The 261,496-nt window shown below is 63.6% G+C and overlaps 23 protein-coding genes across 44 annotated transcripts; 14 read left to right on the top strand and 9 right to left on the bottom strand.

Annotated features, from left to right (window-relative positions):
* Positions 1 to 40,141: 40,141 nt before the first annotated feature.
* On the top strand, positions 40,142 to 69,051 carry RBFOX3 (RNA binding fox-1 homolog 3). Of its 4 annotated transcripts, none has more exons than XM_065647545.1 (11): positions 40,142 to 40,188; positions 62,241 to 62,492; positions 63,217 to 63,354; positions 63,818 to 63,871; positions 65,523 to 65,583; positions 65,900 to 65,953; positions 66,209 to 66,341; positions 66,900 to 66,939; positions 67,524 to 67,585; positions 67,874 to 67,952; positions 68,969 to 69,051. In XM_065647545.1, exons 2-11 carry the CDS (start codon positions 62,274 to 62,276, stop codon positions 69,011 to 69,013), a joined length of 885 nt encoding a protein of 294 aa, XP_065503617.1. In that variant the 5' UTR covers positions 40,142 to 40,188; positions 62,241 to 62,273; the 3' UTR covers positions 69,014 to 69,051. The 4 variants fall into 4 exon arrangements, with proteins under 4 accessions (XP_065503617.1, XP_065503618.1, XP_065503616.1 ...); XM_065647546.1 differs by lacking the exon at positions 40,142 to 40,188 and adding an exon at positions 64,401 to 64,493 and having other exon boundaries at positions 62,241 to 62,486; XM_065647544.1 differs by lacking the exon at positions 40,142 to 40,188 and adding an exon at positions 64,401 to 64,493 and having other exon boundaries at positions 62,259 to 62,492; positions 63,220 to 63,354.
* A 2,765-nt stretch (positions 69,052 to 71,816) lies between these two features.
* Positions 71,817 to 76,127, bottom strand: ENGASE (endo-beta-N-acetylglucosaminidase). The gene is made up of 14 exons (XM_065647915.1): positions 76,021 to 76,127; positions 75,760 to 75,836; positions 75,438 to 75,639; positions 74,986 to 75,134; positions 74,727 to 74,884; positions 74,472 to 74,620; positions 74,132 to 74,297; positions 73,698 to 73,801; positions 73,396 to 73,504; positions 73,130 to 73,302; positions 72,748 to 72,902; positions 72,545 to 72,647; positions 72,347 to 72,461; positions 71,817 to 72,206 (listed from the first exon to the last, which is right to left on the bottom strand). Exons 1-14 carry the CDS (start codon positions 76,119 to 76,121, stop codon positions 71,817 to 71,819), a joined length of 2,151 nt encoding a protein of 716 aa, XP_065503987.1. The 5' UTR covers positions 76,122 to 76,127.
* A 1,190-nt stretch (positions 76,128 to 77,317) lies between these two features.
* C1QTNF1 (C1q and TNF related 1) lies at positions 77,318 to 82,205 on the bottom strand. The gene is made up of 4 exons (XM_065647917.1): positions 82,117 to 82,205; positions 79,362 to 79,512; positions 79,099 to 79,241; positions 77,318 to 78,748 (listed from the first exon to the last, which is right to left on the bottom strand). Exons 2-4 carry the CDS (start codon positions 79,496 to 79,498, stop codon positions 78,198 to 78,200), a joined length of 831 nt encoding a protein of 276 aa, XP_065503989.1. The 5' UTR covers positions 79,499 to 79,512; positions 82,117 to 82,205; the 3' UTR covers positions 77,318 to 78,197.
* A 397-nt stretch (positions 82,206 to 82,602) lies between these two features.
* On the top strand, positions 82,603 to 87,019 carry CANT1 (calcium activated nucleotidase 1). Its single transcript, XM_065647916.1, is given in 7 exon segments — positions 82,603 to 82,638; positions 82,640 to 82,755; positions 82,757 to 83,028; positions 83,031 to 83,135; positions 84,676 to 85,314; positions 85,572 to 85,775; positions 86,229 to 87,019. Coding segments are annotated over 7 exon segments (1,743 nt in total). The 3' UTR covers positions 86,600 to 87,019.
* A 2,671-nt stretch (positions 87,020 to 89,690) lies between these two features.
* On the top strand, positions 89,691 to 98,285 carry TIMP2 (TIMP metallopeptidase inhibitor 2). Its single transcript, XM_065648049.1, has 5 exons — positions 89,691 to 89,974; positions 95,664 to 95,764; positions 95,847 to 95,955; positions 96,296 to 96,420; positions 96,794 to 98,285. The coding sequence occupies exons 1-5, from the start codon at positions 89,848 to 89,850 to the stop codon at positions 96,992 to 96,994; spliced, it is 663 nt and encodes a 220-aa protein (XP_065504121.1). The 5' UTR covers positions 89,691 to 89,847; the 3' UTR covers positions 96,995 to 98,285.
* A 284-nt stretch (positions 98,286 to 98,569) lies between these two features.
* On the top strand, positions 98,570 to 108,160 carry USP36 (ubiquitin specific peptidase 36). 5 transcript variants are annotated; one of them, XM_065647516.1, is made up of 20 exons: positions 98,570 to 98,623; positions 98,984 to 99,248; positions 99,322 to 99,543; positions 100,306 to 100,416; positions 100,703 to 100,805; positions 101,127 to 101,194; positions 101,452 to 101,522; positions 101,932 to 102,014; positions 102,352 to 102,463; positions 102,750 to 102,890; positions 103,194 to 103,294; positions 103,592 to 103,721; positions 103,964 to 104,653; positions 105,265 to 105,392; positions 105,942 to 106,460; positions 106,625 to 106,782; positions 107,153 to 107,302; positions 107,384 to 107,499; positions 107,579 to 107,690; positions 107,757 to 108,160. In XM_065647516.1, the coding sequence occupies exons 1-19, from the start codon at positions 98,621 to 98,623 to the stop codon at positions 107,687 to 107,689; spliced, it is 3,282 nt and encodes a 1,093-aa protein (XP_065503588.1). In that variant the 5' UTR covers positions 98,570 to 98,620; the 3' UTR covers position 107,690; positions 107,757 to 108,160. The 5 variants fall into 5 exon arrangements, with proteins under 5 accessions (XP_065503588.1, XP_065503587.1, XP_065503589.1 ...); XM_065647515.1 differs by having other exon boundaries at positions 101,452 to 101,540; XM_065647517.1 differs by lacking the exons at positions 107,153 to 107,302; positions 107,757 to 108,160 and having other exon boundaries at positions 101,452 to 101,540; positions 105,942 to 106,456; positions 107,325 to 107,499; positions 107,579 to 107,669.
* A 121-nt stretch (positions 108,161 to 108,281) lies between these two features.
* CYTH1 (cytohesin 1) lies at positions 108,282 to 123,301 on the top strand. 2 transcript variants are annotated; one of them, XM_065647524.1, is made up of 13 exons: positions 108,282 to 108,361; positions 115,674 to 115,756; positions 116,734 to 116,798; positions 117,492 to 117,558; positions 117,670 to 117,788; positions 118,119 to 118,199; positions 118,334 to 118,446; positions 118,517 to 118,665; positions 118,749 to 118,860; positions 121,191 to 121,267; positions 121,465 to 121,536; positions 121,836 to 121,990; positions 122,158 to 123,301. In XM_065647524.1, exons 1-13 carry the CDS (start codon positions 108,337 to 108,339, stop codon positions 122,234 to 122,236), a joined length of 1,197 nt encoding a protein of 398 aa, XP_065503596.1. In that variant the 5' UTR covers positions 108,282 to 108,336; the 3' UTR covers positions 122,237 to 123,301. The 2 variants fall into 2 exon arrangements, with proteins under 2 accessions (XP_065503596.1, XP_065503597.1); XM_065647525.1 differs by lacking the exon at positions 108,282 to 108,361 and adding an exon at positions 114,748 to 114,795 and having other exon boundaries at positions 118,749 to 118,861; positions 121,189 to 121,267.
* A 789-nt stretch (positions 123,302 to 124,090) lies between these two features.
* DNAH17 (dynein axonemal heavy chain 17) lies at positions 124,091 to 154,684 on the top strand. Of its 3 annotated transcripts, none has more exons than XM_065647511.1 (80): positions 124,091 to 124,435; positions 124,881 to 125,074; positions 125,346 to 125,538; positions 125,622 to 125,721; positions 125,809 to 125,894; positions 126,061 to 126,186; positions 126,455 to 126,610; positions 126,688 to 126,771; positions 127,090 to 127,257; positions 127,465 to 127,581; positions 127,756 to 128,015; positions 128,098 to 128,293; positions 128,435 to 128,581; positions 128,885 to 128,993; positions 129,242 to 129,345; positions 129,439 to 129,579; positions 129,949 to 130,092; positions 130,218 to 130,400; positions 130,499 to 130,753; positions 130,832 to 131,001; positions 131,278 to 131,500; positions 131,573 to 131,689; positions 131,771 to 131,857; positions 132,101 to 132,253; positions 132,560 to 132,808; positions 133,035 to 133,157; positions 133,349 to 133,696; positions 133,776 to 133,867; positions 134,030 to 134,156; positions 134,343 to 134,495; positions 134,883 to 135,008; positions 135,111 to 135,218; positions 135,338 to 135,469; positions 135,919 to 136,079; positions 136,170 to 136,326; positions 136,709 to 136,813; positions 137,304 to 137,461; positions 137,587 to 137,725; positions 137,848 to 138,075; positions 138,218 to 138,355; positions 138,480 to 138,612; positions 138,882 to 139,009; positions 139,125 to 139,273; positions 139,377 to 139,659; positions 139,783 to 139,956; positions 140,621 to 140,828; positions 140,910 to 141,075; positions 141,532 to 141,634; positions 141,834 to 141,981; positions 142,134 to 142,225; positions 142,405 to 142,566; positions 142,672 to 142,836; positions 142,957 to 143,148; positions 143,354 to 143,620; positions 143,745 to 143,906; positions 144,405 to 144,638; positions 144,787 to 144,951; positions 145,061 to 145,156; positions 145,231 to 145,448; positions 145,632 to 145,839; positions 146,104 to 146,219; positions 146,344 to 146,536; positions 146,641 to 146,876; positions 147,075 to 147,197; positions 147,347 to 147,551; positions 147,958 to 148,122; positions 148,225 to 148,365; positions 148,504 to 148,674; positions 148,839 to 148,961; positions 149,083 to 149,276; positions 149,368 to 149,516; positions 149,648 to 149,775; positions 150,115 to 150,342; positions 150,876 to 151,067; positions 151,405 to 151,584; positions 151,904 to 152,086; positions 152,604 to 152,786; positions 152,917 to 153,060; positions 153,557 to 153,782; positions 154,408 to 154,684. In XM_065647511.1, exons 1-80 carry the CDS (start codon positions 124,091 to 124,093, stop codon positions 154,653 to 154,655), a joined length of 13,383 nt encoding a protein of 4,460 aa, XP_065503583.1. In that variant the 3' UTR covers positions 154,656 to 154,684. The 3 variants fall into 3 exon arrangements, with proteins under 3 accessions (XP_065503583.1, XP_065503584.1, XP_065503586.1); XM_065647512.1 differs by having other exon boundaries at positions 125,334 to 125,538; XM_065647514.1 differs by lacking the exons at positions 124,091 to 124,435; positions 124,881 to 125,074; positions 125,346 to 125,538; ... (13 more) ...; positions 129,949 to 130,092; positions 130,218 to 130,400 and having other exon boundaries at positions 130,638 to 130,753; positions 138,480 to 138,629; positions 138,854 to 139,009; positions 146,344 to 146,533.
* Positions 154,295 to 171,195, bottom strand: PGS1 (phosphatidylglycerophosphate synthase 1). 2 transcript variants are annotated; one of them, XM_065647521.1, is made up of 10 exons: positions 170,926 to 171,195; positions 166,858 to 167,047; positions 166,100 to 166,177; positions 164,907 to 165,006; positions 164,004 to 164,193; positions 163,470 to 163,648; positions 162,081 to 162,605; positions 158,015 to 158,163; positions 155,585 to 155,727; positions 154,295 to 154,589 (listed from the first exon to the last, which is right to left on the bottom strand). In XM_065647521.1, exons 1-9 carry the CDS (start codon positions 171,057 to 171,059, stop codon positions 155,608 to 155,610), a joined length of 1,665 nt encoding a protein of 554 aa, XP_065503593.1. In that variant the 5' UTR covers positions 171,060 to 171,195; the 3' UTR covers positions 154,295 to 154,589; positions 155,585 to 155,607. The 2 variants fall into 2 exon arrangements, with proteins under 2 accessions (XP_065503593.1, XP_065503592.1); XM_065647520.1 differs by lacking the exon at positions 170,926 to 171,195 and having other exon boundaries at positions 166,858 to 167,265.
* A 1,873-nt stretch (positions 171,196 to 173,068) lies between these two features.
* SOCS3 (suppressor of cytokine signaling 3) lies at positions 173,069 to 175,353 on the top strand. The gene is made up of 2 exons (XM_065647526.1): positions 173,069 to 173,135; positions 173,564 to 175,353. The coding sequence occupies exon 2, from the start codon at positions 173,631 to 173,633 to the stop codon at positions 174,258 to 174,260; it is 630 nt and encodes a 209-aa protein (XP_065503598.1). The 5' UTR covers positions 173,069 to 173,135; positions 173,564 to 173,630; the 3' UTR covers positions 174,261 to 175,353.
* A 14,267-nt stretch (positions 175,354 to 189,620) lies between these two features.
* On the top strand, positions 189,621 to 193,038 carry LOC135995907 (uncharacterized). Its single transcript, XM_065647523.1, has 7 exons — positions 189,621 to 189,821; positions 190,041 to 190,124; positions 190,742 to 190,830; positions 191,112 to 191,297; positions 191,434 to 191,571; positions 191,757 to 191,949; positions 192,359 to 193,038. The coding sequence occupies exons 1-7, from the start codon at positions 189,629 to 189,631 to the stop codon at positions 192,694 to 192,696; spliced, it is 1,221 nt and encodes a 406-aa protein (XP_065503595.1). The 5' UTR covers positions 189,621 to 189,628; the 3' UTR covers positions 192,697 to 193,038.
* A 496-nt stretch (positions 193,039 to 193,534) lies between these two features.
* AFMID (arylformamidase) lies at positions 193,535 to 196,775 on the bottom strand. Of its 2 annotated transcripts, XM_065647970.1 has the most exons (11): positions 196,591 to 196,775; positions 196,431 to 196,521; positions 196,249 to 196,353; positions 196,130 to 196,178; positions 195,881 to 195,966; positions 195,735 to 195,807; positions 195,254 to 195,351; positions 194,859 to 194,937; positions 194,548 to 194,677; positions 194,292 to 194,396; positions 193,535 to 194,170 (listed from the first exon to the last, which is right to left on the bottom strand). In XM_065647970.1, exons 1-11 carry the CDS (start codon positions 196,618 to 196,620, stop codon positions 194,141 to 194,143), a joined length of 876 nt encoding a protein of 291 aa, XP_065504042.1. In that variant the 5' UTR covers positions 196,621 to 196,775; the 3' UTR covers positions 193,535 to 194,140. The 2 variants fall into 2 exon arrangements, with proteins under 2 accessions (XP_065504042.1, XP_065504041.1); XM_065647969.1 differs by having other exon boundaries at positions 196,431 to 196,775.
* A 361-nt stretch (positions 196,776 to 197,136) lies between these two features.
* On the top strand, positions 197,137 to 199,495 carry TK1 (thymidine kinase 1). Its single transcript, XM_065647965.1, has 7 exons — positions 197,137 to 197,212; positions 197,395 to 197,426; positions 197,508 to 197,621; positions 197,704 to 197,797; positions 198,117 to 198,206; positions 198,291 to 198,410; positions 198,526 to 199,495. Exons 1-7 carry the CDS (start codon positions 197,147 to 197,149, stop codon positions 198,682 to 198,684), a joined length of 675 nt encoding a protein of 224 aa, XP_065504037.1. The 5' UTR covers positions 197,137 to 197,146; the 3' UTR covers positions 198,685 to 199,495.
* Positions 199,496 to 200,246: 751 nt separating this feature from the next.
* Positions 200,247 to 202,089, bottom strand: SYNGR2 (synaptogyrin 2). Its single transcript, XM_065647705.1, has 4 exons — positions 201,901 to 202,089; positions 201,343 to 201,580; positions 200,921 to 201,060; positions 200,247 to 200,820 (listed from the first exon to the last, which is right to left on the bottom strand). The coding sequence occupies exons 1-4, from the start codon at positions 202,027 to 202,029 to the stop codon at positions 200,623 to 200,625; spliced, it is 705 nt and encodes a 234-aa protein (XP_065503777.1). The 5' UTR covers positions 202,030 to 202,089; the 3' UTR covers positions 200,247 to 200,622.
* Positions 202,090 to 202,939: 850 nt separating this feature from the next.
* TMC6 (transmembrane channel like 6) lies at positions 202,940 to 209,943 on the top strand. 3 transcript variants are annotated; one of them, XM_065647702.1, is made up of 20 exons: positions 202,940 to 203,250; positions 203,450 to 203,568; positions 203,878 to 204,009; positions 204,117 to 204,275; positions 204,378 to 204,483; positions 204,582 to 204,678; positions 204,770 to 205,024; positions 205,391 to 205,581; positions 205,655 to 205,799; positions 206,073 to 206,228; positions 206,441 to 206,616; positions 206,753 to 206,834; positions 207,221 to 207,318; positions 207,479 to 207,574; positions 207,888 to 207,963; positions 208,188 to 208,321; positions 208,534 to 208,710; positions 208,879 to 208,957; positions 209,081 to 209,159; positions 209,621 to 209,943. In XM_065647702.1, exons 1-19 carry the CDS (start codon positions 203,195 to 203,197, stop codon positions 209,150 to 209,152), a joined length of 2,406 nt encoding a protein of 801 aa, XP_065503774.1. In that variant the 5' UTR covers positions 202,940 to 203,194; the 3' UTR covers positions 209,153 to 209,159; positions 209,621 to 209,943. The 3 variants fall into 3 exon arrangements, with proteins under 3 accessions (XP_065503774.1, XP_065503775.1, XP_065503776.1); XM_065647703.1 differs by having other exon boundaries at positions 209,559 to 209,943; XM_065647704.1 differs by having other exon boundaries at positions 203,190 to 203,250; positions 203,502 to 203,568.
* Positions 209,944 to 210,682: 739 nt separating this feature from the next.
* Positions 210,683 to 212,007, bottom strand: ARL16 (ADP ribosylation factor like GTPase 16). 2 transcript variants are annotated; one of them, XM_065647760.1, is made up of 5 exons: positions 211,898 to 212,007; positions 211,731 to 211,790; positions 211,527 to 211,640; positions 211,209 to 211,324; positions 210,683 to 211,043 (listed from the first exon to the last, which is right to left on the bottom strand). In XM_065647760.1, the coding sequence occupies exons 1-5, from the start codon at positions 211,982 to 211,984 to the stop codon at positions 210,833 to 210,835; spliced, it is 588 nt and encodes a 195-aa protein (XP_065503832.1). In that variant the 5' UTR covers positions 211,985 to 212,007; the 3' UTR covers positions 210,683 to 210,832. The 2 variants fall into 2 exon arrangements, with proteins under 2 accessions (XP_065503832.1, XP_065503833.1); XM_065647761.1 differs by having other exon boundaries at positions 210,683 to 211,004.
* A 19-nt stretch (positions 212,008 to 212,026) lies between these two features.
* Positions 212,027 to 220,754, top strand: HGS (hepatocyte growth factor-regulated tyrosine kinase substrate). Of its 3 annotated transcripts, none has more exons than XM_065647758.1 (21): positions 212,027 to 212,133; positions 212,366 to 212,450; positions 212,768 to 212,843; positions 213,288 to 213,380; positions 215,205 to 215,328; positions 215,604 to 215,656; positions 216,176 to 216,244; positions 216,441 to 216,565; positions 216,795 to 216,870; positions 216,956 to 217,054; positions 217,430 to 217,525; positions 217,869 to 217,907; positions 217,996 to 218,139; positions 218,287 to 218,497; positions 218,680 to 218,852; positions 218,984 to 219,124; positions 219,200 to 219,377; positions 219,452 to 219,585; positions 219,918 to 220,034; positions 220,190 to 220,282; positions 220,363 to 220,754. In XM_065647758.1, the coding sequence occupies exons 1-21, from the start codon at positions 212,097 to 212,099 to the stop codon at positions 220,456 to 220,458; spliced, it is 2,259 nt and encodes a 752-aa protein (XP_065503830.1). In that variant the 5' UTR covers positions 212,027 to 212,096; the 3' UTR covers positions 220,459 to 220,754. The 3 variants fall into 3 exon arrangements, with proteins under 3 accessions (XP_065503830.1, XP_065503829.1, XP_065503831.1); XM_065647757.1 differs by having other exon boundaries at positions 218,284 to 218,497; XM_065647759.1 differs by lacking the exon at positions 220,190 to 220,282 and having other exon boundaries at positions 218,284 to 218,497.
* Positions 220,755 to 220,983: 229 nt separating this feature from the next.
* MRPL12 (mitochondrial ribosomal protein L12) lies at positions 220,984 to 224,149 on the top strand. The gene is made up of 4 exons (XM_065647913.1): positions 220,984 to 221,225; positions 221,545 to 221,619; positions 221,696 to 221,827; positions 223,770 to 224,149. The coding sequence occupies exons 1-4, from the start codon at positions 220,998 to 221,000 to the stop codon at positions 223,884 to 223,886; spliced, it is 552 nt and encodes a 183-aa protein (XP_065503985.1). The 5' UTR covers positions 220,984 to 220,997; the 3' UTR covers positions 223,887 to 224,149.
* A 317-nt stretch (positions 224,150 to 224,466) lies between these two features.
* SLC25A10 (solute carrier family 25 member 10) lies at positions 224,467 to 230,442 on the top strand. 3 transcript variants are annotated; one of them, XM_065647800.1, is made up of 12 exons: positions 224,467 to 224,561; positions 227,046 to 227,165; positions 227,338 to 227,452; positions 227,529 to 227,577; positions 227,958 to 227,999; positions 228,261 to 228,304; positions 228,739 to 228,809; positions 228,897 to 228,989; positions 229,201 to 229,278; positions 229,367 to 229,423; positions 229,859 to 229,957; positions 230,241 to 230,318. In XM_065647800.1, the coding sequence occupies exons 1-11, from the start codon at positions 224,472 to 224,474 to the stop codon at positions 229,937 to 229,939; spliced, it is 840 nt and encodes a 279-aa protein (XP_065503872.1). In that variant the 5' UTR covers positions 224,467 to 224,471; the 3' UTR covers positions 229,940 to 229,957; positions 230,241 to 230,318. The 3 variants fall into 3 exon arrangements, with proteins under 3 accessions (XP_065503872.1, XP_065503869.1, XP_065503870.1); XM_065647797.1 differs by lacking the exon at positions 229,859 to 229,957 and having other exon boundaries at positions 230,241 to 230,442; XM_065647798.1 differs by lacking the exons at positions 224,467 to 224,561; positions 229,859 to 229,957 and adding an exon at positions 226,395 to 226,524 and having other exon boundaries at positions 230,241 to 230,442.
* Positions 230,443 to 233,260: 2,818 nt separating this feature from the next.
* GCGR (glucagon receptor) lies at positions 233,261 to 242,276 on the top strand. 2 transcript variants are annotated; one of them, XM_065647741.1, is made up of 14 exons: positions 233,261 to 233,342; positions 239,161 to 239,230; positions 239,420 to 239,516; positions 239,634 to 239,741; positions 239,879 to 240,000; positions 240,126 to 240,232; positions 240,348 to 240,501; positions 240,573 to 240,732; positions 240,815 to 240,875; positions 241,118 to 241,187; positions 241,375 to 241,463; positions 241,534 to 241,672; positions 241,775 to 241,816; positions 241,901 to 242,276. In XM_065647741.1, exons 2-14 carry the CDS (start codon positions 239,180 to 239,182, stop codon positions 242,189 to 242,191), a joined length of 1,491 nt encoding a protein of 496 aa, XP_065503813.1. In that variant the 5' UTR covers positions 233,261 to 233,342; positions 239,161 to 239,179; the 3' UTR covers positions 242,192 to 242,276. The 2 variants fall into 2 exon arrangements, with proteins under 2 accessions (XP_065503813.1, XP_065503814.1); XM_065647742.1 differs by having other exon boundaries at positions 233,268 to 233,342; positions 239,069 to 239,230.
* A 3,700-nt stretch (positions 242,277 to 245,976) lies between these two features.
* On the bottom strand, positions 245,977 to 248,007 carry MCRIP1 (MAPK regulated corepressor interacting protein 1). Of its 2 annotated transcripts, XM_065647971.1 has the most exons (5): positions 247,888 to 248,007; positions 247,756 to 247,802; positions 247,568 to 247,686; positions 247,395 to 247,493; positions 245,977 to 247,269 (listed from the first exon to the last, which is right to left on the bottom strand). In XM_065647971.1, the coding sequence occupies exons 1-5, from the start codon at positions 248,002 to 248,004 to the stop codon at positions 247,205 to 247,207; spliced, it is 447 nt and encodes a 148-aa protein (XP_065504043.1). In that variant the 5' UTR covers positions 248,005 to 248,007; the 3' UTR covers positions 245,977 to 247,204. The 2 variants fall into 2 exon arrangements, with proteins under 2 accessions (XP_065504043.1, XP_065504044.1); XM_065647972.1 differs by lacking the exon at positions 247,756 to 247,802.
* Positions 248,008 to 248,081: 74 nt separating this feature from the next.
* On the bottom strand, positions 248,082 to 250,065 carry PPP1R27 (protein phosphatase 1 regulatory subunit 27). The gene is made up of 3 exons (XM_065647802.1): positions 249,578 to 250,065; positions 248,497 to 248,647; positions 248,082 to 248,320 (listed from the first exon to the last, which is right to left on the bottom strand). The coding sequence occupies exons 1-3, from the start codon at positions 249,762 to 249,764 to the stop codon at positions 248,197 to 248,199; spliced, it is 462 nt and encodes a 153-aa protein (XP_065503874.1). The 5' UTR covers positions 249,765 to 250,065; the 3' UTR covers positions 248,082 to 248,196.
* Positions 250,066 to 252,262: 2,197 nt separating this feature from the next.
* P4HB (prolyl 4-hydroxylase subunit beta) lies at positions 252,263 to 260,916 on the bottom strand. The gene is given in 12 exon segments (XM_065647923.1): positions 252,263 to 253,253; positions 253,841 to 253,927; positions 254,336 to 254,517; positions 254,775 to 254,895; positions 255,518 to 255,718; positions 256,091 to 256,216; positions 256,498 to 256,602; positions 259,159 to 259,296; positions 259,496 to 259,629; positions 260,295 to 260,501; positions 260,662 to 260,851; positions 260,854 to 260,916. Coding segments are annotated over 12 exon segments (1,644 nt in total). The 3' UTR covers positions 252,263 to 253,163.
* Between the last annotated feature and the right edge of the window lie 580 nt (positions 260,917 to 261,496).

The following is a 261,496-nucleotide window of genomic DNA, read 5'->3' as shown; positions in this document are numbered from 1 at the left end:
GGGAGTGTGAGATCCGCTCAGACATGAAAGGCTGCACAGCTCCGTCCCCAAAGTCGCGGTGAGGAGGAGGACGGGGGGGTGCATGGGGGGGGTCACCCTGGGAGCACCCGGCACCGGGATCCCGCTCCCCCCTCCCCTCCCAGCAAGTAAATTAGGTCACACTTGAAAGTCAGTTTCTTGGCTGTGGATTTAATTTGGCTTTTCCAGGCTAGTTATCATATCATAAATTCCGGGAGATTTATAGAAAACATGCCCAGGGAGGCTCAGGCAGTGTGTAACGAGATTTGTGCCTATTTCCTGCTGTCAAGCAGCTCCAGTGTGTGCGGTGCTGCAGGCAGGGCTGGCAGAGGTGCAGGCAGAGGTGCAGGCAGGGCAGACAGAGGTGTGGGCAGAGGTGCAGGCAGGGCAGACAGGCTGCGGGCAGGGCTGGCAGCCCCACGGGAGCCTCCCGGGTGGGTTGCCCCCAGGACCGGGCAGTGCCGGTGGCGTGTGACCGTCAGCCCGCAGCTCTCCGGGGTGCAGGAGGGCCCCAAATGCAGGCATTTCCTACCCTGGCTCCCCAGGGCCGGGTGTGTTCCCCGTGGCCGTTTGTCACTTGTCTTCCCGCATCTGCTCGACATGAGCAATGTTGAGCGGGAGCCCGTCCCGGCGGTGACGGTACACGAGCCGTGGGCAGGGGGCAGCAGGCAGTGCCGGTGGCAGCGGTGGCGTGAGGACTCGCAGCCTTGGGCTCGATGCCAGAGGGCAGCAATGGGGGGTCAGGGAGCCACCGGGTGCCTTTCTGCCGGTGGCGGGGAAGGTGTGCGGAGCGTCCCTCCCGGGGACCTTGTGTCCTCTCCTCCCTTGCTCCCGGGGTGCAGGTCACCATGAGGCAGAGCTAAAACCTGCAGCTCTTTGCTGTCCCTGCTGCTGGAGGCGAGTTTTCCCACCACGCTGGGAAAGGCCGAGAAGCGAAAGCGCTGGGCTTTGCAGTGATTTATGATACTCACAGCACGTCGGCAGCTCCGCGGCCGGGAGAGCGCCGGCTCGGCACAGAGGGCACTGCCAGCTGCGCTCCCCGCTCCGGCTCTTGCTGCTAACGCCGCCCAATTAGTGTCTTATTAGTCACTCCGCGTGTTAAAGCATTAAGAACAATTAAGGGTGAGAAGAGTTTCCAGATGTAGCAGCAAGTGCTGGAGCTGGGAGCTGGCAGCTCCGCTGGCTGCTCCCATATGGAAGGGATCTCGCGCACCGCAGGGCTCGCTGCAGGACCGGGGACCAGCCTGCGGGCGCTGGGGTGCTGCCTGGGGTGCTGCGGGGTGCCGGGGCCACCGAGGTGCAGGCAGCCGGCAGTGACCGCGCTGCGGTGCAGCCCCAGGCGCGATGCTCACCTGTGCCGTCAGCGCTGTGGCAGAGGTGGATGGAGCCACGCGGGTTTGGAGGTGAATGTGGGAAATAGCTGCTGGGACGCTTGCTGCTGGAGGGAGCAGCCCAGCGCTGCTCCTGTCCCTTGGCGGAGGTGGCCGTGCTGCCCCACGCGCGGGGACGCGCCTCCCAGCTCTGCTTGAGCACCCTGAGCATGTTCTCTGTTATGAACTTTGAAAACGAACTCAAGCAAAATACTTATTTATTGGCTGGGCTGGGTGTGAGTCAGAGTCGCTCTGCTCGGTGCCCGCCGTCGCTGGCAGCCCCGTGCCGTGCCGTTCCTGGTGAGAACGCGGGGCTGGGAGAGCGCCTGGTTGTGAGCAGCTGCCGAAGTGCATCTGGGACACAGCGTCTGGGGACAACTACCCTGGTAAAGATGGGTCCGAGTTGTGACACTTCAAAGCGCAGGAGAAGTAGCACAGAGACAAATGTGACTTCAGAGCCCGAGTGCAAGTGACCTCAGCTCCCCTGTGTCCCCCACTGGGGATGCTGCAGCCGAGGCCAAGCGAGTGCCGGGAGATGCCGGTGTGATCGGGATATGTCGGTGTGACCGGGAGATACCGGTGTGCAGCCAGGGGTTTGTGTGGAGGACGGTGGCCTTTGGCAGGTTGGAGTAATTTCTCCTGCTCCCCCAGGGCGAGGAGCGGTGCTTGGACAGATGGTGGTTTTGGGTGACCTTGGAGCTCTGCGCGGTTCCCTCGGCTGCTGAGCAACGGTGGGAGCCGGGGGAGGGAGCAGCGGTGCCGCAACCTGCTCGTGCTGGTGGGGGTTTGTCGGGGAGCCAGGGCTGGGGAGGGATGTGGGGTGAACCAGGGGACAGACCCAAAGCCCGGCAGCTGTGACGTAATGGCTGCAAGGCAATTAAACCTGCACCACGATCCCCGTTTCCCCTCGGCCGTGGGGACAGCCCGGCGTGTCTGGGGAGGCTCCTCTGGCCCTCCCTGGCAGCTCTTCCGTCCGCGTCCCCACCTCGGCAGCGGGATCGCTCCTTCTCGCTCCTCTTGCCCTTCTTTGGGAAGAACCTGAGGCTCCTCCAAGAGCCGGGGCCGCGGTGCCGCGGTCAGGCCAGGCGTGGGGGGACCCGGCGCTGCTGCCGCGGGGGTGCAGCGGGACGCTGACCCTGGGAAGGGCCGTGGGGAGCGGAGGGGGCCGGGCCGTCCCCAGGAGGGCCGAGGGGCCGGGCCCTGCCGGGTGCCCCGCGCTGCAGGTGCTGGGGGCGCTCGATGCGTCGCCCGCAGCGCCGGTGCCCGGCTGCCTCGCAGCGTCTGAGCAGCTCCGGTTACTTAACATGCAGCAAGTGTTGTACTCGCAGAAATTTAGACGTAATTTTTTTGTGCTTGCATGTAAATGTGGGTAGGTGCTGTCCTGATTGATGGCAATTAGCATTTTCTAACGGTAACAGATGTTCAGATTGCCAGGAGGCTGGTACCTAACGCCCACGCTGCCATCTGTTCCACTGGGCACTGCCTGGGGAAGCGGCACCAGCGCCGCAGACCTGCGAGTCCTTGGTGGGGTGTGTTCAACAGTATTGTGCGAGGGATTTTTGGTTTTTTTTCTGGAGGAAAATAATAATAATAATAAAGACGTTTTCAGGTTTATAAATAGTACATTCTGTTTATTATGGGATGGAGACTTTCCATCTGATCAGCAGCCTGGGCTTCAGCGTGGCGCTGGGGAAGCGGTCTGGCCAGCACGTGGAGCCGGTGCCCGGCCCGCAGGGTCCCGGCATGCGGTGGGAAGGGGCTCCGGGGCGGTTGGGTCCGTGGGTGACCCCGCCGTTCCCAGCGCTCCCTGGGTCACTGCTCTGCGCGGAAAGGGCTGCTCAGCCGTGGGCCATTGCTTGGCAGCGCTGGTAATGGAAACGGTGAAACATCTGAGTACAGTTTAAAGGGAGTTTAAAGGCATGTTTTAGGCAGAGCCCTGAGCCCCAGCCCCGCTGTCCAGGCGGTCCCAGCCGCAGCCCCTTTCCTCACCCCGTTGCTTGCTGAGGACTGTCCCATATCCCGCCGGGACATTCCTGTCCCTCCCCCTGCACAGAAACCTCCCAATTTCCTTCCTGTCTCCACTTCTTTGCAGCCTCTTACACCCATTTACACTCATGCCAACGTTGTCCTGAGCATGAGCAGCTCCTCTCCCTCCCCAGTGCAAGTTCTAGAGAAGAGCCGTGGCTGGGCTGCGTGAGACGAGCTCCTCGTCCGTCTGTCCCTCTGTGCGCTCCCGGAGCAGCTCTCGGTCCCCGGGCAGCCCTTCCTGCAGCCAGCGGTGCAGATGCGGGTCCGGCCGAGCTTCGTGCAGCGGCAGCTGCTGCTCTCCTGGCGCTCTCGGTGCCGGCAGCCAGCACCACCCGGCGTTCCTGGCAGCGGCGGGTGCCGGTGACTCACAGTCAGCCCGGAGCTGAGTAATGCGCCTCGGTGTTTCGCCGGCTGTTTTTCCAGGTTAGAGCGGGCGTTCTCACGTAGTCCTTATGTTCGGCACTGTGAACTTTGTGCCGCTCGGTCGCTCTGGTCTCCAGCTCTGCCAGCCTCCCCCCGCATGGCGAACGCCCCCCAGGTGCTGCCGCTGGCCGAGCCGCTCGCGTTCCCGTCTCTGAAGGAAAAGACCAACTCACTCTGGCAGGGGCTGCCTTGGGTAAGGGAACGTTCCATTTTACCTGTTTGTCACTCGTTTCCACCTCGGTTTTCATTGAGCTTCTGTTCTGTTGGGGCCTGGGGGCCGGGGGCTCTCTCCTGCCCCAGCTCCTCTCTTGGCCCCTGCTGCTCTTTTCCAGTGATCGGGCCCATTGCAGCTCGACACGTCTGATGAGAGTTGAGGTTGAGCTGTGAGTTGGGCCGGTTGCTGTGGGTTTCTGGGATGGAGGTTTCGCCATTGCTCTCGTTTGAACTCATCGGGTGTTTCGAGTTTTGCTGTGGAGATTGCAGCTCCAAGCGCGGCTCCTGCTCAGCAGCCTGCAGGCGCCAGCGTGTTCATCACCGGCCCTCCCGAAAGCCGAAGCTAATTGTTCAACCAGTTTTCAGGCAACACCTGGGTTAGTTTTATCTCTACTCATCCATGCTGTGTAGCAGCCTCCCTGTTTTTCTGTATTATCTTTTTATTTACATAACTAACGAACCCGTTACTGGTTTGCCACAGCATCCTGCTCAGCCTCCCCGGTGATCCACGTGCTGCCCGGCACACGGGGTTTCTGCGCCGCCGCCCGCGCCGTTCCTCGCAGGCTGGGTTATTTACCCGCTCTGCTCTGTGTCTGTTCTCTGGGAGCTTTCTTCCTCTTGCTGAGGACTTTATTTACTCCTCGCGCATTAAATAAAACTCCGCTGGCCTTACAGCTGAAGGCCGTGGCCTCTTAGGTCCTCTTGTCTTTACTCCTGGAGCTAGCCCTGACATACAGATGCATTTGCGTTTGCTGTTGTGTTATTCAGACCGACTCAACACGTGGCCGTCTGACCTGAGGTGGTTCTCTGCGGCCGCTCCGGTTCTGCGTCCGTCCAGCCCCTCGCGTGGCAGGAGGGTCCGTGGGACCCCACGCTGTGCCTGGAGGTGCCAGGCTGCCAGGGACACACAGGCGACGGTCTTTGTCGTAAGCTGCAGTAAAGGCACACAAAGATTCCTACTGGAAATCATGAACCTGTCAGGGGAGAAGCTGGAAGACAAATGGATGCAAAATGCTGAAAAACTCAGAGATGTGGTTTGCAAAATGTTGCTGTGTTGTTGCCGATTCCTCTCAGGAGGAGGAGGGGCCGCAGGGGCAGCTGAGGCTGCGCGGTGGGAACTGGCGATTCTGGGGCGACGCGAGGCTTTGGGGAGCCGGGACGGCCGAGGCGCTGGGTGCGGGGCCGGGCAGAGCTGCTGCTCGCGGCGCGGGCGGGGGCGGCTCCCCAGCTCTTGCCCGTTCCCTCGTCACCAACACGTGCTGTTCCCCAACAGTTCCTTTGGGTTCTGGGAGGCGGCCGCTGCCCCCGGCTGCGGGGGGAGCTGGGAGGCTCTCGGGAGCACTCGGTTGTGCCCCTGACTCCAGCCCCGGTGCTCGCTGGACCCGCCGGTGGATGGTGACGCTCTCACCTTGGTCTGGTGGAGCCAGGGCACGTCTGACACTGTCACCAGGAGCAGTCTCTGGGAGCTGCAGGTGCTAAACCTGTGCCCGGGGCCATCGCCGGACACCAGTGGCTGACCCATGGTGTCCCCGCGGTGCCACCATGGAGAGGAGCCCCGGTCCGGCCCCGGCCACCGTGTCCTCTGGCTGCCCCGTGCGGGGCTGGGGCCGTGTCGCACTGTGACTGGCACAAAGTTGTTTCCATGGCACGTGATTAGCTCTTCCCTGGGCATCATTAACATTTCTCTAAAAAGACGCTGGCGTGTGCCAGCCGCACTGTGAGCTGCTGCGGAGCAGAGGAACCGGCTCCTCTCCGGCACAGCTCAGACCCCGGAGCAGGCGTTCCCCGTTACCGGCTGCACCGCGTGGCTGCTGGCAGCAAGAGGGGTGGTGATTAAATGACAAAAGGTGAATTATATAGAAAGTACTTTCCTGCTCTCTGGAGAGCTCTCCTGCTTTCTCTGAGGTCTGATTCCAGGGCATTTCTGTATTTTTGATTTCCCTCTCCCCCTCCCAATTTTCCTTTTAAAAACATGAGTCAATTGTAGTGTGCGCAGAGGGGAGCCCAGGGAGCTGGGGCTGGATGCTGCGAGCGGCGGAGCCACTGGAAAGCAACCCCGGCGGAAAGCAATCCCAGCTGAGAGCACCCCTGGCCGGGGCCCTCGGCTGCTCCAGAGGAGCTGTTGGGCAGCGGCAGTTTTGGGACGAGCCAAAGCCTCACCCTGGAGCCGGCGAGTTCAGCCTCCCTGCAGCGCTGTCCCAGAGCAGCCGGGGCTGCCCGGGAGATGTGGCTGGGGCCGGGGCGAGGGGCTGCGAGCGTGGCCAGGCTTCTCCCTCGCTTCCTTTTTGTTGGAAAACAAGTCTGCTTTGCTGCCTTTGTCGTTCTTCCCCTCGCTCACTTTTCAAATTCATCTGGGAAAACTTCCCCGCGCGCTCTCAGAGGTGTCACAGCCCGACAGCTTGTGCTGCTCTAATAAAATGGCTCCGCAGCCGAGGGTTTGATCTATTTTTAAAGCGAGCTCAGCGCTGCCTCGTCCCGCCCTCCCGGCAGCTCCCGCCAGCCCGCGGCTCTGCGGGCGGCTCGGTGCCCGCGGCCTCGCTCCCGGCTGGCGGTGCCGGGCCGGCCCCGGCTCCTCTCGGCGGCCCGGAGATGCTCCGGCAGGAGCGGGGAGCAGGACGGGGCTCCCTTCGCCGCTCCATCAGAGAGGGGAGCTCTCTGCGCGACTTTTATTCCCTCAAGCAGTGAATGTGCTGTATAAATTAACATACAGAAACATAGCTCTGCTTAGAAGTTTGGCATTTTCTCCTCGTTTGATGCCCTGTTATTAAAACTCGATTTTCTGCGAATAACGTCCTTTAAATAGAATCCGTCTTCCAGCGATGACTCATCTGGAAGCGGCAGCTCCTCGCGGGGAAGGCACGAGGGCAGGTCTGGCACTCGCAGCCTCGGGAATCCCCAGATCCGCTCCCGCGGCTTTGCCGCGCTTGGGGGAACCTGCCCTGGTTCCTCTCCTGCCCGTTGTGCTTCCCCAGCTGTCACCGGTGCCCAGGGGCTCGGGACGGGGACTGGATCCCCCGGCGCGGTTGGGGTGTCCCTGGCCGGGTGTGGCAGGAGGTGCCCGCGGTGGCACCTGCCGCCGTCCCCTGCCCGCGCTGTCCCCTGGCCCTCGCAGTGCCCGGGCCGGGGACGAGGTGTGCTCCCAGAGCGGGACGAGCCGTGGAAGCGATGGATCACCAGGCAGTGCCAGCAAAAAGGAGTTTTCTCCCACCTCCTGCCCCCTTCCTGGGAAGCCGCTCACTCTGGTTCAAAGTTTCCTGCCAGGATTATTGTTCTTTCTGCTCTGGCGTCTGTTAAGGTGACAGCAGCTGGGGAAAGGGAAAGTGTTGGAACAAATTTCTCAGAAGAAGTAGCTAAGTTGATGAAACCATTGTGCTGCCTGCATCCTGTGCTCCATCGCGGTGACACGCTGGGAGAGGTGCAGGTGCTGCTGTCCCCGAGCTGTCCTGCGGGAGCGGGGACCAGCCCTGCCGCCCCCGGCTCCCGACCCGGGGTGCACACAACCCCCGCCCGTCCCGCAGCCCAGGCATCCCCCGCCTCCCGTTCCCCCTCCTGGGTGCAGCCGTGGGGCTCAGCCGCCGCGGCAGAGCAGGACGCTGCGTCTGGCACGGTGACAGCACGGAGACAGTGCCCGACGGCTGTCACGGCTGCGGGCAGCGCCTGCTCCGGCTCCTGCAGGGTTGATGTGAATCGCTGAACCGTCTCTGAGAGGTTGGCAGGGGAGACCGGGCAGGCAGCCCCGCACCGGGGAGCTGGGTCTGTGCCGAATCGCGGCCCCGGGGCAGCGCCGCCGGGTGCAGCGACCTGGGGCTGGGGGAGATGGGGCGAGCAGCAGAGAGAAAACGGGGCCGAGTGCTGGATTTCCAGAGTGTTACCTGCTTTTATTAAAAATCAATGATGCACTTGAGTGGTTTCGCTTCGTCTCCCTGACAGCGAGGCCTCTGATCAGCCAGGACGCAGGATCTGCTCACAGCTCTTGTTATCCGCCCGCTCTGCTGCCCCGCTGCCAGCCCGCTCCTCTCCACCCCATCACACCCACGTTTGCAGCTGGGCTCTGCCGGCTGCTCGTCCCACCCTTCTGGTTTTATTCCTGTGGGCTATTGTGTCGCGCTCCTGCTGTGCAGCCACTGGACACTTCATCAGCCACAGTCGTTCCGTGCGTAGCGTGTGTGATGGTGTTAGAAGACCGGGGCAGGCGCTGCCCCCGCCGTGCCGGCGCGGCCCTTCCCTCGCCACGGGACGGGGGCAGCGACCGGCCGCTGCCGCCCGCGGGCACCCGGGGTCTCCGGTCCCTCAGCAACCACGTTCTGCAAGCGCCTTTTCCTGCGGAGATGCTGCTCCTGGACCGTAAAGAGCTATGAGGGCTCCAGAAATGGCAGCTTTTCTATAGACAAGGTCTCAGAAATGTTTTTAATCCCTTTTTCACCCCCATAGCCTGCTTCGCACTTGGCTTGAAGTGGTCACCCACGTGAAGCGCTGGCTCCTGGTCTGGGCACGGAGCTGGTGGAGGAGGCACTGGGATGTGAAAGGAAAACCCTTTTTCCTGGAGGCGCTGAGCTATTCCTTCCCCTGACCTAGATGTCGGCTTAATGCTCCGGCGAGTCCAGAGACTTGTATGTGAAGTTGCCCAGGGGAAGATGATATTTCAGGAGCGCAGAAGCTCCTCAGCAGCGGGGAAGAGCTCGAGCTGTCCCTGGAGAGCCTCGCAGAGCCCCGCACGCCGCCGTGCCGGCCGTGGAGCGGTGTCCCCGCTGCTCGAGGGACAAGAACAGCAAGAGGAGCTTGCACGAGCTGAGGATGCATCCTGTCCCTGCTGTGTAAATCCACGTTTGCACACTGGTCCATCGCGGTGCCATCAGGTCCGATGTCCCACATGGGGCTCTGGCAGCCAGCACCGAACACAGGGAACATCGCTTGCCTTCACCTCTCTGCTCTCCTCTTCCTGACCATGTTAAACTGATTATTTTAATGAAGTGCACTGCCTTCCCCCAGGCACCCCCAGCCTAAGCCCTGCTCACACACAGGCTCTGGAGTATTTTAGCAAGTGCCCAAGTACTGAGGAGATCTGACAAGTTGGGGAGGTGCTGAATCTGTCTCTGAATCCTGGTTTGAGAGCTCCCTGGCAGTGCCAGCAGGTGCCTGAAACGGGGTGTCCCTTGTTTGCTGCAGGTGATTTGTCCCTCATGAGGCACATCTGTGGGTGTTTGGAGTGATGAGGGCTGGGCTGGGCGGTGCTGCTGCCCTATAGAGACGCGGGGAGGGCTGGGGGCGACGTCTGCAGGGGGTGATGTCTGCAGGGGGCTGCTCTGGAGACCCGTCCCAGCCCTGGGAGTGCAGCGGCGTGGCGAGGAGCTGGAAAAGGTTAGTGGGGTCGTGGCGGGAACATTGCGCTTGTATTAGTCTCTCGGTGACTCTTTTTTAAATTTTTCTGTTCCTGCCTTGTGCTGTGGTTTACCTGCCTGTTAAGCAGAGGTCAGATTTAACGTCCTGCTGATGTGCTGTGGTTGGTGTTTGCTGCTGGGTGCTCTAGCTAGGCAGGAGCCTGTCCTGTCCCTCCTCCCTGGCTCCTCCTACATCAGCCCCTGCACTAACTGGGGAGCAAATGTCTCTGGGTGGTCGTGCTTTCTCCTGTTCCTGCTCCCTGGTGTCTGCTGGGCAGAGGGAGCAGCAGCGTTGGTGGGTCCCTGCCTGGCAGGGGCTCTGCCGGGGTTTGTCCTGCAGGGTCCGCCGGCCGTCGCTGTTAGAGCCCCTGCGGCAGGCGCTGCCCAGCACAGCCAGTGCGGCCAAAAAGTTGGTGCTTTCATCTTTTGTTCCCCCATGGATGATTTAGAGCTGAAAGCCTGTGCTCTGGCACTGGGAGAGGGTTCCCGAGATAAAATAATCTCTGCCAGCAGCTGAAGTGACAGCAGCCCCATTAACAGCAGCATATGCCTGCAAACACACATGCTGCGCGGGAGGCCGGTGCGGGGGGAGCGGCAGCCCACAGGAAGGGGGTGCGATCGCTGGTAATTACTCTGCTGCCATTGGGATGCTCCCTGCTAATTTACAGCATTAGCAGAATCGGGATGTGATTCTTCCTCCTGAGCCCGGGCAGGGCTGTCCCCTGGTGCAGGCAGCCGTAATTATCCACATTTAACTGAGGGCTTGTAAAATCTATTTGTCTAGCAGAATGTGAGTATAATTGCTGTGAATTAAATAAGGATGCAGTTGTGGCTGGAGCAGGACCTTGCCTGACAGAGAGCACAGAAAGTTGTGTCTCCCCGAGCTGCTCCGCGGAGGCAGGGGCTGCTGCTGGCCCAGAGCCGGGGGGACTTGGGGGTTTCTGTGCATCCGTCCCCAGCACAGCCCTTCCCTCCCTGTCTCCTGGCTGGTCTGACTGGAGTGGATGTGCTGATGGGAGCCAGGCAACCTGTGAGTATTCCCCAGGACCTGCTGGTTTCTCTCCTCTCTCAGCCTTGGTGCCAGGGGCTGCCCCGGGTTTATTTTCCTTGACGAGTGTGTTTGCAGGAGCTGGTTCTTTATTTCACTTGACAAGTGCGTTTGCAGGAGCCGGTCCCCACGTGCAGCTGGTTTGCGGGGCTGTTCCTCAGGCGTGGGTCAGGGTGCTGAAGGTTTTGCCTGGGTAACCCGCCTTCCCCCGGCATCGCTCCGGTTCCTGCCCTCCCACCCTGGCACCATCGTGGTGCGGGACGCGTCCCAGGGCTGGACGCTGCTCGGCGGCGCCAGGAGGGCTGCTGGAAGCCCGGTGTCCCGCGGGCTCTGGGTGCTGTACAGGGAACCTGCTCTGGGTCTCCTCCCTTCTGGTTGCTGAGCTCCTCCATGGTATTTTTAAAGCATTTGGAGCTCCCCGAGGGTCCGTTTCCCCCGCCCGGAGCAGCAGTGACAAACCTGTGACTTGGACCTGCTGAGCCCGCAGGAAGCAGCGCTGGGGCGGCAGCGGCTTCGTCTGTGCCCTTGGCGCGGGGGCTTGGGGACTGTCCTGTGCGCAGCCGAGCTGGCCGGAGCCGGGGGAGGCAGCCGCTCTCCGTGGCTTTTCACCCCCCCAGCACCGGGGCAGGATGCTGAACCTCCCTTCTCCGCATCAGCCTGATTGTGGTTGCAATCTGCCAATGGCTTGATCGGAACGCTTCCCGTAGCCGCGCAGCGAGCCCATGTGTGACCGGAGTGCCGGCAGCGTCACCGGGGTGCTGGGACTGCTCTTGGTGTCTGTGCTGGAAGAACACTGGTGACATGGGAAACGTGCAGAAAAGAGCTACAGAAATGGTTCCTGGTCTGGGAAACCTGCTCTGCTGTGGGAGACATAGCCTAAGTAGGTTGAACTTTTCATCCAAGAGAAGTTTAAGAGGTGGCTTTGCAACGTCGGTCGTTTTAGGCTGTGATCAAGAGATCTCTGCAGGTGCAGAGTGCTCTAATTTAGCAGGGAAAAGACATAACAAGATCCAGGCGCTGAAAGCTCCAGCTAGACAAATTTTGACTAGAAACAAAGTGCGTATTTTTATCAGGGAAGGTAATTAACCACTGGAACAGCTTAAGCCTGTGGGGGATTCTCCATCACTTGACATCTCTGGATCAGACCTGGGTGTCTGGCAGGGATGCGGTAGCTTGAGTGAACACTGCATCAGAGCGTGGCCGTCGTCAGCCGCTGTTCTTGGGCGCTCGCTGGGTCTAATGGCCCTTCTAGCCCGAAGCTGTAATAAGAAATAACGTTTAGTGTTGATACTTGAGGGTAGGTTGAAATTCAGGTTACGGCAGGAGAGATGGAGCACTAAAGCACTTGAAAATGGGACTCGAGAGAGCTTGTTGTAGAGAAGGAATCTTCTTTTCTCTGGGGGTTTCTAGAAGGAGGCGGCAGCGTGCTAAAATCGCTCTCAGACACGGGTGAGCAGAAAGCGGACGATGCCGTGGGCCGGCACGAGGGCTTTGCTGCAGGGGTGCCCCGGGAGCGGCTGCTTCCCCAGGCTCGGCCCCCCAGCCGTGCCGGTGAGCACCCCGGGTGGTGGGGCCGGGCCAGCGGCCGCCCGCTCCCTCCCGGCCGGGAAGGGCTGGCTCCTGTCGTCCCTGGGACCTCAGGGTGGTGTGTGGCCGTGGGTCGGCGCTGCCGCGGGGGACGCGGAGCTGCAGCCCGCGATAGGCAGAGTCGCTCTGTGTGTCTCACAGGTGATGTGCTCTCTGTGCATCTTATCATGTCGTTGGCCTTTCATGTGGCGTATCAGGGCTTGCTCACTGTGCCTTGGGATCCACAATAAATCCTTCTCCTCTCCCAGAAAGGCTGCCCCTTACCCGGGTGCCCCCTCCTCGGCCCGTGCTGGTTGCGGTTCTTGCCCTCTCCCCTCCAGCCCTGTCCTGGTTTGGGATCTGCAGAAAACGGAAGAAAACTTTCTGTGCTTAATTATGCAAATCACTCCAAAGACAGGGCTGTTTGGTTTTCCAGCCCGTTTCTCGTGCCCATGCTGTAATGCTTCTGGCCAGACCATGCTGCTCTGCTTTATTCACAAGTTCTGTGTAAGGGCGGATCAGAAACTTTCCTGAAGTCAGTCGTGTTCCCTCCTGTATCGAGAGACCCGGTCACCTTTGGGGGAATGACGTTAGACGGGGGTGTCCTTGGCACATCAACGTTGGCTCTTGCTTGTGCAGCTCCTTGTCTTGAGCTGGGTCTCCCTGGACAAAGGGACAGATGTCTGTCCTGGGCCGGGCGCGGGGGCCCGGCCTGTGCCGTGGGCTCGGAGCCGGCAGCACACGGAGCGGGCAGGACGTTGGCTCAGCGTGCGCTGGAGGGTTCCCAGGGCCATCCATCTGCTCCTCCGCGGCAGCGGGAGATCCGCACAGAGCCAGCGACCCGCGGGGCCAGCCTGCTCGGGAACCGCGGCGCGGGGGCGGCCGCTCGCCGGCAGCCAGAGCTGCCCCATCCTCAGCCGGCACCCAGCGTGGTGCTGGGGGTGACCGCATCCCGCTGAGGAGCGTCCTCTCCCACTGGCCAGGGCTGCAAATAGCAACTGAGTCAGGTTCTGGCATGGGACCATCTTCCTAGGTACTGTATTTTTCAAAATAATTGTAGGTCTTTGCTCAGAGACTGAATCCTGTATCAGAGGGGAGTGCCACAGGACAGTGGTGTTCAGTGGGATTGCTGTCACTTCTCAGTGAGGTGGGGACTCGTTGTACCCCCACCCCGCGCTGGCCGGTTGCTCCGCGCCGGGGAGGCAGAAGTTGTGCTGGTTTAAACGTTTCTGAGCATCGTGGCTGCTCCTGCGCAGGCAAAGCTGGTCCTGCCACGAGAGCATCGGTCACGCGGTGCCCGGGGCTGCGGGTGGGCGCGTGTGGCAGCGGCCGCTCTGCCCAGGGTGGCGGGGGACACGGCGCCGCTGGTCACAGCCCTCACCGGGGTGAAGCGTTTCCCCGTGTCTGCGCCGCTGCCCTCATCACTGAGCCAACCGCCCGCAGGACCGAGGGCAGCCTGGCCTTCCTGGCCGAAGGGGAGGGGAGAAAACGGAGAACATGGCCCAGGAAGGGTTAACGCAGAAAGATTTTTACCCTGTGGCGTAAACACTACAGAATGCATGTTTGCCTTCATTTGCATATTGAAACATATCCTAAAGGCCCCTCGTTTGGAAAGTTCTGTTTTTTACTCTATCTTCCTATAGAAGGGAGGAAATTATTCATAATTAAAAAGTAATAATAATGTGGAATGAAGGAAACCAGCTGTATAATACCCAGCACAAAAGGGGGAGCGTGGGGAATCTATTTTTAATGGTTTCCACAGCAATGGAGACTTTGTTTACAGTGATTTTCCTCCTGCGCTGTGAGGCTGTTCCCAATTTACATTTACCAGCAGCTCTTGCACAGGAGGTCCATCACTGGAGGGTGCTCTGGGCACTCGGAGGATGCTGAGGAGATGAGATGCAGTTGCAGACAGGCCGGTCAGCGCTGTGGGACGGGGTGAGATGAGTAGGACCCCGAGAGCCGGGCACGTCGCCCCGAGCTGTGGCATCCCCGCTGTGCCGGGCTGGGCTGCGCGTGGCTCTGGTGGCTGCGTGACACAGATAAACGACTGCTAAGGACCAGCCTGAGGCTTTTGGATTTCCAGCCGCCTTCAGGAGCTGAATGGTGACCCTGGCAGCTGGTGCAGGGACCTGCTGGCACGGGGACCCTGCTCCTGGGTGTCCCATCAGCGCGGCGTGGGGAGAGAACGGTGCCGCCGTCACCTGCCCGGCCCTGGGCGCCGGCGATGGGGCCGCCCCGTGCCCGGGGTCCGCGGCGGGTGCTTCCTCGGGGCCGCAGGCTCTGGAGAGGGCTCGCGTGTTGCTGCTGCGGTGTAAATACCGGGGCGGGGGAGACGCTGCTGCTGAGAGAGCTCTGTCACCTGGCAGGCGCCGGCACAACAAGATCCAGTAGCTGGAAACTGCAACTCGCCTGATCCGTACAGGTTTTTAACGAGGGCTAATAGAGCAATGGAGCAGTTTGAGAGCTCAGTGGGATCCGTGGCGCTGGGTTTCTCCCTCTGTGGCTCCCGAAAGCTGACGTGAAGCAGTTTAAGTGGAGCGATTCCATTGTTGCGGGGATGCTGCAGCTCCTGGGGCTCCGTGGGGGCGCAGGAGGTTTATCTGTGGTCGCTCCTTGAGTCTGCGGAGGAGGATGCTCTCTGGGAGGATGGGGAGGTGGAGAAGGGCTCTCCTGCATTTTTAGGTTCCCTCCCCTTTTCTCTCTGGGGTGGATGGTGAACAGCTCTTGTCCCCGGTGCTTTAGCCATGTGTCCCTAGGGATGGTGGCTCCGCTGTCATTCAGGACAGTGACAAACGAGCCAGCCCCGAGGACCCTGGGCCAGGACGGGCTTCAGCTCTGCTCCCACGCTGTGCGACCGCGCGGGCGTCCCTCGGGAGCAGAGTGCTGCTCCCCTGCCTGGGGTACCCGCACCATCTGGGGGGGTTGATTTAATTACAGACTCGTTCTCACTGGTAGAACTCAGGGCTGTGGTCTGAGGCAGCAAGTCTGGGCTTAACCACCCGAAGGAAGGTGAAGCTCGGGGCTGGAATGCGGCGTCTGGGGGCTCTTTGGGAGCGGGGGTGCCCGTGACCCGGCCAGGCTGCCGGGGGGCGGTGTTGGCCCCTTCAGCTGGGTGCTTGGGGAGCTGCTGCCTGGAGATCAGCTCCTTTTGTGAACCAGTCAAAGGAGGGGTTTATCACCTGTTTCAGCTAATTTTCTGTGGTTTGTAATGGCTTTGGGAAGCAGGTAATTGCAGCGATCGCATTACATGTGTAGGCATTAAAGGGAATTGAGGGGACTGTTTGTTAATTAGCTGTACTTGTGTGGAAACTGAAACATATTAACCTTCATATAATCCCAAACTATTAGGGATGAAGAAGGGATTTAATGATGGGAAAAACAGAAAAACAAAAAGCAATTAGGGCTCTTTTTCCCAGCATTGCGGGTGTGTTGGCAAGGCGGGGGGGGTGGCTGGCAGAGCAGCCCGGCAGGCGGGGGGTGGGCGCGGGGGGACCCCCGGGCTGGGGGTGGGAGCCGTGGGCAGGTGCAAACTCCTCTGGCAGCATCATCCCCAGTGGGAGCGTGAGCAGGGCCCCCATTTCACCTCCTGCTGCTCATTCCCGTGTTCGGTTTTGCACCATCCAAGCTGGGACTCGGTGCCGCGAGGCTGGGGAGCCGCGATCTCTGCTCTGTGCCTGCCCGGGTGCTCTGGGGGTGCTGGGCAGCCCTGCGGCCCTTGGGGCGGCTGTGGGCTGCAGATGTGCATGGGACAGGGCCAGCTCCAGGCAACACTTCCCAAAAAAAACATGGCAAATGCTCTGGGATGGGCTGGGGAGCAGCCCTGGGATGGGGGATCTGGTGGGACCCCCGGAGCAGTGGGGATGGGAGAAGGGGATCTGGAGCTGCAGGAAAGTATAGATACTGTTTCCATGGCAACCGTTCAACAGAAACTCTTCCCTCCCCGATTCCAGAGCAAATGATATTGGGATCAGGCCCGGGCTGCTCCCCCGCGTGGCAAAACCCTTCAGGTGTTGGTGATTTTTCACGCTCTGTTGCTGGAGCGGACGGTGTTGGCACTGTGTGCAGGTGGAGCTGGGGGGGAAGAGCTGCGGTGGCTCCTCTTGCTCCTGGAAACCCCGGCTGGAGGTTTGGAGGTTCTGGCTCTTCCAAAGATGTTCAACCTGCCCCTGCTCCAGTTGAGCAGACCTGCCTGGTGGGTGCTGGTGCCTCAGTGCCGGGTGCTGGACCCTGTTGCCCGGGAGGGACACGGAGCCTGGAGGGGCTCGGGGTCCCCAGTGCTGCACATCTGGCTGCAGCCTGCTCGCCATCCGCCGCCGACACGTGCAGGATGGTGGTGCCTGTCCCTGGGGAGGCCCCGGTGTTCCTGGCTGTGCATGGCAGCACGTGCTGTGACTGCTGTGACATCTCCTGCCCAAAGTTGCCAAAGCCCGGCTGGGTGCATGAAGCCACTAAGACAGCTCCACGTTCCTGCCGGGAGCCCTGGTGCCTTCACCAGCAATCGTTAATACCCATCAGTACCATGCAAACAAACTCCCTGCTCCATTTATTCCACCCAGCTCCCGATTTAATTAGGTTTTCCAGTTTTCTGCTTGTCCTGGGCCAATCACTCCTTAAAACAGTGGAGAATTAATTTGCACCTGCTGTCAGAAAGCATCTCTCCCCAGTTAGAAAAATAATTAAGCCATCATCACACATCAGGGGTAATGAATCACTGCGCTCCATTCCCTTCACAGGTTGTTTGTTTCCTTCCACACTGGCAAAGAAGGTGCAAACTAAACGTGAGCAGCTGCCAAGTTATCCCTGTTCCCTCTTTGCCCAATTTGGTTCGAGCTCCATGGATTTTCCAGCTAAACTGGACTGTGACCTTTTGGAAGGGTCTGAAGGGGGAGGTGAGGGAAGGTTCCCGGTGGGTTTGCTCCTTCCTGCTGCCCCGGGCTGCGTGTGCCGAAGGGACGTCCCAGTCCCACTCCTTCCCTCCAAACAACTTGGGTTTGGGTTCACAAGTCTGCAGGGACACGGGTGGGGGTGAGTGAGGCCAGCAGCTCCTGCCAGTTGTGACAGATGCCCCATCTGCTCTCGTGTCATCTGCGGCGAATCTCCCTGCGCGCCGCGGTTCTGGGTGCTGGGGTTACTCGAGGAGCTTTCCTAATGGAAACGCTCCTTGGAGCGTGCTGAGATGTGGTGTGGGTTGTGTCTTTATGGCGGTGGATGCACTGGCCACGCAGCACCGTTAGCTCCTGTTGTATGGGCTTGGTGAGCGGAGATTAAGCACTTGCCTTTGCTGGTTTGTGCTCACACCTGCTCACATGAAAGCCCAGTGCCCACTTCAGTGCCAGCTGATTAAATTAAAGTCCTAGTGAGTTTGAATAATTTTCCCTGTGAAATGTGGCAGATGGCCTCCATTAGGCGTCTGCTCCCAGCATCTGCCAGGATGTGATCAACCCCTCTTTGGAAAACGCACAAAAGGGAGTGGAAGTGGAGAGACCTGGGAATGGGAGCCCATCGTTGATCCATGAAGAGGGAATCAGTGTTCCCTTTGGAAGTAGCCGCTGTTCTGGAGGAGCCGTGTCCATGTGTCCCGGCCCCTCTGCACACTCGCAGAGTGGGAGCAGGGGCGGAGCTGCTCTCCTGCCCACCAGTCCAGGTCACCCCAAGAGAGAGCAGAGCCCTGCGATTGGGGCGTGCTGTCCTGTCTGAGGCTGTGCTGTGCCCCTGTGGTGCAGAACTGGGTGGGCTCCCTGGGCACCTGTCCCCGCTGCTCAGCCCGTTCCTCCTCTGCCGGGCGGTGGGAGCAGCTCCGTGGTGCTGGGACAGCTGGGGAGGGCTGCTGGCACTGGGCTTGGGATCCTGCAGGTGTTTGCACTGAAACAGTCCAAGGCCTGTGTGCAGCCATCTGTGGATCTGCGAGCCCCCCCGGTGCTCTCGCTCCGGTGCATGGTGCAGAAGGTGTCTGGCACGTGTGCGGTTATCAGATGTGCAGCCGTTTGTGTGTCCCTCCGTGTCATGATCCCGTTAGAGCCGGCACAGGACACGGGAAGCCGTGTATGCGTTGGGGCGTCCCATCTCCAAATGCAGCACCCACGGGATGGTGGGGCCTCGGAGGGGGAACGTGCTGTTCAGTGCTGGGACTTGGTGACAGCGCCTGGCACTGGGAGCGGGGACGGGGACGCTCGTTTGTGTGACAGAACGGGACGGGCTGTGGCCGGGGGGGGCGGGCGGCGTCCCCCGGGTGGTGTTGGCGGCGGTTCCTGCTGCTCCAGCCGGGCGGGGACCGGAGCGGCGGCGGCCGGCAGGGGGCGGCGGCTGCCCGCGGCGGGAGCGCCCGGGACCCCGCCCCGCCGGGACCCCGCCCCGCCGGGACCCCGCCCCGCCGGGACCCCGCCCCGCCGGGACCCCGCCCCGCCGGGACCCCGCCCCGCCGGGACCCCGCCCCGCCGGGACCCCGCCCCGCCGGGACCCCGCCCCGCCGGGACCCCGCCCCGCCGGGACCCCGCCCCGCCGGGACCCCGCCCCGCCGGGACCCCGCCCCGCCGGGACCCCGCCCCGCCGGGACCCCGCCCGCCCCAGCCCGCAGGGGCACCACTCAGCCCCAGGTCGATATGAATTGAGATGGCTTTCCCTTGAAAATAGCTTAATAAAGCGAAAAAGGTGACAAAGCTGCACTCCGAGCTCTGCAGGTGCTGCGGGCTGGAGCTCGCTCAGGCAGCTGCAGAAGGGGCTCCCCGTGCCCCCCGCGATGTTACGGGCACACAGCAGAGCTCTGCTCGGCTGCTGTTCCAATGCCGTGGAAGGTACCAAGAAAACCCCGTTCCCTGCCCCGGGGACCTTGCAGGAGGATCAGAGGCTGCAGCCTGTGTTTGGGAGCAGGAGCTGTGCGCGGGAGGAGGAGGCGCTGCAGGCCCCCCATGGGGGCAGGAGGAGGCTGCAAGTTGGAGGATAATCTGGGGAGTCTTGAGCACTTGACTGCATGCACTGACCATCTGCAGCAGAACGGGGAGGGGAGATGGTCCTCGGAGCCGCGTTGTCATGCAGTGGGGAACCCAGGCTGTGCCTCTGCCACGGGCCCTTGCGCATCCCTCTGCTCTTGTATTTGTGCCCTTGGTGCAGAGAGGTGTTCTCCTCTGCTTGCTAATTGAGCCGCTGTAGTGTTCTTTTAATTAAATTAGCATCTTCTAATACATTTAGTCCTACCATCACAGTTTAATGTTTCTCTCCTGCTGCAGGGAGCTCGGGGCTCCTCCGGCGCCCGCGGTGTGTGGTGCTGGGAGAGCCGGCACCGGCTGGGCTCAGGCAGGCGCTCTGCACCCTGGCACGGATGCACCGGGCTCCCTATTAACACTTTCACACAAGTCAATTCTGTTCCTCAAGTGACCTTTAAGTGTGATGTGGGGTGATAATTGGGCAGCGGTGGACACGGGGCCCTGGCAGGATGTGTCTGTCCCGCTGGGCTCCCTTGGGTGGGCTCCAGCGCCGGCGCTGCACACAGGTCCTGCAGGTCTGGGCGCCGCTGGAGAGGCAGCGGGTGCTGGTGCGTTCGCTCTGGTCGTTTCCTGGCAGGGTGAGGGGGATCAGCCACGTAAGGGCTTCCATGCTGGCCCTGCCCCGCTGGGGCGCAGCAAAACACCTCAATTGTCGGTCGAGGCTTGTCAGCTGTATCACAGGAGCACCGGATAAAGTGTTCCAGTGAAGAAGATAATTGAAAATCAAAAAAAGGCTTTGTTAATTTGATTAGGCAGAGCCGTAGTTGAATTGTTCTTCATCAAAAGAGATTTAATTTTGACATGCAATTAAATCCTTCTGCTGTAGTGGTGCCCTGCATGTTCCCAGCGATGGGGCAGGCTGGGCAGGGGGCTTTGCAGGACAGCACCGAGATGGGACATGGAGGGGAAGGGGAGCGACGGGCCTGCAGGTGCCTGGCAGGTGTGCCAGGGGCACAGAGGTGAGGGGCGTCTGTCATAGCAAACATCACTCGTTTCGTGCTGACTCCGAGTTGTGGTTTAACTACTTCACCTAATTGCAGCAGTGCAGAAGGCAGCTCTGCACCCACTCTGTCGCCTCGCCCGGAGCTGCCTCCTCACCACCAGCCTGAATCTCCTGAAGGTAAAGCGCCAACCTATGGGGCTGCAGTTGTTTGCAAAGAGTCTTTGCTGGCCGCTGGGTTTGGTGCAGCGGTCGGAGCGGCTTTGCCGCAGGATCGGCACCTCCGGCCAGGCAGGAGCTCCCTCCCGCTGCCAGAGCCAGGGTGGGCGGCACCGGCACCAGGGTCCCCGCCAGCTCCAACCGTGCTTCTCGCTGGCTGCTCCCCGCACTGATAAGGCAGAGGATTATTGCTGCTGCTGAGGTGCCATAATCCATCCCCGCGGTGCTGGCGGGGGCGGTGGCCGGGTGGAAATCCCGCAGTCGGGGTTGTGGATTTAGAGCTGATGGTGAGAGAAGGAGCTCAGTAGGATGTGACGGAGCTTTAAAACGTGCAAAAAAATGCCTGGGTGCTTCCTTGGGCAGGAGCGGAGAGGGGCCCTCGCAGTGACAAACGGCTTCAGGGGGAATGGCGGGAGCTCTGTGCTGGGGCCGCGGCGCCTCTGGCACGGGGGAGCTGGGCACTGTGCGCGGGAAGGCAGCGCTGGCGGCGCGGGGGCCCCTGCACGGCGGGGGGGACAGCGCTGGGAACCTGTGCTGTGTTTGCAGGGCTCACACCCCCGTCCTGACGGGCAGTGGTCCCGATCAGGGGAGGGGGCGGCTCCTGAAGCGGCTGCAGAGCCGATGCCACGTCAGGATAATGTCCCGCGGCATCGTCTGTGCCCTGAGCCACGCGGTCCCACGGCGGGTGCTGCGCCCACTCGAGTGGGTCTTTGGCCTCACAGACCCGGTGACATCGGGGCAGGAGGACCGAGGGGACAGGCGGGGACATCCCTCGTCCCGGCAGCGTGCCAGCGGAGCAGGTCCGGAGCGGCTCTGGGTGCAGCAGCCCCTGTGAGCTCAGTGCAGCCTTTACCGCTTCCATCTTGGCTTGTTGCCTTATTTGTTCTCCTCTAATTGAGCAAATGCGCTGTAGGCAGCGAGACTGGGCCAGCATTGACTTTATTAGGGGAAAGCATCAATACAACGGTGCATGTTAGGAGGCTTAGTCTAGCACTGTCAGACTACTGGAGTTTTAAAGTTGCACTTTATTCACGATGTTTTGATTTCTCTTGCTCTGGGGACTCTGACTTTGATAGATTGTGATGCGGTACCAGAACAATATGATACACAAGAGCAGCTTGCTTCCAAAACAGGCATTTGCCACAAGAGCCCGATGTTTTCTTGAATTTTTTTAGAGTGAAAAATGATGGCATAAAGAAATCTTAAGCTTTGTGCGGTTCAATCATCCAGAATTAGCAACCAGAAAGTTGATTTTTACTGCTGACTGGTAGGCTGTTAGAGGTAGTTACGCCAAGCTAATTCGTGGGTTCATTTTGCTGCCTTTTCCTGCTGCAGCAGCACTGGCAGGAGCTGTTTTCACTCCAGAAGTTGGAATTTCTGGCTGCCAGTTGCTGAATTCTTCTTTTGCACCCGCTCCGCTGCCGTGTTGCTGCCGCCGTTCCAGCCCGTGGTCGCTTCATGCCCCCCTGCTTTCCTGCTCCTCCTCGCACTTGGGAGTTTTGCAGCCACGAGAGCCGGTAGGAATTGCAGGTGTAGACCTGGCGCGTACCTGCTGATCCCCAGCGTCAGGGCACCGAAAAGCTGTCTGTCCCTTTGAACCTGTTTCTTGAGGATACGTTATCAAGTATGCCAGTGATGCACGTCACAGGATGTATTTTCTGTGACACATTTCTCGTGTGTGGCCATGCTGGAGCAGTCGGTTGGGTGCTCGTTGTCTCAGCACTACGCACAACCCGTTTACCTGCTCTTCACATGGATGCCATAGGGGCTTCAGTCAGAGCTTCTCTGGAATTAAGTATGAATTAAATGTACCATTAAAATGAAGTGTTATCACAGCCGTTTAATGAGCTTGAGTCTCTTAACAGCTTCATTTTCCTGTGTTTGATGGCCATGCCCCTTCTTACTTGATGTGATTCCCATCGTTTCCCGTAAAGGGGCACCTGTGTTCCTCAAGCATCGCGGTGTGTTCCCAGCCCCGTGCCGGCTCTGCTGCTGTAGCTCGGCTGTAAGTGATGGTCTGGAGTTGACAGCATCCCGCAGGGAGCTGATCTGGGCTCCCCAGGGCTGGCCCGGCCCTGGAGGAACCTGCTCTGGTGTTTTCTTGACTTTTTCCCTAACTTTGGGGGGACAAGGTGCAGGAGAGGCGAATGCTGCTGCATGTTGCACGTGGGCTGCTCGCGGGGCCGCAGGACAGGGGGTGGTTTCCGAGCATCAGGGTTGTAGAACTTTTTTTTTTTTTTTAATGTGTCAGAACAGCATTTTTCCATAGCCTTGTTCTCGAAAATACTTGAACCATTCTCGCTAAAACTTGCCTTAAAATCTCTGCCTGAGGCAGATGCTCAAAATGGGAAACACCAGAGCAAAATGCCTTGCATTGCACAAAGACACAGGCAAGTGATAACAGGGCCTTTCAAAGTGCTGGGGAATCGCTGAGCGATGGCACCGCCATACACCTGGGGACGAGCGGCAGCCCACGTCCCCGGCGTGTCCCCAGGCTCCAGCAGCGCCCAGGGGCGGGTTTGGCCCTTGGACACACGGCACCGACCTCCCTGGTGCCATCGCAGGCTGGAGATCCTCGCTGCCCAACGCCGGGTGACCGCGCCGCGGCACAGCATCCGCGGCCCCGGCAGAGCCACGTCCCGGCCCGATCGGCGCCCGCGGCACCTTCCGGCGGCGCTTCCCCTGCTGCCCCGGCCGAGGCTGCGCTGCCGGGGTCCCGGGGGGCAGCACCGGGATGCCGTGGGCCTGGGGGTTCCCTGAGCTGCCCGACCCGCCCTTCTGCTCGGGGTCCCCGTGGGGGCTGCGCTGTGGGGCAGCAGCGGGTCTGGCGGAGCCGCTGCCGCCGCCCGCTGGGCTCCGCGGGTTCGCAGCAGGCAGCGCGTGTCGGGCTGCGGCGCTGGATTATTTACAGAGAGGCTCGGGGAGTCTCTGAGGAGAGCTGGCACAACTCGCATGTTAAAACAGAAATTGCAATTAACAACAAAAAAAGGGCATTTTTATAACATTTTTATTGAAGTCTTAATGAACAAATAAAGCAGCAGAGAAATCTGCATATGCATTTGTGGGATATAAAACTGACTGAATCAAGATGAAGCAGCAAGAAGCCTTGGCTTCTCTTGTTTTCTGCTAGATAAGTAAAACAAAACTGCAAAGAAGGGAGAGGAGGGAGAGAAAGGAGCTGCAGTGCATGATCTGGGAACCAGGAGGCCCCAGGGAGTGGTTCATGTGAGCTCACCTGGGACCGAGGGCGATGACGCGCATCAGTCGGGGTCAGACACACGTGTTGACGGACGAGTCGGTGTATGGACTGAGCACGGCCACGGCATGCGTGGTGTGGAGCACATGGTGCGGGGTCGGAGCCGCCGTGGGGACACCGGGGTCGGAGCCGCTGCCACCCCCGGTGACAGCTGGAGCCGCCGCGCTCGCCCCTGCGCCCGCTCCCTGTCCGTCTGTCCGGGAGCAGGGATCCACGTGGCTTTGGAAGATGCTCCGCAGCCGTTCGTGTCTCAGGGGCATCGTGTGCCGCCGGTTCCCTCTCCTCCCTTCCGAGTTTCCCAGAGCGCGGCACCAGCGGCTCCAGTGGGACTTGTGCAAAACATTCCCCAGAATGATTCATGATATTCCTTCAGCTAATTTTTAACTCTGATTGCTTCTCCTTCTCTTCAGGAGAATTTAACTAGTTTGCCTGGAATATTAATAATTAAACATCAAGGAATTATATCCCAAGTAGTCTTTTCAGATGAACATTTGTGATTGTTTTAAAGTGCACAGCGCCGGGTTTTTGTGGCTCTTTGACAGAATTTTGCTTCTTTTAAACTGCTGACACCAGTAACCCTATAAATTAGCAGATGATGGAGGGAAATCGCCTGGCTGCTTCTGTTTGGTTTTTATAGTTTGATTTGTTAATAGGTGTTTTGGGTTACGGCCAGGAATTCCTTACCCAGCACAGGGAAGGGTTTGCCCCGCGGTGCGCCCCGGCGAGGGGACAGGGGTCTGGGAACGCGGCCCGGAGCGGGGGCTGTAAAGGCCCCTCGACTTTGGGGGTGCGTCGGTGATTGCTTCTCCACGCAGCGAGATGGCCGCGCTGGGCGGCGTGGGATGCGCTTTCCCTACGGAGCAGGTGGGCAAAGCTCGGCTGTGCCGCGGGCAGGAGATGCTGCCCCGGCGGGATGCTCGGCCGGTCGGAGGCTGTCACCTGTCGCTGGGGTTTGCTGTGACTGGGGTTTGTGTGTGACAGTCTCTGCAAAGGGGGATTCCACCTCCTTCACTCGCTGCTGCAGAACTACCCGCAGCTGGCGGGAGCTGACGGCCTCGTGGTTGTGATTCCTCTCGTTGGCAGGGCGGGCAGCAAATGCTGCTGGCACCGTGGGCGTGTGGTGGTACCTGCCGTCCCCAGCATGTGGCAGGGGCAGGACCGAACCCTCCTGCCTCCCTGTGGCGATCGGAGCCGGCTGGGATCTTGAGGTGTTGCCCAAGCATGGGGAAATCGCAGCAGTTTGGTTGAGTTTAACTGCTCTGCTTGCAGGTGTGTGCTGGCATCCCCGCCTGCAGGCAGGGCGGCTGCAGCCCGGGAATTCAGCTTTTCTGACGCCCAACACGTGTTTCTGAGAGTGTGGCCAAGGCAGCAGCCTGGCCTGCCTGTCCTGCCGGCAGCGCCTGCGCCAGGGCCGTGCAGCTCCTGTCTGGGCGCTGCCGGTGTCTGGGCGCTGCCGGTGTCTGGGCGCTGCCGGTCCGAGAGCCCCGGGCGGTGCTGCGCGCGCCGGGTCCCGCTCCTGCGCTGTCCCTCGGGGCCGCGGAGCCACACCTGCCCGTCCTGCTCGCCTCCCTTGCTGTAGAGCTCAAGCTTCATTCAGTCAGAAGGGAAAAGAATTCACATCTCCCCGACCAACACAAACCCAAATACAAATAAATTGCTCTCAAAGTGCAGTCGTTGGAGAAAACTAAAGGCCGTTAGTCAGGCTGACATCAGAGGAGCTGCATTCGCTCTGACAACCAGCAAAGGCTTATGTTTTATTCACCAGGCCTGAAAAATACCTTCCCGAAGAGGGGGCCCATAAATAAACCAGTGTGATGAATATTACACGGGATAAAAACTGATAAAGCAAGGGCCCTAAACACGAGCTGCACAACAAGGTTAGAAAAGCACATGGTTTTCATTACATCTGATCCTGCGTGACGGGTTAGGGAGGTGAGCGGCGAGGCGGGGAGCCGCTCGTGGGGGGGCAGGGAGGTGGGACGGGCCGAGCGGCCCCGCAGCCCCGGGCCGATCGCTGCAGAGGGAAGGGTCGGCGTGCAGAGGTGCTCCAGCCCTGCTGGGGACGCCTTGGAAGCAGGATCCCGGCTGCCAGGTCTGTGCCTGGGCGCGCTTCCTGGCTGTGAAATGCCCGTGGTTCTTCAGGTTCTCCCCGGTGGGGCTTCCTAGAGTCTCTTGGCCCGAAGAGCCCTGGTTTTTGCAGTTCCCACGGGCTCGTGTCAGGATGATGAGGAAAGGAAATGGTGTCAATGGTCCTCAAAGTGCTGGCTGTGCCAGGGCTGGGGGTGATGGCGTGTGCTGGGGTGCCACGTGCTCAGCTCCTGCCGAGGGCTGCCGTGGCCTCCGGGCCTCCTCCGGTGACAGGGTGACAAGTCCCCTCGCGCCAGGGGACAGTCGGGGTCTGGGGCCGCCCCGGGTGCTTTGCTGCTGGCGTGCGGTGGCGCTGGGTGCGGGCAGAGCTCTCTGTGCCGCGCTGGGCTCCTCCCGGCTCCGTCTGCCTTCAACTTTCGGGAACGTTTGCCTTGCCTTCTTTCCACTCAATTTAAGAAAAACAAAAGCGAGGCTCCTCGGGAGGTAATTGCAGGGCTGCGGCGGTGCGGAGGTCCCTCCGTGTCTCTGAACAGCGGGCCACAGACAGCACGAGAAGTGTTTCCTTCAAAAGCCACACGTTCAAAGGCTGCAGAAGGAAGTTTGCACAGATTTATGTGTCGCAATCCCACGTTTGGCAGATTCTATGTAAACTGTGTGCAAACCTCCTTTGAAAAGTTCCTCTGCTCTTTCTGGGAAACCTCCGGCTGGAGCCCGTGGGGAGCGGGAGCAGCCCCCTGCCCCGCACCGAGGCAGGAACCTTGAAATACGAGCACTTAGCTTTTTATTACACCATTTAATTGCTGCCTGACAGTGTAATCCACCATTAAAAACACCAAAGCTCAGGGGAATTCACCATTGTTATTCAACGCCGTCTCTCTCGTCCTCGCCTCGCTGCTCGGAGATCCATCCCATCTGCTGCTCCGCACCGCGCTGGGTCTGCCCGTGGAGCCCTGGCTGGGATGGCGCGGGCTGCGGTGCCGTCCTCTGCTGCCGGCACGGCCCTGGGCACAGGGAGAGGGCTGCGGCTCCGGCGTGACGCTGTGCCGGGGTCCGGGAACCGCGGCGCTCGCGGGCAGCGCAGCCGGTGCAGGAACCCCCCGGGGGGTGGCCAGCGAGGCCCCCCCGTCCCGCTGGGGCAGCTCTGGGGCCGCCTGAGCCGGACCCGTCCCGTCCTGGGGGGGACGCGCACACAAGTGCTTGTCCTGCCCACAGGAGGAGCGCCAACCTCCCCCGTGTGTGGGCACCCTCTGCTCGCCATGGGCCACAGGGCACGTGCTTTCAGGTCCTGGTTTTCCACCGTGGGGGCTGTGGGCAGCTCTCCTTGGTGTCCCGGGGACGGCGCTGGCTCGGTGCTCACCAGCTCCTCTGGAACGAGAGGCTTGGCCTTTCTCGCTGTGTCTTGGAACAGGAGCTGAAAGCAACCCTGGCGGCAGTGAGCCATCCCCCGGCTGCCCACGGCTCCTGTGGAGAGCTGCTCTGCAGATGCAAGAAACAGTTAGAGAAATTGCTTTTCATGTTGGATACAGGTTTTGCAAAGCTTTTTTCTTCTGAGCTGCAGCTCTCAGTGCTGGGCCGCGTGCCCGGGCGGGCGCTGGGGTGCGGAGGAGGCAGGTGCTGCTGTGCTCACGTACCCCGTCTGCATCTCCTTGCCGGGGCTGGATCCTCCGCAGGATGTGGGACCTGACCATGTGCTCTGGTCCTCACCATCTCCATCACCAGGAACGTTCTTCCCTGTGGGACCCGCTGCCATTCAGCGCTGGGGGGCCTGGAGAGACGGGCTTGGCAGCTTCTCTGAGCAGTTCTTGCTCACGATCTCCTAAGTAATGATTTGCCTTTTTTCCACTTGTGTGTAAAAAACAAAACAAAACAAAACAAAAAACAACAACAAAAAAAACCAACCAGTGTTGGCTGACGTGGCAGGATGCATTGATCGGGGAGCTCTCGGCTGCCAAGGGACATGGGGAAGTGCGGCTCCTGTGCCCCCCAGCTGTAGCAGGAGCCCCCCAGCAGACCCATCGTCAGGGGGAGCAGCCCCGGGACAGCGAGCTACAAGGTCGTGGTGGATTGTGTGACAGTGGTTATCCGAGATTATTGGTTTGTTTTCCTCTGAGACTCCTGTACATTTGAGTACGGAGGCTGGTTCCGCAGCCCCCTTCCTCGCGCTGTCCCCAGTTGAAGCAGAAGGTGGCCATGGACGATGCTGCCGGGGGGGCAGGTGGCCCCAGGCCCTCTGTGAGTCACAGCCGAGACCACTCGAGACGCGCCGGCGTTTGCCCGCGGTGCCCGGTGCCGAGCTGGGCAGCGCGGCCGCGCTCTGCGGCACAGCCCCCGCCCCGCGCGGGGTCCCCGGGCTGCCCTCCCTGCCCGCTGCCAGCAGTGTATTAAAAAAACATAATTGATTTTCCTTCCTGCCAGCGCTTAACCTGGACTTTCCCGCTGCGGCAGCAGAGGGCCTGATTACAATATCTCTGAAGAGGGCAGTGAGTTATAGTAATGGACACTCTTCTCGCTGTCTGTGCCGCTCATAAATCTATCCTCTCCTGAAAGTGCAGATGGTCCATAATCGTCCATCATCCCGAGCCGAGCACCGGGCAGCACCGGGGTGGTTTTCTCCTCTGAGGCCGCTTTTTCTGCAAGCTAAACGGAACTGCGCCGCGGCGTGAGCTCTCTCCGTAATGGAGTGTGAGCAGCCCCGCCGTCAGCCGTGATTTAGGAGGGAGTGAACAATAAATATCCCGGCGGCTGGGGCTGTGAGCAGGTGCTGGAGGGGGAGGCGGCAGGGCCGGGGTGTGTGTACGCACCCTGTCTGCTCTGGCGAGCGTGGTGTGACCCCGGTGAGGTGGGGTCCCTGCCAGCCTGCGCTCGCAAAGCTCCATCTGGTGCTGCTGTGCCCGAGACTTGGCCCAAAGCCCCGGCTGCCGCTGCCCCCGCTGCCGCCGTTTGCTCTGCGCCTTGGGGCAGGGCTGTCACGGCAGCGGTGCTGCCCGGTGGGATCCTGAGGGGTTTGTCGCCCTGGTGGCCTTGGCTGGTGCCCGCTGCGCCAGCGGGACCCCCGGTGCCGTTGGGGACCCGCCTGCGCTGCCCACATGCGAGCAGGTCCGCAGCAGCTCCCGTTGCTGCCCGTGGGCTGCCCCCGAGCCCTCTGTCCCCAGGTCCCCGCGGCTCCTTGCTGGCTCCATCCACTGCCTGTCGATGCTGTCCTGTCCCCACACCGCCCGGGCTCTGTCCCCTCCCCGCGGGGGACCCGTATCGGCGCTGGCGGCTGCGGTGCAGGGAGCCGGCGATACTGAGCTGTGGTGCTAAATGTCTGTATCGACCCTCCCACCAGAGTCGATTCCAGCTTGGTTACAGTGATTTTATTTGGTATTTAACATCTGAAACGTGTGCGTCCGTGCCTGTGGGTGGCTGAGGGACTGTGGTGTGCCTGCTTGGAGTTGGGCTGGGATTCCCTGTGCTGGTGCCGAGGACCTTGCCCGTTGTGTGGTGACGGTACCGAGCCCTGTCCGTGGGAGGGTTTGTCCCCCCGCCGGTCCTGGGAGTGGCAGGAGAGCGGAACTGGGGCTGAGGCCCCGGCAGCCCGGCCCCGCTCCCCTGCTGCTCCCGGCAGCCGGCGCAGGCAGCGTGCTCAACAAGGGCTTCAGGAGGAAACACTCGAGCTTCTCTCCCAGTAAGCCTGTTCTGGACTGATTCAGAGCTCAGAGCTGCCTTTATTGGTGCTGCCTTGCGGCTGAGCCCAAGAAGCTGCCCCCACCTTGCTGAGTGCCCTTATTTACAAGAATCCCCCTGGCATGGCCTTTAAGCGCTTCCATTAACATTTTTGCATCTTGCTTATTGCGAGCCCGGGCCCGCCGAGACCCGCGCGTGGCAGGCAGCAGCGCCGGGCTCGCTTTAATTGGTTTCAAGCTCTCGCTGCCGGCTGTGGAGGGGTCTCTTTCCTTGTGTAATGACCTGGAATCTGATCAGGCGGCTTTTATTAGATTGCGAGACTGGAAGCGTAACTGTATGGGATCAAAGCAGAGCAGGCGCCGCGGTGAGCTGGGAACCGCGGGGCTGAGGGAGCAGAGCCCCTCGCTGCTGGCTGCCCTGGCAGGCTGACGCGGCCCAGCACCTGCGCAAACCTTCCAGCTCCTGGCGGCAGAGCCGCTCCGGTGGGCAGCACGGCCCCAGCTCCTCTGCCGAGCTGCCGCCAACACCCGCAGCCGTCCTGCCCCGTGCCACCAGCCGGCACCTCTGTGCCGGGGGTCGGACCCGCCGGAGCTCCATCAACCGAGGGGGGCAGCCCACTGCCTGAGGACACAGCCCGTCCCAGCGTGTCCCCTGGGGCAGCAGGGACTGCAGGGGACCCCGGCACAGCACCGCAGCTGGGAGCAGCACCGGGTGCCACTGCAGCCCCGCATCTGTCTGGGCAGCGCTGGGAGCAGGATGGGGCAGGGACAACGATCGCGGTGGTGATTGATGGTGTGCTGGTGGGAGCCGGCAGCTCGTGGTGCCCGTGGTGGCGATGAGCAGCTGGATCCTGCGCTCCTGACAGGCTGGTCGGGGCCGTGCCCTGCCGAAGGCAAAACCGCGCGGGATCTCGGTGCAGCCAGGCTACGGGAGCCGTGCCAGCAGCCTGTGCCGCCGTTCTCCTTGCTCCTGGCTGCTTTTGTGGCGAGGAGGGCTCGCGGCCGGTTTGGAGACTGTGGCAGCATCGGCTGGTTTATTAAGCTAATAAAGCAACGTTAAGTATCCGCACGCTGGAGCCCCCTGAGGTCTCTTTATGTGCAGAGAGGAGCTGGGGGATCCCGGTGCCTCCGCACTGACGATTGCTCTGTTGTGCTGATAACCAGAGGAGCAGGTAGCACTGCGCCAGCCTGCAGGCACGCCTGACAAGCCTTTGCCTCTCCCGGTTGCCACTGTGCTGGCGCTCGGCACCTTGTGAAGCCCCCGCTGCCGTCGCGTCCCCTCTGCGCTCCAGGCAGGGAGGGGCCAGCAGAGGCTGCCGGGCGCCAAGGGGCTGTGTGGCTTTAGGGACACTGGTGGCATCTCCTGCCACCCGTTCCCCTGTGGCTGCACAGCACCGGAGCCGGGCTGGGGGAGCATCGTCTGCCACCGCGCCGGGGCTGGGCGGCGCGGCAGCACCGGGCCCTTGCTTTATAAAACCAGGCGGGTGCAGAAACACCCGATGGCAAGGCAAGAACGCCCCGTGCTCCTGGAGGGTTTGGAGGGGCCTGGGAGCGCCCCGGGAGCGCGGCCCCGCAGCCCTGCCCCTGCTGCACTGCGTCCGTGTTGCGTGGCGGTGGCAGGCGATGCACTGGCAGCATGCAAAGCAGGCCGTATATAATAGATAATAATTAATAGACTGCTCCGGCGGCTAGCTAGGTAAGTAGATAAATAATTTTAATTATCCTTGGGGAGGCTGTAAATTCGCACACAGCCCTTTATTAAACTCTCTGTTTACAACAGTCATTTATATTGTGTGTCATTTTGCATAAAATCCCCTTGGGGCCGAATAACACTGTGTAATAACGGCTCTGCTATTGCCAGTGCCTGTGCCCAAGAGCTGGCGGCGCGGGCAGGACCCGGCAGCTGGTGGCGGGGGACACGGACACCCCGGCCGAGGGGCAGCGCTGCTCCCGGGAGCCACCGGGTGCTGTGACCCAGCTGTGCCGAGCTCTGCTCCCCTGGGGGTCCCCGAGGGATCCCCCCGGACCCCTGCTCCTTCCCAGTACAGTTGGGTTTTGTGCTGATGGCAGGGTATTTTTTTTCCCCCTTTTTTGCGCATGTCTCTCAAAAGAACCATAAATTCTGAGCTGTGAAATCCCGCTGCATCAGCAGTCTGCAAAATGAATTGATATTAAACGCGACAAAAGTCTCTCTAATTCACCCTGGCTAGTTTCTGCTTCTCTCCCCAAAGCCATAATTGAAAAGTGGAAGAACGGAGATTGCCATCGTCCCTGCCCGGAATAACACTGACCCACCTATTACTGAGAATCTTGTTAATTAATGATTATTTACAAATAGCTGTGCTCTGGCAGCGCTGCACGTGCTCCCCGACCACGCGTGTCCCCTGCCACCCCCCCGTCACACACGTGCACACGCGCGCCCGGGTCGGCCCCAGGCCCCGCGCGTCGCTCCGGCTCCCGCGGCGTCGGGAGGCGGCTCTGCCGGCGCGGAGGGCGCGGCGCCCCGCGAGCGAGGGGGTGCCCGCCGGGGTGCTCGCCGCGGGGACCTCGCTTGCAGAGGACTGTGCGCTGTGGACTAATTTGTTTTCAATGGCAGTTTCTGGCACAGTCCTGCCAACATCAGGACAAGGGTCTTTGGGGGTTTAAAATTACTTTTGCAGGAACAGTATGCTTTTCTCCACTGCTGGATGGGTTTTATAAAGGGTTTTTCAGCGCAGGAAGGGCTGGGTGCTGCTGCTCAGGCACCAGAACCAGCCAGGCTGTGCGCCCCGCTCGCCCGGCCGGGGGAACTCGTGCCTGGGGGGACCCGGGACCCCGGGCTGGGCGGGCGCGTGGAAGCGTTTGTGGTCTCGGCCGGGGCGTGTGTTCCGGTGGCGCCAGCACACGGGGGGTTCCTGCTCGCTCTGACCCCAGGTGTGTGCCAGAGGTAACTTTGCAGAAGTCAGTCAAACAACCGTATAGTTTAATATCCCCGCGATCAGGGCTGACATTTATGTCGTTAATTTTAAAGCACTTTATTTCTTCTCTATTAAGTTAGACTCATTTCCAACAGACTAAATAACTTTCCCTAACTGTGGGCTGGTGTTTTATCGTTTCCTTCCCTCTTTAGTTTTTGTCGTCTTTCTGGGAAGCTCAGTGAGGGAAGAAGAGCAGGAGGGGTTTTGTGAATCTGCGGGGGCAGGTTCTGCCTCCCTCCCCATCCACCTGCCTCGGGCTTCTCCCGGCGGCGGCTCCTCCGACTCCTCTCCTGGCCCTTCCCTCCGCCAGCCCTCAGCCCGGGGCTTGTCCCCCTGTCCCCTCTGCCCGTCCTGTCCCTCCAGCTGCGACCCGTCACCTTCCTGCGCTGGGACGCTGTGTCCATCCTCACCCTCGCTCTGCGGGGTCCCAGGCCGCACCGGGCTCGCTGTGCCGGGGTTTGGGACCCGTACCGGGGGGGGCTCTCCCTGCACGCCAGGCCAGGTTATTAGTTATTTTTAGCAATCGATGTTATTGATGCCGTGCTAGCTGGAGGAAGCCACTGGAGGGCTGTTCTTCCAACTCATTACGTTTAGAGTTGAACTATCCCCTTTTTATATAAATCCTGACACATAAAGATAAAATACATGGTTTTCCGTAGCGCTGCAGCCCGGGGTCGGGGCTGGCGCTGGCCGGGGCTGCATGTACTGGGGAGGGTCCCCTGGCTCTGCCGGGAGGAACGTGCTGGGCTGAGCAGCGCTTGGAGCAAACGTGCCAAAAACTGCTCCGGAGGGGCTGCCGCATCACTGCTGCAGCGGTCCCGTGGGAGGACAGCCAATGGTGTCCCCCAGAGGCTGCCCTGGACCCCCACCCCATGGCCGGAGGGCACGGGGCGCCCTTTGGGGCAGAGCCCTGGCGGTGGCTGTCCTGACCGCGGCAGCGCGCGCCCTGGGCAGGCGAGCGGGGGAGCGGGACAGTGTCCCCCCTGCTCCCGGCCTGCGGTGACATGTCCCTCGGAGCTGGACGTGCAGACCCCCTCCCCAGCAGCCTCCCCGCTGCCCAGGGCTCCCACCTTTCCAGCGAGCTCAGCCCCGCCGTGGCGAGGTGGAGATGCCTCTTTCCATTTACTTTTGTAGTTTTTCATGTCGAGATGAAATTAAGCTATAGAGAGCAAAAAGCAAACCTTTTTTTAAAGCAATGCATCAACACATCCCTTAAGGGGAAAATGCTCTTCCAGGGAGGTTTTCCTGCACTTTACTCGTCCTCTGTGTCTTGGTTCTCCTGCGCTTTCAAGACCCTCGCCCCTGGCCAGTTCTCCCTGCGCTCTGGGTTTTTGGTGGTTTGGTTTTTTGTATCTTCTTTTTTTTCTACTATTGTTTCCAATCAATTTTACAGTAGGTCTGTATTTAGGATAAAAGCCTCCCCGTCCTCCACTCGCCCTGCCGCGGTTTGTGCCCTTGCGGCTCTGCGGGGGCCGAGCGGGGACCCCGTGCTGGGCAGCCGCCCCGGGTCACCCACCTCCGCTCCGGGGTCCCCTGGGCCCGCGCCCGGGTGCCCGCAGCTGAGGACACCCCGATACGTGTGGCTGTTCTCCCACGGTCTCACCTGCTCACAGGTTGCTGCAGGCTGCTCCATGTTCCCGCGGGCTCCTCCGGTGGCTCCAGTCACCCTGTCCCCTGACTCAGTGCCGGCTGTCCTGCTGGCCGCCGTGTCCCTCCCTCGCTCCGCAGCAAGCGGTCTCGGTGGTGGTCGCCCCCAGAGCGGAGCTGTCACCTTTTCTCATGTCCCATCAGGTTCTCACTAAAGAGGTTGAGCCGCAGGTTAATTTATGGTGTACGTACAGGGAAGCCGAGGATGGGAATAGCGGCTGCCCTTAAATAAGTCATGAAGCGGGATCCCAACAGCACAATTAGAACCCTCCGTTAATGATTATTTATGGGGCTGGGAATGCTTATTTAACCTGACTATATTAAATATTAAACCAAATTATAATATTTATAACAGTATTTACAACAAAAGGGAGCGGCGTGTTGCCGGGGCCGTGGCGTGGGTGGGTGGGGGCTCTACCAGTCCTGGTCCCTCTGTCCGGGGGTGCCCTGGAGCTCCCGGGGCTTTGGCAGCTGCCCGAGACGGGCAGGGAGAGCGGCAGCTGGCAGCAGAGTCCCGATGGGGCCAAACACCCATTGAACTGGTTTCACTTGCAATTCAGGGTCCACAGGGACTGAGCGGCAGGTTTGGCAGAGACAAGATGTGGCGCTTCCAGGAGCGGAGGAGCAGCCCCAGGGGCTTCCAGCTGCCCAGGGCAACCGAGGGACCTGTGGCTGAGTTCCTGCAAGGGTTCAACGCCATTGTGGCCACTAACAATATTTTCAGGTGTGCAATCTAAAATAATGACAGGGCTAATCGAATCTCCAGCATGAGCTGTTGGGTTTGGGGTCAGGAGGAGCCGAATTGCTTTTGTGTCGCTGGAATCAGAGCAGACCGCTGGGCTGGCTGGGCCGCGGGGTCTCGCGGTTGCTGCACGTCGGGCTCAGCTCCGTTCGGCAGAGCCGGGGCTCCTGTTCTGCTGGCCCCAGCAATTGTGGGAGATAAGTGAGAAATCCCTCCATGCTCCCAAAGATGGTGTGATTGCAGGTTCCACAGCCTATTGCAGATAAAATGATGATTAAGGGGTCCTACCCTATAAGCAGACAACCATGTTGACCTTATTTAGGCTCCTAATCAATTTGCCCCCGGTGTGATTAATTGAGATGGTTGCCATTGATTTTCTGTGAGGCGGGAGTGGCTGGGCTGGGATTCGCAGGATGCCGGCAGGGGGATGGCAGGGGCTTTGGCAGCGTGGCGGCAGCGGGAGGCTGAGCCGCCCGGGTCCTCTGCCGGGGGGTGATCCCGTCTGTCCCGGGGCCGCCCCCCCGCCTCTGCCTGCCGGAGGGGACGAGGGCCGGGCGCTGCAGGGCCGCTCGTGGGGGTCCAGGTGCGTTTTGGGCTTCTCGGGGTCCCCCTGCAGCAGTGCCAGCAAGAGGGTCCCTGGAGTGTGGCCTTGCTGTGCTGCAAGGGGCGGCGCGGCCCCCCCAGGGCTGGCACGGGGTCCCCAAGCGCCAGGGTCCCCGCGTGAGCTGCCGGCAGCTGCCAGAGTGAGAAACGCTCTGCCCAGGGCTGCGCGCCGGGGTGAAGGACCTGCAGCACGGATGACTGGAAAGGATTTTCTAGCTAAATTGCTGAGCAGATGGATTTACCCTGGACTGGTCCTTGTGGACTCTGGAACATTTTCTCTTCTGTCACGGTTCCTTTTTATGACCTGCCATTTGCTCCAGCAAGCGAGCAGAGAGCCCTTGGCGTCCAGCTCCCGCTGCCGTTCAGGAACGCGGCGGCATTGCTGCCGGGAGCCGCTCGCCCCTTTTCAGGAACGGTGCCGGGGCCTGGCAGGACACCCCTGCTCCCCCAGCCTGCGCTGCCCGTCCTGCCTGGCGGTGCCGGGGCGGTGGCAGGAGGAGCAGCAGCTGCCGGTTGCGTGGGGGAGGCTGTGCCAGCGATACGGCCGTGGGTTTTATAACGAGCTGTGGATCGTTACAGCGACCACCTGCAGTCTGCGCGGCCGCCAGCTCGCGGTGCGGCCGGGACGGTCTGCAGCACGGGCAGGAGCGATGCCCCGGCCCTCCCGCCAGCCTCCCCGGTGGCGGTGACGGTTCTCCGGGGTGGTGTCTTGGCGGGCCCCTCCGTGGTGGCAGCATGTGCAGAGGGACAGCGGTGGCCCCGGGAGGGCAGGCTGGGCTCTTCCCTTGCTCCACCATCAGCATCTCCAGGCAGTGATTTGGCTGGTTAGTGCCGTTGCCAGAGCCCCTGTTTGTGGCTGGTATTCCTCTTTCTTAGAAGAAGGGGGAAGGATGAGACAGTGTCTCCCACCCAAAGCCCTTCCCCTTCCTCCAGCAGCGTTTCTGCCATTTACATTAAAGGCTGTAGCGGGTTGGAGTAAATGGAGCAGGTTTGCAATTAGTTTTCAAAGTACTTATCTCATTAAAGTAAATGAATTATTGATTTAGTGACACTCATGCTTTTAGTGAGCGGCACAGTGCCATCACCACTCTGTTCCCTGGCTCACCGCGGTGGTGGCCAGTCCCCGCACACGTGTGCCGTCGTGGGTGCGTGAGCGGCCAGTGGCCTCTCTGCCTCTTACTGGGCTTTGTAGCCAACGCAGACCCCCGCTGGCCACAAGCCGTGTCCATGGGAGCACAGACACGGGCACAGCTCCTGTGGGCACGGCGGCCGTGCCGGGACACCTCCTGGCAGCCCGTCCTTTTGGTGCCAGGGATGCCGAGGCAGGAGGGAGGGAGGCAGCCCACCGGCGGCACAGGGCGCTCGGCTCGCTCAGTGCCTGGCAGCGCGGCAGAGCACCGGCACGAGGCTGCCAGGACCACGAGGGGGCTGGTGCTGGTGCCACCCGCTGCCCGTGCTGCCCGCGGCTCCTCTGGCCAGCGCAGCACAGGGCGAGGGGTGTGCGGGGAGCACTGGGGCTGGACGCTGCCCGGCGGCGCGTGGCTGCAGGAGGGTGAAGCACTGACATGCTGTGCTGGAGCCAAAGCTGATGGCTGAACCTGCCGCCCCCCTGCCAGCTGCTGACTCTGCTCTTTTGCGCTTCTCTGTACAGAGATTTAATCTCTCCCGTAAGATAAAATACTCCATTAATGGGAACCTGCCTACTCAGAGCCACCCTTCTCCAGGTTCCAGGCAGGAAGGGCTGTGCTCTGTGGCCAAGAGCTGAGGCTGCTGCTGCGGATGCACCGAGAGCGGCCTGGGCGATGCCCGGCCCTGCCCGGGCCGGCGGTGCGGCCGGACACGCTCCCCCGTGCTGCTGTGCCCGTGTCTGATGCAGGGGGACAAGGGGCGGCGGGAGGGATGCCAGTGGGATGAGCTGGGAGTGCCAGGCTCCTCCGGTGGCGCTGGCTGTGTGAGTGGGCGCCATGCGGCTCTGCCATTGGGTTTCATGGGTGACACGTGTGTCAGAAGCGCTTGGTCGTCGTCGGGAGCGCGCTGGGAGGGAGGCACTGGTGATGCTGCGGGAGCCGTGGTCACTGAGCCCGAGGAAGTGCCGGGGAACGACCAGAAATTGCCGCAGGAATTTTGGTTGGCAGGTTCACAGCAATGACTCAGCTGGTGTTTTGGTACCGGGAGTCAGGACCCGTGACGCTGGCAGGGCCGTGCCGAGCGGGCGCGCTCCCCGGGTCGTGCCGTCCCCTCCCTGCAGGCTGAAGGGCTCCGGTTGTCCCGTGCCAAGGAAGGCGGTTCTCCCTGGGTTCCAGAGCTGGCTGTCACTCAGTGTCACTCAGCTCTCTTGTCTTGAGGCAGCGCGGGTCCCCGGGCAGGGCAGAGCCACCAGTTCAGTACTGGGAAGGGGTTACCAAAGGGGGACCAGCGCCGTGTGTTGTCACTGTCCCCAAGAAGTGGCTGCACTTTCTGGGCTGGAGCCACCGGCTCGGGGATCTCCTGAGCAGTTACTCAGCCCTAAAGCCGTCCTGGCGCCGACTGCTCGTCCATCCCCGCGCCCCTGCCCGCCCCACCGCGCACCTCCAGGAGCTGCTGGGAACGGGGCGTTTTATCTGAGTTGAAAAAAAAATCCTTCTCATTTAATTAAAAGTGTTGACATTGTGCCTGGCCATCCCGCCCGCCAGAGAACGTGGTTATAAATTAAACATTAAACCTTTAATGGCCCATAAAGAAATATTCGCTGCTGCTTATGTATATAGGGGATATAAATAGAGAAGGCTGCTGGGGGAGGGGCAGGATATTATTTTTCCTCAGCCAGATAATCTTTGCTAATGAATTTAATTAAAAGCAAAATTAATTTAGGTTTTTTGTTGGAGGGAAGGGGGGTTAAAACGCACTTTGAAAAACTACCGAGAAGTTTCCCAGCACAGCGGAGCGGGGCGGGCAGCGCAGCCTGGGCGCTGGGTGGCACAGGGTGCAGACACGACGCTGCGGCTCCGGGGGCTCCACCGCGTTTTGCTTCTGCGCTGGCTGGTGTTGGGCTCGCTGGTTCTGGACGCGGGTCTCTGTGAGGCTGCCGGGGGCTCCAGCTGGAGCCGATCAGCCCGGAGCTTTGTCAGGACAGTGGGGCCCGGGGCAAGATCCCCCCAGTAACGCTGACCCCGATCGCCCAGAGCCCTGGGCTGCTCCTGACCCACCTCCATCAATGCTCTGCTGGGGCTTTTCCTCTCCTGCTTTGGCGCATGTGGCAGGACAGGCAGGTTTGGGCTGAGCATCCCAGTCCCTGTGGTGCCTGGGACTGCCGGAGATTTTCAGCTGGGCTGGTGCCGGGCTCGGCGAGCTCCCCGGCTGCGCAGGCGAGCACGGCGCGTCCCGGCTGCCGGGCTCCAGGCAGCTGTGGGGAGTTTCTCAGAAGGTGCCTTCCTTGGGAAATGTGTTTGGGAAATGAGATTTTACCCATCGCTGTACCTCCCCGAGGAGAGTGAGCATCCTTCAATTATTCATGGCCAACAGGCTGTCTGGGTTCCCAGCACACCCAAACCTCCCGTAGCACCCGTGGGAGTTCTCAGCTCCTGCTCTGCCGGCTCCTGCCAGGGAACCTGGGGAGCGCGTTCTTGGCAAAGCCGAGGAAGATCTTGGGAGCGGCAGGAGGGCTGTGCAGGGACGTCCCCTCGCTACTGGGGACCAGGGAGTTTCCAACCAACTTTACCAGGGCACCCACGTCCCACAGCTGAGTCTGCCCTGTCCTGGGGGCTGGGGAGGGGAGACCCCTGAGCCTGGAAAACACGGCTGGCTGGGCGAGAGCTTTCTGGAGGGTTTTTATCATAAGAGCACTAATGGAAGTCAGCACCAGCCTAATGAGCTGTGCTCCTCCATGAATCTGATTCATTGAGGCAGGAATTACCATAATTGATTATCCTGCTGTGTGGCTAAGAGCGGTGTTTGCTGACAGAAGTGCCTGGGAACCGGCTCTGCTCTTCCCGAGCCACCGCGTGCAGCTCCGGACCATCCACGCTCCCGCCGGGATCAGCCACGGACTGGAGCAGCGTCCGCTCGCCCGGCGCAGGGTCCCTGCACCCGCACTGGTGCACCCAGGGTGCCTGGTCTGGGGGTGCTGCCTCCGGGGGGCCCGGGGGAATCTCAGCTCCATCCTGCGCAGGCGGAGCTGCTGCTGCTGCTGCCAGGCAGGCAGGAGAGGCTGCGGGACGCGGCACCTCCGGGTCTCCAGAGAAGCAGTTAACAAGCAGAAACAGCCCTCGCTTACTCCCCTTAAAAAACTCTCGTGATCTGTAAGCTGTTCTCATTATTTTTGAGGGTCTGACATGATTTATGAACATTTGGGTTGGCAATGTTGCAAAAGCCAATTAGTTGAAGTGCAGCTTTCAGGAAGTTTTCTTTGAAATTCGGTGGTGTTCTCCAAGAAGTGCCCAGAGCTGGGACAGCGGCGGCAGAGCCATGTGCCGCAGGGCTCGCTCCTCGTGGGAGTGTGGCACCGTGCCGGGGAGCGAGGGGCAGGGACTGGCACTGCCGGGACCGACACAGGGGTGCCCGCGGGGAGCTGGGGTGGGCACAGGGCTTGGGGCACCCGAACCAGCCGGGTGTCTGGCGTGTCGGTGACGGCTGCGTCCTGTCTGAGCCCACAGAGCCCTGGCCAAGCCTTGGACTGTGTGGGGGGCCATGGCTGTGCCTGCAGAGCCCCAGGGAATCCGGCGAAGGGGCCCGTGGTCCGTGGGAGCTGGGTCAGGTTGAGGGGTGCTGGCAGGGCGGTGGGCAGGGGTCCTGCTCCCAAAGCGCAGGTGCCGCTGCTGCTCGGTGCCCCGGCCTGGCTGCGGCTCTTACCCGGGGCAGGTTTCCCAGCGCACCTGAGGGGTAATGCTCACGTTCATACTCGTATTTCATACTCATATTCCAACATTTTGCCAGTCAATGAGCAAATAGCATTGACTGTAAGCAGGTTAGCGATGATGATCATTGATTTTAATTCTTCCTCCTCTTTCTTGTCTTTTCTTAGAGAGCCCATCGCGAGCATCGCAGGAGGAGCTGGGCTGAGTAAAAGGTACGGAGGTGTTTGCTGGCGAGGGCTGCGCTGGGGCTGGGGCAGCGGCTCGTGGGCCCCCTCGGCTGTGCAGCTGGGCCTGGTGCTCGCGGGGCCCAGGGTCCCTGCGGGGTCCCTGCTAAAAGCTGCATGCTGAACCCTGCATGTGCGGGGCAGGCGGTGGGCGCTACTGCCCGAGCTGCGCGGGCTGGGGGGGACAGGGCGGCACCCCCGTTCCCAGGGCCGGCAGGGGCACGCGCGGGGCCGGGTGCCGGGGGAAGCTGCCCGCTCCCCGCCACCGGCACCCACCGGGCACTGAACCCCCGCGCAGGCGTCACAGGAGCGGCGTGAGTCGCGGGTGAGGAGGGCTGGGGGCTGCAGTGTCTGTGAGCTGTGTGTGTGCTGACGTTGCTGTCTGTCCGCCTGTCTGTGCGGCTCCCGGGAGCTGTGGGGTTGGTGTCCTGCAGCTGAGCGGCCCCGGCACCTGGTTGGGATGCAGAGGTCGGGACGTGGCCGCGGGGTGACGAGCCACTGTTTGCAAAGGCACCTTGGGGCGTGCGGCCGCAGGGCTGGGGATGCTGAAGCAGGAGAAGGTGGAACAGTGCTGGGGGGAGAGCTGGGCTGGGGAAGTGCTCCCTGCCCACCCTGCCCTGGCTCCAGGACGGTGCTGCCCCCGGCTCGGTGACGCCCCAGGTGTTGGGTTGTGTGGCAATGGAGGGGTTTGTTCTGCTGCACTGGGCTCCTCTGCCCCGGGTCTCTGTGCCTGGTGCTCACCCACAGCGCGGCCGCGCAGCAGCGTGTGGGCTGCGGGGCCCCGGGCCATGGCCGGGGCTGTTTGCAGGGCACAAAGAGGAGAGAGTTTTGATCACCAAGATATAAGAGGGAGTGGGAAGCCCTCCCGCCTTGGCTACCTGCAATGGTGGCTCCTCTGCTTTATCACCCTCTCCTGGTGCTGAATTATTGAGAGTGTTGCTTTCTTTTATTGCTGTGCTGGAGGAGAAATGCCTCAGCCCAGCTCTGCTTTGAATATGATTACAGGGCTGGAGATGTCAGAGCCAGCTGGGCCCCAGAGACCGATCTGCCACCCCTCTCGCTCCTGTGCCTTCCCTTTTTCTTATTTATTCCCTTGCTCCTGTGTCTGGTTCAGCACACACGGTCCCCTTGCTCTCCTGTGCAGAGCGGTGCCCCAGGAGGATGGGAGATTTGCTGCCTGCCCAGCGGCACTGCCGGGGGCTCTTTCTCTGCGGGGGATCCATCTCGCCCCCAGACCCCCAGTCCCACGAGCAGCCGCGCTGGCTGCAGGCAGAGCCCACGCAGGGCTGGTCCCCACGGCCACCCCACAGCCGCCTGTCCCCTCGCCTCCCGTGTGGGACCTTGGCCAGTCCCGTGGCTCTCCCCTGCGGGATGGGGTGTCTGTGCCGGGGTCTGCCGAGGTGTGCTGGGGGGCTCAAGATACGGCCGCTGCCCCCGTGTCGGTGGGGACTTCTGGGTGCCCTTCTTGTGCAGACCGTGGCAGCCATGTCCCGTGCCACAGGGCAGGCGGCTTGTGCAGGGACTGTCCTCAGCGCTACCGCACAAGGGCACTGGGGGCTGCTGGCTCTGCCCCCCCTCAGGCCACAGCTCAGCCGCATCCTGCAAAGGGGTAATGCTGGAACCCACAACAGCCCGTCCCAGCACGGCCTGCCGGACCCCGGCTGGGCATCCTGGCCATCCCTGCCTGCCCAGAGCAGAGCTGGGAGTGGGCGGCTGTGCAAACCACCGCCCACTGGGGGGGCCGGGAGCCGCTGGCACCTCGCAGGTTAACCATGAGAGCGGCCAGTTCCCTTATTGACAGGGTAGCTTGAAAAATGCTGAGGCAGGACATCGTCTACTCCAAGTGTGAGCGCGGAGCCCACGCTGCGGAGCCCGCGCTGCCGGGAGCGCACCCACTGCCGCTGATCCCCCCAGGCCCAGCCTGGCCCTGGACCCCCGGGCGCTCCAGCCGGGGAGTAGGTTGGCTCCCCCTTGCACACTCACCCTTCCCTTTGCTCTTAAAGATGCCAGACAGGATTTCAGCTTTATCCCTCCCTCCTTCTCCCGTTTTTTTTTTCTCTGGGGTGAATAAGCCCCTGCCCGGCTGTGCGCCCGGGGCTGCCCCCGTCCGTCCCCAGCGCCGCTCTCCAGCCAGCCCAGCAGCAGCATGTCAGACACCAGCAGCCGGCTCTGAAGCGCGGCGGCCTGCGGCGAGTGGCCACGCCGTGGCGGGAGGGAGGTGAGCGCAGGGCACCCAGCGTGCCGGCCCTGGGCGCTGGAGCCGGACAGCGAGCGCCAGGGGAGCGGCCCCGCCGAGGAGGAGCGGCACCCAGCGCAGCCGGCGTTGGGGAGCAGCCCTGCTGATCCCCTCAGCACCCAGCTGCCAAGATGATGATGTATTTTTGGGCAGGTACCACTGCCAAGGGTGGGCATTTCCCCTCCCTCTCTGCCGAGGTTTTGCTCAGGTCCGGGGTCGTTTTTTGCCGTTGTTACTTCCCAGCCGAGCCACCGGGCAGCGAGAGCTTTCGTCCTCGGACACGGTGCTGCCTGCCCCGCGGCTTGCGGGCAGGGGACGGGCTGCGATGCTGGAGGCAAGGCCGGGCATCGCGGGGGAGCGGGGCAGAGGCGGGCAAGGCTCTGCCTGGGCACCGCGGCCTCGTCCCTGCCTGCGGGCAGCCCCAGCCCCCCGTCCTGCCTCCCCTCCTCCCCCCGAGCCCCCTCGGTGCTGGCCACAGGCAGCAGCCCCCTCGCCTGCCCACTAACAGCCCCCTGCCCTGGTCCCCTCTGGGCTGCGTGGGGTCGGGGAGCAGCCGCTCGGGTGCGTCTCTGCTGCTGGGGAGCGGTGGCTCCAGAGCCGGTCCCGGGGGCTGCGCTGGGGGACGCGGGGCTGTGGTGCCAGCGGGGTGTTCAGGTGATGGGTCTGCTGGGCGCAGCAGCCTCTCTTGCCCGGGGGTTTGTCCTCCACAGGTGCCCACCCAGGATCTGGAGGCTGCTTGCGGGATGCACTCCAGACTTGTATCTCAAGCTTGAAGTCGGTGGCCGAGGCCACCGAGATCCCCGTGGGGAGCCTGAGGTCCCTCTGTGGCTGCAGCACTGCAGTCCCTGCTCGGGCGGTTTGGAGCATGCGGTGCCGTACGGTTACAGGGGTTACGTGCTCCAGGGAGCAGAGCAGACAGAGCTGTGTGAAGGGGGATGTGGGGAAAGGAGCTTACGGGGCAGAGGAGGATAATGCTAATTCATTGTTTCTCAGGGAAGTGGCTTTCAGGCGTGAGGCGCTTTGTCATGAGAGATCTTGGTGCAGCCACCGGTCAGGAGCCCATCGGGGCTCGCAGAACCTTCTCCTGCCAGGCGTTAATTCTGCCAGGGAGGGAACGAGCTGCGGTGGCTGTGAAAGCAAACTGCTCTGGAGCTTCCGCCTGCAGCTCCGTAGGCGCCGGGTGGCGTCGCGGGGCAGCGGTGCCGGGTGCCTGTCCCCATGGAGCTCCGAGCGCAGCTCCCCGCAGCACGTTTGCAGCTGGGGGCACTGGGCGGGGTGTCCCGTCCCCTTCCCGGGCAGCACACGGAGCCACCAAACCCAGGGTGGCCACATTTCGGCATCGTGCAGGGCACAGCAGCCTCCCCGGCGCTGCCGGAGCGGGGCCAGGCGAGGGCTTCGCTCCAGCAGAGCGGCCAAGCAGCGTTTCTGGGCACTGCGGGTGTCTGTGTGTCGTGGGTGTCTGTGTGTTGCGGGCGTGTGAGGCAGCGCAGGATTTGGTTCCCTGCATGGCCGGAGCGTGGCTGCTGCGGGGAGCCCTGCGGTGGCGGGCGGCAGCGGGTGGCTCGGTAATCGACACTGCAACAGGCTGAGATGCCAAAGCAAAATGTCTTCAAATCAGCAGTAATTGCAGGCGAAATAAAGAGCACGTAGGGCGAGTGGAAGGAGGGTTCTATAAATATTATGATTTTTAAAGTTTGCCCTGGAGTCCTAGAGCCTGTTTAAACGCTAATATCCTGTCTGTGCATTTAAAAAGCCTTATAATGAGGATTGAGTGTCTGCTTCCAGAGCACCTCCTGCCCGGCACTCCCCCTCTGCCACGTCCCCTGTCTGCCAGTGCCTCCTGGCCCGGCTGCCCGTGTCCAGCACTGGCAGTGCCACGCACGCCCCTGCTCTCACCGGCACCCAGGGGCTGTTGCAGAAGAGCCCGCTGCACCGGCCTGGGGGTGTGTTTTCTTGGGAGCCCCTTGCCGGGCAGCAGGTCTGATCGCAGGGCAGGACGGCTCTGGGAATGCGGCATTCCAGGTCCCCGGGTTTGCAGTTGCTCATGTCTCACGTCACCCTCCATCATTCCTGCATCACCCTCCATCCCCAGCCCTGGCCCTGGCAGCAGCGGTGCCAGCAGACTGCCGAGTGCGGTGCAGCCATTTCACCTGCCGGTGCTGCCCCCTCAGCCCACGAGCTTGAGGTGCTTGGCAGCATCTGTTCTGCCACGGTTCTGCTGCCTGCACGTTCATTCTCGTTAAATCTAGGGAGCCTAATTGCCATTTCATGTAAATATTTTGTCAAGTGCAGGGTTTCTAGGAAGGGCAGCGCTGGCTGAAGGCAAGCAGCCGCGCACTCTCGCTGCTGCAGTGACAAGTTCCTGCTTGTCCGACACAGGTGTGAACCGTGTCACCGCGGGAGCTGCCCGTGTCCCGCAGTGAGTGCAGAGCTCGGATGTGGCCGGTGCCGGGAGGTGCCGGTGCCACATTTGCTCGTGCCGGTTGACGGGGGCACCAGCTCCCCTGCTTGCGCGTCCCGCGGGGGGGCTGTGGCACAGGCTCCGTTTGTGGAGAGCACCGCGGGCTGTCCCCGGGGCTGGCCCAGCTGCTCCCCGCAGCGCTGGCAGCTCCGGACGGACATTGAAGCGTGTCCTCATCCCCATCCCATCCCCCCCGCAGCGGCGAGGAAAGTTTCAGCGAGATGGTGTTTTTCCTTCGATCCCATTAAACTTTCATGTGCTTTCTCTGCATTCCTGCTCCCCTCCTGGCTGCCACAGCTGCTGTCTCAGATACTCACCATGTGTTGGTCACGGTCTCCTCACCTGGTGAGGTCATACCCAGGTGCTGGTGACGTCACTGCCTGGGGTCTGTGACCTCGTGGCCGCTGTGGCAGCGCCGGGGCAGCGGCAGCGTGGGCGCTGGGAAGGCGCAGAGCAGAGGTTTTCAGTACAGTCTCCAGCTTCTTTGGAAGTTCAGAGTGGGGGGAGCTCCAGTGATCCCCCAGGAGCCATCGGAGGAGGAGGAAGGAGCTGGGGATGAGGGGGAGGGAGTTTAACTGGGTGTCCCCGGGGAGCTGGGGTGTCCTCCCCAACACCCCACCGTGCTCCCGGGCACCCCTGTGCCCCGGCAGGGCTGCTCCGCAGCGGCCCACAGTGCCTGTGGTTAAACACTTCTGTCTGAGAGGTGAAGCGAGAAAGCAGGGATCTGTCAGAGGCTGCACGGCTGTCTCCGGAGATGGGCAGCTGTGGGGATTCGGGGCAGCGTGCGGGAATTCAGGACAGCCTGTGGCACTGGGACGGTGCGAGCTGAGCTGGCCGGGCCGGGCGCTGTGGTGCGGCGGGCTGGCGATGCTGGCGGCAGGAGGAAGCGCTTTGGTTTGTGCTGGTGTGGGGTGCTCTGTGCTGGCAGGTCCTGTGGTTGGGGACCCCGCCTGGGAGCCCCCAGCTCCTCCCGCGCTCGCTGGTGCCCGGCACACTCTGGAGAGGCGTCCCCAGCCCAGTCCTGCCTGGCACTCTCGCCTGTCACCTCTGGTCCCTTCTTGCTGTCCTGGTCTGTGCCCAGGGTTGGTGCACTCTGTGCCAGCGGGGCACATGGCACCTTCCCCTTTTTTCACAGCAGCTCGGATCCGTCAGCGCCTTCATCTAATCACTTTATGTCTATGACTAACTACTAATGAGCTTTTAATTAATGAGTGCTGTGGCTTAGGGGCATTCTGGCACGGGTGGGAGGAGAGGACTAGACGGGTGCCCCGCTCCCTGGGTGCTGTGGGGCCACCAGTTCTGCACCGCAGGCTGACCCTGGTCCTGGCGGTGGCGGTTGCACCATGGCCGGACCCGCAGCCCCGCATGGCAGCTCTCCCAGCTCACACCGCGGCTGCGCCTGGGGGGCCACAGGGGCCCCGTCACACACCAGACGTTTGCAGCCCCCCCATGTTGTGCATTGTGTCCCCTGGGTGCATCCCCGGCAGGTCCGTGGGCACCGCATCATCCCGATGGTGTCCCAGTGGGGCCAAGCACTCTGCTCCGGGATTTCCCGTTGCACCCGTGCAAGGCTGGGCTGGGGGGCTGGACGCGGCGTTTGGCTGAGGCCGCTCCTGTCCTGGTGCCGTGTTGTTCTCCTGCTTCCAGAAAACAAAACCAAGGAGCCCTCAAGGGTTCATTTAAAATAAATAAAAAGTGAAAATAGTGCTGATTTGAAGGAAAGCCAGCCCCATCCTGTGCATGGGAGCGCATCACCAACCCATCCCCGAAGGGCAGAGAGAAAGATGTGCTTAGAACTGCAGCCCTGTGCAACTTCTGCCTTTGATCATATATCTTACATGTGCCCTTTGCTTTCCTTCGTCTGATATTTATTAGGTTTAATTTTACTGGGACGCGGTTGTAAGTGAGACAGATGGAACGGGGTCTGTGCGCCTGGTGAACACATCTTAATTAAACAGATAAATAAACTTTCATTCCAGGAGACTTCAATTTTGGAGGGGCTCCTCTGGGGTTGCGGCTCGGCGGGGCTGGGCACCGTGGAGCTGCCCCGGCACAGACCTGGTGCCACCGCCGGTGCCATTGGCCGCGGCTCAGCGCAGTGTCACTGCCAGGACAGCTGAGAGCAGCAGGGCAAGGGAAAGCAGCTAGTGGTGGCCAGGGACGTGTCCCTTACCACGGAGCCACCCGGTGGGTTGTCACACCCCAGCCATGCCGGTGTCCCACCGGAGCTGCCGTGGGGACATCTCTGTGACCAGCAGATGTTGGTGATGGCTGGAGGGGAGAGGGAGGAGACTCCACCGCTCCTCAGCTCCCAGAGCCCTGCCTGGATCGCCCACGCTGCAGCGTGTGACCTGGGGAAGCGTGGCTGGCTCCCACCGCCAGCAGCAGTGCAGAGGGGCTGCACCGGCGGGTCGCGGTGTCTGCCCAGCCCGTGGCTGCCGGCCCAGACCTCCCTGCGCCGCGCGCTGCTGGCGCTGGCAGTGCCGGGGATCATGGCACTGTCACCAGCCAGGAGCACCTTTGAGTCACCCTGCCTGGAGCCAGGCTCTGGCGTGGGGGAGGACGGGCAGATTACCTCATCCTGGAGCTGGCTCCCGGCTCACGTGGTTGGCTTGGTTGGGCACTGCAAGCCCTGAGCATCAGGCCATGCCCTTCCCTTTTCACCTCTAGCTGGGAGCAGTGCAGGAGCCGTGGTGGGGCCAGACCGGCCCAGGGCTCCTGGGGATGCCCGTCACCTGTGCCGGGTGCTGTGCGGTGCTCGGGTGCACATGGGTGCCTGTGGGGCCCCTCTCCCCACAGCTGCCTGAAGAGCGGTGGGAAGACATGGAGCCCAGGGGAGAGCACAACACCGGAGCCGTGGGAGTTCTTGGGGAAGGGGAGCTGGAGGCGAGTGGGGAGCGCAGGGTCTGAGCAGCGAGGCACGCAGGACGGGCCACAGCACCGGGGTCTGCGGTGGTCCCTGGGGAACTGGAGGGCGAGCGGTTGTGGTGGGACAGGGGTTCACTGCAGCTCCTCACAGGGAGCGGCGTCTGGAGGATGCTGTCAGTAGCGAATGTCACTGCCAGACTCCTTTCGACTCTTGGTATCGTGGGGTGGTGGTGATGAGAAACCCTCCCCCCAGCCCGGCATCCGTTCCTCAGTTTGGCACCTTGCAGTCCCTTTGGAGCGTGGTCACTCCAGCAGCAGGACCCCGCGGGGGGCTGGCACCCCCTTACCACCGCTACCACTTCTCCAGGGTGGCTTTTCCCAGGGCTGTTTGCTCCCACCAGGTTTGCAGGTGGCTCCGGCCCGGCTGTGCCACACGCTGCTGCTGTTGAGTGTCTGCAGCAGAAACGGCAACTGCTGCGAGTGTACCAGGACACTGCAGCATGTCGCTATGTCTGGGGATATTGTGGAAAATCCCAGCCTCCAAATAGGGCTGGTCGTGTGCTGGAGGCTCCGGCAGAGACGGAGCATCAGCAGCTGCTGGCACAGACCTGCCTTTGTGCATCACATTTGGCCAAGATGGAAACTGAATTGAGCCCAGGTTTTGTTTCCCAGATACCCAAGCACAACGCCGTCCCGGCTGCCCTGGTGCTGGCTGTGGCTCTGGAGTTGGGTGCGATGCAGCACTGGTGGCGCAGGGCACTGGGCAGGGACCCCCTGTGCCAAAACCCAGCTCTGTGGCACCCAAGGGTGCTGGGGCTGCTGTGGGGCTGCGATGGAAAGAGGCGTGAGGTGTGACCAGCAACCCGAACGAGCACACGTGTGTGCCCACACTGGCTGTCCCTCTTGGGCACTGGCATGCAGGCTATTGCCAGGGCAGCTGTGGCAGGTGTGCGCGGTGCTGGTGTGTCAGAGCTGCTGGTGGCACCGGCAGGCCAGTCCCAAATGCAAAAATGCCTCTTGAGCGCCATGGAGGCTGGTCCCCTGCCCGCTGCCGGCGGGAGGTGCTCGGGGCAGGGGGTCCCTGTGGCAGGGCAGGGCCCTCCGTGCCACCCCGGGGTGCTGGGCTCTCCGCAGCCCCCCTTGCCAGGGGGGATGGCAGGTGGGGGGGCTGGAGCCGGCCCTGCCCGGGGCTCGCACGGCTTTGCGCTTGGCGGGGCTGAGCTGCCGGTGCCCAGGGCGTGCAGGCAGCGCCGGGGCCGCCGCTCCTCAGGAAGGCTGGTGAGCTGCGGCCCTGCCGCCGCGGTGCGTGTCTGCGGGGCCGTGTCTGCGGGGCTGCAGGCGTGAGCAGGTATGTGCCTCTCGGGGAGGCGGGGCTGGGCTGCTGCATGGCTCCCTGCCCGGCCTGCCTGCCCGCGTGTCCCCGCGCTGAGCGTGGTGCGTGTGCACGTGTGCGGCTGTGTGTGCGCGGGGAGTCCCGCAGCTGCCCGCCGAGCCGCTGCCATCGCGGGGGCTGCGCGGCTGGAGGTGCCGGCTGCTCGGCACGGCTTCCCGGGGCACCCGCGTTGCATCACCGAAACTCCTGGTAAGACCTTCCTTCCCCGGGGAGCTGGCGCTGGGAAGGGAGCCGGTTCTGCCTGCCGGGCCCCATCCTGCCTGCCTGCTTCCCGCACGGCAGCGCGTGGCCGGGGCTGCGGCGGGGCTGCCCGGGCGGCGGGGAAGCCATCTGCGAGCGGCGGCGGCGAAGGGGTTAAGTGCGGGATCAGCTGTTCTCATGTCATTACGGATTCTCTTCATTTTATACAGAGCTCTGTTTGATGTCTGAATGCACAGGGGACTCCCCCTCCTCCTCCAACTCCCACCCCTTTTATTTCGCTCCCTCGCCCTCTCTCCCTTCCTCCTCCCCTTCCTTTCTCTCCCGCTCTGGCTCACACACACCCTTTGCAGACCGTGCGCTCAGTGCCAGTGTCTAATGGCACCGAAGTGAACAGGCGAGCGCTGCTCCCGGGGCGCGCGGCGCAGCCGGCCTGCCGCAGATGAATCCCTCCTAAGTCGCGCCGAGGGGTCGGGAGGGCCGGCCGAGGAGGGGAGAGCCCGAGGGGCGAGCCGGGAAGAGGAGGATAGCGCTGTGCGGAAGAGGACGGACCCGCAAGCAGCTTCACGGCTACCTGTCGACACATGCTGTGCTCCATGGCTAACTCGGGCTGCCTCCTTGTCTCCAACTCAGGCATGCTTCCTCACTCTCTCCCCTGCCCTCCAGCCTTCCTCTACCTCCAACAGGTAAGTCACCCTCTCTGGGGGATTTTTTTGCTTTCTGGTTCACACGTGTGTTTGGCTGGTTCCCTCTGGTCAGAGGGTCAGAGCTTAACCACTTCCAGCCCAGCCGTGGGACCTCTCCGGCACCGGCCCCGCAGCACCAGCGAGTTCTGCTGCGGTGGCAGCTCATGGTCCTCAGCTGTGATTCCATTGGGGTTTCTCTGGTTTCTCTGCCGAGGCGGCTGGGAGCGTGGCCGGGGCCGGGGAGCGGGCTGGGACGCGGACAGTGCGGCAGCAGAGCTGCCGGCGTGGGGCCAGCACGTTCCCTGCCTCGGCGCTGCTGCCTGGCAGAGGCGAGGGGCGGTGATGGATGCTCGGGTGAAGGAATGAGGCTCCTGTGTGGCCTGAGCAACCCCTGGGGAGAAGGGAAGGTGATGAGCTTGTGCATGCACATGCGTGTGCATGTATGTGTGCGCGTGTGCCATTGCATCGTGCGTGTCTGCAGCCGGGCCACGGGGTCGAGCGTGTGTGGGTCGCTGTTGACAGGAAGGTGCTGCAGAGAGACCCGGGGGAGTGATGGGTCTGGGTGAGCCCCAGGACTGTGCAGCCTGGCCAGAGAGTCCCCAGGCCATCAGTTTGGTCCTTAACTTCTGGCCAGGGCACGCTGCCCCACAGGGCTGCCGCGGGTCCCACACTGGACCCAGCGCCAGGCGTCCAGGCTCGTCGTCCCAGGGGAAGTGCTGCTCAGGAGAGGCACCGATTTCTTCAAAAGCCTCTTTGCTGCGTCGGAAATCCCATCTCCCAGCCAGGCGAACTGTTCCATTTGTGCTTTCAGGAGTTTAAAAATTCATAGCATCCTCACCGCACTCGGCGTGGCCTGCATGGCTCACCCGGCAGCCGAGGACAGGCGGCGCAGGTGCAAACCCTTCTGCCCCAGCGGGGAAGGGCTGGGCAGCATTTTGGTTCCGCGGGGCGTCCGTAGCCTGCATCCGAGCGGGTCTGTGGCCGGAGCGTGGCTGTGGTGACGGGGACGGCGAGGCCCAGGGTCACTCCATCAGCCACGCTGGAGATGGGGCTGGCGAAGCCGGTGCTGCCGCTGGTTATACAAGTGTAGCGGCGGCTGCGGCGTGTGCGTGGGGCTGGGGCTCGCGCAGGGGCTGCTGCAGAGGCCGGCCCAGCCGGCTGTGTGATTTATTGCACCCTCCTGCAGGCATAGGCTGGGGAGAGCTGGGACCGGGCTGGATTTCGGTCTCAGCTTCCCCAGGCTGTGCCGAAGTCCCCACGGCCGCTGCTCGGCTGTCCAGGCGGGTCTGGCACCAACCAGGAACCGTCCCTGAGCTTCTACCCACCCCCAGGGAGGTTTTCTGTCCCTCTGAAGAGAGCACATGGATGCTTTGAACCAGCAGCCGGCGTGGGGCCCGGAGTCTCTTTCGGAGCAGGCGGCACCATGGGAGATGCCTTCTTCGGCCAGGATCCCTTTGTCCCCCGGGTCCCCTTGTCCCCCGGGATCCCTTCCTCCCCACCCGCCTGCGAGGGCTCGGCGGTGCCGCTCTCCCTGCAGAACACCCCGGCACAGACCGGCCGTGCTGCTGCTGGCACCGGGGCTGCGGCTGGAGCAGCGGGGACAGAGGCGCTGCGGGCGGGCGGGGGCGCCGGGCACCAGGGGGGTTTGGGGGCCCTGGGCAGGAGCAGCTTTGCCCCGACGCACGGCTCTCTGCACCAGCAGCTCCTGGTTGCCTCATTGCCCTGTTTGGTTTAATTTGACCATCGTGTTCAGTGTCTCTGCCTCCCTGCTCTCCCAGAGCCTCCTGCTCCTTGGCAGCAGGGCTGGACCCACGAGCCAGAACCGAGGGGTTTATTAGGAGGTTTGGAGTTGGATTTTCACCCAGCTAATGAGTGCGATGGAGGCCAAAATCTCTGTCGTCTTCCCAGGGCTTGTCCCTTTGCTGAGGTTCTGCACCCAGCGCTTGGGGACGGGGTGTTCCTGGTGCATGTCGTGAGGAGGTGTCAGGCAGAGGGATGTCACCGGTGGCCGTCACGTGGGGACGGGGCCCATGCGCTGCCGCCCGGCTCCTCGTCGTGCCCGGCTGAGCCACAGGCCTGCCTGGCGTGTGATGTCAGCTCTGCAGCACTTCACCCCGAATTCACTCCGAGTTTTGGATCTGCACACCTTCAGCCCCCCGCTGGAGGAGCACACGGAGCGATGCTGCCTCTGCCATCCGCACGTGCTCACCCCAGGCCAGCCCGGAGGGTGTGGTGGTGTGGGGTCTGGGGGGCTCTGGTTACGGTTCCCTGACTGGAGTATATGTGTACGTAGGGAGGCAGACGTCCGTGTGTCAGACCTGGGATGGGCAAATACAGGCAGATGGTGCCCGAGCCCCTCAGCTGCAGGGCCTGTGCTGCCACTGGCTCCTCCTGCGCCAGGACATGCGTCTGGCTGTGCCGGGCTGGGCTCGCCGCGGGACGCCAAGAGCATGGGAGGCCGTGGGGCCTGCGCACAGTAACTGGCCTTATCCCCTTCAGGCACGGACTCCACACGGGGAGCCTGTTGGCATTTGCTGTGTTTGTTCTGAGAAGGCTGCTCGTGTCCCGCAGCTCCCCAGCCCCGGCACTTTTGACAGTGCCAGCCTCTGAAGGAATGACCAAGAAATGAAGTTGCCTGCAAAACTTCGGTCAGCCCAGCACCAGGGAGGGTCCAGCTGCTGCCAGGCTCTGGCAGCGCAAAGGGCTCACCCCGGTGGCTGCAGGCGCCTTGCAGCTTGCTCAGCTCGGCTCCTGTGCAGCTGTGCAGCTGCCCCGCTCCCGGCCGCAGGAGCTGTGGGTCCCCGCGTTCCATGGGGTGCAGCCGCCCCGCTCCCGGCCGCAGGAGCTGTGGGTCCCCGCGTTCCATGGGGTGCAGCCGCCCCGCTCCTGGCCGCAGGAGCCGTGGGTCCCCGCGTTCCATGGGGTGCAGCTGCACCGCGTGCAGGAGTCACCCCCAGCCCTACCATGCACCGGGCAGGAGGGGAGGGGGCTGCAGGGCGAGTGCACCCCCGTGCCGGTGCTGCGAGGCAGACAGGAGCACTGTGGCCTTCGGTGGGGCTTGGGGTAACGTGTAGCTCTTGCTCAGCAAGGACCTGGGTGCAGAGGGAGACTTTGGTGACTGCATTTCGTTAACAGAGGAATCAGCTGCTGCTTAAAAGTGCTACTCCTGTAATATAAGCAAGCAGCTAATTGCTCCAGGACAAGGCGCGGTGCTGACCTGGAACAGACCCGCGCCCTGATGGTTGGCATCAGTGTTGGAGTGTGGTGCAGACCAGGATGTGCATATGGGGCTGGACGTGGGTGCGAGTTGATGTGCAGGGGGGCTGGAACCTGCCACCAAGCGGCCCCTGCTCCGCTGCCCCGGGGGCGTCCCGCTGCCTGCGGCTGCACCGCGCTGCCCGGCCAGCAGCGCAGGACTCTCAGCCAAGGGGGAAACAGCCTCTGCAATAGGCTGCTTGGAAAATTCCTTTCAAAAAGGGCTGCTGCCAAGTTTAGCATATTATATTTTTAGGGAGCAAGTCTATTCCGAGCAATATTGTAGCATGTTGCACCGGTGGGTTCGTTTCAAACCTGGTTTCTCACCCCACTTGCGTGTCGCGGAGACGCGGGACCCGGCGTGGTGACTCCCAGCCCTGGCCGAGCGCCCGCGCTGCCGCGGCCACCGTGCTTCCATGGCAGAGGACAGGCCTCAAAGCTGCAAAAAACATGTTTTCCTTTTTTTTAATATCTTGAAAACACTGACATTAATTTTAGCTTTGCAAAGCTGATTTTGCTGCTATAGCTGCAATTTAGGCCTACACTGCCTGGCGATGCTCTTTTTATAGGTATATTCCTATTTTAGTACTATAGTGATGGGTGAATGAGTAGATTAAATCAGATTTAGTATCTATCATTCTTTGAGGCATCACAGGCAGGCGGTGGAGGGGTACAGTTTAACAAAGAAGAAGGGCTAATTAGTAGAGCAGGCGCTGCCCACACCGGCTCCCCCGAGCCGCAGCCGCCCTTGCTCCGGGCCCAGTGTCCACATAGGAAAGTGCATTTGAAACCAGATTTTCTTGCGCTGCCCCAGGACGGCTCCAGGTTTGTCCTCCTCGCACCTTCCTGAGTGTCCAGGGGCTCTGGCGGTGACCAGCTCCGGTGTCCCCCACCCCAGCAGCCTTCGCATCCCGGCTGCGCTGCACGGACCTTGCAAATGGGCTTGCACAGCATCAGCAGGATGGGCTCCAGCCCGTGTGAGCAGCACTGCTGAGATGTGCTCCCTGGCAGCCGTCACCCATTACACCGAGCGAGGTGAGCGCTGGAAGGAGAGCCGGTCGCAGGAGGCAGTTTGCGGGGACGGTGCCGGGAGCAGCGCTGGTGCTGCCAGGGAAGGCGGCGGTTTGGGGAGCTGTCGGGGTCAGCACCTCTAGAGCTGGGTCCTGCTCCCACTCTTGGGGGTCTCAGCTGCTCCCCTCGGTCAGAGCACCAGAGGCTGCTGTGCCGCAGTCCCAGGAGGGCTCCCACCACCTTGCGATGGGTGCTGGGGCTGGAGCCTGTTGGCAGAGCCAGGGTGGCCGTGTGCCCACCGGGTCCCCATGGCTGGTGCATGCCGGCAGGGCTGGGCTGGCGGTGGGGCTCGCTGCGGGGTGTGGGGTGGTGGCCCCGGGGTGGGGGGCAGGTCTGGCCGCTCCTGCTCCCCCTTACCTGAGTGCTGAGCTTGTGGCACTTTGTCATGATTTTCCCCCTGTCTCCGAGCAGCAATCCCTCACCGCTCGCGTTACCCAAGGAGAAAATTACACATAAGCTGACATGATTGCTGCAGCTCCCGGCGCCCGCGGCAGCTCGTCCCCGGCAGCGTGGGGGGCACGCACGCTGCCTGGCCCCCAGCTGCTCACCCTGTGCCCCCCCACAATCACCTGCCCCTCCAGCCAAGCGATGGCAGAGCCGAGAGGAGGGGACTGGTGGTGACGAGGTGACACAGCAGAGAAGCCACATGGCAGAGCACTGGGCTCGGCTCCCCACGTGCCCCATCCCGCCTCGCCCGCTCGCTTCCCCCCGCTCCGCACTGGGCGTTGTGCTGGGGACCACGCTGCTCCCCGGTGTCCCCGCGTGGCTGCCTCAGCTGGGGACACCCCTTCGGTGGCTTTCGGGTCTGGGTGAGGCTGCTGTTTACTGGTAGATTCCTGTCCCCATCCTTTCACCCGGGCTGGCCGGGGATGCGGTTGGGAGATGTGCTGGTGGGGCTGGAGCTCAAGCCGGGGGGTCGGGGCCGTGCTGAACTCTGGTTCCGGGACAGGGACCCCGGCGGAGCAGCCCCATTCTGGAGGGTCCCGCGTCCCCTCCCGGCTTCGCCCGCTTGGCATCTCCCCACCACGGCTCTGGCCGCAGCCTTCAAACAGCTCTTGGAAAAATCAAAAATGGGGAGAGAAGAGCGGAAGCAGGCGACAGTGGCAGCTTAGTTGTGATCTGCATTGTGTGGGGAGCTCTTAATTAGAGCTAATTAGACTAATTAACTTGCAAATGAGAAACTCATCTCTTTCTCCTTTTCTTTCTCATGAAAAAATAAAAGAGACGAACAACAAGATAAATATTGAGGCTAATTAGTTTGTACCTGCTGCAGAGCCCCTCCAGCTCGCAGGATGCCCCTGTCCCGACCAGCCTGCCCGATGTGGTGTGTCGTGCCGGTCCCTGTCCTGCCGTCCTTGCGGTGGCTGTCCCCACTCAGGGTTGGTCCCACTGCAGGGCACGGCTGCCCATGGCCCTGCGGTGCCCACTGGTGGAGAAGGGACCACTCACCATCCTCTGTGCACCATCGTGCCCTGGTGCCTGGCAAGGATGGGACCCGTGGCCAGGAGCGGCGGGGGCAGCAGCTGTGATAGCCGTGATGGCTGTGATGGCCAGTGCCACATCACGTCCCAATACCTTCCCTGCCCCACCCGTCCTGAGCTGGGACTGGAGCAGGGGGTTCCGTCTGCAGCACCGCGCGGTGCCGGCTGTTTTCCAGCTCTTCCCTTGCGGCATCTCCAGTTTCCCCCTCACTCTGCTGCCGCAACACCCCAGGGGCTTTGTTAGCACAACTCGGTTCAAATGTCTGATTAGTCTTTAGGAGATCGAGGGGTCAATTTTCCACAGCTCCTTCCTCTCCATTTAACTAATTTAACTGCGCGATTGTTACAAATTTCATTTTATTATAGCCCTGCTTCTCAGTCCAATTGAATTACCAAAATCTCATTTTCTCAGAAGTGCTGAATATGTAATTAGAGGAAAAATTATGCTCCTCACTGCCTATTAGAGAGGGCTGCGTGAGAGAGCTCGTCCGGGCGCACAGGTGGGTCCGTGGTCCCCCCAGCACCTGCAGTGGCCGGGGCGAGCGTGTGCGTTGTGAGGTGACGGTGACAGTGACGGGGCTGTCGGTGGGCTCCTGGGTGCGAAGGGCTTTGCAGGAGTGGGCCAGGGCCCTGGCAGCACTGGCCGGGCTCCTTGGGGACCTGCAGCCATGGGGCAGGTGTGGGGTGGCGGCTGGAGCCGGCGCGGTGCTTGCAGGGATGGTGAGGCCGGCGGACCTGTCCGTTTGTCCTGCTGCTCGCCGTGTCTTGGGCATTCTGGGCTGTGACGGCCACCGGTGTGCCGCAGCTGGGAGCTGTGGGCTGGGACACCCTGTCCCCTGCAGGGCCCCCCCGCGCCTCTCGCTCTGGTTGCACCAGGGACAAGGCGCCCTCAGCCTCTCCCCGAGCAGCCGCCGCTCTCCAGAGCTCATCCCCTGCCTGGTTGCTGCTGCCGGCGGTGGGGAGACGGCGGCTGCCCCGGGGCTGCTGGCACAGCAATGGGCCGGCCTCCAGCGCGGTGGCTCGCCCCGGTGCGCAGAGCGCGGGGTGTGTGGGTCCCGTGCTGGGTGCTGCGGTGTCCACAGGGCTCAGGAGGAGCAGGTGGCTCAGGTGGGCGCTGCTGGGGACTCAGGTCCTCTCCAGCCCGTCCCTGTGCCCGGGGCTGCATCCGAGCTTGTGCGTCATGTGCCTGCCTGTCCCAGACCATTCGGTGGCTATTGGGGACCAAGCGTTGCGGGGAATCGCAGCCAACGCTGCACCCACCAGGTCTGTGTTTTTCTGGCGTGCCTGGAAGAGCCATGCCAGGGGAGCTGACCTGGCTGCTGCCTTCAGCAGCGGCTGCCTGGGGCCAGGCCCTGCTCAGGAAGGAGAGCGCCGCGTGTCCCAGAGCTGCGGTCCTCCCCCTCGCTGCGGGCCTGATCCTGGCGGCGATGCCACCCGGTCCCTGCCCGGCACAGCGACGCAGGTACACGCGAGCTCGGGAGGTGTCGGCTGTGCGCACGCCGGGGGCAGCCAGGAGCCCCCCCGAGCACCCCTGTCTCGCCTCGGTTACACAACGTTATCATTTCATAATACTCTAAAATATACATGAAGTTGGCTGAATGCAGATGAAATTGCACCATTTACTTCATGAATATTTCATGCAGCCTCAGCTCCAAAGTTTCCGGCTGGCAGAGCCAGGAGCTGGGGCCGGACCGTGCTGCCCCCTGCCCCGTGCAGGCGGTGACAGGGACACACAGGCAGGTCTGTGCCCAGCGCCCAGGCTGGCATCTCGTTCTCCCTGCTGCTGGGTATCGTGTGGCTGCTGCCGCCGTGTCCTCCTCCCTGGCACCGTGGGCAGCCGGGCTGTGCCGGGGGGACCCCAGGCCGAGGGCAGGAACCAGCTCTGCTGCCCCGGCAGCTGCCCTCTTGCAGGGTTTGGGGCCAGAAGGTGCCGGGACAGCCCAGAGAAATGGTCTTTTCCCACACCAGCAGCCTGCCCTGCCTCCCCCCGCTCCTCCTCCCCGCGCTGTCACTCGTGCCCCCGGGGTCCTGCCCGCGCCCCACGGAGCTCCCGCTCGGGGTCCCTGGCAGATGCTCTGGCCCCCCCCGCCTTCCCGGGAACGAAGACATTAAACGGGGCAGCTGCTGCCTCTGGCCTCCGCGGCTCCTCACCTCCTTCCACCGCTCCTCCCAGGGACCGTTCCCCCGTGTCCCCCCAGCACTCTGTGGGACCGTGATGGCCCCATTCTGGGGAGGAAGAGCGACCTGCTGCCAGCTCCCGCCAGGCCCTGGGGTGAGCAGGGCTTGTCCCTCCTGGGGCTGGGGACGTGCCGCAGCGAGCACCCCGACCCCACCGCCCCACCGCAGCCCGGGGCTCTGGCTGGTGCCTGCTCGGGGACGGTGCTGCTTGGTATGGATGCCGCAGCTTTTTGGGTAATGAAATATTCACAGGTCAGTGATTCCGTGAGAAATGACGGGGATCAGTCAATTCCTTTTCAGGGAGTAATTTTCTTCCCCTTCACGGCCTCTGTTTCATGTTGACAGTCATTAGCGTGAGCGAGCGGTCAGATCGAAGGGAGGACGCTGTGGCTGTCACGCAGATGAGCCGCGCGGGGCATGGCCTCGTGGCAGCCCACGGTGACGGCACAGCCGCGTGGCACCTGGGGCCGCGCGAGGACCCTCCCGCTGCCAGCAGGGCGTTTGCCGAGCCTGTCTCTGCCACCCGGCACAGCACGGCGTGGCTGCACCGTCCCGATCCCTGCCCACCCCCTGGTCCGTGCCCGCGCAGGCGAGTCCCGCCACGGCAGCCCCTGCAGACCTGCCACAGCGGCGAGCGGCTGCCCCGGCGCGGGCAGAGCGGAGGCTGGGGAGCCTTCGGGGAATTGCTCAACACCTGTCTCCGAGCTGGGCTCTGACCTCGCGCTGTCGGTGCGGCGAGGGGACGGGCAGCGGGCAGGCAGGAGCCAGGCTGGGCGCAGGAGCCGCCCCTGCTGCCTGCGCTCCCCGCGGGATGTGCTGCCTGCTGAGGCTTTGCAGCTCGGAGGAACATCTTGGCGGCCTCCTTGGGTGCTGTGCTGGGGGTTGCCCTGGGCTGAGGCAGAGCAGGGTGGGCTGAGGTGGCAGGATGGCCGTGAGGCTCTTGGAGGAAGCTCTGGGCATGTTTGTGGAGGCTGCTGTCTGGGTGTGGATCCCGGCTGTGTGCAACCAGAGGCTGCGGCTGAGCGGGGCATGGCTGCCTGGCCTGGGGGGGCACCGTGGGGCCACCAAGCTGCCCGTCTGTGGCTGGAGGTGGGTGGCAGCGGGTGACAGTTGGTTCTGAGTGGTCGATAACTCGGGAGCTGGCACGTGGCCCCTCCGCACCGCGCCGGCAGGACGCCCACCGTGGGCAAGGTGTGGCGGCACATCACAGGGTGCCTGCTCGTTAGTGCAGGTGCTCTGCACTCAGCTAATTGCTCAGACATGTCCTCTGCATTCGGGGGCTCCTGGTGTGTTATTTTCTTAAAAAGGAGCAAATGTTAAAAATGGCGTCGTCAGCCCCGAGCTGACAGGCACAATCACCAAAGTGCGGCGTCGGCAGGAACCGGCCCCACGCGCTAAATGACTTGAAAGGAAATGGCCTGGATTGTGCTGAGGAGGCAGAGTGCGGTGGGGAGAAAGCAAGTGGAGCAAACAAAAAAACTTCATTAATTAAAGAAACTTGTTAATGAGGGACATTTAATCAGCTAAAGATGATCTCCACCCCCTGCCTGCTGCGGCAGCCGCTGTGCAGGGCTGGCGGTGCGGGGCTGAGCTGTGCGCTGGGCAGGGGACCCGCGGGTCCCACAGCTCCAGGAGCACCGTCCTGCACCCAGCTGAGCGGAGCTGCTCCTGGAGGGCTCCCGGCGCCGGGGGCTCCTCGGTGCGGTGCTGTGCCGAGGAGCCGGGAGGCAGCGGGACCCCCGCCAGCCTGTGGGATGCAGCAGCATGTGCCGCGCTGCCCAGAGCAGCTTCTCCCCTCGGCAGCGAAGGCCTCGGCTCCCTGTCCCAGCCTCTGTGCCATCCCTGGGGCCGTGGTGTTTCGGCACAGGGCTGTGCTGCAGCCCTGCTGGTGTCACGGGTGACAGGGTGCTGCTTGCACCCCCTGTGCTGTGTTCGATACTGCCAGCTTTGCTCCGTGCTTGGTCTCGGGCACCACACTAATCTCCTATCTCATTTACTAAATGAGGGCCATGGGCCGTTAGTAATCAGAATTTCTTTTAATGCAAGTGCAGGAAGCCGCCCCACAAAGCACCGTGCAGGAACATCCCCCGTGTCCCAGGGAGGGACGTGTGGTGTGCGAGCAGGGATACCTGTCACAGCCCTGTCCCTGGCACCGGTGGGACGGCACCGCGCCACGGGCTCCCCGCATGGCCGGGCACCCCGAACCTGGAGTACCTCAAGCTGGGAGCACCCGGGTGCAGGCTGGTGCCGTCTGGCTGCCTCCCCGGGGGTGCAGAGGTGGGTCCCCAGGACCCCATGGGCACTCGGTGCAGGAAGGGACCCAGGGAAGGTGCTGCTGTGGGGCCGGGGCTCCTGTAACTCTCCCGGGAGGAGCAGGGGGGCCCCGGGGCTGCCCGGGATGGGGCTTTTCGCACAGTGCAGGCAACCCGGACCAGCAGGCAGGGGAGGATGCAGGCAGCGCAGGCAGCGCGGGGCGCAGAGCTGAGCAGTAGCTGTTCACCGTGACATCAATGAGCATTGCGCAGCCAAACCCGTTGCTGTCCCTCTCCCGCAGGGCCCTGGTCCCCGGCAGCCCCGTCCCCGCGTGGGGATGGCCGGGCAGCGCTGGCAGCCGTAGATCTGCGCCTCTGCAGCACCAGCGACAGTGAAACAGGGGAACCTAATGGTCCCTGAATGAAATAATACTTGGGCTGACAAGCACTGCGACAGCCCTAATTAATAACAGATGTGAACATGGCTGTCGGGACGGGCTGGGGAGGAGCCAGCGGGGCCCAAGACCTGGGCAGGTGGGGATGGTCCCTGCCCTGGCACCCATCCGCGCCCCGCTGCCCACTGGCTCTTCCTGCCTGGGCACCAGTGCCCGTCCCCGCAGTGATGGTGGTTGATCCTGCCTGGGGTGACAGCAAGGACGAGTGTCCAGCACAGAGCGCTGCCGGCTGCTCCTGCTGCCAGCTCTGGGCACGCAGGAGGGAGGGTCGGGCACTGGGAGGGTGACGCTGTGACTATTTGGTGTCTGCCTGCTCCCTGGCACAGGCAGCGGGGCCAGCCTGAGCGCAGGGTGGGACCCTCCAGCCGACGAGGGGGGGTTTGCACCCGCGGGGTGCGCAGGAGCGCTGCCCGTCTGCCCAGCGCAGGAGCAGTGCCGGGTGGGACTCGCCGTCCTGCAGCACCGGCGGCCGCGCTGGCAGGTGCATCTGGCTGGCGCATCCCCGGGCGGCTGAGTCAGCACGGGCAGGCGCTGGCGAGGCTGCCTGTGACTTGCAGATCTGGAGCGGGATTATTCACGCTGGGTTTGCATGTGGTCCCTGCTGTGCCCCCGGCGCGGGCTCTGCTGCCTCCCTCGCAGGTGCGACGGCCTTGCCAGCTGGGGCCGCTGGCTGGCAGCGTGGCCCCCCACCTCCCCACTGCCAGCCCCCCGCACCATAAATTGGCCGCACACACAATTAAGGAGCTTGTCTCCACAGGCTGAGCCACAGATGTATTTCATGGGCGAGAGGCTGCCACGGCGGGTTGTAAAGCATCCGAGGGGCTGCGGTGCTGCCAACAGGGGCTGCTGCCGGGCGCCGCGGTGGGTGGGTGTCTGTGCGGCACATGTGTGTGCAAGGGGGCAGAGCCTGCGGGTGCACGGGGGCTGTGAGGATGGACAGTGGGTGGGTGTGCAGGACAGGCTGACACCCCGTGCCCCCCCAGCAGCCGTGGGCGGCCCTCAGCCCCGGCGCAGGTGCAGCTCACCTCGTTTGACCGGGGCGGCTGGGCCAGCTGCGTTAGAGCAAAGGGTCTAATCAAATATTTAGCATTAATTGATCCCTGTCTGGTGTTTGCCAAGGGGCCATCACCACCCCTTCTCTCCCTTGCTGCCTCTCCCTGCCTCCCCAGCCCTGCTCCCTCTCACTGCCACCGTGGTGCCCTACAGCCCCCCGGAGCGATGCTGCCCCGGTTTCCCTCCCTGAGGAGAGAGCGATGTGCCGGCTCCCCGAGTTCAGCCCTGCGGGGAGCTCCGTCAGGAGAGGATGGGGGCTGAGCTGCAGGCAGTGCAAGCCCGGAGCCACCGTGGCACAGAGGCTGCCCAGAATTTGCGGGGGGACACCAAAAGCTGGGGAGTGCCGGTGCTGGGGGCCCTGGGGCTGGTTGTGGGGACCAGGACCCCTCCTCGGGGCAGGTCTCACCCCAGGGATGTCAGTGGGTGAGGGGGCTGGTGCTGCTGTCTCGGCAGGGTAACCAGGACGCCACGGCTCCGCCGGACGCGATGGCTCAGCCCTACCCCCCGGCCCAGTACCCCCCGCCCCCCCAGAACGGGATCCCCGCAGAGTTCGCGCCGCCGCACCCCCACCCCACGCAGGACTACTCGGGTCAAAGCACAGTGGCGGAACACGCCATGAGCCTCTACACACCAGCACAGAGCCACGCCGAGCAGCCAGGCACCGACGCCAGCACACAGTCCATCGCAGGGACGCAGACGGTACCGGTAAGACGGCAGCACTGGGGACGGGCGAGGGTCGGGGGCAGCCTGGAACTGCCGGGGGGACGGGCAGCAGTGCTGCTTGGCCGCGGTGCCATGGGGCGCCGGGCTGGGGGCTGCAGCCACTGGCTCTCCGCTCACAGCCCCGCCGCTGTTTCTAATCCCTTGTCATCTACCTGCTTGGCTGCTGGCCCACCACATCGCTCCATTACTGGTTGTAACACAGTGCCGGGAAAAGTGCTGAGCTCAGTGCTTCCGCGCGTGGCCGCAGCAGCCCCATGTATGGGCTCTGCCACCCCCAGCACCCCGTGTGCCGCTGTCACCATCCCTGGACACCATGTCACTGTGCTGAGCAGGGTTACAGAGGCCAGCGCGAGGCCACCCGGCGCTGGCTGGCTGGCTGCAGTGCATCACCCCCAGCCCTGTTTCTGGGGTGTGCTCTGTGCCCCACAATGCTCAGCCCCCCAGTTCCCAGCACCGCTCCAGGGTGGGTGATGCCCCAGCTCCGCTGGCAGGTTCCCCAGGCTGGGGGTTCCCCGACTCCCCACAGGCAGAGATCCCCTCCTGCATCCCCCCAACTCACCAGTCTGTGCGGGGTGGTGCAGGGAGCACTGGGACCCCCCCACGCCCCTCGCAAGAGTTGGGAGGGGGACAGTCCCTGTGCCTGGACCCCGCCGGGGGACACGGGGCTGGCATGGTGGGGGCTGATGGCCAGCAGTGCTTCCTGCAGCAGACAGACGAGGCGGCACAGACAGAGAGCCAGCAGCTACACTCCTCAGACACCACAGACAAGCAGCAGCCCAAGAGGTTACACGTCTCCAACATCCCCTTCCGATTCCGGGACCCTGACCTGCGGCAAATGTTCGGGGTGAGTCCGGCGCTGCCCCCCCACCCATGTCCCCTGCTTTCCGCTCAGTGCTGCCCTGTGACACCGCGGGGACCCCGGCATGGTCCCATCCCCAGGGCCTGTCCTGCCCAGCCCTGGGGTGCCCAGGCACCTCCATGCCACGGCTGGCTGGGAGCCAGGGTTTGCAGGATTTGCACCCTCATTAACAGCCAGGCTGTTGGACCAAGGCCCATGCATGGAGGGGGAAGTGACACAGAGCCCTTGTCCCCTTGTCCCCTTCCCTGCCCTCATTAGGATTCAGAGCGGTGCAGGCTGCTGAGATTTTGGGTTGATGCTCCTCAAGCCCTGGAGGAGCAGGTGCCATGGGCAGGATGGGGCTCTCCCCTGCCTGGCACCGAGGGGCCCCACACTGGTCCCCAGGGCAGCCCTGGGTGCGGGACGGGGACTCTGTGGGTGCTCACCCTGCTGCTCTCTCTGCTTGCAGCAATTCGGGAAGATCCTGGACGTGGAGATCATTTTCAATGAGCGGGGCTCCAAGGTGGGTGCTGCCCGTGGCCGGCACCGTTACTGCGAGCCCCAGGGAGGGGGCCAGGGTAGCCGAGACGCCTGGGGGCTCCTCTCCCATGCTCCCCTCCTCTGTTGCCCAACAGGACCTGGGCACAGGGTAACCCCATGTTGGGGCATCCCGGTCCTGCTGCCCTGTGCCGGCCAGGGGGGGCATGAGGGTCCCTGTGCCCCAAGCACCGGAGGGAGGGGAGGGTTCACTCTGCCCACGCCTGCCTAGGCAGCTCGTGTCCCTATGTGTGTGTCCTTGTCTCTGTTGCATCTACCCTGCTTTCTGTGCCCCTCTCCCAGACTCTTCTCCCAGCTCATGGGCGATGCTGGGGCCTCAGCCGGGACCCCCGGAGCCAGCGGGGGCCCCAGCCTGGGCTCTCCGTCTCCGCACTGCGGCAGCTTCATCTCCTGCGCCAGCTCTCCTGATTCACCCCCTCTCTCTCTCTGTCCCCGCACCCTCTCTCTGTCTCTCTCTGTCTCTTTTTCTTTCTCCTTTTCTCCTCTGCTCACAGGGTTTTGGGTTTGTAACTTTTGAAACTAGCACAGATGCCGACCGGGCACGGGAGAAGCTGAATGGCACCATCGTAGAGGGCCGGAAGATTGAGGTGCTCAGATAAGTGTGCTAGTGCCATGGCTGCGTGCGTGCGTCCACCCTGCCCGGGGCTGTGGCAGGGCAGAGCCGGGACAGGGGACACTCCGTGGCAGCCCCGGCTCCTGCCTGGTCCCACGTGCCCCCGGGAGCCGTGCCCAGCGCGTGCATGTGTCCGTGAACGCGCACGGGAGCATGTGTGCACAGGGAGGCCGTCACCGGGCACAAGGAGCATCCAGCTCAAATGAACCTCCCGTGTACAGACAGGGCTGGGGCACCAGCCTGGGCTCTGGCTGTGTTTGGCTGGTTCCAGAGGGGTCTGGCGGACCCCACTGCCCGCAGCCCCCTGCCCAAGGTGCAGCTGCCCTGAGCTCCAAGAGAGGAGAGGGGCTCTGCTCCGCGGGCCGTGCCCGGTCCCCTGGCCCGGGAGGGCAGGGTGTGCGCAGGGCTCCCTGCCCGCTGTGCTGCCCAGCCCCGGGCTTTCGTTCCCCAGCCAGGCAGAGGGTCAACTCTGCACCTTGCTGATGGTGGGGAGCAGGGCAGCGTGCAGCTCTCCTGGCAGCGCTGAGCGCAGGGACGGCAGCCCGGCGATGCCCCTGGACAGGCCCTGCCTGTTGGAGAACACTGGCCCAGCATCGCTGGGCAGGAGCTCACGGGTGGTGCAGGAGTGACCCGGGATCCTGCCTCAAGCACGTTCTCCCGGCGGGCAGGATCAGGCAGGGGGACGGGGGCAGCCAGGCCCGTGGCAGCGTGTGGGGGCTCAGCTGGAGCGTGGCACCATGGTGGTCACGACATCGGGCGCCAGCCTGGCCGATGCTGGTTGCTGGAGCTGGGCAGGAGCCGGAGGCCTTGGCTGGCTGGGCTGCGGGCAGGGCTGGCCCCGGCAGGCGGTCTGCAGGCAGAGACTCCTCCCGTGTGCCCCCGCACAGCCGGTGTCCTTCGCTCCAGCACCCGAAGCAGCAGCGACGTGCCGAGCGGGCCCTGGAGCGCGGCCCTAGCAGCCCCGGCGTCCGCAGGCGCTGAGCCCCGTCCTCTCTCTCCGCAGGTGAACAACGCCACAGCCCGCGTCATGACGAACAAGAAGGCTGCCAACCCCTACACCAATGGTGAGGGCGGTGGGCAGGCGCTTATGGCCGGGGGTTGCACTAGGTGACCTTTAAAGGTCCCTTCCAACCAAACCAGTCTGTGATTCTGTGATCCCCGGGCACCCACGCTCCTCGCTGCCAGGCTGCTGCTGAGCTGCAGCAAATGCCTTGGGCAGACATGAGAGCGGCTGCTCCCTTCCCAGTGCGGGGGTGCAGCCCCCCGGGCACCCCAGCCCTGCAGCCGCGCGGGGATGGAGCTGTGGCCCCTCGGAGCGCAGCTCGGGGGGCAGTGCTGCACGGAGAGGCCCCCAGCCTGACCGGCTCTCCCTGCCCACAGGCTGGAAGCTGAACCCGGTGGTGGGAGCAGTCTACGGCCCTGAGTTCTACGCAGGTAACATCTGAGTTGGCACTGGCCCTGCCACGGGTCCCCCCAGCCGTCAGCTCCGCACCGTGTCCAGCCCCACTGCCGCTCTGAGCAGCGAGCAGCCCCCGGCCCCTCTCCCGCTCCCCTGTGTGCGCGGCCCCCCAGCCCCAGCGTCCCCGCAGGGCTGTGTCCCTGCAGGCCGGGGGACACCAGCAGGCTGTGGGGGTCTCAGCCATGCGCTGTGGGGAGCTGCTGCCCACGTTTGTCCCCTCTCTCCTGCAGTAACGGGGTTCCCATACCCCGCCACGGGGACGGCCGTGGCCTACCGAGGGGCACACTTACGGGGACGAGGACGTGCTGTCTACAACACCTTCCGGGCTGCGCCGCCGCCGCCGCCCATCCCCACCTACGGCGCGTGAGTACCAGGCGGCGGGGGCACCGCCTGCCGCGGGGGCGGTTGTTTGCTGCCACGTTGCTCCCATTTTGCTGCCATCAGCCTCAGCCTTGCCAGACCTCGTGCTGGGGGAAGGAGCTGCAGCTCCCCCAGCACCTATCTGGCCTTGGGGGCTGTGACGCCTCCCGGGCTGCTGCCCCCCAGGGAGACCCACCTGCTCCACAGCCTCCTGTGCCCCAAGGCAGGGACAGTTATTCCAGACGTGTCAGTTGAACAGAAACCCTCTCTCCCGGCACACCGGCCGCGCTGGTGTCAGGCATGGCCATGGCAATCCGTGACTCCCAGCAGCAATCGCGCCCCAGCATCCTCCACCCCTGTGACAGCCCCTGCCCTTGGCCATGCCCCCGCCCGTCCCCACGTCCCTGCCCTCGCTGCCATGAGTCCCAGCCCTGGCCCTGCCCTTGGCTGCCTGGGCGGCCACTCCTCGCCCTTTGGCTGCTCCCACAGTCTGCCGGCTGCACCCCAGCCCCTCTTGGCCGGTGACACGGGCTGGCGCTGACGCCTCCACCTCGTTTGCAGGGTCGTGTACCAGGACGGGTTCTACGGGGCCGAGATCTACGTAAGTGCCGTGCCTGGGTCTGGGCCGCAGCGGGGACCCTGCGCGGGGCAGGGGGCGAGTGGCAGCGGGCGGCCCCACGCCGGGCTCTGCCCAGCAGCCCCTTCCCGGGGGGCGGCGGGAGCCCCAGCGGAGCGCGGGCGGGAGCGCGGCCCCCGGAGCGAGCGGGTGACACCGCGCGGGTCCTGCGCCCCCGGACACCCCCTCGCAGGGCCAGCACCGGGTGGGATTTACAGCCCCGAGCGCCGGTGCGCTGTCTTACACCAGCATTTAACCTCCATATTTAAGAAGCCAGTGGCGATATTTCAGGCGGGCGGCTGAAGGATTTATCTAACGTGACACCTCATTAAAGCGATCAGGGAGGTGACATTCTCTCCTCTGGAAATTTAATTTTTTAAGGTTAATGTTTGTGAAAGCCCCTGGGGAATGGTAATGAGGCTGGTGTGTGCCTGGTGGCACAGGCACCGGCTCCCCACAGGGTCTCACCGCTGCAGTGCCTGGGGGGTGCCCAGCTGCCCCAGCCACCCCCAAGCCTCCTGCGACGGGTGCTGCCCCCCACCCTGACGCCATCTCTCCCTCCACTGCAGGGGGGCTATGCTGCCTACAGATACGCCCAGCCGGCAGCAGCGGCGGCAGCATACAGCGACAGGTAAGCACCCCTGTGCCACCAGCATCGCTCGGGGGGGCACGTCCCACATCACCCCCACACCCCCCAGTCCCACACATCGCAGCCTTTGTGCCCTGTGGGATGAGGACAGAGCCAGGCACGACCAGAGCATCCTGCAAACCGGGGTCCCAGTGCTGCCCTTGGGCTCATGCTGGCAGGGCCTGGCACCGGGCAGGGAGAACTGGGGGGCGCAGCAGGTTGGGGGGGCTGCTGAGGGGAGACAGGACCCCAACCCAAGTCGCTAACGCCTGTCATTTTTTGTGCTTCTAGTTACGGCAGAGTGTATGCAGCGGCAGACCCGTACCACCACACTATCGGCCCTGCCGCCACGTACAGCATCGGCACCATGGTAAGAGCAGCCCCCGCGGCCGTTCTTTGCGTCCTGGTGCAAGCTGCAGCCAGCCCGGGGAGGGGGGCCTGGCACAGCAGCACCGGGAGCCTGCATGGTGCCAGGGAGGCGAGGGGCGCAGGGCAGCCCCACGCGCGGGGGCTGCGGGAGAGCAGTGGGAGCCAGCAGCGGTGGCAGGAGCAGCGCAGCCCCTGCCTGGCTCCATCCGTGGCCAGGCGAGAGAGGAGCCCCCCCATGTCCCCACCCCACACACCTCGTCACACCCGGCCAGCCCTCCCTGCACTGGCCACTGCTGGGGGGCGCAGCTGCCCCCGCGCCGCCCGCCTGGGCAGCACCCCAGGGCCCTGCCCGGGGACCGAGACCCCCGTCCCCTCCCCAGTGCGGGGCCGTGTCCCCAGCCCAGCATGCAGCCACGCGCAGGGAGCACACGTGTGCGGAGCAGTGCCTGCAGCCCCCCCACGGCTCTCAGCTAGCTTCACAACCAGCATCAAAGATGAAAAATCCCATTCTTGGGCAGGATCCCAAAGCCAACTTGGTTTTTTTTCTTCCTTTTTTTGACATCCCCTGGCTGGGGCTGGGCTGCCAAGAGCCCCTTGGCACCCGCGGTCCCAGGCAGCCACTAGCGAGGGGCTGCGGCCTCTCTGTCCCGCGGGGATGGGCAGGGCAGGTCCCAGCCCAGCACTGCAGTGGGGACGGGGACAGGGTCCTCCGCGGCCACCGCAGGCGGGACAAGGTCTGGACACAGTCCCGGGGCAGCCAGCGCTGTGCTAAGGGCACTGGGGCTCAGGGCACCTCACAGCCCCCGACCCATTGAAGGCCCCAGAGCAGCACCCACAGCCCAGGGCACCTTCAGCCCTGCCCACCCATCACACCCCAAGGACAGAAGTGATTTGGTGTCATCTTAAAGCAAAAAAAAAAAAAAAAAAAAAAAAGTTTTTTTTAAAAAAAAGGGAAGAACTGGGCTTTGCCTGTCTCTCGAATACTGATTGGCTTTTTTTTCATCTTTGATGTTGCAGGCTAGTCTATACCGAGGAGGGTACAGCCGCTTCACTCCCTACTAGCAAGACAGACCCAGCCCCTCCCTCCACTAACACTGGCTGCTCACTAGCACCAAACCCAGCCAGGCAGCCAGAGCCGAGGCCGAGCCTCTGGAGGAACCACGGGCGCTGCCCAGGCTGGGCCGGGCTGACCTGAGCTGGGCCAGGCTGGGCTGGGCTCCACACAGCCCCACAGCCCCCACCCGTAGGGTTTCCTCGAGCCGCTCCGTCCCGCCGCCCACGTCTCCCGCACCGTCTGCCTACCCCGGCACATCCCTGCGCCCTGGTGCTGCCGAGAGCCATGGGGCCCCAGGGAGTGGGGCTGACAAGAGCACCCGCTCCCAGAGCCGGGGTCCCCAGGCAGCTTCCCCCCGGCCCGAGCCCCAGCGGGTGCTGCCCTGGCTGGGGGTCAGAGGGCTCGTCCCCCGTGAGGCAGGAGGGGCTGTTCTGCCTGTGGGCACAGGGGGCACAGCACCCCCAGAGCAGCCCCTCTGCCCCCCCATAGGAGAGACAGGAGCTGGCGGGGGCTGCTGCGTGCTCCTCGGGGACGGAAGCTCCAGGGCGGGGGGCTGGCGGTGCAGGCGGGGGCACGGTGTGGTGCCTGCGTCCCTCCCGGCCAGCAGCTCGGCCAGGCTGCCCCTCATGCTGCTCCAGCAAAACACCTGCCTCTCTGTTTCTGTTGTAGTGAAACCGTGACTGTTTCCTTCTGGGACCAGGAAGGGCAAAAAAATCCACACACACACACACAAAAAAAAAATTAAAAAAATCTAAAGCAAAGCAACAAAAGAAAAAAAAAAAGCAAAGCGGCAACAGCCAAGTGAAAGTCCCATACTGTCCACACACGCACCGAGCGAGCGAGTCCCGGAGGAGCGCCGCGGCGAGCACGGACCGGCTGGACAGGCCCCTCCGTGCGCCGGCCCCGTGCAGGGAGGGAGAGCCGAGGCAGAGCCGAGCGCGGGGGCGTACGGAGGGGCCTCCGCCCACCCAGGCGCCGGGCCTGGGCACCACGTCTTCCTTTCCGCCCCAGTGTGGCGGCGCTGGGGGTGCCGGCGGAGCGGCGCGGCACGCCGCCCCTTCCCCAGCACTGGGGACTGGGCGCCAGGGTGGGAACCCGGCCTCGTGTTTCCCGAGCTCCAGCGTTTGCCGGTCATCAGTGTGTCGAGTGTGCGAGGCCTCGGCTCCCACGCGGAGCTGAGGTGGCGGCGCAGCTGCTTTGCTGAGGCGCTGGGTGTTGCAGGGGGATGAGCCTCTGCCTTTTAAAGGGAATTTTTGTTAAGAGGAGCTTGCAAGTCGCTTGCGATCCCTTTCCCCTCCCTCCCCTCCATCCCCTGACGCATTCAGGGCTCCCACCCCGCAGGGAGCAGCCCTGACACTGCTTGCGGCCCCCTGCGCTGGGACGGGACGGGGCCTGGCCCGCTCCCCCTGCTCCACGACGCAGGACACGCTCATGGCCACCTGTCCCTGCCCGAGACAGCGGGACCCTGCCAGCCCTCAGCGTGGGGTCTCAGCCATGGCATCGCCCAGGACTGGGGGCTGGTGTTCCCTGCAGGGCCCAGCCCAAGCCCCGGGGTCGGTCTGCAGCAGCCGGTGCGCTGGGTCCGGTGCCCAGTGGCACAGAGCGCTGCGGAGCCCACCCCAGGGTGCAGCCCCGTCCTGCAGGGTGGCCCTGCCCTCAGCCCCCCACCCCGCGTGGCTCTGCCACTCCTTGAACCTCACTTTATAGTCTGCAGACGCACCCGACGCTCCAGCAATGAGCTCCCCCTTTTCTATTCCCGGTGTACATAGCCCTGGCCACCCCAGCCCTGCGCCCCCGCCCCTGTACAAAGCTCCTTCCATCGCTGTATTGGCTTCTTCCTTACAGCAAACCCCTGCGCCGGCTGCCGGCGCGCAGGCTGGTGCTGGCCCATCCTGTATGCTTCAAAGGTGTGACCATTCTAATAAACAGTATTATTATTATTATTATTATTATTACAAGGATTATTATTATTATTATTATTATTGAAATTATTAATAAAGACTTCTTTCTTCAACCAGGGCGACTCAGGTTTTGACTGGTGCAGGGGCACGGGGCCGTGGCTGGCACGGCAAGTCTGGCTGTCCTGGCACAGCACTGGGCAGGGGGCTGCAGGCTGCGGAGCGAGGGGGGAGCCCACCGGGGCTCTGGCCTTGCCATGGCAAGGCAGTGGGGTGCCAGCATGGAGCCCTCCCCTGGCTGCACAGAGCCCTTCATTTTTCAAACCATCGGATAATTCATTTCAGAGCGAGTCCCCCGCCAGAGGAGCAGGAGCTTAACTGCTGACATATTAATTTTCCTGACCCGGAGCCAGCATTGTTTGTGGGCCCGGGGCTGGCGCTTGGGGGGAGCTGGGGCTGGGCGACCCTGCTGCGCGGTGCGCTCGCCTGCCTCCCCGCCTGCTAATTGCTTGCTCACCAGACTGTGAGAAAATAATTGCTGCTATAAATTTTCTGCCCTTCTCCATGTAAGGTGTCCCGGGGAGGCCGGCCAGGCGCAGCCGCAGCCCTGGGGAGGGCAGTGCCGAAGGGGGCTCCACAGTGGCCGGGCTGTCCCTGGGGCTGAGCCCCCCCAGCGGGGGCGACACGGGGCTGGGGGGGCTCAGGGCAGGCGGCCCCAGCCGCCCCTCGCACGGTCCCAGCGGCCTCCCGGCGAGCGCTGAGCCCAGCGCCGGGGTTGGAATTGAGGGACCCGCCGAACCAGGGCGGCGAACTGCAGCCCCCGCCCGCTCAGCCCCCGGCCCCGCCGCGCCCCCGCCCTCCGGCGCGGAGCAGACACGGACACGGGGCTGCAGCGCGATCGCTTTAATGCGGCTCAGCTGGGGCCGCCCGGGGCAGAGTACACCAGCACCAGGCGCCCCCAGCGCTCCGGGTCCGCGGGCAGCTCGTCGCGCAGCAGCGGCTCCACCAGCAGCTCCAGCCGGCAGGACTGGCCGGGCGGCGGGCGCGGCACCGGCAGCCCCACGGCGCGGAACCGGCACCCGTGCGCCAGCCCCAGCAGCCGCGGGGCGCTCTGGCCGCGGGGGCAGCGGCCGCCCAGGCTGAGGACGCGGAAGGCGCCGGCCCGGCCGGGAGGGAAGGTCCAGCGCAGCGTGAGGCTGAGCGAGAGCTGCTCGGGCCCGGGGCCCTCCTGCCACCAGAGCTGCGAGGCCGCCAGGCTCTGCACCTGCGGCGGGGCGGCCGCCGCGCTGGCCGCGTCCAGCACCTGCGGGGAAGCACAGGACGGTCGGAGCGGGGCCGGGGGCAGCGGGCAAACACCCGCCCGCCCGGGGCCGGGGGCAGTGGGCAAACACCCGCCCGCCCAGCGCGGGTGGCAGCGGGGCGCTGGCAGCGGCGGGCACTCACCCGGACCTCCCCGAGGAGGCAGGTGAAGGGCAGCTCCTGCAGGCTGGGCTGCTGGCGGGACACAAGCAGGGAGAGGTCTCGCAGGCTGCAGTCCTGCAGCTCCAGCTCGTAGCACCTGAGAGCAAAGGGGCAGAGTGGGCAGGGGGCCCTGGGTGCCCATGCCTGTCCACGCTCACAGGGTGCTGACAGGGCACTCACCGGCTGGTCCAGCCGTGGGAACTGCGGTCGCAGGCAGCGAGCAGCTTGGCGAGGCTGGGTGGTGGTGCCGGGAGGAACCGGGGATGGTGCCGGCCGTTGGGCTCTGCCAGAAGGAGCAGGGTCAGGGGGGCAAGGGGCTGAGCTGGTCACACCCCCACAGTGGATGCTCACTGCAGAGACCAAGGAGGGGACAGGGTCCTCACCGGGCAGGGAGGTGACATTGCCCTCATGGCAGGTGCCCGAGTCTGAGGTAGTGAGCTCCAGTGAAACTGCAAACTCATCAGGGTGTGACCCCTCCAACTTGTAGAGCAGGGTCAAGAAGACCTTGGGGGGTGCCGGCATCTGCAAAGAAAAAAGGCTGATGACCCCAAATCCACCCAGAGAGAGACAGAGAGAAAGAAAGGAGAGAAAGAGAAGATGCATCGGGTTAGGTCTGCTGGGCAGTGTGGGCAGAGCCCCGCGGCACACTCACCGCAGGGCGCCTGGGTCACACAGCTCTGCCCAGGCCATGTGGGCCATGCCGTGCCAGCACAGTGCCAGCCCAGCACTGAGGAGGTGGCAAGAGGGCTTCACCCTCCAACTCACCGGATGGCCACGTGCTCCTCGCCGGCGGGGATGGTCCCCTGCACCCTCAGGGAGCTGCCCCCGCACCAGGCGTCCTGCAGCCAGCAACTGGTGCTCAGCTTGCCCTTGCGCTCCAGGTAGAGGGGCTGGATCTCCTGCGCACTCAGGTCATACCAGGGACCGGCCTCTTCCTCCTGTAGGGGGGGGTGAGCTGGGCCGGGTGGGGAGCCGGGAGCAGGGACTCCCTGCCCAGCCCACCTAGAGTCAAGCTGTCTCCCCATACTCACCTTCCCAGCCAGGAACCTGCTGGTGCCCATGCCCAGGCTGAAGGAGGTGGCGAGAGGCAGCGTACAGATGTTGTGTGTGGGCAGGTACTCAGCCAGCAAGGCCCAGAACCTGGAGGAAAAGGTGTGTGACAGGGCAGAGAACCCTGCTGCAGCCGCTGCCCTGGCACTGGGGCCAGCCTGGTCCTGGTGGGCAGCCATGGTCTACCGGCAGTGCCGTCCCACCACCCAGCAGCCATCCCAGCCTGCGGTGCTCCCAGACCTGACCCCCCACTATGGCCCCCACCCTGCCGCGCTGCCCTCACTTGTTCTCGTTGTGCAGGAAGTTTTCCTCCCCCAGGTGCTCGTAGACCCAGCCAGGAGCAAAGATGGCTGCAGAGAGGCCGTGCTGGCGGATCAGGCGCAGGGACTACGGAGACAAGCAGTGAGCAGCATGGGCCAGGCCAGGTGGTCACCTTGTCACTTGCCCTCTCCCCCCTCCCCAGGTCCCAGTGGCCCTGTGGTGGTGCAGGACAACACTGTGCAGATGTGCTGCTGCACCTCCCTCTCCAGGGACTGCAGCACCAGGGTCCCCCGGCTCCCTCTCCATGCACGGCTGGCAGCCCAGGGGCTCTGGGTTCCCCCCGTGCTCACCGCTGCACCCCGGGTTCGCAGCCCAGCCCGGCGCAGCCATCAGCAGGAGCTCAGAGCAACGGGGAAGGCCCAGGGTCCTGCTCTGGCCTGGCCCCAGCACACCCACCTTGTCGGTGTCAAAGCCACCACCGATCACATCCCCACGGGCAAAGACATCGATGCCAACGTAGACATCAGTGTTGCGTGGCCCGGCCAGCGCACGCGTGCGCTCCAGGTGCTCCTCCTTCCAGTTGTAGTTGGTGAACAGCCCGTCACAGGCATCAAAAAACACCCTGGAGATGAGGGTCAGAGTGGCAGGGTGGACGCTGCGGCTGTCCTCGCAGATCACCCCACCAAGGGCTGTGCAGGTGGTACCCTGACCAGCCCCCAGTGCTGGGTTTAGGGTGGGCTCACGGCCCCCACCTGGGGTCGGTTTTGCCTGGGTGAGGTGGCAGGGCCCAGCTCACCTATTCTCCTCGTTCAGCTCGTTCTGCCATTTCAGTGTGCCGCTCTGCAGGATGCTGTCGTACCAGATCACCAGCCCGCCGGGCACGGCACTGTGCACCTGCGCTGTCAGGTGTCGCAGGAAGGGGGGCAGGTTCCCCACCGCCGCCGCCTGGCAGGGGACAGTGGGGACAGGTGGGCACAGGGTGGGCAAGGAGCAGTGCAAGGGCAGGGAGCAGGCAGGGAGGTGAGCAGGACAGGGCACCACAGCAGCTCACACTCAGTGTGTTCTCCAGGTTGACCAGCCAGCCGTCGAAGCGGTAGTGCTGCGCGATGCGGGCCAGCTGCTCACTCACAGCGCGGTACGCCTCCTCCCCACCGGCCAGGAATGCCTCGCACAGCCGCTCCCCATCCGTCCACTCCGTGATGAACGTGCCTGGGGAGGTGGCGAGGGCAGAGTCAGCCACGCACCCCAGCAAACCCACCACATGCCTGGGGCTCCCCTGGGCCCAGCCCTGCCGCCAGCCCTGCCCTCACCCAGCACGGGAACGCCATTCCTGTGTGCCGCGTTGGTCCAGCACACAGGCGGGATGGTGACGGTGTGGTGACTGAAGTAGATGAAGATGTCGATGTACCGCCAGTGGTAGAAGACGTAGGGGTTGCGTGTGGCTGAGCCCTGGATGAACCTGCAGCGCCAGAGAAGGAAGAGTGTTGGGCAATGTGGGAAGGACGGCGGCAGACAGGGCTGGGCGGGAGCCTGACTCACGCCCTGGGAGCTGGGCAGAGCTGTGGTGCTGAGCCACCCCTGTGGACCCCAGCGAGGGCTGGCCTGAGCCAGGTCACCGTGTTCTGCAGCCAAGAGCCAAACCCCTCCAGCCCTGCCCACCTGTGGGCAAACTGGCAGGAATCAAATCAAGCGGAAATAGCAGTGGCCTGGGGTTTGAGGTGTTGAGCTCTGCTGTCACTTCTCCTCTCCACCCAGCACGCACCTGTCCTCCAGGTACCCGCCGCGCATGTCATGGCACACCAGCGTCCGGGGTCTCTTGCTGTGGAGCGGGGGCTGGCGCTTCGCCAGCGGCACAGCGGAGACGTTGAATTCGTCGTTGCCATCGGGCTGCCAGGACAGCAGCTCCTCCAGGCTGGACAAGAAGAAGCTGATGGGCTCCGTCGTCTTGGTGTCGAAGTACCTCGCTGGGACAGGTGTGGAGATGTGGGACGGGGTCACCGGGGAGCGCTGCCCGTGCGGCTCAGCACCGGCACCGGCCCGGGGGGCCCGGGGGCGCAGCGAGCGCCCTCCCCGCGGTGCCTCACCTGGCAGGGGCTGCGGGCGGGTGCTGACGGTGTCGTGCAGGACGGTGGTTCCCCGGGGCTCCGCCGCCGGCTGGAAGCTGCCCGGGGAGGGGCGTGAGGGCCGGGCAGGCCGCAGCCACCGCGGCACCCGCCGCCGGGCCGGGCCAGCACCGCGGCCAGCGCCCCAGCCTGGCCCCGATCCCAGCCAGCACGATCGCGGCGCCGACCCCTTCCCGACCCCTTCCCGACCCCATCCCGATCCCGGGCCGCCCCGCCGCCCACCTCCGCCGCCGCCTCCCGGCCCGCTCCGCCTCCGCCGGCTCCTCCGGCCCGGCCTCGTCCCTCTTCCCGCGCCGCCCGGGCCCGTCCTGCGCCTCCGCCATGGCGCTGCCGCTGCCCGCACTGACGGCGGCGCCGGCCCCGGCCTGGCCCCGCTCTCCCGGGGGCGCGGCCCGCGGGGCTCCGCCCGCCCCGGCCCCGCTCCGCACCGCCCCCAGCGCCCGGCCCGCCCCGTGTCCGCCGCGGGACGTGTGTTCCTGGGTGCACCGCGTGTCCCGGGGTGCACCGTGTGTTCCGGGGTGCACCGCGTGTCCTGGGGTGCACCGCGTATCCCGGGGTGCACCGTGTGTCCCGGGGTGCACCGTGTGTTCCGGGGTGCACCGTGTGTCCCGGGGTGCACAGCGTATCCCGGGGTGCACCGTGTGTCCCGGGGTGCACAGCGTATCCCGGGGTGCACCGCGTGTCCTGGGGTGCACCGCGTGTCCCGGGATGGGACCGGTGTGCGGGGATGGGCTGTGTGTCCCAGAACAGGCCCTGCTGTGCAGACTGGGACGGAGCCGGCACACGGGCTGGCAGCCACCCCGCAGCGGGCAGCCGACCCCCCCGTGCCGTGTGCCAGCAGTACCGGCAGCCCCGGCCCTGCCTGCTGCCTGAGGGGCTGTGGGCTGCTGCAGGGCTTTGCCCCCAGCCTGGAGCTGCGACAGGGCTGGTCGTGAGCAGGGCAGTTCCTCCCCCCGTGCTGCAGCGTCCCTGGGGACAGCCCCATGGGGACAGCAGTGCCAGGGCCCTGGAGCTGCTACCAGTCCAAGATGGCCTGACCAGCCTCACTTGGACCCACACCCACATGTAGGGCTCTATTTAAGCTCAGCCCTGAGCTCTGCCTCCATTCTCTGCTGTGCTGATGTTGCTCTCCAGCTGCAGCTCTGCCCTGCCCTGGGCCCACCCATCCTGACCCACTGGCTTCCCAGCCCAGCCTCAGACCTGCTTCATCACCATGGACTTGCCAGATGATCCGGACTTTTGGTAAACCCGGCCACCATCCCAGCCTGCCCTGCCCACAGGCTGATGAGTCTGGTACCACGCTCAGCTTCCAGCTCCCTGGCCCTTGGGGAGCAGCTGGGCCTTGCAGAGCCTGGCTCAGGCGTCTCTGAGGTTGGTCTGTCCTTCCCTTCCCACCAGCAGCTCGGCAGCACTGTGCCAGCCCTGGCTCTCAGGGAGCCCCCGGACCCTGGGAGCAGGAACCTGCCCTGAGCTGCCTGGAGCCTCCGCACGCGCAAAGCAAGGGGACGCACTGAAAGTCTGAGCAGGAAAAAAATTGTGGGGTGTTTAATGTGGTCACAAGCTGCACGGAGAGCAGGGGACAGCACACTGCCCCAGGCCCTGCTCTGCTATTGCATCTACAGGAACACAAAGCCTGGCCAGCAGATAATCTAACTGAAGAGGAAGCAGCTGAGGCCAAAGGCCCTGCACCCAGGGCTGCAGTGGGGAGCCAGCCCCTCCGGCAGCATTGGCACCGAGCTGTGGCAGCGTCGGCACCATGCTGCGGCTGCGGCGGGCAGGATGGGGACGTGCAGCAGGGAACTGATGCAACCTGCTCCCCCATGGAAGCACTTGGGGGGTGTCAACCAGAGGGCACCCACACCACACTGCAATGCTGTGCTGTTGAGAGCCAGCTCTGCAGGAGAGAGGAGAGGCCCTTGGTGGTTTCGCTGCCTTTCCTGCTGCATGCCTTTTGCCCTTTTCCAGGAGAAAGAGCTGGCAGAGCACGGCACAGTGTGAGTGGGGCATGGGAGGAACATGGTGCGCGTGTCTGTGCTGCCTCGCATCGGAGCACTGGCAGCCCAACGCGTTCAGCTGGTGCCAGCGTGCATTCAGTGCCACCAGTGCCTGAGCTCCAGCAAACCCGGCTCTGGAGCAGGCGCAGGGGGATGAGCTCCCTGCCCGCCCCAGGCGAGCGGCTGCCCCCCGGGTCACAAATGCAGCAGAGGCTGGAAATGGCTCCAACTGCTCCAGGTGCATCTGGTCCGCCTCGAGGAGCTGGGGATGGTCTGTTCACACACTTGTGCAGCTGCTGGGAGTGGCACATAGAAGGGCTAACAGCATAACGGCGGGTGGCATGACGGGGGTGAGAGGGCAGCAGGGGCTCTGGGACCCCCACCCCAGGGAGGGGGAGCAGGTGTTCAGGGGTCCCCGCTGTACTTGATGAGGTGGCCGCTGAAGGTGATATAAGTGTCGTACTCGTCGCTGAAGACGGCGTTCTCGCGCTCGCCCTTGTAGAGCCGCACCCAGACCTCATCCTGCTCCCGGAGCTCCAGCATGACGCTCTGGCTCTGCATGATGCTGCGGTCGCTCACCTGGGCGTAGAGGATCACCACCTCTGACCCGTTGCGCATGATGTGCAGGTACGTCTCCTTCTGGTTCCAGGTGTGCACATTGAGGCTGAAGTAGTAGATCCCGGGGACGTAGCAGTAAAACTTGCCCGTGAACATGTTGAAGTGGTCGTAGAGGTTGACAAACTCCGTGTCGAAGATGAGGGTCTGGTAGTAGTCGTTGCTGTGCAGGGGTTTCTTGCGGCCCACCGAGAAGGCGGCGTAGTGGCTCTTGCAGCTCTCCCCCGGGGCGCCCACGCTGCCCTTCTGTCCCTTGGGCCCCGCGTGTCCCCTGCTGCCGGCCACCCCTGTCTTGCCGAATTTGCCCTGCATGCCTCGCTCACCACGGTCCCCCTTCTCACCTGGACAAAGCAGGAGGGACAGTTGTGCTGTCAGAGGCAGGTGCCATCTCTCAACGCAGTGCCCTGGCAGCCCTTTACCCGACAGAAGGGAACGGACACAACAGGGACCCCCCAGCCCTGTTCTGCTCCCTCCTTGGGCTCTGCTGCTGCCCCCAAAGCTGCTGCCCAGAGGCCACCAGAGCAGGAGCAGCTCCTGCCCATGCAAGGCACTGGACCACAGGCCCCAGCCCCAGCTTCTGGTTCCCAGTTTGTGCCAGACCGGTGCCCCAGAGAGCCGGCACTGGAAGCCCAGTTTGCACTGGTGTTGGCAGACCAGGCAGTGCCGCGGCGCAGGGTCCTGCTGTCCTCACCTTTCAGGATGGTCATGTTGATCTGCGGCAGGGGCTGGTATGGGGGGTAGAAGTGCTGGTCGGGCGGCTCGCAGCAGCGGACGCAGCGGGGCTGTGGGGGCAGCCCCTCCTGGGCACCACCGGCTCTCTGCTCCCGCGGGGCCCTGGGAGGGCAGAGACCAAACAGCAACAGGGAGCTACGGGTGGGGGCCGGGAGCCCTTTGCAGTGCCAGGTCTGCCCTGTCCCCTGCTGTGACTTGCCCCAGTCCCGGGGCCCCCCTCACCTGGCATCGTGGTGCGGGGACGGTGCCTCCTCGGGGTCTGTCTGCAAACGTGGGTCAGGGCTGGGCTGGGTCCCTGCCGGGGAGGGCAGCAGCAGGCAGGACAGCAGCAGGACACGGGGTGCCCAGAGCCCCTCCATGCCGCGGCGGTGCCCTGTGAGATGCCAAGGATGGCTGAGGGGGATGGCAAGACCTGGCAGTGCCAGGAGCTGCCGGGACACCCTGCCACGCCAGCCTGGCTGTCCCCGGACAGGACCTGGTGCACAGCGCAGCCCCAGGCAGGGCACAGCTGCGCTTCCAGCCCCAAGGCTGCCCTTGCAACAGCCCTTCCCCAGCACAGCCCACGGCATGGGCACATGCGTCTGTTCCAGCTGCACGGACCATCTGTACCTAAACAGCTGCCTCTAGCTGGGCCGTGTGCCTTGGTGACACAGGGAGACCCATGTTTGGGGCAGTGCTGGGGCTGTGGGATCACCAGCAAGGGGGGAGCTGGGGCCGTGCAGCCCCCGGGGCGCTGGCACGAAGGGGAGAGGGGAGTGCCCGGAGAGCTGAGGGTGCAGAGGAGCAGCCCTCGCCAAGCCCTGGGCCAAGCGCTGCTGCTGCTCAGCCCAAGAGCAGCAACTCAGGGTGTCAGCACCCAGGAAAATCACAGGCAGCTCCAGATGCATGAGGCAAATGTCAGGGTGCAGCCCTGCCTGCTGTGGGGGACGGGAATGCAGGCTGGCCGCCCCAGCTGGGAGCCATGGGGAGGAACCTTCCTGGGAGAAACATCCTGCGTGGGGCCAGAGCTAATATTTGCAGTAGCTGGTGGCACCACGGCCCAGCCCTGGGCAGCTCCGCTGCCCTTCCCTGCCTTATCACAGCTCTATCTGCTCAGGGCGTGGAGCCGGACACGGCACCTCGCCCTGCAGCCCCAAAGGGGCCAGGGCATGGCCCCAAAGGTCGGGACATGGTGCCAGGACAGCCATGGCCAGACATGTGTGGCGCTGCCCGGTACTCGGCGTCCCGCAGCAGCAGGGCCCAAGGCGGTGCTGGTGCACGAGTGGACGGGAACAGGGTCCCACTCCCTGAAGTGCTGGGACGGGGAGGCTGCTGACCAGGATCCCTTCCTGGTCAGGACAAAGGGGTACAGCTTTTGCCCCCCCCGCGCTGTCCGGCCATGCCCCAAAGGACAAAGGGCCCCACGCAGCCCTGTGCCCTGAGATGGGCCACCAGCGAGGGCCCCGGCGGGGATGGACCAGGGGGAGTTTGGGGTGGAATCCTGCTGTTTTGGTGAACACTTGCTCTCTGAGCAGTGGCTCCCTCTCTGGGCAGCTGTCCCCGTTGTCCCCCGAGCACAGTGGCTGGCGGGGTCCCAGACCCAGCAGGTTGTGGGGTTGTGCTCTGCAGCGGCAGGGGGGTGTTGGAAGCCAGGAGGGATGTGGCTTGTGAGTCACGGTCACCGGGCGGGAAGGGGCGGAGGGATAGGGAAAGGCTCCAAAGGGCTCTGTGCTGCTCGCACCCTCTGCACAGGGCCTGTGCCCTCACCTAGTTCCCGGGTGCCCGTGGCCCCCCCTCTGTGAGCAGGTACCATCCAGGGGAGCCTCAGCCCTGGCTCTTCACCCTGCTTGGCCTCCAGCTGTGCCAGCCACATGGCACTGCCCATGCCACGCAGCCCACCTGGGTTTTGGGAAGCCCGTGGCTTTCCCTCAGCTCTGGGACTGTCAAAGCAGACGTTCCCCTGGGACCTGCAGCAGGCTCAGCCCTGGGGAAAACCCAGCTTTGCAGGGAACTGCTCTGCAGGGAGAAGAAATCCTTCACCAGAAAAATTCCCAGCGAGAAGGGCAGTGCGCTTCCCAGGCTGTCGGGTGCTGGAAATGGAGGCGAGCGCCTCCGAGCGTGTCTCCCCCGCAGGCATGTGGGGCGGGAGGTGCCTGTGTGCGCACGGGCATACACAGTCCTGCTGAAGGGACGCTGCTTTTCCTGTCAGGGCTGGATACTCTCCAGGAGCAGTCTAGAGAGTTAAATTCAGTGGCTGCAAAAGCTTTGAGGCTGCAAGTCAAAACATCCTGAACTACATTCCAGGCAGTGATAAAGAGCAGGATGAAACAAGAGCAAACCGCGGGGGAGGTACGAGGAGGCTCAGAGCAGTGGGTTGTTGCGGAGGCAGCAGGACCTGCACACCCACCTCACCCTCCCTGCTTGGGGTAGTGGGCACAGCCGTCCCCGAGCCACAGCAGCTGGAGCTGGGATGCCTCTGGTGCCCGGGGATGTGCTGGTGGAACCGCTGCCCCCACCATTTGCTGCAGCAGCTGGGGCAGTTGCAGAGCTGTTTTCACCCCAAGGCTGTGCAGACCCAGAGGACAGCACGGTGGGATCTGCATAGGGCAGCTGTGGTCAGGGACCGATGGAGAGGTCACTGCCCTCCGGCTCCTGCAGCACCAGCGAGTCCTGCTGGGGACCCCTGCAGCCACCACGTCCCCTGCAGATGTGCTCGGGGGTGGCCCAGCCCTGGGGCTGACATAGGGACTGGCTTTTTGGGCACAGGGCGCTGGGGGAGCTGTGGTGGAGCTGTGCAGGTTCCAGCACCAACCCTCTCCCAGCCTCTGTCTTCCCAGGGCTGCTGCGGGTCGGGCTGTGCCCTCAGAGGACCGTGGGGACGCACCAATGCCACAGCGCCTGTCAGCGATGGCACCCGCAGATGCGTATGCGACAAGGTGCAGCTCTGGGACGCTGGTCCCCAGGCCCGCAGGGGCCCCCGAACCTGCCCCCCACCTACCTCTGGGGCAGGACTGCTCCCGCCTGGCGCTGCCTTTCCTGCTTTAGAGCATCCCCCCGGTGCCGCCCGCCAGCCCCGGGGCCGCGGCCGATCCGCTGCCTCCTGCTCCGCAGCCCCTTCGCCGCCTCGGCCCGGGCGGAAATGCACTTTCTGGAAAGCGAAGGAGGCAGCGGAGGAGCGGGACGAGGCGCAGCCCTCCCCCTGCCAGATGTGAGCCCAGCGGCGCGGGCGGCCGCCGTTAACCATGTGTGCGCCCGGCGCTGCCGCCACCGGGCCCGCAGCCGCCCCGGCGTTGGCTGCGGGCAGGGGACGGGAGCAGCGTGACCCGGGGTAGGCGTGGGGGGCCGGGACCCCGGCGGCTGCAGCTGCGCTGCGGGACGGGACCGTGCCCCGCGCCGGGGGCGCCGCCGGCCGCTCCCCAGCCCCGCGGGCACCGGAGCCGGCCCAGCCCCGCGGCACGGGCCGCTTGCAGCCAGACACGGACGCATGTCCCGCTGCGCGGAGCAGGATCTGTCCCCGCACCCCGCGGGGTGGAGGCTCCACGGGGCGCGGCTGGGCCGGCGCTGGCGTGACTGGCGGAACGGCGGGCGGGAGCTCGCCCGTACAGGGGGCTGCGCCCGCCGGGCAGTGCCGGGTAGGCGGCTGGGCCCACCGGGGGCAGGGCCGCAGGAGACACGGCCCCGCAGGGCCGGCTCGGTCCCGCACCGCGACCCGCCGTCGCTGGGCTCCAACCGCCCGTGCGCGGTGGGGTCAGCTCCGGTCGGGCCGCGCCCGGGGGGGCCCGGCCCGGTTCGGGCGCGGAGCAGGCCCCGGGCGGACTGCAGCCCCCAGCAGTCCCCGCGGCGCGGCGGGCGGGCCGGCAGGGGCGGGGCGCGCGGGGGCTGCTGGGAGTTGTAGTTCCGCCGCGGCCGCGGGGTTTGGCCGCTGCCGGCTGCCGTGGCGGCGCGCGGGGCCTGCTGGGAGCTGTAGGCGGCGGCCGCGGCTGCGCGGGAGGCGGGCGGAGCTCGGGCGGCGCCGCGGTGAGCGGGGACACCGGGGCAGCGGGGCGGGGGGCGCCCTGGGCCGGGCGGGTCTGCAGGACGGGTGTCCCCGACGGGCTGGCGCGGGCGCACCGCGGGCCCCGAGCAGCCGGCGGGGGCGCGGGGGTCCCGCTCCCTCGGGGCCGTGCGCCGCCCTGCCGGCACTTCGCTCGGGGAAGGGGCTCGCGGGTCCCTAAGGACGCGCCTGGCGGAGCCGGGGGGTCCCGGGTTCATGCCCGGGGGTCCCGGTGACCGGGGGTCCCGGGGCCGCGCTCGGGGCGGGTGCCGGGTCCCCGCGGCGGGGCCGTTGCACCGAGTGGGTCGCCGGGGCCGTGCCGAGGGCGATGCTCTGGGACCGGCAGGACGGCGGGGAGCACCCTCCCTCCCTTCCTCCCTCCCCGCCGCAGCGGGGCCCCGGGACGAGCAGCCGCCCCCCCGGGCTGTCCCCGCCGCCCGCCCGGGGCTCGGCCCCCCACGCTCAATGCCGCCTCTGTTCTCGGCTCGGGCGGCTGAAAGGCACATTGAGGGCGGCGGGGAGCGCGGCCCGTGCCCAGCGCCAGCCCCGGCCCCACCGCGGCCGCTGACGGGCCCGCTGAGGACAGCCCTGGGTGGCAGCTGGGGACCCCCTGCCCTGCCCGGGCTGCACAGCACGGACTGAGGGCCGGTGGCACCGGGGCAGCTCCCAGTCCCGGGTGCTGCTCGTTCCCCGCACAGCCGGGAGCGCCCGTCTGCAGGAGCCTGGGGAGCTGCTGCGTCCCTTGTGCTGCCCGGGGCGGGTGGCAGGAGAGACTCCGTGGGCACCCTGTCCCTGCGGGTGGGCACAGCCTGGCGGGGCTGGAGGTCCCCACATGTGAGTCCTGCCCAGGGGAGATGCTGAGACGCAGGCAGGCCTGGCGGGGTGGGGGCTGCTGCAACTTTAGGGCTGGGCAGGTCGGGGTGTTTGTCCCTTGGACCTGGGTCCCTGCGCTTCCTGCTCAGGCGTTGGCATCCTGCTTGGGTGGAGCTGCCACGTGTCCCCTGGTGTCCCCGTCAGGACACACTCACGGCTCAGCAGTGGGGCCAGTTCCTGGGGGCTGTGGGAGCTAGGCCAGACCAACCCACTGCTCCAAGGCAGCAAGGGTCGTCCTCAATGCCAGAGGGGAACCCCCTTCCTCCTGGGGCTGTGTGGGGATGCAGCTCAGCAGGACACCCCAACACAGGTCTGGGGGCTTGCCCCAGGCTGGGCTGCCTCAACTCCCGGCCTGGGCTGCTGCGGAGCCTGGGGCAGGCAGAGGTGCTCAGCGGGTCATGCATGCAGCCAGCATGCAAGGGTTCGCTCTGGGCTGGGAATGCAGAATGGGGGTGAGAAGGGGCTGCAAATGGCTCCAGCAGCAAAGCAGCCCCCCTGGTGTGCTGGCTCTTCCCTGCGCGAGGCGGCAGCACCTTCTCCTGCTGCAGGACAGGGGATGGGGCCCCTCAGCTCTCCCGTGTGGCTGTCCCCGGAGCTCAGCACAGTGCCAGGCTCCAGCTCTCTGACCTGCTTCCTCCTCCTTCCCACCAGGTTCTCCTCGCCCCAGTCTGATGCCCGTCCCGCCTTGCCATGAGTCTATGAGCCCTCTCCGGATCAGCGTGGGTGGTCTGCCTGTCCTCGCGTCCATGACCAAGGGTGCTGACCCCCGCTTTCGACTCCGCTGGAAGGCCATCGTGCTATCATCGGCCTGCGTGGGGTTTGTGCTGCTGCTCTTCTGCCTGCACCGCTCCTCCCCACCACGGCACAGCCCACCCTATCCTCGCCACTGGCAGCTCGGCCTGCAGGCAGGGGACCGCTACAATGACACCTACCCGCTGTCCCCACCCCAGAGGAACCCCGAGGGTGTACGCTACCGCATCGGGGTCATTGCGGACCTGGACACGCAGTCCCGGGGCACTGAGGAGCACACCTGGTTCAGTTACCTGAAGAAGGGCTACCTGGTGCTGTCGGACAGCGGGGACAGCGTGACGGTGGAGTGGGACAAAGGCGAGAGCATGCTGCAGTCCCACCTGGCTGAGAAGGGCAGGGGCATGGAGCTTTCCGACCTGGTCGTCTTCAACGGGAAGCTGTACACTGTGGATGACCGGACAGGAGTGGTCTACCAGATTGAGGGCAACAAGGTGGTGCCCTGGGTGATCCTGCCGGACGGGGATGGCACAGTGGGGAAAGGTGAGCTCCCCCATCCTGCCCTACAGACGCAGAGCAGTGCAGCCTTTGGTTCTTTGTGGATCTCCGGGGTGGGGTGCATCTTTTTGGTGACCCCATAAGCCTGGCTGGGATGGGGACAGGTCCTGCCGGGGACCAGCTGGCTGCCTGGGGAGGGCTGTGCCCAGCGCTGGTCTTGCTGGTGTGGTGTTTGGAGGAGGGGGCTGGTCCGATGTCTCTGTGCTGGCTGAGCTGTGGCTCGTGCCGTCTCTCTGCTGCAGGCTTCAAGGCAGAGTGGCTGGCGGTGAAGGATGAGCACCTCTACGTGGGGGGACTGGGCAAGGAGTGGACCACGACGACGGGGGAGGTGGTGAACGAGAACCCCGAGTGGGTGAAGGTCATTGGCTACAAGGGTGACGTGGGCCATGAGAACTGGGTGGCGAACTACAATGCACTGCGGGCTGCGGCGGGGATCCGACCGCCAGGTACTGAGCGAGGCTCCCTCCTGCCCCCTGTGTCCCACACCCTCTGCGGCTCCAGGGCTGAGGGCTCCCTCTCCATAGATGCGGGAGCTGGTGTGAGATTTAAAGGGTGCTGGAGGCCAGAGACCTCCCCAGAGAGCTCTCCCTGTACTGGTGGAGAGGCCAGAGCCCACCTTGGCCATACCCCAGTCTGTGCCACGAGCAGCTGGAGGTGGCTCAGCCAGTGCTGTGCCTGGCAGCCAGGCCCTGGGCAGTGGGGGCCATGCCGAGGAACCCCTGCCCTGCTCCTGGAGGGATTGTGGGGGCTGAGGCATGGGCAGCAGGGCGGGAGGAGGCAGAAACGTTCACAGTGGTTGCTCATGCAGGGCTGCGGTGTCTTTTGGAGTGGAGAAGGGTCTCCGCAGCCTGGCGGGTGCCCGTTTGCCCTGTGCCATCAGCCACCGCTCCCTGCTGCAGGTTACCTTATCCACGAGTCGGCCGCCTGGAGCGACACCCTGCAGCGCTGGTTCTTCCTGCCACGCCGCGCCAGCCACGAGCGCTACAGTGAGCAGGCGGACGAGCGGCGAGGGACCAACCTGCTGCTCAGCTCCACCCAGGACTTTGGGGCCGTGACGGTGGGACGCGTGGGCGAGGTGGTCCCCACCCACGGCTTCTCCTCCTTCAAGTTCATCCCAGACACAGACGACCAGATCATCGTGGCGCTGAAATCAGAAGAGGACAACGGCAAGATTGCCAGCTACATCATGGCCTTCACGCTGGATGGGCGCTTCCTCCTGCCCGAGACCAGGATCGGGAGCGTGAAATATGAGGGCATTGAGTTTATTTAACCGACTTTGGCTCTGGACCAGGGAGGTGAGGGAGGCCAAAGGCGCTGGGCTGGGCCGGGGACGCCAGGCAGCGCTCCTGCTCTGTACTTGGCGCTGCTGGTAAAGCGTTGGCTCTGCTGCAGCAGGTGTGGTGCGAGTGCTTCGGCAGTGGCACCTGGTGGTAGGGGACTGTCACCACAGGGTGCTGCGCGCTGGTTCCCGGGGGACAGACGGCCAAGTTCCGGTGCGCTGGTTTCCTGGGTGGGCCCCGTGCTGCAGCCGTTAGCACCCAGCCCCTAATTGCGACAGAAACCGTCTGCGGTGAGTTGGTGGCTCTGGTGACAACAGGCCCCGGGTTTGCAGGCAAGGAGGGCCACGGCAGGATGTCACAGCCAGGGCAGGCGGGGGTCAGCTGTGACGGAGCCATGGGGGATTTCAACAGGCTCTTTCCCCAGAAGCTGCTTTTCCTTCCTTTTCCGTAAACTGGGTGAGGTGATGCCAGGGGTGTTGTGGGGTGCTGGGCACTGTTTTCTGGGGAAAGTCTCACATGGGAGGGGGCTGTGGCAGTGTCCTTCTGTCTCTGAGGGGGAAACAGCAGTTCCCACACCACAGGTAGCACTGTGGATGAGGCTTTTGGCAGCCTCAGGTGCTGGCAGCCAGGGCCAGGGCTGCTCCTGGTGCTGCTGTCGTGGCACGGTGGCTCTGTCCTGGGGCTGCGGGAGGCGACTGATGGGGCCGACAGCCGTGGCTGGGTGTAACGTGGTCACATCCCTGTGCCTGGCCCTGTGCTGTTCCCAGCCCGTGCCCCGAGGAGGCCTGTGGTTTGCTGGCTGCGTCTTCTCCAAGCCCTGGCTATGTGCAGCTCCAGCGCCGGAGGCGCATCCAGACGTGGAGCTGTCAGCTCCGGGAAGAGCCGGGTGCTGGCCTGCAGCCGCCGGGAGCTGGCGGGCGGCACGGCCGGTCCTGCTCTGAGTGCTGCTGTGCTTGGCGTGGGAGGGAGCGCCAGAAGCACCAGCTTGGCTTCCAGGGACCGGCAGCAGCTGGGAAGCATTCGCAGCAGACCCAGGCTTTGCTCGCCAGAGAGCGCTCCCCGAGCTCACTAGCAGTGTTGTGAAATTGCAGCAGCCTGCACACCCCTGGGAGGAACCTGCACCACTCTCAGGAGCCAAAAGTGCAAAACACGGGCATCTGCCCATGGGGTTCAGGGGTGTCCTTTGGCCTTGGACTCCCTGGGCCTGACCCAGTGCTGCCCCACTGTGGGCCAGTTCCTGCGGTGGCCAGGCTGTGGTTGGGTGGGAGAACCCAGAGTGGGAAGAACTGGTGGGGATGGGACCCTCCTGAGAGAGCTGCTGGGCTGGTCCTGTTCCCCCCGCCCCTGTTTACAGTGTCCAGCACCTCCGTGAGCCAAGTGAGGAGCGTGTGCGAGGCTGGACACGTGTTTTCGTTTAGCCCAGACAATGACTCAGGCCGGTGCTGGGCTGCAAGCGGATGCGCTCAGCTCTGCCCCAGGCACAGTGCTGTTTCCAGCACCGCTGGCATAGCCGGCTCTGGCCTGCGCACATGGCCTCTGGGGCACCCAGGGCACGTCCCCAGCCCACGCCAGGCGCCAGCTGGCCGTGGGCCATGTCAGCCACCCAGCCTTCGCCTGTGCTTCACTTGGCACAGCCTCTCCCGGCCTCACTTGGCCTCCTGGCCTGGGGCCAGCAGCTCTGCAGCACCTGTCTTGGCCCCAGGGCTGTCCCTGTCCGTGTCGCTGTCCCTGCTGTGTGGCTCTTCCTTGTCCCCTGGCCTCAGCCAGGTGGGGAGCTCTGCACCCCACTGGGAAGTGGAGTCTCCTCATACTGTGTCCCCCTGAACCCCAAGAGACCACCCCATCGGCTGCACTACCTGCGCCCCTCCTCATGCAGGCAGGACTGCAGGGCCTGGGTGGCGGCAGCGCGTGTGGGCAGCAGGACTGTCAGCCCCTGCCCTGCCACAAACAGGACTGGTACTGCATCCCTGGGTGGCCAGCCCTTCTGCCCTGCGGTGCCCACGGAACAGCACTGGGTGTGCGGCAGCAGCTGGCGCTATGGGCAGCCAGGCCGGCAGGACCCTGGCAATTGCTGCCAAAGCATCTGCAAACCGTGTGCCCTGCAGTGGAGTCGGGGACCTGGAGGCCCATCTCCAGGTTTCAGCCAACATCCCACAGCATGAAGGCGATCACCTCCGACAGGTTTCCTGCAGGCTCACGCAGGGCTTGGACCAGGTTCACCTGCCCACGTTTCTGCTGTTTCTCTTATCCTAAAGGGCAGGTAGCTCTGACACCTCCCTCAAACGTGACAGGGATGCTCTGTGGCAGGAGGCTGGCTCAGGAGCAGGTTTTGTGGCCATGGTGCTGGCTGTTCCTGCCAATGTGTGCCTGTGGTGCCCAGCTCAGCTGTGCTCAGAAGCCGTATCCATACCCAGCGGCAGAGCCGGGCTCCCTGCCCGCTTTGTAGGGATGATGGCACCGCTGGAGACTTGGAGCTTGTTCGTGCATCTGGCTGGGCACAGGTGTGCGGATAAGGAGAGATGAGCAGTGTCCTGGCACCCTCCGCAATGATGCAGCCAGGACAGGGACAAGGTGGAATTTGCAGAGGTGCTCCAGGGCAACTGGCTGCAGGCTGGGGGCAGAAGGACGGGGTCTGTGGGCACAGGAGCACCGGGCGAGTGCAGCTATCGGCGGGTTGTGCCACGGGCACGGCGCAGGGAGCAGCCGCGGGGCACAGGCGGCGGGATGAGCTGAGCGGAGCTGGAGGAGCCGGCAGAGAGGAAATGCCTGGGTACAGACACAGTCGCAGCCCTCCCTGCAGTTCGCGGCTCCGCTGGGCGCAGGCCGGGTGCCAGCGCTGCGAGCGGGGGCCGCGCCCGCCCCCGCCGCCTCCGCTCCCGCTGCCCGGCCCCGACGGTCGAACGGGTGGCGGGTCCCGGGGCCGCGGGCGGGGGCCGGGCCGGGGGGGGAGCGCGGAGCCGCATCCTGCGGAGGGGCGGGCGCAGCCGGGCTGGCCCCGCGCCACGCGGAGGAGGAGCCGCCAATCCCCGGAGCACGTTAAAAAGCGAGGCCGAGCGGCAGCGGGGAAGGAGGAAAACAGCTCCATAGAAGGCAGCGGAGCGGCGGCCGCAGCAGCGCCCGCAACGCCGCGCAGGGGCCGCGGCTGCCGGAGCCAAACTTTCCGGCGGCGGCTCGGCCCGGCCCGGCGGTGGCTGCGGCTTCGTGGGCCGGGTCGCTGAGCCTGCAGCCCCGCCGCAAGATGCCCGCCGCGCTGCCCAGCCTGCTGGCCTGGCTGGCGGTGCTGCTGCTCGGCAGGGCCCGCCCGGCCGACGCCTGCAGCTGCTCGCCCATCCACCCGCAACAGGCCTTCTGCAACGCGGACGTAGGTGAGCGCCGCCCGCCGCCCCCGCGCTTTGTCCCCGCGGGGCCCCGGCAGCAGCCCCCGAGCCCCGGCCCGGCCCGCGCCAACTTCCCGGCGGGGGAAGGGGCGGAAAGTTGGCGCGGAGCGGCCGCGCTGGGCAGGGGGCGGGCAGGGAGCGGGCAGAGCCGCCCCGGTCCCCAGCACCTGCCCGCAGCCCCAGCGGGTGCGGGCCCGGCGCCCCGGCCGGCCCGGGGGTGTGTCGGCGGCAGCAGATGCGCGGCCGGGCGCGGTCTGTCCGTCCGCCCGGGGTGTGCCCGTCCCTCCCCGCGCGTCTCGCCGTCTCGGGGGGACCCTCGCGGCCGTGCTCGGCATCGCTCCCCCGGGCGGTGTGCGGGCCGCCGGGGCTGGGCCGGGCCGGGCTCCTCGGCGCAGCCCCGGTGACACGGGGAGTCGCGGCGTCTCCCGCTCCCGCTGCACCGCGGGGTACGTGGCAGCGCGGGGCTGCCAGGGCCCTCCGAGCGCGGCCGCCCCTCGCTCGGCAGCGGCCCGGAGCGGAGCCAGCCCCCGGCCCGGGAGAGGCGGCCGCGGCTGGGTCACCTCCCGTCTGCTCCTTATTGCCAGGCATTTCCTCTCCCCCATCCCACTTTGTTCGGCTTGGATGCAGCTGAAAGGGAGGGCTTGGCAGCGCCGGCATCTGGATTCCTCTTTCTATGAATAATGCCCTTATTAAATTTTAGCGTATTAGACAAACAGACCAACCCCAGTTCCTGACGCTCTCCTTTGCAGGGCTGTTCCCAGGCTCAGCTGGAGAGGTAACATTCCCAAATACTGAGGAAGCCCCAGCCTCTGGATGGCCCTGCCCCATTCTCTGCTCCGGAGCCAGGATGCTCCTGATGGATTCCCAGGCTCCCCTCGCCCCTTCCAGACTCCACTTGTGGCATTTCTCCTCCGCTGGGGCAACACCCGCAGCATCTGGCTGCTGCCCCATGTGCCCTGGCTCTGCCTGGCCTTGCTGCTTGGCACGTTGTGCCACGAAGCATGTTGGAGACAGGGCAGTTTCTAGGCAAAATGGAGCACTGAATTTTTGGAGCTGCTGCTAGAGCCGGTGCCTCTGGACTGTGGCATCCCACGTGCCTGCTCCGGGAGCGGGGCTGCAGCTTCCCGTCACGCTCTGGTCGGGCTCAGCTTTCCGGGGCGCTCGTGACTCACTGCCTGTCGCGGGGTGCTGGCTCAGCCATGACTCAGCTGCTGAGTCACCGTCTGTCTCGGCTGTCTCAGCTGTCCCCCGGGAGGGCACAGCGTGCCTGGGCAGTGCTCGCCTGTGGCTCAGGCCACCCCGCTGCCCTCGGCAGGTGTCTGTCCTGCGGGCGCCCGCAGCCCATCCAGCTGCGGCAGCTGCCTCCCAGGCGGTGCCGCCCACAGCCCTGGCACCTCCCGGCTCCCAGCCCAAGTGCCCCGTGTGGCTCATCTGGATCGGTCTTGCCTTGCGTGACCCCAGCAAAGACAGTGCTGGGCTTGGGGGAGCAGGGTTCATCCCCAGCCTCGTCTTTCCACACAACACAGATCTGTTCCTACAGCCTGTGATCCCTGCCCTGCTTGTTGCTTCTCCTCTTCCCCCTGGATGCTCCCTGGAGCTTGGAGGCTCCTTGTCCGGCTCCCTCCCTGCTGGCACACGGAGGCCAGGGAGAGCCTGGGGCACCGGCTGCTGCCGGGATGTTCACCAGCTGCTGCGGACAGAGCAGCCCGTGTCCCGGGGCTGCAGCAGGAGCCCCAGGCTCTGCATGGTGGGGGGTGAGGGCTGAGGGAGGTGATGCTCAGCCCGTCTGGGCATGGCCCCTAGCCTCACGTAGCAGTGCAGGCTCCCGGAGGGGTCAACAGGGCGGTGGAAAGCGGGGGCTCGGTGTGCCACCCGGGACAGGGGAGAGATTGGCTGTGTCCCCTGGCAGCATCGCACTGACCTCAGTTGTCGCAGTGCTTGGTTCCTTGGGATGGGGCGCAGGGAGTGTGGGGGTGGATGACGGGGGTGCTGGCCAGGACCAGCAAAGGAGAAGGTTTGGGGAACAAGGTGGGGACAGTCCCTGTGGAGGCGGCTGGGGGAGCGTGGCCCTGCGCGAGGAGGGGGAGCCACCGGTCCCCGCTGTCGCCCCGCTGAGCTGTGGCGGTCGGAGCCCTTCCCGTGGGCTGACTGCCGCGCTGCCGCTGATTGGGCCCCGTCCCGTTCCCGTCAGCGGCCGGGATGACGCAGGCGGCCATGGCAGCCCCAACTGCGGCTCCCGTGCAGGCCGGCAGGCGAGCGGGGCCTGGTGCCTCCTGCCTCCCCATGGCGCTGCCCTGCACCGGGGCAGCCCCCATGGCCCCCGCCACTTCCCCCTGGGGCTGCCATGCTCAGCTCCGCATCCTCCAGCCTCTGTGTCCCCAAAACCACCCTGCTGCGGTGCCAGGGAGGAGGTGCCTCGGCTGCCGGGTGCGGGCAGGCTGCAGGGGGCTGGTTGCTGCCTGTGTGCCGGGCAGCGCTGGGACTGAGCCCCCCGGGGTGCTTTGCCAGGTCTCCGTCTCTGCTGGCCTCAGCCGGGGCTGGAGTGACCCCAGGGCTGTCCCCGTGCAGGGACAGGCAGCGCTGGCACTGGCAGCCGGCCCCTGTGCCCAGCCAGCTGCCAGCGCCCTGGAGAAGGGACCTTTGTTCCCCGGACATCCAGCCCGGCAGCGGCCCCATGTTCTGTTGGTGCCGGCGCTTCCCAGGCAGGGCCTGTCCCCAAGGGCTTCAGGTTCCTTGCTGCGTGGTGGCCACAGCTGGCAGCCCTGGGGACCAGCACAGGGGTTGTCACCGCTGGGGCTCCCACCCTGCCAGGAGGGAGTGGCCCCACAGTGCATCTTCTTGCCATGGTTTGTCTTGCCTGGGGAAGGAGCATTTCCAGCATTGCCCCGGTCAGACTTGGTCACCCCGTGCTGGCGGTGCGCTGTGCCGCACACTCAGGGAGCCAGGAGAGCCTCGGCTTAGCTTCACGCAGGGTCTGGGCTCCCGTGGCTGGTGGTTGTCCAGGCCAGTGGCAGGAGGGGTGGGTGACGCAGCCGACGGGGGCGTTGGCGTTTGGGGAGGTCCAAGTGCTGGTCTCTGAGCACCCGGGCTTTCCTCCGTCCCTCTGCCTCTCGGTCCCGGGGATCTCAGCCGTGCTGTCCTCCGGGCTCACCGTCCCGGCCGCGCCGGTTCCTGGCTGGCGTGGAGCAGCTTGGCTGCGCTGCTGGGGTCTTGGCGGGGAAAGCGCAGCACAGCCGTCCCCTCCACAAAGCCGCACTGTTCAGAACAAATCCGCCTAGAATTGGGCTGCATTTTTGTCAAGTGATTCATCAGCACGTGAATGGAAAAGGCTGGAGCCCACTGAACCAGTAACCGTTCCCCGCGCCTGGAGCCACGGCGCCGCGGGCGGTGCACGGCTCTCCAGCGCGGTTGCGCCCGAGTTCCGCCGCAGATGCGTGTGGAGCAATGAAGGGCCTGGCACGGGGAGAACGCAGCAGCTGCTGGGTTGGGAAAGGGCGGCCCGTGCCTGCGGTGACCTGGGCGCGCTGCTGGCAGAGCAGGGGGTGCAGGCGCTGGCAGTGGGCAGGGACTGAGCCGGCACTTGCCAAGCAGAGCTCCGGGGCAGGGGCTGCGCCGAGGGGCTTGCCCTGCTGCAGGCAAGGGTGCCGGGGCTGCCTGCCTGGCCGCGATGCTGCTGTGCTGCCAGCATGCCCAGCCCTGCCCCAAGGGAGGGAGCACGGCTGGGAAAACCCTCAGTGCAGCCCCGGGACCGGCGGGAAAGCTGGTGCAGCCCTAGTACTGGCAGATGTTGTGTCTGCCCCGCACGCTGTGAGTGCCCACATTAGCGGGACCGGCTGTTTTGGAGAGGCTTTTCCCCTGCTCATGCTGGTGGCTGTGCTCTCCTTTCCTGAGTACACCCAGCTGGCCCGTACCGGTGCCCACATGGGGCCATGTCCCCCGACCTTCAGCTGAAATAGCTGATCCAAGTGCCCCTGTGCCCTGTGGTATTTATAGCGTGGTCAGATTCCCTCTACCTGCCGTGCCAGGCGAAGGAAGGCAAGTGTGTCTGTGCCAGGCAGGCAGGCGGCGCCCAGCTGTTCCCACTCAGCACCTTTCGGTGGGGCACACGAGCCGTGTCCCCAGCTTGTCTGGCGCTTGCCCTCCTGCCGCTCTGGCCAAAGTGCAACTCCCCGTTCCCTGCCCTGTGGCACGTGGAGCGGGGCTGGCGGGGCAGTGGGTGCCCCGAGGGCTGGGGAGCTGTGGTGGCGGCTCTGCAGAGCGGGGAGCCCCGCGAGCCCCTGCCCTGCAGCCAGGCCCCCTCCCCAGCTCAGCCCCGCTGCCATGGAGCTGAGCAGGAGCTGCAGCTTTGGGGCTGCTGCTGTGCCTTCGGTGTCCCTGGTGCTGCCTGGGGCGGGCTGGGAGCTCCTGTTGGCGGCGGAGGGAGCCAGGCAGGCCGGGCAGCCGCAGGTCTTGGCACAGGGACCCTGCACGCCTGAGCAGCTGCGACCTGCCCAGCGTGGCACCGAACCAGCCGCCGTGTCCCAAGCTGGTGAGTAAGGGTGAGCTGCCTGCCTGCCCTGCAGGTCACTGCCACGTGCCGAGCGCTCACATGCCGGTTTGTGTGTCCCTGGGCTGTGCCGGCAGCGTGACCTCAGGGACCCGAGCACAGCAGAGCTGTCGCTGTGTCACTGTCCCAGGGCTGCATGGTGACACGGCCTCACCAGCCCTGGGACACCCGACCTTGCACAGGGCCATGTGGAGCTCTGAGGGCCGTTGCCTTTGGCTGGGCTGCTTGGGGCTGATTCCCCTGCCCCGGCTGGGCTGTTTCCCCTGCCCTGGCTCTCTGCATCCCCGGGTTATTTTTGCAGCAGTGAGGGCAGGAAGCGGCACCCGCAGCGCCTGGAGGACGCGGTTTCTGCGCCTGTGCGGCTGAGGCTCCGTGCGGCAGTTGGGGACGCCTCCGTGGTGGGATGGGGACCCCATGTTCCATCTGAGGAGCATGAAGGCAGCCTGGTCCCAGGACCCCTCTCCCCAGCATGGGGTGCAGAGGGGCTGGCAGGGTCTGGGTGGTGCTGGGAGCCACGGCAGGAGCTGCCTGTGTTGGCCATGGCAAGTGGCTGGGATGGGGACGTGGCTCCGTCTCCCTCTGCACCCAGAGGTGACCCTCCAAACAGCTCCCTCTGCCCCTTGCTACTCCCGCCCTGCCAGGGCCTGCGGGGATTTGGCTGGGTCCCTCCTCAGAGACCAGTTTAATTAATGACAGTGCAACAAATACTGTGCTGCTCCCAGGAAGCTGCTGGCGAGTTCTAGCTGTCCCACTGCCATGCAGGTGACGGGCACAAGCCCGGACAGGGCCAGCCTGTGCCCGCGGGCCTGCCAGGGGCTGGGCAGGGACGGAGCCAGCGCTGGCCAAGGGTGATGGGTCCAGTGTGGGCTGGCGATGGGGGGACCGGGTAGCCCTGGGCTGACCTTCCCGTGTCACCCGCTGTGAGGGTGCTGCTGCAGCGCTGCTAGTCCCCGTCCTACGTGTGCCAGAGCCCTGTCCCTTTGGGAATAGCGTGTGACAGCCAGCTCTGCAGGCAGCAGCCCTGTGGGACGGGGACACCGAGCAGGACCGTTCTGCAGGGCAGGACTGCGGGTGCTGGCAGCTCCTCCTGTCCCCCGCCACCCTGCTGACCTCGACACCTCTCCGTTGCAGTGATCCGAGCAAAGGCCGTCTCTGCGAAAGAGGTGGATTCGGGGAACGACATATATGGGAACCCGATCAAACGAATCCAGTATGAAATCAAGCAGATCAAGGTAACAGGACATATGGGGCAGGACACTGGGGGGGACGGGGCAGCCTCTGCAGCAGCTGTTCACTCCTGCTCCTTCTCCCCAGATGTTTAAGGGCCCTGACCAGGACATCGAGTTCATCTACACAGCCCCGTCCACCGCCGTGTGCGGCCGGCTGCTGGACACCGGCGGGAAGAAGGAGTATCTCATCGCAGGTGGGTGCCACGGGGGAGGGCTCTGGGGGACGGCGCTGGCCGGGCTGGCCCTGCAGCCTCGCACGCTCATCAAGATGCCCGTGACGCGCATGCGCTCCCCAGGCACAGGGCACCCCCTACTCCCACCCCCAGCCCTCGGTGGCCCCCCGGCGGTGTCCTGGCTGTGGTTGGCAGCCCTGGGCTGTGGCAGGGGCAGCTGGGGCTCCCTGGGGACAGTGCACAGCGGGAGGGGATGGACTGCAGCGGCCCCCAGCCCCCCAGGCCAGGCTGAGCCCCAGGCACCCCGAGTCACCGCTGGGTCCCAGGGACCTTCTGAGTGGTCTGTGTGGCCTCTCTCCAGGCAAGTCAGAGGGCAACGGCAAGATGCACATCACACTCTGCGACTTGGTCTCCACCTGGGACTCACTGAGCCCAACCCAGAAGAAGAGCCTAAACCAGCGGTACCAGATGGGCTGCGAGTGCAAGGTGAGCAGCCGGGCTGTGTCCTGCTCCCCGCAGGCTGGGGGGCTGCACCCCGAGGCAGGTGTGGGCTCTGCAGGGAGATGCTCTTCCCCGTCCTTCAAGGGTGACGCTGTGCAGGGGCACAGCACATGGCCGGGGATACGGGACAGGCGGCCAAGCCTCCAGCTCTCTCCAGCTGGGAACCAAGGCCAGCCCTGGGACCTGCACCCAGGGGTTCCCCCAGCATTGCGGTCACGTCCCCACCGTGCCCCACAGGGATGGGGCAGCTTGGCATTCCTGCTCCAGGGCTGGACCACCAGCCCCAGCCACCCTGTGCTGCCCCCTCCTGCCCCGGCGTCCCCTCGGGGTGGCGGGTAATGGTCTCTGTTGTGCACAGATCTCGCGCTGCCTCTCCATCCCCTGCTTCGTCTCCTCCTCGGACGAGTGTCTCTGGACAGACTGGGCGATGGAGAAGAACAACGTGGATGGGCGGCAGGCAAAGCACTACGCCTGCATCAAGAGGAGCGATGGCTCGTGCGCCTGGTACCGTGGCATGGCCCCCCCCAAGCAAGAGTTTCTCGACATCGAGGACCCCTAAGCCAAACGAGCGCATTCCAGTAGCCAGTAGAAAAAAAACCTGCGAGATGTTAGACTGGTCCACGCTGATATCAATTCCTGGAGACAGCATGAAAATCAGCTCGGCCGCAGGGGTCCCCGGACTGCGGCACCTGGCACGCGCGGGCAGGGCCGGGGTCCCGCTGTGTCACAGGTGTCCCAGGGCTGAGCGGGGGGCGGGGGCCCCCCCTGCCGGGGCCGCGTCCCTGCCTGGCCACGCTGTGAAGGAATCAAACCCTCGCGAGAGGCGGGAGCTGCCCTGTCTGTGTAGCAGGTCTACCAGTGCCCCCGGCGCGGGGGAGCCGCCCCGGCAGCTCTCACCAGACAGCGCTTCCCCGCAGTGTCCCCGGTTCCCTCCAGCACCGGGGACCCCGCTGTCCCCCTCCTCACCCACCTCCCGTCCCATGCAGGCCGGCTACAGCCCTCCAGGCAGGGGCCCCAGTGGCTTTACTATGGAGCATGGCCCCCGCCTCTGTGCCGGGGGCTTCGGGCCCTTCATGGGGCTGGACGGCTCCTGTGCAGCCACCCTGTCCCGAAAAGCTGAAGAGGCCTGTGAGTTGGGCTGGGGTGATGCCCCCGCGCGCACCCGGCGCTGCTGACCCGCTCTCCACGTGCTCCTTGCCCCATGGGGCTGCAGAGGTGACATGGGGCTCAGCGCCTTCCCCAGCACCGCGGCGGGGTCCATTCGCAGTGCGACCTCCTGCACGGGGGGGCTGCTGCCAGACCCTTCTGCAGCCGCTGCGGGGGGCTCGGCCTGCGCGGGCAGGCGGCAGCTCCGGCAGCGCGGGTGCGGGGGGCTCATCCTCCCCCGTGCCGCTCGGGGCTGGGCCGTGGCCCGCGGTCGCGGTCCCTCTGCGGCGGGACGGAGCCCGGCCCCCGGCCGCGGGAGCCGCGTCCCCTGCGGCGAGCCGTCCCGGCCCCGCTGTCTCTGAGCCATTGCCCGCCGCAGCGGTGCCACGTGTGCCGCGGGCTGCCCGGCCGTGACACCGGCGCCGCCGCAGCGTGGGGAGCCTGCGGGGAGCGACCCGCAGCTCCGGGGGTGTTTTCATGCTGTGCGTCCCTGTGAGGTTTGAGATGTCGTACTGGACCAGTCTGGGCAATTTCAACATATTAAAGAGAAAAATTAAAAAGAAAGAAAAAGAAAAAAAAACCCCCAACCTCTACTCAGTCCCATATACGACTCCCGTTCGCTTTCTGTATGGTTGTATCATATGTGCCATTTACTCCTGTCTCTGCTGGTAGTCTATTGAGTTTAATATTTCCACTTGTTTTGCCACCGGCTGCGTGGTCCTGTGCTGTGCTTTCTGTCTCCTCGCCGGGCGCTGGCGCCGCCCCGGGGCCGCGCGGGGGTCCCGCCGGTGCCGCCGCCGCCCGGGCCGGAGCGGGAGGGGCAACGGGGCGGGGCCGGAAGCTGCCGGGGCCGCGCGCGTGCGCGAGATGACGTCACGGGCGAGCCCCGCCCCGGCGGGGGGAGGAGTCAGCGGGCCGAGCGCGAGCGGCCGCAGGGCGGGGCTTAAGGAGGACGCGCGGCGGAGTCAGCGGTGCTGGAGGGCGAGCGGCCGGCGCGGCCTTAACGCGGTGACACGTGCGCAGGCTGGCGGAGGCCCGGATGGTGAGTGCTGCCGGGATGTACCGGGATGTACCGGGAGCGGGGGACGGGACGGACCGGGACCTGCGCTCAGGTCCGCGCTGCCCTCCCCTGCCGCGTCCGCGGCTCCGGCCGTCAGGCGCGCGCGCCGGGGCGCCAGTACCGGGCGGGCCGCACGTGGCGGGCCGGGGCAGCGCGGCGGCGCTCAAGGTCGCGGGCGGCGGCGGGCGGGACCCGCCGGGGACCCCGGGGTGCGCGGCGGCGGGGCCGGGCCCGCGGCGAGCCCCGGCTGCGGCCCGATGCCACCGCAGCGCGCAGCCCCACACCGGCAGCGGAGCGGCGCGGTCCGATCTCCCCGCTCAACCGGCCGCCTCCCGCCCGCAGCCGGGGCCGCCGGGCCCCGCCATGGCGGTCACAGCGAAGCTGAAGGATCTGCTGAATGTGCGGCGGGACGAGGCCGGGGAGCTGGGCCGGCTGCTGACCGCCTCGGCCAAGAAGGTGCTGCTGCAGAAGATCGAGTTCGAGCCCGCCAGCCGCGGCTTCTCCGGCCAGCTGGAGCTGCTGCGGGACAAGTACCTGCTGCTCAACCCCCGCTCCGAGCCCGCCGAGCACGCCCGCGGCGCTGAGGAGGGACAGCCGGGCAAGCAGGGTGGGTGCAGAGGGCCGGGGGGGCTGTCCCTGCGCTGCGCAGCCCCGCGGCTCACCCGCTTCTCTCCCCGCAGGCAGCGACCGTGCCCCGGGGGGCCACGGGCACGGCGTCCCTGCACCCCAGAAGGTGCTGTTCCCTGCAGAGCATCTTGCCATGAAGTGGCAGCGTGTCCACCGCATCGGCGCCGGGCTGCTCAACTTGGGAAACACCTGTTTCCTCAATGCCACCCTGCAGTGCCTCACGTACACGCCACCACTCGCCAACTACCTGCTGTCCAAGGAGCACGGCCGCACCTGTGAGTGGGGAGGGGGAGCGCCCGCCTGTCCCGCGGCCGTGCTCAGCACCCTGCGCACGGCTCTGGCGAGGGCTGTGCGGCTGCCGGGATGTGCCTTCTGTGCTCTCTCCTGCCCGTTTTTCTGTCGAGAGGACATTCCTGCATACAGGAGCATCCACTTTTCCTGGCCATAGCAGTGTTCCTGAGCTCTGCATCCTGTGTCTAGGAGGCTTTTGCTGTGCTGGGTGCAGCCAGGACTAAACTGTGTCTGCTGGGATCTGCTGGCTCCCGGGGCTGAGCTGGGGGTCGCAAACAGCCCCTGCCTGTGGGTACTGTGTTGGGGCAGGGCACAAGGCTGCGTACAGGCAGCAGGTACTGTTCACGGGTGACTTTGAAGGGGAATCTGGTGGGCTCCACTCTGAGCTGTTACCAAGAGGAGCACGTGAGGCTCACGGTCCTGTCTGTAGGGCTCTGGTGGGATCTGCCCCTCAGGGCTGACCTGTGGGTTCCTCCAGCAAGTCCCTGTGCCCTGTTTTCCATCCACGTGGCTGCTGTGTCATCTGGGGAGTTGCAGTGGCTGGTGCTGTGACTTGGGCTGCACCCGCCGGGTGGTGTGTGCTGGTCTCTGTGACCCCGGGATGCCCCAGAGTTCTGCCATAGCACAGAGCTCGTAGGAAAACTGAGCATGGCTGAGCCGTGTTGGACCAGAGATTCCCTGCCCCCTGTACTGCCTCTATCTCTCCTGGGTTTGTCCCCAACGTCCTGTCTTCTCTCCCACTCCAGGTCACCAAAGCGGCTTCTGCATGATGTGCGTCATGCAGAACCACGTCACGCAGGCGTTTGCGAACAGCGGCAATGCAATAAAGCCTGTGTCCTTCGTCCGAAACCTCAAGAGTAAGGATGGCTGCCCTCTCCCCTCCCATAACTGTGCAGGAGGACAGAGACTATCGCAGGAGCAGAATCTTTGAGATCAGGGCAGGTCTTGGCAGAGGCTCTTCTGAGACGACTCGCTGAGCCTGCCAGGGACTTCATGGGCCATGCAGGGCTTCTCCCGTGGCCAGCATGAGTCTGACGTCTGGTTTGGGCTGAGGGAGCTCAAACCCTGGCATCCCCCAGGGAGTGTGGGGGGACCTGCATCTGTTGCAGCGCGTGCTGCAGCTGATCCCTCCCTCTCCTGCAGGGATTGCCGCGCACATCCACTTCGGCAGGCAGGAGGATGCACACGAGTTCCTCCGTTTCACCATCGATGCCATGCAGAAGGCCTGCCTGCACGACCATACCAAGTACGTGTGGCCTCTTATGGCCAGTTGCTGGTCCCCTGTGCCCATGAGACGGGACTGTGGGGTGAACGTGTCCCCCAGGCTGGACTCTTGGAGGGAGGTGCTGACTCCAGGGTCTGGGGTGGATGGCGCAGCTCTCTGCCCCTCCGTGACACAGCTCTGGGCTGCTGTCTGCCTTCTCCTGACTCTTCCACCCCAGCACAGCTGCGGTTCTGTCCCCAAATCCTGTGACTGGGGTGGGTTTGGATGCTGAGGACACAGCGGTGGCTGGTGGGGGTGGCTGTTGGGGCAGGGCGGTGTGTGATCCGGTGCTGCTGTCTCTAGGTCGGATCGCCAGACCCAAGCCACTACCCTGATCCACCAGATCTTCGGCGGTTACCTGCAGTCCCGCGGTGAGTGCTGGCTGCCAGGGCTGGGCTGGTGCCTCTCAGGGCTGCTGTTTCCCTGAGGGCCTTGCAGTAACTTGCCAGCTGTCGAGCAACACTTGCTGTCCCAGCACGCAGCAGAATTGCCAGGCTGAGAATGCTGGTGCTGCCATCCCAGAGCCCAAACCCGGAGAGGGGGAACACGGCAGCTGCCTGCGCGGTGCTGGGGTGGCGGCGGGTGCTGTGTTTATCCCAAGGTGTGCTCACTGCTCTTTCTCTTGCAGTAAAGTGCTCGGTGTGCAAAGGCGTCTCGGACACCTTTGACCCCTGTCTGGACGTGGCTCTGGAGATCACGGTACTGAGGCAGGATTGGGTGGGTAGGAGCTCTGCTCTGTAGGGGATGTTCCTGCAGCTGCACCGTTACTGCTCCTGAGGGTGTGAAACTGCCAGTGTCAGGCATGGTGCAGGCAAGAGGGAAGCAGCTTCTGTTGTTGCGCTGCCTCCTCTGTCTGACAGAGCAGAGCCCATCGCCTGAACATGAACCGCAACTCCTCTGTTGATGCTCCGTGGTGCTGGGGGCAGTGCAGCCGTCCCTCACGGCATGCTGGCCAACACCTGGCTGGAGGGCGGGCTCAGGGGTTCAGTGCAGTCTGTGGCCCCATGCTCATGCTTTGTGTAATCTCTGGGGGCCAGCGTCGTGGCAGGGAGCTGGGCTGTTGTGCATACAGGCCACTCATGCCCTGACCTCTCCTCTGTCCTTGCAGCAAGCTGCAAACATAGTGCGGGCGCTGGAGCTGTTCGTGCGGCCAGACCTGCTGGGCGGAGCAAACGCCTACATGTGTGCCAGGTGAGTGTGCGGGGCTGGGGCGGGATGGGGCTGCGGGTGTGCTGGTGGGAAGCAGTAGGAAAGCCTGCTGCAGTACGGAAGGGCTTCTCTACCTGCTCCACCACTAAACCATGAGATACGTGGCTGTGAAGCCTGCAATGAAGCTTGTGATTCCTCAGCTCCTCATCTCCCTCCTGTTGTGATGGGGACCTGAGCCAGCAGACCTGGCCATGAGTAGGTGCCCTGGAGCGGTACCTGCTCTCAGCAGGGTCATTTCTGTGGGCTTTGCCACTTGGCCAGGGCTGGCAAGCACCTGGGTGGTGGAACAGCGTGAATAGCTCGAGCCCTTCCTGTGCAGATGCAAGAAGAAAGTGTCGGCAACCAAATGCTTCACTATCCACCGAGCCCCCAATGTTCTCACGCTTGCTCTGAAGCGTTTTGCCGGCTTCACTGGAGGCAAGATCACAAAGGTGAGTGCTCGGCAATCCAGAGCGGGGCTGTCCCCTGTCCCGAGGCCCTGCTGCCCAGAGCAGGGTGGTGGGTGGTCCTGTGCGCAGTGCGAGCTCTACCGCAGTCCTGCAGCCCTTCCCCAGCTGTGCGATGCGGTGGGAGTTTGGCTCATCCCGGCATCTTCCTCACCGTGAGCTCTGCCTGGGGAGAGCGGGTGCCCCCTCCCTCGCGAGACGGGACTCGTAGAGCAGCTGAGCTGCTCTTGCCATCTGCTGTGCAGGCTCCTGAGACATCCTCTCTCTGCAGGACGTGGGCTACCCCGAGCTCCTGAACATCCGCCCGTACATGTCCCAGACCAGCGGGGATCCGGTCATGTACGGGCTCTACGCAGTGCTGGTGCACTCGGGGTTCAGCAGCCACGCAGGACACTACTACTGCTACGTCAAGGTGAGCCCAGGGCGTGCTCTTGGCACGCTCTCTGTGCTGGGGGCTGGCGGGTGCTTGAGGGTCCGTGTACTGCGCAGACAGGAGGGTGCTCAGCAGACTCGCGTGGTGTGAAGCGCTGCGGGGTACGGGCTGTGCTCTGCCGCAGGAAGCGTGGAGTTCTGCTCTCACGGAGTCCTCTCGCCTGCCCGGGGCCGCCTAGGGGTTTTGGGGAGCGGAGCTCTGCCGACAGGCGCTGTTCCTGCTGCTCCTCAGGCCAGGAGGGTCCCTGGACACAGCCTGACCCCGTTCTCTCTCCTTCCATAGGCCAGCAACGGGCAGTGGTACCAAATGAATGACAATGTGGTCCGCCCCAGTAATGTCAAGGTGGTCCTTAACCAGCAGGCGTATGTGCTGTTCTATGTCAGGTGAGTGTGCCCTGTGTCCCCAGCCCCTCTGCCCCTGCTCAGAGTGTGGGACAGGGCTGGAGGCATGTGCCTGGGTGTGGGAAGGAGTTTGGCCCAGGTAGCCCCAGTGCCCACATGCATGTGCTGGCTCGGGCGAGGGTGGCAGGGAGAGCTCCAGCCCCTTGTCATGGTTTTGCTGCCGATGAAGAGCTCCTCACCCCCTCAGAGCTTCTGCCTCTTGGTTCTTGTGAGCATCTCTGAGAGTGTTCCAGTCTCAGACACTGGCAGTTAACGCGTGTGCTTCTCTGCCTTCTGCAGGATCCCCAGCCCCCGGAAGAGCTCGGAGGGGCCTGTTGCCAAAGCTGACTCTGGCCGCATCAGCGGCATCCCTGGCCATGTCAAGAATGCTGTCACCAATAGGCCCCTGGCTTCACCGGTGACGGGCCAGGTGAGTCCCAAAGGCGGCTCTGGGCCAGAGCTCCTGGGGGCTGCTGCCCCTCTGCCCGCTCTCCAGGGCGCAGGGAGGCAGGTGCGCTGCTCCCAAGGGCAGGTGTGAGGGAGGACGACTTGCCCGAAGGATCCTGCTGAGCCAAGGGCTCCTGCGTGGGCCTGGCAAGGGGCAGTATCGCTCTGTGTGCTCAGCTCCTTGAGTTCTCTCCTTGCTGAACTTGTCTCTTTCTCTTTGTCTAGACACCAGACACGCTACCAAGAAAGAAGCTGCCGGGACCAGAAGTGGTCGGAGTCCCTGTGGCCCGCAGCACGTTTGGGACAGGACCGAAGCTGCCGAATGGAACCACTCTGCCCAAGCTGCCCTCTGGGTCACTATCACCCCAGCTGGCCCCGAATGCCACCCACGTGGCCACAGCGTTTCCTGGTGATGCTGCCCAGAGGCCCAAGAAGCCGCTCTCCTCACAGCTGTCACCTGCACCCAGAGCGGTTCCAGGATTTTGCAGCCCCAGTAACACCAGTGGGGCCAAAGCGCAGCTTCCCCAGAAGCGCTGCTGGGAGCCCAGGCCCCTGCCTGCCTCCCCCAGGCTGCCAGAGCCCATCCCCGGCCAGGAGCCGTGGGGCAGCGGGGAGAACACCAGGACACCGGGAAGGGACCCTGGCGGCAGTGCTGCTGCCAGCGCGGTGCTCGGCACAGCAAGGAAGCTGCCCAAAGTGTCTCGGAAGACCAAGGGTGGAACCAGCAGCTCCTCTGCCTCTGAGGAGACAGACCGTGGCACTGACTCCCGTGCTGGCTCTGGCACCGAGCCGGCTGCCCCTGAAGGCGTCAAGCTGGCAAAGCTGAAATCCTTCCCATTGGCCAGCGCTGCGCCGCAGCCCAGCAGCACCGTGTCACCGCCACTGACCAAGAAGCTGGCACTGTCCCACAAAAAGGTGAGTCTGAACTTCTGCCCAGAGACTTCAGTAGGTGCCTTGTGCCTCCTGAGCCGGGGCTGGTGTTGGGGGAGTGTAGGGCTGATGCTGGTACCTCGCTAAGCCGGAGGCGGGTGGGGAGAGCCCCTCAGCCCCAGGGCTCTGCCCTCCCTCTGGGGGTGCGGGGCCAGGCCCCGCTGTTGTTCCCATCCCTGGGAGAGGCTGGAGAAGTGGCTGCTGCCTTCTTGCTCAGGACAGAGGGGTGGCTGCACCAGTCCCTGGAGTGGGGCAGCCTCACCAGCTTGCTCGGGGCAGCGTGTCCCTGGGACGATGGGAGCTGGTGACACCGAGCTGGAGGCTGCAGAGCCGCCTCCTCCCCAGGCAGCGGCTGGACCAGCCTTCTGGACGGTGTGCTGGGGGTTCTGTACTTTACATTTCTTTCCTTCCTTTTTTCCGTTCTGCTTCTAATGGAAAACACTTCTGATTCTTCTTCTACCACCTCACTTCCCTCCCTCTGTCTGTGTGTTTTCCCCTCCCCTTTCTCTGGGCTCCCCTTTTTGTTTTCCTCTCTTGGCTCACAGAAATCTCTTTTATTTAGACCACCAAGTTTTTATTTATGTCAATAACTGCAGGGCAGCACCCTAGGGAAGGAGAGCAGAAGTGACCACTGTGCACAACCTCACCCCAAACTTGCTGGCCAGCCCTGCCCCACAGACACCACCCGCCCCAACTCCACTCCAGGGCATTTTGGCAAGTCAAGGTAAGTGGTGCCAGTTGCTCCTGGGCTCCTGCGTGGCAGCAAGGCCAGTAGCAGCCCTGGGGAACTCTCTCACGTGGCAGCTGCTCAGGGGCTGGTTTCGGCCACCAGATCTCTTGTTCTGGGCTGGCAGGGCTTGCTCCAGATCCTGGATTTGGGGTGGTGTCTCTGCCTGTTGGCACAGGGTGGGGGGAGCTTTGCAGGCTCTGACCAAGAACTAGTGTCCTGTGGGACCAGGAGGCACCAGCCTGGTCTAGATCTTGCTCTGGGTGTCCCTTTTAACCTTCACCATCAGCGTGTGCTGCAGCGACGCTCACTTGTTGCTAATCCCCCGGGACAGCGTGTGCCCTGCATGTGGCTGGTGCTGGGCAGCTGCAGGGTCACTGTCAGCACTTGCAGCTGCTGCTCTGAGCAGGGTCTGATTTTGATTTTGTGGCTGAGATGGTCACAGTTGGGTGCTGTGCTTGTGCACCTCAGGGTGGGGAGGAAGAGAGGGGCTCCCACTCCTGACCCGGCCTTCAGTTTATGTCAGCCTCTTTTCCTGTTCTTCAGGTTGTCCTCATCTGTTCTCCCTCTGCCCAAACCTGAGAAGCTGGCCTTCAGCTTCATGCTCGACTCAGCCCCTCAGCTCCCAGCCTGCTCCCCCACCAACGGTTCCCCTGCCCCCGCTTTGCACCATCTTTCTCCCAGCAGCGGAGAGAAGGGGCCCGGGCAGGTCAGCCCTGGCTCCTGCAAAAAGGAGCATCAAAAACAGCGGCGTGGGGCGGAGGGCAGCCCTCATGTTCCAGCTGGGAAGGGCAAGGATGGAGCCTCCAGCCCCCCCCGGAAGAAGAAACACTTCACTCAGGGGGGCTTGGTGTCCCCTGCGGGGAAGGTGGTGGCAGATGAGGGTCCCAGCGGTGACCAGGAGGCACCAGGCTGCTGGGACATGGAGAGCACACCCAGGCTGCAGGGGTCAGAGCCTGGTGTTTACCTGGATGTGGGGCCCATCTCCCACCATAAGAAAAAGAAGAGGAGGAGGAGGATGGAGGAAGTGGAAGAGCGCTGCTCTGGAACACTGTCCTCAGGCAGGTGAGGGGTTTGGGGGCACACAAGAGCCCCGTTTTCCACTCTACCCTGGGCTGTGGTTGGGTTCCTCTTGTCTTTCTGCGGGTGGGACGAGCCTTGCCTGGGCAGTTTGGACTCTTCATGCTCTGGTCTGGGCAGAGCGGGCTGAGCCCTGCTGCCTTCCCCAGCTCAAGGAGGGCTGAGCCGGAGCCTGGGAGCCCAGAGGAGCGGCGGAGCCTGGAGGCTGGGGCTGGAGAGAGGCACCACCGCAAGCGCAAGCGCTGGGAGAGCCTCGGCAGCCCAGCCTCGAAGCGGCTGGCTACCAACACACACACCGACACCGCAGGTATGACCGTGTGCCGGTGCCCTGCCTGGGGACAGCTGCCTGCTCCTCTGCCCGCGAGCCCCTCGGAGCACTGGTGGCCAGTCCCCACAGCTGCCTGATGGTGCCCCCGTCCTCGGGTGACCTACCCGGTGGTACCGGGGGGAGGGTGTCCTCCTCTCCATGCTCGTGAGGATGGGCCCCTCCAGGGGTGAAAGTTTCCCCTCAGTTCCTCCTGCCCAGGACAGGCCCCATGCTGCCCAAACACCCTGTGCCATCAGGATGTTGTTAGTCCTGACAGTGTCTCCTGGGGCGAGATCTGCCTTGGAGACAGAGCAACATGGGAGCTCCCTCTGCTCCCTTCGCCCTGTCCTCACCCCTCCTGTTCCCATAGCGGCAGCTGGAGCCGGGTTTGGGCACCGTGCAGCTGCCCCGAGCCCTGAGCCTGGCTGTGGGGCCGGCACAGCTCCTGGGAACCAGGGGGAGCCCAGTGTGGTGGAGGAGCTGCTCCGGAACTCCCTGGACAAGGCTTATGGCAAACAAGGTAAACCCTGCTCACCTGGTAGGGAGCAGCCCTGCTGTACCCTGCACTGCCAGGGCTCCTGCTGACCACGCTGCTCCGCAGTGCTGACCTGGGAGGGGAAGAGCTCGTCCGTCAGCCAGGACGCCGTGCGGGACGCAGTGTGGGCCCGCAGCGAGACTGTCCTCGACGAGTGGGACCAGGAGTTTGACAGAGGGAAGGTGGGTGCTGGCCATGGCCTGGGCTGGGGGGACACAGGACTCTGTGCTCTGACCCCAGGAGCCCTCCTGCCCCTCACAGGTCAAGAAGATCAAAAAAAGGAAGCGTGAGCGGGGGAGACGCATCAACCCCTTCCAGCAGCTGCAGAACCAACGCAACCTCTGGTCGGCCAGCCTGAGCCACTGGCTCTGAGGTGAGTGAGCCCCTGGGGCGGGGGGGTGGCTGCCTGCGGGGTGCTAACACCCCCCTTTCCTCCCAGCCGCAGCCCCGCGTCCCCCGGCCACCGAATGGAGAACAGACTGGAGGGGAACGCTGTCCAGGAGCTGCTGGCGGGTCCTGCTGCGGAGGGAGGGGACACCGATCCCGCATGCCTGTGCTCCCGAGAGCTGCTGTCCCCGCGGGCCCTGGGACCCTCCGGCTGCGGCGGAACCTGCTCTGGGCTCCTCGCCAGCTCCTCTGTGCCTCTGCCTGGGGCTGCAGCAGCCCCTCAACCCTCAGCCTGGAGCTCAAGGCTCGGGGGGGCTCCTGGAAAGTGCCTGCGGATCGTCGCAGCCCCTCCCGCGGCTGCCCGGCCAGGACTGGCCTCGCGAGCCGCAGCGGAGCCGTTGTCCCCCGGGCCCCGCGCTGGGCGCGGAAGCGGCGGGTCCCGCGGGGCCGGGGCCGCCGGGAATAAACCAACCCCTGGGCTCGCGACCAACCGGCTGCGCGGGGCTCGCGGCGCCGGAAGGGGCGGGGCGGCGGAGGGGGCGGGGTCTGCGGGGCACCGCCCGCGCTGCGCGTCACGTGCCGCCGCCCGTGGCGGCCTCGGCGACCTCGGCGGGCGGGGCCGGAGCGGCGGGATGGAGGAGGAGGAGGGCGGCTCCGGTCAGTGCGGGACGGGGGACGGGGCAGCGCCCGGGACCGCGGGGCTTCCGAGAGACCCCCGGGCCGCGGCGGGGCGAACGGCCTCGGGCATGCAGCCGAGGGGCCGGGGCGAGGGGCCGGGGCGGGCCGCGGGGGTTCCCGGGGCGGCTCTCCGGGGCGGGCGGGCGGGTGTGGGCCGGGCCGCTCCCAGGTGCAGCAGCGGGGGCTGCGGGACCCGCAGGTGACAGAGCGGCCTCCGCGACACCGGCCGGGCGGGGCCGAGGCGGAGGAAGCGTTGGGGTGAAGCGGGACCCGGTGCCCTCCGCCAGCGCGGGGAGCGGGGCGAGCTGCCGGGGCCGGGCCCCCGCACCCCCCGGGCGCTGCCGTTTCGCTCCCGGCCCAGCCCGGGCTCGGCCCCGCGCGGCCGGAACCTCCTGCGCTGCCCGCGGTGTCGGAGCTGCCGGTCGGGGCCCCGCCGCCCGCTCGCCTTCCCTCCGCCGCTCACACTTTGTATTCAGCTGCTGCCTCAGAGCTCCGAGTTCAGGCTCCGCAGGCAGGGCAGGTCTGTGCTGATGGCGTCCATCAAGTGTCTGAGGAACTGCTCTGGCTCGGCAGCGCCCGGCGCGGCTGAGGCAGCTCCGGGGCTGCAGGTCTCTCTCTCGGGTGTGTGCAAGTTGCTTCCTCGCTTTTCTCCATCTTCTGTATCCGCAGAGCGTTCCCTCCCAGTGCTGATGAGGCAAGTTCCTGTGGGTCGGGAGGGGGGGTTTCCTTGAGCAGGGACTTTGGCGAGGGGGAGGCTAGGGTCTGTTTGGGCGAGATCTGCACCCAAGGCCCCGATGCTGTGACCTGTGTTGGTGACTGTTCTTCCTGGGAGCCAAGGTCACCCGGGCGCTGCCGGGGCCACCGCTACGGGCAGTGCTGGCTCACGGGCCGGCTTCCTGCCGTCGCACTTGTGCAACGCAGCCGATTAGGAGGCTGCTGTTCCACCCCAAAGCGTCTGCACTTCACGGTGGGGAGTTCACTGTGTGAGATAAGGCGCAAGTGCGCAGCCCCGCTGGTGTGCGGCCTGGCACGGGCGTTGTCAGATGCGGCCCATTAACAGGAGCGCACTGCGGGGAGCGATTCTGTGAGCGGCTTCCCAGAATTGCCTGGAAGACATCCCGGGTCGTCCGTCAGCATCAGAACTGCCCGCTCGCCGTGCTGCGGGGCTGTGTGGCAGCACATGGGACGGGCAGTGTCTACCTCCACATCCCCATCACTGCCCCTGTTCAACGGCATCACGGTCTGCAGCTCTCCCAAAGCCCTTGAGCTCTGTTGGTTTTGCAGAGGACAGACTGCTGAGGCCTCGGTGCGGTGGGAGCTGACGGGAAGGCTCTCGCTGGTGGGATTGTGCTGACATCAGTGTCTGCCCCACCACACGTGGCCCCTCCGGCCGTCTGCTGGAGAGCAAATCCCAGGGTGAGCAGCTGGCGGCACAGATGTGGGCTCCCCCGGCTCCTGATCCCCCTCCAGCACCTCCCCGCGGGGCAGCGATGAGCCCGACCCGTCCTCAGCGCAGAGCTGGCCGAGCAAGGGGCTGTGGGGCAAGCGCCTCTGCACTGGGGGCCGGCGGTGTCATGGTGAGGAGCTGGCCCGGTGGCTCCGGCCCCGCGGAGCTGCAGCACTGGTGAGCAGCCGCGGGGAGTATGGTCCTGTCGCAGCACTGTGTCCTGAGCTGGGCCCCGTCTCGGCTTGGGCCCAGAGGGGAGCTGGTAATCCTGCTGCCCCCTGGGGATTACCGTGCGCTCTGGCCCAGGGATTAAGGGATTTCTCTAAGCGCGGCTGATGCAGTCTCCTGCAAAGCGGCTTGTGCACGGGGGGGCCTCACTGTCTGGGGCGGGATGGCCGGTGCCAGAAGGTGGGCTGGGCTGTGCAAGGTGCGGGAGAGCCCGAAGCGGGGGCTGCCAGGTCCCCCTCAGGCTGGGGGTCCCTGCCCTCTCCACACCAGCCCTTTCCCTGGCATCTCCCTCTTCCACAGGTCTCTGGGGCTCCCGAGTCAAGGACACGGGGACCATGCGGGGATGACACCGGGCTCAGAGCAGAGCTGGCGCCGGGGGCTCGGGCAGTGTGGTGTTGGGCAGGGATAATGAGCCGATTCCTCCCGAGAGCTGGGGAGCGGAGAACGATGAGGCACGTTGCTGATGCTCAGCAATTACACATCAGGGACACAGTGCGGCCCGTGGGGCCCCGGACGGCTGTTTTAGCTGTTCTGTGCTCTGTGCTTTCGCGTCGGGGTTGGATGTTTCTGCTCTGGGCCCGAGGGAGGGGGAGGCTGGCAGGGGGGCTGCTCTCTGGGGCCCGGATCAGCGCCCAGAGCTGTGGTTAACATAGCGCTGGGTGGTGGTGAACACCCACCTTACCCAGGCAGGGTGTGAGGGTTGAGCTGCGCATCCGGGTCACTCAGCGTGGGAGGCGCTTCACACAGACCAGAGCACCCACGGGTGCCCTTGCTGCATGGGGGTTTCTGTAGGTACCGGTCCAGGCCCCGGGTAGGCATTTGCCAAATCACATGCCCGCCATTTGCGGCTCCTCTTGCCTGCCCTTTTGCCTCCTGGCGATGCGGCAACCACCTCTTTGACCCTGGGAAAGGGGAAGTGGTGCCGAAACCAGCATGTTGGTCCCGTCAGTGGCCAGCGCCTGGCTGCCCTCACAGCCCTGGGACCTGCCCGTCTCCCCCACCTTTCCTGCCCTTCGCAACTGCACTGCTCCCGGGAGCCGCGTCCCCTCCTGCCCCACAACCCCTGCCCGCAAGGGCAGCTCCCGGGTGCCCTTCCCGCTGCTGGCCCCGCTCAGGTTTCTCCTGGCTCAGCATGTCCTGGTGCTGCTGGCACGGGTGAGCAGAGCTTGCTGGATCCTGGCAGCCACGCTGGCCACAGGACACTGCCTCCTGCCCCGACAGGCTCTGGGGTTTGTTCCTCAGGGCTTTGCCTTGCACTCGGGATCGCTCCTGCTTTGAGGGAAAGAGCTGTCAGTCCGGTTTGGTTCGCTCAACTCCCGTGGGGCTGGAGGGATGTGGGTGCTGGGGGACAGGAGGGCAGCGCCTTCCCCCAGCTCCACCGCTGGCCCCAGGCCAGGATCCCGGGGCAGGGCCCCCCCGTCCCGGCTGCAGGAGCCCCCAGCACCGGGCTGGCGGCAGAGCAGGAGGCAAGCCCAGAACCCGGGTCTGACCGGCATGGCCAGGGCTGGCAGAGGTGCAGCGGGGCTGCCCGTGCGTGGGGCTGTGCTGGGATCAGTGTCTGGGCCCTGTGCCCCACAAGCGGGGGCCGCGGCAGCACCCCCTGCTCCCCACGCCTTGCCGGAGCTGCCTTGTCTTTTGGTGCACCTTCCTTTCTGCAGTGCTGGTTGCTACGCGACCGCCGGCTCCCGATGCTTAGCGCTCTAATACAGAGGGATAAAACCCCTCTAAAAATACCCTACAGCCGGCCCCCCATGGGGCAACGGGGCTGCTGGGGGCAGGCAGTGTGGCGCGGGGGGGCTCCTGGGGTGTTCCCAAACTCCTCATCCTCTTCAGTGGCTCTGCGCCACCGGCCAAAGCGTCGGGAGCGGAGCGGCTGCCGTGCAGGCGGGGACACGCCGGGCTGGCGCGTGGGCTCCGCAGCTGGAGCTGCCCGGCCAGAGCCGCCTTCCCGGCTGCCTCCAGAGCCAGAGTCCTCCGGCTCTCCTGCCTGCGCCCTGCCTGTGCGCTGCCTGCAGGGTGCCTGCTGTTGAGCCCTGCCTGCTCCTGCCTGCTGCTGCCTGCTCCTGCCTGCCGTGTCCCGTGCGGGACCCCCAACACCATGGGGACGGTCAGCGAGCTCTGTGCCTCCAGCTTCCAGGCCTTCCTCTGCCCCTCAGTGGCCACCAAGGCAGGTAGGTGCTTCATGCCCTCCGTTCTGCTCGCCACAGGGTCCCCGTCCCCCAGCAGCCATGACGGTGCCCGCAGCTCTGGCTCCATCTGGCTCCTGCCTACAGCAGCACAGAGTCCTCACCGTCTCGCTGCCTCCTTCCCCCGCGCACCGCCGGCCTCCCCAGCCATCTGTGTGAGCCGCTGCTGTCTGTGGGTCCCTGCCCAAGCGTGGGGCCGGAGGTGGCTGTGCATAGGGGCATAGGGCTGCGGTGGGACCTGCTCCAGACGCCCCGTGGGCAGCCGAGGCCGAGGGGCAGCGGGCTCTGCTCCTCCTGCGGCCTGGCACGGGGAACAGTGCGGAGAGCAAGCGAGGTGCCTGCCCGGCTGTGCTGCTGGCACCCTCACAGCACTTAGTGCACGTGGATGTGGCCAAACCGGTGCCTGCGTGGCTGCACCATGGGCTGGGGGTCCATGCGTGGGGAGTGCGGGAGCCAGGGGAGCCAGGCAGTGGCTGTGGACGTGGGATGTCTGCCAGGCATGAGGAGCTGGGAATGGCCGCACAGAAGTGGGACGAGTGCTCTGGCTGGGTCCGGCCACCTGGGAAGGTCTTTTCTGGAGCTGCCTGTGCCCAAACCCTTCTCCTGATGCCCCTTGGCTGTCGGGGGGGAAGGATGGGGCTGACGCAACCTGGGATGCGCACATGGCGCGGTGCAAGCAGGATGTGGTGTGCTGTGACGGCGGCAGGGCTTGGGGCCCCGCGGGGCCCTTCCTGCCCCTGCTCCGCAGCCGCTGTGCTGGGCACCGCTTCTCCATGTCGTGCTGCCGAGCAGGATTCAGCTGAGTCAAGGCACTGAGGCTCACGTGGCCTCTCCAAGCAGCTGATAGGGGGTCGGGGATGTGCTGGGAGCTCCTGCTGCAGGCACAGCCCCCAGGCCCCGGGCTCTGCCAGACACTGGTCCTGTAGGCAGCCACAGGGTCCAAACAGGCACCCTGGAGTGAGGGGACAAGATGGTGGGGAGCATCCTCCCCTGGGACCAGCACAGGGGAGCTGCAGGGCCGGATCGAGTGTCCTGAGCAGCCCTCAAGGAAGGGAGGGCTGGCCAGCCCCAGTACCCGTCTGGCTGGACCCTGGCACGTCACGTCCTGACCCCAGGACCAAGGATGGGGAGTGGGGCCCCGACTGCCCGGTCCTGCTGGGAGCAGGGGAGTTAAGGTGCTGGTGGCCCTGAGCTCGCTGCGGCAGGAACAGGGTGTTGCTGGTGCTGGCTCCTGGTGAGGCCTCGGTGCTGGTGACGCCCGTGTGGCCCTGGAGCTCATTGGCCCCATGTGGCCCTGACTCACTGTGGAAAGCACCGGGGCGGGCAGGGCGTGCACCCCAAACAGCAGCACCTCCGCGGAGCCGTGGGCAGCACAGGCACGACCCGGGGAGGCGGCTCTGCCAGGATGGTGCTGAGCACGGAGAGCAGCGGTGAGCCCGGCCTGGGGCGAGGGAGGGGCAGACGAGCGCCGGGATCCCGTGGGTCACTGCGCCCCAACTGCTGTGCCAGGCTGGAGCCAGGACAGCAAGTAGTGGCTCTGGCCTCCCCTTCCCTGCAGCCTGTGGCTTCAGTGGCCCCTTGGGAGCCGTTCAGCCCTGCTCGGTGCTGGGGCCGTGCAGAGGGCCGGGGAAGGGCTACCGCCCTCTTCCTTCCCCAGAAAAGCTCTTGCGTCTGGGGTTTCTGTTCCTCTGGCTGCTGCTGACATGGCCGGGCCACTGTCACGAGTGCTCGCCCTGCACCGCAGCAGCGCGATGGGGAGGGACCTTCCTGGGTCTGGTACGGACCCGCTGGACCCTCTGCCCGGCAGCATCTCATCCTCTGCTGTGCCCGCTCGGGGGCTGCCGAGACCCCCGTCCGCTCGGGGGTTGGCAGGGGTTGCAGAGCTGCCCCTGCCGGGACTCGCTTTGCTGGCTGCAGCCTCCTGCCCTCGGCTGGCTCCTCTCAGGGCAGGTCCAGCCCTGGCACCAAGTTTCATCTCCCTGCGGCTGTGCCGGGCGGGAGGGTCCTGCAGCGGCAGCTGCAGCCCAGGGATTTGGGGGGTTTTGTGTCTGGCAACGAGCACATGGTGCAGCTTGGTCCTCCCACAGCAAGCCCAGGCTTGCCGAGTGCCCTGGGCGCCAGGCAGGAGGGCTGAGCGTTGTCGGGAACGGCACTGGGGTGTGCGAAGGCTGCTTGGATATATGGATAAGGCAAGACCTCTGTGCTTTAAGTAACTTTTAACCTGGTGCCCTGGGCTGGCTTGTCTGGTTTGTGCTTCATAGCGTCAGAGACTGAAAATATTGGGAAGTGTTACTGTGGTGTCAAGGGACAGTGTCGCAAGCTGCGGGTGCTGCCGACCTCGGCAGTGGGGGGTTTTTGTGAAGGAGGAAGCTCGTCAGAAAGCCCGAGTGGAGCCAGGGAAGTGCTGAGCTCACAGATTCGGTTTGTGCAGTTGCGATTGTGGCTCCCACGGAGGAGGCAACGGTGGCTTGGAGAGGAATGATGCGTAGTTGAGGGCAACGACAGTCCCAAAGCACGAGGTGTCCCTGGGACGGGGCAGGTGGCCGCGCTGGGTGAGTCAGGCTGGCAGCAGTGGTGGCATGCGGGGCGGCGGAGAATGGAGCAGCGATGTTTGGGGAAGGAGAGGGCGGTGGCGGCACTGCCACGTGCCCGTTCCCAGCACCCCGGGCAGGAGGCGGCACGAGGGCCGAGCCGGTGGGTGCTGCTGCCTCCCTCGGGGCTGGTGCTCCAGAGGGACCGGTGCTTTGGTGTTCTCTTGGCGTGGGGTGCGAGGGACTCGCTGGAACCCGCTGGCAGAGGTGGGGGCCGCAGGCAGCAGGCGAGGACCGGGAGCTCTGTGGGAGGAACAGGTGACCCTGGGGACAGGAGGGAACAGGAGCAAGATACCATGTCACTGCAGAGCAGGATACGCCCGGGGAGCACCAGGAATGTCCCGGGAGCTGCAGTGAGGAGGGGGACCTGGGCTCGGGCCTCGCGGATGGTGTGCCGGAGGGCTGCCCAGCTCCCAGGCCCAGCCTGGTGCCATGGGGCACAGCAGAGCCACAGCAGGGACTGGGACGGGCACCGACACCAGCCCAGCTGGGGTAGAGCGGAGTTAAACTGACCTTGGCAGAGCCAGGAGGAGGAGCGCTGGAGCTGGTCCAGGGGCCGCGCTGGTCCTCACTGCCCGGCCACCGCGGGCTGAATCAGCAGGAACCGGCCGTGCCCGGCTCCCCCGCTGCTGCTGCTGCCCAGCGAGGCGATGCCCTGGCCTTCACATTCTTCGCATGCCGTCAGTGGCACTTGGCCGCTGCTTGCCGGTCCAGCTCTCCGGGCACCCGGCAGCGCTGTGTCCAGCTCCTGACGACCCCAGGAGCAGCAGCTGCGCCTGGAGCCTGGTGGGGACGACCCCCACGGCCATGCGCACTGACCTGAGCGTGTCTCTGCCCAGTGCCCAGTGACCTGACCCCGGAGGAGTGCCAGGAGCTGGAGAACATCCGCCGCCGCAAGCAGGAGCTGCTGGCTGACATACAGGTGTGGTGCTGGGGCCACCGCGTGCAATTCCCCTGTCCTGGGCACAGCAGCCACCTGCTTGGGGCTGTCCTCTGGCAGGCAGGGGACAATCTCTGCCTGTGTCACTGGGCAGAGTCCCTGCAGGCCCATCCAGGGTCCCTGGCCCTACTGCTGGGAAAGGGGAGGGCGGCCCAGGTGAGGTGAGAGCAGCGGCTGCCCTGGCCAGGGCTGTCTGGGGCATTAGGGTGCTGGCGCAGGGCCATGGGTCGGGTTTGTGCTCCCATCCCCTCTTCTCACCAGCCTCTGGCTCCTCGTGGCCTGTGAGGCTGCTGCCGCCCCACTGCCCCATAGTGCTGCCTCTGAGGGGCCCTGGGGCTGGGGAGGGGTCCCAGCAGGGCTGGGGGAGGTTCCCAGTAGACCTGCCAGGCCGAGGCAGCCGTGGCTTTTCCTGCACCCTGCAGAGCTCCGGGCTTTGCACTTGTGCCACTCTCTGCAGCCCGGGGCACCAGTGTCTCCACGACAGCCCCTCTGGCACGGGCAGGGACCATGTTGCTGGGCCAGGCCACTGCCCTGGTGAGCAGCTGCGAGGTCAGCGCTCAGCTGGGACGCTCGTCAGTCACGTCCCTGATTAAGGCAGCAGAGGCTAATTACTGCCATATGCTGGGCACGATCTAAAGGGATTAGGGGGTAATTTTGTTAACGCTGAATCTCTTCCTTCCTGCAGCTCTGTGCATGGCAATGCTGCTGGGCTTTGGCAGCGGGTGCAGCCCCTCTGTGGGTACCCCCACGCTGGTTCAGCCCCAGGGGTGGGAAGGAGGGAAGGGAGGGGGCTGCGGGGCTGGCTGCTGCCTCCCGAGCCCCGGCCTGTGGGTGCCCTGCCTGCTCTTGGCAGTGGGAGAGAAGGGCAGCCCTGGGCCGCAGCTGCTGCCAGGGCTGGGGCTGGAGGGTTTGGGAAGGGGAGGCAGGTACCCCCGTCTCAGTGCCCTCTGTCCCCTCAGCGGCTGAAAGATGAGATAGCAGAAGTGACAAATGAGATCGAGAACCTGGGCTCCACGGAGGAGAGGTGAGTCTTGCGGTCACAGGGTCCCGGCGCAGCCCTAGGCCTCTGCCGAGCCCCGTCCCCCGCGGTGAGCCCAGCCCGTCCCTGGACACCGGCTCACTCACGCGGTGCAGCCGTGTCCTGTGTCCCGCGGGTGCTGCTGCAGGGGCTTTCCCAGGCACCCTGAATCTCCTGGAGCAGCAGCAGGATCCCGCTCTGAACTGCTGCTCCACAGCTCTGTTTTTCCAAGCCTCAGCCCCTCTGTCTGGCTGCAGCAACTGTCAGACTTTGTTATTGTGAACTGGTGGAGACGATGCCGGCCTGGGATTAGGGGGTCCCAGCTGCCTGGAGCTGACTTGCAGTCGTTTCCAGTCACTTCTGGGGTCTGAAGGCTGCCATCCCCACAACCCCCAGCTCGCCCCAGACCCCGTGCAGAGGTGACCTGCCAGGTGCTGTGCCCTTCGGCACGGGATGACACAGGGATGGGACACGGCAGCTCCTCGGTGCTCAGGGCAGCCCTGCACCGCTCTGCCGTGGAACAGGGCAGACAGGGCCATGTGCTGGTGTCACCCCGTGCAGGTTCGGCACCGGGGACCTGGGCCAGGTCGATCAGCTCCCGTTTGGTCCAGGCTGAGCCTCGCAGGGCTCTGCCTGAGGGGGTGGGCAGGAACAAGCCAGGTCCCTCCTCAGTGCTCAGACCTGCTTTATGCTTTGCAGGAAAAACATGCAGAGGAACAAGCAGGTGGCGATGGGCAGGAAGAAGTTCAACATGGACCCCAAGAAGGTACTGTGGGGTGGGCCAGTGGGGAGCGGGGCCACAGGCTCCTGGGGGGTCCTGGCCGTGGGCTGGGGCAGGGCTGGCGTGTCAGCAGCAGCACCGCTCACACCACTCCAGGGCATCCAGTTCCTGATCGAGAACGACCTGCTGAAGAACACGTGCGAGGACATCGCCCAGTTCCTGTACAAGGGAGAGGGCCTCAACAAGACAGCCATCGGTGACTACTTGGGTGAGAGGTGCGCTGGCCTGGGGCGCCAGGGGCTCCTGAGGGTGCCCTGGGCTCTCACCACCTAGGAGATGGGACATGGTGGCTCTTTGAGCTTCCAGGGCAGCCGAGTGGTGGCACAGCGGGAGTGGGCACCCTGGGTTCTGGGGGCTGTTCGGTCCGTGGCTGGTATTTGCCAGCAGCTGGTTTGTGCAGACCAGCCCAGGGCTCAGCTGGGGGAGCTGCAAGTTCCCCCCCTACATGAGCTGAGCCTAGAGCGGGGCAGGGAGCCGTGGGGCTGCTGGGCAGTCACAGGACTTGCTGGTCACGCATCCCTCGTGCTCTGGCTTTGTTCCCGCAGGGATGAGTTCAACATCCAGGTCCTGCACGCCTTCGTGGAGCTGCACGAGTTCACCGACCTCAACCTCGTGCAGGCCCTGCGGTGAGCGAGGGTTTGGGGGCTGAGCTGTGTCCCATCAGCAGGATGGGCAGGGGCTGCTGGGGGGCTGCAGCAATGCCAGCCTGGCCTGGGGGTGTGTGGAGCCCCCAGACCAGCGCAACACTCGATCCCCACAGGCAGTTCCTGTGGAGCTTCCGCTTGCCTGGGGAGGCACAGAAGATCGACCGGATGATGGAGGCATTTGCCCAGCGGTACTGCCAGTGCAACCCCGGCGTGTTCCAGTCCACGGGTGAGCTCCTGCCCCGGCCCTGCTCCCAGCCCGCCTGCCTTGTGGCTGACTTTCCTCTCCGTCCCGGCAGATACCTGCTACGTGCTCTCCTTCGCTATCATCATGCTGAACACCAGCCTGCACAACCCCAACGTCAAGGACAAACCCACAGCCGAGCGCTTCATCGCCATGAACCGTGGCATCAACGATGGGGGGGACCTGCCTGAGGAGCTGCTGCAGGTGAGGGACGGGACGCGGAGGGGCTGGGGCCAGACTGCAGAGCTCCCGGTGGAGTGGAGCTGACCTGCGTATCGTTGTACCAGAATCTCTATGAGAGCATCAAGAACGAGCCCTTCAAAATCCCTGAGGACGATGGCAACGACCTCACCCACACCTTCTTCAACCCCGACCGGGAGGGCTGGCTTCTGAAGCTAGGTGAGCGTGGGCAGACGTGGCGGGGGGACGGGCTGTCCCCAGGGACGAAGCTGGCTGGGTGTGATGCGCTGGGCTGTGGGCACCTCGCCTGCTGGCCTGGCTCCTCGGAGCGTGGCCCTGTGGAGGGACACAAGGCTGCAGAGGGGCAGAGGCCCCATGGGGAAGGTGTCTGTATGTACAGCAGCCCTCTGTCTGCTCTGGGCTGGGCGGGAGGGGACTCACCGCTGGCACGGTCCTGCCGTGTGCGTGGGTGGGCATCCCGGAGGATTCTGCCTCGAGGTTGCACAAGCCCCCAGGGTGCAGAGCTGGTACCAGGGTCTGGTGTCGGACCTCAGAGACTGCGAGGCCGTTCTGGTCCCTGGGTCACCGCAGGGTCTGCTGGAGCAGGCCCCGGGAGCGAGCGGCGAGCTGCCCAAGGCTGCGTGTGTCCCTTCCATGCCACCGGCCGGTCCCTGCCTCACCTCCCACGGCATTGTCACCTCCGCATCCCGGCTCCACGCAGGCAGCGTGCATGGCATCCCCGCGGCACTGCCCCGCGCCCTGGCTCCTGTGGCTTCTCCTCTGGGCACCTTGGGGAACCCTCTGCCTGGGTTAAGCGATGGGGGACGGGTACTGGCAGGAGTGGGGGCTGGCGGGGGCCTGTCCCTGGGGCTCTCATGGGGTCAGGACTCTGTCCTCTCACCAGGGGGTTTCTGCCCTGTTGTCACCCCGAGGGGCTTTGTCCCCGCCCTGTGACCAGCCCTGGGGCTGAGCCAGAGCCACCTGTCGCCGGCTCTGGCGGGGGACCTGTGCCCCCCGCCTGCCCCGCAGAGCCACAGCAAGCCAGGGCTGTCAGCCCCACGGCGGCACCGCCGGCCCCTCACGGCTTCTCGCTGCCGCCCTGCCCCACTGACCCGCAGGGCGAGGGCGGGCTTTGGGGTTCCTCTTTTTAGTTTTTTTTTTTCCTTTTTTTTTTTTTTTTTAATTTTCTTTTCTCCCTCATTTGTATGTTTCCATGATTTTGGCTCTTCCTTTCCTTGCCCCCAACTTCAGGAGGTACGTACCCCTCTCCCCTGCTCTGCTCACGCCACCGCTGGGGCTTCATTTCGTTTTTGTTTTTAATTGCTGGTGATGAGTCTCATGGCTGCTGCTGCTAACCACCTGCACGGCCCCGGGGCCTCGCCTGCGAGGGGACAGCCCCGCTCCCCAAGGCCTGCGTCCCCCCAACCCCGGCACACCCCATGGCTGGGGATGGACGGGGCTGCAGCTGCTCCGTGCTGCAGGGGCTGCCTGTCCGTCCGTCTGTCCATGCTTCATCGTGTCCGCAGGCAGCTCAGCCCTGCTGCAGCAGTGAGGACAGGTTTGGGGTGTACTTGGGAAGGGCCCCAGCCTGTGCAGGGGGTCGGGGGTGCTGAGTGCCCGGAGCTGGGCAGGAGCAGGTGGGAGCCATCTGCGTGGTGTACGGTGCCATCGGCTGGCAGCAGTCTCTGTGCCGGCACCGGTGCTGCCCCGGCTCCACCGCTCACAGCCCGGGTGCTGAGGAACGTCGGGGCTCCCCGCTGTGAACCCCAGGCCCATGCGCTCCCCGTGCCACAGAATCCTGCCCGGGCACGTGGCCTCTTCCCCCCACAGCCCCAGAGAGGAGGTGGCCCTGGGGAAGCCAGGGCTGGAGGGGGTCGTGCCCAGGTTTGGGCTGGGCTGAGGGAGCCAGAGGGGCTTTTTGCGCTCCGAACCAGTGGTCCCAGCCTGGCGGGGGGAGTAGGGAGGTGCTTGGCCTTCCCGACACGGGGAGCTGAGTGTGTCCCCACACACACACATCTCGCAGCACAGCTGGGTGTCCATCCTGTGCTGGCAGCATGGCCGGCGCCGCTGCCGTGGCCGGAGCGTGCCAGCCAAGGGTGCGCAGTCCCTGCACCCGGGGAGCAGCTTCTCCTGCTGCAGTGGCGGCTGTGAAATCCCCCGACCACAGTTCTGTGATTCATGGCCTTGGGCTGTGCCGGTGGAATGCAGCGGGGCTGCACTGTGCAGACATAAACGCCCGTGCCCCCTGAGTGCTGCTGGATCACAGCGTCCTCTGGCCATGCCAGCTTGTTTTGGGTGGGAGCGGATGCAGCGCTGCCGACCCGGCCCCACCACGCTCTGCCTCCATCCTCATCCTCTGCTTTCCGCTCCTGCTCGTGCTGCCCGGTGTCTGCTGCTGCTGCTGTGCCCGGTGCCCGCCTGGCTCTGCTTGTGCCTCGGCACCGGTGTTTGTCTGTGTGTGTCCGCTGGGCTCTGGCTCTGCCGCAGCCTCCGTGTGCCACAGCCGCGCTGCACGAAGCTGTGCTTAACCTGCCCTTCTCTGCTCCCAGGAGGCCGGGTGAAGACGTGGAAGCGCCGCTGGTTCATCCTGACTGACAACTGCCTGTACTACTTTGAGTACACAACGGTTAGTGGCCACTGCTCGGGGCACAGAGCTGGAGCAGGGGAGGGCGCTGGGTCCGGCACAGACCGGAGGCCGGTGGCCATGCTGGGTGCCGGTGGCTGTGGGGGTGCAGGACACGGCCCTGGGGTGGGCAGCACCGGGTGCCTGTGCAGAGGGTGCTGGAGAGCTAAAGAGCTAAGGCCTCTGCTTGTCCCCACCAGGATAAAGAGCCCCGTGGCATCATCCCCCTGGAGAACCTGAGCATCCGCGAGGTGGAGGACTCCAAGAAGCCGGTGAGTGCCGGTGCAGGTCCTTGGTGCTTTGACTGGGGCAGGGAAAGCCGGGAGGTGCCGCAGCCCCTGAGGAGTGTCCCTGGGAGAGGCGAGGGTGCAGACCCTGGTTGGTCAGCGCATTGTCCAGGGCTGGTGGCAGGACGTGTCTGAGCGCAGTGGGGTGACGGTCACAGCGTGTCTGTCCCTCTCTGCTGCGTTGGGGGTGGCTGTGCCTGCAGTCCTGGTGCTGCACCTCGTCCCCCCAGCCCAGGGTCCCCTTGGGAGCAGGCGCTGCCTCTGAACAGACTCCCCCCTCCCAGAACTGCTTTGAGCTCTACATCCCCGACAACAAGGACCAGGTGATCAAGGCCTGCAAGACGGAGGCGGACGGGCGCGTGGTGGAGGGGAACCACACAGTGTATCGCATCTCCGCCCCCACGGCCGAGGAGAAGGAGGAGTGGATCAAGTGCATCAAGTGAGTGCTGGGGGCAGTGGGCGTGGGGCAGCAGCTGCTGCGCTTCCTGGGCACCCTGCAAGGGTCGGGGGGAATGGGCTCCCCCAGGGGCACAAAGGGACCTGCCTGCGGCCCTGTGGCAGCTCTTGCCCGGCTGTACAGCTAACCCGGCCCTTGTTCTGTGCCAGGGCAGCCATCAGCCGGGACCCTTTCTATGAGATGCTGGCGGCCAGGAAGAAGAAGGTGTCTTCCACCAAGAGACACTAGCGGCCTCGTGCCCCAGCAGCCCCAGCGTCTCCCGTCCCAGAGGCTGCGGGGCCCTCGGGCCCAGGACTCAGCTTTAGCTTCGCAGTTTCTTTACCATGGGGGAGGGAAGGGGCATGGGCGTCTCGGTGGCTCTGCCCCCCCCACACTGCCTCATCTCCTCGACAGCATCTTGATGGGCCTGAGCTGGGACACGGACACCCCTGTGTGCAGGAGCCTGGTCCTGCCCTGGCCGGGCTGCAGAATGGGGAGTGCCGCCTGTGTGAACTGTCCCCCCTGCCTCGGCCACCTGGGCACCCTCCCTGCTCCCAATCACCCCAGCACCCATGTCCTGGAGCATTTGGGGTGTCCTGTTGGGCAGGTGAAGGCTTTTGGGGTGCTGCTGGTGCTGGGTGATAAGCAGCAGCCCGGGGGCGACTGGGAGAGCCCCATGGGGTGCAGCTGCTGGCCCGCGTTGTAGCGGGTCTGGGTCTGTCCTGGGCTTCCCCACGCTGCCGCTTCGGACCCTCCCAGCTGTCCGCTGCACCAGGGATGGTCCCCGCAGGTGCAGGGAGGGCTGAGGGACAGGGAGTTGTCACCATCACGGTGTGCAGTGGTGCCACGTGGGGCACCGACAGGCCCTCGCCAAGCTGTGGGGTGCTGGAGCTCAGACATAGGCCCTGGTCCAGTGCCGCCGGGTGGCATTGCCTCTGGCACGTGCCTGTGGCAGTGGGACGTGCCTGGAGCCGGTGCAGGGACGGCTGCTGCTGGGGGTCTGGCTGGGGCCCGCAGCCCCCCCCACCTCTGCCTTGCAAACGCCCGTGTCTTGTCCTGTCCCCCCAGCCACCGCGCAGGGTCTGGAGAGAGGCACCTGGATCAGTATTAGTTTATTTATCAGAGGTGTAAATACTCCTGTATAGTTTTCTCCTTTTAGATTATTTTGTATGTTGGGTCGTTCCGTGCAGAGGCCTCTCTGGAGGGGGGGGGTGGCAGGATTTTTTATTCTAACCATTTTTGTTTTCTGGGTTTTTTTGCCACAGCCTTGTAAACTAGTGCTGAGGATCTGCAGCAAATAAACACCGAACCACGCTCAGCCTCCTGTGCTCTGTGTGCGGCTCGGGATGGGCAGGAACCCCTGGCCCCCGCGCCAGCCCCGGGAGTTGTTTGGGTGCCTTGTGCCCCCACCGGCCCCTTCGGCATCCCCTGGCTGCCAGGAAGGTGCCTTGGGGACATCCCCACAGGGCGTGGGGTGGCTCCTGGTCCTGCATCCCGTGGGTCACCCCCACCTTGCACAGTGGGGCTGGCACCAGGCTCACCTGGGATGGCGCAGCCCTTGACACTGTGTCGTGGGGCTGCCCAGGGTGGTGGGTGTGTGGGACAAATGGCCCCAGCTGAGGGACACCGGGGTGGGAGGGCAGCCCTGCGGTTCCACAGCAGTTGGGCTGGCACTGGTGTCGGTTGTGCTAGTGCCAGAGTCAGTTGGGCTGGTGTCGGTCAGGCTGGTGCTGATGTCGGTTGGGGTTGGTGTCAGTTGGGGCTGGTGCCGGTGTCAGTTGGGTGACAGCCGGTGGCTGGAGGCTGTTGGAGGGCTGAGGGGTGAGACAGGGCAGGGGAGCGGTAGGACCAGGCAGGAGTGGGGTAGGCTGGGGGGCAATGGGGCCAAGAATGGGGCAGGCTGGGGGGCCGTGGAGGTGGGGGCAGTGGGGAGGTGGGTATGGGGCTGGCAGCTCCCTGCGAGGCTGCAGCGTGTGGAGGCTGAGGGCGGTGGGGGGGGGTGGCGAGGGGAGTGTGAAGAGGTTGGGGTGCAGGGTCTGCACAGCCCCCGGCTGAGCGGGGCTTCGTCTGCCCCCCCCAGCAGCCGAGCCTGGGGCCAGCACCATGGCGGTGGCGCCGGACGAGCGGCACAGCCTCCTGGAGAGCTTCGCCACGCTGGTGTTGCGGCTCCGGCCCGACAAGTGGAACAAGTTCATGGACAGCAGTGAGGCCATGGCCGAGCTGGACGAGTTCTTCAAGCAGCAGGACGTGCTGGAGCTGGTGCTGGGGCTGAACCCTGCCGGGCACCTCCAGGCCACAGCCGCCTTCCCGCCCGCCATCAAGGGCAAGGGCATCTACTTCGTGAAGAAGAAGGAGGAGAGCATCACCCGGGAGAACTGCCACAGCGCACTGCTGGTGGGGGACATGGCCCCCTCGCCAGTGGAGCAGCTCATCACCGTGATGGACGAGGTGGGTCACCCACAGGCGCGGGGCAGCGGGACGAGCCAATCTGGCACCCGCTGCCGGCTGCTGTAGCCAAAGCTTTAGGTGGGACACAGAGCAGGGTGAAGGGCACAAGTGCGGTCTTCTCTGGGGCCCAGCTGGATCGCTTCCTCCCTGGCGTTTTAAAAACTCAGCGTAATTCCCCTTCCCAATTCCCCGCAGCTGGGAAACGTCTGAGGGGTTTTCTCCTAAACTTCCCACAAATATTCCGCTCAGAGCACTGCCAGCCCCAAGCACCCCAGAGCCGAGCCGGGCCCCAGGATCCCCTGCAATTCCTCCTCCTCAACGTGGGGCTTGTGCCCGTGCGCCAGCCCCTGCCGGAGCCGTGGCCGGGGGACGGCAGGAGAGGACGGCACAAAGCGGCGCGGCCCACGGCACCCCGGCCCAGCCCCGACCACGGCCCGTCCTGCAGGTTGTGTACCCCCTGCTCCTGAGCGAGCGGAGCCTGGCCGGCTGGCCGTGCGTGGTGGCCGAGGAGGTGATGCGCCAGGCCCACCGCCTCAGGAGCGAGCTGTTCGTGATGGGCGGGAAGATCCAGGGGAAGCCGCTGCTCCCACTGCCAGAGAACCTGGATGGCCCGGACGACTCCAGCGCCATCCTGGACAGGTGGGTGCTGGCAGCACCGGCGGTGCCAGTGGAGCCGGGAGGGGCCCAGGGCAGCACGTCCCTCGGGGAGAGGTGGGAGCCAGGACACCAGCTCCATCCCTGAGTGTCCCTGGGCACAGCCGCCCCTCAGCAGCAGAGCACCCTCGAGCTGCTCGTGCCGGGCTGAAGGAGGCGGCTGCAGGCAGGTGCACAGAGTCCCCCGGGGTGCTGGGGCTCTCCCGGTGCAGTGGGGCCGGTCCCGGTGCTGGAATGTAACCAGACCGCCTTCCAGCCTGGCAGGGCCTGTGGACGTTTCGGTGCTCCACACCATCGAGACCACTGTCATCGAGTGGTCCCACCAGATCAGAGACATCCTGAGCAAGGACTCGGCGCAGCCGCTGCTGGAGGGGCTGCACCCCCTGCCCAGGACCGAGTTTGAGTTCTGGCACACCAGGACAGTCCACCTGCAGTGCATCAGCGACCAGGTACCGCCGTGCCAGCCACGCACGCCCAGTGCTGAGCTGCGGTGCTGAGTCCTGGTGCTGATCCTGCACCTCTCCACTCACAGCTGCTCTCGCCCCGGGTGACGGCGCTGGCCGAGATCCTGGAGAAGGCCAACAGCTGCTACTGGCCAGTGCTGCAAGGCGTGTTCAGGGACGTCAGTGCCGGTGAGCGCCTGGATGGCACCGTGGGCGGCTGCCTCGCCCCCTTGCTGAGGCTTCCCCAGCCGTCACACAGTTTCTCCCTTGGCCCAGGCCTGGAGGAAGCCAAGGACATCGACCTCTACCTGCACCCGCTTCGGATCCTGCTGGAGGAGATGGAGCAAGCAGATTACTCTGAGGTAAGTTACGTGTGGCAAAATAACCAGGCACCGCCTGGCTTCCTTGTCCAGGTAGAGGTGGCAGCGCCAATCCCCGAGGCTGCATGTGGGTTCGGATCCACCCCGGCTCTGCCCGACCCTCGTTAGTGCAGCCGTGGCTCTGCAGTGATGGTCGGTGCTCCCGCAGCTGCAGCCCTACCTGGACAGGGTGATGTGCACCCTCTGCCTGGTCCGCGCCCACTGCCAGCACTACGGCGCGCCCGCCCGCCTCGTCGTCATCCTGCGCGAGATCTGCAACCTCCTCATCGAGATGGTAGAGCCCAGCGGGACAGGGCAGCACGGACCCACCGCCGCTGGGGGCCTGTCAGCGGGAGGGTGACACGGGGTGGGTGTGGGGACCCAGTGGGAGTGACGTAGAGAGACACAACCAAGGGCCTAGCGAAGCCCCCGCATGGGGCTGGGGGGGTCTGGGGCAGGCGTGGGCTGTGGGAAACACCAACGAGCCTGTGGGGCCAGAGGTGGCCAGGGCAGGACCCCCCGTGCTCCCCCCGCCAACACCTGCCTGCACCTGCCTGTCCCAGACCCGCAACGTCGTGACGCCCGAGGATGTGTTGAAGGGGCTGCAAGGAGAGATGGATGAGATCTTGGAGGGAATCCGACTCAGCATCGCCACCATCGAGCAGCTCTTCCAGTCCTACCGCACCTACTGCTGCGACCTGGCGCCCACCCTGTTCCCGGTGGGTGCGGGGCAGGTGTGGGGCCGCCCGGCACAGCCACACCAGCTCCGCTCCCTGACGGCCCCTCTCACTTCCAGGAGGAGCCGCAGCTCTGGGACTTCCCCCCGTCCCTCATCTTCAGGAGGATTGAAGCCTTCCTGCAAAGGCTCAAGACCATTGAGGTGACAGCACAGCGTGTCGGTGTGGGCTCCGTTGCCCGGCCCGGGGGTGCCGGGGATTCCTAGAGCAGCACAGGGGCCCCAGGGGTGCTGGGGCTGCGGGTGCAGATGAAGAGACAAGGGAGGCGGGAGCCCGGCACTGTCCCCAGCACAGCACCCATGGCCCCGCACCCCGCGGCCAGGCGGGCACCCCCAGGGTGCTCCTCGGGAGCGGTGACCTCGCAGGACACAACTGGTGCTGCCCCCCTGCACCCGCAGTGCCGGCGAGCCGGCGTTTGCCAGTGAGAGGATCCGGGTGAGACAATGGTTTGTGCTCACCAGGAGCTGTATGCGACGGCCATCGAGTTCCTGAAGCTGGAGAAGACAGAGATGGGAGGAGTGCGAGGAAACATCCTCGGGAGCCAGGTGTTCCAGATCTACGAGGAGGTCTCTGAACTCATCAAGACTTTTTCTGAATGCAAATATGATCCCCTAGATCCTGCAGAAGAGGTGAGCAAATGCTGGTATGGAAGTGTAAGCATTTGCTAAATGAAAAAAAAAAAATCACTTGCTAGAACTCGCTGGAAGAGTTGCGTGTAAAACTGTCCCGTGGCAGCGCGTGTGCTGGCGCTGGGGCAGGTCGCGGGGCTCCAGCCTTCCTTCGGGAAGGAAGCGCAGAGGCTGTGCCGGCTTAAATCGTTTTGTTCTCACTGGCAGCAACTGAACAAAGAATTTGCCAAGTTCCAGAAGAAGATAGAGGACATGGACAGGCGACTGGCCACCATCCTCTGCCAAGGCTTCGATGACTGCAACTCCCTGGCATCTGCCACGAAGGTGTGTGTGTGTCCCCAGCACATCGGTCCTGCCCCCAGGCACGGAGCCGGCAGCCCAGCACGCTGCACCGCGCTCGGGAGCAACCGTGGGGGCGTCACCACGCCGTCCCGGTGACACTCAGGGGGTCCCGGTGACACTCAGGGGCACAGGAGCCAGCGCCTCTCTCCCTTGCAGCTGGTGCACATGTTTGCCTCCCTCCTGGAGCGACCCCTGATCAAGGCTGAGGTCTCCCCGTACTACTCGGTGCTGCTGGGGATGTTTAAAGCCGAGCTGGAGAACGTGAAGGTTCTGTTCGACACCCAGACTGCTTCCCCCCGGGGGGGCCCGGCCCTCCACAGAAATATGCCGCCAGTGGCCGGGCAGCTGAAGTGGGCGAAGGAGCTGCAGCAGCGGCTGGAGGAGACGCACGGGGACTTGTTCGCCATCGACCACCCGTACGTGTGGGTCATGCTGGGGAAGGGGTGGGATCCTGCCGCGCCCTGCGGCTGCAGCTGCTCTTCCTCTTGCCCTCAACAGTGTGATGACCAGTGCTGAAGCTCAGCTGGTGTCTGGGAAGTACGAGGAGATGATGGGGCTGCTGCAGGGTTACTGCGAGAAGGTGTACGAGGAGTGGGCGAGCGGCGCCGGCCGGGACTGCCACTTCACGCTGGAGCAGCCCCTGATCTGCAGGGACCCCGACTCTTCCCTGCTCAGCGTGAACTTCAGCAGAGAGGTGGGTGCTGGGGGGGCAGCCGGCCTGGCGTGGGGACGCCAGCGCTCACCCGCCTGCTGTGGATCCTGCTTTGTCCGAGGCTGTGGTGAGATGTTTGGGGTTTTACCAACAAGCCTTGTCTCCGGCCACCGTGTCTCGCAGCTTGTCGCTGTTCTGCGGGAGGTGAAGTACCTGAACTTCCAGCAGCAGAAGGATATCCCGGACAGCGCTGAAAACCTCTTTGCTCAACATGACACTTTCCAAAAGTTTGTGGACAACCTGGATCTTATTGTTGGCTGGTACAACGAGGTAGGTTGCAAAGGGGAGACAACCCGGAGGCTTTTCCATGCCCTGGCTGGGTGCCCCTGGGAAGAGGCTCCTGTGAAGGAGCTCCTGGAAGCCGGGTTGGGGTGCAGCGGCACGTCACCCGCACCCCGGCACCCTGCCGTCCCCGGCTGCGCTGAGCTGCCGCCGCCACACTGGCCTCCTTTCCCCCGAGCTCCGTGTCAGCGGGGACCCCTTTCCTCTGTAAAACCCCATGACCTGGCGAGTGTGTCGCAGCCGGAGCGGGTCCCTGCCCGCCCGTGGTGCTCAGGGACACGTTGTCCCCAGGTGAAGCAGCGGCTGCTGCCGGTGGAGTTCCCGCTGCTGGGGGAAGAGCTGGCGGCAGTGGACGACCGGCTGGCCAGCGCCGAGCACACCCTGTTCTGGCACCACGAAGGTACAAACCTGCCCTCAGCCACCCACGGGCGTTTTGGCAGGTCCCCAGCCCCTGGCACCGTCCCACCCCGCCGCGGCTGCCCACGGGTCCCCACAGCCATCACACCGAAACACAGACCCTGCCCCGCGGGCGGCGAGGAGGGGCCGGGCAGCGTCACCGCTGGGGAGCAGTCCCGAAGCGGCCCTGTGCCGCTCGCTGCGTGGAGCCGTTGGCTCAGCTCTCGGCTCGGCTGTGCGTGTTCCCCCCAGGCGTCATGGAGTACATCCAGGAGACGAGGGGGATCCTGTACGACCTACAGACCAGGGTCCAGAAGGCCAAGTTAAACGTGGAACACATCACCCAGCTGATGGAGGTGGATTTTGCTTGGTGCTGTCTGAGCACTGTCCCAGGAAGGGGTTTGCCTTCCCCGGCACAGCGGGGCAGCGCTGTCATCCCCTCCCTGCAGGAATGCTCAGACGATCCCCTGTTCGAAAGGAAGGACAAAAAGGACACAGCGCTTTTGGACCTGGATGGGAAAGCAAACACCTTAACCAAGCGCTATGCTGCCATTACAGACGCGGGTGTAAAGATCCAGGGGATGGTGGAGGTGAGACCTGGCTCAGGACGCTGCAGTCAGGGCTGGGTAACCAGCTGCCATGCTCCAAACCCAGCGGTGTCCCCCTTTGTCACTGAGCACTGGACTCAAACGCAGGTGCGATCCCCCCGGTCTGTGCTGAGGCTGAAACAAGCGAAAGAGCATGAAGCTCACAGACCGCAGAAACCCGCTGCCCTCCCGGGAGGCCCAGGCAGCAGCTCCCGGTGTTGGAGCCGGGAGGAGGGAAGGACACGGTATCGGTGCCACCGCCTGGCAGGACAAACCCGCGGGGACAGGACAGGGGACTCGCTCGCAGCGTCAGGAGCTGCTGCATTTACTGGGTATTGACAAGTATTAGTTGGGGTTTTTTTCTGCTTGCAGGAGAATGCAGAGCTGTTTAAGGCTGATAAGTCATCGCAGATCTGGCTGGACTACATGGAATACTTGGATGGAATCGTGCTGGATGGATTCTTCAGACTTGTCCACAGAACTCTGCAGTTCCTGCTCACCAACATGGTCCCAGATGTAGGTCCACGTTTGCTCTGTGGTGCTGTGTGTGCTCGGGATGTGCTGGAGGTGCTGGTGTCAGGGCTGGGGACTGGGGGAGACACAGGATGGGAAGCACCATGCTGGACGTTGACCTGTTTCAGGACGAGGTGGCCCCGTTGTTCGAGGTGCACTTGGAGCTGAGTGACAACACCGTGCAGTACCGGCCCTCACTGGACACGGGAGATGACAACAGCTTCTTGAAGCTGATGGAAAGCCTCCTCCGTGACACCTATGGCTCTGCGGCGCACATGCCCCGGCTGCTGGAGGGGCAGCTGAGCTACGAGGTCAGTCTGGGGAGGGTGGCAGCTCCGGGCTCGGCTGGAGGACGGTGAGGACGCCCAGTCCCCCCAGCCGGTCCCCGAGAGCTCTGCTGTCCCCTCAGACCATGCTGGAGGAGCAGGCGGAGCTCAGCCAGATGCGGGAGGAGGTGCTGTCGCTGGCGGTCAGCGCCATGAGAGAAGGCATCGAGTACAGCGTCAGCTTCGAGGAGCAGAACTACCTGTGGCGGGAGGACCCTGCTGAGTTCCTGCAGCGCTTCCTCGCCCTGGGCAGCAGCCCCGGCCCCGAGGAGCCACAGCTGCGGCCGGAGGAGCCCCCGGCCGGCGGGACGCCAACCCTCCAGATGTTTCAGCAGGAGGTGTGTGGTGGGTGCTTGGGATGCACCAGGTGCCCGGGGAGGTGCCGGCCACGGGCCGTGACCAGTTCTCATCCCCAGATTGATGCATACGAGGAGCTGTGTGAGGAGGTGTCAGAGTTCGCAAACACCGAGCTGTTCAGGGGGTGGCTGCAGTGCAACTGCCGCCCCTTCAAGCAGGCGCTGCTGGCCGCCATCCGGCGCCGGGGCCAGGTGCTCCGGCAGCACCTCGCCAACCACGTCACCACCAGGTAGGGGCCAGCGACCCCAGCGCGGGGCTGGGGGGCCACCCGGTGACCGGAGCCTGGCTGAGCTGTGCCGATGGTACCGCTGTGTGCCGGGGCAGGGCTGGCTGAGGCACCGAGCTGTCCTTTGGGGTGCAGATGTGGGGGCACGGACAGAGCTGCCGGGCACCCCTGTGGGGGTGAGTCTCTGGGCCGTGCTCTGCAGAGTGAGCCCCCAGCGAGTAGGGGGGCGGCTGTGAGCCCCCTCGGGGACACCCGGTGACACTGCCACCTCCCTTGCAGTCTCCAAGAGCTGGAGGATTTCATCCGAGAGGCAAATGTCGGCTTGAGTAAACCTCTGCAGGAGAGAGACTACGACGGGCTGGTGGAGGTGATGGGACACCTGATGAGGGTGAAGGACAGGCAGGCGGTGACTGACAACATGTTTGGGCCCCTGAAGGAGACGATTGCCCTGCTCAGCACTTACGGAGATGAGATGCCGGAGGAGATCCACCTGCAGCTCCAGGTGAGCTGCGTGGGGTGAGGGGCCGGGGGAGTCCTGGGCCAGGCTGCCCATGCTGTGCGGTGCTCGCTGCAGGAGCTGCCCGAGCGCTGGGACGGTACCAAGAAGCTCGCCCTGCGCGCCAAGCAGAACGCGGCTCCCCTGCAAGCCAACGAGGTCAACGTCATCCACAAGAAGTGCCGGCAGTTCGAGGTGCCCGCCCTGCACACAGGGACAAGCTCTGGGCAGACCCCGCTGCCCCCGCTGCCCCCCTGACCCCGTCCCCCCGCGCAGGTTCGGCAGCTCGCCTTCCGGGAGGTGTTCCGGGAAAAAGCCCCGTTTTTGTACGCTGCGCCAGAGCCCTACAAGTCCTTGAAAAAGGTAAGGAAGGGGAGGACGCCAGGTCCCCGCTGTCCCCACCGGCACTGCCAGGCTGCCCCAGCCCTGTGCACTGGGGGGCACGCAGGGGTCTTGTGGGGGGCAGCTGGTCCAGCTCTGGTTCCCAGCCCGACATGGAGGGTCCGGCCCTGCAGCAGCGGCTCTGCCATCCCCACCACGCTGGGGCAGGAGACACGTCCCTGGCACTCAGTCCTGGGCTGAGACCTTTTCTTTGTCCCCGATCAGCAACAGAAGAATGTCGCCGCCATGGAGAGTGACTTGGCAGCCCTGTGCCAGTCAGCCAAGCTCTTCGAAGTGTCGGTCCCAAAATACAAGCAGCTCAAAGTGTGCCGCAGGGAGGTGTGCCTGCTGAAGCAGCTCTGGGACATGATTGTCCTGGTACGTGCAGCAGCGCGAGCCAGTGCGGGGGCCAGAGGGGCTGGAGGGTGGGGAACAGGCTGCCGCGCTGTGCCGGGCTGGGCCTCGTGGCTTTGCCGAAGGTGCAGAGCGGTTGTAGCTCCTCCGAGAGCCTTGTTGCTGTGAGAGGTGGGACGAGACGCGGGGCAGTTTCACAGCGCTGGTGCGGGGGCTGCTCAGCCAGCGCGGGGGCACGGAGTGTGCGGGTGATGGGCACCCTGCTCGTCACCCTGCGCAGGAACGCCTCTGCTGATTATGTGTTCCATGAAAATGTATTCCTGAATTCAGGTTAACACAAGTATTGATGACTGGAAGACCACCAGGTGGAAGGAGATCAATGTTGAGCAGATGGATATTGACTGTAAGAAATTTGCTAAAGACATTCGGAGCTTGGATAAGGAGATGAGGAGCTGGGATGCATACACTGGGCTGGACAACAGCGTGAAGAACATGATAACGTCCCTGCGTGCTGTGAACGATCTGCAGAACCCGGCCATCAGGGACCGGCACTGGCAGGAGCTCATGAAGGCAACCAAGGTGCTCCCACCCTCCCGCCCTCCCTGGCTCCAACCCCTGAGTCGAGAGGCTCCCAAGATTTGCATCCAGCGGGGCAAAAGCGTGCAATCTGCTTTAAAAGATGGCCGTACACAAATATCTGTGTAGGGTCTTTAAACATGGGTGTTAATGACTTGTTTGGCTCAGCCGCAGGGCTGCCTCTCCGCCGAGGGGAGTCCGTGCCCTGATGGTGCCAGTTCTGCTGCAGGTGAACTTCACGATGTCTGAGGACACAACCCTTGCGGAACTGCTGCAGCTGAACCTGCACAAGTTTGAGGATGAGGTTTCTGGCATCGTGGACAAAGCCATAAAAGAGTCAGGAATGGAGAAGGTAAATGGGGCTCAGTTCCTATCCTGCTGTGCTGAGAGCCCTGCTCCGACGCAGCTCTGCGGCTGCTGCTGCTCATGTTCCTGCTCCGGGGCAGCCAGGGAGCCCGTGCTCTGGAGGAGACGTCCCTCTCGCCTTTCTGTGGGAGCTGGGACTCGGCACCAGTCCACCTCATTTCTCACACCCGTCTGCAGGTGCTGAACAGCCTGGACGCCACATGGGCAATGATGGAGTTTGAGCACGAGACGCACGCCAGGACTGGCATCATGCTGCTCAAGTCAGACGAGGAGCTGATTGAGACGCTGGAGGACCACCAGACGCAGCTGCAGAACATGATGACCTCCAAGTACCTGGCCTTCTTCCTTCAGGAGGTGTCGAGCTGGCAGCAGAAGCTGTCAACCACCGACTCCGTTATCAACATCTGGTTTGAGCTGCAGAGGACATGGAGTCACCTGGAAAGCATCTTCATCGGCTCCGAAGACATCCGCAGTCAGCTGCCGGAGGAGTCAAAGCTTTTTGATACCATCGATGAAGAATTCAAAGTGCGAAGCCCGTCACCCCCCACACCCCTGACAGCTCACAGCCAGTTCAGGTAGAGCTGAAGCATTTTTCCTCTTGCAGGAAATAATGGCCGATGCAGTAAAAACTCCCAAAGTGATCGAAGCTACAAACAAGCCCGGTCTCTACAACAAGCTGGAAGAGCTGCAGAAAAGGTGAGGCTGGAGTTGTGACACTTCCACTGGCTGGTCTAGGGCCAAAAGAAGAGTTTGATTTCTCCAAAGTGACATTTGTCTCAAAATGACAAGGATGTGGCAAAGAGTAAAAGCTAACGTGCAGGGGGGTTAACTGCAGGTATTTTCTTTGATTTCTGTTAGATTGGCGGTCTGTGAGAAGGCTTTGGCTGAATACCTGGAGACCAAGAGACTGGCTTTCCCCAGATTCTACTTTGTTTCCTCTGCAGACCTGCTTGATATTTTATCTAATGGGAATGAGCCACTTGAGGTATGAGCTGTGTGTAAGGCACGGAGGCAAGTCCTGTGTCTCTTGCATGCTTGTTCAAACAGTTTTAAAATGCTTTTCATCCTGTGAGGCAGAACAGTGTCTCTGGTACCACCCGGAGAGCCGTGCGGGGGTTAACCCACCCACCCCTGCACAGACATGGTCCCTGACCGCTGCCACCGTCCTCAGGTGTCCCGGCATCTGTCAAAGCTGTTCGACAGTCTGGCTAAACTGAAGTTCAAGATGGGTGCAGACAAAAAGCCCCGGAAGGCTGCCCTGGGGATGTTCAGCAGTGACGAGGAGTACGTGCCCTTCGACGCAGACTGTGACTTGTCTGGCCAGGTCAGCCGGGCCCCGCACAGGGGCAGGTTCAGGACGGGGATGAACCTTCGGCTTGTTGCGCACTAACAGCCTGACAGCGGTTTTAAAATGCGATCGGGAAGGCTTGCAGCCAAAAACCAAACAACTAAAACCAAACCCACACTCTATAGAAATAGGCTCTGCCTCACAGGTGTAGAACAGCACTGGTGCAGTGCCAGGGTCACATAAACCCCTCCAGCCTCGCAGCCCCCCGGGCTGTGTCACCCTCAGCCCAGGCTCCACACCCGGCGTGGGTCCCCGCGGGGCCAAGGGCCGGGTCTGTCGCACAGCGGGTCAGGACGTGCGGGGCAAACGTGGCTGCCCCGGGCGGGAGCTGCCGGCTCAGCCGCGCTGGCCGCGTCTCTGCAGGTGGAGGTCTGGCTGAACCACGTCCTGGCCAGCATGCGCTCCACGCTGCGCAGCCTCATCCCCGAGGCCCTGGCCACCTACGAGGAGAAGGCGCGGGAGCAGTGGGTGTTCGACTACCCGGCACAGGTGGGAGTTGCGGCACGGTCGGGCGGGCCGGTGGCTCGCCGAGCCCTTGGGGACACTGCATTTCCCTTTGTGGCCACGTTTTGTCCCTGTGGTTTGCTGCAGGTTGCCCTGACGTGCACCCAGATCTGGTGGACCACCGAGGTGGGCATGGCCTTCTCAAAGCTGGAGGAAGGCTACGAGAACGCCATAAAGGACTACAACAAAAAGCAGGTTGGTGTCCCTCGATCCTGCAGCCCCTCTGCCCCGAAGCGGTGAGGTCCAGGCCGGGGCTCACCAGGAGATGGGCAAAGGATGAAGCCATTTTTGTCTTCGTTTCTTTCGCTTCTCAGATCACCCAGCTAAACACGCTGATTTCACTGCTCATTGGCAACCTGAGTGCTGGAGACAGGATGAAGATCATGACAATCTGTACCATCGACGTCCACGCCAGGGATGTTGTGGCCAAAATGATCCTTGCAAAGGTATTCATTACAGGATAAGATTGTTACTGCTTTGTTTCTCGATACTTCTGAGCACAGATTTCCTGTTATTTTATTATTTTCCAATATTTTCAAAGTATCCCAATTGCGTGAGGAAACCACACATGGGGTGTTAGGGGTGTGTGTGAGCCAAGGAGGTGACAGCACGACCGGGTCAGGCAATATGAGGCTGGGTCTCGTGCAAAGCCAGAGCCAGGAGCAGTTTTGCTGGTTCCTGCCGTGATGTTTGGTGCATGGCTGTGCGCCGCGGTTGGTGGGCACGAGCGGGATGGTCCTTGCCCACCCCAGCATCACGCTGGGACCTGTTTGCACGCTGTCCTTGTGTCCGGAGGTGACAAATAGTCCCAATGCCGGTGCGGGAGGTGGCTGTCCCGTGGGTCGGGGCGGGCAGTGCTGGTGCCAGCCCGCCCACCGCAGCCGCTGCTCCGCAGGTGGAGAGCGCCCAGGCCTTCACCTGGCAGTCCCAGCTGCGGCACCGCTGGGATGATGGCAAGAAGCACTGCTACGCCAACATCTGCGACGCACAGCTGCAGTACTCGTACGAGTACCTGGGGAACACGCCCCGGCTTGTCATCACCCCGCTGACCGATCGGTAGGGGCTGGGCTCCCGCACCCCCGCTGCCCGCGCCGGGGCCGTGCCACGCTGCCGGCACCGCTCAGCCCCGGCATCCTCCCGTGGCAGGTGCTACATCACCCTGACGCAGTCCCTGCACCTCTACATGGGGGGGGCCCCCGCCGGCCCCGCGGGCACTGGGAAAACGGAGACCACCAAGGACCTGGGCCGTGCCATAGGAATGATGGTCTACGTCTTCAATTGCTCCGAGCAGATGGACTACAAGGTGGGGAGTGGGATGGTAGCATGAAGGGGTGGCTGCCAAGATGTGGGGGACCCTCTTTTGGGAGGCAGCACTGAGCATGCAACCCCCGTGCTCGGCGGCAGCGCCAGCACCGATGCCCTGGAGCCATGCTCCCCTCCCTGCTCGGCAGCTGGAGAGAACACTGCGGGTCCAGCCCTGGTGTCACCCTGTCCCGCTCACCCCCACCGTGCCCTGGCCAGCTCGTGTCCTGGGGAGCCTGGGGGCTTTAACACCACCGAGCATTTCCCAGGAAACAGCTCATCAAAGCACGAGCAGCTCCCTGTGCTCGGGCTCCTCACCAGCCCCCGGTGCAGCCCCGTGCCGCTGCGCGGTGGCTGATGCCGTCCTGGTGCTTTGTCCCCAGTCCTGTGGCAACATCTACAAGGGGCTGGCTCAGACTGGTGCCTGGGGCTGCTTCGACGAGTTCAACCGCATCGCGGTGGAGGTTCTGTCCGTGATCGCGGTGCAGGTGCGTGCTGTCCGTGGGGAACCAGCTGCAGCTTGGGGGCCATGGGGGGACGAGCCGCTCAGTGTTCCCAGTCCGTGTCCTGAACGTTGGCTCAGTTAAATCTGACTCTCAAAGGGGCAGTTTGCTGCTGTTATTTCCACCGAGTCATGCTGGGAGGCAGATGAAAGTGCAGCTGTGCAGGAGCTTTGGGCATGTTCAATACCTCACAGCCCAGCCCTGCCCCGTCCCGGTGACCTGTCACCGCCCGCTGGCTCTGCCGTTGCCAAGGACAGGGCGTCGCGGTGCCTGGGCAGAAGCTGATTTAATGCCAGCTCTCCTGACCTGGGGTTGCCACACTGCTGTGGCTTCGGGCAGCTCTTGGTGGTATTTCCAGCACCGCCGAGGGCGAGACCACCCTCTGTGCTGGGTGTCCGCGGGTGGGGGTGCAGGTGAGCCAGGGGCGCGGGCAGGGACCCGCGGGGCTGCCGGCACTGACCCCCCCTCCTGTCAGGTGAAGTGTATTCAAGATGCAATTCGCGCCAAGAAGAAAACGTTTGATTTCCTTGGAGAGAAGATCACCCTGGTCCCGTCAGTTGGGCTGTTCATCACCATGAACCCCGGCTACGCTGGCCGGACAGAACTGCCTGAGAATTTAAAAGCTCTGTTCAGGTACCTGCGGGCAGCTGGGTTGGTGTGTGACCGGTGGTGGTTGCGGCGGTTACCGCCATGTAACACCCGTGAGGGTGCACGGATGTGTATCCCAGCCCTGCTCACCCACCGCTGCTCCGCTCCAGACCCTGCGCCATGGTCGTCCCCGACTTTGAGCTGATCTGTGAAATCATGCTTGTTGCGGAAGGATTTATGGATGCTAAACTTCTAGCAAGAAAGTTCATTACTCTGTATACACTCTGCAAAGAGCTGCTATCTAAACAGGTAATTTAGCAATATTGCAAGGTTCTTTCAGATGAAAGAGTTCATTTGTTCCTCTCCATCGTTGTTTAAAGCTGTCCTCCCTCACCAAGATGGAGTCATGACACTTTGCTCCCTGTTGGCAGGACCACTATGACTGGGGTCTGCGGGCTATCAAGTCTGTGCTGGTGGTAGCCGGCTCCTTGAAGAGGGGGGACCCTGGCCGTGCCGAGGATCAAGTCCTGATGAGAGCTTTACGAGACTTCAACATCCCCAAGATCGTAACAGACGACTTGCCCGTGTTCATGGGGCTGATTGGAGACCTGTTCCCAGCCCTGGACGTCCCCAGGAAGAGGGACCTTAACTTTGAGAAGGTGCGAGCTCAAGCGCGGCACCAGCGCCAGCAGCATCCCCGCCCCGGCAGGTCCATGCGGCGTGGCTGGAGGCGGCCGGCCCGGCTTGCGGTGTTGCCGGGGCTGTGCCGGCTGCCGGCGCTCAGCACCACTGTCCCTGCAGATCATCAAGCAGGCCATTGTGGAGCTGAAGCTGCAGGCGGAGGAGAGCTTCGTGCTGAAGGTGGTGCAGCTGGAGGAGCTGCTGCAAGTCAGACACTCCGTCTTTGTCATTGGCAACACTGGCTGCGGCAAGTCCCAGGTAGTGGCCAAACTGTCCCCGAGGACACGGGGTCCCCTCCTGCCCCGGCTGAGAACATCCGGAGGCCCCCGAGCGACTCCGGGTTCCCGCTGTGGGCAGGGCTGCACCGATCCCATCTCCACAGGTGCTGAAGTCGCTCAACAAGACGTACCAGATCATGAAGCGGAGACCCGTCACTGTGGACCTCGACCCAAAGGCTGTGACCTGCGATGAGCTGTTCGGGGTTATTCATCCAGCCACGCGGGAGTGGAAGGATGGTGAGACACCGACACGTGTGCGGGTGGGACCTGGAACAAACCATCCTCCAGCAGCGGCTGCCACATGGGCAAATACCTTCATAAAATATGAATCTATAAACACTTTGATGTGGTGGTGGAGTGGGAAGATCTTTCCCTGGGGCTTTTTACTGGACTGTGAGGGATGAGGAACACGTTTCAGGAAAGCACCAGTTCTGCGCATCCCTCAGCAAACCTGCCGTGAGTGGCGAGAGCTGCCAAGGACAAACCGGTGTCTCTCTATGGGGCAGGTCTGTTCTCTACAGCGATGCGTGACCTGGCCAACATCACACATAAGGGGCCCAAGTGGATCATCCTTGATGGAGACATTGACCCCATGTGGATCGAGTCCCTGAACACGGTCATGGATGACAACAAGGTCGGTGCCATCACACCCCAGGAGCTTTGCTCACTCGTTAACTCAGGGTGATCAGCTTGCGTTCACGCCTGGGCCCAAGGATCAGGGCATCCCCCGTGACGAGCTGCTTCCCCAGATCCTCACCTTGGCCAGCAACGAGCGCATTCCCCTCAACCCCACCATGCGGCTCCTCTTTGAGATCAGCCACCTGCGGACTGCCACGCCGGCCACCGTGTCCCGGGCAGGAATCCTCTACATCAACCCTGCCGACCTGGGCTGGAACCCGTGAGCCCGGGGAGGGAGATGGGTGGGACGGGACGGGGTGGGCTGGGGTGGGCAGGGCACTGGCCCATGTGCTCACCCGCAGCCCTGCCCACCCCTCCCGCAGCATCGTGACCAGCTGGGTTGACACGAGGACAGTGCAGTCCGAGAGGGCCAGTCTGATGCTCCTGTTTGACAAGTACCTGCCGGTGTGCCTGGAGAAGGTCAAGAAGGGATTCAAGACGATCACCCCGGTCCCCGAGGTGACGGTGATCCACATGGTGCTGTACCTGCTGGAGTGTCTCCTGACGCCCCAGACTGTCCCACCGGACTCGCCCCGGGACCTCTATGAGCTCTATTTTGTCTTCGCCTGCACCTGGGCCTTCGGCGGGGCCATGTTCCAGGACCAGGTATGGCTGCCCAGGCCCCAGAGCCTCCTGCACAGCTCCGTCCCACGGCTGCATCCCTTGGGAAAATACTAAAGCAACCACGTTGGCTGGTTTCTGAGGTTTTCTGTGTTTGGTTCCCCCCAGCTCACGGATTACCGCCTGGAATTCAGCAAGTGGTGGGTGAGCGAGTTTAAAACTGTCAAGTATCCTGCTCAGGGGACAATCTTTGACTATTACATTGATCCAGAAACAAGGAAATTCATGCCCTGGACTGAAAAAGTGCCAAAATTCGAACTCGATCCTGAAGTCCCTTTACAGGTATTTCCCACAAGCTTTGTGTTTGTGCTGCGGTTGGTCACGGGGCTCCCCCCCGCCAGGCCGGGCAGGACCGCGGTGCAGGGATGCGGCTGGCGGCACCCGGCAAACCCCACGGCTTTCGGTGGTTCTGCTTCACCCCGCGGAAACCCCAGCAAGAGCTGCGAGTTGCAACTCTTCTCTTTTAGTTTCAGATTAGCCTGTGGCTTTGCAGATTCTCATGAAAGAGCTATCTATTGCCTGAATGCAAAAATGTCCTTTGAAACTCTATTTGCACATCTTTTGAAATGCTGTCCTGAGGGAGCGGGGTCATGTGAAAGATGTCAGGGAAAGGGAGAGGTGCCGCGGCTGAATCTGGCCCATGTGCTGGCTGAACAAAGACACTGGGGACAGTTCCAGGAGCTGTGCCATATTGTTCTCTTTTAATAACTCATTTTGGTCAGAAAGTCTTTAGAATAACCAAGCACCCAAGACCCTTTTGCTTTAGAGAGGGACCAGGTTTGTTTGGAGAGAGAGCATCTTCCGTTAGACCAGCTGGCACTGCTGGGAACACCAGGCAGGGGCTTGGCGCGCTGCCCCTGCTCTGCCGGGAGATCCCAGCTCTGCCCGCACACGTCGGCTCCGGCAGCGACCGGCGAGCCCCGGCACCAACGCGTGGTCTCCCCAGGCCTCCATGGTGCACACGGCAGAGACCACCCGCGTGCGCTACTTCATGGACCTGCTGATGGAGAAGCGGCGGCCGGTGATGCTGGTGGGGAATGCGGGGACGGGAAAGTCGGTCATGATGCGGGACAAGCTGGAAGCGCTCAGCACAGACGAATACTTCGTGCAGTTCGTGCCCTTTAACTTCTACACCACCTCGGCCATGTTGCAGGGTAAGGCTGGCCCGGGCTGTGCCCCCCGGCCCCGGCGCGGCCCCGGCCTCTGCCCCTGCCCACCTGCCCCTCTCACCACAGCCGTCCTGGAGAAGCCCCTGGAGAAGAAATCGGGGCGGAACTACGGCCCGCCCGGGACCAGGAGGCTCATCTACTTCATCGACGACATGAACATGCCGGAGGTGGACAAGTACGGCACCGTGGCACCGCACACGCTCATCCGGCAGCACATGGACCACGGGCACTGGTAGGTGCCCGCCCGGTGGCCCCCGCCATGGGGGCGCGGTGACTCCTGCCCGGCAGACCCGTGCTGGCACCTGTGCCGTCCCGGCCGCGCTGCTGGTGCAGCTGAGCTGGTGGTTCCCCGACCTGCGCATCCCGGAGCTGCAGGGAGACTTTGGCAGAGTAACAGGAAAACTCTCTCCTGGTGACTCCAAACCCGGCCAAGGCAAACAGCCCCAGCGCCGGGGGGTCCCCATTCCCAGCAGGGCAGGCGGCGGGGGGGCTTGTTTGGGAAGGGAGGGAGGTGACAAGTGAGTGCCGGCTGCCACGGGGGTGTGGGGCCAGCTCTGGCCGTGGGGCGCGGGAAGGGCCCCACACAGCCTCACCGGAGCGGACGGAGCTCGGCGGGGCCGGGGCGGGCACAGCCCGCCGGGAGGAACCCGGCCCCGGGGAAAGCATCACGGTGCCGGTCCCTGCGCAGGTACGACAGGACCAAACTGACCCTGAAGGATGTTCACAACTGCCAGTACGTGGCCTGCATGAACCCAACCGCGGGGTCCTTCACCATCGACACCAGGCTACAGGTACGCAGGGGCCGGGGCTGTGTTCTGCGCGTGCCTTCTCCTGGGACCAGAGCCCGGAGGGGCTGGGGTGGGGTGGGACAGAATGGGATGGATGTGGGATGTGGTGCGGTGGGACGGGGTGGGGCACCTCGTGGTGCCGGCTGCCTGCATCAGCCCCTGGGGGCAAAACTCCCACCTGAATTTTTGCTCCTTTCTGCAGCGCCATTTCTGTGTCTTCGCCGTGAGCTTCCCCGGGCAGGAGGCTCTGCTGATGGTGTACAGCACCATCCTCGCCCAGCACCTGCAGCTGCAGAAGATGCCGCCACCTGTGCAGAAGCTGCAGCCGCAGCTGGTAGCAGCAGCGCTGGGTGAGTCCCTGGAAATGGTCCAACTAAAACCTGGGGCTTGTCCTACCTGCCCACGGTGACGGGGGAGGCCACGCCAGGTTTGGGGACCCCGCCAGGGCTGCCGTGGTCTCAGGGGACCTGCCCGCCCACTCACCCCCGTTCCCTGCCCGCAGCTCTGCACCAGAAGGTCGCATCCATCTTCTTGCCAACAGCCATCAAGTTCCACTACATCTTCAACCTCCGTGACCTCTCCAACATCTTCCAGGTAGCAGGAGGGCTTGTTCCTCTAAAACATCCTCATCCCTTTCACTCCTCTGTCACACATCCTGCAGTGCACCATGTCCCTGTACATTACTACGGCCTCTTCCCAAAGCCAACCTTTAAACTCAGCTCTGAGCAGCAGTAAAATAAACTCCCAAGGCCTGAGGGGTTTGTGTTTGTCAGGGCCTCTTGTTCTCCACTCCCGAGTGCCTGAAAACTCCCGTGGACTTGGTGCGTCTCTGGCTCCACGAAGCCGAGAGGGTGTACGGAGACAAGCTCGTCGATGAAAAGGATCAAACAACCTTTGGGAGGACACTGGTGGACACCTGCCAAAAGTTCTTTGGTGTAAGTTGTGCTGGAAAACGAGAGAGTGCCCGATGGTGGTGCTGCTGCATTGCCCCACAGCTGAGCCCCACAGCTGAGCCCCACATCTGCCTTTGCCTCTCCCAGGAACTTGGTGAAGAGCTGGTGTTTGCCAAGCCCAACATCTACTTCCACTTCGCCCAGGGCCTGGGCGATCCCAAGTACCTGCCGGTGCTGAGCTGGCCGGCGCTGAGCAAGCTGCTGGGGGAGGCCCTGGACGGCTACAACGAGGTGAACGCGGCCATGAGCCTGGTGAGTGCTGCGGCAGCAACGGCTGCAACATCGATTCCTTGGGTTTGTACCTCGTGGGGCATTTGCTGCTTTTCCTGCTGTGATTCAGGTTGTCAAACCTTCCCCTCCTGTTTTCTCCAGGTGCTCTTTGAAGACGCAGTGTCTCATATTTGCAGAATTAGTCGGATCTTAGAGTCCCCCCAGGGCAACGCGCTGCTGGTGGGGGTGGGAGGCAGTGGGAAGCAGAGCCTGGCGCGGCTGGCAGCGTTCATCAGCAACCTGAACGTGTTCCAGATTACGCTGAGGAAAGGCTACAGCATCCCAGATCTGAAGGTGAGCGCAGCCTCGTCCCGGCCCCAGGGCGGCACGGAGCGGTGGGAGCGCGGGCTCTGCTCTGCTCGCTGTGTCTGTGCTCCGTCTGATGCGCTCAAAGGTGTTTTCTGACCCCCTGAGTCCTGCCCCGTGGGGCCCCGGGCTGAGCCGAACCCGGCACATCGGGGACCAGCTCTGGGGGTGACGGTTTCTCTCTCCCATCCAGCTGGACCTCGCCGCCCAGTACATCAAAGCAGCCGTGAAGAACCTCCCCACTGTGTTCCTGATGACAGACTCCCAGGTTGCTGAAGAATCGTTCCTGGTCCTAATCAATGATTTCTTGGCATCCGGGGAGGTACCAGGGCTCTTTCAGGATGATGAGGTGGAAGAAATTATCGGTGCCATGAGGACCGCAGTGAAGTTCCTTGGATTGCCAGATACAAGGGAAAACTGCTGGAAAGTATTTATAGACAAAGTCAGGCGTCAGTTAAAGGTGAGTGTTCACCCAGGAGGGGGTTTTGTCAGTGCTCCTGGCTTCTCCCCTCCAAAGCCTGTTTGCAGACAGGACAGACACACCGTGGTTTCCTTGCACGGTGACGTGTGACACTCTGGCCTAGGTCATCCTCTGCTTCTCCCCCGTGGGCTCCACCCTGCGGGTGCGGGCGCGGAGGTTCCCTGCCGTGGTCAACTGCACGGCCATCGACTGGTTCCACGAGTGGCCGGAGGACGCGCTGGTGTCCGTCAGCAGCCGGTTCCTGGAGGAAACGGGGGACATCGAGGTGAGCGAGACCCAGGGTGCTGCCTGCCACACTGTGTCCAGCCCCGTCCGGGGAGCCGGGGGCACCGGCTGCTCCGGGAACAACCTGCAGCTCTGCTGCTCCCCAGGGCCACGTGCCGGGGTTGGGGGCAGTGAGCGGGGCCGGGCCGGGGGGAGCTCTGGTGTCACAGCCTGCAGCCCTGCACCTGGGGACAAACCTGTCCTCATCGCCCCTTTGTCCTTAAGACACCACCACAAATAACAACCTGGAAGCATCAGCTTTGCCTCAGTGCAGCCCAAGTTAACCTGAGGGATTAGGGCCAGGAGAACCAGAGCTGGGCGTAAGAGCCGGCATCTCTAGTGCCATGATCAGCAACGTTTCTCCAAACCCGCCCTGCGCTGTTCAATGAAAAGCAGCATTTGCCCCCCAGCCCCTGTGGCTGGATGCAGAACCAGCGCTGTGACAGGCTTGGTTCTGCCCCGGCACCGGCACCGCGGCTCATGGTCTGTTCCGGGGCAGCCCGAGGTCAAGGTCTCCATCAGCCAGTTCATGGCCCACGTCCACACCAGCGTGAAGGAGATGTCAAAGATGTACCTGTCCATGGAGAGACGCTACAACTACACCACACCAAAGACTTTCCTGGAGCAGATAAAGCTCTACCAAAACCTGCTGTCAAAAAAACGGAGTGAGCTCACTGCCAAGATCGAGAGGCTGGAGAAGGGGCTGACGAAGCTGCAGAGCACGACATCGCAGGTACCTGTCCGCAGTGTCACTTGTGCATCGCGCCAGCAGCGGGTCCCGTGGGGGGATGAGAGGAGGCGTGTCTCCGAGGACAGTCGCGGTGGCCGGGAGGGCTCGTTAGGATCAACCTTCTGACCTGCTCCGTTTCTCCCCCATCAAGGTGGATGACCTGAAAGCCAAGCTGGCAGTCCAGGAGACAGAGCTGAAGCAGAAGAACGAGGACGCGGATAAACTGATCCATGTGGTAGGCGTTGAGACACAGAAGGTCAGCAAGGAGAAAGCCATCGCTGACGAGGAGGAGCTGAAGGTCCAGGCCATCAACACGGTGCGTGGTGCTGAGCCAGAGCCCAACACCGGGGCCCAACGCGGGACGGGGCAGCACGAGCTCCATCAGCTCCGGCCGCTCACCCAGGCCCGCTCCCTCGTCCCCCCAGGTGGTGACCGAGAAGCAGCAAGCCTGCGAGACCGACCTGGCCAAGGCGGAGCCGGCGCTGGTGGCTGCCCAGGAGGCCCTCGACACCCTCAACAAGGTGGGCGACCCCTCGGGGGGAGGCGGGTCCCTGGCTGGTGCTGGCATGCTCAGCGCCCCGCGGTCCCTTCCCAGAACAACCTGACGGAGCTGAAGTCCTTCGGGTCCCCGCCCCAAGCCGTGGTGAACGTGACGGCAGCTGTGATGGTGCTGACGGCCCCCAATGGCAAGATACCGAAGGACAAGAGCTGGAAGGCAGCAAAAGTTATGATGGGAAAAGTAGATGCTTTCCTTGATGCCTTAAAGAAGTTTGACAAGGAGCACATCCCCGAGGCCTGTCTGAAGGCGTTCCAGTGAGTCCATGGTGGCTCCATGGGGCTGCCCCATGCCAGGGGCTGGGAGAGACCCTGACCCGGCCCAGGGGGCTCGAGGGGCAGCACTGGGGTCACCGCTGGCAGCCCGAGCCCGCGAGGAGCAAGACGGGGCCGCCAGCAGCCGTGGCACAGTGTCCAGCGCGGCGTGTTCTCCCGCCCCAGGCCCTACCAGTCCGACCCCAGTTTCGATCCAGAGTTCATCATGTCCAAGTCAACGGCCGCCGCAGGTCTGTGCTCCTGGTGCCTGAACATTGTCCGGTTCTACGAGGTGTACTGCGAGGTGGAGCCCAAGCGGCTGGCGCTCGTGGAGGCCAACGCCGAGCTGGCCGAGGCACAAGAAAAACTCACTCGCATTAAAAACAAAATTGCGGTAAGTGTGTGTCCCCCCTCGCAGCCCCGGCCAGGCTGGCTGCCGGAGCCAGCCGCTGCTCAGCTTGGCTGGCGCCCGCTGTGACCTCCATCAGCCACCAGCAATTCAGCTGTGGGTCCTGGCCAAAAATGAGCGAGAAAGATTCTTATAATTCATGTAAGCTGGTGCCCAGGTGCGAGAGCTGCTGCAGAGCTCCCTCTGGGCCTGGCAGCTCAGCGCGGCTGCGCTGCTGTGGGAAGTAACCGTGCATGTGTTCTTTTGAAGGACCTGAATGCCAACCTGGCAGCTCTCACAGCAGATTTTCAGAAAGCTACGGCTGAAAAACTCAAATGTCAGCAGGAGGCTGATGCGACCAACAGAGTCATCACGCTGGCAAACAGGTACCGCGCAGAGTGGCGTGCATCCCAACAGCTGTTGGTGACGATGACCTGGGGCATCACGGCCGGTCCCCAGCACCGCACGGAGAGTGGTGGCACCGCAACAGCCGCCATCTCTGACCCCCAGGCTCATTGGGGGCCTGGCATCTGAGAACGTCCGCTGGGCCGAGTCGGTGGAGATGCTCAGACAGCAGGAGAACACGGTGTGTGGGGACGTGCTGCTGATCTCCGCCTTCGTGTCTTATGTCGGCTACTTCACCAAGAAGTACCGGACGGAGCTGCTGGAGAAGGACTGGGTCCCCTTCCTCAGGGAGCTGGCGGTGAGTGGCCGGGGTTGCCCGGGCTCCTTCCCCCTCGGCCGCAGCACCGAGGGGCTTCGAGGGGCTCCTGCTGCTCACAGGCAGGCACCCAACACCCCCCCCAGGTGCCCATCCCCACCACGCCGGAGCTGGACCCCCTCACCCTCCTCACCGACGCCGCCGACGTGGCCACCTGGAGCAACCAGGGGCTGCCCAGCGACCGCACATCCATCGAGAACGCCACCATCCTCTGCAACACCGAGCGGTGGCCCCTGGTCGTGGACGCCCAGCTCCAGGGCATCAAGTGGATCAAGAACAAATACGGGGAGGATCTGCGGGCCATCCGCCTGGGCCAGCGCAGGTGGGTCAGCGCGCAGGGCCGCGGGCTCGGGCTGGACCCACCAGTGGAGGGACACGGGCTCTGCAGGACGGGGCAGCCGCGGCCCTGCGGCAGCGGCACTGCGGGGACACCCCCCAGTGGGGGCTCCGCGGGGTCCCACGGGCGCAGCGGCCGGGCACGCGCTCGCCCCGCGCCGCATCTCCCTCCCCTCGGCCACAGCTACCTGGACACCATCGAGCGGGCGGTTTCCGAGGGACAGACGCTGCTGATCGAGGACGTCGGCGAGTCGATCGAGCCGGTGCTGGATCACCTGCTGGGCAGGAACACCATCAAGAAGGGCAGGTCAGCACCCCCTGTTCTCTGGTGCTGAGGAGCTTCGCTTGCTCCGAGCAGCCACTGCCACCCTCTAAAATGTCTATTTATGTCCCTTTGCATCTGTGATGAGTTACTGCCAAGTGTACAGAAATCAATTTGTTTAATTAACTGAACAGATACATTAAGATAGGAGATAAAGAAGTGGAATATCACCCACGCTTCCGCCTGATTCTGCACACCAAATACTTCAACCCTCACTACAAGCCAGAGGTGCAGGCTCAGTGCACCCTGATCAACTTCTTGGTGACGCGGGAGGGTCTGGAGGACCAGCTCCTGGCAGCCGTGGTGGCCAAAGAGCGGCCGGACCTGGAGTCCCTGAAGGTAGGAGCCCGGCTTGGGGGGCAGCGCAGAACAACCCCCTGTCCCCGTGCCCGCTGCCGCTCAGCCGGAGCCCAGGTCTCCGTGGCGGCTGCGGGGCCACGGTTTCGTGCTTTGCCCCGCGGGTGATGGCCCGACCCGTGTCCCCCTCCTCTGGCATTGGTGCTCTGGTCACAGCATGAGAAACTTGGCTGGTTTCTCTGAGATGCGGAGCTCAGCTGACAGGTACCTCGGTGTGTTGTCTGGGGCTGCACTTAAGGGGAGAATGTTTGACTAAGAGAAGATAAAGCTGGCAGCATGGCTGACGCTACAGTCTGGTGCATGGTGCTTGTCAGGGCATGGTGACTGCTGCCAGTGTCACCGTGGTCTCGTGAGTGACACGTGTCTCTCTGGGGCCCTGGTGGTGTAGGCAAACCTCACCAAGAGCCAGAACGAGTTCAAGATCAAGCTGAAGGAGCTGGAGGACTCCCTGCTCGCCCGGCTGTCCGCTGCCGGTGGGGAGTTCCTGGAGGACACGGCACTGGTGGAGAACCTGGAAATAACGAAGCGCACGGCCATAGAAATTGAGGAAAAAGTAAGCGGGCTGGGTGCTGTGCACTGCCAGGCAGCGGGAGGTCGGGTGCTGCTTCGGCATGTGGCAGGAGGCTGGAGAACACCCACCCTCGTGTGTGTCAAGGTGAAAGAAGCTAAAGTCACCGAAACGCAAATCAACGTCGCTAGAGAAAACTACAGGCCAGCGGCGGAGCGAGCATCCCTGCTGTACTTCATCCTGAGCGACCTCAACAAGATCAACCCCATCTACCAGTTCTCGCTCAAGGTAACTCTGGACTGAGGAGGGACCTGGTTTGTATGGCAGGACGGGGTCTGGGGATCGCAGAGATTTGCTGCTGAGCACTGATGCTGCTGGCAGAACCCCCAGCAGCGGGTGCCGAGCTTCCCCCCCGGCTCCCGGCAGGCATTCAACGTGGTGTTCGAGAAAGCCATTCAGTGCACGGCCCCCAGCGACAACATCCAGCAAAGGGTGATCAACCTGACAGACGAGATCACCTACTCGGTCTATATGTACACCGCACGGGGACTCTTCGAGGCAGACAAACTCACCTTCCTGGCCCAGGTTGCCTTCCAGGTAATAGCTGCCAATGTTTGCGGCTGCCGTTGTTCAGTACTGAATGTGAGTTTATGCTGGTTTAGGTTGTTCTCTCACTCCTGTGCTGCTGCTGGTGGTTGGTAGCCCCTTGCGCCGAGGCCGCGTGTGCCGGGGCAGCCATGACGCTGCGCTCACCTCACCAGGTCCTGACACTCAAGAAAGAAGTGAACCCGGTGGAGCTGGACTTCCTTCTGCGCTTCCCTTCCAAGGCCGGCGTCACGTCCCCTGTGGATTTCCTGCAGCACCAGGGCTGGGGCGGCATCAAGGTTGGTCCTTGCGGTTGCCCACGGTGCTGGGGCGAGGCCAGTGCGGCCCCTGGTGTGCACGGGGACCCCCAGCCCACCGGTCCCTCCAGGGGTGACTCACCCCTTTCTGTGGGACCTGAAGGTGCTCTCAGAAATGGAAGAATTCAAGAACTTGGACAATGACATTGAGGGCTCAGCAAAGCGATGGAAAAAGTTTGTGGAGTCCGAGTTGCCAGAGAAGGAGGTGTTCCCCAAGGAGTGGAAGAGCAAGACGGCCCTGCAGAAGCTGTGCATGCTGCGGTGCATGCGGCCCGACAGGATGACCTACGCCATCAGGTCCTGGCAGCACGGGGCTCTCCTGGCAGACCCTGCATGTCACTGCACCAGCCCGTGTTCCTAACACCATTACGGTTTCATTTTTCCATAGGAACTTTGTGGAAGAGAAGATGGGCAGCAAGTATGTGGAAGGAAGGAGTGTTGAGCTCTTCAAGGCGTACAAGGAGAGCAGCCCCTCCACACCCCTGTTCTTCATCCTCTCCCCTGGGGTTGACCCGCTGAAAGACTTGGAGGTGCTGGGTGAGCCGCTGCATCCCCGGCCGGCACCCACGCACGAGGGCCCCGCAGCGCTGCTGTGTGAGCCACGCAGCCCCTGCTTTGTGCTCATACTAACGAAAACCGTGTCTCATGCACTTTCCTCCTCTCCCCAGGCAAAAAGCTGAACTTCACCATTGAAAACGGGAAGATCCACAACGTGTCACTGGGGCAGGGCCAGGAAGTCGTGGCAGAACGAGCCCTGGAGATGGCGGCTCTACAGGGGCACTGGGTCATCCTGCAGGTGGGTGGGGACGGGGGGACAGCCCTGTGGCAACCAGGCACATGGGGCACGCCAGGACACAGAGCCCTGCCAGCCGCTGGGCTCGGCTCAGGGGCTCCCCAGGCTCCCCAGCGTGTGTCCCCGGTCACACAAAGGTGCTCTCTGGGAGGTGACACTCGGGGAGCGCTGGCAGTGGCTCCGCTCCCCCGTCTCGCCGCACTTGCTGCCCAGCTGAGCCGGGCGTCCCCAGCCCGTGTCATGCTGCACCAGCTCCCTGTGGAGCCACAGGGGAATGTGGGGGACAGAGGGATTCCCAGGTTGTGCTCCAAGCCAGGCAGGACAGGAGGGCTCCTCTTGCAGAACATCCACCTGGTGGCCCGGTGGCTGGGGAAGCTGGAGAAGCTAATGGAGCAGTACAGCGTGGGCAGCCACGCGGATTACCGGGTGTTCATGAGCGCCGAGCCAGCCCCCACGCCCGAGGCGCACATCATCCCGCAGGGGCTGCTGGAAGACGCCATCAAAATCACCAACGAGCCACCCACGGGCATGTTCGCCAACCTGCACAAAGCCCTCGACCTCTTCACCCAGGTACCCTCGCCGCGCACTCCCCACCGCAGCCACGCCGCGCACAGCCGGGTCTTGCCGGCTGCTGTGGGTCCGTACATCCAGCTGCCCATCCCCATGGCTCCGCTTTCATGGGCTGAGCACCTTTTGGGGTTGTCACTGCAGACAGGGACACTGCACCAGGAGCCCCCCCACCCCTGGCACGTCCTCCTGGAGGTGCCCAGGGCCCCCGTTTGTCATGATGCGATTTACAGGTGACCGGAGCTGCCCGAGGGTTCCCTACCCGGGGAGCTGAGTCACCAGCACCTTTCCCTGGGCTGTCAGCAGGGTGTGCGTGTGTGTGATTCCTACGTATTTTATAAACAAATGAGTGTAAAAACTAATCAACTAGCAAATCTTTAAAAAGAAAAAAAAAAAAGTTGTTGTTTGGGGTTTTTTTTAATAAACACCACTCAGGTCTCCTTTGCCACCCCCTGCCCATTTTCTTCAACAGAGGGACGGCTGAGCGCGACATTCTCTCATTCAAGTGCCAACACTCCCGTTTTTTCCCACTGCAGGACACGTTAGAGATGAGCACCAAAGAAATTGAGTTCAAATGCATCTTGTTTGCACTCTGTTACTTCCACGCGGTAGTGGCCGAGCGGCGCAAGTTTGGCGCTCAGGGCTGGAACAGACCTTACCCCTTCAACAACGGCGACCTGACCATTTCCATCAACGTCCTCTACAACTACCTGGAGGCCAACCCCATGGTAAGGACTGTACCTCAGCGCAATATACATTATGACAATCAACCTTCTTTAAATTACTTTCCACCTAAAAGGCAAAGCCTGTCCTGAGAATGAAGGTGCAGTGAGCGGGGCTGGGGTCTCACCCTGAGGAGTGTCCTGCTCCCACCCGCCCTCACAGACACCACAGTGTTGATCTGAATAAAGATGGGATGACAGGCCCAGGGTCCCCATCTTGCTCCCCTTCACTGTCACCGAGCCCCTGCAGCCCCAGGGTCTGTCACCTCCCTGGACGCCGGACGGGCCACCCCGGTGCCATCACCCCTGGCCCCACAGCCACCCACGTGAGCTCCCCTTGCAGGTGCCGTGGGACGATCTCCGGTACCTCTTTGGGGAGATCATGTACGGGGGACACATCACCGACGACTGGGACCGGCGGCTGTGCCGGACGTACCTGAGCGAGTACGTGCAGCCGGAGATGCTGGACGGGGAAGTTTACTTGGCTCCGGGGTTTCTGATCCCTCCCAGCCTGGATTACAAGGTAAGAAAGATGAACATTGCAATTTGCTGTGGGAAACCACTGCTCTGGATAAACACACACTAGTCAGAGTTCCCTCATGCTAACCAAGGGGGAATGAAGGGAAAAAAGTTTCAATCCCATGGAAACACACAGAATTGCTGCAAAAATAATTCCTGTGGCTGGAGTGGTAAGGGAAAAACTTGGGTAAGATGTGAGTAAAAACCATCTTGGATAAGCAAGGGCAGCCGGCTGTGAAGTGGCACCACCAAAAGCGCTGACGTACACTGAAGGCTGAAGCCAAACGCGTGTTTCGTGTGCATATCTGCTGCCTCCACCACAGGGTTACCACCAGTACATCGACGAGAACCTGCCCTCCGAGAGCCCCTACCTGTACGGGCTGCACCCCAACGCCGAGATCGGCTTCCTGACCCTCACCTCGGATCAGCTCTTCCGCACCGTGCTGGAGATGCAGCCCAAGGAGTCGGATGCTGCGGGAGGCTCGGGCGTCTCCCGCGAGGAAAAGGCGAGTGACGGTTTACACCACAGTGACAATTTAGAGGCCAGGAGGGGGCCAAGGGGAGGACCTGCAGTAATAACCGATTCCGATCAGTGCAAGGCAGCAGAGGCACGATTCTGGCCCAGCACCTGCTGCTACGAGCTGCCCACGTGCTGCGGCCTCAGCAGCTGGAAGCTGCTCAGTCATTGCCATTCATGGTGGCAACTACTGAAAATACAAATTGTTAAAAAAAAAAAAAAAAAAAAAAGTCTTCCTCCTGACTCCCTGGATTTTACACTTGAATTTCACAGCCTCTGTGACTTCAGCTCTTACCTTCTTGGCTACTGAAAGAGAGCTGCAGCTTTTTAAGATCAGCTTTTTAAGATCATTTTTAAGAGCAGTTAGTGAAAGAACAGAGTATTAGTAACAGAGGAGGAAGGGCAGGAAAACGTGAAGGCAGAAGAAGAAAAATCTTAGTAAGTTAATGAACTGTTACCCACAGCAGTTTTGTTCAGATAAGAGTTCTGTGGTGTGTTGTTTGCAGGTGCGGTCAGTCCTGGAGGAGATCCTTGAGAAGCTGCCAGAGCCGTTCAATATGATGGAGATCGTGGCAAAAGCAGAGGAGAAGACCCCGTTTGTTGTCGTCGCCTTCCAGGAATGTGAACGGATGAACATCCTGACCCAGGAGATCCGGCGCTCGCTGAAGGAGTTGGACTTGGGACTGAAGGTGCGCACGAGGGCAGTGTCTCCCTCCCTAACTATCTCCGTGCCCTGCGGGGCTGTCGCTGGGTCCCACACCCCCCACCTCCCTCCTAACGCTGAGACCAAACCCTCCAGCAGCCTTTCTCTCTCCCAAGGGTGAGCTGACGATCACGGCGGACATGGAGGAGCTGGCGAACGCGCTGTTCTACGACAGCATCCCCGAGTCCTGGACACGCTATGCCTACCCCTCGCTGCTGAGCCTGGGCGCCTGGTACGCGGACCTGCTGCTGCGCATCCGGGTGAGCGTCAGAGGAGGCGCCAGGGGACACTGGTTAACTGGTTTATTTCTCAATATTAATTCAAACAGTTTGAAGTACCTGAAAGGGCCTGTTACCCCAAGAACGAGAGCAGAAGTTTGAACAGGGTTCACCATCAGAGGATATCACTGTTGCAAAAGAACATGAGCTAACCCCACCATAGCTTTATATGTCTCAGAAGAAAACAAAAGTTAACAAAACCATCTATCTGAAGTGTAGCTTTGTTGAAAAAAAAAAAAAAAACAATGGCAGTATTTACTGCAATCCCAATTAACAGCTGAAGTTCCATTGCTGCAGTGGACTCTTGTATTTAACCACCACAAACCGCCTCCACCCCCGTCTCCCGCTGGAAGGCCACCCGAAGCTCGTGTTGGGCACAGGGACACATCAGCTCTTTGTCACCCCGTATCCAAAGCAGCGTCCTGCTGCTGCGAGCCCAGGCTTCATGCTGAGCTGCTTTGCTGGTTTTATTTTCCAGGAACTGGAAGTCTGGACGACAGACTTCGTGCTGCCGGCGACGGTGTGGCTGGCGGGGTTCTTCAACCCGCAGTCCTTCCTCACCGCCATCATGCAGTCCATGGCCCGCAAGAACGAGTGGCCGCTGGACAAGATGTGTCTGACCGTGGACGTGACCAAGAAATACCGCGAGGAGATAACAGCTCCCCCCAGAGAAGGCTCCTTTGTGCATGGATTGTTCATGGAAGGTAAAAACTGCATCTTTTATGAGATGTTTCAGATGGAGAAAGCCCAGCTCAGCCTTAGGAATTCTTGCAAGCAGAGCAGACAGGCGTTAGCACTCACTGGCTTAGCTGAATTTGTACAGCTTCTGCGAAAGCCCCAAGCAGTGGCGCCTCTTTTTGTGTGGAATTTATTGGTACTGTCAGGGACACGCCAGCTGAGGGCAGCACCCGTCTGCTTTACACACAGTTTCACAAACCAGGAACTGTTTTTTGGAAATTCAACCTGAGGACAGGGTTGCCTGAAGCTGCGTAGTTCCAGTGAATAAATATTACACTCTTATTTGATGTGAGAGTAAGACAAGTCAGGAACCTCAGAACCTAAACTAGTGACTGTAAAAGCTGGGGGGGGCAGAGACCCGCGGGGAGCACGGGCAGGAGCGCAACCGGCCCAGCGCCCCTGCTGAAGGGACGAGCGAGGACAGGATTGATTGAGACAACCCACACATAGTAAGGCAGAACGCATCCACGAGTCACAGTGAGATGACAGAACATGTTACCCTAACGACTCCACAGCCCGGCCCCGACCCCTTCCCCGTCACAGCCCCAGCCCCGCGGGGCAGCGGGTGCTGAGGGTTTGGTGACATTGCAGGCGCTCGCTGGGACGTCCCCTCCGGTGCCATCGCAGACGCTCGACTGAAGGAGCTGACGCCCGTGATGCCCGTCATCTTCATCAGAGCCATCCCCGTGGACCGCCTGGACACCAAGAACACCTACGAATGTCCTGTCTACAAGACACGGATGCGAGGTCCCACCTACGTCTGGACCTTCAACCTGAAGACAAAAGAGAAAGCTGCTAAGTGGATCCTGGCCGGGGTTGCTCTGCTCTTACAGAGCTAAACTTAGACTATGGAAAACAGCAACTGCTTTTACTTTCAAAAAACCTCAGAGTTGTGTAATTTCAGACTAAGTTTGATTGTACCAGTACTATTTTAGCAAAGTATCAATAAAAGCATTTCTGGAACTGCTGTCACATGGAGATAACTGTTAGAGTCCATGAGTTTCTCGTGACAGATACTGGTTTTCAAGCGGTGGTTTCTGACAAGGTGCTGGTTGAGAGCCAGACCACCGAAGGAAGCCACAGGGAACAATTACACACAGCTACGTGGGCTCCTTTCCCCTTGCCGCTCTGACGCGTTCCCGCGCGGACACACGGGGCTGTCACAGACCCGGCCCCGCTCTGCCCCGTGTCCTGCACGGCCCGAGAACGTACAGCTGCAAACACATCACTCAAGTCTGGTTCTGTTTCTAAGTTATAGAATCTACATCAGCTGTAACACCTATTAGCATGATTAGATCTGCTCTGGCCACCAGACGAAAGCCAATGCTTGTCCTTTAGCATAAAATAATTCACTAAAATCCAAGCCCATTAAATTAGTTCTAAATTAGTTCTAAAATACAGCTGCACAAACAACATTTTAAATGTTTCCAACATTTTTTTATTAGCTGGTGAAGATAAACACAGTCCTTCTTCACAACACTCTGAAAGGGACATTTTAGAAATTGAAGGTTTATGTCTATGCACGGGAAATACCCTTGTACGGGTTCTCCTTCCTCAGCCCTTCCAGAAACTCCAGTAGATGAAATGCAATACAGACCTTGAGCAACGATTCCAGTCAGCGGCAAGTGCCCCCGAAGGAAAGAGCCTGTTTATAACCCACACCATCTGTGTTTCCATCATCTAGTTCTTCCATACGATAAAGAGCACTGCACTTATTCACTGCAGTCAGTGCGATATAAATGCCCCATAAGAATGGCAGAAAACTCACCCAAAGCAGCAACTTTTCTTCTTTCAAAAGAAATTCTTGATCAGAGGTGTTACCAGCTTCACCCACAGTTTCACATAACGATTTGGCTGCTCAAATGTTGCTGACGAGACCACACCTGAGCAGAGGTAAAGCTGCTCCTGCTCCTACACAGGGGAAGAAACACCACCTCTGTAAACCCCAAGTGTTACATTATAATTATATTAATTTTATATATATAGTCCCTTTAGAAAAGAGAATTCTCTTTTAAAACTGGCCATGGCCCCTGCCAAAGGATGCACCGTTTCCCCAGAAGCCTGAACACGAGTCTCATTCCATCACCCAGAGCGAGCAGGATCTGTCCTGCACCCCCCGTCACGGGACCCCTGGTGACCCAACTGCAAGAATTAGCAATTTAGACTCTACAAAGAGCAAAGGTAGGAGGTTTTGTCCTTTTGTGCCCCGCAGATGCGAGAGAGCTGAGCTTCAGTTTCAGGAAAATCCTAAATCCCTTGCTGTCATTGCCAGCAAAGGAAACCTGACCATAATCTCAAGAGACCGGCTTACGCAGCTCTTTCTAGACACGGCTCAGGCGCTGTGTTTCCAAATGAATATGCAGTCATGATTTCAAGTAAATTACCAGAAACACTCAGGCTTCTCCAGCATGTACACAATGCTGCCCGAGGAGGAAATGAACCATCACGATGATGACACACTCGCCTTGCACGTGAAAGCAGCTGTTTGACCAGAGGCTGAAGCGGGTTTCTTATCAAAGCCAGTCAGGTTCCCAGATTTGCAGGCAAACAAGGAGCAGACCATCTACTGTAAGTCTGCTCGTAATGTGTTTTTCATTAGCTAAGCCATCACAAACAACAGAAAATACTCCGCGCTGTTCAAACTCAGCGTGGAACAGGGAAGCAGGAACCAAGCATTGGAAAGTAACACCCAAAATCAACAACAGAAGGAATAAGTTTGTGTGCCAGATCAGTCTAGTCTTAGACACCCCGAACGCTCCCAGAGCCATCGCCAGCCCAGCTGTGCAGACCGAGCTCAGGTAGCACCAGGTACCGAACTGCAACTCAGGTCAGACACACGCACCGCTCCAGCTCCTCCCCAGATCTCACCACACATTTTTTAAATGGAACCGAATGTTACACAGGCACAGTGATTCCATGGCAGTGCGTCAGTAATGTATTAAGTCTTCTAAACAAAGATCGCAGAACAGTGAACAAACAGCCCATCTCAAAATCAGCTTCCAGAAACAGGGATGGTTCACAGCCCTTTAAATCAGATCAGCGCGGCGCTGCTTGAGAAAATTCCTTTGTCATATTTTCATTGATTCGCCCCTTCCATTAGAAACAAGTAGAGGCAAGATATGAATTGAAATATTCGAGCAACTCTTCCAGTAATAGAATTGGTTCTGATTAGATATACTGTGACTCATCCTGTGGAACAGCCCTGATGCAACAGGGCAATTCCCATTGATCTTGGAGACAACCTGCCTCCCTGTGCCAGGACTGGCCTTAATGGAACACGCTCTGAGATCCCCAAGTCACACACGGAGGCACCAAAAAATCTGCTTTGCATCAGAGAAAACACGAGAAATTACTTGGGACAACGTCAGTTCCAGCAGAGGATTCAGAATCAAGACAGCTGGAGAACCAGACAGGATTTAGAGAACAGCAAAAGTGCTGAGCAGTCCAAGCTGTCTAGCAAAGAGGAAAAAACAAACCAACACAACAAAACAAAAATAAGAAAAACCACAAACAAAAAACCCCAAACAAAACCAAAAACCAAAAACCAAACACACCTGGGACACTGAACATTAAACCACTGAAAAATGTTTGTGCCGAGATTATACAATGTCTTATTACTATTCATGATTGTAGTATGTCATATAACTTCATTGGAAATCCAACCAGCCCAGAAATCCTCTTATTGCAGAAATTACACCAAGATCCCCTGCCTTTGTTCACCTCCATGACCCAAAGCTACCTGAGAACATTTCTGTTCCTACAGAGGATTTCCCAAACACCCGAGAAGCAAAGTCCTCCCGAAGTCCAAGATGAGCGGTTCCCAGGGCCTGAGCTCCCGATCCCAGAGCACAGCGCGCCCTCGGCAACGCCCAGACATTGGGAATATGGCCCGAGAACGTGCTGCGGAGCAGGGAGCCGGCAGATCCTCCTGCAGTGGCTCAGCCTGAGCGCTCCCGATGCTCAAGTTCACCAGGGACACACGTTCCTTCCCGTCACGGCCTCTGTTTCCCAGAAACAGGCACTCGCAGCAGGCATCTCATCAATAGTCACTTAACTGACAGCTCCATGAGGCTTCCTATGCTCACAAAGGTTTTGAATTATTGTAGCTGTAGGTTTTTATTGCAACTGCGTCATCAGCATTCCCTGTGTGACTGAGAAGCACAACACTCACATTATCCCCCCATAATCAGCCACTTACCTGATGGAGCTGCTGCTGCAAAGCTTTATTTTCTGTCACTATTGCAATCTGAGCTTCCAAGTCACGATGAACGGATCGATATCCAAAATTAGGAGAGCCAATGAGCGTGAGGCAGGGAAGATCACTCCCTGCCAGGTACAGCCAGAGCCCTGCAGGAAAAGCAGGAGAAGGAAGCGTGGCAGACAAAGGAAACGAGCAGGGGAGCCTCAAACAACCGCTTTGCTTTGAAGAAATGAATTCAACATGTTAGATTACAGTACCCACAGAGTGTCAGGACACAAAGCAGGCTCCCTTGCAGACAGTCTAGCATGGCTTGTAAATCTGGGTACCCTTGCACAGCCTGTAGTGTCCCAAGCTGTGTGCTCTTAGCAGATGGGCTGCAGTGCCACCCTAGGGATGGGTTTTAACAATGTAAATACGCTGCACGGAGGGCCCCAAAGTAATCCAGAACGAGTCACTATCATTGAGTTAGAGGTTGTTTTGCACAACAGCTTATCTCAGCAACACTGAAAGAAGATGAACAGCTTTTCAGTCGAGGAAAACCTGCCCGAAGCAGGAGAGCGCTCGGCAGCCAGGCCAGGACCAGTCAGTCCCAGCTGCGCGGGGATCAACCCCTTTCCAGCGACACCAAGACGCATCTCCCTCCTCTGACGGGTGAGTTCACGTGAAATAAAGACTTGTAAGAGAAGCGCAGATCATTACACCCACTCACTCCCTGGGGAGCCACCCCAAAAAGCAATCGAACCCCCGCAGGACTCCATCCCCGCTCCCCCTGGCAGCAACAGGGCAAGTGTGACCCAGCCCGGGATGGAACCCCACGCTGTTCCCACACACACCACGGGGGCACGGCAGGGAGAACAGCTCGGGACGCCAGCGCAGAGCAGGACTACTGCCAAGGAGAGGCTGTACAGCCATTCTGTGTGTGTTTGCTCTGCACTTAGTGAGGCACAAGCGCTCAGAACAGCCCTGGGCTGATCCCTACTGCAAGTCACACAAAGACTACAACAAAGAAACCGTAGCAGAAAAACCACCTAGTCCTTAAAATAGAAGCAGGTTTCCTAACACAGCCCCAGAGCAGTTCCAAGAACGCCTTGAGTAAGAAGCTGCCGATTCACCACTGGTTCCTGTAACCTCCCCCCACCCCCACACCACACACCATGGTGACAGCTCCCGGTGACAGCTCCCGGCGCTGGCACTGCCCGGGCCTGGGGCAGCACCGGCTCCTCCGCAGGCTCACCCGGCGTGGGCCACAGTGCCAGCACAGGGGCTCTGGGAGCCGCGGAAAAGCATCCGAGCGGTGCAGAGATTCGGCAGGTTGTGCCACCAAAGCGGGTGGATGCTGAGCCGCCTGGTGCCATGGCACAGGCTGCCAGGAGCAGCCAGAGCCCTGCCCGGCCGCAAGGAACACAAGCAGCCCCACAGCCCCAGAGCCGCGACCGTGTCTGTGGCTTTAGGGCCACCTGGCAGGATCTGCTCACAGTGACTCACCTTTCCAGCAAGGGGAAGTGCAGTTTCCCGGCATCATTCAATAGCAGTAATGCAGGTTTATCTCGGGGCAAAGAGCCACCTGCCCGGCACTGTCACCCGACGCTTGCAGGGGAGGGACCCCAGGCAGCTGACACCAGCTGTACCTGCGTCACCCACACCAGACGCGCAGCAGACGGGGCTGTGTGCCCTGTCCCACCCAGGAAAGCCGCTCTCCTCGCAGAGGTCGCACGTCCCGCTCAGGTGCACTGGCTGTGCCGTGCTCTGCTGCAGCCACACTCACCTGGGCAGGCATAACCCTGCGGGAATACACACTGCAGGAAGCTGTGCATGGGGATACAACACTTTTTAAGGGGAGCTGGAAGGGTTCACAAACAGCAGCCACAGTGTTTGGTGTAAATGAGCTAGATCCCATAGGAGACCAAAGCGTGTCCTTCGCCTTGGCCCAAAAAGGAAGCACCAACGGGCACTATTTGCTGCTGGGGACCTCACATCCTCCTCCAGGAGCCAGACTCCGTGTGCAACTGCCCTTCAGCTGTCTCCAAGGTTTCCTCCTTTTCTCTCTTCTGCCCTGTCCTCTCTTTCACACACTGCATGACTCCTGCAGATGGAAACCAGGTGCATCAAACAAGTGCCAAAGGGCAGAGCGTGCCAGAGAAGGGAGCTACGAGCTAATCCTTCCAGCACTCCAAGGAGGAAACGGAAGCAGCGAACACCTCCAGCTGCCCTCCTGCCCAGCACAGGAGCTGCTGAACTCCAGCCTTGCATCCCTCTCTCAAAGGGAACACTGTACAGCAGGTAGAGCCCAAACACTTCCACGAGAAGGCACAGCCGGCCCAAAGAGGGACTGACTGCCACATGCACTCCGGCAGTTTGGAAAAGCAGCCCATGCCTTCCCAGCTCAGCCCTTGCCAAACCACAAAATCCCCCTCGGAGTCAGCAGTGCCCAGCAAGAGGAGGAACCTGTGACCCACAGATGGCTTGAGCATGAGCTTCCCGGCAGCCAGAGCACCCTGACCCCCCTGGCAGGCGCGTCCTCCAGGCTGCCCGCTCTGGCATACGGGTTTACTGCACCAGAGCTGCTGATCTCACAGCAGGAGAGACACAACCTCCTTTGAAAGGTTTGCAGTTTCAGCATGGAGGCAGCCCAGTGATGCTCGTGTATCTTCTCCAGTCAAGAGAGGCCTCCTCCCCTGCTCTGCCCACAGCTCTGCCCATCCAGTACAGTCCTGCAGGACGCCAGGCACACAGAGCCGTTCCCACAGCACCAAACCAACAACAGGAGAGCTGCAAACCGGCCAGAGCCGGGGGCTGCAGCCGTCCCGTGCTCAATCAGACGCGTGCTGCAGACAACAGGAACGGCCCTCAGCCCACAGCAGAGCTGGGAGCTAACGTGTTAGCCAGCGCCAGCTGGGGCATAGCTCCAGAGCACAGCTGTCCCCGGGGAGCAGTGAGCCACCGCAGGAAGGGACACGGTGACACAGGCAGAGCTCACACGAGATGCTGTGGAACACGGCAAAGATGGCTCAGCTCGGCCGAGGGCCATGCCTGACCATGACACCAAGTCATTTTGTAAGATGTTCCACTGGCAAACCTCTGTGAGGGAAGACTGTAAGAATCTGGATATTTATAGTGTGTCACATGCATAAGACTTCTAAAAAAAAGTCCTCAATTAAGTAACTTCCTAAGCTATTTGCATTATTAAAATCCACTACTGAGCAATCAGATATACTACTGTGTATAAAGTAGGAGAACAGAAGAGCCAAGGACCACACTTTCTGGAAGGAAAACTTAAGAGACACAACCAGCAACAACTAGCCAGGGAAAATATTAATGCTTTGGTCAAGGTGGCACTGGCCTTGTGAAAGTTGTACACAATCTATCAAGCAAGAAAGAATCTGGGATCTTCTACAGAAGACCACAGTGGCAGCTTAATTATTTTTGTTTATTAACTACATTTGTTAAGCAATATTCACTTCTCAGCAACTTCCCCTCCAGCTGCCTCCAGCTCCCAGAAGGCACACAGCGCAGTTAATCACTCTGTCGCACTTTCCCGTATGCCGTGAGCAGCAACCAGTACGAATTCCTCACCACACACCATCCCCACAAAGAGCTGCTGCCAAGAGAACAAGGTGCCCAGGAGCCCTGGGGAGTCACCGGGAGCTGCCCCCGCCGCAGCTCCCACGCTGGGGTCCCTGACAGCCATCGCTCCTTGTTGCTGAAACCAGCCAGAGAGACCAGAGAATCGACTGAATCAACTGTTACTGGGGCCATAAACACATCCAGACGCTTCCTCTTCTCTCACATCAAGTCTCACATCAAGACAGCACCTTACCACCACCCCAGACAGCACCTTACCACCACCCCAGGGACAACTCTCATATCATCTCTGGGACTCTGTTTGATCAGACAAGACACGACTTTGCATGGTTGTCCTGCCTGATCCAAACCTTCCAGGTTTACGCAAGCAAGACACCTGAACCTTGGATGAGAACTATGGAGGTTGTCTGGAACCCTCCCCTCGCTAGGTGCGCAAGCCCCAAAGCCTCTGCAAAGCCCTCCTGGGAAGCGGCCACCTTACCTTTGGCGTGGAAAGTCCAGCCAGCCCTGCAGTACTCCTGCAGCCGGACCCTCTCCTCCTGGTGAAGGCCACAGACCTCGCTGTAAAACTGGTGTTCGATGTAAACGTAGGCAGCAGGGATGGCCCCTGCCACCCCTTTGGCACCAAAGAAGCCATTCACCTCCGGCGAGGCCAGCAGGATGCGATACTCAGCCCTAGTGCCCAGGATCAGGTCCATGTAAGCTTGTGTCAGGTTGAAGTAGCCCGTGGTGAGGTATACCCTGGCATCCCGCTCAGCCTCTGTCAGCAGCGTCTCTGTGACCATCTCATCTATTTGAATCCCAAAAGGTTTCATTTGGATTAAGGGATAGATCCAGGTGTCGGGTTCTGGTTTCAGATCCCCAGAGCCTTGCTGGGATAACGAGGAGCTGCCTTGCTGGCTGCTGTGGAAAGTCTTTGCGTGAAGGAGCTCCTGGCGCGTCCTGGCAGAGTTGATCACCTCCATGACTCTGCGATTTGCTATCTCACAGTAAGCCACCTTGTCTCCTGCAGGGAAACCACGAGAGATCACATTTGAAACCTAGAGGTACAAGAGCTAAACATAACCTGTTCTGTAGCCGGAAAAACTACTGACAGGACACCAAGATCAGAACAAAAAGGAGCTAACACAAAGACCACTCAACTTCCTTCCCTAAGTCTCAAAACCAGGTATTTTTAGCAAAGCTACACTACAGAAGAAAAATATTCAGCTTTAAGAGCGGTAAGAAACTTGACTAGCAGCAGCTTGAAAAGTTCACTGAGAAATGAAAAGACCAGGGCAAAGCTAAAATGGTAACTAGGATGACCTGGAACATCCAGAATAAACCGCTGCCCACAGTCTAAGCGTACATGACACAGCAGCGCGCAAGGCCAGGACTAAACTTCGTGATGCGATCAGCCTGACAGCTCCTCTCTGCCCACTTCAACACTTGTTCTTGGTCTTCCTAATTCAATATTCATTTGATTCCCAGAATATACTCGACTACAAAATATTAATTACCAAAAAGAGCACTACATTCATGAAACTTGCAAAATATGCACACACACAACATCTGGAATTATAGACATTAGTTTCAAAAATAGAAAGAACCTATCAAGGTATTTAAGTTGTTGTTTAATGTCATAAGCAGCAGAATTATGAAGAGGTGCTGAGATAGTTACGGAGGAACTTTCAGCCCTTGCACTCTCTGCCAGATTAGCTGGTGACAATCATTGTGCTGGGAACACTGACAGATCCAGCCTCAAAACTCCAGCAATCTTGATTTTAGTAACGGATGGCACAAAAATGGGATACCCCACAGTCTGCAGACAATGGTCAGACACTCAGCAATTCCCAAATGGATGGGGTTCGAGTCAGACAACCCCTCCTACCTTGGTAGGGATGCACCATCCCCTCCATCATCTGGACTGTATCATCCCGCTGCAACTGCAGAGACACATCTCCAATCGCATCCACCAGCTCTGTGAAGAAGTCTGCAATCTCAGGAGAGTTCTGCAGGAGAACATAGCGGTCCTGGCGGTTGGTGAAGTACAGGTCACTCAGGTTTGCGCTAGGAGAGAAAAAGAAGAGTTGAGTTCCAGAACAGAGCACAGGCACATGATCCTGACCCCCAGCCCAGGCTACCGATCTCACTCTGCACAGAACTGGACCAACATACAAACTGGCCATTTCCTTTTGAATCATGAACAATCTTTCTTTTTTCCTTTTGAGAAAGACTTTCTCTTTCATATGAGAATCTCAAGTGGAAGAGCTACACTTGCTCCTCCATCTCAGAAGAGCATTGATATGATCACTACGGAAAGACCAGCTGGAAATAGTGGAGTTCAGACAGCACTGGTAGCATGCACACCTTGCAAAAGCTCAGCTAAATGAACCGTGTGAGGGCCCGAAGAGCCAGGACTCACCCGCTCAGGATCACGTTATCATCAAAGAGATAGACCTTGATGTGCTGCAGTCCAATGGTCTCATTAAAACGCTCTGGAATCAGGAGCCTGAGAAGCCCACGCAGGTTTGGGGTGTGGAAGAGGGACACACGGACCTGCTCGGGGAACCGCTGCAGCAGTGGAATCAGCATGGTTCGGGAATTCTTCCTGCCTTGGAGACAAGAGCAGTTTCAGACACAGATCACGCCAGTCGGCCGTCAGTCATGGCACAGATCACGGCACGGGTCACAGCACGTGTCACGGCACCGCGGCTCCTCACCTGGGAGCTGGTTACAGAACAAGCACCTGTCTCACCGGCTGGCACTCTATGTCTTTTCCTTTTTCTTTTTTGTAAATCACTTTCATTTGCACTATGTCAATATTGAAATGAACAGCCAGAACTGTAAGTTCTTTGATGAATGAGACTCAGGAACGGTCACTGAGCAGGTCTGACACCATTCGAGTTTAACCAAGCCACACCTAGCACTAGCAACAAATGCTACTAAGAGTCACCACGATGTTTTCTGGTTAAGTGTACTACTATTTCCAACAATTCCCACTATCCTTTAAAAATTAAAATATAAGAGGATGATGGACAATGGCAAATGCACTGACAAGTACACTAAGCAAGAAAGCACAAGTTGCACAGAGCACAGTTTGGCCCTTCTTGCTCCTACCACCTATTTTCAGAAGAAAAGCTGCTCAGCTTGAAGATTTTCTGGGAATAAGTAGTCACTGGTATACAAAAGGCCAGTTTTGAAAAGTACATGATTTTAGCAAGTAGGTCCAACTGGCCAAGACAGCCTCTTTCCGAAAAAAAAAAGAGTTTATCCAGCCCAGCTGTCAAATAAGCCTTTGAAGAAAGTGAAGCCTCACAATACCTACCCCGAGATCCCCTGGTGTAGTCCAGAAGAATGGAAACTCTGAGGCTGGACGGTCCTTTTGCTTGCAGGGATTTCTCCAGTGTTTCTTCTAAGCAATCCACCTGCAGAGAGATTACAGAAAGCTCGTTACATAAAGCAAGTAAAGCTTTATAAGGAGAGTGTTCAGCAGCCAGGAGGCCGGTGGCCATGGAAGTTTCCACACCCTCGTGTGAGTCTTTCCTACTCATGCAAAACCCAGCTGGGTCAGACTTGGCATCTGTCAGACTGGCATCCTACTCTATCAGCCTACAGCAACACAGGAAAGGGCGTCAATTTTACATACACACATTCTTCACTCCTCTGAACAGCAATTAATTTTAGCAGAAAAAGTCCCAACATCATTCCCGAATCACAGATTTGCATTACCACAGAGAAACCTCAGCAGAGTTCACAATTGATGCATAGACAGTTTTATTCCTCAGCTACAAGGCTGTTTGTCACATGCAAATTCACATCTTGTGTACGAGCCCAGACAAAGCCAGGCACAAAACCCTGTGCAGGGCTCTGTCCACCTTTACCCCGCTGTGGAATTTGCACTCTAACGTAAGAAACTGGCCAAGGTCAGGCTTCTCCCCAAAGGTTTTAGATAATGCTTTTGTTTCTAGAAGGAAGAACAGGAAACAGAAGAGGTAAACAACATGAAGCCAAACTGACCTCTGTCTCAAATGCAGAGAGCTCGCGCTGCATCTGTATAGTGTGCTTGGCGGACAGAACACAGCACTACATACATACAGCTTTAATCATGTTCAAAAAACAGAGCCAGAAAAAAACACATTACCCGTGACCGCAGTTCTGCAAAAGCCCTTAGAACACTGTGCCAGGAAGCTCTAACAGTCTGAAGGATCCAGGCTCACTATCCCACGAAAACGTTCAGTGGTTCCGTGGCTCTGTACTATGCTTCAAACAGAAACTCTGTGCGCCCCTCTTCCAAATTCCTCCCTCACCCCACATATAAGCACACAAATGCAGCCAGGAACCCTGAGAAAACTCTCACGGAGAGCACAAAAGGTACGCAAAGTGGATCCTTAAATGAAGGTTTTAAGGACATTACAAGCTCACACACATCTCTGGTACCTGCAGGAACAGGACACTTTTTGCAAAGACAGACATTTCCTTCCTGCATTCACTGCCTCCCCAGCCCCTTCCCACACTCACCAGCTCCTGCTCCAGGAGCCCTGTCCCCAGGTACAGTGAAGCCATCACCACTCGCTGTTTGGCTGATTTTATCTGCACCTGGGAGCAGCAGAAAATAAATTCAGTGTCATCCTCAGTCTCTGTGATATCCAGTGATCCAGACCACAGAAGAGCTGCGGTTCCCGAGGACAATCACTGTAGCCACATCACGGTATTGTCTCCCTTGCCGTGTAGAAGGAAAGGCACAAGGATAACACACTGACAGGGAAGATGAAAACACACAGGTCTTTACAGAGCACCAGCAGCACCATCGACCCAAACCTCAAGGAAGAAATCAATGCTTTCTGGAAAATCAAGGAACACGTTCCCTGCAGCTGAACTATTACACACAAGGGCAGTCACCAGGCAGCGGCTGCAGCACTGGACTGTACCCGTACTGGGACTGCACCAGTACCAGCAAGCCCAGCTTTCACTCCACAACCCCTTTAATCCTCCGTGTCCCATCCTATGAACAGCTAAACACAAAACTGTGACCTCTTCGGATGGCTGGGGCTGGAACTGCTCCCCTAGAGGCAGAACCTCCCTCCTCAGCCCTCTTCTACACTCAGCTGGACAAAGCTGGTCTGACCTGATCTAGCACTGACAAAACCCTGCTTCAAGTAGAAACCTGGCCTAGTGACCTGCAGGTGCTCCTTCCTAACACCTTCTCTAGGATTCTCCAAACCACTGCAGCTCCCAGCCCCCAAAACCATTCCCACAACGTGGAACTCGCAACTCACCTTCAAGAGTTCATAGAATTCAGTCGGGGATGAAAGCACCTTGACGTGTGAGCTGGAGATCCCAAACTCTGGAACCAGGTTCCTGATCCACTGGAACCTGTGTGCCCCTTTTGGACAAAGGGAGCAGGGTGGGGCTGTGACCACCGGGACAGGAGGGGCGAGCAGTGGGGCTAGAAGGAGCCATGATGATCTGTGAAAAGAAAGATGGAGAAATTCTGTCTGATGGAGCCTTTGCTTCCCACAAACAAGCTCCAGGCAGGTAAGGAAAGAGCTGCAACCAGGGCCAATACATTGTAAGGATTCACAACAGCAAGAATGTTTTTTTCTTTCCATAATCCCAGCTGAGTCATCAAAACCGAATCTAGAAATAGAACAAGAAGAAGGTGGGAGAACAGATCTTGACATCATCAGTTCCTTCCCTAACTGGCAGGGGAGATGGGCGGAAACAACTCTGCTGTCAGAGCAGGAGCGCGGGAATCGGGCTGGAAGCTGAAGAACCTGAGGATATGAACGTCCCAACACCCTCAGATCAGATGTCTGGTGGTGCCACCGCAGTACCAGCCACCCCGTCATCGGTCACTTCTGCATCGTCTTTGTCACACACGTCAGTGTGCCCACGGCCAACAGTCTCCTTCATGTCCACCTTAGCTCTCGGCTGGGCTAGAGAGTCATTGTTTCAATTTCAGATAAAGACGTTCTAAAAATCATGGTACTCTAAAAGCTCCTTAACAGAAAAATGCTTCAACCACTCAAACTTGTAAAAAAAAAAAAAAAGGAGACCAAGATGCAAAGCACAAGTTCTATCAAAAGCAATGAAGTCACATCACCAGAGCGATCAATCAAGTGTGTCTCAACAGGTACAAGCCAAGAACCATGGCTGAGAAAGGAGGGAACCCTGTGCACCGACGGCACTTGTGTTCTGCACAAGCACCACCAGAGAGTCAAGACTTCTCTTGCAAACTTCAAAGGAACTGTAGGGAAACAGCAGGAAGCTCATTCTTTAAAAAGAAATTTCAGAACAAATCTAATTCATTTGAAGTCACTTCGGGAAGAAACCAGCTTATTGCTAACGGTCACGCTTGGGGGAGTGACAAGAAACGAACGGCATCTTGTCTTCTCTGGGGGCTTCCTGTGTGTGGAGTCATCGGCTCACACAGAACCCCTGGTAGGAGTTTGTCCACATGACAAAACCACATTTCAGCACAATTAGCAGCAGCAACTCCCATGAGATCCAGGAATCGACGAGCAAGAGACTGAACTGATCCCCAAACCTGCCTGGAAACACCCTGCTCTGCAGACCCCACTGGCAGAGTGGGGCCAGTGGCCAGGACAGCACCGAGGCAGTGCAGCCCAAACTGCAGGAACGCTGGTCCCGCAGGAATGCTGGTCCCTTGGCTGGTCCCTTGGGAACGCGGGTCCCTTGGCCGGTCCCGCAGGAACACAGGTCCCTCGGCCACCACCTGGATCCGTCCTGAGGGGCTCTGCCCCACCACAGGCCCAGAAGAAACACCACTGTGAGCTTTACCAGAATTCATTACGAGCAACTTTTAGGTTTTACCACAATCCAAAGCCCAAATGACCAGAGATTCCAGGAAGATGATTTCACTCATTTGCTTCACGATAAAACACTGGATCTTCACAAGGTTTCCAAACACTCTTATGCAGAAGCCAGTTTGCAGTTGCGCTTCCTGGAAAATCTACCAGTTTGTCACTGACTATTCATCGCAACAGAAACATGAGTCAATCTGTGCAAGAATTCCTAGGATGGTGGTTTTCAACAGATCCTGGGGACCAGGCTCAGACTCGACACCCAGAAGTTGGACAGATTACCAACAGAGGCTGTTAAAAACCACAGAAATATACCACAGAAGATGTTAAACAAGAAAAAAAAAAAAAGAAAGAAAATCAAAGCAAAAAAGAAACAGAAGAAATATGGTTTTTCGAGCACATTCTGGTCAACCTTGACAGAGCCTGAGCAGGACCTTTGCTGGACTCTGCACTGGGAGCAGAGACCCTGGTGACACCCCGGGGAGCGCAGCTAAAGAGCGAGGATGACCGAGCCGCGGAAGTTCAGAGGAGCACCCAAAAATACTTTGTTTTTAAAAAAAAGAGAACGCATGGCTTGCAGAACAATAACAAAGTCAGAGCTATAGCCTGGCCCCACAGATTGCAAATTACATTCTCTGAAATTATTCCCACTGAGGTAACAGTGGCAAATTTTATGATAGCAATTAATCAGCAAGGGGAGATAAATATTTTCCTTATCATTCCATTGGTCAGTCCTGGCCAATTATCCTGCCAGAAGCCAGAACAGCAGCTGAGAAGCCACTTTCCAGACACGTGATTCCAAGAAGCCGTTTTCTAGCAAGGAGCACGAAACCCACGCGTCCAGCAGCATCCATGCTGCCTGCAGCCGCACACCGGCCAGGGTGCGCGGGGGCTCCCAGGTCGCCCTTCCCAGCGCTGCCATGGCAGGAGATCGATCTGCGGCACCAGCGCCGTTTGGTCGGAGCCTTCAGATCAATCCTATGTGTGTATCATGTATCGATATCCGCTAATTCTATACTCTGGATTTTTTACTACCTATGCGACTTAGAGTATACCTGCACTGGTTGACTTTTTTAATCCAATACTGACATTTTAGAACGTATTTAGTATTGAGAGCCTCAGGCTTTTATAATTATCAAATAAATCAGTATTTTGCTCCAGCCAACAGTAACAATGGCACAGCATCGCCTACTGAAGCGGCAGCTTCTACCCACCAGTGACTGAAAATAGCTCAAGCAACCACCCAAGTACAATGCGATCCTTTCAACTGTCCGCACATGACACTCAGAAACCATGTAACATTATGAAGAAATCATCAAAATTCCACACTTTGACAAAGCAGCTTTCAGAGAAACAGACAATGGGGCGGGGGAAGCCCTTCCCATGTAATGCACATCATCAAGTTCACCGGAAAGAGAAAACAGAACTAAAAGGAACCATCTCAAGTCTTTTCGGCATAAAAAGTTGCCCCTAAATAGAAATGAGGGATTTTTTGTGTGTGATCTATTTTTAAAAATTGTGGTCTTGGTACACTAACTCATGATGGAGCCGAAACACTCTTATTCACTACAAAACCTCATCTGCAGAACCAGAAGCGAAGTGAAACTGCAGCATCCAGGGCCGTCCTTTCACCCACGCAAATGTCACCACAAGGGGATCTACACGCTCCTCGTCTTTGAATTCAGTTGTCTCTTTCCAGGGCTCAGTCTAGTAATTTACCTACACTAAAAACACTGATGAAACCAAAAGAGAAGTTTGAAAATCATTTCCTTGGCTTAACCAGGCACATGCAGCAGAACAGGGGCTCACGCAGGGCTGAGACAGCAGCAGCACATCTGCTGTCCGGGGACAAGGAGAGTGACGATGTGCAGTGACAGGAGATGCCACCCCTGCAAACATCAGCTGAGCTCATACAGAAGATGGTATCAGGCACCGTCCTAATTAACAAACACACAGGATCCTTCCAGTGCTCTCTGACCCAGCACAGTGCAAAGCGATGCCTAAAGACCAAGGGAAAAGACCTTTTTTTAAAGACTCTTTCGAAGCATTTTGTTTGATCACTTCTGAACAGGAGCTGGCTCTAGAGAAAGAGAATCATCTCCGGTTTTTAATGGTACGGGATTGGCATGAATTGTACTGCTGGTCGCACAGCCCCACAAAAGGAGCAGCGTCAGCAAAGCCAAGGCCGGGGCAGGAGCGGCGCCTCCCGCCTCACCCGGCACAGGCAGCACCGACACTGGTTGTCGCCCCTTTTCTGAGGGGGGTCGGGGGGACCTCACCTGCCAGGGACACCCCCAGCCCGACGGGCTGTGCCGAACACCCAAAGTCCGGCCAGGGCCGCTCCGAAGGCCGAGCAGCGCTGGCGAGAGCCGAGCTGGGCAGCTGTCCCCGGCTGTTCCCGGCCTTCCCGGATAACGCGAGACCGACACCGCAGGCGGCTCGACACCGGCAACCGGAGCAGGAGCAGAGCCCGCGGCGCCGGGAGGGCCCGGCTGGGCTCGGCTCGGCGCGGCTCCTTACCTGCGGGCGCGGCGGTCGCGGCCGCGGGCCAGGCGGTCGGAGAGGCGGCCGAGCAGCGCGGCCAGGCCCAGGCGGCCCCGCGGCAGCCAAGCCGACAGCCGCCGCCACAGCGCCGCGCCCCCCGCCGCCGCCATCTGCCCCGCGCCTTCCGCTTCCGGCCGCTGCCATGGCGACGCGCCCGCCCCGCGCTTCCGTTTCCGGGCCGGCGCGGGCCGCGCGCGTCCCTGCCCTGGCTCGGTGCCGCCGGCGGCTCCCGCGGCCCGGCCCGGCCCGCCAGGCCCCGTGGACAGGCCGCTCCGAGCGCCAGCGCCGCTGCTGGCGGCGTTGGCCCGGGAAGGGCTCGGGCAGGACTCGCTGGCGGCGGCGCCGGGCCGGGGGCCGCACCCCGAGCCCCGGGAGCTTCATCGCTGTCCCGGCAGTTCCAGCCCCCCGGATCCCTTCGCGTCCTCCCTCCCTCGGCGAGCCCGGCCCCGGGCGAGCGGCTCCTCCGGGAAGGCCCCGGCTCCTTCCGCGGCGGAACCGGCGCTCGCCGCCCCCCGCGCAGAAGCCCCGGGAACGGGACGGGCTGGGGCTGCTGCCCCGGCGGGGAGCGCCCGTCCCCCGCCGCAGGGTCCCCGCCGTGTCCCCGGGGCTCCCCGCACCGGGCACGGCCGGGCGGAGCCCCGGGGGCCGCGGGTCCCGCCGCCCAGCCCCGGGAAGCCCGTTGGCTCCGGGAGGAGACGGAGGCACCGCCCGGCCCGGTCCCCGGCCGGAGCCTCCCGGGCGCTGCGCGGCCCGTCCCTGCCCCCGTGTTTCAGCGCTCCCGCCCCAGGCAGAGCTCCAGAGCTCGTTTGCATTTCAGAGCAGCTGGTTCACCGCAGCCTCACTTCCCAGAACTGCTCTGCTGTTTATTCCTGACTGGCAGCGGCGGCGGCTCCTCCAGGGCAAATTAAACTATTTAAAATAAAATCCACTGACAAAGTCTGGTTTGTTTTCGAGGCCGAAACTGACAATTGCCAAACGAAAATGCAGAGAAACCAGGTGGGGCAGGGGGGCCCCGGTCCCTGCTCGGCTCCGCTCGCTGCCCGCTCTCCCGGTCCGGGTCTCTCCCGGGGCACCGGCCCCGAGCCAGGGCGGAGCGATGAGGAAACCCCGCCGGGCCCGGGCCCGAGCGCCGCGGGGGCACCCGGCCAGGGGAGGAGAGTCCCGGTGGCTCCCGCAGCCCGCAATGGCGCCTCGGCCTCTGCCCTTTGCCACCCCGGGTGCCAACGCACCGACTCCACGGAGCGTCCCAGGGCTCCCGGAGCCAGCGCTGGCCGCAGCCGCCGCCCGCAGGCACCGTGGGAGCCACGGCCGGCACCGTGCGCCGCCGGCACGGGGACAGCGGGGAGCGGGCTGCAGGCGGGGCGGCCGCGCCTCTGCTGCCCCGTCCAGCCCCTGGGAGCCGCCGGGCACAGCCCGGGGGTCGGGGTTTGCCCCTTATTGTCCCCAGATGTGTAGATCGAGGGGCTTTTGCACCCCACGGGTGTCCCGGGAGGAGCAGCCGGGGCTGGCGGCAGCCTGGCACCGTGTGCTGGACGTACAGGCCCCGGCGAGGTGGGGACGCTGGATCCGCCGCCCCACTCACGGCAGCCGCCCCGCTCCGGTGCCCCCGGCAGCCGGGCCCGACCCGCCTGGGCAGGGGGACCCCGCGCCTGCTCCGCACCCCGCAGCAGGGGGGCGGTCCGCGGTGCCCTCCTGGGGCACCGGTGTCCCCAGTCCCCAGCTGCCACCGCCCGGGGGCCACCCGCGGGCAGGACTCCCATCCCGGGGAGGGCGGCCCGGGGGGGTCCCGGCGGACCCGGGGGTGCCCTCGCACCCACGCCCCGGCTCGGGGCAGCCCGGCCCGGCCGGACCCGGCTTGCCCGGCGGGGAGGGGAGGGTGGGGGGGCGGCCGGGCCTCTCCTCTTCTTAGAAGGAAAGAGCGCGCAGGGGAGCGGGAGGGGGCGGCCGCGCTGCCCGGAATGGGCCGGCGGTGGCTGGCGGCGCGCCGAGGCGGGCCGGGCCGGGCGGGGCGGCGGGAGGGCGCCGGGAGCGTTACAAGAAGCCGCGCAGTTCCAGGAAACCGAGGGCGGGCTCTGCGCCCGCTATAAGAGGCCTCCCCGGGCGGCCTCGGCAGCTCCGCCGCCGACCGCCGCCGCACACCGGCCCCGCCGCCGCCGCCGAGACCGGCCCCGGCACCCGCGCCCCAGGTACGGAGCCGCTCGCGGCGGCACGGGACGGGGCCCCGGGGAGGGGGGAGACGGGGACCAGTGCGTCCCGCGGGGAGGAACAGACGGGTACCGGGGATGCCGGTGCCCCCTGGGGGGCAGATAGCCCGGGGCAGGGGATGCCGGTGCCCCCCGGGGCCGGCGATAGCCGGGATGCCGGTGCCTCGGGAGGGCGATAGCCGCGGGGCAGGAATGCCGGTGCCGCCCGGGAAGTGAGATCGCCAGGACCGGTGGAGCCGGTGCCCCCTGGCAAGGGCAGAGCCGGGGTCGGGGGCTGCCGGCACTCCCGGGTGGGTGATAGCGCGGAAGCCCCCAGGAGGGCAATAGCCGAGGATCAGGGGTGCCGGTGCTCCCGGGAAGGGAGAGCCGGGGGCCGGCGGTGCCGGTGCTCACTGCCGTCTCTGCCGCAGGTGATGGTGTAGCAGCCGCTGCTCCCGGCAGCAGCACCCCGAGCGCGCAAAGCTGGCTCCCTGCGCCATGGTCACCCACAGCAAGTTCCCCGCCACCGGGATGAGCCACCCCCTCGACACCAGCCTGCGCCTCAAGACATTCAGTTCCAAGAGCGAGTACCAGCTGGTGGTGAACACCGTGCGCAAGCTGCAGGAGAGCGGCTTCTACTGGAGCACGGTGACGGGTGGTGAGGCCAACCTGCTGCTGAGCACAGAGCCAGCTGGCACCTTCCTCATCAGGGACAGCTCGGACCAGCGACACTTCTTCACCCTCAGCGTCAAGACAGAGTCAGGCACCAAGAACCTGCGCATCCAGTGCGAGGGCGGCAGCTTCTCCCTGCAGAGCGACCCTCGCAGCAGCCAGCCCATGCCCCGCTTCGACTGCGTGCTCAAGCTGGTACATCACTACATGCCGCCCGCGCCGTGTACTGTCCCCGAGCAGCCAGGGGGGGACCTGCACCCCAAACGCACCTACTACATCTACTCGGGAGGTGAGAAGATCCCCCTGGTGCTGAGCCGCCCGCTGTCCTCCAGCGTGTCCACCCTGCAGCACCTCTGCCGCAAGACCGTCAACGGGCACCTGGACTCCTATGAGAAGATGACTCAGCTGCCAGCTCCCATCAAGGAGTTCCTGGACCAGTACGATGCCCCCCTCTAAGGGGCTGGTGGAGTGAGGTTACACGCTACAAGCACAAGAGCAGGGGACAGGCACAACGTCCCACCAGCACGGGGACTCACAGGGCACACCGAGCCTCTCCCTCTGGGAAGGAGGGGAGGGGGACTGGGGCAAGCCTTGGTGCTGGGGGACCCCCCGAGGAAGTGCGACACCCCCTCTCCGCAGGGAAGGAGACTGCTCTGGTCAGACTGTGGATGTTACAGTGTGCCCAGCGTGGAGGCCTCCCCGCCACAGCTGGGGAGAGCCCGTCGGCAAAGCCCCCGCGGGCTCGGGCAGCCGAGATGGCACCCGCAGCACGGGAGGACACGTGCCCCGTCAGCCATGTCCCCACCACGGGACCACACCTGGGGTGTCCTGGTGAGAGCCCCTCTGCCACCAGAGAATGGAAAGCACTGGAGCCCAGCTCATGCCTGATTGCTTTTCCTCCGTTTTAAGGGGAAAGTGGTTTTTGCCCATACTGTACTTTACCTCTTGCTGCCTCCTTGTGGGTGGAAGCTCCTTTCACACCAGGCCTCAGACTTGGAGGTCGCTGCCTTTTTCCCCTCGTTGCCATTTTCCGGGGGACTAAGCCTTAATTCTCTCCCTGCCCTGTGGTCTGGGTTACTGTACGTCATCTGGTGACACTGCACGATAACGGTCCTGGTGCTGCAAAACCGGAGGGGAAACAGTGTGTCCTGATGCTGCCAAGAGCCCCGAGTGACCACGTCTGCAAGGAGCATCCCGCAGCATCCTGGGGCCCCGGTGCTGCTGCTGGACCGTTATCCCCGGGAGTCGCACCCAGCTCTGCCCAGCCACTCCCCGCAGACCCCAGAACACGGCTCCGCAGGCAGGAGGATCCCTGGAGCGTGTCATCTCACGAGTGCTTTTCTGCGTCCGCCTGGAGAAGCGGTTGGGTTTTTCTGGCTTTTTAAAAGTTTATTTTATTTTTTAACCAAAGAGATGTTTACAGGCCAACGTGAATCACTGTCTTTTATAAAGATTCCATCTTCACCTCCAGCCTCGAGGGCTGAGCAAAACCATGCTTGAAAATTCAACCAAAACAAAACTCAGATGAAACTTTGCACATATTTATATTTATATTCATAAAGGAAATGTTTCCGTAATTTATAATAAAGAGCACTATTTTTTAATGAAAAACATGAGATCTGCTTTGTTTCCTCCCCTGCACTGCCGAGGCCGCTCGGGCCCCCCAACATGACGCACGGCCCTCCCGGCCGCTGCGCTGGCTGCGACGCCAGGACGGTGTTTACACCATGTAAGCGCCGGCTTCCTGGAGCCGCTCTGGGTGCCGGGGTGATCCCGCCGCAGTGACTCACAGCCCGGTGTGCGTAAGCGCTGCCCCGGCGCTCAGGTATGTCTGAGCCCCGCCAAGTCACTCTGCCGGCTGAGCCGTGCGGGGACAGTGCCGGCTCCAGGCACGCGGTGCAGCCACAGACTGTCCCTGGACCCCGAGAGGCCCCGGCCGTGGGGTGTGCACCAGGCGTGGGAATAACTTGGAAGCTCCGGCTGGGCAGAGGGGAGGGCGATGCTGAGCTGGAGAGCTGTGTCCGGGGGGACAGCCCCCGCAACCCTGCAGAGCCCCCGGCAGCCAGGAGCAGCCTGTGCCCGGACACCCTGTGCCACACAGCCCTTCCAGTGCCCCCGGCCCCCGCAGCACTCCCACCCCACACCGCAGGCATCGTGCCTGGCACTGTGTGCCACGCCTGGGGAACCCCAGCACTGGGAACCGGCTTCCCTTGGGAGCCGCCCCAGCACAGAGGGATGGCGGATGCGCCTGGCTCGGGCTGCCGGCACAGTGCGGTCCCTGTGACTATTTTGGTGCTTCTCTCTGGGACACAGCTCAGGGCTGCCAGGAAGCGTGGCGCAGCCTGCCCGGGCACCCGCCAGAGCTATGCGAGGAATGTCCATGCGCACGGGTGGCCACCCGCCAGGCCCTGCCGAGGCACATCCCCACAGCCAGCGCTGCCGGCAGCACCAGTGACTACCGGTCTGGTGCCAGGGAACGGGGTGGGAGCAGCGCCGTGGGCAGAGCAGCCCCCAGGGGTGAGCATCGTCCCTGTGACAGTGCCTGGGGAGGGACCTGGAGCATTGCAGCTTTTGGGCAGGACAGGGCACAGCAGGGGCTGGGGAACCGGGGCTCTGTGGGCTGAGCACCCCAGGCCCCCGCAGAGCAAGGGGTTCACTGCACGCTGCCATGGGGAGCTGCCTGCAGCAGCCCTGCCCAGCCCCCCCGCCAGACCCGAAATCTCTTGTCCCTCTGGGAACAGTCCCGGCTTCACCACTGCCCAGAGGACCCCAGGCGCCTGCGCCGCCATTCAGGGGCCTCTTCCCTCCCGCTCAGGCCACAGCGGTGCTGCAACCGCGGCTGAGCCGAGAGTCCGGGAAGCTCCGCCAGCCCTGCGGGTTTCTTGGAATAAACCCAACCTCATGGCAGCGGTGACGCAGCGGCTGGCGGGCAAATCCCTGCTGAAGGTTTCACAAACCTCTTGCCTTCTCCAGAAAAGCCAGGCGGACTTGGCCTCGTGTTTCGTAAGTGGCTGGTCGAGTGTGTCACAGGCAGCCAGTTCCCCTCAGCCCCATGGCCGGGGCTGGGGCCGGCTGAGCTCACCCCCGCAGCAGATTCCTGGATGGGAACGGCGTTCTTATGGTGATCAGACCCTGTCACTGCGCCATGGAGCCAGACGGGAAATGGGGCACAAGCACGGGGGGCTGAGAACGTGGCTGGGACACTGTGGTCCTGCAGCTGCCAGATCCTGTGTCCCCAGGGCCGGGCACCAGGCGGGCACAGCCAGGTTGCCCACCAAGGCTGCCAGCAATGAGCTCGGGTGATCGGCCAGTGTTCCCGGAGAGGGACTCAGGGCAGCGCAGGGACCAGCCAGCACCGCAGGCAGAGGCGGCTGCGGGGAGCCCAGCCCTGGCAGCCGAGCAGGGCGCCCGGGCTCCTCGCACGGCACCAGCCCTGAGATGGACCAGGCGCCGGCACCGGCACAGGCGCCGCACCCTGCCCAGCTCTGTCCTCGCCACGCTGCACGGGCCGCACGCAGCTGGGGGCTGGAGCTGCCCACGAGCTTTGCCTTGTGCTGGGGCTGAGCCGGCACCAGTGGGGACAGGACGGGTCAGCCAGCAGCTCCGCTGTGCTGCTCTGAGCCCGAATCACCCAAACATGGCATGGCCACAGCCCAGGGCAGGAGGGAGGTGGCACCACATGGGGCACTCTGGGGGTGTCCCCCTGGGTGGGCTGGTCACCCTCTGGCCTCCCCTGTCCTTGGACCCAGGACTCGGCCGTCACCCCAAGGAAGGCATCAGCGAGCGGCAGCGCCAGCAGCCACGGGGGCAGCAGAGCCGGGTAGGGAACTCGCCATGAACACCCCGACCTCGCGGCACGCCCCTCGCGCACTTCCTCCTGCCTCGGCTCCCAGCGCCAGGACATTCCCACATCACCACCGCGCTTCCCAGTCGGATGCAGGAAAGGGCTGTGCAGCAGCCGGGGACTTACTGTAAATGCACCACCTGCTCCTTACACAGCAATTGCTCTGCAGGCCAGCGCCATGGGGACGCTGAGAACAGGGACCATGACACCTGCTCCCCAGCGTGCTGCCGGGAAGCACGAGCTTGGGCTCTGCAGCACAGCCCCAGGGCTGGCGCCGGTGGCCCTGACTGCGGCTTGGGATGGGCGGTGGGTCCCTGCACTGGAGGAACGGTGGGGCCGCGCAGCCCTGCAGCTCCGCGTCCCCGGCGCGCGCAGGAGTCTCCTGGTTCTGTGGCATCCCCACAACTCGGCTGTCTGCCCCAAGCAAGCGTGTGTGGCTTGGCCCTGTGGTGCTGCGTGAGATCCCTGGCCCCAGCAGGGGCTCAGCCGGCGGTAACGGTGACACATCCCATTGCTGGCACAGAGGAGGCAGAGTCTCGGTGGCCGGGGGAGCCACAGGGGCTGACTGAGCCCCTTCACCATGTCCCTGGTGTGGTCCCTGGCTGAACCCAGCCTGGGCAGGGCTGTGAGCAGATGGACAGTGCAGGGTGGCAGCAGGACCCCCATGCCCAGGCCAGAGGGTATTTCAGGCTGCAGAGGAGCCCAGAGGCCTGTGTACGTCCCCATGGAAACCCCTCTCTGTTGTTGCTTCTCCAGCCAGAGCCGGGAGTCAGCGTGGAGGCAGCCAGCAGCTGCGGATTCCTCACTCCTTCCATCAGCAGCTCCACGGGGCTGCACTGCCTTGGCCCCCCCACCCAGGAGCCACATCCACCAACTCGCCATCCCCCTTGCCTGCTGGCCAGGCTGGGGGTCCTGCAGCCCCTGCCCGCCCCTGCCTGCCCTGCCCGCCCCTGCCTGCCCCTGCCCGCCCCTGCCTGCCCTGCCCGCCCCTGCCTGCCCCTGCCTGCCCTGCCTGCCCTGCCTGCCCCTGCCCGCCCCTGCCCGCCCTGCCCGCCCCTGCCTGCCCTGCCTGCCCCTGCCCGCCCCTGCCTGCCCTGCCCGCCCCTGCCCGCCCCTGCCTGCCCTGCCCGCCCCTGCCTGCCCCTGCCTGCCCTGCCTGCCCCTGCCCGCCCCTGCCTGCCCCTGCCCGCCCCTGCCTGCCCCTGCCTGCCCCTGCCTGCCCCTGCCCGCCCCTGCCTGCCCTGCCCGCCCCTGCCTGCCCCTGCCCGCCCCTGCCTGCCCCTGCCTGCCCCTGCCTGCCCCTGCCCGCCCCTGCCTGCCCCTGCCTGCCCCTGCCTGCCCCTGCCTGCCCTGCCCGCCCCTGCCTGCCCCTGCCTGCCCCTGCCTGCCCCTGCCCGCCCCTGCCTGCCCTGCCTGCCCTGCCCGCCCCTGCCCACTCCAGTGCCTGCCCGGGGCTCGGTCCTGCACCCACGACCGGCAGCCGTGGTGCGGGGCTGAGCTCTCGCTGCCCACGTGCAGGGGACGTTCAGAGTGGAAACCCCCCCACTGCATTTCCACAGCCCGGGAGGAAGTTTTCATCCCAGCAGCAGCAGACGGAAGCCGAAGCAAGTCTTGACATTTGAGAGGAAGGTTTCAAACAAAGCCGTGTTGCTGTGGCAATGGCAGCCGCAGGCCCCCCCACCCATCCCTTGGCTGGGGACACGGCCAAGCGGAGGGAGCAGCAGCCCAGCGCTGGCAGTGCCGGGGCCCACGTCCTGCAGCCCTCGCTTTGCCCCATACTGGGACCAGTGGATCCCACTGCCAAGTGCCGTCTGCACCGTCCCCAGGGTGGGCAGCAGGTGCCAGCACAAGGACAGGCCCCGTTTTGGCACCCTCCCCATGCTCAGCCCTCTCCTACTCCCCTCCAGTGGCCCCAGTCCAGGCCCACGCTGCTCTTGCACCTGCACACGCAGGGAGCAGCGCGGCGCCTGCCGCTCCTGCCGCCACCGCTGGGCACGTCGATGGCACGTCACCGGAGGTCCCCGTGGGTGCTCCGGGCAGCAGGCTGCCAGCTGCCTTGGGTGTGTTTGCCCAGCACAGTGCAGAGTCCTCAGATGACCTGGCAGAGCAGTGTGGGCAGGTGCCAAACCCCAGCCCTGGAGCATCCCTTGGCCTCGCGTCAGCCCTGGCCGCGGCCCCGGCACAGGAGTAGGCAGCAGCAACACCACACACGCGGCTGGGGACGAGGCTCCTGGACACAGGACCTGGATCCGTGGGGCTGGTGCTGCCGCTCCCACCTGCCCCCTCCCCACCAGGACACAATGCTGGGGGGCCAAAACGTCCCCCCGGGCCCAGCGGGCTGTGCCTGTCCCACAGCTCCCGAGGTCTGTTGGCAGAGCCGGGCGGGGGGCGATGGGTGGAGGTGATGGGTGGGGTGAGGACGGGACATGTGGCTGGCAGAGGGCACAGCTGGAGCAGATGTTCCCTAGAAGGACCCAAGGGCCCTGTCTCAGCATTTAACGAGTGGGAATGGGAGCACTTTACTGTAATTCCAGCAATTACATTGTTCATCGTTGGCAGCCGACATCAGTTGGTGTCCAGCGCCATGGGATCATGATAAGCCACCTGGCACAGAGACTTGGCAGCGCCGTGCCGCTGGGCAACCAGCCAGAGCAGGGCAATAAAGGGCTGCAGAGCGAGGTGCGACCTACGGTAAGGGCCCGCCCAGGAGTTCCTGGCACCGGCACAGCCCTGGTGCACACGTGCTGGCCAGGAGGGTCCTGGTGCCCAGGAGAGTGGGATAAGCCTGGCAGGACTGGGGACCCCGGCCCTGCGGCTCCAGCAGGGCCCGGCAGCCTCTCTGCGCCGCAGCAGCCCCTGCAGCCATGCAGCACCGCTGGGCGCTGAGCTGGCGCTGCTGGCAGCAGGATGCTGCAGCCAGCAAGTGTTGGGGAGGGCTCGGGGCAGCGAGGTGCTGGCAGGATGGAGGGAACCCCCCCTTGCCGGGCACGGGACGGGGCTCATGGACGGGGCAGGAGCTGCACTCAAGGGCCCGTCACCCCCGGGCACCCTGGGGATCTGCTGTCCAGCCCGGCAGCACCCCCAGCCCCTGCTCACCCCTCGCTGTTTCCCGGCAGGCACTGCCCCACGCTCCCCTTCCCCGCATCGCCCACCCCGGCCCGGCTGCCACATGTGCTGGGTGGTCCCTGCCGGTGCCCGGGGCTGTGCTGGAGCAGGGGACAGTTGGCACCCAAGGCATGGGAGCGTGAGCCCTGCTGAGTCATCACTTTGCTGTTCTCGTTTTTCCATGGTGCTGTTGTGCAGTTTGCTGGAAGCCAGCAAAGACCCATGACTAATCTGTTCTCAAAACAAGCACAAAGAGAGCAGGGAGGTTTGTGCAAACCCCGCGGGGAAGGGGGGCTGAATCACAGCGCGGGGCTGGGGGAAGCGCAGCCGGGAGCAGCTGGGAATGCCTGGCCAGGGCAGCCCTGCCGGTAGCACCTGCACCGGCTGTAGGATGGATGGCACAGCCGGGACTGGGTAGGGGCCCTGGGGACCAGCGCGCTCCCCTGTCCCCTCCCCGCACAGTGCAGCCGCGCCAGGCCGGCCGGGTGCTGGCAGTGCCGGCGCGGGGTGCAGTAGGCAGGGCACATGTGCAGCCACCAGGGCCAGGGCTCCCATCCTGGTGGTTTGTGCCCGGCGGGGCAGCCATGACCGGGGAGGCTGGGGAAGGAAGCGCAGGAGTTTGCTCTGGCCGGAATCGGGCATCCATTGATTTGCTGCTATTAAAACCAGAGCTGCTGTCGGGAACGCTGCAGCCTGGCTGCCCTCGCACACGCTTCCTGGAAAGGACCGCCCCACAAGCCCTCGCCTGGGGGGACAGTCCCCCCAAAACACCTGGACCAGGTGCTGGCCCACGCCGGCATCTGGCGGCAGCCGGGGCAGGGGAGGCCCCAGGGCGTCAGTTCTGTACCTGGCGCCTGCGGCTCCACTGCCCAGCAGCTCTCGGCCCCTGCTGACCCTGGCCCCTTCAGTTCGCCCGGCACCCCCGGCGCTGCCCGCAGCGGGTGCTGGTGGTGGCGAGGGCGCAGTGGCACTTGCTGGGCTCAAGAGTGTTTACTGGAGGAGCAAAGTCATCGTTTCCAGCGGGGGTGAATCACCCCTGTCAGGAATTCTGCCCAGGGGCTTTTCTGTAAGAGCATGGAATTTCGACACACAGAGGGCCCCCCATGCCCTCCTGGCTGTGCAGGTCCCTCCTTCTTACACAACTCCCATGGGGTTCCCGTTCCTCCCAGCGCAGCAGCTGCCGGGGTGCAGGCAGACACTGGGCAGGAGGTTCCCTGCCTGCGGCGAGGAGCGAGGAGCCACACAGCCAGCGAGGGGCCGGATGAGCCCACGTTCCCAGGGTGCCCCCATGCACAGAGCTGCGCACCCCAGTGCCCCACACAGCTGCCCCAGCCATAAGCGGGTCCCCGTGAGGCTGTGGGCTCGCCGGGGCCGCCTGTGCTCTGTGCTCAGCACCGTGGCAGCTGGAGGCTGTCACCACGGCGGTCGGCTGCGGTCTGGAGCCCCCAGCTGCACTCACGCCCACAAGCAGGTGCTGGCAGAGGGACGTGGCGGGTCCCGGCCGCAGCGGGTGCACAGTCACAGCAGCAGCATCTTCCCTCTGCCCAACCGGGCACATCCCACCCCATTAGTGCTGGCAGCTCCCAGACTGAGCGGGGGACACCAGCCAGACAGGGGTGTGTGACCTCGGACAGAGGTGTGTGACCATGAACAGGGGTGTGTGACCATGGAGAGGGTTGTGTGACCACGGACAGGGTTGTGTGACCACGGACGGAGCCGTGTGACCACGGACGGAGGGGCAGCTCCCGGCAGACACCCGCCTGCTGGCCCCACCACCATCCCGATGCCATCCTGCTGCAGGGTCACTACGGAGGGACACCGCTGACCTGAGGGGACACCACTGGCCTGGCTGTCCCGCTGTGGGCTACTGCAGCCCCAGGGGCAGGCTATGGCTGGAGGGGAGGTAGGGAGGGGCCAGGGCTTTCCCGGCAGCCGGGTGACCCCCAGTCGGCAGGGCCGTGCTGGGGCTGGGGCTTCTCTTGCTTTCCACATGCTGCAGAAACTCTTTCAGAGTGAGAGTGGAGGGGTTTCTTGATGAGGGGGAAGCACAGTCAGAGCAGGAACCGAAACGTCACCTTGAGAGACTGGTGGCTCAGCCCCAGGCCAGCCGCCCAGCGCAGCCTCACCGCTCTCCTGGCAGCTTTGCGGCAAAGGGGCTGCCGGAGCAGGGGCTGCCCCCCCCCACACCCAGCCCACCCCGCCGGGACCCAGTATCGGCTCCGGCCACATGTGCCATGTGCCCCCACCCTCATGGGCTTGTCCTATGTCCTCCCACGACCACGTCCCCAGAGCCTCAGCCCCACTGACCCCCACAGCTGAGACTGAGCCCAGCCCCACAGCCCCCTCCTCTGCTCAAATCTGCTGCTGCCCAACCACCCCGCTTGCCCGGGGCTCTGCCTCGGCCCTGCCGGCCGGGGCTGGCCCTGGGGACTGGAGCGGGTGGACTCACTGGCCAACGTGCAGGAAACATGAGTGAGCTCAGACAAACCCACCGGGCAGCCCTTGTGCCAGCAGCAGCCGCACACATCTGCTGCAGGCAGCGCCGGTGTACCGGGTCCACGTGCAGGCCCCGCCGCAGCGCTGCTTCCCGGCAGGGGCCAGCTGCCCTGCGGTAGCCACCAGCCGCCCTGCAGTAGCCACCAGCCACAGCTGCAGCGATGCTTCCCGGAGCACGGGGTGATTTGCCTGTTGTGCTTTGCATGCCTGAGGCAGCCCAGGGCAGGGGCACGCAGGGCGCATGGCGTGCCTGGTGAGGGGGCACAGCTGTGGGCCCCACCCCAGGGCAGGGGGACAAAGCCGCCCCTGCCTCAGCACGCTGAGCACCCAGTGGCCTCTCCGGGTCTGGGGGACACAGGCACTGAGCAGGACACGGCAGGACCTTGGCTGTGGGAAGCTGCTTTATTTTGCTTTACTCTTCCTGCCATTCCTGGAAACGAACAGCTGGAGGGGCCGCTCGGACCTGCCTGCTGGGAAGCAGCTCGCCCCCGCCCCTCCCGGGTCGCTCCTCGCCCAGGGGCTGCCGGCGACTCCCCGAGGAGCCGCTCCTCGCCCACGGGGTCCCACAGCCCCCACAGTTGCCTGGCCCCAAACCCAGGAGCGGCTCATCCAACTGCTCCAAAACCAGGAGAGGCACTCGTGCTGCAGTGTCACAGAGCAGCCCCAGCCCCGCCGGCGGGGGTGGCTGCAGCTGCCCCCCGTGCACAGCCCTGGCGAGCCCGTGCGTGGCGGTCCCGTGCGTGGCGGTCCCGTGCGTGGCGGTCCCGTGTGTGGAGGCTGAGCAGCTCCATCCCAGCAAGCTCCACGCATCAGCACCAGGTTGATTTATAGAAATCCAATGGCTGGGGCTGCCGGTGCCTCCTGCCAAAGCTCATTAACAGCTGGCCTGGGAGCAAGGCAAACAGCTCAGCTCGTGCAGCAACAAGGAAATCCTTGTTTAAGCGTTTCTGGCCATGCAGGGCCCTTCCCCTCACACCCAGGGGAGAAGGAGGAGGAGGAGAAGGAGGAGGAGGTGGAGCAGGCCACAGGCCCCAAGCTGGCACCACATTGGCAGCCTAGGAGACACAAGGGGACATAGCGGGGTCTGCACAGGGAGGGACTCCCAGGACGGTCTGTGAGCCGGGAGGGAGCAGGAACCCACAGGGACATGGTGGGGGACAGAGTGGTCCCATGCTGCAGCACTAGCTCTGCCCTCCTTGCACCACCGCAGCAGCACCAGTATCCGACGGGTACATGGGGACACTGGCGTGCCAGCGATGAGTGACCAAGGGCTGGCTCAGAAGGCAGCATGGCTCAACTGACAGCATCAGGCTCTGCCTGGGGCCATCGACCGGCCCCCCTGTGCTGTGCCATGACACACCGTGGGGCAGAGCTCTGCCAGGGCTGGCCGGGGCTGTCCCAGTGCGATTCACCAGTCCGCTCTGTGCAGAACAGCCTGGAAGGAGCTTCTGCGTGGGGCTGGGGCAGGACCCCGACCATCTGTGGTGTCCCTGCTCCCACGCACGCCGGGCTCCCCACGCAAACCTCTGGCCATGGGCGCAGGGAGCTCCAGGCACCGGTGGCTGGGGAGGCCGCAGCAGCCAGCACCGGCACCCTGCCCGCGGTGGGCACAGGGCATCAGCACGGATGGCCTGCGGACCTGGCACCACTGAGCTCTGGGGTAGCCTCAGCAACCTGCATCCCACGTGTGGCTCAGGATCTATTTCATCATCTGGAGAAAAGCATTTACTGCCAATAAATGGGCTAATTAATTCTCCTCAAAGACCTCTCAATTATTCATCTCGGGCCACAGAGAAAACAATTACAGCACTTACCTCAGCCCTGGCTTGGCCAGTGCAGCAGCCAGCGTGGGACCAGGGCTGGCGACAGGCAGGGCACGACCAGAACTGTGGGCACAGCTCTGCCCACCTGGCAGGACCGGCCAGGGGACCCAACCCCCCCGCTGCCCCTCTGCCCCGTGGCCCCAGAGGCCAGGCCATGCTGGGGTTCCCCTTGAGAGGGGCTTTTTTCCCAGATGGCTCTCCAGCTCCGTGGCCCTCGGGATGCTCCTTCTGCCCCACTGTGCAGTTCAGTCCCTGCTCCCTCAATGTCAGCTGCACCTTGAGAAGGGAAACCCGTGGTACCGCTGGCACCAAGGGCTTGGGGTCCCTTCCCACAGCACCACTGGCACCGAGAGCTTGGGGTCCACCACGCTGGGCAGGACACGGGTGCAAAGGCCACCGGCCCGGGGTCCGTGTCACCCTCTCCCACGCGTTCCCCATGCACGGCAGGTCAGGCTGCTCCAGCGCTGCCATCCTGCACCCCCGGGGAGCAGGGGCAGCCCCGGCCCGGGGCGGGTGGGCAGAGCCCCCTGCGCAGCTCCGCGGGGCGCCGGGCTCGGAGCCACCGGCCCGGGCAGCGCTGGGGGCCCGGGCGGCCGCGGGGCCGGGCCGGGAAGGGTTAAGGGCGGCCCGCGCCCCCCCCGGCGGCCGAGGGGCGGGCCTGTCGGGAAGCCGGGATTTCTGCGGTGGTTTTACTGGAAAAGTTGTTGCCGGCGGAGGGAGGGGTCACCCGAGCAGCCCCGGCAGGTTGGGGACGGGGGGGACCGGCCGGCACCGCACCAGCTGCGCTGCGCTCCCGCGGGCCGCAGCCCCGGGACCAGCAGCACCCGCCGGGCTCCCGGGCCGGCTCGGGCTCTGGCTCGGCTGCCCGCACGGCCGGGACGCTGCGCACGGCAGCCGGAGGCGCCCCCGGAGCAGCCCCGGCTCCCGCCACCTGGGCACGGACACCCCGGGCAGCCCAGGGACCGGAGCCAGCAGCTGCCACCTGCCCAGGGGCTCTGCCCAGCGTGCCCCATGCAGGTGTCCCATGGGAGCTCCCAGCCCTGCACCGCAGCCACAGTCACAGCTGAACCTCGCGCCGCGCCTGCTGCCGCACCGGCCCCCTCCGGGCAGTGCCACCACACCAGCTCGGGGAAGTGCTGCCCGCCGGCTGCTTCACAATGGGGCCGTCGATGGTTTGTTCTGGGCTCGGGCTCGTCTGGGTACCACGTGTGTGAGCAGCCGCTGGCACACGCGCCAAGGAGCCTGGGCCCAACATCAGTGGTGCCGTGACACCAGGATGGTGGTGGGCTGGGGCCGGCAGAGAGGGCGGCACCCATCCCTTGGTGCCGCCTGCACGCCCAGCATGGCCTGGCACTGGCCATGGCACGGCATGGCATGGCACAGCATGGCACGGCACAGCACGCTGGAGGTCTGGCTGTGCCCTGGCAGGCTGAGCCAGGAGCCCAGCACGTCCCAGCACTTCCAGGCATTGCTCCACGGTTCCCGACAGTAGGAAATCACTTGGCTCTGCGGCTCCTATCCCTCCAAGGATAATTGATGGTGGCTCCCTCCTGCCCGGGTGGAAGCGGGGCCCTCCGGTTCAGCCAGCCCCAGCCCACAAGGATGAGCGGTGGCGGTCGCAGCACAGGCAGCGCAGGCAGAGCAGCTGCAGGGCCAAGGCAGCCCAGGAGGAAAACACTCCCGAGCTCACAGCGAGCACTTGGGGTGGCTGCCAGCCCCAGGCGCCCGGCACAAGACACTCAGGGCACCTCCTGCACCACCAGCAGTCCTGTGCCTGCAGCCCACAGCCCCGTTCCCGGGGCAGCCGTGAGTGCCAGGGGCGATGGCTCGGCCTCTGCCTGGAGATGGCCGAGGAGGCACAGCCACACGGGCACGGGTCACCGTGCCTCCCCACAGCCCCTCCGCAGGCACCCGCAGAGAGGACGTGTGTCGGGGCTCAGCCCCAGGGCTGGGGGCAGGACGTGCAGCCAGGCGAGCAGGCAGGGCCTGGCAGCAGCTGCTCACAGGGCTGCCTGTGGGGCCGGGGCAGGGGGAGCCCGGCCGGCTCCGGGAATCGCCCCGGCAGCTGCCAGGCCTGTGGCAGGGAGGGTGGGGGGAAACCCGATCTTCCACGGCGGGACCTGGGCTTCGATCCCCAGCCAGGCTGCTAATTTTAGCCCCGGGGAGGCACTGCTGGAGCATGAGCTCAGCTCACCACGGCTGCACGTTCGGTGGGGCCAGGAGCTGCTGGCCAATGCTGGCCAGTGGCAGCTGAGGGATCCATGACACAGCCTCCAGGCGAGCCCCCCCAGCCGCTGGCTGAGCCCACCGCCGAGCCACTGGCCAGGCACCAGCACTGCCCGCCTGCTGCCCACACGCCTGCTGCCTCAGCTCGGCCAGCCCCGCACGTGGCCTCCTGCCATGGGCCCCAGTGCTGGCCCCTGAGCCCACACCACAGCCCTCGGGGGCCCTGTGCAGCTGGGGGGCTCACTGGGTGCGAGTGGCTGGGAGGACCCCTGAGGCAGGTCCCAGCGCAGAGCGCAGGGCTGCAGGACGTGGCGCTCCGCAGAGGAGGCTCTGCCGCGCTGCAGGGTCCTGCGGAGCATGTGGCTGCCTCCCAGCAAAAGAGCACCCTGTGCGGCCACAGACCCCCGGCCCTGCCCCGGCTGCTGGGGGGGCTGCACAGCACCGAGCCCCGAGCCACCCCTCAGGTCTCTGAGACCAGTGCTCGCACGGGCTGAGATGAGGGACACGGCTGGGCCAGGTGCCCTCCCCACACCGGGCACAGCACTGCAGCCAGGAGCAGCGGGACTGGATGGGGAGCGGCTGCTGAGGCCGTGGCTGAGGATGCTCCAGCCAACTGGCCCTCCCTGAGGGAGCAGAGAAAGCAGCTCCAGAGCCTGCCCTGCCCCGGGGCAGCTGCCCCTGACACAGTGGGGTCCCTGGGCGAGGGCCCCGCAGCTGCTCTTCCCCCCAGCCCTTCACCTGCAGTGTGACCGGCCGCGCTGCCCAGTGCTTACTGGAAGAGGAAGCTGCTGGGAAGGCAGCGCGTGCAGCGGGGCAGCTTTGGGGAGGAGAGGCTCAGCACAGCTCGGCTGTCCATGCTCCCAGGTCCAGGGCCAGTAACGGGAAGCGTCTGCTCTCAGTGACGGTAAATCAGATCGGGGAGATTAGAGGCCTTTTTGCCTAATCATGAGCAGCTTGAAGTTGGAGGACAAGTTCCTGGAACAAAGAGGAAATGGAGGCAGTAAATAAAGAAAAACTGTTAACATGTGGCCCTGCGTGTGAAAAACGTCTCCATGAAGAACTGTTTATGGCTCACTCATCTGCGGGGCTGACAATGCGGCTGCAGTGGGAGGTGGCGATGAGTCCCCCATGCAGGGGTGCAGGCAGCACGGTGCGGGCAGCCAGACGGGACGGCCGCGGGGGCTCTCGGGTGGCAGGAGGGCTGGGGGGGCTGAGGCTGTGTGGTGGCACACCGTGGCGGGAGGAAGGCAGCAGCACAGCGGGAGCCGCGGTGGAGGTGGCTGGACAGGGGCTGTTGAGGAGGCTGCGTGCACGAGGAGGCGGCGACGTGGCACGTTCGCAGGCGGGCAGGGGCCAGGCAGCACGTGGCCTAAGAATGGAAGGTGGCACCTGTCCTGCTGCTCCCCCTGCGAGTGCCAGGAGAGGTGCTGAGTGCTGCAGAGCTGTGTCCCCCTCCCCACCTTCAGCACCGGGGGACACGGCCCGGACTCTCCCAGCAGAGCCCTGTGGCCATGGGCTGGGTCTGCCCCACGGCACATCACCAGCCTCTGGCTGGACCAGCTCAATGGGGGAAGGCAGGGGTCCCACTGCTCTGCTGGGCACATCCCTTGCTCTGGGGCCATGGGGATTTCTGCCAGGAGCCAGACACCACTGAGCAACCTCCCTGGTGCAGAGTGTGCAGAAAGCTGTGGAGCTGCCCACAGCCAACACCGGCCCTGCTGCAGGACATGCCAGCCCGCGGCGGCATGTCAGCTGTTTCCAGGGCAGACGCAGCCAGAAGCTGGAGTCAATTCCCAGCAGCAAGGTCACCCCGCGCCATCCACAACAGCAGCTGGAGCAGCGTGGCGGGAGCAATTGCCATTCAGCACGTGACGCCGTGGGCCCGTGGAAAGACTCGTGGATCCTCGCAGCACCACGGCCGAGGGGTGCAGGCGGCCTTGTGCTGAATGGCGATTGCTCCAGCAGGATGGCAGGGACAGGCGCCCCCGGCAAAGTGAGGGGCTGCGGGAGAGCCGGGGGGGGCTGCAGCTGCACCCACTCGTGTCCCCCGGCTCGTCCACATGTCCCTGCACTGCGGCTCGGGGGCCCAGCGGGTGCAGGGCTGGGCAGCGGTGACGGACGGAGGGTGGGCAGGGTCTGCGGGGGCCGCGCTGCGGGGCAGCCCCGGGGCGCCCTCGGTGCCCACGCAGGAGCCGTTGCCCCGTGCCCCGCTGTTCCCGCCGGTCGCGCAGCCCACGGCCGCGGGTCCCAACCCCAGCCCCGCCCGCCGCGGGGGCCGGGCGGCGATCCCGCCCCCGCCCGGGAGCCCTTGCGGCGGGGCGGTGCCGGCCATGCTGGCGGCGCGGGGCGCGGGGCGGCGGGCCCGGCTGCCCGCGGGGGCCGGGCCGGTGCAGCCGCGGGGACTCCCGCGCACCGTGGACCTGCGGAGCGACACGGTGACGCGGCCCTGCGCGGGGATGCGCCGCGCCATGGCCCGCGCCATCGTGGGCGACGACGACTACGGGGAAGACCCAACGGTCAATGGTGGGCGGCGGGGACGGGCCCCCCCCGGACCCGGCAGAGATGAGGGACCGACCCCCCGCAGTGGGGTCCCTGCCTGCAGCCCCCCAGCCCAGAGCGGGGCTTAGGGGGCTTGGAGGGTCTGGGGGCGGCAGCCCGGACCTGGGGGGCTCCTGGCTGTCCCCCCACACTCAGCCAGGGCCAGCAGACACCCACCTAACCCCGCGTACTTTTCCCCTGCAGAGCTGCAGCGCCTGGCCGCAGGGATCCTGGGGATGGAGGAGGCTCTTTTTGTGCCCACGGCCACGATGGCGAACCTCATCGCCGGTGAGTGCCGCGGTGTGCCCAGCCCTCCTCCCTGCACCCCGGGGGGGCAGGTCACAAACCGAGGGACACCTTTATGTCCCCGTCCCAGAGGGCGCAGAGGGTGAGACCAGCCCCGCTGCCCCCCGCCGTCCCGAGGAGAAACCCACTCGTGCTCAGGAAGCTGCCTGGGCGGCTGCAGGGGAGAGCTGTGGGCAGCAGGTCCGGTCTGACACTGGTGCATCTCCTTGCCCCTTCCTTGGCCCCCTCCACCTCAAATCTGGAGCAGCACGACGCCACTCAGCCCCTGGAGCTGATCCCTGCTTCATGCTGCAGCTGACCAAACCTCCCTTGCCCCCCGCTCCGCTCCGTTAACCTTTACCCGGTTCACGTTCCTGCCCTCGCACAAGTGGGGACTCGCCGTGTGGGAGCGCGGGCTCCGCTCCAGCCCAGCCATGTGTGTGCACCAGGGAGGGGAGGCCGTGCCCCCCAGCTGCTTCCCCACCTCCAGCCGCTGCAAGCGGCCCCCGTCCCACAGCCCCAGCACCTCCGGAGCCCCACAGAGCGTGGGCAGCCCCGCAGCCCGCCTGCCCTCCCGCACCCGCTGCCCGTGCCCCCCTCACGGCCGCTCTCCCTCCCAGTGATGTGCCACTGCCAGCGCAGGGGGGGGCAGCTGCTCCTGGGCCGGGACGCCCACCTGCACGTCTACGAGCACGGCGGGGCCGCGCAGGTGGGTGCTGCGGGCGGGCGGGCGGCGGCTCGGTGCTGCCCTCCGGTGGCCACGAGCCGGGCTGCAGCTGCATCCCCCGGATCGCCCCGGGCATGGGGCAGAGCGGGGGCTGAGCGCACCCGGAGGGGATGGAGGGGCAGAGCGCACCCGGAGGGGATGGAGGGGCAGAGCGCACCCGGAGGGGATGGAGGGGCTGAGCGCACCCGGAGGGGATGGAGGGGCAGAGCGCTGGGACCCCCGCACACTGTCCCCGTCAGCTCTGCTCTCTGCCCTGCGCACAGGTCGCTGGTGTCCACTCCCAGGTGCTGCCAGACCTGCCAGACGGCACCTTCGACCTGGAGCAGCTGGAGCTGCTCATCCGCGAGGCCCACGGCAGCCGGTACCACCCGCGTCCCGAGCTCATCTGCCTGGAGAACACACACAGCACGGCAGGGGGCCGAGTGCTGCCCCTCCCCTACCTGCAGCAGGTGGGACCCACAGCCAGCAGCTGGCAGGACCCGCAGGGACACCCGGGCCTTGCCGAGGAGCTGGGAGTGCAGCCCATGTTGGCACCAGCCGCCCCGGGGGTCCTTCCCAGCCCAGCTGTTCCTCTGCCTCCCCCAGGTCCGCGGGCTCGCTGACCGCTACGGGCTGCGGGTGCACATGGACGGGGCGCGGCTGATGAACGCGGCGGTGGCCCAGGGTGTGGAGCCAGCTCAGATCACCCAGTACTGTGACTCCGTGTCCCTGTGCTTCTCCAAGGTGTGCTCGCATGGGGAGGGGTCCCCAGGGTCACATGGGACCAGGACAAGCTGAGGCCTTGCCCTTGCTCAGGGGCATCGGGCCGAGTGCCCACCTTGCAGGCTGGGCCATCCCTGGTCAGGTCCCCAGCAGGGGCAGGGGCAGCCCCTGGGGCAGCTGGGGTCACCACCCTGGGGGCTGCGCAGGGCCTGGGCGCCCCTGCCGGCGCGGTGCTGGCTGGACGCCGCGGGTTTGTCGCCGAGGCCTGGCGTGCGCGGAAGCTGCTGGGCGGGGGGATGCGGCAGGCAGGCGTGCTGGCAGCTGCTGCCCGCATCGGGCTGGAGCACGCGGAGGAGACGCTGCGCAGAGACCACAACAACGCCCGCCGCTTCGCTGAAGGTACTTGGGGCCCTTGACACGCCGGGAGGTACAGGCACCCACAGCCTGACGCTGTCTGCCCACCTGTGCAGCTTCCACATGCTGCTGAACAGCCGGGTCCTGTCCTGTGCCACAGCTCGGAGTGGGCCCGGCCTTATCCCCCCACACTCCGGACCAGCCGGCACTGCTGGGGCACAGCAGCGCAGGCACCTTCTCCAGCAGCCGTGCTGATCTCCAGCCTGGCCAGGGTGCTGCTGGGGTCTCTGTCTGGCTGGAGTGCCAGGACAATGCCATGCCTGTCCCTGCGGTGCCCCTGGTGCTGCACAGGGGGAGGGCAAAGGGCCCCCCCTTCAGCCAGGACGTGGGGCAGGGCTTGGGCAATGCTGCAGCCTCCTCTGCACTGGCAACCGATCGCCCCTGCCTCCCCCAGGCATCCAGGAGCTGAACTCGCCCCTCTGCTCCATCAGCCTTGCGGCGGTGGAGACCAACATTGTGATGATGAACATCGCGGGGGGCTGGCTGCCCCCCCCAGAGCTCTGCGAGCACCTGCGGGCAGTGAGTGAGGAGGAGGTGGCTGAGACCGGCCAGGCTGTCAGTGTCCTGGTGTTCCCCTGGTCCGCACACACCGTGCGTGCTGTCTGGCACCGTGACGTCTCAGCCCGTGACACCGAGCTCGCGAAGAACAAGCTGGAGTTTGTGGCCAGGAAGTGGCAGAAGAAGCTGGGCCTGGGACTGCGCCCGACTCCTCCAGGCGCAGGGGGAGCCTGAGCCTCCCCCCGCCCCAGGCAGCCGCTGGGAGCCTGGGGGTGTCCCAGCCTGTCCTGGCAGCCAGCAGCGAAGGGCGGGGACCAGCCCCTGTGAGCTCCCCGCGTGTTCCCACCCGGCTGTAGCACAACATGCAGCACTGGGGGACCCCAGCCCAGCCCCGAGCGAGAGCCCCACACCTCCTGGGAGGGACAGGGGACCCCACATCTCACACCGCCACCCAGACTCCGGGGCAGCGTCCCTGCCTCGACAATCACCCGGCAAACCCCGCAAGCACCCTCTATTCCTGTGCAGGAGCTTTGTGTGCAGTGGTGCTGCTGGGGACACAGACCCCAAGGGCTGGTCAGGGCACAAAATAAACGTGTGCTGGCAGCGCTGTGGCTGTGCAGGGTGTTTTCTCCCAAGTGCGCTCCTCTCCTGACTGCAGCAGGGACGTCACCACAGCCCACAGGTCCCCATTGAGGGGCAAGTTCTCCTGAGGACGTGAAGCATCTCAGCCACAGGACCAGGGCCAAAGTTTGGATCTGGCCAGGACTGGCCCAAGGGCAGGAGCCCAGCCTGGCCCAGGCAGCTCCCCAGTGTGCTCCTCAACCACCCCCAGCCCCAGTGGCCTGTGTACCCCCGTCCCACAGCCTCCCCGCAGCCACAAGCTCTGGGCCTCCCTCTCTGCCCAGCCTGTTGCATTCTGCACTGGCAAGTCCCCAGCTGTGCCTGTAGAAAGAGCTGGGCCGGTCTCAGGGGGAGCCCAGCGCAGGGTGGGAGCTCTGCGCTGGAAAAGATTCTGCAGCGGCCACGTCTGGTGTGTGCAGAGTTACAGCAGGCAGCCGTTGTTCCTGTTTGATTTTGTATTGGCAATAAGCAGTTTAAAGGAAACCAAGGGAACAAACTTCATCACCTGGGTGTCCAGAGCCCTGCAGACCCAGCAGCCCTGCGCTCCAGACGGGCAGGAACACCCAGCAGAGAACAACAGCCGGGCCAGAGTCAGTGACAACTGGTGCTGCCCTCTGCCTGGCTGCGGGCAGGACGGGGCACAAGGGCACGGGGTGTCTGGAGGCAGCAGCCACTGGAGCAGGAGCAGCAGCACAGGCAGGATGCAGGCAGGGCGCAGGCAGGACGCAGGCAGGGCACAGGCAGGATGCAGGCAGGGCGCAGGCAGGACGCAGGCAGGATGCCAGCAGGACGCAGGCAGGACGCAGGCAGGACGCAGGCAGGATGCAGGCAGGACGCAGGCAGGATGCAGGCAGGGCGCAGGCAGGACGCAGGCAGGGCACAGGCAGGATGCCAGCAGGACGCAGGCAGGACGCAGGCAGGGCACAGGCAGGACGCAGGCAGGGCACAGGCAGGATGCCAGCAGGACGCAGGCAGGGTGTAGGCAGGGCACAGGCAGGATGCCGGCCGCTGCCACACCAGCCCGTGGTTCCCAGCTCGGTTTGCTCCCGACATGCCATCAAGCTCTTGAAATCAAGTTCAGAATCACCTGAGATGAGGAACCAAGCCCTGTGAGGTGCCTGCCAGCCCCGCAGCCGCCTCAGCACAGCTGTCCTGTGCTGGTCTGGGCTGCACACAGAGCAAAGGGAGGACGGGAGCTCCTCCCCTACCTGTGTGAGGACATAGCTGTCCTCCGACAGCTTCTCAACGATGTCAAAGTGATCCACGCCAGCAAGATCCAGCATGGAGACAGACCAGCCGGCTGCGCGCAGGGCCTGTGGGGAGAGCAGCGCTGGTGGGAGGGACCCCAACCCCCACCTGCCACCCCTGCAGCAGCAGAAATGCTGCTTCGGTCACAGAATCGTACATACAGCATATGAGCTCCACATCCCAGCTCAGCAGGTCGGAGCGGTGCTGGGGCCTCACCTGCCCATACTCCTGCGACTGCCGGCGGAACTCCGGGGAGTCGTGCTGGGCCACGGCCACCAGCACCTCACAGCCTGCGGGCGCTGCGGGGGGCACGCAGAGCAGGGGGCTGTTCCTGCAGGCGACCTCCCTGAGGACACCACGGTGGCAGCTGACTCGGATCCTTGCTACAGCTTTGCCCGCCGAGCACCCGTGTCCTTGGCCGTGCTCTGGGTCAGGGGCAGGTGGTGCCAGCAGCGCAGGCAGGGGGTGCAGGCAGGGGCAGAGCCGCTGGTGCTCTGCAGCCGCTGTCTCCGCAGCGTGGGGCTCACCGGCTCATGTTCAGCGCATCGTTCACGTAGGTGTGCATGATGGGCTCCAGGTCATACACACCGCTCACCAGCACAGCTCCTGGGGGCAGAATCACCGGTGCTGAGGGGCCCTGCGGCTCCCGCACCCGCACAGCCCTGCACCCAGGAATTCTCCTTGTGCCCACATCCCCAGGCCTCGGTGCACAGCTGGCGGGCGCAGGACACGCACACCCAGGGGCAGCTTGTCTGGGAGTCCAGAGTCCAGCACTCCCAGTGCCTCTGGGCTGCAGCTGCCTGGGGCACCTCACGTCCTTGGCTCTACAGCCGTGCAGCCCCCACAGCAGCAGAGACAGCCTCGTCCCAGGTGCAGACACCAGTTCCCCTTCAGGCCCTGCACCTGGACACGGCGGTGCTACCTTTGATATCCGGCACCACTCCGTATTCCGTCCAGTCTGTGGACAGCACCATAGCTGCCAGGTGGGCCCCTGCCGAGTGTCCACACAGGTAAACGCCTCTGGAGAGAAGGAGCCATGAGCCAGCACAGGGAGTGATGGTGGCTGCTGCCTCAGGACATCCCACTCTGCGCGGAGGAGACGGTGCAGCCGTAAACGCTGCAGCCCAAATGCAGCAGCTCAAACATGTTTCCCAGCCCATCGACTGACACCTGGTGCAGTGACAAGGGAACACGGACACAGGCACTGCCCAATGCTTGGACCGAGGACACGAAGCCTGTGTCACAGCGTCACAGCACAGGGCTCGCTCGCCCCCTCCTGTTGCTGCCGCAGCCACCTCCATGCACCAAACCACCCAGGAACGACACGGGCGCAGTTTCCCGTGGAGGCCCCACAGCGGCTGTCGTGGGGTCAGAGGGGACCCCGGGAGCTGCGTGGTGCCCACCTGGTCGCGGGGAACCGCTTCACCAGGAAGACGACGCTGCGCCGCACCTGCAGCACCATGGTGTCCATGTGGCCTGCACAGAGGGCAGAGTCGGGCGGGCACCGGGCCAGTGCGGGTGGCCACAGCCCCCGCTGGGCAGCACCTACCTCGGGGGGCCGTGTCGTACCCCACGGCCACCAGCGCCACGCCCTGCGACACCAGCGGGGGGGCTGCGAATCCCGACTCCTCTTTACTGTGGAGACAGAAGCAGCCAGGCTGCGGGCTGGGCTCTGCTGGGCCAGCCTGGGAGCACCCAGAGCACCCCGAGCAGGGCCGGGGGTCATGAGAAGGGGGGCGGGAAGAGCGAGCCGGGGGGTCCCTTCCCAAGGGATCCCCCCACTGACAGCCCCGCTCACCTCAGGCATTGCCAGTATCCGCCGTGGATGTAGAGCAGGACCGGGAAGGCTGCGAGCACAGCCCGGGCTAAGCGGGGGAACACGGCCCCTGCCCGCCCCCCCGCCCGCCCAGCACCTACTGCCCGCGGGGTCCGGGGGAAGGTAGATGTCCAGCTTCTCCCCGTCCCCGTCGCCGTAGGGGACGTGCAGCGCGGTCTGGGTGCTGGCCCGGGCCCGCCGGGTTCCTGCGGCGGGAGGGGCACGTCCCGCGGGGCCGGGGCTGGGACACCGAGCGGCGGCCCCGGCCCCGCCCGCTCCTCACCTGCCGCCGTGGCCGCCGTGTGGGCCTGGATGACGGTGTCGCTGCCCAGGCGGGGGGACCAGCGGCTGGGCGAGTACTGCTCCTCCAGCGCCTGCGGGCGGCACCGGCTGCAGCGGGCGGCGGCGACGGGAGAAACGCACCCGGCCGCCCCGGGCCCTACCTCCGCGGGCATGTCCCGCCACCCGCCCATGCTGCGGCCGGGCCGGTCCCGATCCCGATCCCGATCCCGGTCCTGATCCCGATCCCGGTCCCGATCCCGATCTCTGTCCCGATCCCGGTCCCGATCCCGATCCCGGTCCCGATCCTGATCTCTGTCCCGCGCCCTCTGCCCGCCCGGGGATGGGGCCCAGGGGCGGGGCCCGGGGGCGGGGCCGGCCCGCTCCCATTGGCCGCCCGGAGGGCGGGGCACTGGGCGGGGCACTGGGCGGGGCCGGCCCGCTCCCATTGGTAGCCCGGGGGGCGGGGCCGGGTTGGGAACACCGGGCGGGAGCGCGGTGCACGCCGGGAAGGCGGCGCGGGCCGGAGCGCAGATGCGCGAAAAGAAAAAAGAATTTTCGCGCCTGTGTGCCCATTGGCCGGCGCGGCCGCGAGATGGCTCGAACCCTCCTCCGATTGGCTGGCGCGGCGGCGCGTGGGCGTGAGGCCTCTCTGGATTGGCTGGCGCGGCGCCGGGGTGCAGGGGCGCGCGCGCGGGCAGTCAGTCCGCCGGTGCAGCCATGAACTGCCTGACGGTGCCCGGTGTCCACCCCGGCTCGCCCAGCCGCCCGCGCGGGCAGATCCAGGTACGGGCCGGCACCGGCCGTGGGCGGCGCTCAGAGCCCGTGGGGCCGGCGCCGGGGAGTCGGCGGGGCCGGTACCGGGGTGTCCGGGCTGTGCGGGGCGGGGGCCGGCGCCCGGGGCTGCCTGCGTGGTGCCCCCGCCCAGCCGCGCTCTCGCCCGCTGACCCCCGCGGTTCTGCCCCCAGGTGATCTTCGGGCCCATGTTCTCTGGGAAGAGGTAGGCCCGGGGCGGGGGGCGGAGCGCGGGCCGGGCCGGGGTTGGGCCGTGCCCGGGGCCGCTCACGGCCGTCTGTTGCAGCACGGAGCTGATGCGGCGGGTGCGGCGGTTCCAGCTCGCCCAGTACCGGTGCCTGCTGGTGAAGTACGCCAAGGACACGCGCTACGGCACCGCCGGCGTCTCCACACACGACAAGTGAGTCCCCGGGGCAGGACCCTCCCTGCGGGCCCAGCCGCGCTGCCTGGCTCACCGGTTTCACCGTCTCGCCCTTCCGCAGGAGCACCATGGAGGCCCTGCCAGCCTGTCTCCTCAAGGACGTGTACCAGCAGGCGCTGGGCTCTGCGGTCATCGGCATTGACGAGGGACAGTTTGTAAGTGCACGGCCAGGGCAGACCCTGGAGAGCTCTGTGGGGCCCAGCCTCTCCAGAGAACCCTGTGAGAAGGAGGTCTGAATCCTCTGCGGGAGGGGGCGGGAAGAAATACCCTGGGCAGTTTGATGCTGCTGGACCATGCTGGTGTAGTCAAGCACTTCCCCTAGTCCCTGCAGGCTGGGGACAGTGGGACTGGAGTCTGTTTCACAGGAGATCTGGTTTTCCTAGTGCGCTGTACTGCTGTCTGGGCCTGTGCTGCTGGGTCCTGAGTGAAATGCTGCCCCTTCCTCCCCCAACGCTGTTTCTGTTCCTCCCCTAGTTCCCAGACATCGTGGAGTTCTGTGAGACGATGGCCAATGCTGGGAAAACCGTCATTGTTGCTGCTCTCGATGGGACTTTCCAGAGAAAGGTAAAACACTCTTTTAATACAGTAGCTACTTTGGGATCCTCACGGAACCCAGCTGACAGATCATCCCCTGCTGTCCTGGCACAGGCTTTCGGGAGCATCCTGAACCTGGTGCCGCTGGCAGAGAGCGTGGTGAAGCTGAATGCCGTCTGCATGGAGTGCTACCGAGAAGCCTCCTACACCAAGCGGCTGGGAGCAGAGAGGGAGGTGAGTTCCCTTGGAACACAAAGCGCTTCAGCCGCTTCATCTCGCCAGTCCTGCTGGTCCAGAGGGAGCCCCAAGGGGCCTGGGCTCTGCAGAGTCGCTCCTGGTTTCCTTCCAGGTTGAAGTGATTGGAGGAGCAGACAAGTATCACTCTGTGTGCCGAGCCTGCTACTTCCGCAAGCGGCCTCAGCAGCCGGGGTCAGAAAACAAGGAGAATGTGCCCATGGGGGTGAAGCAGCTGGATGTGGCTGCTTCCCAGAAGGTCTTTGCTTCTTGACTGCTGGGCTCCCGCACAGGGAAAAACAAGAAGAAGGAAGCTGAATGCTGCGGCTCCTTGGCACCAGATGTGGCTTCCCCTGCTTTTAGCAAAACTGTTAATTGTCTGAGCTCTGCCTGCCAGCCCAAGCTGTCCCTCTGCACCGAGCGCTGGAAAAGACTGGGATCAACTGGACCTGCTGCCAGGGAAGCGGGAGCCTGACGAAAAGTGAGTTTTTTTCGCAGGACACGGAAAAGCTGCCACACTGACACGTCCTGGAAAACTCTGACAGCAAGCTGGGCTGCAGGGCTTCCATCGCCCACCTGGCTGCTCTTCTGCCCGTGTACAGACTGGCTCTGGTGGCTGGTTCACTTGCCCGTGAATGCAACTGTTTCTTTATCTCTTGTGCACTGTTGCTAAATTCCAGATTTCTTAAGACAATGTACAATAACTTAGTATTTTAAAGCCACTTCCTTTTTTAATGCAGTCTGAGGAGATAACCTGATCCTTGTCGTAGAGCTGTGGCACAACTTCTCAACTGACACGTGTAGCAGCAGCCTGGCCCTCAGCTGTCCTTCTGGACGCTTGTGCACGGCCTGTCCCTGTGCTGTTACACCTGCTGTAACTTGCAGAGTTCTGCCTGCACCCCCAGCTGGGAGGAGGCACCACCTGGGACATGACGAGCTGTCTGAACCCCCCTGCTCCTGCTTTGTTCCTTGAAGTGATGACAATTGTGGTGCTCAAAGCACTTCAGTGCCAGGCCTGGGCTCTCCCTTAGGGACAGGGAAGGCAGCACTGCTACTGGTTTAGGTTAATAAATAACTTAATGAAATTGCCTGTGTGTGGTTTATACCAGACTGCTCTGAAAAGGCTTCCATGCAGTTAAGGGCATGCAAACAGTGCAGGCTGATCACGGACAGCAGCAGCCTGGGCTGGGGTTGGAGCTCTGCTCAAACTAGACTGTGAGGAGCAGGAGGAGGGCTCTCCTAAAAATAGACCGGAGCACGAGTTGCTGTTTGCAGCACAGCAGTTGGCTGGGGCTGCTCTGCTAATTCCCCGCCTGGACCCCCCAGCCCTCAGAGGAGAGGAGGAGCCCTGTTCGCTTCTCCAGAGAAGAGACAGGTGCTGGCCAGGTGAAAAACTTTATTCCATCTCTACAGTGACAAACTCAAGGGCAGCCCCAGCAGCGAGAGCTCACACACCGCACGCTGCTGCTGGGAGCAGCTTCACAACAGGTACAGCAGCAGGAAACACCCCCTGAGCCAGCAGCACAGCCCCCGTGGGACACAGGACAGTGGCATTGCTTCTGCGGGGACAGCGTTTGGTGGGGACAGCGTGGGGTGCAGGGACCCCTGGAGCAGCCCTGGCCATGCTGAGACCCCAGTGCTCGCTGCTCCTGCAGACCCCAACCCACATCATCCGAGCACCAGCAGCTCTAGCGCAGGCTGCGGGAAGGCACAGCACAGGAGTTCACAGTCAGGACAGGGCTTTGGCATCAAGCTCACCCGGCAGCAGCCGGGGAAGGTGCAGGAAGCGGTGCAGGCAGGAGGGGGACTGCCCAGCACTTGGGAGGTTCAGCTGGGCTGGAAAGGCACCGGTGCCAGGACAGGCCAGGGCAGCGGCCGCAGCGGCACAGCCGGGCCAGAGCCAAGGGTGCAAACACCCACCGTGCTGCTTCCCCAGTGGCAGGAGCCCAGCCCCACACACCCACCCTCCCCGGAGTCACGCTCAGCAGTCACACATCACCCACCGCGTGCTGAATCACCCGCCACACACCCAGCTGCGGGTCCCAGCGGCAGGACCAGGCCCCCCCCGCGCCCCAACACCAAAGCCTGGTGGCCTTCACATGCAGCAGCCGCCACCCCACACACCTTCCCCCATCAAGTTGCAGGTCCCTCCCGTCCCACCCGCAGAGAATTGCACGGGAACAGCCGTCCCTGCTGGGCCGCAGGCAGGGGCTCAGTACACCGGGGGGGGCTGGTAACCCTCCGGGGTTTCCGCCGTATGGGTGAAGGGCGGCTGCTGGTAGCTGTCATGGCTGATGTTGGGGTAGCTGGAGTACGGAGTCGGAACCTCTGCGCTGGGGTCGATGTAGCTGCGAGTGAAGTCCTCCACTCCCATCTTGTACCTCTTGTAAGCGAAGGTGATCAGGAGGCCCTGGGGAGAGGAGGGGCTGGTGGTGTCAGGGCTGCCCTGGGAACCCCCAGCGCTCCCTCCCAAGTGGAGCAGGACTGGGCTCCACCGCGGCCTCACTCACCCAGGAGAAGATGGAAAAGAAGCTGAAGGTGATGGCGGCACGGGCCGAGTCAGCCCCGATGTGCACGTCCTCGGCCTGGGTCCAGGACCACTGGTTGGTCAAGAAACAAAAGCCAATGAACCACAGGAACGTCCAGAGACCTATGGGAGGAAGGTGGTGTGAGGGGCTCCCAGGCAGGTGCCCAGGGCAGACCCTCCAGCGGCCAGCACAGGAGCCCGGCCAGCACAGGAGCCCAGCCGGCGCAGCCACCCCGCGCTGCTGCCTGCGGCTCCTCGGAGCTCTCAGCAGGCAGCGCGTGGCCCATGGGCAGCACGCCAGGCGGGAGCGACTCCCTTCGCCAGGCACCGGCAGCCACGTCACGGGACAAGGGCGGCCATTGTAGCAGCCGCAGAAGGCACAGCCCTGCCCAGGGCTGCCGGTACCTGAGAAGCAGAGGTCCGCCAGGACCAGGTACTTGCGGTCGGTGGTGTTGCTGATCTGGGGGAAGTAGATGTCCACCATGAAGAAGAAGATGCATGCGAGGAAGGCAAGGACGCCAATACCGATGCCATAGCGGCAGGCGTCCTCGTTGCGGTTGAAGATACAAAAGAGCTTGGAGGAGCTGGGCAAGTTGGTGTAGCCCTCCCCGACCAGGCAGGAGAAGACGATCAGGGCAAAGACCTGCAGAGGCGGGAGCAAGTGTCCGGTGGGTGACACCGGAGCCCCGTCCAGGGCTGCCTGTGCCCGGCGGGGCTGGGGGCACCGGCCCGGGCAGGGCTCAGCCGGGGCAGGACGGGGGGACCGGGAGGGAGGGACAGGAGGGGAGGCCGGGCCGGGCAGTGCGGGTCCCGGAGCGGCGGGAGAAGAACGGGGCCGGGCCGCGGGGTCCCGGGCCGGGGGGGGAGGAGGAGGAAGGAGAAGGCCGGGCCGTGCGAGGCTCTCCCGTCCCGTCCCGTCCCGTCCCGTCCCGTCCCGCCGCGTCCCGTCCCGCCCCGACTCACGGCGCTGGCGATGCGCGCCAGGACCTGCGGCTGCTGCACGAAGCGGCCCAGGTCGAAGGCGCCGCCGGCCTTGGCCGCCCCGTACGCGCCGCCGCCGCCGCCACCACCGCCACCGCCACCACCCTCCATCGCGCCGGAGCCGCCGCCGCTCCCCGCTGCTCCTGCGCGGCGCCGCCCCGGGGAGGGCCGGGCCGGAGCGGGGCGGGCCGGGGCGGAGCGGGCCGTGCTCGGGCCGGCAGGACCGGGTCTCCCCCGCCCGGCCGCCGAGCGCAACGTCGGTTCTCCTCCGGTGTCCCCGCGCTCCGCAGCCGCCCGGCCCCACAGAGCGGGGAGACCGGCAGCCGCCCCCCCCCCGCGGCGGACCGTACCGCGCGCGCCCGGCGCTCCTCCCGGTGCCTCCCGCCCTCCCGGTGCCGCGGTCGCGTGGCCCCAGTGGAGCACCCGGGAACACGGGCGGCGCCGTGGACGGGGGAGCCCCGGCCGGAGCTGAACGGGGGGCTCCGCGGGGGGTACCGGGCGGTGGTAGGAGGGCGGGCTGGGCTGTGTTGGGGGCTCCGCAATCCCTCGCCTTCCCCGCCGGTGGACGGTGCCGGCTTCGCACCCAACACGGGGCCGCGGCGCCTGCCCGGTGCGGGCGGAAACGATGAGCCCCGAGGCGCGTCTCTGTCCGGTCCTGGTACCGGGACAGCGGGTCTCGCCGCGGGGCGGCGCTGGCGGGAGGGTACAAAAGTCTCTGCCCCAGTGTCACCCCCCGGGTGTGGTTTGAGCCCGGGATGGGAAGGGCCGCCTTTGCCGCCCCGGGGCTGCGGGTCCCGCCACGCCTTTCCCGAGCAGAGCGCGGGAGCCGCTCGGGCCCCCCGGCCGGTGCGCGCTGGCTCCGGCCCGGCCCCGGAAGGGCGGGCGCGCTCCTCCGGCGCTGCCCCGGGCCGGGGGCGGTGCGAACGCCCCGCGCGGGCAGGACCGGCTCGGCGGAGCCTCCGGCTGTGCCACCTCCCCCATCCGTTCACCCGCCCCTTCCTTCCTGCCCCGCCGCAGCTCCCAGCCTGCTGCGCCGCCGGGCCGGGTTTGCCCCGGGGTTAGTCTGGGATTAGACCCGGGTTTAGCCCCACGGTCTCGCCTGACGCGCTCCCCAGGGCCCCGCACGCAGCGGTTCCGGTTCTGTCCTCGTCCCAGGAGCGGGTTCGGGTGCCGGTGGGTGCCGGTGGCGCGGGGCTGCTGACGCCCGTCGGTCGCCGCGCAGGACGGCGGGTCGGAGGCAGCGCGGGGCCGCCGGGACCGGTTCGGGCGCAGCGCGATGTCCCGGCCGCCTTCCTTCACCCTGCGCGTCCCGGAGGACACGGAGAGCGATGGGTGAGTGTGGCCCTGACCGCGTCTGCCCCAGCCCTGTCCCCGCACGCTCGGCCCCGGGATCCTGCGGGACACGGCAGCGCTTGCAGCAGGCACCGGGCGGCACGGCGGGCTCGGGGCTGGCGCCCGGGCTTCTCCAGGGCTCCATCCCCTGCCCCAGGGTCCAGCCCAGCCCCGGGTGAGCGGGTCTGTGTCCCTGCAGCCAGGAGCCGAGCCCGGATAACGAAGGAGCCCTGCACACCTCCTTCCACCAGCTCATCCAGGAGCAGAGCAGCTTGGTAGAGGCCAGTGTGGAGCTGGAGATGCAGGCGAGGGGCAGAGGTAAAGTGCTGCAGACGCAGCCAGGGGGGTGGGACGGGGACAGCATGTGTGCCCAGGACCATCCACTGACCCAGACCCTGCCTGGGCCAGCAGGACTTGTGCCAAGGCTGCAGCCAAAGCCCTTGTAGGAGCTGCTGACACCTTCGCCAGTGCAGGCAGCGGGGCAGACCTGCCCTTGGGGACGCAGAGAGCGTCCTTGGAGAAGGGGGTTCCCCTGGAAGAGCACACACCAGGGCAGTGGGGCTGTGAGGACGGGAGCTGTGGGTGCTCTGGCTCTCACCACTCTGCACCCTGTGCTCATTCTCCCAGAGCACCCAGCCCACCTGGCCCCGCCGGATGCCGGTGCCGCAGCCTGGCAGGAGCCTGGGCAGGGTGAACAGCACCCCGGCTACTCCTCCACCACTTTGCGGATCCTCGCCAGCATGCCCAGCCGCACCATCGGTAGGTGCCACCCGCCCTTCCCCAGGCCCAGGAGCCCCTCGGCAAAGCTCTCCCGTCTGCCTTGCTCTGCCATGGCGCCCACCCTCCTGCCCTGCTCCCACCCACAGGGCGCAGCCGCGGGGCGATCATCTCCCAGTACTACAACCGCACAACCCGGCTGCGGCGCCGGAGCAGCCGCCCACCCCTGCAGCAGCTCTGCCGCGCAGCACGGCCCAGTTTGCGGCAGTACGACCTGGAGACTGACCCGGCCAGGGCCACGCTGGAAGGTGAGGGTCCTCGGGAGTGAGGCGGGCGGTGCTGGCACTGTCCTCGCTCTGGGTTCAGGATGGGCATGCTGTGTCCATGTCCTGAGCCCCTTGTGCCCCCAGAGAAGCGGAACCTGCTGGTGAAGGAGCTGCTGAGCCTCTCGCCTAGCCAGCGCAGCCACATGCTGCTCAGCGTGCCCCTCAGCCTGGCAGAGAAACGCACCCTCCGGTAGGTCTTGTCCTGCTGGCCCCGGCCAGGCAGGGCTTCCACAGCCGAAGTCGTCCCGGCACCCTTGTCACCCTCTGACACCCCTCTCTGCTGGGCAGGCAGGAGCTGAGCAGGCAGACGAGCCCCCCGAGGCAGCACATGCAGAACCGGGCCCCCTCCTCTCCCTGTGGATGGTCCAGGGGCTGCATCGTCCTCGTAAGGCTGGGGTACAGGGCTGCACAGCAGCTGCTGGGGGCTCCGGCACAGGCTCTGGCCCCGGTGCTCCCCCTGTGCTCCCTCTCCCCAGGGCTGTCGAGGCCTCTGGTACAGGCTCCTCTCCCTGCTCCCTGCCGCGGAGCCCTGGCACTACTCCCTCAAGCAGATCGGCGGCCGCTTCGGCTCCAGTGTCCTCTGCTATTTCCTCTTCCTCAAGACACTCCTTATGTTCAACATCTTCTCATTCCTCATCCTCCTGGTCTTCGTGATAGCCCTGCAGGCTGCATATCCCCCTGCCTCAGCCAGCCCCCCGCCCTTCACCGGCCTCGAGCTCCTCACAGGAGCGGTGAGCACCGCCAGAGCCAGCGCATCCCCGGGCTGGGAGCTGCTCCATCCCTGCATCTCTGCCACGGGGATGCCCCAGTCTCTGCCCTGCATCCCTGCCGTGGTGATGTCCCCATCCCTGCCCTGCATCCCTGCCGTGGTGATGTCCCCATCCCTGCCCTGCATCCCTGCCATGGTGATGTCCCCATCCTTGCCCTCGCATAGCTGGGGCCCTGGGATCACCAGTGCTGTGAGTGCAGCAGCGGGTTCCTGGTGCTGCCCCAGCCCAGGGCTGTGTCCCCACAAGCGGCATGGCTGTGCCAGGCTGGGCAGGGAGCCGCAGGCACCACTGTGATCACCGTGATCCTCGTTGTGCACTTCCCCACAGGGCTACTTCACTCACTCGCTGCTGTACTATGGCTACTACAGCAACGTCACCCTCAATGACGCCTGTGCCTCCAGCCTCAACAGCAGCACGTGCCCCGTTGCAGCCCCCCCACTGCCATACAACATACCACTGGCCTACATCTTCAGCGTTGGGGTCTCCTTCCTTGTCACCTGCGTCCTGCTGGTGTACAGGTGGGTCAGCATCACCTTTGGCACTGCCAGCCTCCCCCTTCCCAATGCCCTGACACCCTCCCCCTTGCTGCAGTGTGTCCCACTCCTTCGGGGAGAGCTATCGCGTGGGCAGCTCTGCAGCGGACCTGGCTGTCAAAGTCTTCTGTGCCTGGGACTTCAAGGTGATCCAGAGGCGCTCGGTGAGCCTGCAGTGTGAGAACATCTGCACCCAGCTGAAGGTGAGCAGCTGGGCTGGAGTTGCCCCCACACGCCCTGTGCCCTGCAGCGGGCAGCTGAAGGCATTTGCAGGAGCCAGCCCAGACCCCAGGGCTCAGCACCTCCCTCCCTGCTGCACAGGGGGGCTCTGCAGCTGCAAATACCCCCGACTCCAACCCTGCACCAGCACTTTGCCCTTCATCCCCCTGGGTCCTGCCTCAGTGCTGCAGGACAAACCCTCACTCCAGCTCCGGACCTGGAGCATGTTGGGCAGCGGGAGCACCGCTCTCTTGCAGGAGCTGCTGGCGGAGCAGCGCTCCCGCTCGCGTTCCCGCAGCCTCTGCCAGTGCCTGGGGCACTGCGCTGTGCTGCTGCTGGCCTGGGCCCTCTCGCTGGGCACGGTGCTGGGCTGCGTGCTGGCTGTGCACCACTTCTCGCAGCACATGCACACGGTGAGTGGTGCTGCGCGCCAGGGAGCTCCTGCCCCGGTGTTGGGGGTCCGGCGCAGGGGCGCTGGGGAGGGCAGAAAGAGCAGCCCTGGGAAGCAGGGGCAGCCCCCCATACAGCCCCGTTGCAGCCCCCCTCCCGGTGCTGGTGTTTGCTGCCCTCCCCATAGGTGCTGGGCTGTGGCGGCCACACGCTCACCCCAGTACCCACTGCCCAGGTTCAGCAGGAGCTCCGTGTGCAGGGCGGCAGCTGGCTGCAGCAGGAAGCCGTCCTGCTGGTCCTGCCCCTCGCTGTGTCCCTCCTCAACACGCTGCTGCCCCACCTGTACACGCTGCTGGCGCTGTGGGAGCGGCAGGACTCCCCTGCAGTGCAGGTCTACGTGGCGATCTGCAGGTGCGCTGCCCAGGGAGGGAGTGTCCTGCAGCCCCACCATCCCGGGGGAGGCTTTGGGGCTGGGCACCCCACAGGTGGGGCTCAGCCCCTCCATCCCCAGCACTCAGGGGCTCCTGGCCCTGCTCCTGCTCCCCAGGAACCTCATTCTGAAGACGGTGGTCCTTGGCCTGCTGTGCTACCAGTGGCTCAGCCGGAGGGTTGTCTGCTCCATGGAGGAGGTCAGCACCACCATGCGGGGCTGGGTTGTGCTGGGTCGGCACCAGGAGCACGTGGTGCCCATGTGAGCTGGCTGGGACACGCCATCCAGACCGCCCTTTGCCCAGGAGCGCGGAGCAGAGCCAAGGCTGCCATCCTGGCACCGGCAGCAGCACAGGCAGGGTCTGGCAGCCGGGGATCTTCCAGGCAGTGCCGCAGGCACCATCCGCTCCTGTGCTGGGGAGAGAGCGCAACAGCCAGACAGGGCCACCCCAGACCGGGGGGCTGGGGGCAGAGGTGTGGGGAGGAAAAACTGCCACAGCCCCTCACACCCCATAGGGGCCACGGGCAAGTCAAGGGGCAGGAGGGGCCTTGCTCCCCACTTGGTGCCACCTTTGCTTTCCCCCAGTGCTGGGAGACGTGTGTGGGGCAGGACCTGTATCGCTTCATGGTGATGGACTTGATGTTCACGCTGCTGGACACACTCTTCAGGGAGCTGCTCTGGAGGTAACGTGCCCCGGGAGGGTCCCCCTGCCAGCACGGCACCCCCGGCACGACCCTGGCAGTGCTGCCCCGGCACACCCGGATCTGCTGCGGTTTGGGGGAAAAAGGGGCACTGAGCATCCTCCCAGCAGCGGTGCAGGAGCAGAGCTCTGCTCCTTCCCAGGCTGATCCTGGAGAAGAGGCTGAAGAGGGAGCAGAAGCCCGAGTTTGACATTGCCCGAAATGTGCTGGAGCTGATCTATGGGCAGACCCTGACCTGGTGAGACGGCTCCTGCCCAGTGCAGCTTGTTCCTCTGCTGGCAAATGCCTCATGGTCCCAGGGAGCCTCATGGTGGGCAGGGACCAGGCACGGGGAGCTGCACGTTCTGCTGAACGGGGTCAGGGAAGACCCCACAGCCCCACATGGTGGGGACAGGCATCCTGGTGCCAGCACCGTACAGCCGCAGCCCCCGCGCTGCCTGGGTGGTGGGCGGTGAGAACCACGGGGGAGCGGCAGCAGAGCATCCCAGTGCTGGTCCAGCATCCCCCCCGCTGGTCTCCAGAGCTCAGCTCCTCTTCCCCTTCTCCCCCAGGCTGGGTGTTCTCTTTGCCCCATTCCTGCCGGCCGTGCAGACACTGAAGCTGCTGCTGCTGTTCTATATCAAAAAGGTGTGAGCTGCTCCCCCCCGAGCCCCCTGTGCATCCCTGCGATGGGCACCCCCCACATCCTGCTGCAGCAGAGGGGCCGCCCGGTGCAGCAAGACAAGCGGCCTTGAGGCGGGGAGGGAGGGGTGTTGGGGGACGGGCTGTCCCTGAGCTCCTGGGCTCCGCTGGGTGGGAGGGACAGGCCGGGTGTCCGGGGCACAGCATGGGGACACGGCTCCTGCCCACAGAGCAGCCTGATGCGGAACTGCCAGGCGCCCAGCACGCCCTGGCAGGCGTCTCGCATGAGCACCATCTTCATCACCCTGCTGTGCTTCCCGTCCTTCCTGGGTGCAGCCGTGTTCCTGTCCTACACCATCTGGGCGTGAGTACCCGCCGGCCTGGGTGCAGGGGAGGGGCTGGGGGGTCAGTGCCTCCCCACACTGATGGCACATGGAGCCACTGTTTCCAGCGCAGGGCTGTGCAACAGCAGCTCTTGCCAGATGTTCCTGATGCGGGATGAGGGCCCTGTTGTCTACCCCTGGGGATGGCTGGGCTGCCCATCACTCTGACCCACCCGTCGCTCTGTCTGCCCAGGGTGCGGCCGTCAGAAACCTGTGGTCCCTTCCGGGGGCTGGAAACCATCTACAAGTCAGGGCAGACCTGGGTGCAAGTGCTTGAGAAGTCCAACCCCAACATGACCTGGTTCGCCTGGGTCCACCAGCACCTGGTGGAGAACAGCTTCCTCCTGTTCTTCGTGTCTGGGGTCCTGCTGTGAGTCCAGCCCTGAGCCCAAACCTCAAGCTATGCTTTGGGGGTCCCGGGCACGGCCCTGAGCAGGGGCTGGGAGCCGGGGTGTCACTCCAGAGCCCTGTGCCTGGAGCGCCGCATCCCCAGCTTTGCGCCCCGGCTGCCACCACCTCGTCCTGCGTGTCGTTGCAGAGCCGTGATCTACTTCAATGTCCAGGTGGTGAGAGGCCAGCGCCGGATCATCCGCCTGCTGAAGGAGCAGATCGCCAACGTGCGTGAGCTCCGTGCCCCAGTCCAGCCCTGGCACAGCCCCTGCACTGCCGGACTCAGGCTGTGGTCCCAATGGCGCTGCCGCCTCCTGCGGCTGCTCATCACACTGTCTCTGCTGTTGCAGGAGGGAGAAGATAAAATATTTCTCATTCAGAAGCTTCACTCAGTTTACGAGCAGAGAGACAGATGCTCCTGAGTCCCAGGTGAGACTGGCGCAGAGGGGAGAGGGGCTGCTGGGTGCCGGGAGCTCGGGTGGGCGTGGGGACAGGGACGTGTCTCTGCCCCATGCCGGTGTGGGGCCACGGTGACACGGCACTGCCAGGGCCAGCCTGGCCGTGGCCAAGCGCTGCGTGCCGGGAGCGGGAAGGTGCAGGAGGTGACGGGGCAGCCAGCCCTTCCCAGAGCTGTCCCCCCTCGCTCTGCTGGCAGCTGGGGGTGCAGGTTGGGGCTGCCCCGGTGCTGGGGGCGCTGGGTCCCTTATGCTGCCGGGGATGGCACCGGCTGCCAGCAGAGCCAGCACAGGGACAGGGGATGGGGACAGGACTGGGACAGGGAACAGGAGGATGGGGATGTTTAGAGATGCTGATCTCTGTCGTCTGCAGCAGCAGCCCCTCGGGGTCTCAGGGGCTGCACGTTTCCTGTCAGTGTCACACTCCTTGGGCAGGCAGGGGCAGGACCCATCGCAGCGCTAGGAGCAGTGGGACCATGGGGTGCTGCGGAGATCCTCTGCTCTGGGTCGCAGCAGCCAAAGACCTATTGGGACTCCACGGGGATGCTGTGGCACAGGAACAAGGACGCTCCCACTGCCGAGAGCTGCTGGGGACATGGCAGGTGCAGCAGGACCAGGACAGCCCAGGGCACAGCCCTGTGGCTGGATGGGCTCCGAAGAGCCGCGGTGGTGCCGAGCGCCGGGCAGAGGAGCCTGAGGGTGCTGGATCCCCAGCCGCAGGCTGAGCTGGCTCATTAAAGCTCAGCTGTGCGGGCGCACCCAGCCTGTGTCTGACATGTCGCACTGGAAGCGGGTGAGCAGGTTCAGTGCGTTAGCACCAGCATTTGTTAGGGGTGGTGACGGCAGCCGTGGCAGGGTGTGCTCCTCAGCACCGCTGCCCACCCGCTGGCTGCCCCAGCAAGAAGTTGCAGCCCCAGCCCAAGAGCCACTTCCCCTCATCCCGCCGCAGCAGACCCTGGCCCGGGGATGCTGGTTGTGCCCCCAGCACGGCCCTGACACCCAGGCGGGCTGTGCCGTGGTGCGCGCTAGGCCTGGGCAGCCACAGGTACCCCGTGACTTGGCTCTTGCGCCGCGGGTGAGGCTGTCAGGGCAGGTTATCAGTGCGGACACAGACACAGTTTATCGGTGTGGGTGTGGGCCGGGTTCTCCGCGCAGTCCCAGCTGTTCCCTGAGCCCAGGCAAGCGCTGGGGAGCAGTCATGGGCTGATGCTGCAGCTTGTGAGAACCCCCGAGCGAGGCAGCCCTGCAGCTCAGCCTGCCCCGGCTCCTGACACCCACCCATGTCCCCTGTCACCCTGTGCCGTGGCTGCACAAGCCCCGCAGGGCCAAAGCCGCTGGCAGGAGCCCCTGCCCCAGTGCTGCTGCCCACGACCCCCCCCTCCTGCCCCTGAGACGCCAGCACAGCCCCACACCAGCCCGTTCTGGCCTCTGGGGCTCCTGCTCAACCCTTCCCCAAAACACCTGTTTCCACCCGAACCCAGGGAAGCCACCAGCCTGGAGAGTGTGGTGGAAGTTTTACTGTAAAGTCCCACAGGGTCAGGGCCGGCACCAGCCTGTGACCCCGTCCTGTTCCCAGCCCCGCGCAGGGCAGCTGCTCAACAGCCGCCTCAGGTGCCAGGAGCCACCGGCGCTGCCACAGGGCTGGGGTCAGCGGGCATCCCCGAGCGTGGCCCGGAGCCACCGCAGGACGTCAGCCAGGCCCGTGCCGTCACGGGCGCTGGTCTCCAGGATCGTGATGGGCTGCGTGGCGCAGGAGACGATGTCCTGCATGCGAAACAGCGACTTCATCTCCGCCAGTGACATGTAGCAGGGCAGGTCACTGCAGTGGGGGGTCTGCGTTAGCCCACCATGACAGCTCCTGCCGGCACAGCCCTGGCTCGGGGTCTCAGCAGGCCCAGTGAGCGTGGCAAAGCACAGCTGCTGCCCCAGGACACGTCGGGCTTCCTCGGTGTCATCAATAGAAGGAACCAGCACAAACCCTGGGGTTGTCCCCACACACCCCACCACTGGGCAAGCCCCTTACATCTTGTTGAAGAGGACGAGGACGGGCACGGCGGCCAGCGGCGCTGCGGAGAGCACGGACAGCAGCTGCACACAGGACGAGGACACCTGCGTGGGGTTGGCAGCATCGACCACGAACTGCAGGGGAAGAAGGGAGAGCCGCGGTGGGAGAGCCCGGGGAGGAAATCAGGCAACCGGGGCTGAAACTGGGAGCCGACTCCCCGCAGCAGAGCCAGAGCGGGGGCTGACCCCGGCCATGGGCATCCCCCCCGCCTCCTCCCGGCCGGGTCCGTCCGAGGGGCCGTGGCCGCCGGTGACGGGTCCCGGTGCCGCCGCTCACCAGGACAGCGCTGCACTCGCCGTAGTAGCTGTGCCAGATGGGGCCCATGCAGCCGCCCAGCTCCCGCAGCCTCGCCCGCCGCGGCAGCCGCAGGTCGCTCAGGTTGGTGCCCACCTGCCGGGACAGGCGGCTCGGCGGCTGCGCACGGGACCCCGGCCGCACCGGGGCTGCCGGCCGGCTCACGGCCCGCCCGGCCCTGCCTACCGTGGGCAGCGTGGCCGGGGGCGCGCCCAGCTCCGTGGCCCCGTCCTCGGTGCTCAGCTGTGCAGCGGGTTAAGGACACGACGGCGCATGGGAAGGGGCCGGGGACGCGTCCGTCCCTGCCTCCCGCCCCCCCGTGCCCGTCCCGCCGTGCCCGTCCCGCGGATATGGCGCAGCCGCCGCGCCACGAGGCTCTTCCCGCCGCCCGCCGCCCCCAGCAGCAGGCACGTGCGCACCGGCCGCCGCGCCGCCGCCATCCCGCCCCTGCCGGAAGCGGCCACGCCCCTGTCGGAAGCAGCCACGCCCCTGCCGGAAGCGGAAGCGCCCGCGGAGGGGCAGGGGGGCAGCCGGGCTGGTGGCGGGGCAGCCATGGGGCGCGGCGGCGGCACCTTCGAGCGGCTCCTCGGTACCGGCCTCCCCTCGGCGCGGCGGGCGGGGCGGGGGCCGGGCGACCGCCGGGCGCAGCGCGACCGGGTCTCGGTGCCGCCTGGGCGGGAGGTGCCGGGCCCGGGCCCGCGGGAGCTCGGGCAGCGGGTCCGGGGGTACCGAGCGGCCCGGGGCGGCTGGCGGGGAAGAGCGAACACGGCGGCGGGACGGGCAGAACTGCGTCCAGCGGCCTAACGGTCCGTTCCTTGCAGACAAAGCCACGAGCCAGCTGCTGCTGGAGACCGACTGGGAGTCCATCCTGCAGATCTGCGACATGATCCGCCAGGGAGACACACAGTGAGCGCCGGGCGGGCGGGGGACGCGCAGGGGCCGCAGCCGTCGGCCCGCGGACACCGGGGCTGGTGCCCCGGCAGAACAGCCCCAGGCAGGCCAGCCCGGGGTGCTGGGGCACCGCTGACCCGACCTCCCTAGTGACACACAAGCTGCGGGGTGTTTGTTCCTCCTCTTCCTGGTTTGCCTCAGGGGAATGACGTGGACCGAGGGCAAGCTGTGCTCTGCTGTCAGGGTGGGGGTGAGCGGGCTCCCAGCAGCGGGTGGAATCTTCCCTCGCATCCTTGGTTACCTCAGCTTGTGTACTCTCCTTTCTCACCCAGAGCAAAATATGCTGTCAATGCTATCAAGAAGAAAGTCAATGACAAGAATCCCCATGTGGCTCTCTACGCGCTGGAGGTAACAGCCCAAACCGCGAGCGCTGCCAGTCTGGGTCGCAGGCCGGGAACTGTCTGTCCCTTCCCAGCTGCACTGTCTGCACCATGTCCCCTGCCCCACTTGGGGCCGCAACGGGGGTTTGCCCGATCGGCTGGGAGTTTTGTGACCGATTGGCAGGCTGTGGTTTTTGTTCTTGAATTCCATCTCAGTGTTAGGAAGAGACACAGCTGGAACACAGTGTCCCTGCATAGCAGAGGTACAAAGGCCACTGAGCCGTTGCTGTGTTGCTTGCCCTTAGCCTGGCAGTGTCCACTTCTCAGGCTTCACTGGCACTGCCCTAACAGGACTCATTGTTGGTGTCCCCATCTTGCTGTGCTGCTGCAGGGACCTGTGACGTGCGCTGCGACCCATCGTGAGCCACAGAGGACAAAAGCCACAGGCTGATACTGTCCTTTGCCCTTGCAGGTTATGGAGTCGGTGGTTAAAAACTGTGGCCAAACAGTCCATGATGAAGTGGCCAATAAACAGACTATGGAGGAACTGAAGGAAATACTCAAGGTAAATATCTCTGATTTTACTGTTGTTTTTGACTGAGCTTGTAGCAGCAGCAGCAGCAGCAAACGTGCGCATCCTCTCTTTCTTTCCATTTGTATACGGAACAGAAGGGATACAAGGACTGTGTTTCAGAAAAGAACAAACTGTATTGTGTGATGTGAAGGGTGAGTGCAGGGAGCTCGGGAATGCCTGCTGCAGGGAGGAGGTGTTGTGACAGCAAAGGTGACATTTGGCCGTGCTGTGAACTGGGGAGGAACACACTGCAAAGGCCCAGACCGTTTCCTGTGTGCAACGCTTTGCTTGGCTGGAGCCAGCAAAGGAAAACAGGTGACGGTCCAGAGCTGGGCAGCGGTGATGTGAGTCCCTGCCTGTGGTACAGCATGAGGCATATGGGGAGGTCAAAACGAGCAGAAGCTTCCTCTTTATCTTGGCCGTTCCACTGGCCTGTGGAACTGTTTGAGGAGCTTTGCAGGACCTGGACCTGGCCGTATTTGCTGCCAGGTCATTGTCACAAGCTCTGTCCCTTGCCAGTTTGATATAACGTGATGTCTCGGGAGCTCTGTGTGTCCTCCGGCTGGAGACTTCCACAAGTGAAGTGAAAATGGGAACTTGTGTCTCCAGCTCTCAGCCCCAGAATGGCAACGCCCAGGCAGCAGGTGCCCAGATGACCCAGATTTTTGGTGACTGAGCTGTGCGAGTCCCATGGCCCCGTGCACCGTCGCAGGGCGGCTCTGCTGTCACCTTCCTGCCAGGGCTGACTCAGCCTCTGTGTGGGATCTGCTGACACACGGCCGCAAGTGAGCAGGTGTCACAGCGCAGTCACTCCAGCGCTGAGGAGATCAGACAAGAACAGATCAGGGCATTTGTGGTTCTCTCCAGTCCTCATCTGCCTTGATAGTTCCACAACTGCCACAGACCTGCTGTCCTACACTTGGAACTTTGCTGCTTGCGAGCACCCAGGGCTGGTGAAAGGGCCATAGTTCTGAGGAGGTTCAGGGCTATGACATTTGTGGAATGCAGGATTTTGCCAAGTCTTGTAGAAGTTTGGAGCTGCAGGAATTGTCAGGAAGTCATGCTGTGGGCTGAGCTCTCTGAAACAGGAGCTTGGTGATGCTGCTACACATCTGGGCAATTTCTGGAGCAGCCGGTCACGTGAGTGCGCGGTGAGCGGGTCAGCTGGTGACAGAGCTGCTCGCGGGGGCTGCCTGGGACAGGAGCAGCCTGGCCAAATTCCCACCAGGTCCTCAACCTGCGATATGAGCATCCCAGCCTCCAAAGGGTAGGCGGCCCAGCTGTCCTCGCCGTGCCACATCCTGCGGTGGCTTTGGCTGCTCCTGGGCAGGAGTCTGGGGCTGGGGGCGCTGACGGCCAGCACCAGCCCCGCCAGCCCCTCCGCTGCGAGCTGTGCTGCCTGTCACCGAGGCAGGATGGATGGGGCTGCGTCATTGTGGGTCCTGCAATTTTCCAGGTGCGGGACAAGGTGCTCGTGTGAGGTGTCGAGCAGCACGTGCTCGTGCCTGCGCCAGGCTCCGTGGGAAGTTTCTCAAAGCAGCATAACCGCAGCCTTCCCAGGTTGATCCCCGCTCTTTGAAGGACGTTTTCTTGCTCGTGCTGTGGGGGGACCGGGGAAGTCCAAGGAGCACATGATCCTTGCTCTGAACTGCCCCATTGCTGCTTTCTGGCAGCTCTTAGCTTGCACAGCTGCTGTGAAGTCTCTTTCCCTCAATGGTGTTTCTGGCTTCTCTTCTGGAGGATTCACACCAGCCTTTGGGTTCCAGGGTCTTTTTCTCAGATTTTTTTTTTCTTTTCTCCTCCCTTTCTGTGCAGCGGCAAGTGGAGACAAGTGTCCGCAGTAAGATCCTGTACCTCATCCAGGCCTGGGCTCACGCCTTCCGCAACGAGCCCAAGTACAAGGTGGTGCAGGACACCTACCAGATAATGAAGGTCGAAGGTGAGGACCGTGGGCAGAGGGAAGTGGACAAGTGGCCAAGCAGCTCTGGAGGAGCCGCACAGGAGGAGGAATGGCTGTCAGTTCCTGCCTGGCATTAGCCAAATCTAAACATGCAATACTGAGCTTTTCCTTGGTGTTAGTTGTGTCGCATCACAGGCAGGGCTGAGCTGAGCTGGGCCTGTTGCGCAGCTGGGACCTGCGGCACGAGGGTGTTGGCACCACGGCCTCCCTGCGTGCAGGAGCCCCTTCCCACGGGACTCTTGCTTCTCCCGCAGGGCACGTGTTCCCGGAGTTCAAGGAGAGCGATGCCATGTTTGCTGCAGAAAGGGTGAGCTCTGCTATGGGACACATCTCGCTCTCCTGTCCCGTCCCTGCTAACCCTTCAGCTCTCGCATTCCTCCACTCCACGCAGATCAGAGGCCTTGCTGGGTGCATGATGCTCCAGCTGTCACACAGGCAGTTTCTGGGGTTGTGTACAGCAGTTTAGCCTAAAACTGCCAGAGGGAGGGTAGAAGTGACCAGGACAGGGAGTTAGTCTCATCGTCCCCAACTGGGTGGCCTTCCAGCAGCATGGCAGTCTGCACAGGGCTGCAGGGCATTGCTAAAGCCATTGCTGTGCACACACACTCCTAGAAAACCTCGTGCTGACTGGGAAAGCGTCACAGTCTCTAGTGACATGAGAGGAGATAACGTGCAAGGATCAATATTTCCTGTTGAGCTGCAAACGATTCCAGTCCCCCCACTCAGAAGTGTGCCTTGGTCAGCCAGGCAACTCCAAAACGCTCCATGAGTCGCCCTCTCCGGGGCCGCCTTCCCCTCCTCACGCAACTTTCCTTATCCTCAACAGGCTCCCGACTGGGTGGATGCTGAGGAGTGTCACAGGTGCCGGGTGCAGTTTGGTGTCGTGACGCGGAAGGTGGGTGCTGCTCCTGCCCCTCGTGTTCTCCATCCCGCGCAGCCCCGGGACTCATGGGGCTCCCTGCGCCCACGTGTGAGCGCGTCAGGGCTGGGCTGCGGGCCCTGGGCACAGGCAGGGAAGTGCCAGGAGTGTCTGCGTGATGTTTCTAATGGCGAAGCAGCATCTGATGTGCTGATGTCTCCATCCTTTGCAGCATCACTGCAGGGCCTGCGGGCAGATCTTCTGTGGCAAATGCTCCTCCAAGTATTCCACCATCCCCAAATTCGGGATTGAGAAGGAAGTGCGAGTCTGTGAGCCCTGTTACGAGCATCTCAACAAGTCAGTGCCCTTTGTGGTGTTTCTTTGCTTGTGACAGCTAGAATGGATGGGGGGGACGCCTGGTGTGGAGCCACCTTCCTGCAGAGCAGAGCGAGGGTTCCTCAGCTGCGCGGGCTGGGCTGGGCTTCTCTCCTGGGAGCAGGTTGCAGTTGTAGTGTTGTGCAGAGCTGGGGCCCCAGCGCAGAGGAAGGAACGTTCATTCTGCTCTGTCGCCTCTTTCTGACTGCAGGAAAGCTGAGGGTAAATCTGCCGCCTCCGAGCTGCCCCCTGAGTACTTGACCAGCCCCCTCTCACAGCAGTCCCAGGTGAGCACTGACGCCTTGCTGAGGGAGTGACCCTGCCCTGTGCCTCGGTCCCTTCACTGAGCTCCTCCTCGCCCTCTGCTTGCAGCTGCCCCCAAAGCGTGACGAGACGGCTCTGCAGGAGGAGGAGGAGCTGCAGCTGGCGATCGCCTTGTCTCAGTCTGAGGCTGAGGAGAAGGAGAGAATGGTTCGTGCCCTGCTTGGCATCGGGGAGCGGTTGTTGCTGTACAGCCCAGATGTGCTGGGCACCTGCTGGCTGCGTGGTGACAGATCTCCAGGCGTGTCCTGGCGTGAGCGAGTCCCGGAGCCCGTGGGATGAGGGGGTGAACGTGGAGCCGGGCAGGAGCTGTGCTGCAGCCCCAAGTCGCAGCCACAGGCTGTGCCCGCACAGGCAGCCCTGGGCACGCCGGCCTGCAGCAGTGGTACCAGGTGTGGGGCCAGCTCTGCCAGCTGTGCCTGCTGTCACCAGAACTCGCCCACCTGGCGTGCCCTGTCTGGTGCTGGCTGGATGACTTGAGCAGTCTGGACAGTCCCTGAGTTGATTGTTTTTTCTCATTTGCAGAGGCAGAAAACCACCTACTCCATGTACCCAAAGGCCGAGCCCACACCTGTCACCTCGTCAGCGCCCCCGGTCAGCACGCTCTACTCCCCGCCCGTGGTAGGTCCTTGGGAGCCCCTGATTGTGGAGTGATGGACTCAGGCCACTGCCCCGCGCGAGCCTGCCCAGGCTGGGTGGGATTGAATCCCTGTTCTGAGAGAAGAGATTTGCCTCATTCAGGCCCTTGCTCTCCCACAGCACTGCTGTGTTTGCAGCTGGCATTCCGGTGCCTCTGCTGCTCGCGGCAGCTGCAGTGGCTCTGCCGAACACACCGGCTGTTGCCAGTCAGCCTCCTGGTGTCCAGCACTGGGGGTTGTGCGTGGCCAAGGCTGAGCAGGACACGAGTGTGGGAGCTGTGGGTCTCTGGTTTCTCTGAACTGGATCTCTCTCTGTCTTGTTCCAGAACTCCTCTGCTCCCTTGGCTGAGGACATTGACCCGGAGGTGAGGACCCAGGGATCCAGGCCTTGCTGGTCCCAGGCGCAGGCTCACTCCCAGCAGGGCTGTGGTGCTCATCTACCTTCTCTTGCAGCTGGCTCGGTACCTGAACCGCAACTACTGGGAGAAGAAACAAGAGGAGGTTCGCAAGAGCCCCACGCCGTCAGCACCCCTGTCACTCACTGAGCCCGCTGCGCAGCCGGGGGAAGCCCACCCCCCCCCACTCGGGGTTGTTGAGGTAAGGGGGGGCCTGGACCCGTCTCCGGCAGCTTCTGGGGGGTGAGGAGCACCCGACTCCTTCGTTCAGCCCATCACGCAGCACTGCGGGTTTGCTGCTGGCTCGGCAGGGAGGGCTGGGGCTGAGTGGCTGCCTGTCCCTCAGCAGCAGTACCAGAACGGCGAGTCCGAGGAGAACCACGAGCAGTTCCTGAAGGCGCTGCAGAATGCGGTCACCACCTTCGTCAACCGCATGAAGAGCAACCACATGCGGGGCCGCAGCATCACCAATGACTCAGCTGTGTTGTCCCTCTTCCAGTCCATCAACAACATGCACCCGCAGCTGCTGGAGCTGCTCAACCAGCTGGACGAGCGCAGGCGTATGTGGAGCTGCCCAGCAGGGCTGTGGGATGGTGTCCTGGGGGGAACAGGGGCTGCCCTGAGTGCTGGGGTTTGGCGTTCCCTGGCACAGCCAACGCGATGTCCAAGGGCGGTTGGTGCGCAGGGCTGGTCCGAGGTCTCTGCCCCGAGGGGTCCCTGAGGCTGTCTCTCCCCTCCCCAGTGTACTACGAGGGCCTGCAGGACAAACTGGCCCAGATCCGGGATGCGCGTGGGGCTCTGAATGCGCTGCGGGAGGAGCATCGGGAGAAGCTGCGCCGCGCGGCGGAGGAGGCAGAGCGCCAGCGCCAGATCCAGCTGGCCCAAAAGCTGGAGATCATGAGGCAGAAGAAGCAGGTGAGGCAGGGAAGCATCGCAAGAGTCCCTGGGGCTGCGTCAGCCAGCCCAGGGCGGGCAGGGACGGCTGCCCTGGCGGGAGGGGACGCTGTGGGGTCCTGGCTCTGGCCGTCACGGCCCTGTTCCCACAGGAGTACCTGGAGATGCAGCGGCAGTTGGCTATCCAGCGGCTGCAGGAGCAGGAGAAGGAGCGGCAGCTGCGCCTGGAGCAGCAGAAGCAAACCATCCAGATGAGAGCCCAGATGCCGGCCTTCTCTCTGCCCTATGCCCAGGTACAGCTGTTGGCCAGAGCCCTTCCTGGCCAGCCCAGGGGATGTGGCCTAAAGCTTCATTTTGTTCCCCAACAGCTCCAGGCTGTGCCCGCAGCCAGTGGGGTGATCTACCAGCCCTCTGGGCCCACCAGCTTCCCCAGCACCTTCAGCCCGGCCGGCTCAGTCGAGGGCTCTCCCATGCACGGCGTGTACATGAACCAGGCAGCGCAGGGGAGCTCAGGGCCATACAGTGCGATGCCCGTCGCAGGGACAGGTACAGCGGGCAGCTGGTCCTGTGGGGTGGGGGCCAAGCGTAAGGCACATGCTTCAATCTCTGCCTCCCCCCAGATCCCAGCATGGTGAACGCCTACATGTACCAGCCGGGCACGGGTAGCGGGCAGGCGGCTCCGCAGGGGCCGGCGGTGCCCACCACAACCCCTGCCTACTCCTCCTACCAGCCCACGGCAACACAGGGCTACCAGGCAAGTGCAGTGGCCTGCCACGCTGTCCCAGTCACTTGTGGCCGGGGCGTTCAGCAGGGCTGGGACATTCTGCAGGGCTGGTGCAACTTGCCTCGGCTCAGGGACGGGACCCCTGGGTGGGAGGGAGCGAGGGCTGGTTGGCCCCAGATCTTTGGGTTGGCCGCTGCTGTCACTGGGGGTGCGCTGGGGTCAGAGCCAGGTCTGGGCTTCCCAAGGGTGCGGAGGGAGGACTCCTGGTTCCAGGGAAGCAGGGAGGGCGGTGCTGGTCCTGGAGCGCTGGTTTGAGATGTGCCATGGCTGCCCTCACCGTCTCACCAGCCTCTCCTCTGCAGAGTGCGGCCTCGCAGTCGCAGAGCATCCCGGCCATCTCGCAGGCCCCCCAGGCGGGCACCATGGGCTACATGGGCAGCCAGTCGGTCTCCATGGGCTACCAGCCCTACAGCATGCAGGTGAGGGCACCGGGGTGAGCTGCGGGGCACATGCCCGTGGAGCCGCTTGGACCTGCGGTGCCAGTGGTGGGAAGGGAGAGGCCGGGGAGGCTGTGGGTCCCCCCTGCCCTGGGGCACCGCCGTCCCCCAGCACCTGACGGCCACCCCTCCCGCAGGGCCTCCTGTCCGCGCTGCCGGGGCAGGACGCGGCGCTGAGCAGCCTCCCCGCCCAGCCCTACCTGCCCGGGCAGCAGCCGCTGTACCAGCAGGTGAGTGCTGCGGGCTGGAGGGGTCCCAGGATTGGGGTCCTGGGGGGCACTCGCTAACGGACTCGCCTCATCTCTTGCAGATGGCACCCGCGGGAGGGGCCCCCCAGCAGCCCCAGCCGCCGCCGGCGCAGCCGCCGCAGGGCAGCGGGGAGGCCCAGCTCATCTCCTTCGACTGAGCGCGCCCGGGGCGGGGGTCCCGTTAACACTAACTGCACCGCTCCTGCTGCCCCGTCCCTGCCCCGGGGGCGTGGGACCGAACGTCCGGCCGAGGGGCGGCCCTGCACCCCCGGGCCGCTTCCCCGGGACCCCCGGCCAGGGCAGGACCCGCCCGGTTCGCCCCGTCCCGCCCCGGTCCCAGCCGCTCCCCCCCAGCCCCTGCCCGGGCCGGGCCTGTCCCCGGCCCCGCCGCTCCCTGCCCGCCCCCTGCGGGGGACACTGAGTGCGACCGGTGACAATAAAATGTTCTGAACGAGCAGCGGCCGGTGTCTGAGCAGCGACCGGGCCGTGGCCGGTGTGCGGAGCGGGGAACGGGAGCGCTCCAGGCGCGCCGTGTACGGGGCCAGCGAGTCCCGGCGGACCCGGCGGCTAGAGCGCCGCCTCCTCCCCGCCCCACCATCGAGGCGAGGCGCCCGGGCCTAGAGCGGCCGGCGCGGCGCGGGGGCCGCCGGGACCATAGAGCGCGGGGCAGAGCGCCGCCGTGTCCTTTGCGGCCGCCATGCTGCCCGCCGCCCGCGCGCTGCCGCGCCTGCCGCCCGCCTGGCGCTGGGCCGGGCCCGCCGCGCTGCGGCCGCTGGGCACGGCCCGGGAGCGGCGCTCGGAGGCGCTGGCCGGGGCACCGCTGGACACGGCCGCCAAGGAGTACTCGCCCAAGGTGCGGCAGCTGGTGCGGGACATCGCGGGGCTGACTCTGCTGGAGGTGGCCGACCTCAACGCGCTGCTCAAGGTGGGTGTCGGGATCGGCCCGCCCGGCTTACCGGGATCCGCCCGGCTCACCGGGATCGGCCCGCCCGGCTGACCGGGATCGGCCCGGCCCGGCTTACCGGGATCCGCCCGGCTTACCGGGATCGGCCCGGCTCACCGGTATCGGCCCGGCTCACCGGGATCGGCCAGCCCGGCTGACCGGGATCCGCCCGGCTCACCGGTATCGGCCCGCCCGGCTGACCGGGATCGGCCCGGCTGACCGGGATCCGCCCGGCTCACCGGGATCGCCCGGCCCGCGTGCGCCGCCTCACCGGCCGCCGCGGCCGCTGCTCTTCCCGCAGGAGACGCTGAAGATCCCGGACGTGGCGGTGATGCCGGCGGCCGCCTCCCTGCAGCCCTCCGCGGCGGCTCCGCAGGTACCGGGAGCTGCGGGCGGGGGTCGGGAGCGGGGCCGCGGCCCTGGGGGCTTCACCGAGCTCTGGCTGCTTGCAGGAGGAGGAGGAGCTCCCGCTCAAGAAGGAGAAAACACATTTCACCGTCCGGCTGACAGAGCTGAAACCCGCGGACAAGGTGAAGCTGATCAAGGAGGTGAAGAACTTCGTGCCGGGAGTGAACCTGGTGCAGGTGAGCGGGGGCTGCAGCCCCAGCGGGTTCTGCAGAACGGTGCCAGCGGCGGCCTCAGTTCTCTGTTCAAAGGGAGCTCGGATCTCTGTGCTCAGGCCAACACTCTGCTCTTGCACGCCTCAGTGCAAAGATGTGGACAGGGCACAGAGCAGGAGTCGGTTGTGTCTGTTTGGCATTTTTTAGAGGAGGTTGTGCCCTTCCTGCTCTGCTGTGGCAAACAGCTGAGCCCCTGGCAGAGGCAATGAGATAAAGAAGGAGGCTCAGAAAAAAGACCTCAGAGTCCTCTGCCAGTCTCACCTTCTCCAGGTCTAAGAGCTGCTGTTAGCTTTCCTGGAGAACTCGGGAGTAGCCAGGGCTCCTCATTACAGCTGGATTTGGCTTGCCTTCCCCTAAAGCTTTTTGCTTTTTCAAGGTCCATATATTTCTGAGTTTAGATGAGTTTCTGTATAAGGTTTCTCTAATTCACATGTCTTGCAATCTGTGCTTCCAGTGCTTTCCAGAGCTCCTCTTTTTGTAGGTGATACTTTTTCCTTTGGGCCTTTCACAGTCCTGTGCAGTGTCTGAGCTCATACCCTTGAGCAATGCTGTAGGCTCACAACAAAGAACGGGCGACACAGTGATACAGCTGCTGCTACAGAAGCATTTAATGTGCTTCAGTTCTCCACTGGATGATGCTTTCATGTATTGGGGATTATTGAAGCACTTTCTATTTATCCAGTTGCAAGGAAGAAATGTTGAGCATTGTAAAATCTGCTCTTATTTGTAGCCTGGAATATCAGAATGGTTTGCAGAAAATCTTCTGACCCATTCATATTGCCATATTGCAAAGCAAACAATTTTATAACAGAGAAACTTCGGTGGCAGAGACATGAGTTTCCTTGGGCCGCTGGGATAACGAGCTGGGTACTCTGGCAGTTTATCCGTTATCAGTCCCAAGCAAACATTAAAATACCACACCCTGTAATGGACTGATGAGCAACTAATTAAAATCTGTCTGGAGAAGTAAAGCTAAATCAGTGTGGCTCAGCATGTGGAACCTGCCAAACATGCTGGTCACAGTTCCAATGCAGTTACAGGTTGGCAGATGCTGGTTATTGCTGGTAAACTTGGTCAAGTGTGACTTACCTGACATTTTGGTTAAAATACACACGCACACACAAACCAAACTGCTGCTGGAGGTTGGTTCTTTCTATAGAAGTTGCAGCTGATGTGTTTTTATTGTAAATTTGCCATCCAGTTAAGGGGTTTTCATGAGGTTTGCAGGGAATATATTCTTGGCCCGTAAGGCTGTGAATTGTTTGGAAAAAGCAGTTGAAGAAAAGCCTTTGGGCATTGAATGCTGGTGTGACTGGAGCGGGACAGCGCTACAGGAACAACGTTGCTGTGACAGGCACGTCGTCAGCACGAGCCGGACTCGAGGCCGTTGTCACCTCTGGAGCGTGTTCGGGGCGCCCGTGTGTGCTGGGCTGGAAATGCGGCTCTGCCCCATGGCTGCTGCGCGGGCCGGCTCCCCATCCCGCCACGAGTGCCGAGTGGCCATTCCCACACCCGGGGCTGCTCTGGAGTGGGAGTTCAGCATCAGCAAGCCGCGGTCTGATGAGCATCAGCCCCGCGGGGCCAGCGGCTGCCGGGGCACATCGCTGTGAGGTGGCTCAGCACGTCCGCAGCGCCTTGGACCAGGGCTGCACAGCATGTGATGGGAGGAATTTACAGACAGTTACTCACTGAAAAGGGTCTCCCAGGGCTACCGTGGATGTGCTGTCACTTGCAGTCAGGCTTGGATATCTTCCAGCAAGATGTGCTGTTGTTCAAGTAAAAGTCTTGGGTTTTAGACCAGTCAGTGAGTTTCCTCGGTCAGCTATGCAGAGGTCAGGCTCTGCCAAATCTGCCAACCTGGGTACCAAAGCCACTTCACGAGTCTTGTCCTTTGTCCCTCCCGCAGGCCAAGAAGCTTGTGGAGTCCCTTCCGCAGGAGATCAAGGCGAACGCCTCCAAGGAGGAAGCAGAGAAGATCAAAGCAGCGCTGGAGGCAGCAGGAGGGACTGTGGTTCTGGAGTAGCGGCCCCGGCTCAGCGAGAGGGACTGGCGCGATGCAGCCGTCGCCGCCGCCGCCTGCCTGGGCACCGGCCACTGCCGAGCCGGGTCCTGACGCATCTGAGCGCGAGACGTCCCCTTGTCTCGTGGTGGGAATGCTCTCTGGAAGCGATCCGGTGCAAGAATGCTGTACGGTTTGATGGGGCTGCTGTCTAGTTCTGGCATCACAATGGACTCTTATCTTCATAAATGTCCAAAAATACCTGTAAAATGGTTAATCTCTCAAAATCAGCCCCCCCGGCTTGTTCTCTGGGCTCCACGCGTGTACCCCAGTACCGGTGCTGCCTGTACCTGCCGCACCACGCTCCCACCCCCAAGCTGCTTGCTGGTGCCGCCGCCTCTGCAGCCGCTGCGACCTCCCGTTAATTATTCGCCGTTAGCGGGAGAGGCGCGCGCGTTCCTCGGTGTGCGGAGCGGGGTGGGCGCCGTGCTCCCGCAACCCCGGGCCGGCCGCAGCGATCGGCGGGCGCGGCAGCGGTACCGGGCGGGGGCGTGGCCTGGGAGGGGGCGTGGCCGGGGCGGGGGCGGGTCCCGGCGCAGAGCGGCGCCCATGGCGGAGCGGCGCGTGTCGCGCTGGTACTTCGGCGGCCTCGCGTCGTCCGGCGCCGCCTGCTGCACCCACCCGCTGGACCTGCTGAAGGTGAGCGCCGGGCGGGGCCGGGCGCCGGCGGGGGGAGCGGCTGCGGGGGACCGGGCACCGGCGGGGGAAACGGGCATCGGCTGGGGGAACGGCGACCGGGACCGGGAAACGACTGGGGGGACGGCTGTGGGACCCGGTCGGGGGGACGGGGGCCGGGACCGGCGAACGCTGTGGGGCAGCCGTGAGAGACTGGGGACCGGTTGTGGGGCCGGCTCTGAGCGGCCGGCCAACGGCTCTGAGGGAGCCGGTAACCGCCGTGCGGGGCAGGGGAACGGCTGCGAGACGCGGCTCTGAGGTGGCGGAGGGCGGCAGCGGGTGCCGGGGAACGGCCGCAGAGGACCGGGGAGCCGGTTCTGAGCGGCCGGGCTGCGGCTGTGCGAGCACCGAGAGCGCGGGGATGCGGCCCTGGGCTCGGGGAGGAGCCGGGGACGGGCGGGGGGAGCGCGGGGTGCCGGCCCGGGGGCTGTGGCGTGCGGGGGTCATGGAGGACACCCCGGGCAGCCCTGCCCGGGCGCCTGTGCGCGGCACGGCGGTGGCTCCGGGGCCGCGGCGCTGGACGCTGGCCCACTGGGCTCCGTGTCCTCGGCCGAGGTGTCACCGAGGCTCTGCGGCCAGCCCGGCATCCCCGCTCCCGCACAAGACTGGCGCTGCCAGCGCCCACGGACGGGGCGAGTGCCAGCGCTGCCTTGTGTGCCGGCCAAGCCGTGACCAGCCTGGCAGCCGGGCGGGCTGCGGGGGGAGCGGGAGCACCAGCCCAGGGTCTGCCGTGCCGGTGGGCAAGGCTGGGGACAGGCAGCCCCTTCCCACCCCTCTGCGTGGAGAGAGGGGACGATGTGACAGGCACAGGCCCAGGAGAGAAACCGGCCCTGGCAGGGGATGCCGCTTCCCCAGTGCTCGGCCCGTTGCCATGCCCGGCTGGCCCTGCCTGCCCAGCGGAGGTGGCCGACAGCCCGTGGGAGCTTGTGTGGGATGCCCTGGCAAGACGCTAAGCAGGGGAATTAGTCTGGCACACGTCTCTGGGTCTGTCTCTGTCCCTGAGCCAGCGTGACGGATGTGACTTTTGGGTTGTGTCCCCGCAGATGCGCAGCCCCCGTCTGCCCTGCAGCCATGAGCAGCCAGACCAGCCACTGTTTTTGCCAGAGGGCTCGTGTCTGACTGTTGAACACGGAGCTACCTTTGACCCGAACTCCCCTGCAGCGGGGCTGGTGCCAGGTGTGGGGGAGCATGAGAGGCCTCGGGGTCTAGCAGGGCAGGGGTCCAAGGGCACCTCACAGCACCTCTGGACCTTGGCCTCGGTGGGAGGCCCCAGCTGTCCAGAGGGGGCTTGTGCTGCTGCCGGGACGCCTGGGCTGGCACAGTGCAGCCGCTGGCCGCCCACAGGGCTGCCTGCCCTGCAGCGGTGACCACAGCGCTGGCCAGCCCGTCCCCTGCCCTCCTGCCTGCGCTTCCCCTGGGGTGGACAGGCAGCAGATGCGCCAGGCATGGCTCCGGTGTACCTGCCTGTGCCGGGCTGTCCAGCAGCTGCTTGCCCAGCTCCCCAACACGCCACAAGCTCTGGTCCCTGATGCCCAAAATGTGCTTGCCGGGGTCAAATGCAGGTCCCCTTCCCTGCACCCTGCAGCTGCCCTGCATGGGAGACAGAGGCTGCTCCCAGCATCCTGCAGCGTGTCCCACGCTCCGGCCGTGCTGAGGCTTCTGTAATGGGAGCCAGGCCTGGCTGCCCGCCAGCGGCCCTTTGCTCTCTTTAATTTGATCTGCCGGGGCCTTTGACTGACATGTGATTTGCACAGAATGGGGCCGGGCGAGTGCACTCTGAACATGCTCCGACACCGACCGACACGGCTCCTCTGTCCCAGCCAGCCCCGCGGTCCTGCTGCTGCTTCCTCCGGCAATGGCGGGAGGCGCTGGGCGGCCGCGGGCGGGGAGGGGAGTGCCTGGCTGTGACAGGGAGCTTTCCAAGCTGGTGAGCAGGACTGCAGGGCCGTCGTCCTGCTGCTGCGATTCCTGCGGCTGGGGAGGAGGGGAAGTTACTCTGGAGGCCTCGCGCAGCAAGGGCACAGGGCAGCAGGAGGTCATGAATTCACCAGCCTCGTCGTGGCCCCTCTGAGCTAACCCACACTGGTTGCTCGCTCACTCATGTGCTGCTGGATCCTCCCAGAGCGTTTCTCGGAGGAGCAGGCACCACTGCTTCACCTCGGCACGAGCCGTGAGGCCCCTGGGCTGGGCAGGCGCCTGGGAGGGGCTGTGGGCAGGTGCCTCAGCACTCGTCCTGCTCCCGCAGCCTCCGCCGCGCTGGCCTGCGCCAGTTTCCCAGTGCTGCTTAGGTGAGCGGAGCCTGGAGCTATTGCTGTTTGCAGGAAACCTCCTGCACGAGTGCTAACGAGTCACCCTGACAAGCACCCAGCATGTCCAGCGCTGCCCGGTGCTCTCCCGTTGCTGCCCGGCGCTGAGCTGGTGCACTGACACTGCTGGACTCTGCCCCAGGTCCACCTGCAGACGCAGCAGGAGGCGAAGATGCGGATGATGGGGATGGCGATGCGTGTGATCCGCACTGACGGCTTCCTGGCTCTCTACAACGGGCTCAGCGCCTCGTTGTGCCGGCAGGTGAGTGCTGCTGTGCCCTGCCGGCCTCTGGTCCCCCGAGGCCAGCACAGGGCTCCTGCGGCGCTGCCCTCCCCGTTGTGCAGCCGGGCTGGAGCTGACAGGCTGCCCGAGCCGCAGGGCCGGGGCGGCAGCCCCCAGCGAGACACAGCGGCTCATTGTCCCTCTCCTGCAGATGACGTATTCCTTGACTCGCTTTGCCATCTACGAGACCGCGAAGAACCACTTGGGCCGGGGCAGCCAGGGGCCTCCCCCCTTCTACCAGAAAGTGCTGATGGGGGCAGTGGGAGGTGAGTGAGAGTCCCACAGCCCCAGGCTCCCGCAGGCTTGAGAAGCCACCTGACCCCGGCTCTTCTTTGGCTGCAGGTTTCACCGGTGGGTTAGTGGGGACTCCGGCTGACATGGTGAACGTCAGGTCAGTCCTGCTTGTGTCCTGGTGCTGCTGCTGGGGGAGGCTCGTGGCTGGCGCGCGGCAGCAGTTGGGGTGGTGGGACGGTCCCCGTGCTCCTGACTGCCCCTGACCAGGCTGCCTGTGGGTAGTGGCCCCGTCCCGTGGACTTCTGTACCCCAAGGGACCAGGGTTGTTCTGCCCATCAGTGACAGCCCCAGCCCCATCCCCTCTCGTGGCCCCCAGGAGGTGTGTGGCTGGAGGCAGCTTTCTTGTCCCTTTGCAAACAGACAACGTGACCCATTTGCTGGGGCCCTGCCCGCTGCCCTGAGCAGGGACAGACTCGCCCCGGGTCCCCGGTGCCGGGGGGACAGCGGCCCCCGCTCACCCCGTGCTCTGCCTTGCAGGATGCAGAACGACATGAAGCAGCCGCCGGCCCAGCGGCGCAAGTGAGTGGGGGCCGGGGCAGAGAGGACGGGTCGGGATGTGCCGGGCTCCCCGGTCCGGGGTCCGTGTGGCCGCGGGGGGGCAGCACTGCACCGGCACCGGGGCCGTACCGGGGCCGTACCGGGGCCGTACCGGGGCCGTACCGGGGGCACCGCGGCCGGGGCTGCGGCCCCGGCAGCTGCAGCCGCCCGCTCGGGGCGGCGGGGCTGCCGGGGCGCTGGGGAAGCTCCGGCCCTGATGCCGTCCCCTCTCGCTCCTTCCAGCTATTCTCACGCCCTGGACGGCATGTACCGCGTCCTCCGGGAAGGTGAGGCCGTGCCAGCCGGGCGGAGTGAGCGCGCCTGGGCTGTCCTCGCTGACACCAGGAACAGACTCCGGGCAGCCGTGGGACAGAGGGTGGCCGTGGGCCAGCGGAGCCGCGGGTCGGGCAGCGCCCGGCTCCTCTGAACCTTCTGTCCGCGGGCAGGCGCGGCGGGGCCTGGCAGCCTGCCTGTCATCCAGGGGAAAAGGGAGATGCTGCTGTGAAAAAGCCCAACAGGATGGAGCAGGTGGGAAGGGGGATGAGCAGCAGGGAGGAGGTGGTGCTCTTCTCCAGAATTCCCCTTTCCCACAGCCCGTTTGCTGTTGTGTGTTTCAAGCACTGTTGTGTGAGGGTCTGGGACACTGACCCATGGGGTTCGTGGGAGACAGGAGGGTGAGTGGTGTCCAGGACTGTGCAGATCCCAATCTGTCTGTCCACAGAGGGCCTGAAGAAACTCTTCTCAGGAGCTACGATGGCATCCAGCCGAGGGGCCCTCGTCACCATCGGGCAGGTAGGACAACTGTGCAGGGCAGCAGGTGACAGGGGCAGTCCCTGGTGAGGAGAGGGGACGTGTCGCTAATATGCCATGTGTCCACAGCTCTCCTGTTATGACCAGACCAAGCAGCTGGTTCTGGCGACTGGGTTCCTGTCAGACAACATCCTCACTCACTTCCTGGCCAGCTTCATCGCTGTGAGCAGGGCTGGTTGTGGGAGGCAGGGCTGGGGCTGCCACAGCTGCTTCTCAGGACTGGGATGAAGCAGGGCCAGGCACAGAGGCCACTGTGGGGCTCCCAGCCCGGGGGTGGGTGCCGGTGGGGCTCTGGGTCCCTCTGGGGACCATGGCAGTCCTGGCACCCAGGGCTCCTCGAGCCGCCGCTGCTGACCCGGCTGCCTCTCCCCAGGGTGGATGCGCCACATTCCTGTGCCAGCCCCTGGACGTGCTCAAGACGCGCCTCATGAACTCCCAGGGCGAGTACCAGGTGAGTGGTCCCTCCTGCCCACCTCCCATCCCCTTTGCACACTGGCCTCTGCCTCCCGGCACCTCCTCATCCCTCCCTGTTGCTCTAGGGTGTCACTCACTGTGCCATGGAGACTGCCAAGCTCGGGCCCCTCGCCTTCTACAAGGTACCTGGCTGGAGACACCTGGGACGGGCTGGTGGAGGGCAGTGGGGAGACCTGGGCTGGGAGCAGAGTTGATGTCCAGAACGGTGCTGGGCAGGAGCCCCCTGGGCTGTGCTGCCTGTGGTGCGGCTGCTGCCATGTCAGCCCTTGGTCTGCCTGTCCCCGCGGTGCTGCCAGCCATGGCCTGGGCCCGGGCACCGCAGCCGCTGCCCTGCTGCACCCGCCGGGCTCCCACACGGAGTGCGGGTCCGGGCAGGGGGCCCCTGCACTCGGTTGGAGCTGCTGAGCCACAGACACCGGTCAGCTCTGGGGCCCTACATGCCCAGGTTTGGTGCAACCACCCCTGAGTTCAGTCTCACTCCTGGGAGGGCCCCCGAAAAGAGGTTTCACACCTGAGGTCTCTTCCAGATTCTGTAAGTCAGGCATTTTCCGTTACAGCCTGTCCGCTCGTCCCCTCCAGGCAGCGTCCAGCCCCCTTCTGAGCCAGGGGCTGTGGGATCTGACCCGGGCATCTCCTGAGATTCTGCCTACGTGGTGGTGATGCCAGCACTGCTGTGTTTGCGGGCAGAGGGGTTGATGCATGATGCTGAGATCTGTGTGCACAGCGATGGCTGCGGTGCCTCCCTCACCGCTGTGCAGTCTCTGCCTGCACCGAGGCCCCGGCTCCCCACAGCTCGTGCTGCATGCCCGGCCAGACACTCCCCCGTGCTTGCCAGCTCGCGCCGCTCCTGGGGCTCGGGCTCCCGGCACCCTCGGCCCTGACAGGGAAGCCCAGGGCCAGGCACACGCTGACTCGCCCTTTTCTCACTGTCTCTTCCAGGGCTTTGTTCCTGCTGCCGTCCGGCTTGTTCCTCAGACTGTCCTCACCTTTATCTTCCTGGAACAGCTGCGCAAACATTTTGGAATGAAAGTGATCACCTGAGTAGGAGGGACAGGACCCCTCCTCACCCCAGGGGGGTGAGAATGCGGGTCACCGCTGAGACCCCAGAACCCCTCTCTGCTGTCTGGGGCCAGCACCGTTCCCCTTGTCCCCACTCCTGTGCCTTGCCAGTGCCTGTGACCAACCAGTCCCAGACTCTCCTCTTTCACCCCCGTTCTCAGCATCTCTGTTACCTCTGGGATATTCTTGGACCTCTTGTTCCCCCTGCACTGTTGGTTTGGGATTTTTCTGCTGTTTTCCACTGCCCTTCTGGCCACAAGTCCTGCCCCAACCTCCCTCAGCCCTGTCCCGTGTGGGCCGCCGGGAGCAGGACTGCCCTGTCCTGGGGGCAGAGGGGACCCATGTGGCCCCGTGGAGCTGGGGGGGTGATGTCCATGCTGCGGCGGGGGCTGTGCCAGGGCCGCAGGGCGCAGGGTGGGCCGAGTCCCAGCCTCCTCTGCGAGCAGGCAGGGGAGACGCCGGCTCAGCCCTGGACCCCTCAGTGCCCCTGGCCCCACACTCCTCCGCTGGGTCCCTACTCTGCTTCCCAGCCCCCCAAACACCCCCTGCTCCCACCTGCCAAACCTCCCCAGCACCCGCTGGCTGCTGGGCTCTTCAGGGATTGTGCCTTGTACCAATGACAGAGCAGAGACCCGGGGGTGCTGGCAGTGGCCAGGCAGGGCCCCCACCAGCCCCCCTGGCACCTGCTCCCTCGCCTGCAGGGCGCTGACCCTCCCCAGACCCAGCCTCGGGGGGAGCATCCATCCCGCATTGCCCCGGGCCCCCCGTTCACACCGTGGCCAGGGCAGACCCCAGCCCCGTCTGCCCCCCGGCCCACCTCACCCTGCCCACAGGGGCTGCAGGCACCAGCCCCTTTCCATGTGCACCCCTGCGTGTGGTGGCCCCAAGGGATCAAAGAACTGGAATATCTGTGACCTTAATATATAATAAACAGTGGAACAAGCACAGGGCCTGGTGTGCTGCTCGTGTGGGAGATGCTGTGCGCCTCCCACTGGGGGGCTCAGGCTTGGAGCTGAGCTCCCCAGGAGAACAAGGCTCATGCCCCTCGGCATTGCCCTGAGCAGGGGGTTTGCACCCCATTCAGTGCCCCCGGCCTGGCCCTGGGGGTGCGTGGGCCTGGGCTGCCCATGTCCCGTGGGCCAGCCCTGCGCTGAGCTGTGCCCGGGCTCAGCGTAGCGGGCAGGGCTGTGCCGGGCGCCTGCCGGCGCTGCCTCGGCGCGGGAGCTGCCTGCTGGATGTGACGCTAATTGGACTCCAACGGGCGGAACGGAGCCAGCCTGGAAGAGCAGAGAAGTGAAAGCTCGTCACCTTAACGAAGTCTAACGATGCTGGCTGGCACTGCTGCTTTGTTCCTGTGCCTGGATTTGTATGAGAGCTGTGGGCAGGTGAGCATGGGGCGAGCTGAACCCTCTTTTCTCATGAAGGGCCGGGGGCTGCACGGGCTGTGGTGCCTTGTGCCTCCGGCCACCACAGCACCACTTCCAGGGTGACGAGTGCTGCTCTGTGCCCACGCCAAAGGCCAATGCAGAACCGCAGGACCCTGTCCTGGCCAGTGGCAGGGACATTCCAGCCCAGCCATGGTCCTGCTGGCTGTACCAGCCCCACACTCCCACCGCTCACACGCCCTCTTCCCACAACCCTTACGGCAGCTGAGCGATGCTGCGGCCACCCCGGCAGGACAGTGTGTGCCAGACGCAGCCTGGAGCACGGCGCGTCCAGCAGCTCCGTGGTGCGGGAGCCCTTCTTATCTCTGAGCATCGGGAATCGAGGGGCCTCAACCCTGTCAACAGCGCGTTGCCAGCCGTGTTTGCGCTGACCCTGCAGGTCTCACCCTGCCCAGGCCTCTGCCCACCCCAGCAGTCAACCCTCAGCCCAGGCAGGGTTGGGGGCTGCTGATGCCCCCTCCATAGCCCGGACCTGGGGGGATGTGAGGGCTGTGTCCAGGGGGTGCAGCTGCGAGTCTGAAACCCCCCCAGTGCTGGTGAGGCATCCGCAAGCCCCAGCGTGTGCCCAGGTGTCTGAGCTGCTCTCTCCACACCTGCAGGGGCTGCCAGTGAGCGGGACCCCGGCTGGGGGGGCTCCAAGAGCCCCGTGCTGCAGCCAGCTCCGGGGGCAGGGCTGGCCGGGTGCCAGGTGGGAGGACGCTCGGTGTCCCCGAGCTGCCACAGCCTCCATGGCCGCCACGGCTGTCGACCCAAGGTAAATCTGTTGGTGCCCAAGGGCCGGGGCAGCGCAGCTGCTGGTGGCCCCGCGGGCGGGGGACCTGCCCGGGCCACGCTGCAGCCCCAGACGCGGGGGCTCAGGGGGCCGGGATGTGTTTACCCGGTGCCGCAGTGTGGCAGCGCCGCAAACACGGACCCGTCACCGCCGGCCGTGGCCGGAACGCGGGGGTCGTGGCAGCTCCGGCTGCGCGACCCAGGTTTGTCCGGGTCCTCGGGGGGGACGGGAGTGTCGGGAAAGTCCCGGGACCGCAGGATAGCCTCGGGGTCCTGCCGCCTCGCCGGGGCCGGGGAGCAGCCCCGGGGAGCCCCCCGTAGCCGCGGGTACCGGTCCCTCTCCCTCGGGGCCGGTGCGGTCCAGCTGTCCCCGCCGCTCCGCCCACCCCATCCCCGCCGGGGAGCCGAGCCGGTGCCGGGAGCGGAGGAGCCGGCGGCGGGGACAAGCGGCCGCGCCCCTGCAGCTCCCGGGTTGATGCCGAGCCGCTCGGACCGCGCCGCGCACAGCGCCGAGCGCCCGGGGCCGGCGGGGCGGGGCGGGGGGACCGGGCTGCGTCCCCCCGTGCCGGCGGGAGGAGCGGGGCGGCAGGACGCGGCTCCTCGCCCGCGGTCCCTCCCACTGCCCCGGTCCCTCCCCCCGAGCCACCACAGCCGCCGCCGCCGCGGCTCCGGCAAAAGTTTTCGCCGGAGCGGCCGAGGGCGCCGGTGCCGGTCCCCGCTAACACCGAGATGCGCCCGGGAGCCGGCGCGAGCCCAGAGCCGACAGGTACGAAGAGGGAGGGAGGAGGGAGCGGAGCGCCCATCCCTGCGGGCTCGGGGCTCCCCGCCCGCCGCGATGCCGCACGCCCCAGCGCCTGGATGGGGACTCGGGTCCGGCGTCGCATCCCCGGGGCCGTGGCTGAAGCACCGGGGGCCGGAGCAGCAGCTCTCGGAGTCGTCCCGGAGCCGGGCACCGGCCCCGGCGGGGCTGAGCTCCTCGGCCAGGGGTGTCCTGGGCTGGGGAGAGCCCAGCTGGGCTGTGCCCGCTACTGCCTGAGCCGCTGCCTCGACCGTTCCTGGGAAGAGGCTCAGCCCTTTGGGCATCTCGGCACCTCCGGGTGGTGCCCTGGCTGCCGGAGCCCCTGGTGAGTGATACCAGCCGGGCTCTGACGCGCTGGGAGCATCTCCTCGATCAGCCCCTTGCCAGGGTGGTGCCTGCCGGGTCTCCCTGCTGTGGGCACAGCAGTGCCTGTGGCTTTCTTGCCGAGGGGCAGAAGCAGGGGACGCTTTTCCACCCTTCCCAGTGCTCCCCAAGCTCCCCGGCTGTTGCAGGGGCTCATTGCAAGTGCCCTTTGTGACTCTGTCCCAAGCTCTGCTGTGTCAACACGGTGTTGGTAAATGGCTTTGTTTAACCAGGACATGTTGGGTATGTGACCTTGCCGTCCTTGTGGCTGTAAGCGCATCTCCAAAGCAGCGGCCGAGTCCACCTCTGCCTGGCACTGCACTTCCCGGCTTGGCAGCTCCCTCGGGCTGGCCAGGGAGAGGAGTTAGTCTAGCTCCCCTCAAGCCGTGACGGCTGGACGGGCAGAGGACGGGGTATCTGCTGCTGCAGGGCCAGCACTGCCGAGCGTTGGTCTGCCCGTGCCTCACTGTGCAACCCATAACGCAGCCTCCTTGCCCCATGCAGCGCTTGGCAGCACGTGCTGTGGGTGTCCTGACCCATGCCAAAGTCAGTGGTTGCCCCTGTGATTTCCTCAGCTTTATCTGTGCATCAGCAGGATAATTTAGGGCCTGCAGGACCCCTCCTCAGCATGTTAGTGCTGCCCCAGCTGCCAGCTCCTGCCCTTCCCACCAATCCCTGTGCCTTTCTGCTCGCCACAGTGCAGATTATGTTCTGTTGCCTGGAGAGGGGAACAGAGAAAAGGCTGAATGGAGAAGAGGCAAAATGTGGATTAAAAATAGTTAATGAAAAAATGTGACCGCAAGCCCTGATCGGCAGTGCAGGGCTGAGACCAGCCGCTGAGCGCAGTGCTGCGCCGTGCCCGCCTCATGGCAGGCAGAGGCAGAGGCAGGATCTGGGCAAGCTGGATGCAGGGGAGATGGGGCGGCCACTCCGCTCTGTCCCCTTCTGCCCCTCCCTTGCATCCTGCCCGGTGTCCTCCATGACCAGAGCCTCTGTCCTCTGCCTGCCCCAGCCCAGGGGCTCTGGGGAACTTGGCTGTGAGCAGCGGGTGCCAGTGGCCGCTGGGCATGAGTGCAGCCCCACAGCATCGCCTGCCCTGGTGTGCGGTTGGTGACCTGTGCCCATGTGCTGTGGGTGCCTGGGGACAGTGAGGGACCCTGCCAGGACAGGCTGCTGTGTGCGATGGCACTTGCACATCTGTACCTCGGCAGAGCAGGGGCTGATCTCACTCCTTGGTGAGGTAGTGGAACAGTATCCCCAGTGCCATGATGGCCACAGTGTTTGTTTGTGACACGAGCTGCTCTGGGGAAGCTGGTGCTGAGCTCCCAGCACAGGCATGTGCACACTCCTGGCTGCACTGACCTTTTCCCAGTCCTGCGCTTCCCCTGTGACACGCTAACCACATGTGTCACACTGCGTCTCTCGTGTCATCCTGTGTTTCATGGGTTTTCATGCAATGTGATGAACAAGAAAAACCTGTTTCCCCCAACCAGGACCGAGATGCTGCGTGGCTCAGCATCCCCTCTCTAGAGCCTGCCAGGCAGCGCAGTGATTCGAGCACTGCCTGGCTGCCTGGTGCTCACAGACCACGTCCCTCTCTGGCACCGGGCAGCTGTGGAAGATGGTCTTGACCGTCCCTTCGGCAGCGGGGCAGCCGTGGGGGTGATGCGGAGTGTTCGTCCGGGCAGCACTGGGGTGACTGCCGTTTGTTTGTATCCTGTGTTCCTGTTGACGAAAACGCTGTCAGGGTTGGTTTAGGTTGTGTTGGTCCAAAGTGACACAGAATCCGACACCGTGGGTGCCTGGTGACGTTGGCTCTTTCCGTGTGCCGCTGCTCAGTGTTTCCACAGTCATGTATCTCTGTGCAAACGAGCTGCTCCAGGCAGTTCAGCTGTACCTCCACTGCCCAGGTTCCTGGTACTTGCTTCACGGGAGAGGACTGGAGCAGTTGTGGGTCACAGATGGGGAGCAGGAGGCGCCCCCAATCTCGGGACAGGGACACAGGTGGGGACAGCGAAGGGTGTGGGGCAGACCTCCCCACTGTGCCCATCCCCACACACTGCTTGTCCTGCTTACCGTGGTCCTTGGGTGGAAAGTGGAGCAGGATCTGCGGGGCCAGGCTCGCGCTGGCATTGCATCAGCTCTGGCCCTGCACCGTCCCCTCCCTTGCCAAGTGCTGAAGCCCCTGCTGCGCTGGCTTGTAGTGCTGAGCTGAAAGCCAAACCAGCCGTGGAAAGCACTGCATTAGCACATGGGGGGCTAATCCCTGTGTCTGGAGGGGACGCAGCCCCCACCGCCACCTCCTGAGCAAGGGGTGCTGTGCTGGGCACAGGGCTGCGCTGGCGGGGCTGCGGTGAGCTGCACCAGCCTCTCGGCGCTTGTTCGGGGCCATGGTTGTGCCGGGCGCTCCCAGGTCACGTTGCAGATGCCCATGAATGTCCCTGTGGAGGCTTCACTGAACTGCTGATCCATGTAGCAATCGGCTCCAGCGATCCCAGATGTGGAGCTCGTTCCTTCACACGTGTGATGGCAGCCAGAGCCGGGTGCCGGCCGGGGCCACACGATCCCCGGGGGAAGCGCCTCTGCCCTGGGCAGTTGCCGACTGTGGGGCTCTGAGCAGCTGCAGGGCAGTGGGGGCTGAATACCCGTGGTGGGGGCAGATTCCTCGCTCAGTCCCCGCAGGGTTTGACCTGCTGGCTCAGCCAACACAGCATCAGTGCCGTCCCACTCCCCCCGCTGAGGGCAGATGATGGTACCCGGGTCTGACACCCCCGTCCCCCAGCGCTGGGGCTGCCGGCATTGACCCATCCCCACGTGGCGCAGATGCCCCGGGGCTGGTTTCTCTTCCCTCCTGTCCCATCGCGGGCGCGAGGGTTCCCTCACCAGCAGAGCAGCGCTGGGTGTTTGCAGCCTGGCCTCCGCTGGGGTCAGCAGCCGCAGAGCCATGACACAGGGACATGCCACGTTGCCCAATGCCAGCACAGGGCAAAAGTCCCCTGTGTGCCCACTGCGGCATGCCACGGCCCCGGCAGATGCACCCACTCACACGCTGGGCACCCCTAACCCAGTGCCCATGGCTTGGTGCAGCGGAAGGTCCCCAAAAGCCTGGCCCCAGGGCAGGGGGATGTGGCACCTGAGCCAGTCAGGCATGACAGGGTGAAGGGACGTGGTGACACAGAGCCCAGTCCCGGTAGACCCGATGGTGAACATGGCAGAGGGGCTTCTGGCACCCGTGGCCATGGCACGTCCAGCCAGCAGCCCCCGCTGGTCTGAGCTCTGCGGGCGCTGGTGCCAGGCAGTGCCGGCTCTGGGGAGCTGCTCGGTGCTGCTGGTGGTCTGAGCGCCCAGACCCCGCTGTCCTGGCCACACAGGGCTGCTGCTCCTTCCCTGCCACTGCCCGTCTGTGCCGCCCCACGGACAGCTGCCCGCGGCCGCTCCTGCGTGCCCATGTCTGCTGGAGACAGCCCGTGTCTCCAGGGCGCACAGTGGGGTGGCCGAGCTGCCGGGGGTCTCTGGCACCGCAGGAGCCGGGGCCGACACAGCGCTGCAGCCGCACGGCACCACGGGCAGCTGGGACAAAGGGCCTGGCAGGGCGGGGAGCCCCTGCTGAGGCGGGGAGCGTGACCGGCCCCGCGGCCAGGACCCCTCACCCAGTGCAGTCTGCCCAGCTTGGCCACAGCCAGGCCCTGGGGCCAGGGGTGGCTGCCAGCCTGGGGGGAGTCTGGGGCAGAGGCCTCCCCGCTGCTAAATCCCATCACAGGCAGCTAAAAATAGAGACACCTCTGCCCCACAGCTGCCTCCTGCTGCACAGTGGGGCTGGCAGCCAGCTCACGGTGCTCAGGGAGCGGCTCCTCTGGGGACAGGGATGCTCCGGGCACCAGGAGGTTCCCACGCGGCCGGGCCAGCGCCAGCAGCGGGATGGGGCAGGTGGGGACATTGGTGTGGGGATGGCGGTGGGACAGGGATGCTGGCGTGGGGCTGGCGGGGGATGAGAACAGGCATGCTGGTGTTGGCAGGTGGCTGGTGGGTGCCACCAAAGGTCCCCATTCCCAGAGCCCACCCAGCACTGTCTGTCCCAGGAGACAGTTCCCTCTGTCCTGGGATGGTCTAAATAAGGCGCAATGGCAGATCCAGCTCTCGAGCCGCATCTGGAGCCCCACGCGCTGATTAATGAGCTGCTCAGGCAGCTGTTTGCGACATGGTGAGTGGGTCTGCTTGGAGGAAACACGACTTTCCCAGGGATAAAAATAGGCGTGGGCAGCACGGCGAGCCCTGGGAGCCGCGGCTGGTGGGGAGCGCAGTGCTCCGGCTGGTGCCCGGGGGGACATGAGGGGGTGATGCCGCAGTGTCTGCAGTGGCACTGCCACTGCTGTCTGTTCTGTTCCCGTCCCCTGACCCGCTCAGCCGCTCTCACCCCACAGAGCCATGCTGCACCGTGGGGCTGCTGGCAGAATGGGCCCTTGTCGGCAGAGCCAAAATCCCACTCAGGAGCTCCGTAACCGGCTTAGGGGGATGGAGGGAATTATGGAGCCTCGTGAGCTGAGCTTTGCCTGAGAGATCCCGGCACTGTGTGAGTCCTGGGGCTGGGGCGATGGAGCCACGGCAGCATGGCCTGGCTGAGCCGCTCCTGGGGCCACGGCAGCCCTGTGAGCTGGGGATCCCTGCGGGTTAATGGTTAACCACCCCGGGGCTGGCAGCCATCCTGGGTGGGTGCCATGGCTGGGGACACCTGTAGGGACAGCGACGGGGACAGGGCACCCCAAGGCCACCCTGCCGGACCATTCCAGACCTGGCCTCCCCTGCCGCTGGATGTGGCTCCACCGCAAGCAAGGGGGTGGTGGGGAGGGGAGGCAGCCCGGGTGCCAGCCTCTGCCCTGGGAAGATGCTCCAGCATGGGGAGGGGTCCTGGGTGCTGCCCTCGGGTCTGGGGGGGGCCCAGGGGCAGGATTACAGCATGAGAGTCCATGCTGCACAGGGGGTACGTCCCCTACGTGGCTGCGCTCCAGCCACCAGGGCTGGAGTAGCTGCAGGAGCCAGGGACGGGGGTCTGGTTCTGGCTCTGGGGCAGGGGGTGGTGTGGCTGTGGTTCTGGTGCCGTCCTGGGGTGGAAACTGCAGGTACCCAGCAGCTCTTCAGCCTGGTGGGAAAATGCACCAACAGCCAGCTGGATGCTGGAGGCAAGTGGAGTCAGGCGAGGATGGGGACAGCAGCGCAGCACTGTGACCGGGCTGCCTCTGCACCGGGGGGATCCCTTCCCTGCCTGCCTGCCCCGGCTGTGCCCTGGGATGGGTCCCACCACCTGCATCCCTGTCACCTGCCATCTCCTGCAGTGTCACCTGCGTGCCAGGACCTTCTCTGTCAGGGCAGAGGAGCTGCCGAGGGACAGTAGGAAGCCCGACACGCTGCGCTGCTCCCCATGCAGCTCATGGTACAGCAGAGGGATGTCCCGGCCACGTCTCCTCAGCTTCCTGCTGCTGCTGCTTTGCTGCCAGGTAAGGACGGGCCGTCCTGCAGGACCGGGCTCTGCCCTGCGCAACCCCTGGCCATGGCACAGCATGGCACGGCGCTGTGTGGCACATCAGCCTGCACTTGCCCATGGCCATCCCTGAGCCAGGGCCACTGCCCTGCCTGGCATGGCAGTCCTGCAGACAGGGCGCGGGTGACACTCTGGGTTCTCCCAGGGCGTCTCTGCCCAGATCACGGATTTCCTCTTCGAGAGCTGGAAGGCGTACAGCGAGGAGTGTCACCGCAACATGAGCCGCCTGCCCGTGCCCACAGGTGAGCGCTGGCGGGTCCCGCGGGACAGGGCTGCGGGGAGAGGGGCCGGCAGGAGGCTGGTGCTGGCTGCCTGCACCGGCGAGGCCGCGGGCACTGCCACGTGCCATCCCTCTGCAGAGCTGGTCTGTAACCGCACCTTCGACAAGTTCTCGTGCTGGCCCGACACAGTGCCCAACAGCACGGCCAGCGTCCCCTGCCCCTGGTTCCTGCCCTGGTACCAGAAAGGTAACGGCCAGCGCGGGCTGCGTGTGTGTGTGCGCGCGCACACGCGTGTGCAGGTGCTGCTCTGTGCTCTCACTCCTGAGCCGGTGCCTGCAGTGGCTCCAGGTCCCAGCTCCCCCCATCACCCCCTCCCCTCGCAGTGAAGCACAGACACGTCTTCAAGACCTGCGGGCCAGACGGGCAGTGGGTGACGGGCCCCCAGGGACAGTCCCTGCGCGATGCCACACAGTGCGAGCTCGACGCCGAGGACCTGGAGGCGCAGGTGAGCAGAGCTGGGGGTGGTTGGTGCAGGGCTGCCTGCCCTGCATGCCCTGCCTGGCTTGCCTGTCCCCCTCCCTGCCTGCCCCTGTCCCTTTCCCTGCCTTCACTTGCTCCCCCCTTCTCCAGGAGAAATTTGCCAAGACCTATGGCAGCTTCAAGGTCATGTACACCGTGGGCTACTCCATGTCCCTGTGTGCGCTGATCCTCGCCCTGGCCCTGCTGCTGGGCTTCAGGTGGGGACACAGGCACGGTGCCCAGTGGGGGCAGGAGATGGGGCAGGAGACGGGGCAGGAGATGGGGGCAGGTGGAGCCGTGCCGGGCCGGGCGCTGACGCGGCTCTGCTCACAGCAAGCTGCACTGCATGAGGAACTACATCCACATGAACCTCTTCGCCTCCTTCATCCTGAAGGGTGTCTCTGTGCTGGTCATCGACGCTCTGCTCAAGACTCACTACAGCGACAAAATTGACGGCTACAACGTGCACATCTGGCTGAGCGACGAGGTGAGCGCGGGGCACAGGCAGCGCGGGCAGTGCGGGCAGCAGGCTGCCCTGACCCTGACCCCTGCCTGCAGGCAGCCGCGGGCTGCCGGGCGGCCACGGTCTTCATGCAGTACGGCATCGTGGCCAACTACTGCTGGCTGCTGGTGGAGGGTATCTACCTGCACAACCTGCTGGTGGTGGCCGTCTTCTCCGAGAGGAGCTACTTCACCCTCTACCTGTGCATTGGCTGGGGTGAGCGCGGGGGGGGCTGGCTCCCTGTCCCTGTCCCCTGTCCCCCTCCGTGCCTCACCTGTCCCTGCACACCTCCCTGCAGGGGCCCCCATGCTGTTCCTTATTCCCTGGGTCATTGTGAAGTTCCTCTATGAAAATATCCAGTGAGTACCAGGCCCTGCAGCAGCACCTGCGGGCGCCCAAGCATGGGCGGGTGCATATGGGACATGCTGAGGGGTGGGGGGACTGTGTGATGGCCCCGGGAGGCTCCACACAATCGCCCCGTGCAAGGAGCAGGGTGCCAGGCCACGGTGCTTGCTCAGCTGGGGCTGCCAACACTGTGCTGGGCTGCAGCAGCCGCCCAGTCGAGGGGCTGCCCAGCAGTTCCCGTCCCGCCACTCTGCAGGTGCTGGTCCACCAACAACAACATGGGCTTCTGGTGGATCCTTCGCTTCCCTGTGTTCCTGGCCATCCTGGTGAGTCTAGGGCTGCAGATCTGCCCAGCACAGCCCTGCCTTGGCATCTGAGAAGGCTCCGACCCTGTGGCGAAGGGGCTGCCCTGGGCAGGGGACAGAGCTACCCTGCCTGCCCTGCCTGCCCTGCCTGCCCTGCCTGCCCTGCCTGCCTCCACCCTGCTCCTCATGGCTCACTCCTCCATTGTAGATCAACTTCTTCATCTTCATCCGCATCATCCAGATCCTCGTCTCCAAGCTCCGCGCGCACCAGATGCGTTACACTGACTACAAGTTCAGGTGGGTGGTGGGTGCAGATGCTGGGGGTGCATCCACCCCAGGACCCCGCGTGATGGCCCCTCTCCGCCAGGCTGGCCAAGTCCACACTGACACTGATCCCGCTGCTGGGCATCCATGAGGTGGTCTTCGCCTTCATCACAGACGAGCACGCTCAGGGCACCCTGCGCTACGTCAAGCTCTTCTTCGACCTCTTCCTGAGCTCGTTCCAGGTGAGCCCAGCCCGGCGCAGCGCTGCCTTCTGCGGGGACCAGAGCAGGGCTGAGGCCGAGCTCCGGCCGCGTGCCCCTCACACGTCTCCTCCCTCTGCGCAGGGGATGCTGGTGGCCATTCTCTACTGCTTCGTCAACAAGGAGGTGAGTGGGCCGGCATGGGAGGGGGCAGCCGGGGGGCTGCAGCGGCCACGGGCGCTGTGCCGCGCTGAGAGCCGCTGCCCGCAGGTGCAGGCGGAGCTGCTGAAGCGGTGGCAGCGCTGGAAGCTGGGGAAGGACCTGGCGGAGGAGTACAGACACACCTACAGCCATGCGCCCAGCGCCCGCAACGGCGCCACCTGCGAGAAGCACCAGCTGGTGAGCAGCTGCGCCAACGGGCTGGGCCGCGGCCCGGCTGCCGCGCGCCCTGGCACACGTCACCCCGAGCGGAGCGGCCGTGGCCCCGCCGAGCACCTGGCCCTGGGGGAGCAGCACCACTGCTACGAGTTCCCCGAGACCACGGCCGAGAGCCACTTCTGAGCCACAGCGGGGGCTGCGCCGGCCCCACTGCTGTGGGTTGAGCCGGCGGGGGGGACCGCGCTGGCCCCAGCTCCGTCCTCCTCCAGGCGCTGATGGCGAGGACGCTGCCCTGTGCCGGACCATGGCCGCGGCTGGGCCAGCTGCCGGGGAGGCACGGCGAGCAGGACCTGGACCTCTGTGGGGAGGGCGTCTGTGTGGGGTGGGGTGGGGGGGTCATGCTGTGGTGCTGCCCTCATGCGCCTTCGAGACCCTTTGTGCAGTGCTGTAATTTATGTGTAACTGTAAATAGGTGTGAGCCCAGGCCGGGCTGCAGGGCCAGCGCCGCATGTGCCTCTGTCTGGACGGGGGTCCGGGGTGTGGGACTGGGGTGCCCAGACTGTGCCCAAGCACCTGTGGTGATGGCGGCAGCCACGGACGGGGAGCTGGGCCACGCGGCATGGACGGGCTGCACCAGAAGGCAGCCCCACTGCCTGCCCCACAGCCCCACGGCCCCGCACAGGTGAGCAGACGCGCGGCAGCGGCTGTAGCAGTGCAGCAGCCGGGGCTCCAGCTCTCGCCAGCACTTTCCTCTGGCTGCTAATCGGCTCTGTCCTCTCACTGCCAGGAGCCTTTAATTAAATCATTTGGCTCTGCCCACCGGCACCCCTGCCCCCCTGGGAGTCGGCGCAAGCCATGGCCGGGCAGCGGCTGCTGGCAGCACCGAACACTGTGAGCAGTGCGTGGGGTGCGGGACGGCGGGTCACCATATGCTGGGCTGGTCTGGCTGCGGCCGGGGCGACTGCAGGGGCTGGCGCTGTAAGAGGCTTGGGCCGTGCACATGAGTGCTAAGCCCGGATGCCACGGCTTTGGGGACCACAATCGCCTGGTGTGCCGGGATTAGCCGGGTCCACATCCCCGGCCGGAGCACCCTGCCCGACGGCTGGCGGCAGGACAGCCAGCCAGCCCTGCTGTGACTCTGGCACGGGGCAGTGCCCGTCACCCACCCTGCCTGGCCCCGCGCAGGTGACGGTTCCTGGCTGTCCCAACCCCACGCGCAGCCCGGCACAGGGGAGGTGATGAGCGGGGCGAGCGCTTGGGGCACCAGCAGCCACTTGCAGCACCACGCGGTCAACGGCAGCGCTGGGCAGGCGATCACCCCCCGCCAAACCCACCCTCCCAGTGCTGCCAGCACAGGCGATGGGGGAGCCACACATCCCAGACCGCTGCTAGGACAAGGGCACAGATGTCAGCGGGGCAGCCATGGCGCGGGGAGGGCACGTCCGCAGCGCTGGCCCTGGCTGCACCGCACTTGGCTCCCGGTGCAGCGCCGTGCTGTGCCAGCAGTAATTTTCCTCTATTTACTCCAGAACTCGCTGCCGGCCCAAGCAGGACCTGGGTGCAGGAGCTGGAGCCATGCAGGCAGTGGGGACATGGGGCAAAGGGGTCTGGGTCGCAGTGCCATGGGGCTGCAGGGCCCTGGGGCTGTGGGACATGTTACTTGTGGGGCAGCAGAGCCATGGGGCTGAGCAGGTGAGGATCGGCCCAGAGCCGCGGCGCTGGATCCAGCCAGCACAGCCCCTGCGGAGCTGCTGGCCCCCACGGCCGCTGCCGTCACTGCAGCCTCCTGACGCGGTAACGAGCCTAATTGAGGCAAATTGTTGGAGCACGAAGCAGTTTCTGGGAAGGTAAATATGGTCATCACGCGGGGCTGGGCCCTGTGCTTGTTGCTCTAGCGTTGCCACAGCAACACCCCACTGCTGTCCCCCATGGCACTGTGACACCCCAGCGCTGGCTGCACAGCACGGGGGGCACGGGCACCCCAGACCCTGCCCAGGCTGGGGGACGGGCAGCACCAGGGACCCTGCAGGGACCCCCGGCCCACCAGGTGTCCCTGTGGTAACACTTGTGGGGCAGCGTCAGCGTCCTTCCCTGTCACCACAGTCTGGCAGGGGACAGGCCACACACAAATACACACACACAGAGTCTCTCACACACACACACACACACTCCTTGGCTGCCCAGCAGGACCTGTCCCGTTCCTGGTGAAACGCCAACACTGCCGCCAGCCCACACATCCCGGCCACAGAATCACAGAGTCACAGAAGGGTTTGGGTTTGAGGGCCCTTCCCAGCTCCCCCAGTGCCCCCCCTGCCCTGAGCAGGGACATCTGCACCAGCTCAGGGTGCTCAGAGCCCCGTCCAGCCTGGCCTGGGATGTCGCCAGGGATGGTTCAGCCACCACCCCTCTGGGTGCCTGGGCCAGGCTCTCACCACCCTCCCTGTAAAACGTTTCTCCGGTAGCGGTGCCCGGCAGCAGAGGCTGGAGCAGAGTGGGGATGCAGTAGTCAGTGGCCACTGGCCGCCCCGTGCAGCCAGCCCCGGCGCCTCGCAGGAAAACTCCCACTTTATCAAGGGAATTGAGCACCACAAATTGGTCTTCTAAGTAGATTGTGCCTGCTGCCGGCCCTCTTCCCACCACCTAATTCAATGATACAACACACACCTCTCTTCTTCTCACCGTTTAATCTAATGATCAGCACCATACTGGAGGCACAGGGAAAATAAATAAACCCCTGCTGACTTCGATTTTTATAGGTAAACAGCCCGATTTCTCTCGCCTGCGGCCTCAGCTCCTCGCAGGGACATTCCCCCCGCCCTGACTCCCACCCTGCTCCTGCGCTGCCTCACCCCAGGGATTGTTATTAGTCTTTCTAAAAATTGCCTGTTTATAGAATGATTTTTGTACGACATTTCATTAGAGTGACTGCTTCGCCTCCGGCTTCACAGCACCTGAGCCTAAAGACAAACAAGGCAGAGGTTGGTGGGGTCGGCCTGCAGGACCCTGCACGTCCCCTCTGGCTCGAGGAGAGCGAACGGCCGCTCCCACCCCCGGGGGACACACGGACCCGGGACACACGGCTCCAGTCGTGCTCAGCGCTCTGCAGGGCAAGCATAGGAGGGGCCATGACAGCAGTGACTGTCACCTCCTGCCTGGCTCCCAGGGTGATGGAGGAACATGAGCCCTGGCACGGGTGCTGGCAGTGCCGCGGTGAGGGACCGGCCCTGCAGCAGCTCCGGCAGAGGTGGCACAACGAGGGCCGAGGCAGCGCCCAGCTGTGCTGAACTGGGCAGCATGTCCAAGCACACGCCTGCCCCAGGAATGTTTTGGTGATGGGAGGTAAACAGGGTCGTGGCCAAGTGTGACGAGGGGCACTTGAGGAGACATTCTAGCAATGCTCGGTATAGTTCAAATGCCACTAAAGCAGGGGAGGGAAGGGGATACGAGTGTATTAATAGTGTCAACATTTAAATCTCTGGTCCAGCGACAGCTCCTGGGATGCTGGAGGCTCCAGGCCCAAGGGCATTGTGCTCCCCGCACACAGTGCCCAGTGGCACACGCTGCGGAGAGACCAAGGGCAAGGGTACGATCCCTTCTGGAAAAAAATAAATAGAAATAAGAGGTGGCTTCTGCTCTCTGTGTTGCTTCTCCTTAGGACTTGGTCAGGACTGAAAAGGCACAGAGAGCCCCAGCCTTGACTCCCAGCACTGCAGTCTGGAAAACACGGGGCTTCAGCCACAAAACAGGAATGACTTGCAAGTCTAAAAAGGAGAAGAACAAGACAGAGCAGTGGGCACTGGCAGCCGAGGAAACAAGGAGGGCATCAGGCAGAGAACAGCCTGCCAAGACACCGGGACTGAGACAACCCTCCCTGGGCCTTCGCAGCACCATACACCGGGCATGGCACACCGCGCATGGCACAGCAGCGCTACGGGGCACGGCCGGGCAGCGTCACGCAGAGACAGAGCCAAAAGGACATCAGCTTTTATTTACAACACTCCTCAAGTAACAGACAACAGAAAAAAAAGGAACAGTACAGCTGAAGGACTCAAAGGAAAGGCAATGGCAGCCCCAGCCCCCCGCACCCCACCCGCAGCCCCCTCCCCACCGGCTCTGGGCATGGCGGGCAGGGGGCTGCTCCAACCCTTGCCGCTGTTCTGGAGGCACAGAGACGCGGGGGACAAGGCTGCTATATTCAGACAGCCCAGAGCGGCACCGTCACTCTCCCAGGCTCAGGTGATGCAGAAACCCCCTGAGCCTTGCCAGGGGTGGGGGTCCCAAAAAGTCCCCCCAGGCAGGTCACAGCAGCCACAGCAGGCCCCACGCAGCGACAGCTCTGCCAGCTGCAGGGCCAGATCTCTGGCAAGGTGCACGGCTGGAAAATGGTGCCAGTACGGAACAGCACAGCGCAGCCCGGGTGCCAATGAGCCGCTTTCCGCACAGTCAGCACCAGCCGCCCCTGGAGCTGCCAGAGCACCGAGGCCGGGCGGGCTGAACGCGGCACGTGGGGTTGGGGCCAGCACTGACACCCCATCCCTCTCTGCAGAGAGAGCAGAGCAGCCCCATCCCCAGCACCGCAGGGGCCCGGTCCAGCCTAAGCACAAGGAAATCCGGCCTCGGTCACAGACCCGTGAGCTCTGGCAGCACTGACGAGCCCCAGGTCTCTGCAGCCAGGGAGCCAGCACAGCCGGTGAGACCTGCCCAGCACAAAGGGTGTTGAACTGGGGCTGCCAGTCTGTCCCGAGGCACCGGGGCAGAACCAGCTCTCCTTCCTTCTCCTCTGGCCCACCCCAGCAGCTGCGGATCCTCGGTGCACGGGAGGGAGCAGAGAACTGGCGCTGCCTCCACCGACACTGACGCTGCGCTCTGCCCTGCGTGCACCAGCGCCCGGGGAGCCCAGCACAACGGGGGCAGAGACGGAAGGAGAGCAGGAGATCTGTGAGCCCAGTGTGAAGTGGGGAAAGACAGAGAAAGCCAGGAGTGGGGGACTGGTATCCTTTGCAAGAGGCTCTGGGCATCCTCAGTGAGCCTCTGAGTATCTCTGATTGTAGGCAGCTTCAGAACCAGCCCCAGAGCTGACTGGCTCTCCCACGGGCTTTTGGGAGTACAGACCAGAGGAGGAAATCAACACAAAATCTCAAATTAAATCTGCTTGAGGACCTTAGGAGACCAGCCGATCCACAGGGAGGACTCGCCTTAGGACTTCTTTGCATCCTGTGTGTTCCTCCTCTTCAGATCACCCAGGTCAACAGGTTTAAACGCTGCAGAGAAGACAGGAGAGGCTCTGGCGGCAGAGGCCGCGCTGCAGCCCCCTCCGGCCCGCGCGGGCTCCCCGGGCCGGCCGTGTCCCCCGCCGGAGCCGGGGCAGGTGCCCCCGCCCGCTCACCTTTCAGGCTCGGGTTCGGCATCTTCTCCACGTACTCCTCGACCAGGCCGCGCTCGGAGCCCATCTGGCTGCGCAGGTCCCGCTCCACGCACTGCCAGGCTGGGGACACGGAGGGGCCGCTCGCTCAGCACCGCGGGCACGGCCCGGCCGCCCCCGCCCCCCGCCCCGCTCACCCTCGTAGATGAAGCGCACGTTCTCCTCGTGGGCCGGCGTGAAGATCTCGCTGCCGGCGCCGGGGGAGCGCGGGCCGCCGCTCCGCTTGCCGTTGTACACCACGCGGGACACCGGGGAGCTGCAAGCGGAGCGCAGGGCTGAGCCGGGCCCGGAGCCGCGGTTGGGCCCGGGGCCGGGCGGGGCTCACCTGGCCATGGCTGTCGGCGCGGCGGGGCTCGGCTGGGCTCGGCGCGGCTGCGGGAGAAAGGAGAGGGCGGCCAGGCCGGGCTAGACCGCGGGCCGCCCCCCGCCCGTCGCCATGGCAACGCGCGCCCCTCACCTGGGCCTGGCTCCCGCCTCCGCTCGCCCTCGGGCCGCGACGGAAGCGCCGCAGCGCGCAGGCGCGGCCCCGCCCCCGCGCAGCCGAGCGGCCCCGCCCATCGCCGGCCCCGCCCATCGCCGGCCCCCCCCCGCCCGACGTCAACGCGGCCCCGCCCACCCCGTCCCAGCGCGCGCGGAGCGGCGGAGGCGGCGCCGAGTGCGAGACGCTTTATTGGAAAAGTACAAAGTGGCTCCCGAGACGCGGTACCGAGCGACACCCGCCCGGCCGCCCGCCCAGGCCCAGCCCGGGCCCGGCCCCGAGTCCCGCTCAGCCCACGGTGGCGGCCTGGAAGAGCTCCAGCAGGTCCTTGTACTCCGGGTCGATGAGGTCCGACGGCTTTTCCCCGGCGTCCGTGGTGGCCTCCAGGCTGGCCCCGAGGGAGATGAGGTACCTGCGGGAGACGGGCGGGGGCTGAGCCGGCGGGGCTCCCCCGGGGCTCCCGCAGCCCCGCTGCCGGGGCCCGGACAGTCCCGATTCCGCCGGGCCCGGCGCCCTCCCGGCGCGGCCCCTCGCTGTGGGCTGCGGTTCCCGAGCCCGCGCGGCGCAGCGTCCCCGCCGCAGCCTCACCTGGCGATGTCGGCGTGGCCGTCGCTGCAGGCCATGTGCAGGGGCGTCCACCCGTCCTCGTCCTTCTGGTGGATGTCGGCGCCGTACTTAACCAGGAGCTGGACGCAGTCCAGGTTTCCCGTGAGCACGGCTTCGTGCAGGGCTGCCATGCCTGGGCGGAAGGATTCGTGAGCCCCGGGCTGTGTGAGAAGCTGCTGAACACTGAGCTACAGGTGCGAATTGTCTGCAGGCCAGGAAGGCGGGTGCCAGCAAACCCTCATTATCAGGGAGATGAGTTTGGGGGAAGAAACAAAGACTGAGGAGCCCCGAGGAGCTGCTGCACGTTTCTGTTCCCTTCTGCAGCACCCATGTCCCTTTGGCCAGGCGGGACGGGCTCAGAGGAGCTGCCCCTCCGGCCAGCGGCAGGACTCGCACGGGGACACAAGTGTGTCCAGGGTCCTGTTCTGTCCAAGTTTCAGAAGCTCCTTACGGAGCAAGTGATGAAGCAATTGGTATGGGCAGGAGGAAGCCCAGGGTCATTTGAGACGCTGTCTTTGCAGCCATGTGACAGCAGAAGCTGAAGCCAAGCACAAAAAGGGACAAATCTGTGCTCTGCACCAACCAGGGAGGATCATGGCATTCCATAAACAGTTGACATGGGGTTGGGTGCAAACACAACCCAGTGCCTTCCACAAACATTGATGCTGCAAATGCCCAGGCCACCCGTGCGGTAGAGAGTGGGTGGAAGGCAGGAGCCCCGCTGACCCTTGGGGCTCCAGACACCAGCCCGTACCCACGGCCCTGTGTCCAGGTCCCACCGCACTGCAGGACGTGGCCATGCTGTGAAGGGACGCAGGGATCAGCCTCCCCTTTCCCGCAGCACGCACTGTCCAGGCTGATGAGCGGAGATGTTGGGGTGCTGGCTCGGGGCTCATGGGCCCCGTGGGGTGATTTGGGGGCACCTGCTCCTTGCCAGGGAGGAAAACGGCTCAATTCCAACCTGTCACCCTGCCGGAGGTGGCCGCGGCCCAGCGTTGGCCCCGCGGCTCTCTGGTGTCCCTGGCAGCCCCGCTGAGGCAGCTCAGCGGCCCCGCACACTCACCGGAGGGGTAGATGGTGTCCAGTGTCACCTTCCTGGCGCGGATGAACCTGCCCACCTGCTCCAGGTCCCCCTGCCTGATGTGGTCCTGAAAGACGATGTCGTTGGGGAAGCGCACGGTGCGCGCGGCTCTCAGTCTCTGCGCATAGCGGCTGTACCGGTGCCTCGACACCGGGTAATAGTCCTTCATGCTGACGCAGCTTGCAGCCCTGGCAGGGAGGAGTGGGGACACGGGGCTGTAAGAGCCACCGGCGCTGCTCAGTGCTCGGCCGTGCCGCTCGCTGCCTTATGGTGCTGCTCCCTCTTCCTCTGCCTGTCGGTGCCTCCTCGCCGCAGAGCCGCGGTGGAGCCGCACGGCTGCGCTCCCGCTGTGTCCGTGTGCCGGTCCTGCGGGGGAGCGGCCACGCTGTCCCTACAGCCCCATGCCGCACGCGGGAGGTGCCGCAGGGCACACGCAGCTCACCCGAGGCCTCGGCCCGGGACTGGTGGTTCTCCAGAGGTGTTGCGTTTTATAGGCTCCCGTGGGCTATTTTGAGGACATGCAGCTCATGCTATTTGCCATGACACTTTGTAATCGAGCCGCCCAGGCCCGCAGTCTCCCACTTTTGGGCAGAAGTTGGTGTCTCATCTTACCACCCACCTGTTGATGTGCCCATCCAAGGGTCACATCTACTGTTGCTTTTGCGTGGAGCCCTTCAGAGGAGCCCAAGGGCCTGAGAACAGAACTTGCAAGCAGCGAGTCCTCGCACACCCACATGTGCCAGGGAAAAGACAGAGACAATGACCAAGCGAGGGGGACCTGCTCATGCACCGAGTAGCCAGCGCAGACTTGTCAGAGCTGTGGTGCCAAATACATTCAGAGCTCAGTCACTCTTGGTAGTTGCATCAGACTCGGGAGGAGCAGAACGAGCTGTGCTGGGAGAGCACAGAGCTCAGCGTGGCAGCACCACCAGCACGGTGAGAATTATCATGCCCTTGCGAGGACAGAGGGGCTGCTGGTGCAGAACTGGGTGGCTGCAGCACCGGTGCAGGGTGTTCATGTGCCACCCCAAACCCAGAACCAGCTGCTGAGAGGGAAGGTTCCTGCAGAGCAGCGGAAGAACAGCACCACCACCAGACAACTCCTGCCTTCATCACTTGCCGGCTGGAGCTGCCAAAGGCCCAGAATGGACCATCTTTCAGATCTGCCAAAGGCTCAAGCAACAACTGCTCCTCTGTGCTTTTTCCCATCAAAGATTGGTCCCTTCAGATACACAAGCATATTGTGCTGTGTTACACACGGATGGGAATTGTCCAGGCAGGTACATCAGGAAACATCCCTGCCCTGCACTAGGAGTCTCAGAGGTTCGGTTCTGCCACAGGCCCTCGTCCAGAGCCCCTGCCCGTGGGGACCGGCAGCTCGCTCAGCCGCACACCAAGACCTGCCCGCACTTGTTTATCTGCTGGCAAACACATTGATCTTTCTGTGAGCCTCTCTGGTCAGGGTCACATTAGACAGAACACGGTGCGGCGGGAGGCTGAGCTGTGCAGACAGGACTATTTTAGCCAGTTTCTTGGAAAAGCAATTAGCTGTGTGCACAGGATGGCTGACAGAGTCCTGCTCTGCCGAGAGGAGCCGCAGCAGCCGAGCAAAGCCCCGTCTGAGCCAGGCAGCTCTCGGACTGCAAACAGAGAACCACTGCAGAGCTTGTTTACACAGCAACTGGCTCCACAAAATGGACCTTTTTGAGCTGAGACCTGGCCAACCCCTTCCCATGGAACTCCTTCCTCACAGCACCCCTTGCTCCCCACCCCGAAACACAGGGCGGCCCTGACAGCGGCTGCTGGGGATGGGGACACCAGCATGGGGACAGGCCCCTGCCCGACACGTGGGTCTCGGCCCTGCAGGGAGGTGACTTCAGAGACCCATCTCCCCATAACCGCAGGTGACAAACACAGCGGGCAGCAGCGAGCACCCTTTCTGACCCCACGGTCAGCAATGGCACATCCAGCCCCAACCCCACGCACACCATGGCTCATGCCACGGCTCACACCGCACTCAGCTCACACCACGCTGGGCTCCCAGAGCCACAGGGAGGCTGAGCCGGTGCCGCAGCCCAGTGCTGCACAGCACTCCTGTCCTGCCCCCAGTGCCAGGACCAGTAGCCTCCCGAGCTGCCCTCTGGCTCCACCATGCCCTCCCATGTGACATTTACAGCATATTTCCTTACACAAATATTTTCAGCAGTAAGTGCCTGGTTTGGAAATAGCAACGCAGCTCAGTGCATCATGTGAGCAGAGCTCCAGGCAGCCCCAGGTTTCCCTGCAGGCAAATTCCTCGGGTACAGAGGTGCCCTCGCCCCGCCAGCTGGCACAGGGAGCCCAAGTCCACTCACAGCGCTGAGAGCTGTTGATTTTCTGCCTGCACAAGCCGATTTAATCCAGACATGACACAGGCATGTTGAAATTCTTTTCCTTTACCAATTATGCAATACATATTTGTTCAGCTTCAGGTACCAGACACCACCTGCAAAACTGGAAGCATTCACAAAGCGTTTCTCTCAAAGATGTGGTATTTAGTGAAAGTTTGAGAAAGCTGACAAACACCATTTTGGCAGAGTCCCTTCAGAATCAGCCTGGAACTCTTGATCCTCTTTCTTGTCAGGGTCAAATATACTAAGTCTATTTCTGATAAAGACAAAGACATCATAGTATTAAAATCTCAACTTTATTTGGCCAACAAATTCAGTTCCAATGTTATTGTAGTGGAATGCTGAGAACCAGCCTGACGCAGCTCAGGCCTCCGAGGCACTCCCGTGTTCAGGGTCCTCCCCAAAACCCAGTCACCACACATCCTGTTTGATTTATTTTATCGGGCCCTCCCACACCCCCCACCTGCCTGGTCAACCCATTCAAAATAATGCTTGGAAAGCAATTGCAAGAGTCTTGCATTTGATCGAAAGGTTGGTGACACAGCCGGGTCTCAGCTGATCCGGGGAGCAGCAGCCACAGCCTGTGCAGGGTCCCCCCCTCCCCGGTGCTCCCGTCACCTCCCAGTGCTATAACACAGAGGAAACATCTGCCCAGCATGGAGAGAAGCACCTGCGCACACACCTGATGCCTTCAGCCCCCACCTCCTCCCCACTCACTGAAGGCTGAGATCACTAAAGACTCTGCCAGGTGCAGAAATCAACTACAGGCTTTAGTTTTGAAAGAAAAAAGGAAAAAAGCTTTCTTGGAAGATGTTAGTGGCAAGGCTCCAGAACACTGGGCCATTGAACTCACGCTACCACTTCACAATACGCTTCTACCCAGAACAGAATATTTCAAACAAAAGCTGTGTACAAAAAAAGTACAACAACAACAAAAAAAATGAGCCCAGCGGGCTGGGCTGGCTACCTAGTGACAGATCCCTTCTCAAAAGCAAAAAGAAAGAAAAGAAAGTCAAGTGTACAGACAAGTGAGGGTGAAGTGTTACTTTAAAGGCCAATCCCTGGATTTTGTCATTCACCTTCTGCTTTAAATCTTAATGGATTTCTGACTCACTGGGCTGCAAAACAGCCACCAATTTAGTGTCTGATTTTTTGGGTGATGTAGATCAGTCTTCGCTTTACAATTCATCCTTTTGGATTTTCTGCTCATCTTCCTCATCGCCTTCCTCGAGGTCTGTTTCTTCATCCGTCTCCAAGTCCTCCAGATCCTGTACAGGTCAGACACAGCTACTGGTTTCTGGCACATCAGGCAGATCCAAGCACAGAGCAGCTTCTCTCATCTGTTCCCTGCTGCCAGGTTAACAAAACACCTGCAGAATTCTACCAGGAGCTCCGAGTTTGGGACATTCGGGATCAGGAACCCCTGGGAGCTGGAACCTGCACCAGTAAGAGCTGCCCCAGCAGGTTAGGAGCCTCCAGCTCGACACACACGTCATGTTCATCCCTCTGCCGAGCTCCAGGCACCGAGCAGGAGCGCTCAGTAAAGAACAAGCCCTCCAAGTACTCCAGCAGTTTGCACAACCACCAGACACAGCTTATGCAAATTTAGAGGTTGTAATACCAACAGTCTGCACACATTTGTGTTTAAGCTTCCCAAGAACATTAATTTCACACCTAGCTGAAGCAGCCAGGCTGCAGCTGCACAGCTCGCGTTTTATGACACAGGCATTTTTGTTTGCCAACAATATCCTGCCACATAACCCAGGAGCTTATTTAGGATGAGATTCAAGCACAGCACCTGATCCAACTCACACCCCATATCCCAAGGCCCAGATACTGTCCTGATGTTACTCACGTCATCAGCAGCTGCCCCGTCCTGACCTCCACTCTCCAGGAATTTTTTGAAGCCTTCCAGTGTCCTCTCCCCATTATAGTCAATTACCTACACAGGAAAACACACGGAGATAATGGTTATGGGCACCTACAGAACCACCGCCCTGGAGAGGAGAATTCTCTTTCTGAACAAGAGTTAACATGCCAAGCAAAAGGGAATTTAAAAATTCACCTTCACCCATATGAGACGAAGGAAAACAGCTCAGCCACTAGACTTCAGAGATCACTGCGAGGAAAGAACAGCCTGTGGATGAGCACACCGGCCTCTGCTGCGCTCCCTCATCCCGTTCCCACTCCCACCCCCAAACTCTTTCCTACAGCCCAGCCCAGAGGTCTCAGGTGTCCTGTAGATGTGACATGTTCCATCCCCACAGAAGCGAGAGCCCTCCCAAGGCCTCATCCAAAACTCCTCACCGCTCCCTCGTTACACAATCTGCAAAGGGCAGCTGCTGCTTACATTTCTGCCAGAGCCTGCCGGGAAGAACTTGAGCGTGGGGAAGCTGTGGATCTTCACTGCCTCGACTTCGTTGGCTGTTGAATCCATCTTGGCAATGACAATGTTCTCATGGTCCCTGTAGGTCTCTCCCAGCTTGTCCCAGATCGGAGCCAGCTGCTTGCAGTGACCACACCAGGGGGCATCTGGTGACAAGAAGACACAGCTGGCACCAACCACCCCACAGCAACCCTGCTCACACCAACAACCCCACAGCAACCCCCGCCAACACCAGTAACCCGAGTCATGCCCAGCCCCCGCCAGGCAGGTCACACGTCTGTCCAGCCAGGGTCCCCTTTGTGGCTGCAGCTCTGCCAGGTGTTTTCTGCCTGGTCCTGGCTATGCAGCTTCTGGCACTGATTTCCTGCCAGTTGCTGGGAACCAGCCCTTGAAAGACACTTACAGAACTCCACAAAGACATTCTTGTTCTCATCAAAAGCAACTTCTTCAAAGTTCTTTCCAACCAGGACTTTGACAGGCAGCTTGTCCCAGTCTTCAGGAAGGTCTTGACTCATCAGGTGGGGCTGGAATAAGAAGAGAAATTCATAGACATGGTTTGCGACATGGCTGTCGGGAATGTCCACGCAATCACACCTCCTTGAAAAGCAAGGTTGAGCCACCCTCTGGGTGCCTCAGGCATGGGCTGTGAGCAGTGATGAGTCAGACGAGTCAGTCCCTTCCTCTTCTGCACACAGAACAGCCCTTCCCGCCTGAGCAGAAACAGCAGGTGCCCTCGTGCAGAGAGCTGCAGCGGAGCCATGGGAGGAAGCAGCGTTACTGACAGTGTCATTCCCACAGGACTGAGCTGAACGGCCAAACAGTCGCTGCCTCCAGATCAGAGCTGGACCATCTCTGGGCTGAGCCGCACGAGCTCACACCTTCCGGAGACCATTAGCAGAAACAGAAACTGGATCAACAGTTGTTACCAGGAAGAGCTGGCACTGGCTGCACCGGAGCCAGCACAGCTCACCTGCCTGCAGCCTTCACACCCCGGCAGCTTTGCCTTTTGTTTCTCAGCACAAAGGCCACCAAATATTCTGTACATTAATGGAAGGATTTTCACCAGATACCTCACACAGCTTCTCACAGGGACCATTCTGTTTTGCTTGCTTAGTCAGGTTGACCACCACACCATTTATTATTTACCTTGATCTTGCCCTCCAGGAACTTGTTGCAGAACTCTGTGATCTTGTCTGCTGTGAGCTCATCTGATTCAGGTTTGTATTTGGTCATTTCTTCCTCCAGCGTGATCAGACGCACAGCTGGACATTCTTCCTTCTTTAGGCCGAAAAACTCCAGAATCCTCTGGTTGTCACTGTGGTCACTGTCGATGAAGATGAACAGGATCTTTGGAGGAAAAAGCCAAAGGCAGTGTGGTGAGGATGAGCACCTCATGCCTGCCGATGCTTCACACACACACGGGCAGGAGCCAAACTGGCCCCTCTTCCTGCTCCCAGTGCCGGAGCTGCATGTGCAGGGACCCGGTGCTGCTATTGGTTATGGCCCAGTCAGATTCACACCCACAAGGAATGTCAGGAATTAACTGCTGCTGCTTCAACAGTTGTGCAAGCCAGGAAGCGCTCGGTCACCGGCTATCACGATACGCAGAGAGAGCACCAGCATCACACCCTCCTCCCCACTGTTGGGGGGATACAGACAGTGCTGCATGTCTCTGCAGGAGAGGGTCACTTAATTAACGATCCAACAAATCCATCTCACCTTCCCTTTGAAGTTCCCTGCTGCAGTCTTGAAGTTGTCCAGTTTCCCTTGATAGTCAGACACACTTTTTGGTAGGAACAGCAGAATGTGAGTCTTTATCTCTCCTCCAAAGATTTTAGGAGCAGTCTGAGGAGTAGAAAATAAACTTTATTTTTGGAAGAGAGGTAAATCAGTGTCAAGGCCAGCTTGGCTCCGCTATCTTGAGGACCAGAGGAGCCCCCGGTCCTACAGGCCCACTCTGAACAGTGAGCTGCTGCCTCCCCTCCCTTGCGTTCTCCCCACTTCTCCAGAACCCCAGACTTAAGGCAGCTCCAAGATAAAACAGGAGCACAATGCTCACCATTGAGCTCTGTTATATTCATACAGCAGCTATGGAAAGAAGCCATACCAAGTACCGACAGACCTACCTGTTCAGTGAACTCTATGACCAGAGGCAACGCATTGGACTTGATGAAGTTCAGTAAATTATCTTTTGTGATGTCTCCTTCAAAGTTGTTACGGCCTTCATCAAACTGCAAAACCAGGTATTATTGCATTAGAACACTTCCCTGTCCCAGATCCCCTCTGTCAATAGCTCAGACACATCCCATGGTTCCTGTCGCAGGGAATCTCAACTGCACTTGCTCAGGACAGAATTCCACCTCCCAACAAGGTCACTGCATTTTCACATCAAACCTGGACTGAGGTGTTTGCAAACAGCCCAGTAGCTCAGCCCTCAGCACCATTCTGCGCGGTCACCAAGCGATGAGTGGAGCAGGTCACCGAGGACCTGCAGCCGGCGCAGGACAGAGCAGCGAGATGCTGCCGAAGGAGCTGGCGACGCCAGAGCAGCCGTGCTGTAACCACAGCGCTGTGAACAGCGTCCAACAAAGGGCACCGTGGGCTGCAGGGAAATCACCGCTCGCCCGGCTCTGGGGCTGTTCCAGTCTGTCAGTGACAACAGCACGCGTCTGACACGCACGTTGCGCCAGAGGTGCGGGAGCCCTTTTTATCTGGGACGTGACCTGCATCCCAGGCAGGGCTCAGAACCCTCCCGGCAGCTGGGGAGGGAGCAGCTGCGGCGCAGCACGGCTGGCGAGGGATGTACGGGACAGCAGCCCCTCGGCACAGCCACACTCCCGGTGCTGGACTCGGGGAACCTGCTGCTGGAGGGAGCTCAGGCCCAGCAGAAAAGCTGAGCAAAACATGTAACATTGGAAATTAACCTTGTAAATGCTTTAAAGAGCACCGAACATCACCTTAGTGCCTTCACAACAGTTGTTCAAGGGTCTCTGTGTGGCTGGACAACACAAAGAATGAGAACAACCAGCCAAACCCTCTGAGTTCAGACCCAACTGACCACACGCAGCGGAGCCAGAGCCCAAAACCACAATTTTTAGTGAGATAAACCATCTGCTTCCCATGCCCTGGCATTTGGTTACTGCTGTGCTCATTTTCACCCTAGTTTGTGGTGAACACATTTGTGAGCTCTGACAGCACTACCGTGACACCAGAACAGGGGCGAGGCGGTCACAGGCCAGCAGGCACCATCTCGTGTCCTTCCCCGCAGAGCGGAGCTCGTCAGCAGCGCCTGGCGCAGACCCGGGTGTTCCTGTCCCAATAAAGCAGCTCCAGGAACAGAACTGCTTTTAGTTCCAGACGTACTCAAGTTGACTGTGCTTATGTGCCTTTACCGTTAAAGACTGGTCCTGCCATCGCCCCAGTTCTTCGGAAGCAGAGGAAAATGCGACAGAGCCCCCAGGACTTCAAGGGTAGAGGATAATGCATCAGATCTAATCAACGAGTCCATTCTACAGAGCTGAACATGAGAAAACTTACGGGCAACTAAACAAAGACCCGGAACCCCAGCTGCACTGCACCTGCAGTCAGCTCCAGAGCAGCATTTCTGTTTGGGCTTCAGTGTTCACCAAACGACATGAACGCAAGCAGACAAAATCCCTGGAAACAGCTATTTTAGCCCATTGTTAACCACCACCAGAGCACATAGGTCACCTACAGAGAGCAATGCAGGTGAGAAGGGCAGGACATAGGTGGTCCTCTCCTTGAACATCCCAAATTTCTAGTTGCAAACCCCAGCATTTCCAGCTCATTACTCAGATAGTTTACTGGCACCCTCAGCCACATCCACCTGAGGGGCCTCAGACTGAGAATTCAAGTCTACAAGCTCCTAACACTACACAAGTAACTGAATTACAATTTCAGAGGTGTAATAGAATGAAATACACTGTTTTAGCTGAACAAAGACTGAAGTAAGAATTAATTCAACTCTTCAGCCTGTCTCAAGTTGGTCAGACTGATGACTGTGATTAGGCACAGATTTAATCAGTCCGAACCCAAAGCACTCCCATGTGCACCACCACCAAGTCTAAGGAACTCAACTTGTCTTCTCAAACAGAGGATTTCATCCCAGGGACTGGGATTTTAACAGTGAGAGGTATCAGCAAGTTTATTTCTGATTCTGCAGGTGGCCAGTGCCCCTCTGCACATAATCCAGCGGTCCTGGCCCAGGCAGCTGAACTGCAGATCCTCTGGGAACCTCCCCGGGGTCTCTATGCTGCAGAACCCACGGTAACAAGAGATGGAGCCGCTCTGGACACGGCAGGTCGGGACCTGGGATGCTCAGAGCTGCTTTGCTGAGCCAGGCAAACACAGAACAGCACGGTGAGCCATCGGAACTTGGCTACTGTTCCCTTTAAGGCCTTTAGAGTTCGGGGAGGGGCACGGGAGGCCTCACCAGCCACAGCCAAGAGCGTTTTACAGATTGCGCTGGCTGTTACTGCGCAGCTGCCAGGTACCCGAGAAACAGGGAGCAGATTGAGGCAGCAGCCTGGACCCAAAGCCCAGCGCGAGCACCAGGGTGGGGACAGAGGAGGTGGCCGAGCACAGGCCCCCACCGCCGCTGAGCGGGACCCAGGGCTCCCCTGCCCCGCGAGGGGCTGCGGCTCTGCTCCCCCGGCTCTGAGCCCTGGGCACAGCCGGGCTGGCAGTGCAGGGGCTGTCCCGCTTCATCCAGGGCTGCCCCGAATTAGAGACAAGGACAGGCAGAGGACTCAACCCAGCGCTCGTACCTTCTTGAAGAGGACCACACCATCCTTGCTCAGCTGGTACTTGGTGAAGATGTCAGCGCTGGAGGAAATCCCAAAGGGAATGTCGTCCACAGCCTCTGCTGCTGACAAGAACTCCTTCGCAGCCTCCGATGTCGAGTCCTGGGGAAGAAAGGAAGGTGTCACCCGGGACACAGCACAGCGAAGCACGAACACCCCAGAGAACTGGCAGATCAGGTAGGGCAGGACAGCGAGTTTCACAACTACAAGAAACCTTCCTGGCTGCCAGGGCCCCACGGGGCAGAACACAGGGGAGGCCCTGGACACACTGGAGTTTCCCAAGCAGCAGCACAAGCTCTACCTTAAAGAAGCCGATCACCACCACGTCACTGGACTCCACCAGTGTCTCTGCGGCAGCAGCATCTGTCAGGGTCGTTGCGGCTGGGCCAGTGCGTTTCTTCAGCCAGCTGACAATGTCGTCTGCTTCCCGGCCAGCTACACAGAGATAACACTCAGTCACTTTTCCCCCGATAGTTTAAGAACACAAACCCCTAAGCTTTGAGATTGTTCAGCAGCTGACTAGGAGATCAGGAAAAAAAAAAAAAATCGAGATATCGTTTACGCAACAATTCCTTTCGCTCCTGGTGTAATTAAGCTAATCTCTAATTGTTAAGTCAAGGTACAAGGGGCTCTATTACTTCTGGCCTAAGCACGTTCCTAAACTTTGACCAGCAACGCAGCACTTCAAGATGCTGACGTTTTTCATGCAAATATATCCCCTTTTCCTTTCAAAACCAGGACTCTGGATGTTACCCTCAACAGCCAGCACAAGGTGGGCTGGTTCAGCTGAAGCCAGCTTGTCTTGGTCTGACACCTCTGTCTCCCATCTCACATTTGCCCCTTTACCCAACCGCCCGAGCAGTTTTTCGGCTCTGGGTGCTCCTGTGCAGGAGTAAAGTCAAGCCGAGCAAACCTGGGATCACTTCGGTGCCCACACGAACACGGTTCCACCTGCCCCAGCCCGTGTGAGCGATGCGCCCGGCTCTGGGTGACGAAGCCCGTCGGGGCAGACTCGCTCCTCACCGCCGGCACGCGGCCGGTGCCGCCGTCACCGCGGACCTTGTCCGGCCGCGCCGCGGGACGGGACCCGCCCCGCTCACCCGTGTACTCCTTGGGCGCCGCCTGGTCGCCGTTGCGGAAGAACTTGATGGTGGGATATCCCCGCACGCCGAACCGCTGCGCCAGCTCCGCCTCCTCCGTGGCGTCCACCTTGGCCAGCCGGATCTCCGAGCCCTCCGCCCGCAGCTTCGCCGCCGCCTTCGCGTACTCGGGCGCCAGCGCTTTGCAGTGTCCGCACCACGGGGCGTCTGCGGGACGGGCGGTCAGCGCGGGCACAGCCGCGGCCCGCTCCCCGCCGCTCCCGCCCGCAGCCCCCGCCCCGGCCCCGGCCGCCGCTGCATCGGCGGCGCCTCCCCGCGCCCCGGCCCCGCCGCTCCCCCTTCCCGCCGCCCGGGCCCCGGCGCTCACAGAACTCGACGAGCAGGTACGGGTGCGCCGCCAGCGCCTGCTCGAAGGAGGCGGCGCGCAGCACCAGCACCCCGTCCTCCTCCTCCAGCCCGGCGGGGCGGGCGGGCGGCAGCACGAGGCACAGCAGCGGCAGGAGCGCGCGCAGCCCGGCCATGGCGCTGATGGCGGCGGCGCGGGACGGGCCGGGGCAGGCGTGCGGCCGCGGCGCCGCCTCCGCTTATAAACCCGCCTCCCCCGGCCGCCGCCGCGCCCCATTGGCCGCGCCGGGCCGCGCCGCCGCCGCCCGCCATTGGCTCGACTCACCGCCCGGTCCGACGCGCGGCTCCTATTCGCCGGCGCGCTGGGCTCGGCCCCGCCCTCCGCCGCGGGTTGGCCGCTGGCCGCGCTCCCCGCCCGCGCGCCGCCATTGGGCGCTTTCCCCGCTGCGCGGCTCGCGATTGGTCAGCGCCGCCTCCTCGCGCGGCCGCCGGCCCTCAACGTGGCACTCGCGCGGCCCCGGCGGGCGAGCACTGCGCGTGCGCGCGGCCAGGCGCGCGTGGTGGTTTCTGACTGGGCCGCGTCCACCGCCCTTTGACCCGGCCGGAAGGAAAAGCGGCTCTTCCGGCGGCCGTGGAGGGAACGTGCTGGGGGCACGTGACGCTGGGGACACGGCGCGGTGGCGCGAGGCCCCGCGCGTGCCCGGTCCCGGGAGCCGCGAGACCCGCGGGAACGAGCCGGACGGGACCGGGACAGGGACACGGGACAGGGACACGGGACAGGGATACGGGACCGGGACACGGGACAGGGACACGGGACCGGGACACGGGACAGGGACACGGGACAGGGATACAGGACA

This window comes from Caloenas nicobarica, chromosome 18 (genome assembly GCF_036013445.1).
Source record: "Caloenas nicobarica isolate bCalNic1 chromosome 18, bCalNic1.hap1, whole genome shotgun sequence".
Taxonomy (NCBI): domain Eukaryota; kingdom Metazoa; phylum Chordata; class Aves; order Columbiformes; family Columbidae; genus Caloenas; species Caloenas nicobarica.
This window is presented reverse-complemented; position numbering and strand designations above follow the sequence as displayed.

Coding starts and splice junctions, on each gene's coding strand:
- GCGR (XM_065647741.1), top strand. CDS start 239,180: ATGTCCCGGCCACGTCTCCTCAGCTTCCTGCTGCTGCTGCTTTGCTGC. Junction 239,231..239,419: donor TGCTGCTGCTTTGCTGCCAG/GTAAGGACGGGC, acceptor GGGTTCTCCCAG/GGCGTCTCTGCCCAGATCAC. Junction 240,233..240,347: donor GCCCTGCTGCTGGGCTTCAG/GTGGGGACACAG, acceptor CTCTGCTCACAG/CAAGCTGCACTGCATGAGGA.
- AFMID (XM_065647969.1), bottom strand. CDS start 196,620: ATGGGCGGGTGGCGGGACATGCCCGCGGAGGTAGGGCCCGGGGCGGCC. Junction 196,179..196,248: donor TCCCCCGGACCCCGCGGGCA/GTAGGTGCTGGG, acceptor CTGTGCTCGCAG/CCTTCCCGGTCCTGCTCTAC. Junction 195,967..196,129: donor GGATACTGGCAATGCCTGAG/GTGAGCGGGGCT, acceptor CTGTCTCCACAG/TAAAGAGGAGTCGGGATTCG.
- DNAH17 (XM_065647512.1), top strand. CDS start 124,091: ATGGCGGTGGCGCCGGACGAGCGGCACAGCCTCCTGGAGAGCTTCGCC. Junction 133,697..133,775: donor CCATCGATGAAGAATTCAAA/GTGCGAAGCCCG, acceptor TTCCTCTTGCAG/GAAATAATGGCCGATGCAGT. Junction 142,226..142,404: donor ACCTCTCCAACATCTTCCAG/GTAGCAGGAGGG, acceptor TGTGTTTGTCAG/GGCCTCTTGTTCTCCACTCC.
- SYNGR2 (XM_065647705.1), bottom strand. CDS start 202,029: ATGGAGGGTGGTGGCGGTGGCGGTGGTGGCGGCGGCGGCGGCGCGTAC. Junction 201,061..201,342: donor GGCGGACCTCTGCTTCTCAG/GTACCGGCAGCC, acceptor TTCCTCCCATAG/GTCTCTGGACGTTCCTGTGG. Junction 200,821..200,920: donor TCTTTTCCATCTTCTCCTGG/GTGAGTGAGGCC, acceptor TCCTCTCCCCAG/GGCCTCCTGATCACCTTCGC.
- LOC135995907 (XM_065647523.1), top strand. CDS start 189,629: ATGCTGGCGGCGCGGGGCGCGGGGCGGCGGGCCCGGCTGCCCGCGGGG. Junction 190,125..190,741: donor GATGGCGAACCTCATCGCCG/GTGAGTGCCGCG, acceptor TCTCCCTCCCAG/TGATGTGCCACTGCCAGCGC. Junction 191,572..191,756: donor TGTCCCTGTGCTTCTCCAAG/GTGTGCTCGCAT, acceptor GGGGCTGCGCAG/GGCCTGGGCGCCCCTGCCGG.
- TK1 (XM_065647965.1), top strand. CDS start 197,147: ATGAACTGCCTGACGGTGCCCGGTGTCCACCCCGGCTCGCCCAGCCGC. Junction 197,213..197,394: donor GCCCGCGCGGGCAGATCCAG/GTACGGGCCGGC, acceptor TTCTGCCCCCAG/GTGATCTTCGGGCCCATGTT. Junction 197,427..197,507: donor CCCATGTTCTCTGGGAAGAG/GTAGGCCCGGGG, acceptor CGTCTGTTGCAG/CACGGAGCTGATGCGGCGGG.
- ENGASE (XM_065647915.1), bottom strand. CDS start 76,121: ATGGCGGAGGCGCAGGACGGGCCCGGGCGGCGCGGGAAGAGGGACGAG. Junction 75,640..75,759: donor CCGCCCGCAGCCCCTGCCAG/GTGAGGCACCGC, acceptor CACCTGTCCCAG/CGAGGTACTTCGACACCAAG. Junction 73,303..73,395: donor GCAGGTTCCTGGCTGGGAAG/GTGAGTATGGGG, acceptor CCCCCCCTACAG/GAGGAAGAGGCCGGTCCCTG.
- PGS1 (XM_065647520.1), bottom strand. CDS start 167,265: ATGATGTCAAGATCTGTTCTCCCACCTTCTTCTTGTTCTATTTCTAGA. Junction 158,164..162,080: donor CTGGACTTTCCACGCCAAAG/GTAAGGTGGCCG, acceptor CTTTTCCTGCAG/GGCTCTGGCTGTACCTGGCA. Junction 155,728..158,014: donor TGCAGCAGCAGCTCCATCAG/GTAAGTGGCTGA, acceptor TCCCCTGTGTAG/GAGCAGGAGCAGCTTTACCT.
- TMC6 (XM_065647702.1), top strand. CDS start 203,195: ATGTCCCGGCCGCCTTCCTTCACCCTGCGCGTCCCGGAGGACACGGAG. Junction 205,800..206,072: donor ACATCTGCACCCAGCTGAAG/GTGAGCAGCTGG, acceptor GCTCTCTTGCAG/GAGCTGCTGGCGGAGCAGCG. Junction 206,229..206,440: donor TCTCGCAGCACATGCACACG/GTGAGTGGTGCT, acceptor CCCACTGCCCAG/GTTCAGCAGGAGCTCCGTGT.
- RBFOX3 (XM_065647543.1), top strand. CDS start 62,274: ATGGCTCAGCCCTACCCCCCGGCCCAGTACCCCCCGCCCCCCCAGAAC. Junction 64,494..65,522: donor TAGAGGGCCGGAAGATTGAG/GTGCTCAGATAA, acceptor CTCTCTCCGCAG/GTGAACAACGCCACAGCCCG. Junction 67,586..67,873: donor GCGGCAGCATACAGCGACAG/GTAAGCACCCCT, acceptor TTGTGCTTCTAG/TTACGGCAGAGTGTATGCAG.
- MRPL12 (XM_065647913.1), top strand. CDS start 220,998: ATGCTGCCCGCCGCCCGCGCGCTGCCGCGCCTGCCGCCCGCCTGGCGC. Junction 221,620..221,695: donor CCTCCGCGGCGGCTCCGCAG/GTACCGGGAGCT, acceptor GGCTGCTTGCAG/GAGGAGGAGGAGCTCCCGCT. Junction 221,828..223,769: donor CGGGAGTGAACCTGGTGCAG/GTGAGCGGGGGC, acceptor TCCCTCCCGCAG/GCCAAGAAGCTTGTGGAGTC.
- SLC25A10 (XM_065647797.1), top strand. CDS start 224,472: ATGGCGGAGCGGCGCGTGTCGCGCTGGTACTTCGGCGGCCTCGCGTCG. Junction 227,166..227,337: donor GCGCCTCGTTGTGCCGGCAG/GTGAGTGCTGCT, acceptor CCTCTCCTGCAG/ATGACGTATTCCTTGACTCG. Junction 228,305..228,738: donor GTACCGCGTCCTCCGGGAAG/GTGAGGCCGTGC, acceptor GTCTGTCCACAG/AGGGCCTGAAGAAACTCTTC.
- HGS (XM_065647757.1), top strand. CDS start 212,097: ATGGGGCGCGGCGGCGGCACCTTCGAGCGGCTCCTCG. Junction 213,381..215,204: donor AACTGAAGGAAATACTCAAG/GTAAATATCTCT, acceptor CTTTCTGTGCAG/CGGCAAGTGGAGACAAGTGT. Junction 218,498..218,679: donor CCAGCTGGACGAGCGCAGGC/GTATGTGGAGCT, acceptor TCCCCTCCCCAG/TGTACTACGAGGGCCTGCAG.
- PPP1R27 (XM_065647802.1), bottom strand. CDS start 249,764: ATGAAGGACTATTACCCGGTGTCGAGGCACCGGTACAGCCGCTATGCG. Junction 248,648..249,577: donor GGACACCATCTACCCCTCCG/GTGAGTGTGCGG, acceptor CCTTCCGCCCAG/GCATGGCAGCCCTGCACGAA. Junction 248,321..248,496: donor GGCCACGCCGACATCGCCAG/GTGAGGCTGCGG, acceptor CGTCTCCCGCAG/GTACCTCATCTCCCTCGGGG.
- CYTH1 (XM_065647524.1), top strand. CDS start 108,337: ATGGAGGAGGAGGAGGGCGGCTCCG. Junction 108,362..115,673: donor GGAGGAGGAGGGCGGCTCCG/GTCAGTGCGGGA, acceptor GTCTCTGCCCAG/TGCCCAGTGACCTGACCCCG. Junction 116,799..117,491: donor CTGGGCTCCACGGAGGAGAG/GTGAGTCTTGCG, acceptor TATGCTTTGCAG/GAAAAACATGCAGAGGAACA.
- TIMP2 (XM_065648049.1), top strand. CDS start 89,848: ATGCCCGCCGCGCTGCCCAGCCTGCTGGCCTGGCTGGCGGTGCTGCTG. Junction 89,975..95,663: donor CTTCTGCAACGCGGACGTAG/GTGAGCGCCGCC, acceptor TCTCCGTTGCAG/TGATCCGAGCAAAGGCCGTC. Junction 96,421..96,793: donor AGATGGGCTGCGAGTGCAAG/GTGAGCAGCCGG, acceptor TGTTGTGCACAG/ATCTCGCGCTGCCTCTCCAT.
- USP36 (XM_065647515.1), top strand. Junction 101,195..101,451: donor CGGTTACCTGCAGTCCCGCG/GTGAGTGCTGGC, acceptor TTTCTCTTGCAG/TAAAGTGCTCGGTGTGCAAA. Junction 106,461..106,624: donor GGAACACTGTCCTCAGGCAG/GTGAGGGGTTTG, acceptor TGCCTTCCCCAG/CTCAAGGAGGGCTGAGCCGG.
- ARL16 (XM_065647760.1), bottom strand. CDS start 211,984: ATGGCGGCGGCGCGGCGGCCGGTGCGCACGTGCCTGCTGCTGGGGGCG. Junction 211,641..211,730: donor CCCCGGCCACGCTGCCCACG/GTAGGCAGGGCC, acceptor CTGTCCCGGCAG/GTGGGCACCAACCTGAGCGA. Junction 211,325..211,526: donor GCGAGTGCAGCGCTGTCCTG/GTGAGCGGCGGC, acceptor CTTCCCCTGCAG/TTCGTGGTCGATGCTGCCAA.
- C1QTNF1 (XM_065647917.1), bottom strand. CDS start 79,498: ATGGAGGGGCTCTGGGCACCCCGTGTCCTGCTGCTGTCCTGCCTGCTG. Junction 79,242..79,361: donor TCCCCGCACCACGATGCCAG/GTGAGGGGGGCC, acceptor CTGCCCTCCCAG/GGCCCCGCGGGAGCAGAGAG. Junction 78,749..79,098: donor CAACATGACCATCCTGAAAG/GTGAGGACAGCA, acceptor TGCTTTGTCCAG/GTGAGAAGGGGGACCGTGGT.
- SOCS3 (XM_065647526.1), top strand. CDS start 173,631: ATGGTCACCCACAGCAAGTTCCCCGCCACCGGGATGAGCCACCCCCTC.
- MCRIP1 (XM_065647971.1), bottom strand. CDS start 248,004: ATGGGCGGGGCCGGCGATGGGCGGGGCCGCTCGGCTGCGCGGGGGCGG. Junction 247,803..247,887: donor GAGGCGGGAGCCAGGCCCAG/GTGAGGGGCGCG, acceptor TTTCTCCCGCAG/CCGCGCCGAGCCCAGCCGAG. Junction 247,494..247,567: donor CGTGCGCTTCATCTACGAGG/GTGAGCGGGGCG, acceptor CCGTGTCCCCAG/CCTGGCAGTGCGTGGAGCGG.